Source organism: Podarcis filfolensis, assembly GCF_964270895.1.
Source record: "Podarcis filfolensis genome assembly, chromosome: 16".
In the NCBI taxonomy this organism is placed as follows: Eukaryota; Metazoa; Chordata; class Lepidosauria; order Squamata; family Lacertidae; genus Podarcis; species Podarcis filfolensis.
In genome coordinates, this window is record NC_139620.1 from 17,020 (window position 1) to 294,397 (window position 277,378).

The 277,378-nt window shown below is 52.7% G+C and overlaps 9 protein-coding genes and 2 long non-coding RNA genes across 16 annotated transcripts in view; 5 read left to right on the forward strand and 6 right to left on the reverse strand.

Moving 5' to 3' along the window:
• The window catches only part of NTRK1 (neurotrophic receptor tyrosine kinase 1), a 27,500-nt gene extending 7,614 nt beyond the window's left edge, over positions 1-19,886 (forward strand). The window contains exons 2-16 of the mRNA XM_083590907.1: positions 1,123-1,197; positions 2,106-2,177; positions 4,107-4,175; positions 5,135-5,295; positions 5,468-5,619; positions 5,964-6,090; positions 6,959-7,294; positions 7,955-8,022; positions 8,511-8,613; positions 11,574-11,720; positions 12,134-12,264; positions 12,549-12,721; positions 15,179-15,419; positions 16,858-17,016; positions 18,157-19,886. Of these exons, the coding sequence (XP_083447033.1) occupies positions 1,123-1,197; positions 2,106-2,177; positions 4,107-4,175; positions 5,135-5,295; positions 5,468-5,619; positions 5,964-6,090; positions 6,959-7,294; positions 7,955-8,022; positions 8,511-8,613; positions 11,574-11,720; positions 12,134-12,264; positions 12,549-12,721; positions 15,179-15,419; positions 16,858-17,016; positions 18,157-18,342 (2,200 nt within the window). The 3' untranslated portion in view covers positions 18,343-19,886. The remainder of the gene's footprint in view (positions 1-1,122; positions 1,198-2,105; positions 2,178-4,106; positions 4,176-5,134; positions 5,296-5,467; positions 5,620-5,963; positions 6,091-6,958; positions 7,295-7,954; positions 8,023-8,510; positions 8,614-11,573; positions 11,721-12,133; positions 12,265-12,548; positions 12,722-15,178; positions 15,420-16,857; positions 17,017-18,156) is intronic.
• A 29,740-nt stretch (positions 19,887-49,626) lies between these two features.
• On the forward strand, positions 49,627-92,511 carry PEAR1 (platelet endothelial aggregation receptor 1). Of its 3 annotated transcripts, none has more exons than XM_083590867.1 (22): positions 49,627-49,847; positions 69,375-69,470; positions 70,230-70,334; positions 70,870-70,970; positions 71,496-71,588; positions 74,496-74,742; positions 74,968-75,091; positions 76,647-76,783; positions 79,391-79,603; positions 80,023-80,197; positions 83,808-83,928; positions 84,170-84,333; positions 84,997-85,099; positions 85,715-85,861; positions 86,052-86,180; positions 86,423-86,551; positions 87,023-87,241; positions 87,590-87,702; positions 88,694-88,808; positions 89,270-89,332; positions 89,841-90,072; positions 90,366-92,511. In XM_083590867.1, the coding sequence occupies exons 2-22, from the start codon at positions 69,376-69,378 to the stop codon at positions 90,727-90,729; spliced, it is 3,189 nt and encodes a 1,062-aa protein (XP_083446993.1). In that variant the 5' UTR covers positions 49,627-49,847; position 69,375; the 3' UTR covers positions 90,730-92,511. The 3 variants fall into 3 exon arrangements, with proteins under 3 accessions (XP_083446993.1, XP_083446994.1, XP_083446992.1); XM_083590866.1 differs by lacking the exon at positions 49,627-49,847 and adding an exon at positions 59,397-60,263; XM_083590868.1 differs by lacking the exons at positions 49,627-49,847; positions 89,841-90,072 and adding an exon at positions 59,390-60,263 and having other exon boundaries at positions 90,366-90,672.
• On the reverse strand, positions 91,947-131,164 carry INSRR (insulin receptor related receptor). 2 transcript variants are annotated; one of them, XM_083590865.1, is made up of 22 exons: positions 130,774-131,164; positions 119,678-120,238; positions 115,863-116,178; positions 113,386-113,528; positions 111,931-112,075; positions 111,639-111,853; positions 110,754-110,880; positions 109,999-110,237; positions 109,398-109,565; positions 109,118-109,307; positions 108,413-108,454; positions 107,537-107,838; positions 100,139-100,275; positions 99,280-99,445; positions 97,209-97,317; positions 96,822-96,892; positions 96,142-96,371; positions 95,500-95,610; positions 94,901-95,060; positions 94,506-94,635; positions 93,919-94,053; positions 91,947-93,590 (listed from the first exon to the last, which is right to left on the reverse strand). In XM_083590865.1, the coding sequence occupies exons 1-22, from the start codon at positions 130,886-130,888 to the stop codon at positions 93,245-93,247; spliced, it is 4,158 nt and encodes a 1,385-aa protein (XP_083446991.1). In that variant the 5' UTR covers positions 130,889-131,164; the 3' UTR covers positions 91,947-93,244. The 2 variants fall into 2 exon arrangements, with proteins under 2 accessions (XP_083446991.1, XP_083446990.1); XM_083590864.1 differs by having other exon boundaries at positions 97,209-97,320; positions 130,774-131,163.
• Positions 131,165-134,092: 2,928 nt separating this feature from the next.
• Positions 134,093-145,797, reverse strand: LOC310751707 (death-associated protein kinase 2-like). Its single transcript, XM_083591237.1, is given in 14 exon segments — positions 134,093-136,064; positions 136,238-136,321; positions 136,974-137,063; positions 137,268-137,313; positions 137,782-137,934; positions 138,658-138,684; positions 139,151-139,199; positions 139,958-140,087; positions 140,198-140,336; positions 141,005-141,226; positions 141,477-141,625; positions 142,838-142,909; positions 145,292-145,590; positions 145,593-145,797. Coding segments are annotated over 14 exon segments (1,731 nt in total). The 5' UTR covers positions 145,783-145,797; the 3' UTR covers positions 134,093-135,983.
• Positions 145,798-147,188: 1,391 nt separating this feature from the next.
• On the reverse strand, positions 147,189-155,986 carry PRCC (proline rich mitotic checkpoint control factor). Of its 2 annotated transcripts, none has more exons than XM_083591310.1 (7): positions 154,664-155,986; positions 151,408-151,455; positions 150,355-150,966; positions 150,045-150,152; positions 149,321-149,464; positions 149,161-149,226; positions 147,189-148,631 (listed from the first exon to the last, which is right to left on the reverse strand). In XM_083591310.1, exons 1-7 carry the CDS (start codon positions 155,054-155,056, stop codon positions 148,545-148,547), a joined length of 1,458 nt encoding a protein of 485 aa, XP_083447436.1. In that variant the 5' UTR covers positions 155,057-155,986; the 3' UTR covers positions 147,189-148,544. The 2 variants fall into 2 exon arrangements, with proteins under 2 accessions (XP_083447436.1, XP_083447437.1); XM_083591311.1 differs by having other exon boundaries at positions 150,045-150,149; positions 154,664-155,743.
• Positions 155,987-156,114: 128 nt separating this feature from the next.
• HDGF (heparin binding growth factor) lies at positions 156,115-171,826 on the forward strand. The gene is made up of 6 exons (XM_083591560.1): positions 156,115-156,453; positions 168,295-168,371; positions 169,167-169,305; positions 169,546-169,728; positions 171,092-171,378; positions 171,509-171,826. Exons 1-6 carry the CDS (start codon positions 156,367-156,369, stop codon positions 171,513-171,515), a joined length of 780 nt encoding a protein of 259 aa, XP_083447686.1. The 5' UTR covers positions 156,115-156,366; the 3' UTR covers positions 171,516-171,826.
• A 2,869-nt stretch (positions 171,827-174,695) lies between these two features.
• On the forward strand, positions 174,696-189,097 carry NES (nestin). Of its 2 annotated transcripts, none has more exons than XM_083590909.1 (4): positions 174,696-174,848; positions 180,787-180,911; positions 183,594-183,667; positions 183,865-189,097. In XM_083590909.1, exons 1-4 carry the CDS (start codon positions 174,828-174,830, stop codon positions 188,016-188,018), a joined length of 4,374 nt encoding a protein of 1,457 aa, XP_083447035.1. In that variant the 5' UTR covers positions 174,696-174,827; the 3' UTR covers positions 188,019-189,097. The 2 variants fall into 2 exon arrangements, with proteins under 2 accessions (XP_083447035.1, XP_083447034.1); XM_083590908.1 differs by lacking the exon at positions 174,696-174,848 and adding an exon at positions 176,880-178,945.
• A 10,936-nt stretch (positions 189,098-200,033) lies between these two features.
• Positions 200,034-213,100, reverse strand: LOC310751998. Its single transcript, XR_014542773.1, has 2 exons — positions 209,122-213,100; positions 200,034-205,670 (listed from the first exon to the last, which is right to left on the reverse strand). It is a non-coding gene; the product is annotated as an uncharacterized lncRNA (long non-coding RNA).
• A 6,815-nt stretch (positions 213,101-219,915) lies between these two features.
• Positions 219,916-237,660, forward strand: LOC310751772 (dnaJ homolog subfamily A member 1-like). The gene is made up of 8 exons (XM_083591417.1): positions 219,916-220,024; positions 228,038-228,254; positions 228,362-228,545; positions 231,511-231,615; positions 232,131-232,358; positions 234,116-234,346; positions 235,525-235,625; positions 236,052-237,660. Exons 2-8 carry the CDS (start codon positions 228,123-228,125, stop codon positions 236,265-236,267), a joined length of 1,197 nt encoding a protein of 398 aa, XP_083447543.1. The 5' UTR covers positions 219,916-220,024; positions 228,038-228,122; the 3' UTR covers positions 236,268-237,660.
• Positions 228,628-230,041, reverse strand: LOC310752033. The gene is made up of 2 exons (XR_014542809.1): positions 229,003-230,041; positions 228,628-228,774 (listed from the first exon to the last, which is right to left on the reverse strand). It is a non-coding gene; the product is annotated as an uncharacterized lncRNA (long non-coding RNA).
• Positions 237,661-242,355: 4,695 nt separating the features above from the next.
• Positions 242,356-255,104, reverse strand: CRABP2 (cellular retinoic acid binding protein 2). The gene is made up of 4 exons (XM_083591635.1): positions 254,663-255,104; positions 247,434-247,612; positions 244,021-244,137; positions 242,356-243,486 (listed from the first exon to the last, which is right to left on the reverse strand). The coding sequence occupies exons 1-4, from the start codon at positions 254,730-254,732 to the stop codon at positions 243,436-243,438; spliced, it is 417 nt and encodes a 138-aa protein (XP_083447761.1). The 5' UTR covers positions 254,733-255,104; the 3' UTR covers positions 242,356-243,435.
• Between the last annotated feature and the right edge of the window lie 22,274 nt (positions 255,105-277,378).

A 277,378-nucleotide genomic window follows, 5' to 3' on the forward strand; every position in this document is an offset into this window, starting at 1 on the left:
CCTGTCTGTCACAACAGAGCCAAGGGGTCCGTGTCTGCCCCGCCCCCACCAGCCAGTCTTGAAATTGAAGCCTCTTCTTCTCTCCTCCCTTCACTTCATGCAGCCTTTGCCTGTTCACAACAGCTGAGGGGGCTGCCTTGTGCTTGCAGAGGGAGCTAAAGCAGAAGCTGGCAAGGCTGCAGGGGTGCTGGGCGGGGAGAGAAGAGGCAGTGCCAGGGAAGGAAGATCCACACAGCTCAGTGGCCAGAGCAGAAAGCTCCACAACCATTTCCCAGCTTCTCAAAAAATGAGGTTGTAGCCAACAAAGTTCTTCTCAGAGCAGACCCTCTGAAATGAATGCACCAGAGTTACTACTGTCCATTTATTACAATTGGTTTACTCTGAGCAGAATCAGTGTTGGATGCAACTCCTGAAGAACTGCTGCCAGTCAGTGTAGGCAATGCTGTGTTAGATGGACCAATTCAGTCTAACTCAGTACAGTGGTACCTCGGGTTAAGTACTTAATTCGTTCCGGAGGTCCGTTCTCAACCTAAAACTGTTCTTAACCTGAAGCACCACTTTAGCTAATGGGGCCTCCTGCTGCCGCCGCACCGCCGGAGCACGATTTCTGTTCTCATCCTGAAGCAAAGTTCTTAACCCGAGGTACTATTTCTGGGTTAGCGGAGTCTGTAACCTGAAGTGTCTGTAACTTGAAGCGTATGTAACCCGAGGTACCACTGTACAAGGTAATGGCTTCATATGTTTCCCTTCAGGCTCAATTTCTTGCTGGTTGCTTTCCCCTCTTCTTAGTAAAATGGCCTTATTAGGACATAAATGGTTTTTTAGTTTTATTTCAAGTAAAAATAAAATAAAAATAAACCATAAACTAAAATTTGACAACTTCACAGTGAACAGACTTTTTTTTTTGGGGGGGGGACAAGCCTGAATGTGTACACAGGCCTTCTCTGGATAAGCTGTTTCAGCAGCTCTGGTGCAAGGGGGGAGCAGGCAAGGGGTGACATAACTGGGCTTCTGAGCCCCACGGGGTGCCACAGAAAGAATGTTTATTCAGACTTTTTATTAGGCAAGCATTTAACCATGACACAGCGTGAATATGGCTTGACAGGCTCCTCTCCTTCACAGAGTCATTGAGAACCAGATTACTCTGACAAACTTGACTCAGGATGACATGAAGAATCCTCGAGAGCTGAAGAACCTGTGAGTCCCTTGGCTGCTTGGTGCTCCGGTTGGCGGGTCTGTGAGGAGGCCAAGGAGGCGGCTGGAAGTGTGTGGTTGGGGAGGGTTCTCCTTTGGGCAGAGAGAGTGAGGCGTTTCTGCCACAGCAGAGAGTGTGTAGCTTTGCTTTTGCTTCCCTTCCAGCTCCTGGTCTGCTTCCACCCCACCTCCTTCTGCACCTCCCCCGTTTCAGGCAGCTTTGGAGGAAGGGGAAGGAAATGCTTTCCCCCCCAATGCTGAGCAAACAGGAGGAGCCCTGGCGCAGGTGCCCCAGGGCTCCTCCAGGGCTCCTCCTGTTCAGGGCAGGTGCCTAAGCCTGAGGGTCCATGAGGTCTCTCTGAAGCACAGGTGGGCTTCAGAGGCGCTTCACTGGAGGCACCTGTTTCTTGGGAATGATGTCAGGGCCGGGTTGCAGAGAGGAGAGAGTGAACAGCCTCACCCTGCCCCATATTCCTACCTGTCTTGGGAAATTTCCTTCCATTGCTGAGGATGAAAATTCCTCTAGTGTCATTTTCTAAGGTGAGGGCAGAGAGCCCCATGGAAGAGCCTCACCACCCCCACCTCCACACAGCACCATCTGCCCTCTTGCCAGCCCCCCTGACATGGCAAGGACTCTACTATGGCTTCAGGAGCCCCACTGTCAGGAGCACTCTCCACTCCACCCGCCTGCGACTGGCCTGCCTCCATCCTGTGCTCCATCCTGCTGAGGCCAGGGACATTTGGCCATTGCCTCTCCTGAGGTGGCACTGCCTACCTGGGCCTTGACAGGCATGGAGGTACAGAAGTGTTGCTGCAGCAAAAACAGGCCACTGCAATGGAGACTTTGGGTTTCGTGGGGTGGCGGCTTCCTGGCCAGCTGCGCTCTGACTGACTTTGCTCATTTGTTGCAGAACCATTTCAAGGACGCAGCTGCAGTTCATTGCACCAGACACCTTCAGAGGCAGCCTGAACCTGACGCATGTGTAAGTACCTGGCTCCTCAGCCACAAGCACTTCCCAAGTCCACACCTTTGCACTGCGCAGTGCAGGGCAGACTGTGCCTCTTCGTGGGGAGGACAGGACTGCTTGGGCTCCTCTGCCCTGGGCCTCCATTTCCCCCTCAGGCTGCAAAGGAGCAGCCACCACCAAACTCTTGGGGTTGTTTCTGGGAATTTCAGCCACCTACCTTGTGATTCCCCTTCCACTCCCAATTTCCTTGCTTGGAACGTCAGTTGGGGTGGGGCCATGCGAGCTCCTGTTCTTCAGGCTCAGTACTGGAGACTTGCTTAGCAAGTTGTTCTATTTTGGGATTGTGGTGACCAGTGGCGTAGCGTGGGTTGTCAGCACCCGGGGCAAGGCAAGTAATTTGCGCCCCCTAACCCGTGGATTTGCGCCCCCTAACCCGTGGATTTGCCCTAACCCCAGATGTTGCGCCCGGTGCGGCCGGCCCCCCCTGCACCCCCCACGCTACGCCACTGGTGGTGACATGGATGGAGGCAGCAGGAAACTGCTGGGCAGATGAATTTTGCTATGGTGGAGGTGAAGAAGGGAAGGCAGCCCATCGCCAGGGTTCCCCTCTCAAGAACCTGACTGTCTTCTGCTCCCACTCAGGGTCTCCAGTCGTATCTCCTCCCCCTCCTGTGAGGCTTGCAGGAAGCCCCTCCCTCAAATGCAAACCTCTCTCCCCTCTCCAGCACCTTCCGAGGCACTTCTTTGCCCCAGTAGAGATGGAGGGCAGGTTGACCAGAGGAAAGTCACCAAGAGCAGGCCCCTGGCCCCTGAGGGCCCTTTGCCCCATGTGGCCTCCCAGTCTGGTTTGGGCAAATGCTTGACAGGCAGGCTGAGCCATGGCCAGTCAACAGGCAGGGTGGACCCTGGCTATAGCCAGTTTGCCGAAGCAGGTGTCAGCTCTGTCTTTGTGGTGAGGGGCTGCCCCACATATAAGGGATACAGTGGGACAAAGTGTGGCCACCCCACCCCTCATCCAAGAACAGCCCCCTCCCCAAACAAGCTGTTTCTCTCCCACAGACCATGGACATGGAGTGGATGGAGACCCCAGCCTCCTCCTCCCTGACTGCCCCCACCTCCAGCTTTCCTCTCCCTGCTCTCCCCGGCATGTTCGTTGCAGCCCTGGGCTGGGAGGACACTGTTTATCATAATTAGTGTTAATGTCCCTGTACAACACGGGGATATTGATTTGCTCCCATGCAGCTCATGGCCAGCGGCTGGCAGCCCACCCCACCCCACCCCCCAACTTCCTGCCCAGATCCTCTATGGGGCTCAGAGGAACATTGTTGGCCCTGGGAGATCACTTGGGGTGGGAGGGGGGCTGAAACTGGCTTCCTGCTCTTTGGGCTCTCCTTGTTAAGATCCTGGCTGAAATGATGGCCATCAGCCAGGAGGGCTTTAGCAGGGGACTGGACAAATTCATAGAGAAGAAAAAGCTCCCTAGGGCTACTAGTCACAATGGCCATGCTCTGCCTCCACAGTCAGAGGCAGCAAATGCTTCTGAATCCCAGTTGCTGGAACCCGCAGAGGCGAGTGTTTGTGTTGCAATCGGGTCCTGCTTGGAGGCTTCTGGCTGGCCACTGTGAGGACAGGAGGCTGGATTAGATGGGCTCCCTTGGCCTGATCCAGTAGGGAGCCTGCAAGGCTCTAAAGAGAGGGGGGCGTTGCTCCCAGGCATCCAAGGTTCAGCCCGGGCCTGTTTCCCAGGTTCTCTCAGCAACACAATCACTGCAGCAGAGAGAGAGCTGGCCTGCAGTTAACAATTCTTCTGGTGGCGGTACCTGGGGCAGTTTCAGCCAGGAGACCCTGCACCTGTTTAACTTCTGCCTGTCGTACACTAGCAGAGACAGGCAGAGGCCCATCCCAAGGCAAACAAGGCTTCTCTTTCTCTCTGTCCCCTTGCAGGAACCTGGCCTACAACCAGCTGCGCTTCCTGTCCTGGAGGCTCTTCCACCACCTCCATCTCCAGGAGCTGTAAGTCTCCTCCCATTGGCCCCTTCTGGACGGGCATTTGGGAGAGCTGTGGTGCTTCAGGGCCAAACCCCTTTCCCACATGCAGTGCCCTCCTGCTGGTGCTACTGAGGTTTTGAGGTCTTTTTCAAGGGGGAAGAGGGGGCAGCTCTGCTGATTTGTTCATAGGAAGCATCAGGAGGGAAGCGAGAGACTGTGCTCTGGTGCTTTGCAAGCATCCTGACCTCAAGGTTTCAAGGGCTTAAACACCCTTGTGGCCACTTGAATCATGTTGCTGGAGAGAAACTGAGGCACCCTTCCCTGGTAGTCACTGTGGTCAGTGGTGGCTGGGTGGCCAGCTGAAAAGATGCAATGTTGGGTGGACTCCTGCTCCTTTGGTGGAAAGGAGAATTTCAGCTGGTGTAAAATGCCTGACAAACTCCTTTTTTGCAGGGGATTGCAGTTCCTTCCAAATTTACAATTCTATGATTCCTACACCTGCAGAAGGAAGTGCCCTCCCTCCTGCTGCTCCCACCCCATCCATGTCTCTGCATGGGCTGCAGCTGTGAATCTCTCCAGGCCAAGTCATCCGCCAGCTCCCTCCTGGTGGTGCCCTTGCTTTCTTCTGGCTTCATTAATTTGGAATAATGACCCCAAGTTCTGTCCTGTCCCAAGACGCAGTTCTAAAGATCCACTTCATGTTAAGAGGAGAGGGCAGAGGAAGCTGACTTTTGTCCTCCTATTTCTGGCTAGGATAAAACAGCTCTTGCAACAGGGCCAGGGGGCACTCATGCCGTGTTTTTAAACCTCCCCAAAGGGCTAGAAACTGGTGGGGTCTTTTTGTTTTTTAATGAGGAAACGGATGCTCTTGGGATGACCCTTCTGCAGGGTTTGGTAGAGCTTGTCATTCAGAGTTTGGGGCCACTGCCTGAGTCTGAACTGCCTGTGACCTCCCCCCTTTCTTCCCCCCCCCCCACCCACAGTGTGCTGATCGGGAACCCTCTCCAGTGCACCTGCCGCCTCCGGTGGCTGCAGGTGTGGCAGGAGAGCAGGCAGGCCGAGTCCTTGGGCAACCAGTCCCTTCACTGTGTGGCAGAGGGCAAGAAGGTGATCCCTGTGGCTAACATGACCATTGCAGGCTGTGGTGAGTGAGTAAGGAGCTGTGTGGGGCCCTCTCTGCCATCTCCCATGGCCCCTGTTTTGTGCCACATCTGGGGGCCCATCTGAGCCACCAGGCAGCTTCCTCCCTGGGGCAGGATGTTGCTGGCCAGAGCCTGCCTTCAGCCACCTCTGCTCTGTCCCTTCTCTTGGGGTAGAATTCCCGAGGGTCTGGATTGAGTACAACCAGGAGCCCTTGGGAGAGGGAGAGAGCGTCACCCTGACCTGCAACTTCACTGGAGAGCCACGGCCAGATGTGCGCTGGTTGCTGCCGAACGTCTGGATGGACCTTCCTCCCCGCATCACCCAGGCAAGCACCAACCTGGATGGGCAAGTGTCCCCAGAGGCCACCATGTGCCAGGGAGGAGAACAGGAACTGGGGGTGCCTCTTATTCCAGTGCTGGTTGGGCCTTTGAAGCACCACAAGAAAGAGATGGAAATAACTGGGGGGACAGGGGCTAAACAGGCAAAGTCCAGTCCATGACTGACTGACCTCCTCTAGGAAGCTGATTATCCCTCAGTCACTCCAAGCTTTATAGCAGGGCTTGGAGGGCGGGGACTGGGGGGGGGCTGTAGTGTGTGACCAGCCTTTCTCTATCCAACTTCATTGGTTCAGCCACATGTTCAATGTGAGCATCTCATCTGTCCATGCAGAAGTCTGAGTCTGAACTCCAGCTGCAGATCTGGAACGTCTCCTCTGACTTCAACCTCCAGAATATCACCTGCCAGGCAGAGAACGAAGCTGGACTTGCAGAGGCTGTGGCCCAGCTGAATGTGACGTGTAAGAGAGTTCATCTGTCTCCTGCAGCCTTCTTGGTCTTTTCCCTCTGGGAGGGGCCTCCCTCCCAGGCTGAGTGGGTGTCCAGCACCAGCTGTCCTTCCAGGGGAGGGGAGGGGGCTGGTGGCTCTTGGGCCATTTCTAGGGTGCATCCAGCCAGCCTGGAGAAGTGCCTGCTGCTCTGAGGGCCCCTTTGAGACTCAAAGGGCTATTTCTGGCTGCTGGGGTCTGACAGAGAATCGGCTCCTAGGGCAGGGTACGTGTGGCTACCTTGAAACATGCAGCAGAATGAGGTGCCGCTCTTGTTTTCAGGCTAAGTCTTGGAGGGGAGTGACTTTTTAAAATGTTCCCCTACATGAAAAGCTCTTTGCAATTGGAGAAAGCAGACATAAGAATGATATGGGGCTCTTGCAGGGAGCTTCATGCAAATGAGAGGTCAAAATAAATAAATGATATGGCCTGGGACACACACACACACACAGTGTAACAATCCTTTTTTAAAAAAAAATCAAGAACGAAACAGAAATACAAAACATAAAATGTCACTGGGCTGATCCCATAATTCTGGCTTAACTCTTCATCCAGCAGTTAGATCTGGGTTTAAGGGGCTTCCAGGTGGGAGGGATCCTGCTCATACAGACACAAAAATATTGCCAGCATCCAAAGTTCTCTCCCCCTCCATCCCCATTCAATCCAATATGTGCTGTTGCTGTGGCTTACAATCCCCACGCATGAGGCCTGGTTGACCCATTTGCAATATTAAACCCCCTGCCTGGAAGCCCCTCCCCCCGGGGTCCCAGGAGAGGAGGTGGGCACAGTGGCTGCTCCCACCTCAAAGGCTCTGGCTTCCCCCCCCCCGCTGTCTCCCCAGTTCCTGCCGTGATTGTTGAGGTGGGCTCCGTCCTGCGGCAGTTCCACAAGGACTGCATCCCCTTCATTGTGAACGGCAACCCCACGCCCCACATCTGGTGGCAGCTGGACGGCGAAGCCCTGCATGAGAATGACTTCATGTACACCATCTTCTTCTCCGAGGAGAAGAACACCACAAAGGTCCATGGGTGCCTGAACTTCGACAACCCCACACACGTCTCCAATGGCAACTACACACTGCTGGTGCGCAATGAGCTGGGCAACGACTCCTGCACCACCTACCAGCACTTCATGGACCCCCCTGGGGTGGGCATTCGTCCAGAGGATCCCATTCCTGGTACGGGGCTCTCTCCTGTGAGGTGACCCCAAAGCTTGCCTTAAAACCAGAGGAGGAGGTGGAAGGGCCTGCCGTGCTGCTGAAGTCGGCTCCTGGCTGCTGCACTGGCTTTGGAGAAAAGATCCCTCTTTTGGTCTGGATGGGGGAAATGGGGCAGGAACACCTATGGCGGGCATGGGGCTCAGCCACACCAGCTCCCTCACTCCTCAACTGTGCTTGTGGGTCACCAAGGGGTGGGGTGTCTGCAACTGTGGCCTCCAGAGGCTAACTGAGGTCTCCCTCCTCTTATTTCTTTTTACTGCTGCCTTAGTCTCCCTATCACCAGTGGGTAAGTATTTGGGAAGAATGTGCAGGTCCCTTTGCAACAGGGCTGGGGGGAGAAGGGGGCCACAGAACACCCTAGATGGGGGTGGGGGGAGGACACCTACCTCAGCATGAGAAATGAGCCACTGAGCTGCAGCTTTGGAGTTCAGGAGTGGCAGAACTGTCTTTGTGCCTTGTCTCGTCCATCTTAGCCAGGGGGCATCTGTGCCAGGAGAGGCAGACCCCAAGGAGGCCCCTGACAGATGTGGGGCCATCTGGGTTGCATCCTGGAGGCTTCCATGTGAAGTCTGAGCGAACGGCGTAACCTCCCTCTCCTGCTTCTTCTTTTGCCCCCAGGAAAAGGTGACATGAACAGCACTGAGCGTGAAGGGCCAGTGGAGACTCCTGAGGAGCACACCATTGGGGTGAGGCCTGGGGACCAGCTGTGTGGGGCGAGTGGGCACAGGTCTGGGCTTACATAAGTGGTGGTGGAGACATGGCTACAGAGCGGCCCGTCCAGCTTTGCCGGTTGGGCACATGGATCTCACCCAGGGCTTCATATGAGCTAAGCAGGCCAGCTGGGGAAATGCGCACCCGAGAACATTTGAGCTGATGTTAAAGGAAGGCATGCCTTTGAGCATGTGCAAAGTGACAACAAAGCAGGCCACAGGCAGGAGTTCCTGGACACAGGACGGAAATTGCCCGGCTCTGATGTGCTGTCAGCTCTGCCTGCTCCTTTGGGCCATGAGGCCAGATGGCCATTGAAGGGCTTTTTTGCAGCTCCTCACATCTGACCCACTGGCAGGGAGAGGGCTGCTCATGCACCCAGTTTCCTGCACCTGGCTGGCCACTGTGGTTGGATGGACTCTTTGGCTTTTCTGGGGTACTGATGGTTCCCTTGTTCCTCCTCCAGATCTCGGTGGCCGTGGTCCTGGCAGTCTGTGCCTGCCTCTTCCTCTCCATCATGCTGATCATCCTCAACAAGTGTGGGCAGCACTCCAAGTTTGGAATTAACCGTAAGCCCCCTCAGCCCTTCTCCTGCTCGGCCTCCGAGGTGTAGGTGCCTCCCTCCTCTCCACCCCCTTTGCCAGCTGCTCACGGGACCAGGGGTCTTGCTCAGCACCCAAACAAAAGGCTTCCATTGTGCCAGTGGAGCCAGGAGGACAGGGGCAGTTCTCCTTCCTCTGCATGACCTGCCTGTGTCAGGAGGGCTCACAGTGGGGAAGGGACCCAGAGGAAGCTCTAGCGAGCCGTATTGTAAGCACAGGGCTAGCACCTGCTTTCCTCTGGTGCTTTTGGGAAGCCCATGAGAAATGCTTGAAGAGACAGAAGCCCCCTCCCTCCCTCTGCTTATTGTCCTGCAACTGGAGCTCAAAAGATAGACTATCTCTGAAGCTGCAGGTTCCATTGAGCTATTGTGGCTAAATAGATACTAACCAGAGCCCTGACCTTTGTTATACCAACACCTGGTCTTTGGAAGGACAGGGGGAAGCAGGAGCAACCAAATCCCGGGGCGGATGGGTGTTCCCCCACCACTTTCCATGAGAAGCTGTGCTTCTCCCCACCCCCAACTTTGGCCTCTCTGAGATTTCATTGTGGACCTTTCCCAACCACACAGTCTGCAGTGGCTACCTCCACCCTTCCTTGGCCACCTAAATTATTGTGCTGCAGGGAGCAAGGGAGCTGCACCCCGCTTGGGGAATGGAAGGTGGTGGAGGCTGAGCTGGTTCCCTCCATCTCCTCCCCCATTTCATTAGCCTTCCTCTCCCTCCCCCTTCAGGCAGGCATCAGCTGCTAATTCACTGCTGGAATTGATTCAGGCTGTAAATGGGTTTGATCTGCCTGGATCACCCCCAGGGGGGCAGGAATGGCAGAAGGGAGGGGTGGGGAGAGGGGGGGGGCAGAGAAGCAGACACTTGTTGTTGTGCAGCCAGATGTCACAGCAGCAGCAGCAGCAGGGGCAGAGCTCAGAGCCCCCGCCCAGTTGGACTGGCTACCTGCCGGCCTTGGATGGCGGAGGCTGGGTGGATGGGCCTGTGTGTACCGAACTGAGGGTGGGCTGCAAGACCAGCCTCTTCATTGTGCCCCACCCCCACCACAGTGCCCCCAGACGGAGAGGGCTGCATTCAGATCACCGGGGTTTGTGTGAGTTTCTGGGTGCTGGTGAAGTGAGCACTGGCTGAAAGAGATACAGATCTAAGGAAAATGTGGCAAAAATCAAACGGTGTTGGGTGGGTGGAAGGTTCATCGACAGAATTCCAGCCTGTGGGGAAAGATGCTCAGCTTACCATGATGATGGCTGCCTGCTCTGACCTCCAGCCTCACAGAGGGAACATCTGCTGGTCGCTGGGGCGGGCGTGGGCAGTGTTTGAAATTAGCCAGGTGCCAGGCGCATTTTGCAACTGGCAACTGGCCTTTTGTGACTGGGTGGAGATGCCCAGCATCTCCAGCTGCCTGGTTGCAGTCAGCGGGTCTGCCGGGCACAGCAGCAGCAAAAGACATAGCAGACCCTCTGATTCACCTGGCAGCAAAACACAACACAACACAACAACACAACACAACACATAGTTTTTGCTGCCGCACTGCCAGGTGTTTGGCAGGGTAGAGCAGTAGCAAAAGACACCTATTTGGCTGCCACGCTCCTCTGCAGACCCCCCTGATTCACCCTCAGCATCTTTATGTTTTGCTGCAGGGCTGCCTGGTCTGGTAGTGTGGCAGCAAAAAAAGAAAAAAGGCACCTAGACATTTTGTTCTGATGCCCACAACCTAGGTCCCACGGGTCACATGGATCCTAGCATTCCTACCCCAGTTTCTAACACTGGCCATGGGGGGCAGCTTACAAGTGGGGAGAGCTGACAGAGAGTCAGATGCCAGAGAGGCCTGCAGGGTCTTTCTAGGAAGAAAGGCTGGAACTCCATGGTAGGTCCTGAGCTCAATCCCTGCTGGCTTCCCTACTTGCTGTGGGTCATTGTTGAGAATGCAGAGCAGGATGGAGCCCAGTGGCTTCCTATTGCTCCTTTCTGTGGGGTGGATCTGGTCCCCTATCCTGGAAGAGGAGGCTGCCTCTTTGCACATGCCATTTGGCTGACTCTTAGGTTGACTCTCCAGGCTCTTCTCTGCCTTTGGAGCCCCCCCCCATCCCTGCCAACTCCCCAGCCACCAGCCCTATAGATCTCGAGTCACTTTCTCTCCCCACCTCCCCCCACTCCTGCCAGGCTCCTGCAGCCAGGCATCCTTGCCCTGACGTTGATGAAGATGCATGGGGGGGAAGGCTTGCTGGTTATGGACCCTCTCACGGTAATTACTGGAGGCTTAAACGCTCCGGTTACTGCTCCCTTGCCAATGCCTCCCACTCAGAGCAGCGAAGGGAGGGGGGAGTAGGAGGGGCTCCTGCTCCCTTTGCCGCCTTGCCTTGAGCATTTCGTGGGCCCACAGAAGCTGACTACCATCAGGCTAAAAGCATCCAGGAGGCCCACCTGCCCAGCAGCCCAGGAGGCAGGGTTTGCAGGGAGCTTCCCTTGTGTGAAGCCCCCCCCCATGTGCCTTGGTCCCTGGCCTAGGGCTGGAGGGCAGAGGGAGAGGCCTCACTGGTTCCCCCAGGGGGATTTGCTGGGCAAGGTGAGCTCTATCCCAGCACTGATTCCACAGGGAAGACAACTTCCTGCCTGACCTCAGTTGTTACTCTAAAATTTATTGTGCAACACATGAGCCCCACCCCCATCCTCCGCAAGGGAATTTATGGGCATGCCAAAAGCATTTTTTATTTTGCTTCTTCTGTGGCACTTGGGATGGTGGGAATGTGGGATAAAACTCTGTGTGCGCATAGCATTTTTCAGCACAGGAGACCTTCCTCCCCAGGTAGGCACGCTCATTGTTTTCCCAGGCAGAGACCTGAGGTTTTGAACACCCCACCCCATCTGGCCTGCCCTGGGGCGGAAGGTGCCTGTGTCAGAGTCTCATGGCTTCCATCTCACAGGGTCAGCTGTGTTGGCGCAAGAGGATGACCTGGCCATATCCCTGCAGTTCATGAACTGGGGCAGCAGCCCCCTTTCCTCTGCGGAGAGCAAGCTGGACGCCCTCAAGACCAACTTCATCGAGAACCCCCAGTACTTCTGCAATGCCTGTGAGTGCCTGGATTGCCCCATGGATGGAGCAATTCTTCTGCGGGGGTGGGGCCTTCATGTGGGTATTTCAATGCATAGGCAGATTTTGCTGGAAAGGGGTGGGCCAGTGTGGCAATGGAGCGTGTCTAGGATAGGGGAGGGGGCTGCAATGTAAGCCCAGCGGGAGCTGCGTATATACCCCCAAAGTCCCACTGCAAAGGGATTTAGCAGGGCATCCTCATGCCCCCCCCACTTGACCCTTTAGATGGCAGGCAGCCCTGTCTGCTCTGTCATCCTCTCCTGTGCCAGTATCTGAGAGCCAGGCCATGGGGCAGGTTAGCCAAGGTGGGATCCTCAGGAGCTCTGCATACCCCATGAGAGTTTCTCTCAGCCTCCCACTTTGGACTCAGAGCTCCCTTTCTCCTCCGCACAGGTGTCCACCACATCAAGCGCAGGGACATCGTCCTGAAGTGGGAGCTGGGAGAGGGAGCCTTTGGCAAAGTCTTCCTGGCTGAGCGCTACAACCTCAGCTCTGTTCAGGAGAAGATGCTGGTGGCCGTCAAGGTGAGCCGAATGGACCCCTGGCCCCCTCCTCGGAGAGGCAAGGCAGGCGAGGGTGGCAGTTCTCCCTAAATTCAGGGCAGGTTTTCCAAAGTGTTTGTCCAGTTGCCATGAACTTCAAGCTGGGGTTCCCACCAGCTAAATTGTTCAGGCCTGTGCATCTCTGCCTCGAGAGTGAGATGGTTGAGTCCCCCACTCCCTCCGGCGCTGTGCCCTTCCTGCCCTTGCAGCAGAGCCTCCTCTTGCTGCTGCTCCTGTAATGAACCCAGCTCACCTTCCTTCTCCAGACCCTGAAGGAAGCCACAGAGAACGCCCGCCTGGACTTCCAGCGTGAAGCAGAGCTGCTGACAGTCCTGCAGCATGAGCACATCGTCAAGTTCTACGGGGTCTGCACCGACGGGGAGCCCCTCGTCATGGTCTTTGAGTACATGAAGCACGGAGACCTCAACCGCTTCCTCAGGTTGGCTGACTGCAGGGAGGGAGCACTGGGCTGGCAAGGCCGGAGGGAGGGGGCCAGACCCTGCTGGACGTGGTGGCAGCTTCAGTGTCCTTGTTTCATTTTATAAGAATAAGAATAAGAATAATTCATTACTTATACCCCGTCCACCTGGCTGGGTTTCCCCAGCCATTTTGTTTATAGCACAAGTTTCCAATGCCCATCAGCAATACTTCTTTCTTTCTTTTTGGCAGCATACAATTTAGGAACAAACCCATAAAATGTAAGAAGGCAACATGAGCCCAAACTCAAACACTGGTTAAAACAACATTGAAATGAAGCCACTAGCTCCTGATGTCTAAAAGCCACTAGGATGTGTCTTTAAAACCAGGAAGGCTGGGAAATGAGAAAGCTTTTCATCCAGCATAAGAAAGACCACAATGTGGGCCCCTCATGGTGGGGCAGGGGCAGTCGATAACTGGCACCACCACTGTACAGGAGCCCCCTGCCTCCCCTCTTGGGGGCGTGTCTCTGCAGATGGTCTTATGGACCAGGCAGGTCTATGGAAGAAGAGACTGACCCACTTAGACTAGCACCAACATTTTGAGATGGGCCCAGAAATAGGCTGGAATGCAGTGCAAATGCCAAAGCACAAGTGCAATAGGGTGATACATTGGTGCCCTTTTTGAGACCTGGCTATTTTTCAGTATCCCGTAGCAGTCCTTCAGCCCACACAGGCCAGAGTGTCCTGGACATGCCAGCTCTTTCTGCCCCTCTCTCTTGGTTCAGCACAAAAGGAGCCTTAGGCTGAGGGAGAGAAGCTGCCCAGGCGCCTGGGCTGCAATACACCCCAGGCATGGGCATTAGATGCAAGCACACAGGATCGCATCCAGCCAAGTTCTGCTCACTGCAGGCCTAGAAATCAACAGGCTGAAGTTATCCGCAGCCACTGATTTCAATGTGTTTGCTCAGTGTAGGACCCTGGAGGCAACCAGGGCTGGTCCACCCATGAGATGAGGGCAGCAGGATCCACAGCGGCACCAGATCCCAATGTGGATCTTTATTGCCCCGTTGTTCCTGATGTAGATATTTCCACACTCCTTCTTCCCTGGCATGGAGGGAGATTCCATTTGGTGGTTTGCCTCAGGTGCCAAAATGTCTTGGGCCGTCCCCAGCAGCAACAACCCAGTGTCTCTCTCTTGCACAAGTGCGCACACCCCCTCACAGTCCAGGGTCAAGTGTCCATGGATGAGCCAAGAGCTTAAATAACCCACAGACCCCGCCCCCCCAGCTGGTGAGCCAGAAGCTTGTGCAACGTCAACAGTTGCCTGAGCTTTGCAGCAGCTGCTCCAAGGATGCTGGACGTGCAGTCCAGCTTTCCCACCTTTGCTCCAAGGGTACCTTGCACAGAGACTGGCACCTGCTTGGTGTGCACCTGGACTGGGCAGAGGTGCCTCTTCCGTCTCCTCCCAGACGCCCCTGCAAAAGAGACTTTCCTTCCCTCTTCCTTTTGTTGTTGTTGTTGCACTGAAATGTCCCAGCCTGATCCTCTTCTCAGAGTCACCCCCACCTCCCCGAATGCCGCCTCCTGCTCCCCCTCCCCCACTCCATTACTGCAGCAGCAGCTTAGACGTCCCCCTCCCCCAGCTAATGCAATCTTCCCTTGCAATATTGATTAGATTAGCTGTCTGAGAGGCTCAAATTGAGGGGGATTGGCCATCAGCTGGAATAAGCAGAGTCTCTTTCGATTGGCCCCCCAGGTATTGCCAATAGACAGGAGCTGCCAACGGCCCCGATTAGCATCCCCAGGACAGGCTCAGAGACGCACGGATGGGGCGCTTATGGTTATGAGACTTGGCATTAATGGCTGCGCTTTACGGGAGACCTGGGCTCCTTGCCGCAGCCACTTCACCTGCCATTGTCTGCCAGGCTTAGCGTCAAGTGAGGAAAGGGCAAGACCACCTTGGGGCGCGGGGATCAACCCTCTTTAGGGGAACCCTGCCCTCCACCTTCATGCCTGGCCCCTGGTGGGCTTCCCGGGGGGGGGGCTCCTGGCTGGCTAGTGGCTGGGGAACAAGAGCTGGGAGAGGGGCCCCTTTTGGTCTGGTCTTCTCCTCTCCAGAGCGAGCGTGACCCTCCTGGCACACAGGGGAACCCATTTGCCACCCTCTTGCCCACCTCCCGTTCTCTCCAGGGTCACCAAGCACCCATTTGCACAGGCAGCAGGTGCAGCCACACGCTGGAGAGTAAGGCGCTTAACGGAAATGCTGGCAACTTCATCTGACGGCCTTTGGTCACTTCAGACATGTAGCCCACAAGCCAGGAAACTAAACTGAGGTTCACTTTTAGTGCTGTACAACCAAATCTGCATTGAGGAATAAACTGTGTGCATGCCCCATGTCCAAACAGCCACTAAGGTTCTACCCAATGTGGGTGTGGGTGTGATCCACTGCCTTGGCATTTGACCCTCCTTCCCTGCAGGTCCCACGGACCTGATGCCAAGATCCTGGACAATGGGAATGGACAGTCTTTTGGCCAGCTGAACCTTGGCCAGATGCTGCAGGTGGCCACTCAGATCGCCTCCGGGATGGTCTACTTGGCCTCCCTGCACTTTGTCCACCGGGACCTGGCAACGCGGAACTGCCTGGTGGGCCACAACCTGGTGGTGAAGATTGGGGACTTTGGCATGTCCAGGGACATCTACAGCACCGACTACTACCGGGTAAGTGCGGAAGGGAAACGGTCTCTGAGGGCCAGGCACCCTCCCTCTGCAGCCTTTGCCAGAGTCTCCTCTGCCAGGCAGGGGCCTTTCCATTCCAGATCCTGCCGCTTTGTCTTCCTCCTCCTCTGACTTGCATCCTTGGCTTCCACTCTGCCAACCCCTCCCTTCCACCCTCTCTTCTCTTAGGAGGCCCCTGCAGAGAGGCTGTTTCTCTGCCTGAGGTCTCCCCAGCAGCAGCAGCAACAGCAGCCTCAGTGGGTCATGGCTCATCCACTCTGGTGAAGATAGTGAAGGCCAGAGCTCGCCAGCAGGAAACACACACACACGGTTTTCTTCCTGGCTGGCTCAAGTTGGTCCCCTCCTGCGGGGCTCCCAGGGGCTCCTGACCACTTTTCCCTCAAGGGCTCTGAAGGGATTCACCTCCCTGACAGGCCGGGAGTCCAAAGGGGCCACTCCCAGTTATCTTTTTCCCTTTTAGCTTCTGCCCTGGACCCCTATTCATTTTTAATGGGGCCTACAGTGGAAAAAAACCTTGGAGCACTTAGCCGGTGGAAGGATGGGAGGCTGGCAGGCAGGGAGGGGAGCTGCCATTAAACGGTTAATTAAAAGCGGGGTGGAGTGGGGGGAGAAGAGCAGTTGTGGGGAAAGTCTGAGCAGGAAGCAGACTGGAAAGTTCCTGGCTTCCCAATGCCTGGAGAAGCCGAGTAGCAAAGGCTTCCCCTTAAGTGCACTTACAGGAACTCTCCGAAGTCGGGACTGAGTGTTTGAGACCGGACCTCTCCGCAAAGGCCGGGCCCAGTATGGACTCCTGGCTGCAAGGGAGGGAGGGTTCTCCACCATCCATTTGCAAGGAAGTGGGGAGGCTCTTCCAGCAGGCGAGGTCCATGGTGGACCTAGGAGGGGATCTCTCTCCTTTGGCTATCCAGAAAGAGCTGCCTGCCTGGAAGTAGCCAGCCCAACGGTTCAGCAGAGTGAGACAACTACCTAGCTCAAGCAGCTGGCTCTGGCAACCCCTCCTTGGCTGCTGCTCCTCTTTAGCCCCCCACCCCAGCCATTGCCTTCTGTGGTGGGGGCTACGTGTGCCTCACAGCCTGCCCTGCCCCATCTCCCACAAGCTAGACGGCTGCTGCTACCGTTCCTGGAGCTCAGCCTCACCTGCCTGTCCAGCCAGTTTCTGGATGCAGAATAGGGGAGGGGGTGGCCATCTTGTCCTTTGCTCAGGTAGCCCAATGGCTTGGCCTGGCCCTTCAAGAGAGCTGACAGTTGGCATTGCTCACCAACTGCACCTGGCGGATGATGGCCTGCCTGCTTTCTGCTCCAGACTTTTGCTAAGATACAACGGATTGGATGGGGTGGGGGGCTCACTTGTGCCTTCCTCACAGTCCCAGTTCCTCCTCTTTGTCCTCATCATCCCCCTTTCATTTTGCCTCCTGCACAGGTTGGGGGCCGGACAATGCTGCCCATCCGCTGGATGCCCCCAGAGAGCATCCTGTACCGGAAATTCACAACAGAGAGTGACATCTGGAGCTTCGGGGTGGTCCTCTGGGAGATTTTCACCTATGGGAAGCAGCCCTGGTACCAACTCTCCAACACGGAGGTAAAGGGTGGGGCGGAGGAAGAGTCATGCAGGCAGAGAGAGCCGTGTGTGTGTGTGTGTGTGTGTGTGTGTGTGTGTGTGTGTGTAGAGCTAGCCTCATCTTTTCAAAGATGCTTTTCAAGGACAAAGGTGTTGGATGGATTTAGATGAGTAGGAGAGGACATTTTATTTAGTAATTATCCTCCCTTACTTGTGTGCAAATGCAAATATCTATTTCAGCAGAGTTAAAAATCACCATCTGTATGTAGCTTATCTCTAGAAGCTATTAGGACAAGGTTGCATAACCTTCTAGAACAATTATGATATCCAAGCATGCTTTTGGCAGACTTGGATTATCTTCTCTCTGTTTTATGTTTCCCTTTTAACAAAGAAATCACTCCCAGATGGTTTAGCAAACAAGAAAAATACAAAGTTTACTCACATCAAATGCCAGGATTCAACAGATACAGTGATAAAAATTAGGCAGACAATAATCCTTGAATCCATAGTCCAGTTCAAAAGGAAGATTGGTGTCTGGAGGAGAGCAAAATGCAGTTAGGAAAAAGTGTACAGTATAGGGAACCATGGTCTTTTCCCACCACCAGCTTTGCAGTCATGACATCATAGAGTCCCCTCTATACAGGTTCTGAAACTCCGTAGTGCCATTGCCCTGTTTGTGACTGTCTAGCAATCATGCATTTGTGATTTCAGCTGCACCCCCTCCCATAAGAGGAAGGGAGGAATCTGTGTCTCCTCCCTGCCAGCCCTGTGAGCCACCTCTGAAATCTGAGGAAGCCAAAACACAGCATACAGGTCAGGCTAGGAAGACCCACAGATTAATTCAGGTTCAGAGGATTTCAAGCATATTGGTAAACCTGGAAGCCTTTTAGGAGAGCTAACAGCCCATCTCCCACCCACCCCAACAGTCCAGGGCCTTCTCACTTGGGCACCCAGTTTAAGTTCCAACGGCCTTCAGTAGGGCATCCTAATTTGCCCATCCGTGGGCATTGGCTGAGCAAGCTGAGAAGTTCCTTTCATTTTGGACAGGAAGAAACGGAGGCAGAGCCCAGCCAGAGCAGAGAAGGCAGTCATGTCTCTCTCAGGGGCAAATGCCTGAGTTCCACCCTCCATCTTCCCCCCTTCTCCCCCTCCCCACCCCAGGCTATTGAATGCATCACCCAGGGGCGTGAGCTGGAGAGACCCCGGACGTGCCCCTCGGAGGTCTACGACATCATGCAGAGCTGCTGGCAGAGAGAGCCGCAGCAGCGGCAGAGCATGAAGGACATCCACAGCCAGCTGCAGACCCTGGTCAAGGCGCCCCCTGTCTACCTGGATGTCCTCAGCTAAGGCTGGGGCGGGGCAGGAGGAGCGTGAAGGAGGGAGAGGTGGGCAGGCGGGTGCCAGCTTCTCTGCACCTCCCCAGCGCCCACCAAGAGTTGCACACCATGAACCCTGGAGACCCCGCTGCCATGGCTGGCTGCTGGATGGTGCTGGTGAAAGCTCTCCCCGTGTCTCCCCCCCCCCCAGCACCTCTATACCTGGCAGAGGAGCGAAAGGCAAGGCAGCAGGTTCCCCATCCACTAAAAGGGCCTCTTCCTTTGGAGGTCCCTAAAATGCCTGCAGAAGCCAAGAGGTGGAGCTGCATTTTCCTCTGGAGGCTGATGCTCCTTTCAGGCTTTTGCTCTGGTACTGGACAGACAACAAGATGCCCAGTTTGAAGGATGGGCACATGGGAGGCACGAGCTCCCCCTCTGTGTTGGGAGAAGGAGGATGGCTCAGCGCCTGGTGTCTCCTGGGACTGGACCTCCCAACCGCTTCCCTCCCTTGACTCACACCAGGATGACAAGGGGGGGGGCTGTATATATTCCACAACATGTTGGGGTTGGGATGGGGGAAGAAACTGTTGCCGCTGCTGCTAAGAAATAGCTTATTTATTGTCCTAAGCGTTAGATTTTCATTATAAAAATAGCTTCTGCAGGGGGTGGGGGAGGGGGGAAAGTGGGGGCCCCTGGGATTTAAAAAGCTTCATGAAGTGGGGTGTGTTTCCTGAGATGTGGGGGGCAGAGGAGTGGCTTCCCAATTAGGGGGTTAGAGACCAAGCCAGGGGGAAGGAAGGCCAAGTCCTGCCTGCTGGTCTCTTGCTTGATACTGAATTCTGAACCATCTGGGGCTGAAGCCAGAAGCAGGGAGCCGACTCTTCTCAAGTGGGGCTCTTGGAGCTCCCAGGCCTCCTTTCTCAGTTGGGGGGCTGCTTCTCTGCAGATGGAAGGTGGTCTCCCTGCAGGTGAGTCGCTAAAGAGAGGCAGGCAGAGGAGGAGACGGAAAATGGAGAGCCGAGCAGGGCCTCATCCATCCAGGGCGTGAGCGACTCTGGGGAGAAGCCTGAGGCCCAGCCTGCCATTTCACTCCCCAGAGACACAATGCAAGACAATTGCTTCCTTGTGTCAATGGGAGGGGGGGCTTGCCCTAACCCCTCCCCCAGCTAACCAGATTTCAGTCTGGATTCGTGCCAGAGGGGTCTCTCTGACACCCCTTTGCCGCTGACCTTAGTCCTGCCAGGGCTTTGATTTGGCCCATGGGTCTCTTCTGGGAGAGCCATGCCCACCTGGCCCCAGGTGATTGACCATGGGAGGTTGGCACTTGGGGACCCAGCCTGCTTCATGGTTTCACTGGGCAGCATCCATCCCCCTAGGGTGCCAGTGGCCTTTCCCCTCGACTGGACCCCTCCCCACTCAGCCCGGCTTGCGCAAGTTCACCACAGGCTGTGGCCCTTCGTCTGTGGGCAGGGGAGCCTCTCCCTCTCAGAAGGCTGCCTGTCACATTCTGAAGCAGATGCTGAGAATATACTGTGCTGAATAATGAAATAAAGTCTCCTGTCTGACTGACTCAAATCCCTCGGGCCAGACGTGTCTTTCTTCTGAGTTGCTCGCTATGCTTCCTCGGCCGCTGGCCTGCGCATCTCCAGGCTGCCAGGGTCTGCACAATGCACAATATGTGGGTGTTAAGAGGGGGCTGCCCACTTGGCTGTGTGTTTCTCTTTGCCTTCCTCCTTGCCCTTCAGTTGCACTCTCCACGATCTTCTTCCACATCGCTTATTTGCACACCACCTTTCCCTGGTCGAATCCATGCTCAAGGCAGCTTGCAATATGAGAAGATTTGCATCCTTACAAAGATAAATCTTGCACTACATAACTTTTTGGTTAACCTAAGATAGTAGCTTGGGATGAGGACTTATGTTATCCAGGTGGCAAGAGGAAAAAAGGGAAAAGGTTACGAAAATATATCAAAAGCAGTCATAAGCAATAAATAAAAATTTATAAAAATGTACATAACAAAATTAAACAACCTCTATGTAAGTCATAGTCGGGACGCGGGTGGTGCTGTGGTGTAAACCAGTGAGCCTTGGGCTTGCCGATCGGAAGGTCAGCGGTTCAAATCCCCGCGACGGGGTGAGCTCCCGTTGCTCGGTCCCTGCTCCTGCCAACCTAGCAGTTCGAAAGCACATCAAAATGCAAGTAGATAAATAGGTACCGCTCCGGCGGGAAGGTAAACGGCATTTCCGTGCGCTGCTCTGGTTCGCCAGAAGCGGCTTAGTCCTGCTGGCCACATGATCCGGAAGTTGTACGCCTGATCCCTCGGCCAGTAAAGCGAGATGAGCGCCACAACCCCAGAGTCGGTCACGACTGGACCTAATGGTCAGGGGTCCCTTTACCTTTACCTTTATGTAAGTCATAATAAGATCTAAAATAAATGTTTAAAATATCTATCTATCTCATCAAAACAGATATTATCCAAGAGCACCCAAAGGGCGCTGGGATGATCCAGAAGGGTGCTGGGTCCCATGACTGCAAGCAGGCTGAAGATGGAGGGGCTTCCCGGGCCAATCAAAGCGTCCCTCCACCCCACTATAGAGAGCCCTCTTCTCTTGTTCACCCTCCAGGGTGGATCGAAGCACTGCTGAGAGAGATTTTTGTGAAAACCAGTTACCCTGTTGCACCTGGAGAGAGCTCAGGAGGGGGCCTGCAAACGCCCCCCAACCCCCTGGCTAACTGGTCCTGAAGGGGGTGCAGAGCATGAACAGAAAGGCCAAGGAAATTCCATACCCCAAAGGGGTGGGTGGGAAATGGCAGACATGGAGTTTCTGGGTCTCAACCACATCTTGCAAGAAACATATTATTCGGAAATCGGAAATCAGGGTGGATGCTTGAGGTGGGCAGGGTGGTAATCTTCTCTCATTTCCCCCTGTGGTGTGATCCTGGCGCACCTCCACCTTGCCCATCTCAAGCATCATTTGCAACGGGAAGGAAGGGGCCACAGACAAGCAGAGAAACGAAGGGCCTTTTCCTCCTTAGTGGGGGCTCCTGCTGCGCTGTGGAGGGAGCTCGCATTAAGATTGGGGGGGGGGGGTCCAGCCTGTGACTGGCTTCATTTGCACATATTGATTCCTGCATTGCAGGGGGGCTGGACTAGATGGCCCTCAGGCTCCCTTCCAGCTCTAAAGTTCTATGATTCTGTGATTCAGATCTGGATCCAAAGGGGCCAGGGACCCACAGAGGCCAATACCTGGACATAGCTGTCAACTTACAGATTTGAAAATAAGGGACCAGCAGCCTTGAAAATAAGGGACCAGCAGCCAAAATAAGGGACCTGCAGCCTCACCTGTTCCAGGCACTCCAGTCTTCCTGTCCTCCTGCAGTCTGGTCAAATTCATGCTGGGTAGCTTCGAGAACACTGTCCAACCAACTTTGTAACCAGAGGTTCAACTGAATAGAATCTGAATCACATGCACCACAAGGCCTATGCAGCCTCAACTTAAGATGGCTCCCTGGCCTGGCTTTGCACTGCAAAGTTTGCAGCAGCATGTGCAACAAAACGGCGTCCAGCATTCAAAAACCCCCTCAGCTTGCATTAACTAGCCACACACAAGGCATGCAAGCTCCACCCCCCAGTCGTTCTTAGACTTCTTATTGGGTGATCAACACAGCCAAGCAACACAGTTGGAGCCTCCCTCCTCCCTGGCTGGCAGGGAGGGAGGGAGAGGAGCTGCTTCCTTTGAAATTTAAGGGACATCATTTAAGGGACATTTAAGGGACATCCATCAATAAGGGACAGCAGCGGGACATGGCGCTGGAATAAGGGACTGTCCCTTCAAATAAGGGACACTTGACAGCTATGTACCTGGACAACTCCCACCCCTGCTCTGGCTGTACCAGACTCTGTCACCTGCTCAGATCCCACAGCACGAGACTCCAGCCCCTGGCCTGACATGATGTCGCAGGAAGGAAGGCCATGCTTAAACTGAGCCAATAGCAGCTGGGTCTCCAAATAGTGTGATGCTGTAGATGAACTGAAGGGGAGGGAAGGAAGGAGAGAGAAAGAAAGAGAGCTAGAGGTCAAGGGCCTATTTATTTATTTATTTATCTATTTGTTTGTCTATTTCATTGCATTTATATTCCATCTTTTTCGCCAAGCAGCTCAAAGTGGCACACATGGCTCCCCCCTCCTCACTTAATCTCTACAACAACCCTGTGACAGACTCTCCAAGTGTTCCTATTTTCCAGGGACAGTCCTGAATTTATAGAAGATGTCCCAGTTTCTGATTTGATCCCAGAATGTCCTGCTTTTCCTTCGGACATCCCTATTTTTATCCGAGAAATGTTGGAGGGTATGGAGTTATGCAACCCCCCGAGCCAAGGAAATAAGTAACTATACAAGCTTTAGAAGACATCTGAAGGCAGCCCTGGTTAGTTTTATTATGTTTTTATATATGTTGGAAGCTGCCCAGACCTGCAGGTGGGATATTATTATTATTATTATTATTATTATTATTATTATTATTATTGAATAGGATGTCCCTATTGTCATCAGAGAAATATTGGAGGGTATGCTGTGAGACAGGTTAGGCTGAGTGGCATTGATCAGCCCCCAAGGTAACCCAGCTGGCTTCATCATGGCCAAGTGGTGGGATTTGAACCCTGATCTCTCCCAGCTCTTAATCCAACACTTCAACCGCTACACCACACTGGCTCTCAGAGGAGAACCTGTGCCAAGTTGCCCATGAGCACAGAAGCCCGGCCAGCAGTCATGTGGCCGCAGGTCAGAAGGTGTTGCCACTTGCCCTGACCCCACAACAACCCTGGGCAAGTTGGGACTGTGGAGTCCTGCCCAGTCCCATCCTGGGGGGCTCCCCATGTTTTCTGTCAGCCACAAGAAGCTACGGGGGGGGGAGGGGATTTTGATGGGGCAAAAAAGACCTTGATAAAGGAGAGGACCCAGATGGCAACAGCCCCTCTCCCACCCCAGCTACCACAAGCTCCTGCACTGAGCCTCTGCCTGGAAGTGGGGCTCCCAGCACCCCACCAGGGAGGGAGCCTTCCCTGTTCCTCTGCCAGGCACAGTGTCACCCTGCTGTCTTCTTCAATAAAAGCTCCTTTGCCTCCTGCCCAGCTAATCACATTACTTGCAAACTCTTTGTGCAAGAGGTTTGGTGGCTCATCATCGCTTGAGTCCTTCAATCATGATTTCAGAGCCGACTCAGAAAGGGGCCCTCGCCTGCTCCTCTTTAAGAGCTCATCTGGGATGACAGGACGAGTTATCAACAGCAGAGAGCAAGCAGAAGGCTGCCTCCCCTCACCCCCCACCACACACCTTCATTGAATCAAGCGCCTTATCAGATCCCCCCTAATCACATCTGCAAGGTAATGGGGGATGCTCTCGCCCGGCTGGGCTAATGGTAGCCCAGGGACTAGGCTGTAATGGGACTGGATTGATTTGATCTGGGTAATGAAGGAGTTGTGGCAATGCTGCTTCCAGCAGTCCAAGATAAAGGGCCAGAAAGAAGTGTGCGGCTAGTCCTGCTGGAAGGCGGGGTCTCCTTCCTCCCCCCTGCCAGGGCAACCCTCTTCAACAGACTCAGCTCAGTTAAGGGGCTTGAGCAACAGGGTAACTGGCCAAGACTGGGGGCTTCCGGGTGGGGGCTAAATAATATCACCACATGGGCAATCCAGCTGTTACAAATGGGTAATTGGCAACCGTTGTTTTTTTACATAAGATTTTCTACAGAAAGGGTAAGTCTGGATGAAATGAGATGGCGGAGAGATTCAGGCTGACATTTTGATGCCAGTGATGTCATGTGGGCACTGCAAAAAGTGAAGAAGCCTTGCCGGCCTGAGCATCTCTGGCCCCACAAGCAGCACCTACCTGGGAGGACCTTGTGTCAAAGGCAGGGGCAGCCCTGTCCTGGGAGAAAGGATGGCCTACGTTGGCTGGAGCCTGGCCGTCAAAGCCCTGCAGCTGGTGAAACTGAGGCACAGAGGAACTAAGGCAGGAACTTGCCTGCAGCTCCACCTTTGGGTTAAGGCACCAAACATGGGGGCAGGTGACTAAAGCCTTGAGCCATAGAACAGCTTGGTGGTTTTGGCAACCTGCAATGGAGTCAGCCCAAGGAAGGTATTGCTATGAAGGTTGCCCACCATCCCAAATCTTGCAAAAGCAAAATTCCTGGGGGTCTCAGGTGCTCACCCAGGGTCATGTTCCTGTTGGGAATTTGGGCACGTCAAAGACTGTAGTGTTTTAAGATGTATGGTTTATTTTACACTTATATACCTAGGTGGAGGAAGAGAGTTCACAGCATTACATCTCAGAGGGACTCGTTCCTCCCAGCAGAGCAGCACTAGAGTCCAAGGCAACCTGCATGCCACCTCTGTGCCTCAGCCTGCCAGGATGGCTCTGGCCAGCATGGCCTCTGCCTCCACTCCTGGCTCCTCCTTTCTCCTTCCCAAGAACCCTTGCCAAGTGCCTGCTCGCCTTCTCCAAACCTCTCTTTTAAGAGGGACACCTTTTTCCTGTGTCACACCATGCCCCCATCACCTTGGGAACCTCCCAAATATCCTGTCTCTGTCCACTCCTTGGAGCAGGGGGAAGGATATCATTTTGCATTGCCAATGGCCTCCAGTGGCCCAGTGTCTGGCTCCCCATTGTTTCTCAGTGGCTCTGCACCTAACTAGATTGGCCAGGTAGGGTTGCATAAACTAACCCTGGAATTTCTTGTCTGGCACAGTTCTGCAGTTTATATTTTCCATTCATACCCCAAATATTAGCCAAATACTTCCATTTATTAATTTCTACCATTCACTGACAGACTCCAGATCTATGACAGTGTTGTCTCACTTGGTCTGTCAGGTGCCCCTTCTGGGATGCCCAAAAGCAGAGCCTGAGGGCTCTCCCTGCCAGAGATGCTCCACGGTCATTCAGTCAGACCTCCTGCCAAAAGGAGCTGTTGGCCATGCAAATGTCAGGCAGGAAATGTGCACAATTTCTTTCAAGTGCAGAATTTGGGGTTTTCCACCCTGCAGCCACAGAGTCAGAGATCAGAATCTTGCAGCATCAGGGAGCAGGGCAGAACTGGGGAGAGACCCTGAATCCCTGGGAGCCTTTAGGGGAGGGGCATGCTGTGGTCACCCCAGCCCCATCTGCCTCTTGGGGTCCAGGGTTCTGACCCACTCATTGCCCACAAAGCCCCTGCTCCCTACCATAGTCAGCCCTACTCTCTCTCCACCCCCCTTCTGCTGTGAGCATCTGTTTCAGGGCAGACTGAAATACCCAGGAAACTTGACTCAGCCCAGGGGAGCAGCTCTCAAGCTTCCCTGCCACGGGCAGCCAGAGCCGGAACAAATCTTTTTCTCTGGAACTCCCATCTCTGCCATCCCCACCCCTGAATCTGTGCAGCAAAGAAGAGTCAGCGATGGATGAGCCTAGGGTGGGGTCAAGTTTCCGAGATCATCTCTTCACGCTTGCGATGTTGATAGATGACACTCAAACCTCAGAGGCGGCTGCAGATGCCAAAGGAGCTGTGAGCCTCTGCCAAATGGGATCAAGTGGAAATCAAAAGGAGATGCCCTCTCGGAGCCCCCTTGAACACGCATGGAGAGGGAGAGGAGGCAGTGGTGTGCAGGGGAGATATCATCACTCATGGATATTGATAGGAAGGAGCAGCCAGAGATCAGCTCCAAGGGAGGAAGGCGGCAGCATTGGAGAAACCGCAATAGAAAGAAATGCCTTTTTCGGCCTTCTTAGAATTACTGTATAGAATTGCAGAGTTCGAAGGGACCCAGAGGGTCATTGAGTTCAACCCCCCACAATGCAGGAATCTAAACTAAAGCATCCATGGCAGATGGCCATCCAACCACTTGGGGGTTATCTTGATTGACAGGTGACCAATCAAGGACTCAACTTTCTGTAAAACACCATCTCTTTCTGTGACATGTTGTGATGTTTGTAATATGCTTTTGGGAGTGGATCATTGTGGGGAAACTGTACTTTTAAAAGAAGCCGCACCCTTTGTCCAGGGCTTCTTCGTCTTTTGCTGTTTTAGAAGTAGAAAGCTTGTTGCCAACAATGAAGATCAGGCGTACTGATCTACCTTGTTTTCATATAACTGGTTGCAGCTTCTTACTTTGCTTTGACTGACAAGGGGACTGTGCAGAACCACGAGTCCCTTGGGCAAGGAGTGGACTGTAGCAGCCACCCCTGCATTCTTTAACATTGTCAACATCCATTTTAAATTGCAGTGCCCAGAACTGGACCAAGTCAGAATGGCGAAGTACTATTACTTTCCTAGATCTGGACACTAGACTTCTGTTGATGCTAAGGCTAAATTAATAGTTAATAATGTGGTGACAGAGGAATTCAAGATAGAGAAAGGTACACGACAAGGCTGCCCAATTTCCCCATTGCTTTTTATTTCAGTCCTGGAGGTTTTGCTAAATATGATTAGAAGGGACCGTCTGATTAAAGGTATACAGGTCGGAGCCAAACAATACAAACTGAAAGCTTTTGCAGATGACCTAGTTTTGACGTTACAGGAGCCAGAATCTAGTACGAAAAGAGTATTAGAACTGATTCAAGAATTTGGTCATGTGGCAGGATTTAAGTTGAACAAGTCAAAAACTAAAGTTCTGGAGAAAAATTTGACACCGATTGAGAAAGAGAGGTTTCAGAAGGAGACAGGCCTAACAATAGTAAAGAAAGTTAAATATTTGGGGGTTAACATGACTGCTAAAAACCTAAACTTATTTAAAGATAACTATGAGAAATGTTGGTTAGAAGTGAAGAAAGACTTAGAGATATGGTCAAACCTGAAGCTTTCCTTGTTGGGCAGAATTGCGGCTATAAAGATGAATGTGTTGCCAAAGATGTTATTTTTGTTTCAATCCTTGCAAATTTTGGACAAGATGGACTCTTTCAAGAAGTGGCAGAGAGACATTTCTAGATTTGTCTGGCAGGGCAAGAAGCCCAGAATAAAATTTAAAATATTAACTGATGCTAAAGAAAGAGGTGGATTTGCCCTGCCAGACCTTAAACTTTACTATGAATCAGCAGCATTCTGCTGGTTGAAAGATTGGCTGCTTCTTGAGAACACAGACATTTTGGACTTAGAAGGATTTAATAATGTTTTTGGGTGGCATGCATATTTGTGGTACGACAAGGTTAAAGCACATAAAGCATTTAAAAACCATATTGTCAGGAAAGCATTGTTTAATGTCTGGAGAAGATATAAAGACTTACTTGAAAATAAAACCCCAAGGTGGTTGTCACCAATGGAAGCAAAGGCTCAAAAAAAGCTCAATATGGAGGCCAAATGGCCGAAATATTGGGAAATTTTGGAACAAGAAGGAGACAAATTGAAATTGCAGAGTTTTGAGAAATTAAAAGATAAAGTGCGAGATTGGCTTCATTATTATCAAATAAGAGAGGCCTATAATTTGGACAAAAAAAATGGCTTCCAGGTGGAAAAATCAAAATTGGAAACAGAACTGTTAGATCCCAAAACTAAGATACTTTCAAGAATGTATAACTTGCTATTAAAATGGAATACGCAGGATGAAACGGTTAAATCTGCTATGATTAAATGGGCACAAGATGTTGGACATAACATTATGTTTGCTGACTGGGAACAGTTGTGGACCACCGGTATGAAATTCACGGCATGTAATGCCTTAAGAGAGAATATTATGAAAATGATATACAGGTGGTACATGACACCAGTCAAGCTTGCAAAAATATATCATCTGCCTGATAATAAATGTTGGAAATGTAAGGAAAATGAAGGTACATTCTTTCACCTTTGGTGGACGTGCCCAAAGATTAAGGCTTTCTGGGAGACGATCTATAATGAAATGAAAAAGGTATTTAAATATACCTTTCTGAAGAAACCAGAGGCTTTTCTCCTGGGCATAGTCGGCCAATTGGTGCCAAAGAAGGATAGAACTTTCTTTATGTATGCAACAACAGCAGCAAGAATACTTATTGCAAAGTATTGGAAGACACAAGATTTACCCACCCTGGAAGAGTGGCAGATGAAGGTGATGGACTATATGGAATTGGCGGAAATGACTGGCAGAATTCGAGACCTGGGAGAAGAGTTGGTGGAAGAAGATTGGAGGAAATTTAAAGACTATTTGCAGAAACATTGTAAAATTAATGAATGTTAAAATGATGCTGGATTGAAAATAAGTGGTATTAGCTACTAAGTTAATAAGAATATGCAAAAATGGATTGATAATGGATGAAAATATATAGTTATAATATGTTAAGATATAGAGTTAAGATAAATGAAAGAGGGTAAGGATTTGCTGATTTGATTATGTAAATGGGAATACAAAAAGGGGAGGCGTGAGGAGGTCAAGGAAACAAGCAAATGAGTTTAAAGATATAAAAAAATCGATTTGTTTTTAATTCCTTTTTTTACCTAATTGCTTTTTGTATTTTGTATTTTTATTTTTCTTCTTTCTTTTTTCTTCTCTATGTATTTTTGTATGTTTTTTCTTATTTTTTTTCTTTTTATATGCTTTCTTTTAATTCTGTAAATCTTTGTTTTTTGTAAAATCTCAATAAATATTTTATTTTAAAAAAAAGACTTCTGTTGATGCTGCCTAGAATTTATCTTTTTTGGTGCTGCGTCACCCTGTGAACTTGTTACGTTTGTGGTCCACTAAGACCCCTAGATCCTTTTCACATGTATTACTGGCCAGATATTCCCCGTCTTAAATTGGTGCAGCTGGTTATTTCTGCCTAAGTGTAGAACCTTGCATTTGTCCCTATTAAAATCCAAAAGCCTAGAACTGGGTTGTGACTCAGTGGCAGAGCACCTGCCTTGCAGCAGAAATTTCCAGGTCGATCCCAGAATTCCAGAATCATAGAATCATAGGGTTGGAAGGGACCTCAGGGGTCATGTAGCTTAACCCCCTGCAATGCAGGAATCACAGCCAAAGATCCCCTGGCCATCCAGCCTCTATTTTTTAGTTTATTTATTTCATAAAATTTATACACTGTGAAATATACTCAGAGTCGCAAAGTGATTTCATGCTCTTTATTCAGCTCATAGCGGCGAGGAGGAATGAATGAAAATCCCCTCAAAGTATCTGCTTTATATACATTATTTACACAATGGGCTGCACATGATTGGCTAATTCCGGAATTCTACTGTAAGCCAATCAGGTTGTGGATTCACTTCTATCTGGAGCATGATTGGGTGGTTCCTGCTAACCAATCATACTGCTGCATTGTTCTAGGACCAATCAGACTGCTGCATTCTGAATCCTATTGTTCTAGGACCAATCAGACTGCTGCCTTTTGGATCCTATTGTTCTAGGACCAATCAGACTGCTGCAGTTTGGATCCTATTCAACTCAGTGCATAACACCCCTCCCCTCTAAGTTCCAGTCCTGCCCGGGAGGTTGCATTCATAGTCCTCAAGGTACGCCGGCGGCCTACGTGTGCGTTGCGGCCTGGGGTGTTCCCTGGTCCGGGGTTCAGGTTCTGGCTCGTGTTCCAAGGATGCTGGCTGTGATGGGGCTGTATGGTCTGGCGCAACCGGCTCGCTCAGTCGTGGTTCTGGTTCCGGTGTCCTTTCGGCCTCATGGGTCCTCTCTGTATTTACTGATTCTGCCTCTCCTGCTTGCCCCTCCTGCTCTATGGGCCTCACTGCCCCACTGTTCCCTTGGGACTTCTCTGACCTGTCCTCCTCCTCCTGGTTTTCTCCTGGGAATCGTCGCCGTATCTGGTCGCAGTGGCGGCGCCAGCATTGCCCCCCATCTGTTAGCACCTCGTACGACACGGGGCCAGTGACCCTGGTGACTGTGGCGGGTACCCATGCAGGGCCTGCCCCAAAATTATTTGCGTACACTGGGTCCTGGGCCTCGAAGGTCCGGGGGTTCCTGCCTTCCCCCACCACTACCTCATCCTGAGCTCTATTGGGGTGAATGCGGTCCAATCTGATTGCAAGGCGCCGACCCATTAGTAGTTCAGCGGGGCTCCGGCCAGTCGTTGAGCTGGGGGTGCTGTGCTGTGCTAGAAGGAATGTGGCAAGGCGGTACTCCCAATCCCCTTGCGTCATGCGGCGAAGGGTCTCCTTGGTGGTCCGCACCATGCGTTCTGCTTGGCCATTGGTGGCAGGGTGGAATGGCGCTGAACGGATGTGGCGGATGGCGTTCTGCGCTGTGAAGGTTTGGAATTCTCCTGACGTAAATGCAGTCCCGTTGTCTGAGACGAGAGTGTCAGGGAGCCCGTGGGTTGCAAACAGCCTGCGTAGTACCCGGATGGCTGCGGACGTAGAAGTGGACGGTACCAGTGCGACTTCCAGCCATTTGGTGTAGGAGTCCACCACTATGAAGAATGTTTTCCCCTGAAAGGGGCCAGCAAAGTCCACATGCAGGCGTGACCATGGTACTCGGGCGGACTCCCAGGACTGGACTGGGGCCCTTGGGGGATCTGGGCGGGATTCTTGGCAGGCTGGGCAGTGTTTGACCCAGGCCTCTATCTCTCCGTCGATCCCCGGCCACGACACATAACTCCTGGCAAGGGCCTTCATTCTTACTACCCCTGGGTGTGTCTCGTGTAGGGCTGTGAGGACCCTTTTGCGGAGGGGCTGGGGAACAACGACCCTGCTTCCCCATAACAGGCACCCCTTGTGGGCCAACAGTTCATGTTTGCGGGTTGTGTAGCCGGCGAATTCTGGCCCGGGGCTGCTGCTGGGCCATCCCTTCCACACCCAGTCCAGGACCCGGGAAATGACCCTATCTTTCTTGGAATGGTGTGCAACTTCTTGTGCCTGAATGGGGCGCTCGGGAAGCAGCTCCAGGCTCATAACCTCTTGTGCAGGTGCTGGGTCGGGGCCTGTTTCCGGTAGTGGTAGCCTGCTGAGGGCGTCCGCATGGCCCATCGCCTTCCCAGGGCGGTGAATCAGTGCATACTGGTAGCTGGCAAGGAAAATTGACCACCTGAGGACACGAGGAGACAGCACTTGGGGGGTCTGCTTTTCGGGGGCAAACAAGCCAAGCAACGGCTTGTGGTCAGCAGTGGCGTAGCGTGGGTTGTCAGCACCCGGGGCAAGGCAAGTAATTTGCGCCCCTTAACCCGTGGATTTTAGCACTCGAGTGCGAGCGCGCCCCCCCCAGATGTTGCCGCCGGTGCGGCCGGCCCCCCCTGCACCCCCCACGCTACGCCACTGGGGCTGGGGGCGAGCGAAGGAGCCAAAGACCCCCCCAAAGGCTCAGCAGGAATTTATTAAATTTATTATTTGCGGAGCCCCCGCGGGCCGAGGCAGCCGAAGCCCCCTCCCCTCGGGCGCCTCCCCGCCCCCTCCTCTCCTTGGGCTGTAGGTGGAGCCCGTGCTCCGAGGCGCTCCAGATCCGGGCTTGGCGAGCGCCTCTCCTCCTCCCGGCCGGGTCCGGGGGCTTCCAGCCGAGCTCCATCCTCGCCCCCCCTCCCCCGCGGCTGAGACTTGCGCTGAGAGCCGGAGCCAGCGGAGCCCCCTTCCGACGGGAGACCCTCGCCCGCCCGCCGGCTTCCTCTCGGAGGGTTTTGGGGAGGGCAGGGCGCGTCGAGGCCCCTCGGAGCTCTCCTCCCTCCCAGTCGGCAGAAGCAGCCGCCGCCTGTGGCTGGGCCGAGGGGATGGCGCCGGCGTCGGCATCGGGGTGCGGAGGCTGCCGGTGCCCGGCCAGGCGTCGGTGGCGGCGTCGGCGCTGCTGCAGCGGCTGCTCCTCCTGCGAGCAGTGAGTGGAGCGCAGCCGCAGCGGCGGCGGCGGGGGGGGCGCGCGCTAGGGCGCAAGGCTGGCGGCGGCGGCGGGGAGCCCGGCGGAGGAAGGAACTTGTCCCTTCCCTCTGGACTCGCACCCCCCCCAGATGTTGCGCCCGGTGCGGCCGGCACCCCTGGCACCCCCCACGCTACGCCACTGGTGGTCAGTCACCACGGTGAAGGGCCGCCCGTACAAGAAATCATGGAATTTTTTTACTCCCTTCACTATTGCCAGACCCTCCTTGTCGATTTGCGAGTAGTTCCGCTCGGTTTCGTTGAGTGTCTGGGAAAAGTATGCCACCGGTACCTCTCTTCCATCCGGGAGTTGGTGTCCCAGGACAGCGCCAATGCCATAGGGTGAGGCGTCGCATGCTAGCACCACCGGCAGCCTCTCGTCGAAGTGTGCCAAGACCGAGTTTGAGACAAGCAAGTCCTTGACTGCCTGGAATGCGGCCTCCTGGCGCTGGCCCCACACCCAAGGGGCCTGCTTGTCCAGGAGTCTGTGTAGGGGCTCCGCTACCGCCGCCTTGTGGGGAAGGAAGGAATGGTAAAAGTTCAATAGTCCCAAGAAGGCCTGAAGTTCAGTCTTGTTCTTGGGCGCTGGGGCATCACAAATGGCCCGTACCTTGTCCCCAGTCGGGTGGACCCCTTCTGCGTCCACCATAAATCCCAGAAAGTCCACCTGAGGCACTACTAGTAGACATTTTTCCTGCTTCACCTTGAGACCTGCCGTCTGGAAACGGTGCAGAACGGTGCGGAGGCGGTCCTCAAACTCCTCGGGTGTGGGCCCGGCAATCAACACATCATCGAAGAAGGGGGTGACACCAGGAATCCCTTTAAGGAGAGAGTCCATTAGATTCTGGAATATGCCTGGTGCCACGCTGACACCGAATTGCAGCCGCTTTACCCTGAACGCTCCTCTGTGCGTCACAATCGTCTGTGCCTCTGCTGTGGCCTCATCTACTGGCAGCTGTTGATATGCTTGGGCCAGGTCCAGCTTGCCAAAAATTTTCGACCCAGCCAGGGTAGCAAGGACATGGCTGACCACTGGCACTGGGTATGCATGGGCCGTGAGGGCCTTGTTTATGGTACATTTGTAGTCTGCGCAGATGCGGACCGAACCATTAGGCTTGACGGGTGTGACGATTGGGGTTTCCCAGGGGGCATTAGGCACCGGCTCCAGCACTCCTTGCTCCACGAGTCGGTCCAATTCCTCGTCTATACGGGGTTTCAGGGCGAACAGGACCCGGCGGGCCTTGAGCCTGACCGGTCGTACTGCGGGGTCAAGCTGTAGAGCAATGGGGGGGCCCATATACTGTCCCAATTTCCCATCGAAAACCCCTGGAAATTCCTTGCATATGGCATCCACGTCCACTTGTAAGGTAGTGTGGTTTACCCCGGTGACGGCTAGCCCCAGTGGTCCAAACCATGCCAATCCCAGTAAGCTAATGTAGGGGCCCTTGACCACAAGCAAGTCCAGTTGCCGCGTCCGCCCTCGGTACTGCACCCTGAAGGTCCCCACCCCCATTGTGGGGACCTTACGTTTCTGGAAGTCCCGGAGGGTGAATGGGGCCGGCCTGAGTTTGGGACCCCCAGTAGGACACAGTTTCCTTAAGGTCCTTGCCGAGATTATGGATAGAGTTGAACCAGTGTCAACCTCCATGCGGCATGGGGCCCCCTCTATCTGTACCTCTACATAAATTTTCTCTACGTTGGGGTGGGGCAACTGGTATACCTGGAAGTCCGTGAGCTCCGTCGAGTTGCCTTGGTGCGTTGGGCCCCGGGACCTGGGGCTCTTGGATTGGTCATCTGATGCCTGGCGTCGGGTGGGCCGAGCCCGACACACCCGGGCGATGTGTCCCAATTTTCTGCACTGCCTGCACTCTGCGTTGCGGAAACGGCAGGTCCTCCTCTCGTGACTTTCTCCACAGCTTGCACAGTTCCCTCCTTCTCGTCGAGGCAGCTGTGGTATGTGGGCTGCTTGAGTGCGCTGCTGTACTCGGTGCACCTCCTCCCTGTTGGATCCTGAGTCGTCGGTGAGGTCTTCGTGGTGGACCCTCGGTTGGGACGGCTGGCTCGGCCGTGCCTCTTGCGTTGACCTCTCGGCAGCTTCCGTTGCCAGGGCCTCCTCCAGAGCAACCTGGAACGTTAGGTTCTTCTTAGCGTAGAGGCGTCGTTGCAGCTTCTCATCCTTCAGGCCACCGACGAGGCGGTCACGAAGCATGTTCTCCAGCTCTGAGAAGTTGCAGAACCGGGCAGCTTGGCGGAGAGAGGTCACAAACCCAGTTATGGTTTCCCCAGGGGCTTGCCGCTTTGCGTAGAAGGCATTTCGACGAGCCACCACTGAGGGCTGTGGCGAAAAGTGCCCCTTCAGCTGTTCCATTATTGTTTTGTATGGAACAGTAGCAACGTCTTCAGGTGCAAGGAGAGCCCGGGCGATTTCAAACGTCTCCTCTCCGCAGACGCTGAAGAATATTGCCCTCTTCTTGGTGTCTTCTTCATCGGTGACCCCTTTGGCTTCTAGGAGGAAGGTGAAACGGGAGGCATACGCTTCCCAGTCTCCAGATGCTGGGTTGAACGGTGAGAAGCTGTTGTCGGTTGCCATTCTGAGTTCCTTGTGTCCCGGAGCTGAAGCCTGGATACACGGTGTGAGGCAGCGGTGCGGCAGGTGGCGGTGCTGCGGTGCTGTGTGTGGCAGTCAGCTCAGCGGAATCCCACCTTCGTCGCCAGTGAAATATACTCAGAGTCGCAAAGTGATTTCATGCTCTTTATTCAGCTCATAGCGGTGAGGAGGAATGAATGAAAATCCCCTCAAAGTATCTGCTTTATATACATTATTTACACAATGGGCTGCACATGATTGGCTAATTCCGGAATTCTACTGTAAGCCAATCAGGTTGTGGATTCACTTCTATCTGGAGCATGATTGGGTGGTTCCTGCTAACCAATCATACTGCTGCATTGTTCTAGGACCAATCAGACTGCTGCATTCTGAATCCTATTGTTCTAGGACCAATCAGACTGCTGCCTTTTGGATCCTATTGTTCTAGGACCAATCAGACTGCTGCAGTTTGGATCCTATTCAACTCAGTACATAACACACTGCTTGATTGTAAACAACAACAACAACCTCAAAGAGGTTTACAAAATGAATTAAACAATAAAATTATTGGTAGTAACAGTTAAGAACAAGTATCTGAAACATTCAGCTATTTAAAAGTGTTTCCCTAGGGTTACCAGATGTCCCCCAATTGGCAAATCTGTCCCAGGGAAATGTGGCAGCAGCAGCCTCAGCAGCCTGGAGCCAGCTTGGTAGCGCAGTTGGCTCTGGTTGGCTTCAGGAGCTGCTTGCTGCCATGGCTCCCGCCATTTTTACTCGCTGGAAGTCCCCATATGATGTATCTTGTGTGCAACACATCATATGGGGACTTCCAGTGAGGAAAAATGGCAGGCAACACAGCAGTGAGCAGCCGCTGCCACTGCTGGTGGTACAGAGGAAAAACGGGGGGGGGGGGATTAAGGATGATATGTTTTGGATAATATGTCTTGTTTACATTTTCAATAATTTTTTTTTTTTTTTTTAAAGTGTCCCAGATTCATTGGAAAAAAACCTGGTAACCATATTTTGGAGGCTCTCCTCTTCTCCTGTACTGGGATAGGGGGTCTGTCCCTGGAGGTGGGTTTGGTCCCCCCATCCTCCTGGGGTGCCAAGCTTTGCCCAGGTCATCAAGCCCAGTGATGGATGGTACCAGGAGGCCCAGAGGCCGGAATGGAATGATGAGCGGCCTCCGACGGGGCAGCCAAACATTTCCTCTGGGTCTGCTCTCAGTTGAACCCCAATTATATAACATATGTGGCCTTGACTGCCTATATGTGAGTAGCAGGGGGGGCACGGGTCTTATTATGTAGAGGAGAGTCCCCTGATTGAAGGGCTATCCAACCTAAGTCTGATTTAGATGTTTTTGTGTGGGGCGCTTAGAAGGGAGGCTGCAGCGGGACGAGTAGCCTAGAAGTTGCCTGTCTGCACTTAGGAGTGTCTGGAGAGCAGGACAAACAGGGGCCAGGTCCCCCCAGCCCAGGTGGCTGCAACGCAGGTGGGGGGGCTGGCAGCTGCCTCCATGGTGGGCTCAGCTCAAAGGAGCTACCTTGGCAGATCCTGAATGAGGTCAACGCAAGCTGAAGCATAGCAGCACGAAACGTTTCAAGCGGAGCAGAGAATTTCAGTGGGGCTCGGATGTAACAACAAAAGAAAGGGGGAAAGACTCTGAGCTGCCATTCCTGTGAAAATGCTCAGCGCGTGCTGGAGATGCAAAGAGGTTGAGGGAATGTTCTTTCTTTCTTTTTTTTTAATAAGATTTTTATTAAGATTTTTACATTACAAAAAATAAAAACAAACAGAAAAAGAAAAAGAGAAAAAAACCTTTCCATCACATTATTTTTCATTTACTTGTTTCTTGGACCTCCTCATACCTCTCTTTTTTGTATTCCAATTCAATTTATTAACTCAGCAATTTGTTTCCCTCTTTATTCTACCCAAATCTTTATTCTTAAATTGTTGTGATCTTAAAATTTTACTTTTATGAACCCAGCGTGCTGGAGATGCAAAGAGGTTGAGGGAATGTTCTTTCACATGTGGTGGACTTGTAAAAGGGTAAAAGAGTATTTGGAAATGATCCATAATGAATAGAAAAAAATGTTTAAAAGTACTTTCCCCCAAAAAACAGTCCTTTCTGTTGGGGATAATTCAGACTGAAATTCCCAGGTGCCAAAAAAAGTTTATTTATGTATGCGACTACTATGGCCTGTGTTTTGTTAGCCCCAAAATGGAGAATGAGCGAGGTCCCAACCAAAGAAGAATAGCAACTTAAGTTGACAAAATATGTGCAGCTTGCAGACTTAACATATAGAATAAGAGAACAAGAAGAACATATGTTTAGAGAAGAATGGAAAACGTTTATTGAATATATGGGAAATAACTGTGTACAGCTGAAAACGCTGGCAGCACTAAGATAAATTCAACAGTGTAAATAAGTTATGATGGATGTAATAATGGAATACTGAACGGTATAGTTTCTTATGCAGAGATTTATGATATGTAAAATGAACCATGGAAAGAGAAGAAGGGAAGTCATCGATATTTTAAGGATATAAAAATGAGTATTTTAAATTGTAAAACAGAAAATTTAGTAAAAAATATACAAATAAGAGAGAAAACCTCCCCTGGCACCTCTGCCTTTGAGGGCGGCACCAGGATATGGCACTTCCTTTCACCATTGCCTGAAAATGACGGCATGGCCCAGCTCCACTTCTGTCTTCCTGAGACTGTCAAGAGCATCGGAAGAGGAGCAGGCCCAGACCCAAGGGCCCAGACCCATTTGGATATTTTCTGCATATCCAAATTAACTTAATTTGCCCATTTATCCATCTACTTTAAATATATGAATCAGGGGAACAAATAGGTGAAACTCTCTCATCTTGACTAGTGGCTGCTGAGGGCTTTCTTGTCCCTGCCCCTGCCTGAACCCCTCAATATGCCTCCCTAACTCCCCCCCCCCGCTGCTGCCTTGTGTGTGTTTGGCACAAACATTACCTTGGCATGAACCAAAGCAGCAGCAATCAAGGTTACTGGGTTGGATCCTGCCCCCCCCAGCCCTTTGCATCCAGGCTTTGGCATTGGGGTTGCTCCTCTTCATCTCCAGCCTCTCCTGTCCATCTCTTGTGCGGGGGGGGGGGGTCCTCTTTTCTTCCCTCTCCAACATGCACCGGCGGTCACTCTGGCCATGCCCCGTGGACAAGGCTAATGTGCTCAGGAGCTGAAGTTATTAATGTCTCCCAATATGAGGAGGCCTGGGAGGGGGAGAGGAAAGTTATTGATTGTCATGTCAGAGGAGTCGATGGAAATTCCACCGGGGGGGGGGATCATGGCTGTTTCCATTTCAGAGCCACCACCTCCACCACCCAGTTGCCCGAGCTGCCTTTCCTGGCCACCCTTTCCAGGCTGCCTCTAGGCCAGCAAAGTATGCTACTGCAGGGTAGTGCCCCTGTCCAGAGACACCCCCACCCCCAGCCAGCCTCTGCTGAAGATTTTTCCATCTTTCTGGCTTGGAAAACCTGGACAGACACAAACACACAGGATGTTCCTGTCATCTCTTCCAGGAAGTGAAATGGCAAATGAGCGGGGGGGGGGGGCGTTGATAGTACTGCTAATGCACTAATTGGCAAGAGGGCTGGAAAATGGCTTTGTGAGGGGTGATTGTTTGCTTTCAGTTGCAGTTGGCACTTGGCAAGCCAAGCTGTGTGGGGTGGGGTGGAGGCTTCTCTGACCCAGAGGCTGCCTCTGTTCCACAAGCGGTTCTGCAGGGAGGGGAGGAGTTTCACCCCACATTGCAGGGACAGCTTCATAAAGTTAACGGAGAAATCTGAGGGCTCCCTTGGACAGAAAACAAGGACACCAGCCAGGAATACCAGAGCAAAACAGCAGCCAGTAGGCTTGGTCCTTCTTGAAGACTCTCGCGACAGGACTCCCACCTGCCACCAGGTGGAACAAGATGGAAACCCCGGACAAAAGAGAACCGAAACTTTTTTTTTTTTATAATGATTTTTTATTACAGATTTTTATAACAACACAAACATATAACAAATACATAAACAGACACAAAAAAAACAAAAACAGAACAAAGAACATGTACCATTTCATATCTTAGTTTCTTATACCTTTCTTCCCCGACTTCCTCATGCCTCCCTTTTCTGTATTCCAAGTTCTTATCAATTACTCAGCAAATCTTCCCTTATTTTAATTAAAATTTAAACTAATCTTCCTTATTCTCCTTGTCTTAACCATTACTGATAGTAACCATTTACTTCCAGTCCAACATCATTCTAACTTTCATTAATTTTATAATATTTCTTTAAATAGTCCTTAAACTTTTTCCATTCTTCTTGCGCTGCTTCTCTTCCCTGGTTTCGGATTCTGCTCGTCATTTCTGCCAAGCCCATGTAGTCTATCACCTTCATCTGCCATTCTTCCAGTGTGGGTAAATCTTGCGTCTTCCAGTACTTCGCAATGAGTATTCTAGCTGCTGTTGTAGCATACATGAAGAAAGTTATATCCGTCTTTAACACCCCTTGGCCGACAATACCCAAGAGAAAGGCCTCTGGTTTCTTGGGGAAAGTATATTTAAATACCTTTTTAAGTTCATTATAGATCATTTCCCAGAATGCCTTAATCTTCGGGCACGTCCACCAAAGGTGATAAAATGTACCTTCCTTTTCTTTACATTTCCAGCATTTATTATCAGGCAAATGGTAAATCTTTGCAAGCTTGACTGGGGTTATGTACCACCTATATATCATTTTCATAATATTTTCTCTTAAGGCATTACATGCCGTAAATTTCATCCTGGTGGTCCACAACTTTTCCCAATCAGCAAACAAAATATTATGACCAATGTCCTGAGCCCATTTAATCATAGCTGATTTAACCATTTCATCTTGTGTATTCCATTTCAGCAGCAAATTATACATTTTTGACAAATTCTTAGTACTGGGTTCTAACAATTCTATCTCCAATTTTGATTTTTCCACCTGGAAGCCAATTTTAAAGAGAACCGAAACTTTTATTGGCTGCTAATCCCCATGTTACACCCCCCCAAACGACATCACGGTTACATCATGAAAGGGGAGGTCTGGTGGCCGGAATCTGAGCATCCTGGACCCTGCCCCATGGTTCCCCTTGCCCTCCACCAAACACCTATCAAGTGAAACAAAAGAGATATTTACATTTCTCTGTTTCTCAGCCAAGTTAATCACACTCTTTTGTCTTCATCTGGGTTTGTTATTTCTGGAACGCTACCTGTCTGGCACTCAGGTATTAGGATGCCAGGGATTATCCCTCAGGCAGAGGGGCTGCTGAGTAGCTGAGCTCACGTGTCTATATGAATTTCTGAAGTTTTCCAGTGAGTCAGTACATAGATACATTTATCAGTGATTTATCACATTTGGTATTGTGTAGCAGAAGCCCTTTGAATAGATAGGAAGAAACTGTGATGAAGTGTTTTGTGGGGTCAAATCACAAAAGTGATTGTGCTGATTTTGGTAGTGGGCTGCATGTGCATGATATCTGCTGGAGGAGCAGATACCCCCCATACATCAATTCCTGCAACAATAGGCCCCCAACTCCTGTCCCAGGTGTGCACTTTGAGCAACATGGAAGCAGGGGGCAGGAGGAGGAGCAGGGTCCTACCTGTGGTGGCCACCCAGTTTGGGGCCAAAATGGCTCAGAGAGGCCACAGAGACCACAGGCAGCTAAAATCCATGACTTGGCCCAAAACATTTCATTGCATTTACTTATGGCATTTCTATCCCCCCCCCTTTTCCTCCAAGGAGCTCAAGGTGGTATCTGTGTGTGTGTCTCTCTCCCCGCTCCCCTTTTAATCCCCTGGGAGGTAGGAGAGGCTAAGAGAGGCAGTGACTGGTCACACCCTGTAAGCTTCATGGCCAAGTAGTAGGATTCGAATCCTGCTCTCTTCCAAGTCCAACTCCAAGCTGTACATGTTTTACCACTCCGTTTCTCTTTGCTGGAAAGCCCAAGCACACCTTTTCATGCTAGCACCACCTTTTAAAAGTCCTGTTGCACCTTCCAAACCCCAGCCTTCACCCATCTGCACCCCCTCTCGCCCCCAACAAACCCACTGGCGGCGCCCTGTGGATCAGGCCCTGCCTGGGGGGCAGTCTGCAAAGGCATTCAAAGGGCATGTGTGTGTGTTGAGGGCCCCCCTGAAACGCTCCTCTAGCCCTCCCCGCCTTGAGAAGCCTCTGCAAAGCCCAGCTGCCGACGCCACAAGTACAAGAAGACACCCCTCATCCATCACAGGCTCCCCCCTTCCTCCTAGGTAATTGTAAATGATCGTGGCAGTTGCAGTCAAGGGGTGGGGGCAGATTCTGACCTCCATCCAGGCCAGACAGCTCCTGAGCAAGTGGCCCCCTTCTCCCCTCCAGCCCTCTGGAGGCTGTCTGTGGTTGCCCAGTGGGGGAGGGAGATAGGAGAGCAGGTCGGTCTCTGCACTGCAAGAGGAGGGCGAGGGGTGGATCCTAGGACTGCCTCCCCAAAGCTAAGGGAGAAGACAACCAAGAGTGTGAGTGCCCACCTGGCAGGGCTGGAAGTGGGATATCTGGAGAATAAAAGAGAATATTTGGAGAATAAAGAACCCCTTGGGAAGAGAGGGAACCTTCTTTTCTGAAGCCAAGATGACATGGACTAGAATTGACCAAATATAGGTAACTAGAGGAATGGCACCAAAGATAAAGAAAGTGGAAATCTGCCCAAAAACTTGCTCCGACCATAACGCTGTAAGGATGGAGATGAAGCAAATATCTGGCTGTCGCCAATGGAAGCTAAGGCAGTTAAAAAGTTAAATATGGAGTCAAAGTGGCCAAGATATTGGGAAATTCTGGAAAAGGAAGGGGACAAACTGAGATTGCAGAGTTTTGAGAAATTAAAAGGGAAGGTGAGAGATTGGTTGCACTATCACCAAATAAATGAAGTGTTTAAATTGGACAGTAAAATTGGCTTCCAGGTGCAAAAATCAAAATTGGAGATTGAATTGTTAGAATCCAGTACTAAGAATTTGTCAAAAATGTACAATTTGCTGCTGAAATGGAATACACAAGATGAAACGGTTAAATCAACTATGATTAAATGGGCTCAGGACATTGGTCATAATATTTTGTTTGCTGATTGGGAAAAGTTGTGGACCACCGGGATGAAATTCACGGCATGTAATGCCTTAAGAGAAAATATTATGAAAATGATCTATAGGTGGTACATAACCCCAGTCAAGCTTGCAAAGATTTACCATTTGCCTGATAATAAATGTTGGAAATGTAAAGAAAAGGAAGGTACATTTTTTCACCTTTGGTGGACGTGCCCGAAGATTAAGGCATTCTGGGAAATGATCTATAATGAACTTAAAAAGGTATTCAAATATACCTTCCCTAAGAAACCAGAGGCCTTTCTCTTGGGTATTGTCGGCCAAGGGGTGTTAAAGACGGATATAACTTTCTTTATGTATGCTACAACAGCAGCTAGAATACTCATTGCAAAGTACTGGAAGACACAAGATCTACCCACACTGGAAGAATGGCAGATGAAGGTGATTGACTACATGGGCTTGGCAGAAATGACGAGCAGAATCCGAAACCAGGGAAGAGAAGCAGCGGAAGAAGAATGGAAAAAGTTTAAGGACTATCTAAAGAAATATTACAAAATTAATGAAAGCTAGAATGATGTTGGACTGGAAAGTAAATGGTTACTATTAGTAATGGTTAAGACAAGGAGAATAAGGAAGATTAGCCTAAATTTAAAGTAAAATAAGGGAAGATTTGCTGAGTAATTGATTAGAATTTGGAATACAGAAAAGGGAGGCATGAGGAAGTCGGGGAAGAAAGGCATAAGAAATTAAGATATGAAATGGTACTTGTTTTTTGTTTTGTTTTTGTTTTTGTTTGTCTATGTAATTGTTGTTTTTATGTCATGTTTGTGTGGTTATAAAAACTGTTTAATAAAAAATATTTAATAAAAAAAAAAAGAGATGAAGCAAATATCAACTGGCTCCTTCAGATGGAGGATGAATGACACCTTATTTAGAGATGAAGAAGTGTATAAAAAGGCCCAAAAAACTTTGAGAGATCATTTTGAAATAAATATGAATACCAATGTAGAAAAAAGAGTAATCTGGGACGCAAGCAAAGCTGTTATGAGAGGGTTTCTGATACAACAGAATGCAATAAAGAAGAGAAGTCAAAATGAGAAGAAAGATAAAATTTTGGAGAAAATAAAAGAAAGTGAGAAGAAATTGAGAGCAAAACCAAAGTTGCAGGAGATTTTGAGAGAAATAAAATTATATCAAGTACAATATATGGAAATGATGAATCAGGAAATAGAATGGAAAATTAAACAAATGAGACAAAAAACATTTGAATCAGCTAACAAATGTGGGAAATTGCTGGCTTGGCAAATGAAAAAAAAGACAAAAATTAAATACTATTACAAACTTAGAAGTGGAAGGAAAGAACATACATAACCCAATTGAGATTAGAAACTGTTTCCAGAGGTATTTTAAACAATTATACACGCAAGGGCTACAGAAAGAAATGGACATAGACCGATTTTTGAAGACAAATGGATTACAAAAAATCTCCCAAGAAAGCAAATTAATGTTGAACTATAAAATATCTGAACAGGAAGCAGAAGGTGCCATTCAAAATATGCAATAGGGCAAATCTCCAGGACCGGATGGGCTGACTTTTAGATATTATAGATCTTTGAAAGAGTGGCTATTACAACCTTTGAAGGAAGTCTGCAATGAAATTCTGGAAGGGAAAAGGGCACCAGAGTCGTGGAAAGAGGCGTATATTACACTTATACCGAAAACAGAGACTGAAAAGACTCAGCTTAAGAACTACCGCCCTATATCGTTACTTAATGTGGATTACAAAATTTTTGCTGACATTTTGGCCAAGAGATTGAAAAAAGTATTGATGGAAGAGATTCATAAAGACCAAGCGGGCTTTCTCCTGGGAAGACACTTGTCTGATAATTTGAGGAACATAATTGATATATTGGAAAAACTAGAAGTGAATATAAACACTAAAGCAGTTCTGATATTTGTGGACGCGGAGAAAGCTTTTGACAACATCTCTTGGAGTTTTATGAAGAAGAACCTACAGGGGATGGGGGTAGGCCAAGGTTTTGAAAATGGTATAGGTGCAATATACTCTGAACAAAAGGCTAAATTAGTTGTAAATAATGTGGTGACGGAAGAATTTAAGATAGAAAAAGGGACACGACAGGGGTGCCCAATCTCCCCATTGCTTTTTATATCGGACCTGGAGGTTCTGCTGAATATGATTAGAAGGGACCGGTTGGTTAAAGGTATACAGGTCGGAGCCAAACAGTACAAACTGAGAGCATTTGCAGATGACTTAGTATTGACGTTACAGGAGCCAGAATCTAGTACTAAAAGGGTTTTAGAACTAATTCAAGAATTTGGTCAAGTGGCAGGTTTTAAACTGAACAAGTTAAAAACTAAGGTTTTAGAGAAAAATTTAACACCGATTGAAAGAGAGAGGTTTCAGAATGAGATAGGCTTGACTGTGGTTAAGAAAGTGAAATACCTGAGGATTAATATGACAGCCAAAAATGGGAACTTATTTAAAGATAATTATGAAAAATGTCGGACGGAAGTGAAAAAAGACTGAGAAATTTGGTCGAACTTGAAGCTTTCACTGTTGGGTCGTATTGCTGTGATAAAAATGAATGTATTGCCTAGAATGCTGTTTTTGTTTCAAACATTGCAAATTGTGGACAAGATGGACTGTTTCAAGAAGTGGCAGAGAGATATTTCTAGATTTGTCTGGCAGTGCAAGAAGCCCAGAATAAAATTTAAGATATTAACTGATGCAAAGGAAAGGGGTGGATTTGCCCTGCCAGACTTTAAACTTTACTATGAATCAGCAGCCTTTTGCTGGTTGAAAGAATGGCTGCTTCTGGAAAACACAGACATTTTGGACTTAGAAGGTTTTAACAATGTATTTGGATGGCATGCATATCTGTGGTATGACAAGGTCAAAGCGCATAAAGTATTTAAAAACCATATTGTCAGGAAAGCATTGTTTAATGTTTGGATAAGATATAAACCCCATATTGGAAAATAAAACCCCAAGGTGGCTGTCACCAATGGAAGCAAAAGCCCAGAAAAAGCTCAATATGGAGGCCAAATGGCTGAAATATTGGGAAATTTTGGAACAAGAGGGAGATAGACTGAAACTGCAGAGTTTTGAGAAACTAAAAAACAAAGTGCGAGATTGGCTTCATTATTATCAGATAATGGAGGCATATAATTTGGACAAGAAAATTGGCTTCCAGGTGAAAAAATCAAAATTAGAAACAGAACTGTTAGAACCCAAAACTAAGATTTTGTCAAAGATGTATAACTTGCTGTTGAAATGGAATACTCAGGATGAAACGGTGAAATCTGCTATGATTAAATGGGCACAAGATGTTGGACATAACATTATGTTTGCTGACTGGGAACAGTTATGGACCACAGGTATGAAGTTTACGGCATGCAATGCCTTAAGAGAGAATATTATGAAGATGATATACAGGTGGTACATGACCCCAGTCAAGCTTGCAAAAATCTATCATTTGCCCAATAAGAAATGTTGGAAATGTAAAGAAACTGAAGGTACATTTTTCACCTTTGGTGGACGTGCCCAAGGATTAAGGCTTTCTGGGAAATGATCTATAATGAAATGAAAAAGGTATTTAAATATACCTTCCTGAAGAAACCAGAGGCCTTTCTTCTCGGCATTGTCGGCCAATTGGTGCCAAAGAAGGACAGAATTTTTTTTATGTACGCTACAACAGCAGCAAGAATACTCATTGCAAAGTATTGGAAGACACAAGATCTACCCACTTTGGAAGAATGGCAGACGAAGGTGATGGACTATATGGGATTGGCAGAAATGACTGGCAGAATCCGAGACCAGGGAGAAGAGTCGGTGGAAGAAGATTGGAAGAAATTCAAAGACTATCTACAGAAATATTGTAAAATTAATGATGTTAGAATGATGTTGGATAGAAATTAAGTGGTTTCCAGCTGTAATGCTTTAAGAGAGTATGAAAAAAGGGTTATAAATAGGTAAAAATCTAATGGTAAGGATTTGCTGAACCAACAATTTGAAGTGGGATACAAAAAAGGGAGGTATGAGGAGGTCCGGGAAACAAGCTAAAGGAAAATAAGCAATGGAAAATCTGTGTGTTTTTAACTATTTTTATTTTGTATTTTTGTTTTTTTTTCGTTTTTATTGTAATACTTTAAAAAATCTTAATAAATATCTTATAAAAAAAATGGAAGTGGGATATCTGGAGGAAGGCAGAGGTGAGTGTTTCTGTTCAGCAGGCGGGGGAGAGTTTGGGGACCCCAAGTGGTTGGGGAAGGGGCGTTGGCACTTCTTCGGCCAGTAATCTTGAGCTCCACTTGTCCCGGCAGTTTTGCCGTGGATGCTTCCCGTCCCAAGGGTCAACAAGGCACGCTCAGCCTCGGGGCTGCGCTCATAAGAACTTCGAAAGAGTCTGCCGGATCAGGCCACAGGGCGCCCATCTGGTCCAGCCTTCTCTTCTCACGCTGGCCGACTAGATGCCCATTATGGGAAACCCGCAAGCAGGATCCGAGCACGAAAGCAGCCCTCTCCCCCAAAGGCGATTTCAGGGTCGCGACCGGCGCGGCCACACGGAGCGCCCTGCAGGGGGCGCCACAGCAATGCTTTACAGCGGAGAAGCGGCAGAGGCAGGCGGGGCCGCTGCTGAAATCTGAGAGCCCCAAGTCCGCCATGGTCTCCCCTCCTGTGGCTTCCAGCAACTGGCATTCGACCCGACTGTGGAGGCAGAGCACAGCCATCTCTCCTTCTCCATGGGTTGGTCCCATTCTCTTCCAAAGCCATCCCAGTTGGAGACGCGGCGTTTCCCTTCTGCTTATGGCGGCTTGAGCGCGCCACCTGGTGGCCAAGCAGGGGCTCCGCTCCGGTCGCTTTCCGGATTCCGGTCCCGTGTTAGACGGAGCGAGGGACTCAGACGTGCCTGCATTCAGCAGAGTCCCTGGTTTTCAAGGGAGAAGTGGAAGTGGCGGGGTGGGAAGAAGCCTCGAAGGGTCCATTGTCCCCATGGTGGACTCGGCTATAACTGTTTGCATTGTGTTATTTTGGTATTTCGTAGCATTTGTCTTATTGTAACCAGTATTTAAGACGGTTCTGCAGTAATACTTTGAAACTCGTTCTTCTGGTGGAGAAAATTCATTTCTACACAAGATCTGGATGAGGGATTCCTCTGAACTCCAACAAGCGGATATTTTGGGATCCATATAGAGGCGCAAACCCCAGAGCTTATCATCCCATTTCTTAGTGTTTAAACAACTTTCTTTCTTTCTTTTTAAAAATGTCCCTCAATTAAACAGTTGGTGCATTTAAAAAATGAGCTTTTTTTCCACCACCACCCCCCGCGCGCACACCTCTTTCTTCCTCATTTCCTTCCAGCACAAGCCTCCCTAGGCATTTGTTTCAGTTTCTTTGCAATTCTCCCCTGCCTGTCAGCAAGGAGCCCCGTCCCCAGAAAAGAGAGAAGCGCACGGTGTCTCACCCTTTGAGAAACAGAAGATTACCCCCAGCAGCCCTGCAGGGTAGGCTTCCTTAGGGCCTTTGAAGTTTGGCTTTGGCTGCGGCAGGCGGCGGGGGGGGGGGGGGAGGCTACCAGCAAAGCTTTTCTTTAATGCTTTATTGAGATTAAAAGGAAGTAACAAACAAAGGGGTTATCCAGAAGAGAGAAATGAAAATGGTAATATTTGTTACATCCCATCACATTACATTCTTCTTGAGTTTCTAGCGACTTCCCGTCACCCCATCATGTATCTACCACTTAGTCTATCTAGCCCACTGTTCATTTTCATTTTCTTTTGTTAATTTTCATCAACATTATATTCTCTTATAATTATCCATCATACCACAGAAGACATTCTAGGCCAGCCACTGACGTCATGTTTCCCTAGTAAATGTTTGATCAGTGTGACTTCTCAGTTTTTCTGTCATTTTTGCCAACTTGGCATATTCTAACAGTTTACTTTGCCACCAGCAAAGAAAAGCGAGGCAGATAAGACGGGCGGACCAAAGGCAGTGGAAGCAACTTTTTCACTCTCTATCCCCCCCCAAAAAAAACCCCTATGGGGTGTTGGAGCCTGGGGGGGTCTGTATATGCTCAAAGGCACGCCTTCCCTGCATGCAATTCCAGTTACAGAGCTATGAAAAGAGAAAAGGGAGCTGCCTGTGGGGCGAAAGTGTGGCCTGCACTGCAGGGCTGCTGTGAGCCCCCTCCCGCCACCCCACCTCTCAGCCACATGCACCAAGCTGCCTTAGGGGCACAATGAGAGTGGACTACACCATGTGGCTGTTGTAGACTCTTCTCAGCCACCATCCTCCTCCATACAGCAATAGAGCATCATAATACAAGTGGTCTACACAACAGGGTTGTTCTATGTTACTCCCTCAGCCTGCCCACCGTGCAGTATAGAGAGCAAGTCTATGGCAGGGCTGTTGGAGTCCACTGTCACCCTCTGCACCTTAAAAAAAAAGCTGAATAAAAAAATACAAAGTAAAAGGCAAGTTAGGAAGAAAAGCAGGGTTTGATTTGATTTAATATTTGTATTTCGCTCATCTGAAAACAAATTTTGAGCTCAAAGTGTTTCACAATAATCACAAACAGCATTATTGAAATCTCTAACATAAAACACAGCAGTATATGAATATAAATAAGACAAACGATGACAAATTCATTTAAAAAAATCGATACAATGCAATAAAGTCACAATAATGTCCTCCCTTTGGTGCTTTCTTTTTGTTTGCAGGGCGGGCGGACACGACAGCCAGTTGCCCAGCTGGTCCAATTTCACAGGTGGGGAAAACTGAGGCTGCTCAGAGCCTGCCACTTTCCCCAGGCAACCTGTGATGGCTCTGACCAAGACCCTCCCTGCCCCCCTGATCTCTGGCTCCTACTACCCCTCCACTCTGGTCTTGAGCCCCACCAGCCTCCCTGGTCTCCTTTGCTCCTCCCTCATCTCCCAATGATTTCAGTTTCTTCCAGAGATTCTATTTGGTGCTGATGTTTTAAGAACGCTGTTCAAAAAATCAACAGACCAGTATAATCCAAGAAGCAGCCCCCAGTCCGGGGCCAGCGTTCAAAACTCCCATTGTTCTAGGTGCGCTTTGCGACAGGGAATTTCATTAGTGCAAGCAGTTTCTGAGCTCTGGGCGCAGTACTGCGCCTAAGATTTCAGATTAAAACTGCAGAGTGGAAGGAAAGGAGGACCTTTTCCTGCCTCCCTGCTTCCAGCCACTCTCTGAAGACTGGAGAAGAGACCCTCTTAAGAATATTAGGGGAGTGGGCAGGGAAAGGACTAGACCATGTGAAAAAGGAACATAAGACTTTAGCTGCAGTTCATTCATTTTCAGCTTTGAATTCTTGTTATAAAAAAAAGTGCGCCTAGACATTCTGTTGTTGCACCCATAACCTAGGTTTAAGGTGTCATTTAGCTCCTAGCTTTCATATCTGAGGTCCCTCTGCTAAGAAGGTCCTGGGAAGTTCCTGATGACAGAGCAAAACTGAAGCAGATTCCTCTTTTCCCAGCTGGGTTTTGCTCTTCTGCTCCGCCTCCCCGACCCCCACCGACCCCCCATCGCCGTCATGCTAGCTTTGGGGCAACCTCAGATGGTGGTTCAGACAGTGCTGAGGAGGGGCTGGCCGGGAGCTGTTTTCTCAGTGCATATTTTGTGTGTTCCAAACAATCTTGTTCTCTTGCCAAGAAAAAAAGCGTGTTTTTATTATTCCTCTCCAAGTGCTCTGCTGAGTTTCCTTGTCAAAACTTCCTGAGAGCCGACAGCAGATCCCAGCCCCTTCCTGCCTTTCCTCCCTCCCTCCCTCCCTCCCTCCCTCCCTCCCATCTCACACTTCATCTTCTCTCACTCCCACTGAAGCCCCAGAGCCAAACAGATCAGGCTGGGGAGAAAGAGGCAGCTGGGGTCTCGCCTGTGCTATTCTGGCTAGGAACAGAGTGGCAGCTCAGAGTCTCTCTGGTTTCCTTTGCCCTCCTTGCATCGATAGGTTCTTGTAGAAGAGGTAGCACGGAGGAGGAGGAAGCGGATTCTCTGGCAGACCGTTGGCAAGAACCAGGTAAGTCCCAGGTGGGCCGGGCACTTTGCAGGTAACCAGGGGTCCTGACCGCTTCTCTCCTGGGCCAGCCAAGGCCACACGCTGCCAGGCCAGGGCACTGGAAGAAGGAGCTTTGGGTTGGTTGGGAAGGCCTTGCAGCTTGGCCAGAGTGGCCTTGTGAGCACCAGAGGCTGGCCTTGGCTACCCTAGGAGGCCAACAATGGTGACAGTTTCCCCTCTCAGGAAGAGGCAACAGGCCCAGGGTCTTCTGTGGTGGAGAAAGCTGTGCCTGGTGGCAACATGCAGAGGGGCAACAGGAGCCCTCTAGGCTCTGGCAGTCCTGGGTGGGAGAGAGAGAGTGGAATGGCCACCAGACACAACTGACAGGCACTCTCTCCAGGATACTAATCTAAGAGTATCTCTCCAGGATACTAATCTAAGAGGAGCAACTGGAGGTGGCCCAGGAATGAGCATGGAGAGAGCAAGACAACTAGGAGAGGAAAGTCTCAGCTCCAGCGATGGGGGGATTGTCCTCCCTGTAGCTTCTGTCCTGTGTCTTGTCCCTGCTCCTTCTGTTGTCAGGCGCTTGGGCATGTGGGGGCCTCTGGGGGTTGTGGAGCCTCCAAGAGTCTATCTCCTCTTCCTCCTCCTATCTGCCAGGCCAGCAAAGGAAGTGCATCACTGTGGGCACAAAATGCATCACTGTGGGCATTTGTGGGCGGGTGGAGGAGTCCCCCACTTTCCCTGACAGGATGGGGCAGGAAGGTGGGGTGGGAGCATAAGCTGCGTCACTAGCCACCGTGTGCCAGAAAGTTCTTTTTCAAGGAGAGATGCCACTTTTCTGAGTCTTTGGCCTGGTGGATAGAAGGGGTGTCCTCTCTGCCTCTGACCTTCCCCCTCCTGCGTTGTTGATCCCCCCTCCCTCTCTGTTGCCCCTCCCCCATGCCCGCACCCCACTCCCTCTAAGGTGCTGCTGGGACCCCAGGGCCTTTCCTGCTGCTGCTGCTGCTTCCCCTTCTCTTGCCCTGTGCAGGAGAACCGCATGCACTGCCTTAAAACTCATCTGGCCTGCTCCTCTCAGGTGGATTTGTAGCTGGTTGACTGACCAAACTCAAAGAGTGCTCATTAACGGTTCCTCATCATCCTGGGGAAAAGTAACAAGTGGGGTGCTGCAGGGTTCTGCCCTGGGCCCGTTGTTGTTCAATGTCTTTATAAATGACTTGGATTAAGGAATTGAGGGGAAGCTCATCAAATTTGCAGATGACACCAAGCTGGGAGGGGTAGCTAATGCCGTAGAAGACAGAAACAGAATTCAAAATTACCAGAATTCAAAAAAAGCTAACACTATTCTAGTCTGCGTCAACAAAAGTATAGTGTCCAGATCAAGGGAAATAACAGTCCCGCTTTATTCTGCCTTGGTCAGACCACACTTGGAATACTGTGTTCAGTTCTGGGCATCACAATTTAAGAAGGATGTCGACAAGCTGGAAGGTGTGCAGAGGAGGGCAACCAAGATGATCAAGGGTCCTGAAACCAAGCCTGATGAGGAACGGTTGAAGGAGCTGGGTATGCTTAGCCTGGAAAAGAGGAGACTGAGAGGAGGTGTAATAGCCATCTTCAACCACAGCTGCCACATGGAGGAGGGAGCATACTTGTTTTCTCTTGCTCTGGAGGGGAGGACTTGAACCAATGGCTTCAAGTTGCAAGAAAGGAGATTCCGACTTAACATCAGGAAGAACTTTCTGACACTAAGAGCTGTTTGACAGCTGTAGAACAGACTCCCCCGAGAGTTGGAGGACTCTCCTTCCTTGGAGGTTTTTAAGCGAAGGGTGGATGGCCATCTGTCCTGGATGCTCCAGCTGAGATTCCTGCATTGCGGGGGGTTGGACTAGATGACCCTTGAGGCCCCTTCCAACACTAAGATCCTATGATTCTGCCCCCGCCCCTGGGCATCCTGGCCAGAGGCATCTCCTGCCAGCCAGTTGTCCTCTTGTTGAGCCGTGCTGCTGCTGCCTTTCGTGTGATCTCTCCTCTGCTGTTGACACTCCGTTGCTCACCATCCACTTGCTCATTTCCTATAAACAGGAAAATGGAGATGAGGGTCATGTGTGTTTCCAAGTAAACAGCAGCTTCCTATCTCTGGGCGGGTGATGGAAGGGGTAGGAGATGAGGAAGGGAGGGAGGGAGGGTGTGTAGGGGGAGCAGCAGGTGAATCCTGTGTAAGACACTTGGAATCACCAAAGTCAGAGGAGTCAGGGCAGAAATGTAGTAACCCAGCAGCCCAGACTGATGCCTGTGTCCAGGCCCTGCTCCAAACACCTCCAGCGAAGGGAGGCCTTGACCTCCTGGGGTGGCAGAGGCCCCACAGCTGGATTGGCTCTTGCCCTCAGGCATTGTCTCCACATGTCTAGCTGATATCTGCCCTTCCTGCCTCTTGGCCCCCAGAAGATGCCCTGCGAAGGGCTTTGGATGAGCTGCATGTGTGGGGCGTGGCAAGTGGTGCTTTGTACTTTGGCGGTTCCCAGATCCCAGGACTTTTGCTCATTCCCTTCTCTTGGGGCTTTTGGCTAATAAAGAAGAGATGCCTGATGCCATGAGGTCCCTCTGGGCCTTATCCTGCTGCTGAAGGCCAAAGGAGGGGTGCATGGAGGGGGGCGTTCTCAGTGATGGGACCAAAACTGAGGCTGGCAGCTGTGTCCCCTCCACCGCAGCCTTTAGAGCAAACTCACAGATTCCCCTTCCAGCCTTCCTCATAAAAATGGAAGGCACTTCAGGGGACAGGCAAGAAGTCTTTGCCTGCAATTCTCCTCTCTTTCTCTCTTTCCCTTCCCACAATGACAAGGCAACCCTGGGCCCTGATCCTGAAAGGGTCTCCCTGTGGAAGCTCACCAGAGCCTGAGCTGCTGCCAGAAGCCTTTTGGTTGGAGGGGGTAACTTCAAGGGGGCCTGATCCTGCCCATTCCTTTCCCTCTTGGCACCTCCCAAAGGCACAGGCCACCATGGGGCTTGGGAGAGGGCTGTGCAGGCATCCCCAGCCATGCAATGGAGTTGGACTTGTTTTGTGGCTGGCTGGCAAGAAGGGCTTATGAAGTGGCACCAGCCCCGAGGGTGAAGTGGCTTAAGGGTCAGTCCTGCCTGTGCATCGCCGCTTGGAAATGGGTCTTTCGCTTTCAGCAGTGCCTCCCAAAGACAGGGTCCTCAAAGGCAGCTGTCTCCCCCTCCCCTCAGCTTTCGGGCCATGAAACATCCTTCTTTGAATGTTGAATCAGAGACATGTAGATACAGATATACTCCCCACAGGTAAAGAAGGGAATGGGGACCCCCAGGTGGAAAGCTTCCAGTGGAGTCAGATGCATCCTTGTGACTCAATATTGCATGACTTATTTTGAACAGGGGTTTATCTTCCATGGGATGGTAATGGACAGGAGGGAGAGAGCAGCTGATTATGCAGGTTTGCATTGTATGAAATTGAAGGGCCCCCCCATAGCTGTCAACCTTCTCTTTTTTTGACAGGAAATTCCCTTATTTCAGCGCCATTTCCCGCTGCTATCCCGGATTGTTAGATATCCCATAGACTGTCCCTGGGACAGGGGAGGCTGCTGATCCCTTATTTTCAAATCTGAAAGTTGACAGCTATGCCCCCCCCAACTGCCCGGCTGCTCAAGCCTCCTTTCCTAGAGAGCCAGCCTATGTGAGATCTGTGGGAGATCTGTCTGCCTCAGTCTGTGTGCTCAGATATGCAGCGTTCCTGGAAATGTGTTCCCTTGCAGGCATTTCCTGGCCACCCTCTGGCAGTGGAGCTCTCTCCCAAACTCTGTGCTTCCTGTGATGAAGTCATAGTGACAAGGAAGTGTGGCCTTGACGCAAGTGTGGCAAAGCGAGAGTCAGAGCAGTCAGCAGTAGGTGGGACTCTTGATGAGCTTCCCCCATGAGTGATGGGGAAGAGATAAGGGGGCCCAGAACTTGGGGGGCACATTCTCAGCCTCCAGCAGTGGCAGGTAGAGGGGCTCTGGGCACCCCTCTTTGCCAGAGGCCCTGGAAACTCATTGTGGGCAAGAGCCACATGCCATCATCACTTTTCTCTCTCCTTTCCCCATTAATAATAATAATAATAATTTTATTATTTATACCCCACCATCTGGCTGGGTTTCCCCAGACACTCTGGGTGGCGTACAGCACATTAAAAATGGCAAAACATTAGACATAAAAAAATTCCAGATACAGGATTGCCTTCAGGTGTCTTCCAAAAGTCAGAGAGTTGTTTATTTCCTTGACATCTGATGGGAAGGCGTCCTTCTGCCATGAGGACTTGCCTCTTGCTGGTCCTTTGCTTCAGCTCCCGCAGTTCTCTCTCACTGGCTGCCAGGGTCACAAGGACGGCCATTCTGCCCTTCCCTGTTTTTTGGGCACTTCCAGCCAGAAGCGCTTGGCTGGCTTGGCTTGAGCCTGGGCAAGGAGTGGGTGGGGAGGGAGCAGGAAGAGCGTGCCCTGCCCAGCCACTTGGGACAGGCCTTCAGCGTGAGGCCGTTCTCCTCTCCACACGTTTCTTCTGCTCTGACACTGTATGCTTGACCGTGACTCTTCAGCAAGCCAAGTTCTGCTGCAGCCCCGTCCCAGGGACCCATCCAAGTTTTTGCAGGAGGGGAGAGTCCAGCTTTTTCTGCCCAACTGACTTCATTGCTCAGCTGCTCTTAGAGTTCTTTGATATCCAAATTTACTTCCTGTTGTTTTGAACCTGTGGCCACCAGCAGCCCTCTTCTCTGCAATTACACTAAACACATACTCTCCAACATTTCTCCAGTGAAAATAGGGACGTCCTAACGGTCAGGGGTCCCTTTACCTTTATTCAATAGTAGTAGTAGTAATTGTTGTTGTTGCTATTTTACTATTTATACCCTGCCCATCTGACTAGGTTGCCCCAGCCACTGCGGGTGCCTTCCAACATATATAAGAACATAACAAAAGATTAAACATTTTTTAAAAAAATCTTCCCTATACAGGGCTGCCTTCAGATGTCTTCTAAAGGTTGCATAGTTACTTATCTATAGTTACTTAACTCCACACACTCCAATATTTCTCAGATGAAAGAGGGACATCCTATCATGCCCTCCAACATTTTTTTGATTAAAATAGGGACGCCCTAAGGAAAAGCAGGACCTTTTGGGATCAAATCAGAAACGAGGACAGCTTCTGTAAATCCAGGACTTTCCCTGGAAAATAGGGACCCTTGGAAGGTCTGTAAGCAGCTGTCCTTAAACTAAATGAGACGACATTCTGTCATTCTCGCTTGCGAGTCCTGGGCTTCATTAATGCACATTTTTTAAAAAGAGGATTGGCTCCAAGCAGTGCTTTTTGTCTAAAAAAATGTTTAGGGGTACTCTCATTTTCCTACACATATTGAAATACTGCCCCTCAATGAAGCCAAACTTACACACACAAAATGTTTAGGGGTATGTGTCCCCCCACGTCCCCCCGAAAAAGCACTGGCTCCAAGTAATATTAGGAGTGGCAGGGGGAAGAATCGCCTTGCTTAGGATGGAAAGTGGGCGTCGTTTCTCTTAGCTGAAAACTTATACAGTATTGGGGATTTGGAACCTTCTGCTTTTGCTGACTTCAGGCAAACAGGGCTGCGTTTCAGTTTTTTGGTTCAGATTTTTTGCCTGTTAAATCTCATCTGGCTGCCTGGAGCCCTCCCTCAGGCTGGCAGTGCCATTCCTGTGGTTTGGAGCTCATCTCTTCAGCATTAAGATGAGCGACACAAAGGCGGCAAGTGGGGGCGAAGGGAGGGAGGGTCTTCCTCTGCAGCATCAGTTAAGGAAGGCAGAGCGGTCCTTTCCAGGAATATGCAGCGCCACGGCTGGCACACACACTCTGAGGAGCCTGGCACCAGCGCCTGTGCTTCTTCCCACTGCCGGCACACAGTGGCATGGAAGGGCGGGTTCTGGCAGGAGTTCACTGCCTCTGAGCTGCCCAGGCCAGTCTGCTGGCTGCCTGCAGTTGGCAGGGGGCCTGTGGACTCCTGGGAGCCTCTGGCCGCTGGGCTTACCTGAGGGAACAAGGCTTCCCCACAGGCCTCTTGGGATCTGCCTCTGTCCCATCTTAGGGAGAATGAGGCACTGTTCAACTGTGGGATGCAATTGCCGTATTGCAGGGGGTTGGACTAGATGACCCTGGGGGTCCCTTCCAACTCTACAATTCTGTGGTCCTCTCTAAATCTAGCCTGCATGGGAGCAGGTTTAGAAACACACCTTCCAGGATGCTTTGGGGCTGGGCTGGGCTATAGCGTAGGAGTTAAGCAGCTGCATTAGATTTGCTGGGTCTCTCAACTGGGGCAGCAGGCCAGCTGATCCACTAGCATTAAGGATGTCCCCGCGGGCCTTCAAGGAATGTTCTTGCTCAGAGATCCACCCTGGCCAGAGAAACCGGGAAGTTCTGGCATTGCTGGGCTCTGACTGTGTGAGGGGGGGGCTCCTGGCAGGTTCCCTGCTTCCCACGCAGTGACAATTTAGCCGTAATTCAAGCCAGCCTCTCTTCCCCCTCCATCCCATCTCACCACCACCACCAGGGCTGGCTGAGAGGCTCCCCTGACACCCTGCAGGCTGTTTCTTCCGGGCCAGCCAAGCGCCACCTCAGTGCCCTCCAGGCCTCCCCTTCCCACTCTCCCCCTCAACTTTCCTTCTCTTCCCAGGCGCGTTGCTCCCTTTGGAGCTGAGCAGGCAACTGTGCTTGGCAGAGCCGGGCTCACCACCAAGGAAGCAAAAGCCCCCTTTGCAGGCTTCTGGCGCTACTTGGGGAATTGCATTCCGGAATCCTCCCCCAGGGGAGCAGCACCTCCCTCTTAATGCCAGACAACATTCCCCTCTCTGGAGTTGGGTCTTGGGCAAGCAGTGGTCCCTGCTCAGTCCAGGCCTTTGCTTGTAGCCCTGTACAAAATGAGCCTTTTTGTCTCAGGCCAAAATGAAAGGCTATAACTGGGTGAGGAAGAGCTGCAGGGTGAGAGTGGTGCACCCTCCACAAGACCCTCCTGCCTCCCCATTCAGGCCCCACAGGTGACCTTTCGGCAGCAAACCACGAAGCAGCAGCCATGGTGCTGTGTGCAGGTCCTGGCCTGGCTTCAGCGCACCCTGACATTTTTGTCCTTCAGGGCAACTCAAGAGCAGGCGGAGATGGGATATCCCCATTTCTGGCCACCTTCCTGGCGATTCCCAGCCACAAGGAGGGCTGCAGCGCTGGTGTCCTTGGCGTGGCTGGGAGAGCGGCAGAGCTAGGCAGCCCCTCTTTCCCACGCAGCAACCTCCAGCTGGTACTGGGATGGGGAAGCTCCAGGGGTCATTTCCTGTTTCCAGTCAGTTGCAGAAGGAACGTAAAATGCGCACCGCAAGCATTAATGGGGAGGGGTATTTAATTACACTAAAAAGCCACTACAGGGGGCTGATGGAGTCCAGATGTGGGCCTTGAAAGGGCGAGGCAGAGCTCGGCTGCAGAGCTTCCGAAAAAGACTTGCAGCCACTGGATTTATTTCAGAACCTAGACCAGCCTCTGCGGAGGCTGAGCCGCTTTTGGCCTGCTTTGGGGGTCCCTCAGTCCCATCTCTTATGGCTCCTGGGACGGGCATCTGGTTGGCCACTGTGAGGACAGGCTGGTGGGTCGAATTGGCTGCAGCCGCTCTTCTTAAGGTCTTCTTGCTGCTAGATGCTGTCTCCAGTTTCAGAGGTGGTGCTCATCTGAATACCAGTTTCTGGGAATCCCAAGTGGGGAGCATTGCTGCTCTTGCTTAGGCCCCGCTCTCGTGGGCTTCCCCTTTGGAGTATTTAGCTGGCCCCTTGGAGAACAGGGGGCTGTACTGTGATGGGGCCCCTCTGGCCTGATCCAGCAGCAGGGCATGGCTCCTCTGACGTTCTCATGAAGCTCCGACTTCTTATGTCGCTCTGGCTATGACTTGCGTCGTTCTGCCTCCGTCTCCCAGGGTCTTCCTTGGCAGAATGCGATGTCCGTGTCGAGGGAGGCAGAGTGAAGTCGCTGCTCACAATCAGGGGCTGGAACAGGCAAATCTTCCTGGATCTCTGGGGCTAGGGAGTGGGTGGGGCCTCCCCTCTCCAACTCCTCTCTATGTGCCTTTGGGGCTCCTGTAGCCGCAGGAATCTCGTTCTGTTCCTGAAGGCAATGCGGGGGCCACACACAGGCAGGCTGAGCTCCTCCAGGGCCCGGACAAGCCCTGGAACGCCTGTTCCAGCCAAGCTTCGGGGCGGGTCCAGCCACAGCCGGCCAGGAGCGCCTAGAAACTCCCACCCCCCCGCTGGGAATCCGCCCCCACCTGCCTCCCGCTCTCTATAAGTGACTTTTGGAGCTCTGCAAGGGCTGGGGGCTGGGAATGCAGCCTCCCGCCAAGGTCGTCCCCTCTCCTCCTCCACGGGTGGTCCCAGTGAAGGAGGGTGGCGAGCAGAGGCTGGATTTGTATCTTCTACACAAAAGCAGGAGGAGCCCTCTGGTCTGATCGGTTCCAGGCGCTCCTGGATGTGGTTTCAAGGAGTGTGTGCCCCCCCCCATTCTCTGGTGGAATATAGGTTGCCCAGCGAGGCAGAGGCGGAGGAAGGGGACAAGGGGGTGGTCCGTCCCAGGTGTCTTTGCTGAGGGGGTGACATTTGGCGCGCCACCCACCCGCGACTCCCAAGCCTACCCCGAGCCATCGGGGGAAGGGGGGAGCTGTGTGTTCTGCCCCCTTTGGGAGTGCGCCCGCCCTGGGCAGTGCGGGCTTATGCTCCGCCGCTGCAGCAAGGGTCCCCCCTTGTGCCCCTTGAGGGCTCTGGGCCATGCAGTCCCCCCTTCAGCAGCCTCACCTCCCCCCTTCGGACCCAGGCCAGCAGTCTGTTTCCACCAAGAATTCTCGGGCAATATCTTGAGCATCGACTCCCTGCCATAGGAGCCAGCTCCTAGGAGCCAAAGGGGATTCAGCTTCCCCAATAAAATATTTAAGGGGGGCCAGCCCCTCCCCCCCAGTAGATGGGCATTGCAATTCAAATAATGTGTGTGCATCGTGTCATGTGATCACTTATGCACGGCGGGGCTTACCTGCCCCCCCCCATTTTATTCGAGTTGGCACCCTGGTCCCTGCTGTCATTTGGGTGGCGGCTCTGTAATGCTTGTGAATGGTCCTGGGTTCAATCCTGGGGGCTTTCTCCCCCCCCCCCGTTTCACAGTTTCTGGCATTTCCCTCCTCCAAAAAACGCCTCCCCAGCTCAGATCCTGGAGTGGGTGGGGCTAACTGTGCAGAGCACCTTTGGGTGCTCCTCAGAGTCTCCTCCATGCCACCCCACCCCACTTCCAGCATCAGGGGGACGGCAGGAGGGATGAGGGAGGGGGACCCACAGGCAACAGCTTGCGCAGCAAATAACCCAGGAGAGTTGCTGCCAAAGGGAAGGGGGGCATTTAGGGCAGCCACCTCGGGAGGCAGGCGAGCAGGTGCAAGTAACCCGTTCACAGCTGAGACCTGCTGATGACTCTCCTAACTGCAACAGAGGACCCTTCTTTCCTGTTTAACAGACCAAGGTAGTCAATGTTTAACAGTGAGATAAAGCAGAGTCTCTCTCTCTCTCTCTCTCTCTCTCTCTCTCTCTCTCTCTCTCTCTCTCTCACACACACACACACACACACACACAAACGATATGTCCGTAGTGTTAATAGTGGAGGAATCTTTCCTTTCATTTTTTTAAATGTAATTTGTTCTGATAGCGTAACTGAAATCGTCTGTAAGCAGCGTGCAAGTAATTCAGTGCAACCCCCCCCCCCCCAGTTAAAACTATGAAGTCAGAATTCAGTTTAAATTCCCGCTGCAAGGCGGAGGGGGAGGTCTCCCATAGGTGCCAGAAGATCAACAGGGAGAATGGGCCTGTCTGACCTCAACTAGCGCATCTGAGCCATGGGGGGGGGGCTGGGGGTGACAGTGGCCCCTAACGACCAGCTCATTGGCAGCGATGGATGCTGCTGCCAGCTGGCTCTCCTTGTTCCCGTAAACGAAAGGCGCTGCAGCCATCATGGTGGCAAAAGCGCGTGTGAAGTAGACCCAAGAAACACGCTTTCCCCCGATGGCAGAACCTGTCCAGTTATGGAGCTGCCGCCGAAGGCTTGGCTGACCAAAAGACAAGCCACTGAGAAGCAGCAGCACTCAGGGCGTCCTTCAATGTGAGACCACGCAGAGACTCCTGGGCTCCTGGCGCCAGCTCGCATTCCGGTTTGGAAAACAGCCTTTTGCAGGAAACGAGCAATCGGCTCAGAGATGAGCAGCTGCCGCACCAGGAGCCTGTGCTGATTTGCCATAGGGAGCGAGTGGCCCCGTAACAGAGGCAGCGTCCGCCCAGCACAAGGCCAGGAAGGGGCTTCCTGCGTCCTGGGATGGGCTCGGCGAGCGGGATCTCTGTGGGGAGAAATGTTTGGCAGGAGGTGAGATGCGAAGGAGCCATGAAGTTCCCCTCCAAGCCTGCTGTACTTTTCTTGCGTGTGGGTGGCTGCAGCTGGCCTGAAAGGTGTCCCTGAAGAAATGGGGTTTGGAGGGGCCATTCTGCTGTAGAATAAATGCCCTGCCAGCAACCTCATCCTCCGAGAGCGGGGGGAGGCGGGACTAGAGATGTAAAATTTCCAAAAATTTTGAAGCCATGGGGGGGGGAACGTTCCCCCCCCCCGTTTTTTTCCTGGGAAAAATTGAAAAAAGGTTCGGTGTGGAAAAGTTTTACAAATTGTGTGAAACACAGTGTAGATAAAAAGTATTATGCTTGCAATAAAACAGGTAACCACCCTCCTTTCCCTCAAAAGCAACAACAAAAAAAGCAAGAAACCATCAACATAAATAATAATCAGATTTGCCCCTTAGCACCAACCGCAAAAGGGTGGTGCTGTGGTCTAAACCACAGAGCCTACGGCTTGCCGATTGGAAGGTCAGCAGTTCGAATCCCCACGACCGGGTGCGCTCCTGTTGTTCGGTCCCAGCTCCTGCCCACCTAGCAGTTCGAAAGCACATCAAGTGCAAGTTGATAAATAGGTACTGCTCCAGCGGGAAGGTAAATGGCGTTTCTGTGCGCTGCTCTGGTTTGCCAGAAGCGGCTTAGTCATGCTGGCTACATGACCCGGAAGCTATCTGCGGACAAACGCTGGCTCCCTCGGCCTATAGAGTGAGATGAGCGCACAACCCCAGAGTCATCCGCAACTGGACCTAACGGTCAGGGGTACCTTTACCTTTACCAACAGCAAATAAAATTAAAGTTAAGGTTTATTCTATCTCATTTTCTGAACTACAGCTATCATTTACCATTTCTTCTTCCTCTTCCTCTTTGTCATTTTTCTCATGGACTTCTTATTTATGTTGATGGCTTCTTGCTTTTTTTATATACACCGCTGTCAGGGAATCAGGAGCAGGAGCACTGGGGAGAGAGGATTGGGAGAGCGAAGGGGAAGAATCCGAGGGCAGCGTAGGGGAGTATGACAGTGGCCCGAGAGATTCCATGAGCTTCTCCAGCGAATCAGAAGATTCCCAGAAGGGGGCGCCGATGGTCAGGGCAAGGGGGGTCCCAGGGGGGACGCACCAGAAACAAGGAGCCAGAGGGGAACCCCAAAGCAGCAGTGGAGGATCGGGACCAGTTTCCCCACCAGAGCGTAGTGGGGGGGAGGAGTCACATGTGTCAGGGGCAGTGTCTCCTCCAGAGAGGGAGTCAGGGCTGACCACGCCTCCAACGGAGGGGAGGTCAGTTGCAGCTAGCCCCCCCGATGGGGGAAGCAGTGACAGCAGCAGTGGAACGGTCAGGAGGAAAGTTGCTGGCTGGGCGCGCGCGCCAAGTTCAAATGTGCAGGCGCGCGGAACAGCAGGAGACCCGGATGGGGAACCAGCTCCTAAAGCCCGCCGGAGGGAGGGAGAAGGCTCAGGGGAATCAGCGGGAGAAGAGGCTAGAAAGGGCGGAACCCCGGCGGGCAGGCGGACCCAGAGGAGGAAGGAGCAGCGGAGAAGGTGGAGCAAGGCTAGACTCTTAAATTGGTGTCAAGGGGGAGGAGACTCAGACGGAGCATCAGTGGTCTGACACTTTAGACGTGGGGCTGCGCGCTGCGGCTCTGGAAGTGAAACTGAACTTCAATAAAGGCTTTTATACTTAACAACGAAGCAGCGTTGGTCCTTTGTGAGCTGGGACCTAGGGTAGCCCTGACAGTATGCTCCGTCCCTCATAAAAACCTCGCAGCGTGAGTTGGTGCAGCGAGGGGCAAGACTTGGTGTTTTGCGAGCTCACGAAGATAGGCAAAGATGACTACAGAGAGCCAGGTGAAAGAACTGCAAGAAGCAGTCACGACGCTTTACGCGGAAGTAGCAGCATCCAGGAAAAGAGAAGAAGAAGCAGTAGCGCTCTGCCGGGATCTGCAAGCCAGGTGGGACCGTTGGGGGAAAGAGGGGCTGCCAGGACCCAAACCGGAGGGAGTTGGCCTCGGGAAGAGGGGGGGCAGCCTGGTGGCGCACTTTGATGGGAACCTGCAGCAATACCCTAACTTCAGAGCTGACGTGGTTTACGCGCTCAATTTGCTTCGGAAAGACTTTAGAGATGAGGAAGAGAAGGTGGGCTTCATAATCACTCATTTGCATGGGGAAGCAAAAGCGTGGCTGCGGAATTTGTGGCGCGAAAAAGACCCTGCCCTCAAAGATTCCGATGCATTTATCAAAGCTATGGACGCTTGCTTTAAATCTACGGTAGATGTAGATATTGCTCGGAGGGAAATGCATGGACTACAGCAAGGGAAAGCGACGGTGAGGCAGTATCACTCGCGCTTTTTTGCCTTACTGAACGTGCTGGGCTGGGAGACGGACTCCATTGCTGTCAGAGACCTGTTCTGGGAGGGGCTAAGTGGAGAGGTGAAAGATGAACTGGCAAGAGGAGAAAGACCCCAAAATACCCAAGAAGTTGCCCAAAGAGCGTTGGCAATTGGTGTGCGCCTGGAAGGACGTAAGGGAAGCACCCCAGCCAGGACAACCCCTTTCTTTCCCAGAGAGGCGGGGCGGGCGCTGTCCATGCCTCCTTTGGGAAGGGGAGAAGAGCCGATGGAGATTGGTGGTGCAAGGGCTCAGACTGCCAGCAGAGCCCAAACACCGGGAGCAGTCAAGGGGAAGGCTCCTAGAGGGACCAGGAAGTGTTACATCTGCGACAGTGCACAGCACATGGCCAAAGAGTGTCCCCAGAGGCTCCAGAAGCACACTGCAGCCTCAGCAACAGTAAAGGGAACAGGTGAGCAGCTGAAACAGCTGCAGGGGGAAGAAGAAGCCTGGTTGGAAACAGAGCCACTGGGGCCCAACCAGGCAAGTCAGTGAAGCAGTCCCCAGAGATTTTACAGCCCACAGACCCCCTCCCACCCAAACCAGTGGTGCAACTCACCGCATCGCTCCAGTTGCCCAATGGGCACACCATGCAAGTACCAATAACCATTGACTCTGGGAGCAACGCAGACTTTATTGGAGTGGACTTTATCAAGCAACATCGCATAGCACTCATGCCAGCCACGATGCCCCTAAACGTCGTCACGGTCGATGGCAGGAAGCTACTGGGAGGAGAGGTGGTACAGCAAACACCACCGATGGTGATGCAAATTGGAAACCACCGCGAAGTCATCAGCTTCAACGTCACCCACCTGTCGGACACGCCCATAGTGTTGGGTATGAGTTGGCTGGATAGGCACAGCCCGGCATTGGCATGGTACCAGCGGCAGTTGACCTTCTGTTCCTCCTACTGCGCAGAACACTGCATCCAGACCCGCCAGGAGGAGGAGGGGCAAGAGGATGAACCGCAGCTACACCTAGGCATGGTGCAAGCGGTACCCAACAAGTACAAGGAGTTTTTGGAGGTCTTCTGCGAGAGGGAAGCGGATAAGCTGCCTCCCCACAGGCCTTACGACTGCAAGATTGACCTCCTGCCGGGAGCGACGCTGCCGACTGGGAAACTGTATTCCATGTCTGAAGATGAACTGCAAGAACTCAGGGAGTTCATAGATCACAACTTGAAGCGGGGGTTCATCCAAGAATCTAAAGCAGTGGGGGGCAGTCCCGTGTTTTTCGTGAAGAAGAAGGACACGCCCCAACGGAGACTCATAGTTGATTTTAGGACCATAAATTCCAAAACAAAGCCCGCAGCATTCCCCATGCCCAAGATCGACGACCTGCTCGCGACGGTGAGGAAGGGACGGATCTTCACCAAGTTGGATCTACGAGGGGCGTACAACCTTATACGCATGCGGGAGGGCGATGAGTGGAAGACAGCCATGTTTACACCTTTAGGCACCTATGAATATCGCGTAATGCCTTTTGGTCTGCAAAATGGCTCCCATACCTTCCAAGCTTTCATGCATCACGTGTTAGCGGGACTCCTCTACAAGAAGTGCGTCTGCTTCCTGGACGATATCCTGATCTTCTCGGAATCGCAGGAGGCTCACGAGAGGGACGTCAAGGAGGTCCTGCAGAGGCTACGGGAGCACAGACTTTACGCCAAATTAGAGAAGTGCCAGTTCGACATGACGGAGGTGGATTTTCTGGGCTACAAGCTGTCCGACAAGGGACTCGCCATGGACAGCGCCAAGGTCCGCGCGGTGTGGGACTGGAAGAGCCCGCGCAATCGGAAGGAGGTCCAGAGGTTCGTCGGCTTCGCCAACTTTTATCGCAAGTTCATCAAAGGGTTCGCGAAGGAGACGGCGGCCATCACGGACACCCTCAGCTCCAAGAAGAAGAAGTTCACCTGGACGGACCAGGCGGAGCAGTCCTTTCGGAGACTCAAGCGTCTCTTCGCGTCCGAAGAACAGCTGCTACATGTAAACCCCAGCAGACCAATGAGGGTTGAGACGGACGCCTCAGACAGAGCAGTGGGGGCCGTCCTGTTGCAGCAAGATCCGCAAGGGGAATGGAGGCCGTGCGCATTCTACTCCAGGAAACTCAGCAAGGCGGAACAGAACTACACCATCTGGGACAGGGAGTTGCTGGCCATTCATGCAGCTTTCAGGGCGTGGCGGCACTTCCTCGTTGGAGCCAGACACACAGTGCAAGTCCGCACGGACCATAAGAACCTGGAGTACTGGCGCACGGCGCGGTTCCTGAACCAGAGACACATCCGCTGGGCGGAGTTCTTTGCGGATTTCGATTTCCGGATAGAATACATCCCGGGAGACAACAACGTCATGGCGGATGCACTATCCAGGAAGCCGCAGTATCTCGAGGAAGCGGCGCCGGTGGCGGCCAAGCACATTTTCGCACCGAAAGCGTGGGCGTGCGCTTCAGCTGCCGTGGACCTGGACGCGGTGCGTCGAGCGCTGCAGACGGATTCGTTCGCACAATCCAAGATGGAGGAGGTGCGAAGAGGCACAGCGAAGGACGACGAGTTCCAGATACGAGACGGACTGCTCATCCGCAAAGGGGCTCTCTACGTGCCCGGAGACGACCTCCGCGCGAAAGTCTTGCAGCAGCTACACGACGCGCCCAGCGCTGGGCACTTCGGCAAGGACAAAACGGCGGAATTAGTAACCAGAGACTTTTGGTGGCCCAAGGTGAGGGGAGAAGTCGCGGATTACGTCTCCAGGTGTGACACCTGCCAAAGGGCCAAGCCAGTACACAGGCAGCCGGCGGGTCTACTAGAACCCCTACAGACGCCGCTCGAACCGTGGGAGAGAGTGGCCCTGGACTTTGTCACAGATCTGCCCAGCTCGCGAGGCAAAACAGCGGTGCTCGTGGTCGTAGACATGTTCACCAAGATGGCACACTTTATTCCGTGCGCGAAGGTGGCCACAGCGGAACAGACCGCCAAGCTGTTCATAGACCACGTGTTCAAAGCTCACGGCTTGCCGCGGTCCATCCTGTCCGACCGGGGTCGCCAATTCGTCTCGAGCTTCTGGCAGAAGCTGCTGGGCATCCTGAACGTCAAGATCAACTTAGCGTCGGCACGACACCCGCAGACCAACGGACAAGCGGAGAGGGTCAACGCCATCATGCAGCAGTACCTGCGATGCTACGCCAATCAACAACCCTCGACCTGGGTGGACTACCTACCGCTGGCCGAGTTTGCCTACAACAACACGAAGCACGGGTCTACGGGAGTGACACCGTTCTTCGCCAATAATGGGCGGCATCCCAGAACTTTCCCGGGGTTAGAGACGACGGGGGAGGGGGAGCCAAGGGGAGCAGAGCACTTAGCAGCAGAGTTACAGGAGGTCCACGAGCAACTCCGAAGGCAATTGGAACTGGCGAAACACGCCTACAAGATGCAGGCAGACAAGCACAGGAGGGTCGGGGAGGACATCCAGGTGGGGGACTGGGTCTGGTTAGCAGCCCAGGCAGTGCCGGCCAGGACGCTAGCTAAGAGGAAGCTCAAGCACAAGCAGCTGGGACCTTACCAGGTCGCGGCGCAAATCAATCCAGTGGCCTTCCGGTTGACACTCCCGGAGGGCTCCAGAATGCACCCAGTCTTTCATAGGTCAGTGCTCACACCCTACAGGGAACCCCACAGGTTTCAGGCGACAGGGAACGCGCCAGACACACTTAGTGAATCTCCGAAGAGGGAGGGGTCACGGAGGGCGACGCCACTCAACGAGGTCACGGAGATTTTGGACTCGAGGTGGGGGGAAGAGGGGGTGGAATACCTCCTCGCCAGGGAAGGTACCCCAGCCAGTGCCAACAGGTGGGTACCGTGCTATGCCGTGGAGGAGCACTATCTTAAAGACGAGTTCCATGCACTCTTCCCACACAGACCTATGCCGGCAGAGTATTTCGACGACTGGCTCTTCACGCCCACACTGTCAGCCAGTACGTTCCAGGGTTTTTCATCAGCTGAAGAGACGACGCCAGACACTAGCTCCTCGGAGGGGTCTCTCTCGGGGTTTGCCACAGACCGCTCCTATTGGTGGGACACTCAACCGGAGGTGGGGTGGCGCAGGGAGCTGCTGCGGGGACCTTTGCAAGCTGTCTCACCAGAGGTACCCGGGGGAGGGGAGGACATGGACGTGTTGGGGGAGGATCCTGGATTCGAGCACATCAGCAGAGAGATGGAAGCAGAGGAAATCGACGTCGACGAGCCCGTTGCGGTTGGGCCGGATCCAGTGGACCGGCTACACACCAGGGGGGAAGAATGGTATCCCGCACTCACACCCACTGGACTGGAGCACCCGGAACCCACACCCGAAGAGGGGGAGGGGGGAAGGGGGGGCTTCGAGGGGGGGATGGATGTCAGGGAATCAGGAGCAGGAGCACTGGGGAGAGAGGATTGGGAGAGCGAAGGGGAAGAATCCGAGGGCAGCGTAGGGGAGTATGACAGTGGCCCGAGAGATTCCATGAGCTTCTCCAGCGAATCAGAAGATTCCCAGAAGGGGGCGCCGATGGTCAGGGCAAGGGGGGTCCCAGGGGGGACGCACCAGAAACAAGGAGCCAGAGGGGAACCCCAAAGCAGCAGTGGAGGATCAGGACCAGTTTCCCCACCAGAGCGTAGTGGGGGGGAGGAGTCACATGTGTCAGGAGCAGTGTCTCCTCCAGAGAGGGAGTCAGGGCTGACCACGCCTCCAACGGAGGGGAGGTCAGTTGCAGCTAGCCCCCCCGATGGGGGAAGCAGTGACAGCAGCAGTGGAACGGTCAGGAGGAAAGTTGCTGGCTGGGCGCGCGCGCCAAGTTCAAATGTGCAGGCGCGCGGAACAGCAGGAGACCCGGATGGGGAACCAGCTCCTAAAGCCCGCCGGAGGGAGGGAGAAGGCTCAGGGGAATCAGCGGGAGAAGAGGCTAGAAAGGGCGGAACCCCGGCGGGCAGGCGGACCCAGAGGAGGAAGGAGCAGCGGAGAAGGTGGAGCAAGGCTAGACTCTTAAATTGGTGTCAAGGGGGAGGAGACTCAGACGGAGCATCAGTGGTCTGACACTTTAGACGTGGGGCTGCGCGCTGCGGCTCTGGAAGTGAAACTGAACTTCAATAAAGGCTTTTATACTTAACAACGAAGCAGCGTTGGTCCTTTGTGAGCTGGGACCTAGGGTAGCCCTGACAACCGCCTTTCGCGCAATTTGTAAAACTACTCCACACTGAACTTTTTTTCACTTTTTCCAAAATGTCCATTTTTTCTGGGAGGAAACAAGGAAAAAAACTTTTTTTTCTCATGGCTTCAAAATTTCTGGAAATTTGACATCTCTAGATAAAACACAGTTAAAAGCAGGTATTTAAGAGTATTCGAAAGATGATTAAAGACAGCAGTGGTTAAAAGGAAGTAAATCGCATGCAGCTTCTACGTCTTCAGATGGGCTGGCCCTAACAAAAATGTTTTGAGCAGTTACTGGAAAGAGTACAGTGAGAGCACCTGCCTGGTGTCAGTTGGCAGGGAGCTCCAAAGTGGGGGTGCTGGAAGCCCTGGGGGGGGGAATGAAAAAATTGGGAGGGGGGCAGTTTCTTTCCTGTTTTTTCCCAAAGTCTTTTTTTTTCAGGAAAAAATTGGGGAGGGGGAAGTGTGTGGAATATTCAAACTATACCAAACGATTTTTTTCATTTTTTCTGGGAAAAAAAACGGCTTCTGAAAAAAAAAACCTGGTCGCCCCCCCCAATTTTTCTGTTTTTTTCCCAGGCCTTCCCATCTCTAGGTGGGACTGCTTGACTCTGGGGCTCATCTTGCCCCTTGGGCATCTAGAGGTGGCCCCGGCTGGAGGTGAGAGAGGAAAACCTTCTCTCTGCTCGCTTCCTGTTTTCACTTGGGGCTTCCTGTGTTTATCTCCGAGCTGGACAGCTGACATTGGCATTGAGGGGTGGGGGCTTCAGGGGGCATCAAGGGAAATCTGGGAAGTTCTTCTTTTAGAACAGAACAGATGAGGGCAGCAATCCAGAGAATAATGTATGTTGCTTGGCAGAGTCAGGTGGCAACTTTTGCAGAGACCCAACATCACCGATCTCTTCACCTCTTTCCTGAGGGTCATCTAGTCTCCCCCTGCAATGAAGGATTCTCACCCAAATCCTGCACAACAGATGACCATCCAACCTCTGAGTCTGAACCTGCACTGATTTGTTTTAATTAAACAACTGGATTCTATGTGCAGCTTCTGGCTGGGCTGGACTTGGGAGGCGTGGAGAAATCTTCCTGGAGCCCAGAGTCGCTCCCTGCAGGTGCAAAAGGAGTTGAATCCTCCACCTGCCAGCCTGTCTGGCATCAGCACAAGTGGCCTGATGGCCGCAGGGAGGGAGCGCTTGGTTCTCCTTCAGCAGAGGGCAGGAATACCAGTATCTGCAGTACCCAAAATGTTGCTTTGTTTGGCCCGTCCTCAGTTTTGTGTCGCCTTGGCAACAGAGCATTCAGCACACTTGCAAGGCTGTATTTAGCCTCGATCAATCTCTCGTGCCAGATACAAGATAATTGTGACAGATGACTTTCCCCCTTTGGAACACGGTCTGCCTCTCCTGGGCTGCCCCTCACTTCCGAGGCCAGGGCTGGGAGCTGAATTGTCAGGCGGCTTCCCTTGGAAGGGCTTTGGGTCTCTGGAGGCTCCTCCTGTCTCATCGGGACTGACCTGCCCTCCTCCCTCCTCCTCCCTAGGATGCTTCAGTACTCCATTCTCTTGCTGTGGATGCAACTGGATTGGGGCCTCTTGCTCAGTCCCAGCGACCCCAACGTGTGCAGCTACTGGGAAAGGTGAGGAACTAGGGAGACTTGGAGGGTTTGTGTGGAATGCATCAGGAAGTGGGTGGGAATGAGGCTCACATGGCAGAGGGATTGCGCGACTTAGAATCACAGCCCAAATGCTGCTGTTGTTATTAAAATTTCTATACCGTCCTTCACCCAAGGCTCACAGGGCAGTTTACGATATATGATACAGATATACGAGATGTGTGTATACAGATACACACACACACACAACCTCCCAGAGGAGGCTGGGGAAGTGGGCCACATACAGAAGGCCCTCCAGGAAGTTTGGGAACTCCCTGTGCACTAGCCCTGCACTTGTCTAGCAAAACGTGCATTTCTGATTTGGCTGCAAACCCCACGGAAGGGACCCAAATGGTCCTCTAGTCCACCCCCCGGCAATGCACGAATCTCAGTTGAATACTGTAATCCCTGCCCATGGGACAAAGGTCTCGGGGCTTCTCTTTCAGCCCAGCCACCCCAAGGCTGCCCCCTCTTCTTGTGGGGCTCTCACTGCATTTCAATGCCATTCAAATAAAGATCTGAAATAAATCAGAGGTAACAGGGTGCCTCCCTTTTTTTCTCAGGAGTAGAAATCTAAACAGAGCAAGTGTTTTGTGGGTGTTTATTTCAATGTGGTTGGGGAGCGGGATCCAGCTTGTTTTTGCCTGTGATCTGGGGATCTGCTTCCGCTGAGTTCTCGATGGCCAGCCAAGCCAGGCCAGTGACCCCCAGAGGATTCTCTTTCTCCTGCCTCCCCTCTCGCAGCTTCACAACCCCCTCCAAGGAGTCCTATGTGCAGCCGTACTCCCAGGCCTTCAAGGAGCCTTGCGACGGAGCGTGGCCCTTCGCCAAGACCTGCACTCGCCACAAGTAAGAGCCCGGCTCCTCATTGCATTTTGCATTTCTCCAGCAGGGGAAGCGGGGTGGGCAACGGCAGATGCTGGGTCCTGGCCTCGAGGGTCTCCCGGGTGAGGCAGGGGCATGTCCGCCTGGGATGCCGCGGGTGGGGAGGGGGCTGTCTTGTGCCGGCTTCATGCATGGAGAGGTGGCCGGGCCAGGCCTGCTGTTGCTGATGCTCCAATCTGAGGTTCCAGGGCTTAAGCTTGATGCTTCCTCCTGCTCCTTGCAGCAGGGAGTTCCAGAGGGCTACTCTGGCCAAGCCCAGCTGCAAGTGGCAGCAGGGAGATCTTTGCCTTGAGGGCTTCCACAGCAGGGCTCTTGCCTCTCCCAGTCGCCCTTTGGCAATATCTCTCCCCCCCAGGGGGGCATCAAGAGTAAGGGAAGGAGAAGGGGGCTGCTTCTCCTCCTCCATTGCTGCAAATGCAGTCAGCAACTTCCTTGGACCCTGGCCGCAGCAGCCCACCCTGCAAGGTAGGCCAGGCCCTGACCCTTTGGCCTCGCGCAGGGTTCTCTACAAGGCAGCCTATCGGCAAGGCGTGAAGATGGACTACAGGAGGCGCCATCACTGCTGCAATGGCTACTACGAGAGCGAGGAGCGCTGCGTCCGTGAGTCTGTCTGTCCGTCCATCCTCATCCCCAACCCCCACCCGGCCCAGCAACCAACCCAGTTGCTGCGGGATGTGGGGGGGTCCCCGAATCAAACTCTGCCTTTGTGCCATCCCTCCACCTGGCCTGGCAGAAGCCAAAGTGGGGAGGGGGCCAAGCGGCAGGTGGGGGGGTTGGCTACGAGTCTTTGAGGCTGGTCCCCTGCAAGGGGTGGTAGGGAGAGGAGGGGAGGGGGCTCGGCTTGCTTTGGCAAGCCACAAAGGGGTGGGGTCTTCGTTTGTGGGCCTCCCTCCCTCCCTCCTGCTCCTGACCTTCTGTCTGGCCGTCCAGGTGGGGCCCTTTCCCACGGCTGCCTGAAGCCCCCTCGGTTCCTCCACAATGTCTGGTCTCCCCCCGCCCTGCTTGACCAGCTCCCTCCTAGCCTCCCTGAGGTCCCAGTGGAGCTGCTTTTCCAGCAGCTGCCTGGAGACCTCAGAGCAGGCAGGATGTGTCCCTGACCCTGTGCCTCCTCCCCCCCCCCTGCAGCTAGCTGCACCCAGGAGTGCGTCCACGGGAGGTGTGTGGCCCCGAACCAATGCCAGTGTGCTGATGGCTGGAAGGGCCCCGACTGCTCCAGCGGTGAGTCTCCACGAGGTCTTTTCTTTGCTGCACAGTGAGGGCTGCCTACTTGGGAGTAGCTGGAGCTGCACCTGGGGGAACTGGGCCTGTTTCTCTCCCCCTGGCCTGTCGCCCCTCTGAAGCGGCAAAGCATGTAAAATGCGGTCTTGACTATGCTACCACTCAGTGGATTTGTAACTGGCTGACTGACCGAACCCAAAGGGTGCTCATCAATGGTTCCTCTTCATCCTGGAGAAGAGTGACTAGTGGGGTGCCACAGGGTTCTGTCTTGGGCCCGGTCTTATTCAACATCTTAATCAACGACTTGGATGATGGACTCAAGGGCATCCTGATCAAATTTGCAGATGACACCAAACTGGGAGGGGTGGCTAACACCCCAGAGGACAGGAACACACTTCAAAACGACCTTGACAGATTAGAGAACTGGGCCAAAACAAACAAGATGAATTTTAACAGGGAGAAATGTAAAGTATTGCACTTGGGCAAAAAAAATGAGAGGCACAAATACAAGATGGGTGACACCTGGCTTGAGAGCAGTACATGTGAAAACGATCTAGGAGTCTTGGTTGACCACAAACTTGACATGAGCCAACAGTGTGACGCGGCAGCTAAAAAAGGCAATGCAATTCTGGGCTGCATCAATAGGAGTATAGCATCTAGATCAAGGGAAGTAATAGTGCCACTGTATTCTGCTCTGGTCAGACCTCACCTGGAGTACTGTGTCCAGTTCTGGGCACCACAGTTCAAGAAGGACACTGACAAACTGGAACGTGTCCAGAGGAGGGCAACCAAAATGGTCAAAGGCCTGGAAACGATGCCTTATGAGGAACGGCTAAGGGAGCTGGGCATGTTTAGCCTGGAGAAGAGGAGGTTAAGGGGTGATAGCCATGTTCAAATATATAAAAGGATGTCACATAGAGGAGGGAGAAAGGTTGTTTTCTGCTGCTCCAGAGAAGCGGACACGGAGCAATGGATCCAAACTACAAGAAAGAAGATTCCACCTAAACATTAGGAAGAACTTCCTGACAGTAAGAGCTGTTCGACCGTGGAATTTGCTGCCAAGGAGTGTGGTGGAGTCTCCTTCTTTGGAGGTCTTTAAGCAGAGGCTTGACAACCATATGTCAGGAGTGCTCTGATGGTGTTTCCTGCTTGGCAGGGGGTTGGACTCGATGGCCCTCGTGGTCTCTTCCAACTCTATGATTCTATGATTCTATGATCCTCTCTGAGGGCATCTCCAGGCCAGCATTCTTGGTCCTTGATTTATGGGGGTTGTGAGTTGCTGCTGCGCCTTGTCCCCACCTGCTGCCCCTCTCAGAAGCTCAGGTGGTCACAGCAAGGCTTGGCCTGCGATGGAGGAACCAGGTGCACCACCTTTGCCCTTGTGCACATGCAGATGGACACACAGAGAACTGCCTCAGGAGCCCCTCCCCCTCCCATGCGCATAAAGGGATGGGAGGCGGGGCTCACTGTGAGCCTGGCAGGAGTGGCCAAGTGGGTCCTGTTTTCGCTGCACCAGCCTGAGGCAACAGAGGGGCCTCTTCCTCCAAAGGTCGTGGAGGCAGCCAGTTCCCAGGCGTCCCTCTGGGCCTGGAGTTGAAGGCAGGTCACTGGCTGGGAAACAAGCACTTCAGAGGGAACAGGGGCGGGCGGAGAGCGGGGGCTGCCTGCAAAGGGGGCTGCTGAAGTGTGCATGTGGGGGGAGGATCCTGCAGAGCCAGGCAGACAGGGACCGGCCTCAGGGAGGCTGCCACTGCTTTTGCTCCTCTGGGGCGAAACTCCTTCGGGCTTCCTGGGGAAAAGAGAAGGGGCTTTTCATGGCACGGGGGTGTGTGTGTTGGGAGCCTCAACTTCCTCTCCTTGGTGAGGAGAGCCAGCAGCCACCAAGGGCAGTTGTGAACAAGATGAGGGGTCTGTCAGGCAGCAGCCCTGGGGTGTGACACACTGCTTCCCCCCCCCAACCCCAGAAACCCTCACCCTGCTGTGCTCTGGGTGTTTGAGGGGGGGCCTGCCAAGCTCCTTATATATAGAGAGAGTGTATCTGAAGAAGTGTGCATGCACACGAAAGCTCATACCAAGAACATCTTACCGTAGTTGGTCTCTAAGGTGCTACTGGAATTTTTTTATTTTGTTTTGACTATGCAGACCAACACAGCTACTACCTGTAACTAGTTACAGGTGGGTAGTACAAAAGAATTTCAGAAATAAACTGGAAAGAAAAGTTGCTGAATTGCAACTTCTTACCAAACTTAAAACTTTGGAGAGACCTGGTCTGAGACATTGGATTCTTCTCTCATTATACATGATAAAGCTATTTTTAGCCATCTCACCCCTTGCTTTTTCCTATAAGACCAATTGCAGTCATTGACAGTCGTCAACAGGTTTACCACACCTACCAGCCAATCATCCATTCCCACCCCCCTTCTGAGTAACCCCCCTCCCCACCCTCCCACTACATATAAGGGTCTGGTGACTTCTGTTTCAGTGTATCAGAAGAAGTGTGCATGCACACAAAAGCTCACACCAAGAACAAGGTTGGTCTCTAAGGTGCTACTGGAAGGATTTTTTTTATTTCGTTTCAACTACGGCAGACTAACACGGCTACCTACCTGTAACTGAGGCTTTATTGTATGTTTTTTTGTATTTTGTTGCAAGGCGCCCAGAGTGACTGGTGCAACGCAGTCAGATGGGCGGCATGTAATTTTTATTTTAATTTTAAATATTATTAGAGCCTTGTGTGGGAAGACCCTCCCAACACTCACCCGGCTGGTGGGGGTACCCCATTTTGTGTGGCCACCCAGAGTTCTTGGCCATCCTTTGGTTGGTGCAGTCTGCCCTGAACCCCCCTTGCCTTTCCTCAGCCGCTCTCCCTTCTTCTTCCTCCTCTTCCTCCTCCCCCTCCCCCTCCAGGGTGCAACCGCCTGTCCTGGGGGCCAGACTGCCAGCAGCCCTGCGGGTGCCTGAACGGAGGCAGCTGCCACCCCCTGTCTGGGGCCTGCCTTTGCCCACCGGGCTACAAGGGCCCCTCCTGCGAGGAGCTCTGCCCCCCGGGTACCTACGGCCAGGACTGCCAGATGGGCTGCCGCTGCGAGAATGGTGCCCAGTGTGACACGGAATCAGGGGCCTGCCTGTGCGTCCCCGGATTCAGCGGCCCACAGTGAGTAGCACCTCGGGATGCAGGTTGGCAGACAGAAAAGCTGGGGGGGGCTGTAGACCTCTGGTGAACTGGGCTGAGGTCCGTTATGGTCTGGAGCTGGGTTCCAATCTCTCCTCAGGGCAAAACCTAGAATGAGTTTCTAGTGCTTCTGAGAGTCGCTGTAAAGGTGAGGCTGAGGGGAAGGGTCCTTGCCAGCTCAGCCTCACCCTTCCTCATCTCTTGCAGCTGCGAGCAGCCCTGCCAAAACGACACCAGTGGCTTCCAGTGCCTGGCCCTGTGCCCTTGCCAGAACGAGGGCATCTGCCACCCCCCTGAGACCAGCAAGTGCGTCTGCCCTCCAGGATGGATGGTACGTTTATGTGTGTGAGAGAGAGAGGAGGGGCCTGGGGCACTTGTGGTTCCAGGCCCTAGGATGGGGATGGGGGAAGTGGGCCTGCACTGTCCGTCCAGCCACTGACCTGAGTGCTCACCTGCTCAGGTGCCACCACAGGTGAGGAGAACGCAGGGCTCTGCCTTTTCAGCTGAGTCCCAACCTGAGCGAAGTGGGTTTTTGTGGGACTATTCAGGGATGCAGGAGAGGATATATTGTTCGATTATAGCCTTTCCAACTTGTGTCAACAAGTTCACAATTTAGCAGAGTAACATTCCCCCTTTTAAACTCACAGCAGATGCATTTGGTGAGGCTGACTAAAGCCTCTAGAATAACTGTTCTGGTATTTTCCCCTTATTACCTCATAAAAGATAAGACACGTAAAAGTCTTCTATAAAAGTATAAAAAGAGTTTACTCACTCACATTCTGTTCACAGTCGGATCCCAGAAGGCAGACTTAGCTTAGAAAATTTACATACACCTGGAAACTATCTCATAAGGAGACAGTTCCTTTGTCCTCTCTTGGCTGGAGGCCAAGAGAGCATCTTTGGCTAAGCAGATGTTGCTTCTTCAACGCATGTAGTCATAGAGAGAGAGATGGCTGCCCTGCCCTGTGCTTTTGTCGTTATCTGCACAGGTGAGGCCACGCCCACATCTAGTCACATGCAGAGGAAGTCTGTCCCAGCCCAGAAGGAAACAGGAAGTTTACCAGCTGGCTAGACAAACATTCCTCCCCAGGTGTAAACATGTTCACTCTAGGAATGTTGTACTTGACTGCTCTTGTGTTTCACATCCCACAGTTTTGCAGGGGGGTTGGGGGCAGCATCCATTGCAACCTACGTGGGGGCTGGGATTTCCTCCTGCCCCCTTGCTGCAGGGCAGGTGAGGGCCCTGGGCTTTCTGGCCTCACTTCCCCCCAGTTTGTATATTACTTCTCTGCTTAGGGTGTGGCAAGAAACGCTCTGCAGCTCCTCTTTCCTCATCTCCAGCTATCGCCTCCTTTCATTGCAGGCCACCTGCCTTCTTTCTCCCCCCTGCAAGAGGGTCCTCAGGGGCCCTTGAACTGTCCCTGCAGGGAGGCTTTTGGGGGTCAGGAAGAGTGCCCTCTTTCTCTGTGCACCCCATTGAGAGAGTCATTCCTGCTTTGACAGTCATGCTCAGGCATGATTTTATTTCATTTATTTTATTATTACTTTTGCATCCCGCCTTTCCTCCAAGGGGCTCTCCCTCTCCCCATTTAACACCCCCCCACAACAACCCTGTGAGGTAGGTTAGGCTGAGAGGTGGTGACCAACCCAAGGTTATGCCCAGTGAGCTTCATGGCTGGGGTGGGGGAACTGAACTCTGGCTTCCCCCCAATCCCAGTCCAACACGCTAACCACTAGGCCACGCTGGCCATTAGGTGCCCCCCGGCCTCCACCCAGGCAGGGAGTTGGTTGTTTCTTCTTGGACAAGTAGGATTGATCCTTGGGGGGCAGGGTTTGCGCTTGGCACCACTGTGATCGGGGCTCTCTCTCTGCCCCCCCCCATGCAGGGCTCCATCTGCTCCTTCCGCTGCCCCGAAGGGCGCTTTGGCTCCAGCTGCCAAGGGGAGTGCAGGTGCCACAACGGAGGCCTCTGCAACCAGGAGTCTGGGCAGTGCCAGTGTGCACCAGGCTACACGGGGGAGAGGTGAGTAGACCACCGGGCAGCAGGGGTGTCCACATGCTTAAAAAGTGAAGCAGGAAATGGGGGGGGGGGTAAAAAAAGTCTCAAGACTCATCATTTTGGGTACTAGGGAAAAGGACAGCAAAGGAAATAATGGCATCTATAGAAAACCCACTCACTGTTGACATTTCACAGCAGATGAGGGTAGAACAAGCAAAATCTCTTCAAGAGGTGAGTGAAATTAAAAATGATATGGACAGTTTGGATTTTAAAAATGACAAAAAAAATTTGGCAAGACCAGAAGGAACAGTTCATTGGGAGGCGTTCGGCTGACCTAGCATGTTGCTAGGATAGAAGAAAGGATTCTTCTGTTGTCTGGAGAAATAAGGTAACTAAATGATAGGGGAGACTTTGGAAAAGTGGAGTAATACACAGAGCGAGGGAAATATATTTGGATAATTTGGCATTAAAGGAGCTGAGAGAAAAGAGTTCTACCTAAAATTCAGGAGGGTGAAGACATTGGGGACAAAGTGATTAATTGCCTTGCATCCTTTTTGAGGGGAAGTGGATGAAATAAACAAAGCCTACAGAATTAATACACGTTCTACAAAATTAGCAACAGACTTTATGGAGAAATTCAAATGGGAAATGGAAGAAATGCTAACGGATGAGACTGAAGACATGGAATTGGGAGCTGTAGGTTAACAATGAAATGAAGCCAGAACTTTTCCTTCTAGGAGTAATGGATATATAATTAGAAGGACCATGGAACATTATTTCAATATATGACCACAGCAGCGAGACTTTTATTTGCACAAAGATAGAAAGATTCATCATTACCTACCATGGAGGAATGGTTGCTAAAATGATTGGACTTAGCTGAGATGTCAAAGCTGATGTGTTTAATTAGAGAAAAATAATTGTTGGTATTTACTAAAGACTGGAAATCCCTTTTGGACTTTTTGCATGAAAAAGGAAATGAACTTATGATATCTGGATCTGAGAATTGAAGAAAATATTGGTTTTTAGAAAGCGGAATAGTTGGGTATTACCTTGGAGTGGATGTTTTGAATAACTTTCTATATATAGCAGAAAAACAAAGAATCAGAAGTTTTCCTTTTATTCTTTTCCCTTTTTTTCTCCCCCCCCCCCTTTTCTGTTCCTCTTTTTGGCTTGTGTTTTTATTTTATTTCATCTTTGGGATTCTAAAAAGATATTGGATATTAGCGTTTGTATATCTTTTTTTGACTTTAATAAAACCTATGGCAAATAAAAAAAGAAATGATGATGGGAAGACAAGGGATACCTAAGTAGCATACCTGTACTGGCCTTACAAGGGTCGCCGGCAGGTGGGGAGCTTGTGCCCCTGGGTGGCCCAGCAGCCCCCTTCCTGGAGTCCCAGGGCTGCTGGACAGGCTGGCCCCACGTGGCCCCTTCTCCTTCTGCCCCCAGCCCCTCCTTCTCCCTGCTGTGCGGCTCAACAGCTGCAGCCCCAGTTGGTGAGTATTTGTGGAGGAAACCAGTTGGGCCCCCCCTTGGCGAGTGGATCTTTCCCCCGGGTGAGAAAAGGATGCAGCCTGGAGGGGAAGGAAACACTGCTCTCTGCCAGCTTTTTAATGCAGACAATGGAGGAGAAAAATTAAGCCCCTGATGGTTTTCCCATCTAAGTCAGAGGAAGGAGAGGAGGCCAGGGGATGCAGGGGGCTTCAGGCACACCTGGGGGGCATTTGTAGCACCCCCATGGAGCCTGCCTTAGCCCCATTCATGGCAAAAGAGGCTGAGATGAGGGGCTGGAGTGGGGAAAAGCTCCTTTCTCCTGGGCACCTCGCTGCACCAGTTCTCTCTCATCAGCTGTGCCAGCCACAAGGCTTGTCCCTCCCTGCCCCCCCCCATGAGTTTTTCCTTCATATAGAAAAATAATCCCTCAGACTTTAAAAGCAGCCACGAGGATGGTGTTAAATTCAGAATCTGTTGCCAGCTGTCATTGGTGTTTCATAAAACCGCATACTGAAGAACGATGTCCTTTCTTAAATGGATCTTGATCAGCTCTACATCCTTCTGCACCCCACCCCTTGTTTGGGGGGTGTCTGTGTGTGTGTTGATGATATACAGAGTGGCTTACAGCTAGGAAGCTAAATAACTCTTCTGGGTGATTGATAAAGACCATAGAATATCCAGACTCTTTATAGTCAAATAACTTTCCTTTCATAAACATATAACTGAGAACACACCTACAATCTCATGCTTATTCACTTTGTTCCTGCACAGGATTCTCCCTATTAACATTTCGGGATCTTCCTCTTTCTGCGTCACTTCAGGCAGATCATGCTGACAGGCACTCAGGATCCTGAAGAAACCTCTCTCTCTCAGCCATTCTCCCTCACACACAGGGAGAGAGAAGAGCAGAAAAGGCAGTTAAAAAACGACAGTTGCTGGAATAACAGTCACAACGGAATGGAATGCCTTTCCCATGTGACTCACAGTCAGCCAATCACATGAGAGAGCTATAGCCAAAGGGGGAAAATACCATACTAAAAATACACAGCAAATCCACCTAAGCAAACATTCCCATTTCAGGAAATTAAATTGATATCCATAACAACCGTGGTCTCTTTCTCCCCACGCTCTCAGGTGCCGCGAGAAGTGCCCCATCGGCCGCTACGGGCAGGACTGCAGGCAGGAGTGCGACTGCGCCAACGGCGGGCGCTGCTTCCACATCAACGGAGCCTGTCTCTGCGAAGCCGGCTTCCTGGGCAGCCGCTGCGAGGAGCGAAAGTGCCTGCCAGGTCTCCACGGCCTCTCCTGCCACCTGCCCTGCCTCTGCCACCCGCACCACACACAGAGGTAGGCGGGCAGGTGCCCCTCTTTCTCCTTTTGGTCACCTGCAAACCGGAAGCCTAGAATGAGACTTCCAGGTGGAAAAGAAGCTCTGGAAACTCCCCTTGCCCTCCCTGCCCTCTTTATTTGTACAGAGGCTGCCTGGATCTCTCTTGGCCCAGCCCTCCTTCAAGAGCAAGGTCCCACCTGAGTCCTCCTGCTCTGCCCCCTGGCAGGGGCGTCCCTGCGGGAGACGGGCTTCTCCACTGATCTGTCCCCATTTGGCAGATGGGGAAGATTTGCCTTTTGCACCCCCTGCCCCCCACAAAGCCCTTCTTCTCTGGGCCTCCCCCCTCCCCCCGGCCTCCAGGCTCAGAGAAGCTAGAAGCTGTCGAGGGAAGATGTCCGGGAGCAGCCATCATCTCCTTGTTTGCCCCCCCCCCCAGCTGCCACCCACTCTCGGGAGAATGCACCTGCAAGCCGGGCTGGGCAGGACTCTTCTGCAACGAGACCTGCCCCCCTGGGCACCACGGCTTTGGCTGCCAGGAGCCCTGTTTGTGCCTGAACGGAGGGACCTGCGACGGCGAGACGGGGCTCTGCGCTTGCCCGCCAGGCTACATGGTGAGTCCCCCTCGGAGGTTCCATCCTAGGCCCTGCGGTGGCTACATCTAGCATGGGCAGGAAAGGGTTGTGCCCCACTGGCAAGCAGAGCCTGGATCGTGTATTTGAAGGGGAGGGTGTGACAAATTGGAACTGCAAGTAAAATCGCTCTCCTAACCCACAGCCTGATGGCCACTCTGAAGGTCCTGTGGGCTTGCATTGCCAGGTGGGGCAGGCAGGAAACAGATTGGGGGGGTCTCAAAAATTTTAAAGGGCCATTTGCAGGAGAGAAAAACTTGGGCATCCTGATAGGGGGTCTCACCCCTGGTTCTGTGCTGGAATATTTTCCTCCCCTTGACGCCAGTGTTAAAGGAAAACTCCTGGCTCACTTGGATTTGCCAGACAAAGACACCAGCTAAGAGTACTGGAGCAAAACAGCAGTCTGTAGGCCTGCTTTTTATTCAAGGAACTGTTGCAACAGGACTTCCAACTACCACATGGAAGAAGCAGAAAGAAGCCCCAAAGAAAGGATGGCTCGCTGCTTTATAAGTTTCCCCTTTTACCCACAACACCCTGAGTGAAACATCACACATACATCATATACACAGCTATGTCATAATCTGGGAGGGGTCTTCTGGCAGAAACCTGAGCATCAGGTTTCCCCCCATCCCTCCCTTGACCTCCACCTCACACCCATTAAGTAAAACAAAAGGTGAGTATGTACATGTTCCTGTTCTCCCGGTCAAGATAAGCACACCCCTGGATCTTGACCAAGATCCTAATAAACTGAAGTTGGGTTTCTATTGTTTCTGGAATGGCTACCTGTGTCTGGCACTCAGAGGCCAGGATGCCAGCGATTATCACCCAGGCAAGGAAGCTGCTGAGTACCCCCAGATCCCCAAGCCAAACGGAGGACATAGATGATGCCTTCCTGGGACAGATGGCCAAGCATGCAAAAGGAAGGGAGATAGTAGTAATGGGGGACTTCAATTACCCGGATATTTGTTGGATGTCAAACTCAGCCAAGAGCATAAGGTCAAACAGATTCCTCACTGGCCTTGCAGACAACTTCATTGTCCAGAAAGTGGGAGAAGCAACAAGAGGAACAGCCATTTTAGATCTGGTCCTAACCAATGTTGATGACCTGGTTAGTGGGGTAGAAGTGGAAGGATCATTAGGCGCGAGTGATCATGCTCTTCTGAAGTTTGCTTGACTTTAAGAAAGCCGACTTCATAAAACTTAGGGAAGTGCTGGGTGAGATCCCATGGACAGTAATACTAAAAGGAAAGGGAGTTCATGATGGCTGGGAGTTTGTTAAGAGGGAGATAGTAAAAGCACAACTTCAGGCAATACCAATGAGACGGAAACATGGAAGGTGCCTAAAGAAGCCAGGGTGGCTATCTAAAGAACTTTTAACTGAGTTAAGATTAAAAAAGGATGTGTACAAAAAATGGAAAAGGGGGGAAACCACCAAAGAGGAATTCAAACAAATAGCCAGCACGTGTCGACACAAAGTCAGAAAAGCTAAAGCACAGAATGAACTCAGGCTTGCTAGAGAGGTTAAAAGCAACAAAAAAGGCTTTTATGGGTATGTTCGTAGCAAAAGGAAGAACAAAGAAACAGTGGGTTCACTCAGAGGAGAAGATGGTGAAATGTAAACAGGGGACACAGAAATGGCTGAACTCCTCAATGCCTTCTTTGCCTCAGTCTTCTCCGATAAAGAAAACAATGCCCGACCTGAAGAATTTGGAGCAAATGATTCAGCAGAGGAAACACAGCCCAGAATAACTAAGGAGATAGTACAAGAATACTTGGCTAGTTTAGATGTATTCAAGTCTCCAGGGCCAGATGAACTGCATCCAAGAGTATTAAAAGAACTGGCAGATGTGATCTCAGAACCACTGGCAGTCATCTTTGAGAATTCCTGGAGAACAGGCGAAGTCCCGGCAAACTGGAGGAGGGCAAATGTTGTCCCTATTTTCAAAAAGGGGGAAAGAGAGGACCCAAATAATTACCGCCCAGTCAGTCTGACATCAATACCAGGGAAGATTCTGGAGCAGATCATTAAGCAAACAGTCTGTGAGCACCTAGAAAGGAATGCTGTGATCACCAATAGTCAGCATGGATTTCTGAAAAATAAGTCATGTCAGACTAACCTGATCTCATTCTTTGACAGAATTACAGCCCTGGTAGATGAAGGGAAAACAGTGGATGTAGCCTACCTTGATTTCAGCAAGGCATTTGACAAGGTGCCCCATGATATTCTTGTAAAGAAGCTGGTAAAATGCGGACTTGACTATGCTACCACTCAGTGGAATTGTAACTGGCTGACTGACCGAACCCAAAGGGTGCTCATCAATGGTTCCTCTTCATCCTGGAGAAGAGTGACTAGTGGGGTGCCACAGGGTTCTGTCTTGGGCCCGGTCTTAAGATGAATTTTAACAGGAAGAAATGTAAAGTATTGCACTTGGGCAAAAAAAATGAGAGGCACAAATACAAGATGGGTGACACCTGGCTTGAGAGCAGTACATGTGAAAATGATCTAGGAGTCTTGGTTGACCACAAACTTGACATGAGCCAACAGTGTGACGCGGCAGCTAAAAAAGGCAATGCAATTCTGGGCTGCATCAATAGGAGTATAGCATCTAGATCAAGGGAAGTAATAGTGCCACTGTATTCTGCTCTGGTCAGACCTCACCTGGAGTACTGTGTCCAGTTCTGGGCACCACAGTTCAAGAAGGACACTGACAAACTGGAACGTGTCCAGAGGAGGGAAACCAAAATGGTCAAAGGCCTGGAAACGATGCCTTATGAGGAACGGCTAAGGGAGCTGGGCATGTTTAGCCTGGAGAAGAGGAGGTTAAGGGGTGATATGATAGCCATGTTCAAATATATAAAAGGATGTCACATAGAGGAGGGAGAAAGGTTGTTTTCTGCTGCTCCAGAGAAGCGGACACGGAGCAATGGATCCAAACTACAAGAAAGAAGATTCCACCTAAACATTAGGAAGAACTTCCTGACAGTAAGAGCTGTTCGACCGTGGAATTTGCTGCCAAGGAGTGTGGTGGAGTCTCCTTCTTTGGAGGTCTTTAAGCAGAGGCGTGACAACCATATGTCAGGAGTGCTCTGATGGTGTTTCCTGCTTGGCAGGGGGTTGGACTCGATGGCCCTTGTGGTCTCTTCCAACTCTATGATTCTATGATTCTACCATGGTCTCAGGCTTGAGGGATTATGGCTGCTGACATCCCAGACTCCCCTCTTGGTAGCCATTTCCTTCCTGAACAGAACGAAGTTGGAATGGTGCAAATCCAATACTGACTTTCTAAAATTTTCCCATTGGGCCAATACTTAGATACATTTATCAGTGAACTGTTGCATTTTGTAATGTGCAGTGGAGGCCCTTTGAATAGAGATAGGAAGAAACTGTGTGATGAAGTGTTTTGTGGGAACATTTGCGGAGTGATTGTGTTGAGTTTGGTAGTTGGGGGGTATGATGTCTGCTGGAGGGGCAAGCCCCCCAACCTTTCCATAAATTCAGGTAACACCAGAAAGGAAAGGGGTGCATTGGGGGGATTGTCCCCCCAGCTGTGCATGGCCCCTCCTTCCCCTCACACCCATCTTGTGCCCTCAGGGTGCCCACTGCTCCAGCCACTGCCCTCCTGAGACCTTTGGGGTCAACTGCTCCCTGCCTTGCACCTGCCACAGTGCCCTCGCCTGCTCTCCCATTGACGGGACCTGTGTCTGCAAGGAAGGTAGGAAAGGTGGGGGGAGACATGGGGAGTGGGGAGGCAGCAGGTTACGGGAACCCGCCTTTAGGGATACCTTGAGGTCATCCGGAGTTATTTCCCTTGGCCAGGCTTGGCATGTTCTGCTAGTGCAAAGCATAAGGAGGGGGCAGAAAATCCAGGCTCCATTTCTGTGTGTACCTCTGTTCTCCCTTTCTCCCCCTCCCTGCCTCGGGCACCTTGTTTCCTGCCAATTTTGCCTCCCCAGGTTGGCAAGGCGCAGACTGCTCCCTCCCCTGCCCCGCAGGCACCTGGGGCTCTGCTTGCAACGAGACCTGCCGCTGCACCAACGGAGCTTCCTGCAGCCCGGTCAGTGGGGCATGCGCATGCGCGGCAGGCTGGCATGGCCGCCAGTGTGAGGAGCCCTGCCCGGTAGGTGGCCCTTGGGGAAGGGAGGGTAAGGAGCAGGGTTAAGCTGCCACCAATATATAGACAGATTCCTTTGGGGGGCTGCTGTGGCTGTCCCGGGAGAGGCACTGAGCGGGGGGCTTTCTCCACTTCCTTTTCCAGGTCCCCCCACTGCACCAGGTGGGCAGTTTCCCCCTCCCCTCTTTACATGGCTCAACTCGGGGTATGGGAGCTGGGCATCACCCTGCTTCTGGCAAATGGATTGTAGTGGGGTGGGCAATTGCCCCTGTCTGTTGCCAAAGCTGAGGCTGCCAGCTCCTTGTGTGCCCAGTCTGGGTGATCCAGGATCTGCCTGACAGGAACAGAGCTTCTCAAAGGGCTGCTTTCTGACCCGTCTCGCTGCAGAGCTGGGGATGCGCCCTGGGCACACCTGTGGAGTGGCCTCCTGCCTTGGCACCTGGGCAGCTGGAAGAGGGCTATGCCTCTTGTGCATGAGACATCTTGCCTGACAAGTGGGGGAGCGGGGACTTGCCAGAGTTGTGCAGGGGATGGTGGCGGGACAGTCCCTCCTTTCCAAATCCAGGGGTGGCTAGCGAAGAGGGACAGAACCACTAGTGGGGAGATTTCTCTTGTGCCTTCCTGTCCACTGCACGGCTGAGCAAGCCCCCTTCTCCCTCCTTCCCCCAGGAAGGCTTCTACGGTCTCAGCTGCAGCAGCAGGTGCTCCTGCCAGAACGCAGAACGCTGTGATCCTGTTCTGGGGCAATGCCACTGCCTACCTGGGTGGACAGGTGAGCAGGGGCGGGGCTCAATCTCCCACCTGCCGTGGGTCCTGGGCTGGAGAGGGTTAGGGGTTGTCAGGCAAGGCTGGGGTTCCAGCCACCTGTGAGTGGCTTAAGGGCAAGGCAGGCCTGCTGGAGGAACCCTTCCTTCTTTCAGGGTGATCTGAAAGTGGGGCATGTTGACATCAGTCCCTTGTCAGGGAAAGATCACTTCCTGTTGAGATTGAGGCTTTCTTCACCTTTTCACCTTTGCAGAGGTGCGGGGGACACAGACCCCTATGAGGATGGTCCACCCTTGGAGGCTGATGGATCCAATGGGTTTCCAGACAGCTCAGGGGGGTTTTCCAGCTGATACGACTGGCGCTCCTGTTGAAGCCCTGGCCAAAATGTGGACTATCCTGATAGGCGGCTCAAATGCTAGTGGAGGGAAAGTCTGGTGAAATGCAACTGAACCTGGTGAGGGAGCCTCCCGAGTGGCAATGAGAGCAGCAAAGGCCTGCTCATTGTGCTGTCCTGCAGAGCTTTTCTTACAGTCTGGCCTGACAAAGGTGGCAGAGTCTGCAGGATCTGCTGTCAGCCACTCGCAGGTGGTGCTGAGCTGCTTCCTGCTCCTTTGTCCCCCAGGCCCCAATTGCAGCCAGGAGTGCGCAGACGGCCTGTGGGGGCCCAACTGCAGCCAGCTATGTCTCTGCAAGAACGGGGCCACCTGCTCCCCCAGGGATGGGAGCTGCGACTGCCCCCCAGGCTTCCGGGGTGCCACCTGCCAGCGCCGTAAGTAAGCTAGCCAGCCTACCAAGAGAGCCAGCCCAGTGGGGGGGGGGGCGTGTCAGATGGGCTGAGTCTCGGTGGGCTCCGTGGTGGCCCTGGCTGCCGGGGCAGACTGCCCTCCCCACGGGGACAGGCGGTGGGAAGCCCAAGAAGTCTGCTGCTCTGGCACTGAGCTCCCTCTCTCCCCCTCCAGCCTGTCAGCCAGGGCGTTACGGCAAGAAATGCTCTGTGCCCTGCAAGTGTGCCAACCACTCCATCTGCCACCCAGTGGACGGTTTGTGTGATTGCCCTCTCGGCTGGACAGGCAGTGACTGCTCCGAACGTGAGTTATCCACTTGTTGGAAGGAGACAATGCGGAGAGGAGGGGGAGAAACTTTGGCACATGGCCTGTCCTGGGCACAACCCTCTTGCTGGCTGCTGTGCCCCAAGGGAGGGTACCTGTGCTACCTGGCTGTGGAAGAGGAGGAGGAGGACCCACCTGGCCTGTGTAGCTGGGCTCTGCCTACATTTCAAATGGTGGGCGGCCCCCCCGCCGCCTCTATGCCTGCTCTGCTCTCTCCACAGGCTGCCCTGCAGGGTTCTTTGGGGCCAGCTGCACCCAGCGGTGCCAGTGTTGGTGGGTGGCCCCCTGCGAGCCAGACTCCGGGAGGTGCCTGTGCCCCTCTGGCTACACTGGAGCACACTGTGAGACCCGTAAGTACGAAGAGGCCCCCGCTTCCCTCTCTCCACTCCCATGAGTGAAAGGGGCTCTCAACTGCGAGGAGGAGGAGAATGCTTCAGCTGTGATTCCTGCATTACAGGGTGGGAGGTTTGGACTGGATGAGCCTTGGAGAACCCTTCCAATGCTAAAACTCTGTGGTTTGAGGAGGAGGAGGAGGAGGAGGAGGAAGAAGGGGGTGGCAGGTCAAAGTGCCCCTTGGGCATCCACCACAATAGACTTTTGTGAGCAGACACAGGTGCGGAGAAACTGAAATGGCTCTGCTCAGGTGGGGAGGTGAGAAGATCTCCTCCTGTCTGCCAGTCTCTAAATGGTGGAGGGTAGGTGGTCCCCTCTGAACCCAGGAGGAGAGAAGCTCCTGGAGGGGGGAGCTTGTCCACCCTCTTCAAGAGATGGGGGTCCCCATTTCTGGCAAGAAGGTGCAACTCTGCTGCCTCCCTGTGCAGGGACACTCGACCCGCCCCCCCTGACCATGGTTCCTGCCATTCCTGCTGGCAACCCCTCCCTGGGGGCCGTGATGGGCATCGTCACCCTGGCTGTCCTGCTGGTGGGCATGCTGGCGGCCTTCCTCTGCTACCGGCACTGGCAGAAGGACAAGGAGCATCGCCACATGGCTGTGGCCTACACCACAGCGAGGATGGATGCCTCAGAGTACGCCGTGCCAGGTGAGGACTGCCCCGCCTGGCTCTCTCTTCACGCCACCCTCACAAAGCAAGACTCAAGTCTTGGAGAACTTTCTGACAGTAAGAACGGATTCCCTTGGAAGGTGAAGAGGTCTCCTTCCTTGGAGGATTTTAAGCAGAGGCTGGGCAGTCACCTGCCAGCATGGCCACCCTATAGTTTTGTAGAGGGTTGGACTAGATGACACTTGGGATCCCTTCCAACTCTGCTATTCTGTGATTCAGCTCTACAATATCTATGAAATTGGGCTGGGGCGGGATGGTGAGGGCGGTGAATTTCCAGAGAATGGGGGGCTTTTGTACTCACCTGTCTCCGTCTGCCTTTCTGCCTAGACGTCCCTCCCAGCTGCACCCACTACTACTCCAACCCCAGCTACCACACCCTGTCGCCCTGCTGCCCCAGCCTCCCCTGCCCCAGCCCCCCTGAGCAGCCCGGCCCCAGCAAGGTAAGGATCTCTCCGGGGAGTGCAGCCCCACTCCGGGGCTGGCGGGGCCTTGGGCCTTTCACCTGGCGAGGGCGTTTGGGCATTCATTATGCAGTAGGCCCACAACTTACATGGGGGCTGCATTCTGGGGGTTTGTGCAAAATGGCACAAAGTCAGGAAGACCCCTGGAAGGGACAGGGGGCCTTGGTGAGATCTCAGGCAGCCCTTTTCAACTGCTCTCTCCCCACTTGGCATTCGTTCATTTATTCCTGGACCACTAACACAAAGCTGCCACTTCGTTAAGTTGCGGGTCTACTGTAATTTACAGCATAGGATTACAAAATTGCCAGGAAGTTTATTGTGTGTTGTCAGATGTGTGCTTTTAGAGTTGGAAAATAAAGAAACGCATGTCTAAAGGGACATTTCCTCTCCCATTTCTGAGAGGTGCGCAGGGACTGGGCTCTTTGCTGCAGGAGGCAGAACTTCCAAAGTGGTGGCAGCGTCACTTTCCTCCTTTTTACTGCACAAAAAGTCCACTCACCAGTCTGGGCACCTGTGTGCAAACCAAAACCCAAGTAGCTGTATGTTTGTTTGGCTTCTTCTGATTTGCACCCCTGGAGGGAGCCAGCTATGGTGCCAAGTGTGGCTTCTGCAGGGTACAATTTTGGTCACTTGCAAACCGCAGCTGGCATTGGACAGTTCCATGTTGCTGAGCCCCACTTGGCTGTGGTCGGTAATAAAGACAGACACTTTCCGGGATGGGTTTTAAACAGGGAGACGTGCCTGGAGCACAGAAGCCACGTGCTTAAACATGGACCTGGAAAGGGAGCCCCATAACAAGCCCCACCCCAAGGAAGGAATTTCATCTGCCAGGCCCTTGCCCATTCCACCCCTAGCCTTCACAGATGTCTTGGATAAAGAATCTTAATTGTTGGAGAGAAACTTTTGTTTGAGTTAGGGTCCCACGCAGTCTGGCGCCAGGGTGACTGCCTGTTTTCTTCCCCCTCCCCAGCTGATCAGCAGCACAAAGAACCTAGAGCGAGACTGGCCGGGAGTGTGTGGGGCCGACTGCAACGCCACGCTGCCCGCCGACTGGAAGCACCACAGAGCCACTCCAGCAGAGCCAGGTAAGGCTGTGGCATCTCCCTCCTCCTCCACCACGAGCCCTGGGCTGCGGCAAAGAGACCCACCTGTGCCCGTCACTCAGGAACACGGCCACTTTTTCACAGAGTGCCCTTGTCCCTGTTGCCGCTCCTGCAGAGACCCTTCCCCAAAGGGCGGCCACCCCAGCACACATTTCTCCCTAAGGGGTTTGGCCTTTCCTGCAAACCTGGAGGCCTCCCTGGAAATGGGGGAGCAAGGAATGTTCCAGAACCACCTTCAGCAACTTGATGGACCCCAAATGGCAGCAGGTGTCGCTGTGAGGCTTCACATGAGTCTGTTTCCACCATCAGCTGGTCAGGGTGTCCTCTCCTCCACATGTGCTGTGCCAGGTCTGAACCCCACTGATAGGTTCTGGGGCTCAGACCCAGTGAGCTTCACCCAACAGAATCCCTCCCCCTCCTGGACTCCGTTTCCTTTTCTGCAGGAGGCCCCCAGATGGACCGCAGCTACAGCTACACTAACGGACTTGGAAGGTATTACAGCAAAGGTAAGAGCATTGCCTGCCTGTGGAGGGCACAGCAAAGCCATCCTGGCGAGTAGCCATTGATAGGCCTCTCCTCCTCCACGAATTTGTTTTCTCCTCCATCCAGGTTGGTGGTCCTCCCCTCCTCCTGTGGGAGGGAGTTCCACTGATTAACTATGCCCAGCATGAGGAAACTCTCTTATCTGTCCTGAATCCTCCCAAAATCGGCTTCCTTGGGACGTCCAAAAGTTCTGGTGTTATGAGAAAGAAAAACTTTTCTCTGCCCACTTTGCCACACCATGCATCATTTTATACACTCCAATCATCTCTCCTCCTCCTCCTATTTTCTCTAAACTGAAAAGCCCCAAATGCTGCAACCTTCCTTTGTAGGGGGGTTGCGCCAACCCTGGATCGTTCTGGTGGGCCCTTTCTGGCCTCACTTCTGCCTGGTGCCACCAAGTCCAGGGCGGGGTCTGCGACTGCCCTTGCAGGGGGCCCGCGATACTGCTCAAAGCCCCTCCTCCCCTTCCAGGCTACGCTAAGGAGGAGACCTTGTACCGACGGAGCGACAGTTCCCTGAGCAGCGAGAACCCCTATGCCACCATCAAGGACCTGCCCGTCCTCACAGGGAAGCCCTCGGAGGGAAGCTACATGGAGATGAAGTCCCCCGTCAAGCGCGAGATGTCCTACGCCGAGATCGGCCTCTTTGAGGAGGCTGCCCAGAGCCTGGAGGAGGAGGAGGGAGGAAAAGGAGGAGGCAGGAGGTATTGGGGGGGGGTTATGACTCTCATTTCCCTTCTTGCTTGGTGGCAAGGGATGCAGCTCAGTGCCAGGCAGAGAGGCTCCCTGCCTGGACTCCTGGAGAGCTGCGGCTGCCAGTCAGTGTAGACAAGCCTGAGATGGGCTGTTGGTCTGATTCAGCAGATGGCAGCTTCCTCCGTTCCTCAACATTTCCATTTTTGCAACTGGGCTGAGCTTCCCCGTGCCCTCACTTTGCACCCTCCTCTGTGTCCCGTGGAAACGCTGACCACCTCCTTCCTCTTCCTCCCCATTCCAGGCAGCTGCTCGGCTGGCGCAGGAGGCATCTCTTCACACGCAGCCTCCACCATTCCCCCCAACCACTACGACTCCCCCAAGAACAGCCACATCCCTGCCCACTACGACGTGCCCCCCGTCAGGCACTACCCGCCATCGCCCCCCCTCCGCAGGCAGGACCGGTGAGGAGGGCCAGAGCCCCCTGCCCCCCCCCATCTTCTCAGGGAAGGACTGAGTTCCAACTGGCTCAGCAGCAGCAGGACCTTCATCCCTCCGGGCACCAGGCTTCTTCGCAGCTGCCATGGGGGCAGGACGTGGCGGATCTGGGCCCCAGCGCCACTAGAGGAACCACTTTGCCCAGTCTCCTGGGCTGGCATTTTGACTAGCTGGGATCATTTCCCAAGGCAGCCACCAGCAGAGGCACAGCATCAAGGGGACGGCTGCTTGGCTCCTTTCCAGCGCTTCTTGGGTGGGGGCAGATGTCTCTGTCTCTTCCCTGCCCCCAACTTCGACAGAGACTAGCCACTTCTTCAGTCCCATGAAAGAAAGCAAAGTGGGGCAGGGGGAAAGCACCTTATAGGCCAACGGGGGTTGCATCATGTACAGAGATCACCTTCATTAGAATCATAGAACTATAGAGTTGGAAGGGACCCCAGGGGGTCATCTAGTCCAACCCCCTGCAATGCAAGAATCTCAACTAGAGCATCCCGGCCAGGTGGCCATCCAACCTCTGCTTTAAAACCTCCAAGGACGGAGAGCCGCCACTTTCTGAGGGAGTCCGTTCCACTGTCAAACAGCTCTTGCCATTAGAAAGTTCTTCATCTCAGTGAACTACTATGTTCAAAGGAATTGTCTCTCTCCCCCCCCCCCTGCATTTTATAGCAGCCCCCTTCTTGAGGCCTGCTGCGTGTTTGCACTGTCATTCGCTCCGGATTACAAGGTGCAACAAGGACGACCCTTTGTTTCAAGAATCCCTTTCCCCAACCACAGCTTGCAATCTGCCTTCCCAAAACTGTCTCCTGTAAGGTCCAAACAGGCAGTTTCAGTCTTGCATATTTTGCAACATGAAAAGGCTTAACTGAGGATGAGCCAGCAGAACTCATAAGCCTGACTTCCTTGCAGGAGTCTGTAAATCCATGTACAAAGGGGTCACATACTCTCTGTAAGCCAAGTTTTGCACTGTCAGAAACTCTTGAAAAGTCTTCAAAGATCAATGCGCCAGGGAAACAGGGCACCTTTTCCAGTCAAAAGCCCACATTCCTTTATGAACCTTAGAGGCGCCACATGAGCACCGTGGGGACGCCCAGAGCTGGAACAGATGCACTTATATCACACACGTGTTTTTGTGTGTGTCCGTGTGAGGGGAAAATCTTCATGGAGCCAGCAGCTGATACAGAGGAAGAACCCCTCTCACCGCAGCGACACTCTCTTAACACACACCGCTGCAGTTGGGCTAATTATAAAACCACCTGGTCCCATTAGAAACTTAATTCCTATGGGAGGGAGGTTGGTTTCAGTTCTTCATGCTGGAAGCAAGTTTTAGCAGAGCTGCCTCTTGCAATGCTGATAAAAGAGGCGCCCATCGGGCTCACCTGGACATCTCTACAGGAAAACAAACTGGTTTATTCAGAGTTCAAAGGCTTGCACTTCACTTTGTGGAAGCAGCCGATCACATCCAGCAATAACAAAAGCACCTTTGCAGTAATGGGGGAGAGGAGGAGCAGCTCATGCAGCCCACCCACCCACCCACAGCCAGCTCCAGAGATGGGGCTCTTATGTTTATACCCTACTTTTCTTCCAGCACAGAATCCAAAGCAGCACAAATGGTTGCATGGAGAGAGGATCCCCCCATCCAGGGAGTGACCTCACCTGAACCCCTTAGTTTCAGCAAAATACTGACCCCCCAGTGCTTCTAGTCCACATCTGGGGAGGCCAGTGAAACTGCAGGATCTCGTCTGTGACAAGGAGCAGGCATTAGGACTGAAGTGGCCACTTGGTCTGAAGAGATCCTTGCAACAGCTGGGAAAGTGCAGTGGGGAGGAGGCCCCAGCTGCCGGGCCAGAATCTGGGACTTTGCAAAGTAAGGCCGCACTGGATGGGAGACTTCCTAGGAAGCCTCTCTCAAGGCAGTTAGTTACTCTTCTATTTATTAAAAAAAAAGTATGCCAGTCTGGGTGCCATTCTGAAGAGAGGTGAGATATAAAGGAAAGAAGGTAACTCCTCTGGAGTGGCTGTGGGGATGAACACATTTGGGGCCCCTCATCCCCAACACACCCAGAGTCAGGAATGGGCTGTGGGAAAGTCTGCCCATCCTTCGACCTTCCCAAAGCCAGGGAGCTCTTCAGCCAGTCCATTTGGCCTTCAGCTTCCTTCACAGGCGCTGGCTGCACCTTTTAGCCCCATGGCCCAGGAGTTCACTTGTGCACCAGTCCCACAAAGGAGCGTGAAATCCCTGGGCAAGGCTGCCACGGGGAGCCTAAGTGGATCTCTGGCTCCTGGACCGCTGAGGAGAGCCAGTTCGCCCCCAGCAGAAGGATTGCAAATTCTCCCCACGAAGCCACAGCCCACAGTGATGGGGGGCAGGGAGGAGGCTGCCCACAGCACCCCCCTGTCCAAAGTGGCTGAAGGGAGAAATGCCTGCAAGGCAACCTGCAGGCAGCCAGAACGGGCCAAGGCCCTCGGGAAGAAAAGGAGCGCCCAGTCAAGTCATCTGCTCCTAAAAAGAGACTCCTTCCTGTCACCCTGAGGGAGTGTCACCAGGTGGTCCTCCCCCTGGAAGGGGTCCTTTCTCTGCTCCAGCCGCCATGGTAGGCAGCCCAGAAGCATCCTGGCTTTTCCGCAGGTCCCAAAGAGGGCAAGGGGGGGTCTCCTGTGAGGTGGGCCCCAGGGTGGTGCCCTTCTTCAGAGGCCCACCTTCCCATTGGGTTGGCAGAAGTTTGTAGGCTGGCTCTGCAAGGGGTCCCTGCCAAGGCCCAGAGCGAGGAGTGGGCTGCCGTTGAGGATGGGGGCGCCCTGAGGGGGGGCCGGCTCAGGTGCTGCTTCCTCCTCCTCCTCCCCACTCAGAAGTAGCTGCTCCGTCTCTGTGTCCGAAGCCTCCCAGGAGCTGCAGCATTTGTTCTCCAGGCTGTAGAAGAAGGAGTGGGTGCGGAAGGCGGTGCTCATGTCGTCCTTGATGCTCTCCAGGATCTGGGCGAAGGTGGGGCGGAGGCGGGGGTTCTGCTGCCAGCACCAGGTCATCAGCTCGTGGCTGGAAGATCCACAAGGGCGGGAGTGGGGTGGAGAGTGAGAACGGCAGGGGGTCACTTCCCCCTCCACTACTGCACCACCCCCACCCCAAAGGCTCCACAAGGCAGCCTTGACACCAGCCTGCTGCTGGCTCCCAAGAGGAGGAGTGTTTCAAGCCGCCTTGCTGTGGGGGCCCAGATGGGGAGGCCCCCACAGGCCATGCACAGCCCAAGGACTGCCAGCAAGGGGCCCGAGGGGAGGGGAGGGGGAGGGAGGCGCATCTGCCTTTGCACAGCCCAGATGCTACCTGGATGGATGGACTGACAGACAGACACTGCTGGGGCGCTTACAGCTTCTGGGGACAGTTCTCTGGCTTCTCCAGGACGCCGTTGTCCATCACGAAGTGCAGGACCTGCTCGTTGGACATGCCCTGGTAGGGCTGCTCAGCCAGGGTCGCGATTTCCCACAGCACCACCCCAAAGGACCTGCAAGAGAAGAGTCAGCCTCTTCCTCCTTGCCTCTTGCCACAGGGCACAGGTGAGGAGAGGCACCCAGGACAGCCATTGGGCACAGCTGCTCTTCGCAAGGTTTACGGTGGGAGGGAGCGGACAGGCCCCACACACGAGGGTCCAAACCAAGATGCTGCTCAAGTGCAGGGCCTCCGCCTCCTCCCTCTGCCCCACAAAGACCAGCAAACAAGACGTGGCTCACTAGAGAGTGCCATGAGCAGGAGCCACACCTGCCACCCTCAGCCTCTGTCACACACATCCTTGAAAGTACCTGCTTCCAATCCCAGATTATCCTTGAGTGAAAATACCATGGAAGGGTAAACAAAGGTGACAAGGTGTGCCAGAACTCCCTGGGACTGGAAACCTGCCGCCCCCGCCCCCTGCTGCTCTGGAGGACAAGCCTGCCCCTTCCTCTCCCAAACACCCACCAGATGTCCGAGTGTGTGTTGAAGAGGCCGTCCTTCAGGGCTTCCGGGGACATCCAGCGGACAGGCAGCAGACCTTTCCCCCCTTTGCGGTAATAGTCCGTCTCATAGATGTCCCTGGTCATGCCGAAATCTTTTGAGGGGAACCAAGATGAAGAGAATTTGGCAGGGAGGGAGACAGGCAGCCAGAGGAGCTGCAGTCGGAGCTGCAGGGAGCCCTCGGGGCACCAGGAGGTCTGCTCCAGGGAGGTCGGGGCCACCAGAAATGGGGGAGGGGATTGTTGCTGCAGCAGCAAACAAACGCTGCTACCCCCCTGGGCATCCGAGCCTCAACCACGACCACCTCTACTCGTAGAGAACGACAGTGATAACACCCCTGAACCCCAACCTGGCCTCACCCCCAATCTTCACAGTAAAGTCCTCTGACACCATGCAGTTGCGGGCAGCAAGATCCCGGTGGACAAACTTCTTGGCGTTCAGGTAGGCCATGCCATCCGCGATCTCGCCAGCCATCTGGATCATGTCCCTCAGCGATGGGGGAGGCAAGCCAGGGTTATTCTATGAGAAAGAACCACAAAATAGCCTGTCCCAGGGCAGGGGGGAAGAGACCAACAGGACTTCTTCTCTGGGAAAATTTCCTCAGCCACTCCCGGAGAATGCCATGTGCTCAGTCTGTCTCCATACTTTGGTTTTGTCTTCCAGCTACTATTCGAAGCTGGCAAAAGCCGGCAGGCAAGGAGACCCCAGACTGGACGCCACCCTCCAAGATGGGAAAGGAGTTTATGAACTCCCTCAGTGCCCTGGGCAATGGAACTTCAGCACAAATGAAAGCCCAGCTTCCCATAGCGTAATGTGGGCAATCCCCACCCTCTGGCTTTGGACTGTATTGGCGACATGTTGCTCTGCTGCAAACAGGTGCAACTGCTTCTCCACCCAAGCAGGCTGCTTTGCTTGAGCCCTAGAGGAAAGCCTTGGGGAGGCTCTGCACGTCACTCACCTCAGCTTCCGGCCTGAGGGAACGGAGGTAGCTTTTCAGGTCCCCCCTCGTCATCAGCTCCATGATGACCAAGGCAGGCTGGCCCTGGGAGACTACGCCAAGAAGACGGACCTGAGAGCCAGCAGAGATAAAAGAGGCCAGCTGGCATGTAGAGGATGCTCTCAAAGTGCTCAGAGCACACGCAGGAGGGGGGTCTAGTAACCCTAATGCCACCCCCACAGAGTAGGCCAGTATTAGCATTCCCACACTGCGGAGTTGAATGGGGCAGGATGAGCACCTGGCAGATCACCTCCAACCCTCTAGCAGAGCAAGACGGGGGCAACGACTTTCCCTCTTTGCATTGCTGCAGTTGGTCATCCAACTTTGGCACAGCCCACGTCATCCAACCACATGGAAGCTGAAATCTAGCCTGTTCCTCTCTGGGAATCCAGGCAGGGCTGCCCTGAGGTATTTTGCAGCAGACGCTGCCCACCAACCCACAGATCAAGTTGCATAATCCCCAAGGCTGATCAAGTTATTTTGGCACCCGAGGCAGAATGTCCCACGAGCGTCTCCCCCAGGAGAACAAAGCACAACAATAGCAGCTCTGGTACCATATGCTGCTTTTCCTCAGCTGTCCAAGGGGAGGGCCGGCCCACTTACCACGTGGTGGCACCTGAAGGCTTTCATGACCGAGGCCTCATTCAGGAACTCGATGCGCTCCCGCGTGGTGGCCAGCTCGTTGACCGTCTTCAGGGCCACCCTGGTCTTCTCTCCCTCCTGCTCAATGTCCTTGGCAAGCCCTTCGTAGACCATCCCAAAGGAGCCCTGGCCCAGCTCCCGCAGCACCGTTATCTTCTCCCGCGGCACCTCCCACTCGTCCGGGACGTACACTAGCCAAGGAGAGGCACCGAAGGAAAAGCACAAAGCACTCAGTGTGGGGCACACACATATGCCCCCCGGAGGCAAGGCTGGGGGGCCTGGAAGGAGGTGGAGTGGCAAGGCCAAGGGTAGAATCAGGTGGGGAGTCCTCCTGCACAAGCCCTGCTGCAACACTGAGGGGGGGGGCACAGCTGCTGCTTCCCCAACCTGCTGCCCTCTAAAAGAACTGGACCAAAACTCCCATCAGTCCCAGCGTGGTCAGGGATGATGATGCAAGCCGGGAGTCCAGGAAAACCTGGAGAGCCCCCGGCTAGGGACAGGGGAGGCTTAGGGCAGCAGCAGCAGCATCAGTCAGTTCCATAGCAATGCTCCACCTTTGCCCTCACAGACAGAGGGCGCCCCTGTGGAAATGGCGTCCTGCCCACCTCTGCCTCTGCCTTCGAAAGGTGAGCCGTACTCACTGTTTGAGGTGCTGAAGTATTCAGGGTTGACTGAGGCGTACAGCGTGCCACTGGGGTATCCCTCTGTGCTTCTGGGAGGGAGAGACAAAGGGCTCAAGGTCCTTTGCATGGCAGGGACCACAGTGGCGGTGAGTTCCCCTCCCCCTTAGGACCCTCCTGTGGGATTTTGGTCCAACGTCATTGCTGACCTGGTCCATGTCAAGTTAAATCAACACTTCTCTGCCAGTAGAAAGTGTGAGCCGACCCTTCCCCAGAGAAGGTTCTGGAAGGGACACACACTGACCATCAGCCAGGCTGGCTCTTGGGGGATGGAGACCCACAACATCTGGAGGGCCACGGGGGGGGGGCATCTCTAACAGCGCCAGTGTCCTGCCGGCTCCATATTACCTTTTCTTGTTGTATAAGAAAACAAAGACGGCCAGGCAAGTGATCCCCACCATCAAGACAACGGGCATCAGCGTCAAGAGCACATAGAAGTTTCCGGGTTCCTCTTCCTCTACTTGTAGGGGGGTTCATGATGGAAGTAAGTTTTGGAGGGCAGAGAAAGAAACATGTAATTATTACATAACTATTTAACATTGATCAAACCACTTGCCCCAACTGGGTTTGTTTGTGTGTTTTTAATATCCTAAGGGGGAATCCTGGGCCATTTCAGGCTCTTAGAAACGACATGTACACAACACACACACACACACACACACACCCCACTCAATGGCTACTCTGAATTCCATTTGCTGGTCTGGGGCAATATTTTGTCTGCTTTCCTAACATTTGGCACCACGTGATAAAAAGGATTCTAAATTTATGCACTAAATGACCCACAGCATTTTGGTACAACTGCTGGCCATCATTTGGGCTCCCTAATTAAGTGGATGGGACATGCTAAGCCTCTGAGGAATAGAAATATTGTCCCCATAAACATCCTCCCTTCTGCGCTCCTAGAGGTAGAGAGACCACATCACTTTCTGCACAATGGCAGCCTTGATTACTGGAGACATAAAGCAGTTGCTCCCTTTTCTGTCTATTAATCTCTAGACACTTGGACTGGAGTATATTGTTTTGGGAGGGGGGTGTTAAAGGGGGTTGTTACTGATTTTTTAAATCTTTATTTTAGATTTTATTATGATTTATGTGGAAATTGTCCAATTTGGCTGTGTATTTTTTAATGTTTTATTTATTGTTGGTGATTATTTCTGTAATACTGTATTTTTTCATGTTGTAAGCCACCTCGAGCATGGTTTGAACTATGGAAAGGCAGCATACAAATAAAATTATGTATTATTGTGAGTTTGTGGGAGCCAGACTACTCTAATCCCTGGATCTAGCAAGTGTTAAAATCTTAATAATAGTAATAATAATAATTTATTATTTATACCCCGCTCATCTGGCTGGGTTTCCCTAGCCACTCTGGGCAGCTCCCATCATCATCATAATAATAATAATAATAATAATAATAATAATAATAATAATAATAATAATAAAGCAATAAAAGATCAAACACTGAAAACTTCCCTAAACAGGGCTGCCTTCAGATGTCTTCTAAAAGTTGGATAATTGTTTATTATGGGAGGGTGTTCCACAGGGTGGGAGCCATCACCAAGAAGGCCCTCTGCCTGGTTCCCTGTAATCTTCTCGCAGGGAGGGAACTGCCAGAAGGCCCTCGGCTCTGGACCTCAGTGTCTGGCTGAGTGATGGGGATGGAGATGCTCCTTCAGGTCTACTGGGCCAAGGCCCTGTGGGGCTTTAAAGGTCAGCACCAACACTTTGAATTGTGCTTGGAAACGTACTGGGAGCCAATGTAGGTCTTTCAGGATTGGTGTTTTATGGTCCCAGCAGCTGCTCCCAGTCACCAGTCTAGCTGCCGCATTCTGGATTAATTGCAGTTTCCGGGTCACACTACATAGCCCCACATAGAGTGCCAGGCTAGGTTCCTGGGTGATGCTCACTTTTGGGGCTGATTAGTCTCCTTTTGTCACCAAGGCCCACAAAGCCACCATCTATTTATGGAAGGGGGTGAGGACTGGACTACAGCTCCTACCAGGTTTTCAGGCAGCTGGTCCTGCTGTCTCCTGGGGCTGGAGCCCAGGAACAGCAGCAGGTTCCCCTCCCCTGTTCTTATTCATCCAAGCAGCTGTGTGCTTCTCCTCTTTGCCCCGAAGGGATCTCTTTCACCATTCGCCCCCAAGGTTGCCCTGAAAGTGGCCTAAAGGAAAACTTTTTTTCTGGAGTTCCCCAGAACACCCCACCTGCCAGCATCTGGGGCCACATTTTCATGAGAAGTTAAACCAGAGATACAAACTGTTCCAGGCGTCCTTGCTTGCCCTGCCTCCCGCTGCCCCCCCCCGACATCACAGGGTTTCTCCGTTGTGTCACCAGATGAACCTCCCTGAACTGCCAGGGTTGCTTAGTCCAAGTCCACCATTCTCTTTCTTGCGCATGCTCAGCCTCCACCACCTACCCGGCCCCAGGATGTAAAACTTGATCAGTCCGGTCCACGAGCCGTTCCCTGACAGTGAAGTGGCCCGGACCTTGGCAGAGTAATTTCCAGGCTGGAGGAGGTCGAGGAGGTAGCCCCCGTTCCGAGTGTAGCGGTGGCGAGAGACACAGACAACCGAGGTAACTTTCTGCAGGAGAGGAAGAAGGAAACCGAGGAGGAGACAGGCGTGAGTGGTGCCTCAGGGCAGTGGCGTAGCGTGGGGGGTGCAGGAGGGGCCGGCTGCACCGGGTGCAACATCTGGGGGGGGGGCGTGCTCGCACTCGAGTGCTAAAATCCACGGGTTAGGGGGCGCAAATTACTTGCCTTGCCCCGGGTGCTGACAACCCACGCTACGCCACTGCCTCAGGGGCCTGTGGATCACTCTTTACAGTAGGCCTGTAGGTGGGAAAGTTTGAAACCCCAGGCTTGTGGCTGCTGGTGGGGGGGGGCAAGGATGCAGTGGCTGCAAGTGGCAGGGTCTAGTTAACCAGAGCCAGGGTGCCACTGCTGCTGGATCAGGCCAAAGGGGGACCAACTACTCCAAAATCCTGCTCCTTCTCACAGTCACCAACCAGATGCCCCGAAGGCATCTATCCCCACTGCTGGTGTTGTTGAGCACACTGCCTCTGATCCATCATGACTACTAGTAACATTAGAGAGCCTTATCCTCCATTAACAGCTCTAATCCCTCTTTGAAGTCAGTCACCATCACTACCTTGTGCGGCAGCAAATTCCTCTCTCCTGCTTGTCCTGAATCTTCAAACCTTCCGTCTCCTGCTGCTAATAAATGTTCCAGCGCTTGGCCCTGCTGCCACCACTAGGCCTCCAGCCCCTTCCTCACCTCACTCTCCCGGCTGTACTTGATCTCGTACTTCAGGATGAGCCCGTTGGGGTTCTTCGGCTCCTCCCACTTGAGGAGGACTCGGTTTTTCCCTGCTGGCTCCCAGGTCACGTTGCCAGGGATGTTGTCTGCTTGAGCTGAGCAGAGAGAGCAAAGCAAAGGAACTCCTGAGTCGGCTTCAAGTGGAGTCAGGTGTGGGATTTAGTACGGCTGACAGAAGCCCATCACACTCTCCCTTCCTTCCACCCTTTGCCCAGGCAGGGCGAGAAGGAGCACAGAGCTCTTCATAGCTCATGGGACACCTTGTGCAAAATGCTCATTCCTGGATCACATTTGCATCATTCCCAGAGCTGGACCACCCATGAGGCAGACTACGGCAACCGCCTCAGGTGGCAGAATCCAAAGTGTGACTCCACAAACAAGCCCCTGCCACCGTCACCACCAGAGAAGCGGTTGCAGCAGCTTCCAAGTTCCAGCAAGATCTCATGAGAGCCCTGCGCAACATTCCTGAGACCCCAGAAAGTGAGATGGAGTGCCTTGCTGAATGAAGTCTTGGGAAGCTGGCGTGTGGCCTCTGCATGATCTCGTCAGAACCTGGAAGCCACAAGGCGGAGACCCGCAAAAAATCACAGGCGGGAGAAGCCTGTGAGCGTGGGATTCGGCGGGCACCCTTTGCGCCTCCCCTACTCGCAGGGAAACCCGGTTTCAGGGGTCCGGAGCGAAGTGGGGTGAGTGGCGCGGTGCTTCGAATCGTCTGTTTCTTCCATGGAGCAAAGCCGCATAGCTGTTGCCGGAGAGCGCTGACTTTTTCCTGTGGACAATTTGATTTCAAAGTAATTACCCGTGAGTAGAGCTGAAGCGGGAGAATTGGATTTTTAAACGTTTAATTTGGTATCGTAACGGGGAGGTTCAAAACAGGAAGTCCGCCTTCCCCTTTTGTAAATAGACTGAAGCAATGAGGCTGCAAGCTGAAGTCTTGGAAAGCCTATTGTAAAAGACTAAATTTCCATTGGTAAAGAACATTAAACCCCCCTTTGGAGGCAGGAGAAGGGGGGGGAGTTGTGGATTGAGTATCCCTGCAGGAGAGAGCGAAGAGAGCTAAAACACCGCCGCTCTGACCTGGAAACGGGCTGCTAGTAGGACTGACGTCTTTTGGAATGTTCATTGACAGCGTTTAGAACGTTCATTGACAGCTAGCTAAATAAGAGAAATACATTGTTTCTACTTCTCCAGCTGCTTTTAAAAGGGAGTAAAAGTAACTAAAAACTGAAACTAACTTTGGATTGTTGTAACTGTGTTTAAAAAGAGGACATTACTGATTAATATAGATAGAAACTGTTTCCCCCTAGTGGAAGCCTTTGAAACTGGTTGTTTACAAGAGCTGGGCTAGGGGAATTTCCAGCTGCAAGATAAAGAACTGTGAGATTCTGGGACTGACCTTGAATCTTTTAAGTGTTATGGTAAATGGAAAGGAAAAAACAGACCAGTCAACTGCTGAAAAAACATTAAGGTCTGGGAGGACTTGGCAGCAACCTAGGAGAGCCTCAACATCAGGCCCCTCTGCCTCTTCTGCTGCTGCTTCAGCACCAGTACACTCAAAACCAAGAGGAATGTCAACAGAAGAGGCCTTAGCGGTTGCATTAAATAAGATAAATGATTCATTGGAACAGCTTAACAAGAAAGTGGATGCCGCAACTACTAAAATTGACTTAAATACAGAAAGTATAAATAATCTGGGACAAAAGGTGAATACCAATACAGAAACTATCCAGAATTTGATACAGGAATCTACTTTGATACGGCAGACTGCGGAGGAAGCTAGGGAGAAAGCTGTTGCTGCTGAATGTAAAGTAACACAATTGGAGAGAGAGTGAGTCCCAGCCCTACAGAGGCAACTTGATGACCATAAGTTGACGCTTGCTATGATTGAACTTAAAGAAAAACAGACGAATCTGAGGATCAGAGCCCTACCTGAATTGGAGAAGGAAAGTTTGACAGACTTTCTCACACAGGAAATTGCTAACTTTTGGGACCTGGACTTGGGTCAAGAAGAGTTCAGAATTGTGAGGGCCTTCAGACTTGGAAGAGGAGGGAAAAAAGAGAAGAATAGAATAAGAGACTGTTTGATTTCCCTTCAAACTAAAGAAGAGAGAGATAAAATATTGGGTTGGCACTACCAGAAGAACCTAGAAGTACAACAGTCAAGAGTGGAAATTTTTAAAGACGTCCCGAAATATCTTTTGGATCTTAGACCTGTCTACAAAGATTTGGTTGCCCTGTTGAGAAGGAACAAAATCATTTTCAGGTGGGAGTTTCCCCAAGGTCTGTCCTTCAGTTTCAAAGGAAGGAAAATAAAAATAAGATCAGTAGAAGATAAAGTAAAGTTTTTGGATAAATACGAAGAAGATCTGCAGAAGGGACTTGGAAAAGAGCCAAGAGCATCGGATAGAAGATCACCAGATAGAGGACTAGAGCAAAGAGCATCGGATAGAAGATCACCAAACAGGGGAATTCTGGATATATCAGCATTATCCTTCGGATTGGACCTCCCAGTGAACGTGTCTCCACCACCACCAACAGAAGAAGAGCAAGCATTGGGTGCAGTTGGAGGAATATAAGTGTAATTACACGATGGCGTTGCAGGTTTCGAGCTGGAATGTTAATGGACTAAATTCCCTGGAAAAAAGGCGGAGAGTTTTTCATTTATTGAAAAAAGAACATTTGGACTTGATTTGTTTGCAAGAAACACATGTGATAAGGCTACACAGGAAGATACTCAGTAATAAAAGACTGGGCCAAGAATTTATCTCTTCAGACAAAGTTAAAAAAAGAGGAGTGGTCCTTTATGTAAAGGAGAGCCTATCACCGAAATTCATATTTAAAGATGACCAAGGAAGATTTGTTGCAATTGAAATTCAATCACAAGTAGAGAAATTCTTGATTGTAGGTATTTATGGACTTCCGGGGTCGGCGCCATCGGCAATGGCGGATTCCCTCTAACTTTGAGGGAGTTAGCTCCGCGGAAATCGGGTCTTGCCGCTACGGCGAAGCAGGGACCCTTTAAAAAACCACAGGCGGGTGAAGCCTGTGATCGTGGGACTTGGCGGGCACTTTCAGCGCCCCCCCCCCAATTTGCAAAGGAACCCGGCTCCGGGCTCCGGAGCGAAACGGGGTGAGCGGCGCGGTGCTGAGAGTCAATTGCTTCTTCCGTGGAGTGAAGCCACACAGCTGTTGCCGGAGAGCGCTGACTTTTTTCCTGTGACAATTCGGCTATCAAAGCAACTACCCGTGAGTAGGTTAAACTTAAAGATTTGAAAACAAGGGAAGAAAAAGCATTAATTTGGCACCGAAGCGGGAAGGCTTAAACAGGAAGTCCGCCTTCCATTTTTTGTAAACAGATCAAAGCAAAGATCATCTAAGCTAAGACCTGGAAAATCGCTTTAAAAGGACTTAAATCCTAACATCAATACAAGAGATCTCCCTCCCTGAGCTGCAGGAGAGGGGAGGGAAAAGTGAGAAGTATTTCTGCCTGCAAAAAGAGAGGAAAGGAAACAAAGACCACCGCTTAATGCCTGGGAACGGGCTGTCAATGGACAATAAGATTGCCGTACTGTGAATCGTGCTGTTTATGGACAATGTAACTTTTTGACAGTTAACTCTGCAAGAGAGATACTTTGAGTCTGACTGGTTTCTCCGGACTGTAAGGAACTGTAAATTAACTGAAATTGAAACTGTTGCTTATTTTGTTAAATGGGGGACTTGGGAAAGTTATTTTAATGCAACAAGTATTGACTGTTACTGTGTCCCCCTAGAGGAACTTTGAAATTGCTACAACTGGCCAGGGAATTTTCCACTTTAAACTGGCCAGGGGAATTTTCCACAGCAAAACAAACTCCGGCCGTGGGATTGACCTTGAGCCTTAGATAAAGTGTTATGGCAGACTCGCTTCAGGAAAAAACAACAAGATCTGGTAAAATTCGGCAGCAGCGAAGAGCATCAGCATCTGGCCCTTCTGCACCACCAGGGGCAGCATCTGTTCAAGTTGGGTCAAAAGGAATGGCATCTGAAGATGTTTTAGCTTTGGCATTAGGGAAAATCAATGAATCTTTGGAAAAATTAAGTAAACAAGTAGCTGAAGCAACAACTAAAATTGACCAAAATACTACAAGCATTAATAATTTGGGACAGAAGGTGAACTCTAACACAGAATCTATTGAGAAATTGCTGCAGGAATCTACTTTGACCCGAAAGACAGCTGAAGAAGCAAAGGAAAAAGCACTGGCCGTAGAGGAAAAGATACCACCGATATGCAGGCAACTTGAGGACCACAGGTCAATGTTGTCCATGATTGAACTGAAGGAAAGACATACAAATTTAAGGATCAGGGCTGTACCTGAACTTGAGAAAGATAACCTAAGTGACTTTCTTATGCAGGAATTTGCAGACTTTTGGAACCTAGATTCAGATAAGCAAGATTTCAAGATAGTAAGTGCTTTCAGGCTTGGAAGAGGGGGGAGAAAGAACAGGGTGAGAGACTGTTTGATTACCCTCCGAACAAAAGAGGAGAGAGACAAAATATTGAGTCTGCATTTTCAGAAGACCTTGGAAATACATCAATCAAGAGTGGAGATATTTAAAGACATCCCGAAATATCTTCTGGATCTTAGGTCTAACTACGGAGATCTGGTGACCTTGTTGAGAAGTAATAGAATTGTTTTCAGATGGGAATTCCCCCAAGGCCTATCTTTTACCTTCAAAGGAAGAAAGTTAAAAATAAGATCAGTGGATGATAAAGAAAGATTTTTGAAAGATTACGGAGAAGACCTGCAAAAAGAATCTGAAGAAGAGCCAAGAGCATTAAAACCAGGAATACTAGACATAGCATCACTATCTTTTGGATTGGATAACTCAGAGAAAGTGATACCACCGACAGAACAAGAACAATTACTGGGTGCAGTTGGAGGAAAAGTAAAGTAACCACGCCATGGCTCTGCAACTATTAAGTTGGAACATTAATGGTTTTAACTCCCCGGAGAAAAGGAAAAAAGTCTTTCATTTATTGAAAAAGGAACAATTGGACTTGATTTGTCTACAGGAAACACATGTGATAAGGCTACATAGGAAAGTATTGATCAATAAAAGATTGGGTCAAGAGTTTATTTCATCGGATAAGGTTAAAAAAAGAGAAGTAGTGATTTATGCAAAAGAGAGCCTATCACCGAAATTTATTTTTAAAGATGAGCAAGGAAGATTCGTGGCAATTGAAATTCAAACACAAGGAGAGAAATTTTTGATAGTAGGAGTTTATGCACCAAATGAGGGGAGATCTGAATTTTTTAAAAAGTTGCATGAGACATTGCTGGACTATATGGATTACAACATTATTATGATGGGAGATATGAATGGAGTGGTATCTACAAATATGGACAAGGCACAGAGACAGGTAGTCAGCAAGGATGGCAGACTACCAAAAACCTTTTTTGAGATAACTGACAATATGGATTTAATTGACATTTGGAGAACAAAGAATCCCTTGGGTAGAGAGGGAACTTCCTTCTCTGAAGCCAAAATGACATGGACAAGAATTGACCAAATCTGGATAACTAGAGGACTGGCTCCTAAGATTCGAAAAGTGGAAATTTGCCCTAAAACTTGCTCCGACCATAATGCTGTGAAAATGGAGATGAAACTAACACCAACTGGTTCCTTCAGATGGAGGATGAATGACACCTTGTTTAGAGACGAAGAGGTTACCAAGAAGGCCCCAAAAACCTTGAGAGACTATTTTGAGGTAAATATGAACACTACCATTGAAAAAAGAGTAATCTGGGACGCAAGCAAAGCGGTTATGAGGGGGTTTCTAATTCAACAGAATGCAATAAAGAAGAGAACTCAAAATGAGAAAAAAGACAAAATTTTGGAGAAAATAAAAGAGGGTGAGAAGAAACTGAGAGCGAAACCAAAGCCACAAGAGATTCTGAGAGAAATAAAGTTATACCAAGTCCAATATATGAAAATGATGAATCAGGAAATAGAATGGAAAATTAAACAGATGAGACAAAGGACATTTGAATCGGCTAATAAATGTGGGAAACTGTTAGCTTGGCAAATGAAAAAAAGACAAAAACTTAACACCATTACTAATTTGGAAGTGGAAGGAAAGAATATACAGAATCCAGTGGAAATTAGAAAATGTTTCCAGAGGTACTTTAAACAGTTATATACACAAGGGCCACAGAAAGAGATTGATATAGACCAATTCTTAAAAACAAATGGATTACAAAAAATCTCTCAAGAAAACAAGTCAATGTTGAACTATAAAATAACAGAACAGGAGGTAGAAGGTGCCATGCAGAATATGCAGTTGGGCAAATCTCCAGGGCCAGATGGTTTAACCTCAAAATACTATCGATCTTTGAAAGATTGGATAATTCAACCACTAAAGGAGGTTTGTAATGAAATTTTGGAGGGGGAAAAAGCGCCAGAGTCGTGGAAGGAAGCCTACATTACACTTATACCGAAAACTGAGTCTGAAAAGACACAACTTAAGAATTACCGCAGAATCCGAGACCAGGGAGAAGAGTCGGTGGAAGAAGACTGGAAAAAGTTTAAAGACTATTTGCAGAAATACTGTAAAATTAATGAATGTTAGAAAAATGTGGGGATGAAGTTATATGGCTTTAGTAGAAATGTTATAAGGATTTAAGTATAAATAGATTAATAGAGTTAAAGGAAAAAATAAGGTTAGACTATGTTAAGATAATTATAGGATAGAAAACAGAGGAAGATGGAAAGGAATTGCTGAAACAATTAATAGAAGTGGAATACAAAAAGGGAGGTGTGAGGAGGTCATTGAAATGTGAATGAAAGATAAGATATTGAAATTGTTTGATGTGTTTTAAACTGTTTTTGTTTTGTTTTGTTAGTTTAATGTGTCAGCGTTACGTAGTGTTTTTGTATTGTATTGTTCTTTTTTTTTGTATTGTTCTTTCTTTGTAATGTTTAAATTGTTGGAAAAGTAATAATTTTTTTTTTTTTTTAAAGAACCTGGACGCCACAGCCCCACAACTCCAGTAATCGAGGCATCAGCAGGGGCAGCAAGGGGGGGGGGCAGATGCACTGGGCGACATCTTCCCATTTCACTGCAGGTGACGAATTGCGACAGGCTGCCCCGATCATTCCGGTAGGGAAGAGCCAGTTGATTCAGACGATGGACTGCACAGGCTACTTACCAGCTAGCGATGGGGACGGGAGTTGTACAAAGAGGCAGGACCAGGGCTGGCCTTACCGTGAGGCAAAGCAGGGCAGACAGGCATAAAGGGGCAGCTGAGCTCTCTGCTCCTGCCTGGGGCTGATGCCCCCCCATGTGGCTTGCTGGGGGTGCTCTCTGGCACTTACGTTCCGGCATGGTTCTGGCAAAGACAAAGGTGGCAGCGCTGCAGCCCACAGTCTGCGCAGCATGGTTGCAGGCATGGATGTCGATGCGATACTCAGTAAAATGGCGCAGGTTAGAGATGGCCGTCCGATCCCGGACCACTTTATCCTCAAAGATGCGGAAATCCTTCTCAGCTTTGGGGCTGCTGGACCCTGTGCGGTTTGGGGTCACTCCATTCCCCAGGACCTCTGGGAACGATGTGTTGGCAAAGGCATGGCCAGGAAGAGGGGTTACGGCAAAGGTGTCCCTGCGCCTCTTTGGGATCCTGTCACAGCAGAGGAAGCAGAGCGGTGAGGCCTTGGGGCAGAGTGTGGGGTAGGGCAGGCCTGTCTGCTGGGAGATGCTGTTTACCCTACACCTCAAGGTAGACGACGAGTGTCATGCCCAGCCCTTAGTCCATAGAGGACAAACAAGGCACAGTCGGGTTAGGGTCCAAACTCAGTCCAGCCCCCAAACCTATTACAATAGAAAGCTGAACAGGAGTTTCCACAGTCCTTCTGCCTGTGATACTGATTTCCCCAGGATCCCCCAACAGTTAAGAGTGTGGGGTTGTTGCCTGAGGCTTGGTAGGCAAAGGCAGGCAATAGGAAGAAGGGAAACTTCTGGTCCTGCAGGGGTGGGGGAGAGGGGAAGAGACCCCCTTTTCTTCCTAAAAGGGGTCCATTCTCTGCAGCCCAATATTGCAACCTGAGTGTCTGCACTGTCTGTGCATTTTGAGAGAGCCTCCAGATGGTGGGACAAACTTGAGGCATCCCTTTAAAGAGATGTTTCTAGTCCTCAGGAAAAGCCTGAAATGTGCGAACATTCCTTTTCATTTTCAGCTACACTCTGCAGCTTACCTGTAAGAGATCTTGTTGATGGAAGTGACTTTCCAGGGGGGTCTGAAAAAGGACAAAGAAAGTGAAAATCTCCGCTTACTACCCCCTGGCTCCAGCCTTCTCCTCTGCCTCTGGTGAATATTTCAGCTGATGAGGGCACAGCCACAGGGGTGGGAGCAGGTGAGAGTTGGTGGCCCAAAACATCCAGGTTGGAGTAGGCTGAGGTCGCAGGTCACTGGGGAGGGGACTCCCCACCCCCATCTCTGCCTCAGACAATATTGGAGAGCTGCTGTTGCTGCCAGTCAGAGTAGACATTACCAGGAGAGATAGGTGAAACCACCCTGACCTAGAATAAGTCAACTCATGCCAGTCTTTTCAAACTTTTTCAGACTAGCGCTGCAGGACACTTGTGGAAATAAGGCTCGGGAATCTCCAGAGCCCCAGTTTGGGGGGGGGGGTTGCTGGGCTTGCAAACAGTTGACAGTGCCATTCCTGCCTAACATTTTCAGGCTCAAGATACATGCTCTGCAGTTGGGGAAGGAGCGCTGGGAGTCAGTGGAAGGTTTGGAGTGCCAAGACGGCAGAGAGAGCCACCACCAGTTCTGACAGGTTCTCCCGCCAGCTGACCATTGCTGCTGTCAGCCCTGACTTCCGCCCACCCACCCGCCCATGGAGTCACAATCCCAAACCCCACAGCCTGGCCTGCACAGCTCTAGCCCCGGTCACCTGGGGATGATGATGGAATTATGCAGGAAGTTTTCAAACTTCTTCTGGAAAGAGACGGTTTCATCCCTCAGGGGGGTTTGCCCCACAGGGCTTTGACACGGGCAGCACTGCTGCTCCTCTCCATCCTCCTGGCCTTCGCCATCGTCTGTGTCAAAGCGAGTGTCTGCGCTGCTGGTGGGCAGGCGGAGGCCTGGCAGGGCGAGAGGAGAGAGGGTGTGAGCAAGGGCCCTCTGGGGGCTGCGCAAGGTCCGTGCGCCACGGAGCAGGCCAGCCACCTCACCTTTGTGGCAATAGTCATTGACAAACAGCTCAGAGTCCTCAGCCAGCTGCTGCCACAAGACCAAGTAGTAGGTGATGTTGCCATTGGGCTGGCTGGGTGGCTTCCAGCGGACAATGAGGTGGGACGAGGAGTTGGACATGGAGATGACGTCCCGGGGAACTGTTGGAGCTGGACATCGACGGGAGGGCAGGGGAGTGTAATTGAAAGAGAGAGAAAAAGAGAGGGAGAGAGAGAACCAATATACAGAGCCAGTGTGTTGTGGCAGCTAGAGTGTCAGACTACAACCTGAGAGAGACCAGGGTTCAAGTCCCCATTCAGCTATGAAGCTTTCTGGGTGGCCCTGGGCCAGTCACTGCATCTCTCAGTCTAACCTAATCTCAGCCATCTTTAAAGTTTTGAGGTGGCCGCAGTGCAGCCCTCCATCTCATGCTAGGCCTCTTCTGCCTCCTTTCAAGGTCCCTCTGCTGCAGGCCCAGACCCCCACAGCATCCCAGCAACTCTACTCAGAGCCCGGTCCCCGTCCAAGGAGCGGCTCTGGCACCCAGGGGTGGATGACACTGGTCACAGGCCCCTGCTCCTCCCGCCCACCCACCCGCGTTACCTGCAGGCATGGTACGGATGTAAACCACCTCGCTCTGAGCCCCGTAGTTGCGCCTCTCCTCGGCGGTGGTGAGGGTGATGGCACGCACAAAGATGGCATACTGGGTCCAGGGCTTGAGGCTCTGAAGCACCACCCCCGGCTCCTGCTCGTTGTTCAGGGGCGGCTCCACGTCCACCACGTTCCAGCTGTTGGCACCGCAGGCGTCCTGCCCAATGTATTCCGTCACGTTCTGGAAGGGCCTGGGGGATGAGGCACCCAAGGGAGGGTCAGGCCTGCAGGAGCAGCCGGGAGGGAAGGCAGCTTGGCTCCCCTCCTGCCACCTCCACTGGCTCTCCAGCTGCCGGCACTTGGCAGACCAAGAAGGACGCGCAAAGAGGTCCGTTTTGGCTTCTCACTTTCCCCACCTTCAGTTCAGTTCTCCACATTTCCACATCAGTTTGTGGATATATATTTTTAAAAAGCTTCTCCTAATACACACATTCTTGCAAAGCAAGGTTCCCAATATAAGGCATTTCCTTTGGACTTTTCAGTAATATATTTATTTTTATGCACACTGCACCCTCCTAGCCTGTGCTTTTCAGAACACATTCAAGTTTCACTGCAAACTGGGTCTTGGCTTGCATACGGTTCCAGAAGGGGCGGATTTGGTATCTTCCCCTTCAGGTGTGCCGGGTGTCCCCTGCAGCAGCAGCAGCAGCAGCAGAAAAGAGCAAATCCCCCCCCCCACGCACACCTGAGGCTCCCCAAGGACTTACGATTCTTTGTAGTAGATGATGTAGCTCAGGCGGTCGTGGTACTCTGGGGGCCGGTAGCGCTCCCACTTGAGGAAGATGCGATCTGACTCAGTGGTGTTGGACACAAAGCGCAGGATTTGGGTCTTGCCTGAAATGGGGGGGGGTTAAAACCTGGAAGGAGTCTTGAAAACTGGCAGGGGCGAGGAGTGGGGGAGGAACACAAGTGGCTTCAGGGAACAACAGTGGAACTGGCAAAGAGCTGGAAAATTTCATGGGCAAAGGTCAAAATGTCGCTTTCATTTCTAGCTGTGCAAATGACAAAAATCCCAAACCCTGTTTTCACTGAAAATATTCTGGGAGAAAAGACCTGGAATAAAAGTTGGTCGGGGGGAGGGGTTGGGATGACAGCTGCTGCTGCTATTGGGGTTGCAGGTTTCGACTGCGGCACCCTAAAGATTTAACAGTTTGAAGGTCTCTTGCCTTTTTGATGCAGCAGATGAACAGGGCTGCTGCCCCTCTGAAATGGGAGACAGACCAATGAACAAAAAAGCTGGGCTCCATGAGCTCTGGTAGTGGCCAGTTTTAAGCAGTGAAGCCAAAAGGACCAACCAACCACAAGTCCAGCCTTTCTCCAACTTGGTCCCCCCCCCCGCCAGATGTTGCTAGACTCAAGTTCACCTCATCATCTCCCCTGACCCTTGGCTGTACTGGCTGTTGGAGCGACTGGGGGACAAGAGGAACAACAGCTGGGGGCACCAGTTTGGGAAGGCACCCCAACTTCCTTGTGGGGCAACCCCCCTCTCCATCTCCGATTGCCACTGCTACCCTCATTTCTGCCTACGAGGTGCCCACCAGGGTCCCTCGATGCTGTGCCCCCCAAGCCCTCTGCCCCCCAGAGCAACTCACAGGAGGCTCGGTCGCCATTGGTCCGGGGATTGATCTCTGCTTTGTTTTGTCTGCCCTTTGTCCCTGTGATCTCCTCCATGCGGTAAATCTCTGACAGGCAGAGCCTGGGGTTGAAGGCAAAGTACATCTTGCCGACGGGGATGGAGAGGCTGTGGTGGCTCCAGTCCCAGAGCTGCTGGAGGTTCTGGTTGTCCAGCACGTAGAGCGTGTAGTTCCTGGAGGCAAAACGGAGTCGGGTGTTTTACAGCCTGCCCTGCCGGGGGGGGGAGCCGTGCCCTTGCCCATGACTCACCCGTCCACCATGGAGTCCCCTCGGATGAGCTTGAGGTTCTTGAAGAAGGACAAAGAGATGAGGGCAAAGGAGTGCTTGATCTTCAGGAAGCCTGTGATGGTCTCAATGAGGCCTAGGCTGCCCTGCAGGGCGGAGGCCAGGTGATCTGTAGGAAGGGAGAAGCAGCTTTTAGGCTTTTTGCATGTTTGAAATGATTGGCTGGTGCTGTGCTCTTTCTTCAAGCGCTTTATGCTTTTCAACACACATTTCTTTTACTCTTTTAAAAACCTGTCCCAAGAAAGGGGAGGTGGCTTCCTAACTGGCATGATTAATAATAATAATAATAATAATAATAATAATAATAATAATACCTTTATTTTCAATGTACAACCTGTATACAATGAAATTAACCGAGCCTCCTTCCCCCACAAACACTCAATCTCATTGCACTCTGTGCTTGTTGCACAACACACCAACCCCAAAAGTCAGTTGCACTATATTATTTTCCATTCAGCAGCCTAACAGCCCATGGATAGAAACTGTTTTTTAGCCTGTTGGCACGACTGATTATACTTTATCTCCTGCCCGAGGGTAGAAGATTAAAGAGGTGCTGGCCGGGGTGTGAATCGTCCCTGAGAGTTTTTTTCACTCTCCTAAGGCAATGATCCCTTGCGATGTCATCTAGCGGGCTCAGGGGACAGCCCATGATATCATGTACTGTGTTCACCACCCTCTGTAGAGACTTTCTGTCCGTGGCTGTCAAGCCAACGTACCACACTGTGATACAATATGAGAGGACACTTTCTATTGTGGACCGGCAGAAGGAGGTCATCAATTGTTGTTTAACACTGTTCTTTCGCAAGACCCTGAGAAAGTGGAGTCTCTGTTGGGCCCTCCTAACCACCTGAGTTACATTGCTTTTCCAAGTGAGGTCTTCACTAAGGTAAACTCCCAGAAATTTAAAGGAAGAGACTCTCTCCACACAACCACCCCTGATATACAACGGGGCAGGTTCCCCTCTCTTCCTCCGAAAGTCCAACACCATCTCCTTTGTCTTGCTAATATTTAGGTGTAAGTTATTCTCTAGGCACCATGTAGATACTTTTTGAACCCCCCCCCGTACGCTGATTCATCTCCACCTGTAATTAGACCGATTATGGTAGTATCATCTGAAAACTTAATAATTACAGTGGATGGATCAGATGAAATACAGTCATATGTATACAAGTACAGGAAGGGACTCAGCACACATCCCTGTGGGGTGCCAGCGCTGAGCTTCGGGGTCCTTAAATGATCCTTCAGCTGCAAAGGAAAAGAATATAGATTTCCCCCCCCCCCCCGAGTTAAATCTGAGGAAATCTGAATGCATGGCAGGCTCACCCCTCAAGTCATCCCTCTACAGATTCGGTCCCTCAGTGGGCAGAGGCCAGACCTCCCTCCCTGGAGCGCCCAGCACCCTGGGGCACAGCCACTCACCTCCCCGGCGGATGTTCAGGATGAGGTTGCCCTCGATGAGGGTGCAGCCAGCCAGGTCCCTGGCTGCCCTTGTGGAGTCAATGGTCTTGGTGCCCACTTTGCATTCCTTTGGGCAAAGCCCCTCACACTTGTGGCAGAAGATGCTGAAAGAAGGGGGTTGGGGGAGAGACCTGGGGATGACGCACCCACAATGCAGGGAGAGGCTTCTCTCCATCCCGCACCCCTCAGAAGCACCTTCCCCCAAAGAATCCCTCAGCCCCCTTAGCAAACCGCGGTTCCTGTTACTATTTGTAATGTAATTTCATTGGAACTGCATTTCACAAAGACGAAATGGTAATGGGGAAAGGAGGTGGCAGTTGGCAACTGGCAGTTGGGAGTTGGGGGGTTCTCTCTGAGAGTTCTGTCTTGACGGGGAAGGTGAGCAGGGAGGGGACTTCTGGCAGACACTGTCTGCAGGAGTCTGTAAATAATACTTGTGGTTCAACTGTAGCCAACCTGTCAAGTAAAAAGATTTATCTTCAGCTATCTGCATAAGGCATATATTTTTTTATCACAAATAGCTAACAGTTCCCAGGATTTCTCTGACAGACAGGAATGTCTTTTAAATGGATAGCAGGGCAGCAGCAGCAACCACAAAGAACCAACTTTGGGTTCATGTTCACACACTTTCATTCTCTCACACAGTATCAGCCAGGCACAGTATCTCACACAGCAGGCAGGATCAGGGCAGGACCCAGACGGTGCGCATTTCCTCTCCCTGGCCATGTGAGTTTGTGTGTGACCTGTACTTGTTCTTGGGATGAATGGATGGGAAATGAGATTCTGATTCAACATTAGGAAGAACTTTCTGATGACAGGAGCTCTTTGAAAGTGGACGGGGCTCCCTCAGAAGCTGGTGGACTCTGCTTCAGTGGAAGTAGTCGAGACACACACTCTGGACTTTAAGGTGTCAGTTTCGAAAACCTGAAGGAGCTACTGGGTGTGATCCTGTGGTCAGATATACTAAATGAGAAGGGAGTCCAAGTAGGATGGGAGTTTCTAAAAGGAGAAATATTGAGGCCCCCAAGGAAACCGGTGTGGCTGCATAAGGAGCTTTCAGATGAGCTGAGAGTTAAGAAGAGCATGTATACAAAATGGAAGAAAGTGGAAATCACAAAGGAAGAGTATACATGTGAAGCCAACAGTTGCAGAGAGAAGGTCAGGCAGGCTAAAGCTCAGAATGAGCTCAGGCTTGCAAGAGAGGTTGAAAATAATTTTAAAAGGTTTCTTTGGCTATGTCCGAAGTAAGAGGAAGAACAAGCAAGTGGTAAATGTGGGTTGAATGAGGAAACTGTCAGGTGGATTTTTAGCTAGTTGATTGACCGAACCCAAAGAGTACTCATTAATGGTTTGTCATCATCCTGGAAAAAGGTGACAAGTGGGGTGCCGCAGGGTTCTGTCCTGGGCCCGTTGTTGTTTAACATCTTTATAAATGACTTGGTTGAAGGAATTGAAGGGAAGCTCATCAAATTTGCAGATGACACCAAACTGGGAGGGGTAGCTAATGCCACAGAAGACAGAATCAGAATTCAAAATGACCTTATCAGATTGGAGAACTGGGTGCAAGCTAAAGACAATAGGGACAAATGTCAGATTCTGGACTTAGGCAAGAAGAACCAGATACACAAATATAGGATGGGGAACCCCTGGCTTACTAGCAGTAGATGTGAAAAGGATCTAGCGGTCTTGGTACCCCTAGCTTCACATGACTCAACAGTGTGATGCAGCAGCAAAAACAGATAATGCTATTCTAGGCTGCATCAACAGAAATATAGTGTCCAGATCAAGGGAAGTAATAATATCACTCTATTCTGCCTTCGTCAGACCACACTTGGAATACTGTGTTCAGTTCTGGACACCACAATTTAGGAAAGATGTCGACAAGCTGGAAGGTGTGCAGAGGAGGGCAACCAAGAGGAACAAGAGTCTTTGAGGAACGGTTGAAGGAGCTGGGTAGGTTTATCCTGGAAAAGAGGAGACTGAGAGGAGACAGGAGAGCCATCTTCAAATACCTCAAGGGCTGTCACCTGGAGGAGGAAGCATGCTTGTTTTCTCCCACTCTGGAGGTTAGAACTCAAACCAATGGCTTCAAGTTGAAAGAAAGGAGATTCCAACTAAATATTTGGAAAAACTTTCTGACATTAAGAGCTGTTCAGCAGTGCAAAAGACTCCCACGAGAGTGGTGGACTCTCCTTCCTTGGAGGTTTTTAAACAGAGGTCGGATGGCCATCTGTCCTGGATGCTCCAGCTGAGATTCCTGCACTGCGTGGGGTTGGACTAGATGACTCTTGGGGTCCCTTCTGATCCTACAGTTCTATGATTCTGTGAAAACGGGGGCAAAAGTGTTTGAAGTGACCTGATCAGTCCAACACTTGGCAGAACACAACTGAGCTCTCGGGCCCTTGAAAAGTGTGGGGCGGGCCGGCTGGCCCCCTCACCTGCTCTCGTTCCTCTTGTAGCCCGAGGGGCACTCCGAGAGGCACTGCCTCTGGTGGATGACAAACTTGGAGGAGTCGCGGGGGTTCTCCGACACCTTGCGCAGGCTGGCGCAGTGCTCCGCGGTCACGCAGCGCCACCCCTCGTACTCGTAGGTCAGCTCCGGGCAGGAGCTCAGGCAGTGCCCGTTGAAGTAGAAGTGGCGGCAGGCGGTGCAGGCGTGGCTGTCTCCCGGGCGGCGGCAGCTCCCCAGGCACTCCCGGTGGCAGCACTCGGAGGAGCTGGTGCAGGCAGCGCCACCCGCTTTGCAGGGACACACTGCAAGGGAGAGAAAGGGGGCGGAAGCTGGAGTGGGAGGCAAGAGCAGCGCTGGGAGAGCTGCCCCTCAGCTTCTCATTTCCCCCCAATCTTCATTTTAGCTCCCCTTATTCCACACACACCCATGTCTGCAGATTTTTAAAAAGATCCACATGAAAATCACAGGTGCATTTTTGCTCACATTTCACCCAATATATGTATTTTTGTACACAATTTTGCTTGTATGCCTCTTTGCAAACACACATTTTTGTGTGTATATTTCACTAATACAGTAGACCCGCAATTTATGTGCAGTTAACTTGTGTGCATTCAAAAAAATTTGAAAAGGGAGCAGAAAGAAAAGGGAGCAGAAATGTGTTTTGACTATACATGCTGTTTGCTTTATTTGCTATCTCTAATGTAACCTCTGTGTGAGTTGCAAGTCTACTGCAATGGAGGAGTGAGAATTTCGAAAAGCAAGCTGAGTTTTATGGGTATTGGTTTAGTTGAGAGCCTGGCCCTGGCCCAGTGTCCATATGACTGACTTCCATTCTATTTTATGCTTTGTTTTAGTAATATTCTATTATGCCACCTTGGAAAAACATTTCTAATTTGAAAGGTGCCATAGAAGTTGGGGCCGGCCCACCCATGAGACAAGGAAAGGTGAATGCCTCAGGCGGCAGGATGCACAAGGGCAGCAGAACACAATGTAGTGCTTTATCTCCTGCCTTGTTTCTGATGTCATCAGCATATAAACTGATAGTAAACTCCACCCTGTCTTAACACTTTTTAGTATTTCAAATCCTAAACCTTCAGCTAACAGCTCTGTGGAAACAGCAAACAGCAAGGCAGAAGCAGGCAACCTCGCCAAGCATAATTTAAGTTAGTTGCCTCCATTTACTGGCACATAGACATTTGGGTTTGTATGGGTCATCCTAATTCATACCACAGATTGACCTCCCAATCTGTACCAGTCTGTTAATGAGTTAATGAATCAGAGGAGCCCTCCTGGCTCAGGCACAAAGGCCTCTTTCACCCTCTCCGCTGCCCTAGAGATGGTCCAGTCCAGCAGGAGGTTGGTCAGGTGGTGCTGGACAGTGATGCAGAAGGGGAAATCTCAGCTGCAACTCTTGAAACACCACACATCTACACAGCCGTCCTGAGAGGCACAGCTGGCCGCCTCGCCCAGCGAGACAGGAGGAGGCCAAAGGCCCGTCCATGAGGGAGAGCGCAAGGCCGCTGGAGGAGGCAGTTGCATGCGCACGATAACGATCTGCCTGTTTGCAGTGTATATTTCATTAGCAGCTCTCTTGTTGACAGCAAACAAGCCCAGGAGACTCACATACTTTTATGAGAGTTTCACAACGGTGAGACTGGGCTGCAGCTGATGGGGGGAGATCTCCCCCAAAGGACAACGCAAAGGAGACCAGGAGGGCATGGAGGGCTGATTCTAAAGAAGTAGCTCTTCTCAGGTCACTTACTAGATACTACACTGGCCTAAGCTTGCTGCCTTTCCAAAGACAAGTTTATCCCACACAGAATAGATTCCACAGATCAGCTGGGGTACTGCTCTGCCACTTGGCAGCCCAGAGCATTTCTCTAAGGAATCCTGAAGGATACTGAAAGGGTCCAAAAACTTGCCAAGGTGATGCTGGGAACGCTGGACCAGCAGCAGAGAAAGAGCCTGTGGGATCAGGCCAAAGGGGGCCCTTTCAGTGCAGCACCCTGTTCTCACAGCGGCCACCCAGGTGCCTTTGGGGAGCCCACAAGCAGAACCTGAAAGCAACAGCAATCCCCCCCCCCCCGACTCCCAGTGACTGGTATTATTCAGAGGCACACGGTTTCCAGAATACCCATCATGGTTGAAGCCTAAGGCCAAGCTAGGAGTCATCACAGGGCCTTTTCAGTGGCTGCTCCCAGATTCTGCAATTCCCTCCCTGGAGAAGCCGCACTGGCTCCCTCTTTGCTGTCCTTCCACCGGCAGGCAAAGACTTTCCTTTTCAACCGTGCTTTTGGGAACAGACTGCTTTTAATGAAATGGCTGGGGCCATGTTGTTGTTTTGTAATTATTTCCACAGGTGACAATTGTTTGGGGAGTGTCCAACTGATGCGCAGATCCTTTTGGAACTGGAAGAGGCCAGAATGGGGGCAGAACGGGGCATGCATAGACATGCTCTGCCGACGAGTGCAGGGGCCGGGAACAAAACCCTCGTGCGAAATGGTTGCCGCCTATGTTTTAAACAGATTTTATATACGTAAATAGTTTTAATTCTATCCATGTTTTTTTAAAAAATATTGTTGCTTTTGATTGTTTTTATCTGTAAACTGCCTTGAGCCCCATTAGGGGGAAAGGTGGGGTATAAACCAATGTGTCGTCGTCGTCATCATTACTTCCTGTGGGAAATGAACAGAACTGGGGGTCTGTCCTTCTGCGGTGGCATTTTTTAAAAACCAGGTGCTAGAGGGCAGGCGAGAAACGCAAGCACCCAGCAGGGAAACTAATGACATCACCAGAGTACCTAACTTGCGCACCTCATGCCTCCAATTTTGGAGAGCTCCTAAAAATAGGCCACAAAGGAATTAAAAAGTAAAGCACCTGTTTCCTAATAATAGTTCCTCTGTGTAAACACAGGAAAGAACAAAGTTTATTGGGCCCTTGTTTTGAGGAGACTTATGCAGAAGCTCCCAGGCCGGATCATACTAGCCACACCTGTGTGTCTCCAGGCAAATAGCCAGCCAGGCTCCCAAGATAGCCGTGTCAGCAGAATGAGCCATGAGCCCAGCCAGGGAGGAACGTCAGTGCGTAAGGAGAGAGGGAAGGGGGCCCTCCCAGCTCAGGCAGCGGCAGCCTGAAAGGAAGGGGTTAAAAGGACACAGGCATGTCTTTTGTAGAGCCTGGCTGCAGCTGGATCAGGCCCAAAGGGGCTCATCTAGCTCGGCATTCAGCCTGCTGGATCCGGCCAAGGGCTCCTCTAGCCCAGCATCCTGTTCTCACAGGGGCCAAACATTTTCCTGTGGGAAGGCAGCAAGCAGGACCCGAGTGCAAGAGCCCTCTGCCCTCCTGTGGTTTCCAGCACCTGATATTCAGAAGAGCAGAGGCATCGCGGCAAGAAGGCATCCTTTGAGAGCCACAGCAGGACCTGTGCTCTCAAAACCCAGCATTATTCACAGTAGCCACTGACCACCTTGTCCTCCATGAATGGGTCTAATCCCCTCTTAAAGCCACAGCCACCTCCCCCCACCGTGCCTTGTTTGGTCCTGATTCTCCACTGCCCTCGGCAACAGCTAGTCATATGATAACTGTTGGATTTGTGGCTGATGGACTATAAATAAATTATATTTGGGTTCGGATTAACTCTTGTTTTTGCTGTTCTCGTGCCAAGGAACTCTTTCTGAAGCACAATGGGAATCAAGTGACCCCTAAAGCCCTTCTGCTCCCTTGCGAAGCTCAGCCATTCACAAGCCCTTTTCAAGGCTGCCGCAGGCACCACACGCCCAGGGTGGACCTGGGTCAACCGACCTTTCTGGCAGTTGCTGGAGGTCCAGCAGCGATACTCCAGCTGCCCCTTGAGGCTGGTCTGGGTCTGGACGCAGGGCTTCTCCACGTCCAGGATGCCCGGGCACACGTCAGCACACTCCTCCGCGGGCTTGTTGTGCAAGATGATGTTTTGCTCCAGGGCGTGGGGGGTCTGCATCAGTCCCCAGTCGATGGTGGAGATGTGGCAGAGCTCCTGGTTGCGCTCGATGCGCACGGAGCCGTTCAGGATGTTGGTCAGGCTGTGCAGGCCGATGTCACGCAGGTGCGGCATTTCAAAGATGACCAGGGCGTAGTTGAAGAAAAGACTGGTCCCCCGGATGACCGACAGGTTGGGGAAGAGGTCGCGCAAACTCTCCAGCCCATAGACGCGGAAGAGCAGGAGGTACTCCGTGATCATGACCAGGCGGGGGAAGCTGAAGGGGTGGAAATCCTCGCTGCTGGTGGTGAACAAGAGGAGGATCTGCAGGTTGCCCTCGATGATGGTGCAGTTCTCCAGATTCCGCAGCTGGGAGACATCGACGCGGATATCCATGCTCTCGCAGACTGGAGAAATGGGGAATGGCGGGGAAAGAAAATGAGTCACCAGGACATGAAGAACAGCTCATGCTCTTCACCTCCCGCACTGTTCCAGCACACAGGACTCTCTTCAGACTGCAGCATTTGACCCACACAAACACCCCTCAGGCTACAGACTCATGGAGTTGGAAGGGAGCCCCAGGGTCATCTAGTCCAGCCCTCTGCAATGCAGGAATCTCAACATTCTTGCACCACCTGTTTGTGTGAATGGCCCAGGAGGAGAGGCTGCTCTTTCCAACCTCCTCAGAGGGCCTCTGCCTGACACAGGGAGCCTCTGTCTGTCTGAACAGCCAGAAGAAGACAGGATGGACAGACCTCTCAAATTTGCTTTCCCATTTTCCCAATCTTACATTCAGCTCACCCCATTTCCACAACAGTTCTTAAGCCCTCGTGAAAACCCGCCAGCACTTTATTTATTTAGAAAAGTATTTATATGCTGCCAACTCAGCTGGCCACAACAGGGGGCAGATGAAATGTATATCTCACCATTAAAAAGCAGGACAAAACAATCATTAAAAGCACCGTACTAAACTCTCCTAGTTTCCCCCGATGCTGCATTTTATGTTATTTTCACTAATACATAACAGCTTATGCACTCTTTCTCCTAACATATTGTTCTAGGTTTGTGGGTGCCAAACCCCTCTTATCCTTGGATCCAGCAAGTGTTAAAGCTAAGCCAGGCAAGCTCCCTGTTGAAGTGACTGACTGGGTGATGGGCCATTAAGAGAACAAAGGAAAGGGGGCTCTGCGCCAGACAAAAAGTGGGTGGGGGCCCTACTTCAACTCTCAGATAGCTAGAAGGACAAAGCCTGAGTTTTACAGCAGAGTTGGTGTGAGCTAGAAGTAAAGCAGCAAGGAGAGGCTCAGAAAGCAGTGTTTGATTTCTGATGGGATCCAAGGCTGTGACTGTGGGAGAAAAAGAAGCAAGACCTTTTGGGGGTTTGGAGGCTGGGAGCCCCTCCTGTGTGGGCTCAGTTTGTATATATGTGTAAATAAACCACATATCATAAAGACACCGCAGTCTCCTGTGTGCCTCATTCCAAAGGGAAACACGAATTCTGGGAAAGCATCCAAAACCCCTGGGATCTCTCAGGGCTCAGAGATTGGGGTGGCCTGAAACAAGACAGTGCAGTATGCGCTTTTGAAAACAGAACAGGAATTACAAGGAAAAGAGACGGCAAAGACGCCACATTGCTCCTCTCCCCACACCCTCCACCAGGGAGAGACCCAAGACCCCTGCTGGGACAGACGCCCCATTTTCAACACCCGTCTTGTTGCTCCTGATGGAAGGAAAAACCCTCCTCCCAGACCCTGAAGCAGCTTGGCTTATGGATCCATTAGTCGTATTTCTCTTGTCACAGTGGCCAAGCAGGACACATTGAACAGAAAAGTAAAACAATACTATAGTAAAACAACAACAACAACCCTACAAGAAGCTTTAAAATAAGCTTTATCCCACGTGTCCTCTGAATTGCTTTGCTCGGCAGAATTGGCACCGCTACAGGGGCCACGCAGTAGCCGTTCTGCATTTACGGGGTTCTTGGTTTGTTCTTGTTCTTGTTTTTATTATCTATTTTGTGTTTTCATCTTGTATTTTTATACTGTGAACTACTATGAGAATTATGGAGGAAATGCAGTATACAAATTTAATATGAATGAATAAATGAACCAGGTCATTTAGGGTGGCACCAACACTTTGGAACTCCCTGCCTATTGAGATCAAGCAGGTGGCTCTGCTGGACTCTTTTTGGCTCCTGCTAAAAAATTGCTTGGACAAGCCTACCCAGATGCTTAGAAATGCTGCTGGGAATTTTTTTATCTGTTTTAGTATTTTAACTTCTTGCATGTTCTAAGTATTGGAAATCTTTCTTAATTTTCTCATTTAATCATTTTGTAAACCACTCTGAGGTTCTGTTTTTTCCTTTTTTTGCAATCAATATTGTTATTATTAATGCTTTATATTGTTGTAAATTGCTAAGAGGTGGGGGGGTGGAGGTTATACAGTGGTACTTTGGGTTACAGACGCTTCAGGTTACAGACTCTACTAACCCAGAAATAGTACTTTGGGTTAAGAACTTTGCTTCAGGATGAGAACAGAAATCGCACGGCGGTGGCGGCAGCAGGTGCAGCGGGAGGCCCCATTAGCTAAAGTGGTACCTCAGGTTAAGAACAGTTTCAGGTTAAGAACAGACCTCCAGAACAAATTAAGTTCTTAACCCGAGGTACCACTGTTTTTAAAAAATCAAGTGGTGCTTTTATTTACGGTAAGTACTGTACACAGTCTGATCCCAATGATGCCTGACAGTTGAAGCCGTTTCTCTGAAATGCACTGGGTCTTCATAAAGTGATTTATTATGAATTTTGGGTGTTTAAGAAGGTTTTTTATATACAGTGGTACCTCAGCTTAAGAACTTAATTCATTCTGGAGGTCCGTTCTTAACCTGAAACTGTTCTTAACCTGAAGCACCACTTTAGCTAATGGGGCTGCCGCTACGCGATTTCTGCTCTCATCCTGTAACCCGAGGTACCACTGTGTATATGTATATATATAATAATAATAATAATAATAATAATTTATTATTTGTACCCCGCCCATCTGGCTGGGTTTCCCCAGCCACTCTGGGCGGCTTCCATAGAAAACCAAAAATACACTAAGATATCACAGATTAAAAACTTCCCTGAACAGGGCTGCCTTAAGATGTCTTCTGAATGTCAGGTAGTTATTTATCGCTTTGACATCCGATGGGAGGGCGTTCCACAGGGCAGGCGCCACTACCGAGAAGGCCCTCTGCCTGGTTCCCTGTAGCTTTGCTTCTCGCAATGAGGGAACCGCCAGAAGGCCCTCGGCGCTGGACCTCAGCATCCGGGCAGAACGATGGGGGTGGAGACGCTCCTTCAGGTATACTGGGCCGAGGCCGTTTAGGGCTTTAAAGGTCAACACCAGCACTTTGAATTGTGCTCGGAAACGTACTGGGAGCCAATGTAGGTCTTTCAAGACTGGTGTTATGTGGTCTCGGCGGCCGCCCCCAGTCACCAGTCTAGCTGCCGCATTCTGGATTAGTTGTAGTTTCCGAGTCACCTTCAAAGGTAGCCCCACGTAGAGCGCATTGCAGTAGTCCAAGCGGGAGATAACCAGAGCATGCACCACTCTGGCGAGACAGTCCGCAGGCAGATAGGGTCTCAGCCTGCGTACCAGGTGGAGTATATATATATATATATATATATATATATATATATATATATATGGAAGGCTTGCTTTCACTCTGAGGTTTGCCATCCGCTCCCCTTGGCGCTCTGCAAGGCAGAGGTGGGCTTGTGGGAATCCTGGCTTGGCTCTTGTCGGCCAGGCTGCACACTGTGGATCTGCTGCAAATGCACACCTGCTCCTGTCCTCTGCAGCAGCCTTTGGGCCTCTGGGAGTGGTTGCCTTTCAAGGCCTTGGGCCGGATCCGGCAGCAGCAGCAGCAGCAGTCAGGCTCCCTGGTGTTGGGCGAGAGCCTGGTCCCAGTCTCTCCCCAGAGAAAGGCAGATAAGGAAGGAAGAGAGGAAGGGCACTACAGAAGGAGGCCTGGCATCAGCCCAGCTCTAATCTCTGTCCCCGGATGCCAGTATTTACTTGGAGGTGGGGGCAGGCCCTCAGAGGTCATTTTCATTACCTCCTCCTGGGCAACGTGAACAGCAAGGCAAAGAGACACAGCTGTCTGCTTCCCACCAGTGGTAAATTTCATCATGGCAGCTGCCACAGCCATGCCCAGAAGGAGACTCCAAGAGCTTGTGTTGATCCACTTTACAGAAAAACTGGCCCCTGGGTTTGTTACCTCCTCCTCCCTCCCCAGCCACTTTCCTTTGGTGTCATGGCTTTTAAGATGGTAGAGAACTGCAAGCTGCTCTGGGCCCTTCTGGGGCTGGAAAGTGGGATTTTAAAAATATTTAAATGGGATATCACCATTGTCAGGGGCTCAGGAGCAGGAGCACAGGGGAGAGAGGAAATGGAGAGCGAAGGGGAAGAATCCGAGGGCAGCGTAGGGGAGTATGACAGTGGCCCGAGAGATTCCATGAGCTTCTCCAGCGAATCAGAAGATTCCCAGAAGGGGGCGCTGATGGTCAGGGCAAGGGGGGTCCCAGGGGGTACGCACCAGAAACAAGGAGCCAGCGGGGAACCCCGAAGCAGCAGCGGGGGATCAGGACCAGTTTCCCCACCAGAGCGTAGTGGGGGGGAAGAGTCACATGTGTCAGGGCCAGCGTCTCCTCCAGCGGGGAGAGAAGGTGAGTCAGGGCTGACCACGCCTCCAACGGAGGGGAGGTCAGTTGCAGCTAGCCTCCCCGAAGGGGGAAGCAGTGACAGCAGCAGTGAAACGGTCAGGAGGAGAGTTGCTGGCTGGGCGCGCGCGCCAAGTTCAAATGTACAGGCGCGCGGGACAGCAGGAGACCCGGATGGGGAACCAGCTCCTAAAGCCCGCCGGAGGGAGGGGGAAGGCTCAGGGGATTCAGCGTCAGAAGAGTCTAGAAAGGGCGAGACCCCAACGGACAGGAGGAACCAGAGGCGGAAAGAACAGAGGAAGAGGTGGAGTAAGGCTAGAGTCTTAAATTGGTGTCTGGGGGAGGAGACTCAGACGGAGCATCAGCGGTCTGAAGTTTGAGACGTAGAGCTGCACACTGCGGCTCTGGAAGTGAAACTGAACTTCAATAAAGACTTTTGTACTTAACAACGAAGCAGCGTTGGTCCTTTGTGAGCTGGGACCTCGGGCAGCTCTGACAACCATATATACTCTCTTCCCCTCCAACAGCAGCTGTATGCAGTTTGTTAGCATCAGCCCACAGCTGTAGGCTAAAGTCAGGCCCCAGTCAGCAATAAAACACCCGGTGTGAGTGAAGTTGACTCTTTATTCAAAGAAACCGAAACAGTGCAGGCCTAGAGATCACAGCAACTCTTCCCCGTAGACCTTGCCCCAGTGGGCCGTTAGGAGGACTGCCCACCGCTCTGCAAGGCTCCTTCCACAAATTAAACCAGGGACCTTCTGCATGCAAAGCCTGGACTCTGTCCCACCGACCACAGCCGCGCACTAAAAATAAAGCAAGGTGACACTCCTCAAAGTTTCCATTTAAGTAGAAACATAAAATGTTGCTTTTTACCTAGATCTATTTGCTTAACATTGTCTGCACTGACTGGCAGCTGCTCCACGGGGTTTCAGAAACAGGAGGCATTCCCAGACCATCCTGAAAACGCCAGGAATTGAACCTGGTGCCTCCTGTGTGCAGATCATGTGCTCTGCTGCCAAGCATTTGAACTGGTGGCTCTTTGAACTCTCGCTGAAAAAGCTCCCCAGTTGCTTTGCTGTCCAGACGACTACGAGTGGCTGGAAAATGAATGGTCCTGAAAGGGGCTTCCTGGCTTCCTAGTGACGGGGCTGCAGCTTCCCAAGCGCTCAGCTTCCATCTTTCACAAAAGGAGAATCTGGCACCTGCCCAAACTTGCTGCTTCCTTTCTCTGGCTAATGGTGTGTTTGTGGTACATGGACAAAGGCAAGAGCCTTACAATGCTCGGCAAAGGCACAAGAGGAGAAGGCGCTGCGCTCAGGCATCATGTCCAGGGGGAAAAGCCCTGTTTGATCACCTGTTTAAACAGTTCCGCTTCTGTTCCGGAAGGTCTGAATAGCCACGGGTAATATTTGCTCACAGTATTTTGATATCTCAGTGTTTGCTAAGTATGACAAAACACTCACGGGGGGGGGGGCTGTGAGGAGAACCGGGGAGGGATCCTCCAGCTTTGCTTGTCAAAATGGCAAGGGAAGGGTGGTGCTTGGGAGGTGAGGGGCCATTTTGAAAGAGCTACCTGCCCACCTGGCACACACGGGGGCTTGAGGCGCTCTTGGCCCTGAACTGGAGCAAGTCAGCAAGGCCTCAGGACTGGCTGCAAATCGTCTGCCCCAGGTGGTAGTGGGGGCGGTCAAAGGATGCTGCCCCATCCCCAATAGGCACCACCAGTGCTGTTTTTCTAGAAAAAAGAGGTGCTGGAACTCGCCATGCGCCCCTCTCTTGTTCTCTTAGAATGGCAAATGGCGCCCACCTGAGAGGTGCCAGAACAGAGTTCCGGCTGACAAGAAGCCCTGGTCACCCCCCCCCCTTCGTGTAAAAGGCTTCCCCAGGAACGTGCAGAAATAGACAACCTGCTCAGAAGTCCGTCCCCCCATGGCCGCAAAGGGCAGCAAAGGAGACCCTGTCTTGGCGTGGCTCCGCTGCTGCTGCTGCTGCTGCCCATGCTCCTCTCTCACGGTGTGTGCATGTGAAACCTGAAGCCAAATTATCACCTCCAGAGCAACGTTTCAGTCCAAACTGACATTTACTATAAACACCGGGGCTAAATTCTGTAAACACAAACTTCAAACCCCAAACACTGCACCTGGCAACAAGAGAGGATCAGCCTGGTGCTCTCAGGAGGCACAAGGGAAGGGGAGCGAAGGGGGGCCCAGCTCCCCTCAGAGACCACCAGGCACCAGCCGGGACTCTGGCTTGCCCAGGGAGCCGGGAGAAAGACGGCTGGACAAGGCAAGCTCATGCCTAGAACAGAGGCACTTGCTGGCACAGTGGACTAGAAGCCCCAATCACCTCTCTTCAGATGTGGGTTTTTGTGAGTGACAGGAGCTCAGCAGTGGAACAGCTGCTTGGCATGCAGAAGGTCCCAGGTCCGATTCTCTCTGGCATTGCCAGGCAGAGCTGGGAGAGGACCCTGAGTGTGAAGCCCTGGAAAGCCACGGCCACAAAGCGTAGACAGTACTGAACCAGGCAGACCAGTGGTCTGACTCGGAAGAAGGCAGCCTTCTCCCTATGCAGGGGTGCCTGTGATCTGATAGAGACTATCATGACGCTGACTGACCAGCTACAGAGAGTCCACAGCTTTGTCCTCCCAACACCTCAGCACCAGCCGCCTCACTCTGCCTAATGGTAGGGCAAGGTTTTCAGCCAGCTTTCTCAGTTAAACACCACCATCCCAGTGGGCTGGTGGGGACGGGGTGGGGGCTTCTCGTTAGCTAAAATTGTAGTGCTTCGGGCATGAGCTGCTTTGAGCTTTCCAAGGCAAAACTAGCACCATGTTAACAAAGGGAGGCCACCTGGGCAGCCTGGCGGGCAGATGCTGGCTGGACTCCAAGGTGATCCTCCTGGCAAGCTGGCCCCATTAGGGCGAGGGTCAGCCTCTTCCATGTCTCCATTCCTGCCTTTCCCACCTGGAGTTAGCTGGAAGCTGCCCCCCACCAACCCACAAAGACTCATCTCTGGTCTAGGGCTCTCCTGTTGCTGCCTCGAGAGTTGCCACCCAGGCCTCCTGTGACTCCCCTCCCTGCAGTCCGTTATGCCCCTGGAATCCAGCAAAGGGGCACAGGAAGCGCCTTCTCCCCACCAAAGGCTCTCTCAGGCAGCAGGATCTAGGGACAGAGGAAGCTGCCTGGCAACACGTCGGACCCAGTGCCAGATTTACATATAAGCTAAACAAGCTATAGCTTAGGGGCCCACTCTCTTGTGGGACCCCAAAAAATGTAAAGGGAAAAAATGGATGTACATTTCCAAAATATAAAATAAAACTTACATACAGGAACAGTGTTTTGTGTTGTGTAGGCTCCTATGATGTAAGTAATGGGCCCCACCTGCTCCCTAAAATATCACTGGTTTGCTCATTTCTATATATTGGCTGCCTACATTCTGCGTGTGCAAATGGCTTTAGATACCTATTAGGTCCATAAGTTACCATATAGCATATATTCAACACAAAAAACAGCAACAATTTGTTGTTGACAAAGGGCAGCTGGACATTTAAAGGGCCCCATTACCTTCAGTAGCTTAGGGCCCCATCAAACCTCAGTCCGGCCCTGGTCAGATCACTGGGGCCCATTTAGTACAGCAATACCTACCCTGGCCAGCAGCAGCTCCCCAAGGTTTCAGGCAGGGAGTCTTTAACTTGTGAACACCCAATGAAACTGGTTATTGGAAAATTCAGGTTTGACAAAACGAAGGACTTCTTTGCACAGAGCGCAGCTAAACCACAGAACTCTCTCCAACAAGAGGAAGTTATGGCCAACAGCTGTAAAAGAGGATTAGGCATACAGTGGTACCTCGGGTTAAGTACTTAATTCGTTCCGGAGGTCCGTTCTTAACCTGAAACTGTTCTTAACCTGAAGCACCACTTTAGCTAATGGGGCCTCCTGCTGCCGCTGCGCCGCTGGAGCACAATTTCTGTTCTCATCCTGAAGCAAAGTTCTTAACCCGAGGTACTATTTCTGGGTTAGCGGAGTCTGTAACCTGAAGCGTCTGTAACCTGAAGTGTCTGTAACCCGAGGTACCACTGTATTCAGGGAGGGTAGGCATGATGGCTGTGTGCTGCCTTCATTGCCAGAGGGAGCAATTGCCTTTGAATAATACCAATTTCTGGGCAACACAAGTGGGAAGAGGGGCTCGGGTTGACCTCATGATACACCAGTCGACTCAAGCAGGGCTGGGAAGTGCAGGGTAAGTTTCCAGTTTGCAGCTCTGTGAAACTTGACGGTCCTGGGGGGCTTAAGAGCCACACAGCCTGGTTTCTGCCATTCTGCTCACAGCAGCAATGCCTGGGATCCCTCTTTGCCCACTGCTGGCTCTGCTGCCGGGGGTCTTGTTAAATCCCCACAACTGCCGTTTTCCAGGGAGCCCTGCTGCCACTCACTAGCATCAGACCATCTGTTCCTCCAACCTTTTGCTCCTGACTCAATGGGCTGGGGGTTGAGGGGTGGTTTCCCCTCTTAAAAGGTAAAGGTAAAGGTACCCCTGCCCGTACGGGCCAGTCGTGTCCGACTCTAGGGTTGTGTGCTCATCTCACTCTAGAGGCCGGGAGCCAGCGCTGTCCGGAGACACTTCCGGGTCACGTGGCCAGCGTGACAAGCTGCATCTGGCGAGCCAGCACCAGCGCAGCACACGGAAACGCCGTTTACCTTCCCGCTATAAAGCGGTACCTATTTATCTACTTGCACTTGTGGGTGCTTTCGAACTGCTAGGTGGGCAGGAGCTGGGACCGAACGACGGGAGCTCACCCCGCCGCGGGGATTCGAACCGCCGACCTTTCGATCGGCAAGTCCTAGGCGCTGAGGCTTTAACCCACAGCGCCACCCAAATTCTTCCCTCAGTTGAGCCAAGCACAACCTGCTTTGCAACAACCTCTGTGTTTTGGTTCTGCTCTGTTTGCCAACAGAGAAAGTTACTTTTGTGTGCCTGGCCTATAAATCCGGCCAGTTTGCACAAGATACATGGGTCCCTGTTCCCTCACACACCTGCTGTCCTCACTTTATCCACAACAGCACAGGTAGGTAGACGCCAAGGGTTGTAGTCCAACCACAGCTGGAGACCCAAGTTAGAGAAATATTGTGTGACTAGGTTGCCAAAGTCTGGCATAAGTGCCCTTGTGGATTACAGTCCACTCACATCTGACAAAGTAAACTGTTGCCCATGAAAGCTTAGGCCATGATAAATATGCTAAGTCTCTAAGGTGCCCCAAGTTTTTCATTCATTGATTCATTCATTCACCCTTTCTTCCCAAGGAGCCCAGGGCAGCAAGCAACAAGCAAACAGTTTATTGTTTTAAATAGATTTTTTAGATGTGCTAAAACAATTCCAGTCCAGATGCAGACTTTTTATTGAATTTCCCCAGAGGAAAAAAATTAATACTTATGCTCAGCGAAGACCAATAAAACAAACACACAAAGTAATTCTCCCTTCTAGCAGCTAACACACACGATAAACTCATCAGTAAATGAGACTCTCCCTTGGCCAACTCATCTATTTAAAAACAAAACACGCAGAAATATGAACACACTCAAGACAACGTGAGTCAAACATTTTCTTCCTCTCTTAAATCTTATCCAGAGAGCCAGTTTCACCACCAGCTGGGGGCTTCGTAGCTGCTCTCGTGTGTTTTTTGCGGAGTTTTAATTCTAGCTGCAATTAGTTTATCAGTCAAGAGTTTTCCTGCCTTACATCATTCTTAATAAGCGGATCAGGACAACTGATGGGTTAAATACCAGGAGCTCTTGCCCAGTGAGATCCTTTATTACAATAATTAACACACTCCAAAGGGAAGCTCTTTCCCCCCTCAAATGTGGAACCCAGTCAGCCCGGGGGGCTCTCAGCACCCCCAGCATCGCCCAGCTGCCCATAATAGACAGTCTGAGAACAACCACCCCCGGCCACCCGGCCTTGATCTGCCATAGTCCTGCATGAAGTGTACGGTGGGTGTTTGTTTGTCCCGGCCAACTCTTGAGCGCGGAATTGGAGATCTCCAAACTCCGCTCTGGGCCAGTTTGCAGGGCGCTTGGTGAGGTGAGCAAGTCGAAGGCTTCTTCCTACCTGGGCTGACGCTTTGGGGAGGGGGGGGAGAGTTGAGTCTGCAGCAAAGCACCACCTGGGCACCACTTCCCCGCCCCCCGCCAAGCACTTCTGCACCCCCGGCTACCCAGCAGCTGCCCAGCTCAGGAGGCACTTACTTTCTGCTGCAGCGGGTTCAGGCGGAGCCAGCCAGAAGAGGCAAAGGAGGAGCAGGGCTTCCTTGGCCGGCCAGAAGGCGAGAGCGGGGCTCCCTCCTTTCACCTTCCGCTCCATGGTCCATGAACAACCCAGTTCTGGAGGGCAAAGGAGGAGAGGAGGGGGCAACACTGGGGGGGGGGGGAGGTGGAAACGTTGGCTGGGCTCCACTCTCAATCACAAGAGGCCGGGGTTTCTCTTTCATGGGGGGAGGTAGAGAGCCCCCCTCTCACCCCAGAGGGTCAGGTCCACAGCAAAGGGGTGAGCAGCAGCCCCTGGGCTCTGGCTGGTCCCTCCCGGGGGCGGCAGCGGCTGCTCTCCATCCTACAGCCCAGAAGCATCTGGCCCCCCTGGGACTCCGGCACCGGGAAAGGAGGGAGAGTGGAAACATCCCCGCCAGGGCAGCTCAGGGGCGGAGCCAGTCTGTCTTTCTTGCACAGGCAACACAGGACCTTTTGCACACAAGCACGGCTTGCCCGTTGTGGTTGTGTGTGGCTGGGGGGGGGGAGAGAAGCAGCCCGCCTCTTGCTCGAGGGCTGGAGAGCCAGAACTGGGCCAGTTCCAACAGTTTGTTTTCGGTTGTTACTTCAAAATATTTAGCCTGACAACTGGAGCAAGATGAGGTTGGACGGAGGAACTGGCTTCCCTTTCTTGTTTGGGAAATAAGGAAAGGAGTGAGGAGCAGCCGCTGGAGGGAGAGAAAGTGGGGGGCAATCAGGAGGGGTGGGGGGCAGGGAAAGCACCTCAGGGCAGGAACGGGGTGCAGAGGCGAGAAGAGCGGGGCTCAAAAGGGGCGCCAATGAAAGAGGAGCCGAGGGGAAATCAGGGCAGGAAACCGGGTGGGGGGGCAGAAGACCAACTGCACTAACTGGCAGGGGCGCCTCCTGTTTGGGAAGGAAGGGCGAAGCTCAGGGGCAGAGCAGCTGCTTGGCATGCAGAACCCAGGTCCCCCCTGGCACCATCTCCGCGTGGGAGATGCCCTGCCTGAAAGCCACGGCTGCCAGTATTGTGTAGACAACGGGGAGCCAGATGGACCATTGCTCCGATGCAGTATGTATAAGGCAGCGTCGTACGTTCCTTATTCAACATTTTCTGAGAGGAGATTTCCTTCTTCTTCTGTCTAGAGCACAGAGCAGAAGAAAGTCCCCATTTCACAGGTGGAGCCAATATTTGTTCCAAGGACAGGGACCGCTCTCTGCTTCTCCAACCAACCTTGCTGCCCCCTAGGCAACATTTGGATGCCTTTCCTCTAATCTCTAAACGTGGGGACTCCCCCGTTCAATGCACTCTGCACGTGCTCAGGGGGACTCTTCACTGCAAGCACCAACCCAGCCCTGCCCCTCTGCCCTCCTCAGCATCCCCACTCAGATCCCTCCCAGAGGTTGGCTCTGCAGCTCAGTTAGCTCAGTAGATCACATGAGGTTTCTGTCGGTCGCCTGAATGGCTGAGTCACATGGTACTCATTTCCTCTTCCTTCTCAAACCATTTTCCTTTTCTGTCATGTTTTTAGATTGTATGTCTGAGAGCAGGAACTGTCTTTATGTTTTTAAAGTAATTTGTAAGCCACTGGGGAGCATTTGTGATGGAAGAGCAGGATAAATAATCATTTAAACACACATACTAAATTATAAAAGGTACACCACTATCCTTCCTGTTGGGATTTCTCTACCTAAGGCAGAGATGTCCTAACTTTAATGGGTACTTGCAGGCCTCCAGACACTACTGGGACTCCCAGCAGCCAGTGTGTCTGATGCTCTGGGATTATGGGAGTTGTAGTCCAGAAACCTCAAGTGTCGCTTGCTGCTTCCTTACAACTAAACCTTGCCAACTGCTGACTTTTCAACCAGTCAGAGTCCGGTCAAAGTAAACTCTCATTCACCCCTTCATGAACTGCAAACTTTGCAGAAAGAAAGTTTTTCTTTTTTACAGGCGTCAGGCTTGGGGTTCATTTTGCAAACAGGCTTGTTAGTTTTCTACACAAAGTTGGGTTTCATTATAAACTCTGTTTGCTCCTTTCTTCACTAAAACTGGAGGAAGGTAACAACCTGCTAGAGACCAAAGGTGGGACTTTAAGGTTAGGGTTCCTGGCCCTTCAGCCACTAGGTTATGTTGTCAAGTTTGGCTTCTATTTGATTTAAAGCGCTACACCTTTAAAGTGCATTTCTGCTCCCACCCACTCCATGAACCCTGGGAACTGTAGTCACAGAACTACAATTCCCAGCACCCACAACATACCACAGTTCCTAGGATTCTTTAGTGGGAAGTCATGTGCTCTAAATGTGTGGTGTGTGCACAATCTCAAATCTTTTGTGCTTCACCTTCTGGCTGTGAAATAGTTTTCAAATCTGTAAAATTAAAGCTGCTACCTTGAATTGCAACCAGAAGGGCCGCCCAACTTGCTTTAGTCAAGACTGAGGGCATGACTGACAGACTGACAGCTCGAAACAGAAAAGGCGTTGGATTATTCAACATGATGAGGGAGTCCCAGCCCTTGGCTGCAACTGCCACACCAGTAATCAGGTGGCTGTTTAGTCGCTCCCTGTCTCACTGTGGCTTTCCAAAAGCCAGCCTGTTCAACTTGCTCAATTAACGACTTTAGGTAATGATTTCAAACAGTTCACCCCTGGCAAAACAGGTTGCCTGTGAAGTATCCAGGCAATTGGCTAAGTAACGAGCCGCAGAGCAGATAATAATCAATCAGGCACAACTTGACAGATCGTACAAACACTTTAATCCCTGGACAGCCTTTGCCAAAATCTAGGCAGCCAAAGCTGAAACAATGAACAGGCCACACAAAAATCCTGCATCCCCAAAGGTCAGTCCTGCATTGAAGTAAGCGTGGCGTCTGTGATGACTTGTGCTCTTTAAAACTATGTGCATATATATATTGCACGATGTGCACACTCCCTCTCCCGCTGGCCTTCGTGCTCAGTTGGGGCACATGATGTGCAAGAACTGACAAAGGAGGGCCGTCACCTAGGTCTGCTCTCGCCAGAGGCCTCCTGGTGTGCGCATGTGCAGAGTTGTCTTGGCCAAGTGCAACATTGCAAGCAAGGCTCTTCCCTCGCCCTGCTCCAGAGGGCACTTCCACAAACACAAGCAGGCAGGTCACTAGCCTTGTGCCAGAGTCACGCACCAGGACGGCGGCAAAGGCAGCCTGAGGAGAAGAGGCTCCAGAGCAGCGGACGGGAGAGGAGGTGTGATCGCTTGCCAAAGAGGAGGAGGAGGAGGAGGAGGAGGAGGCCCTCCGCCCCAAAGCAAAAGGAACAGAAGAATCTTGCGGCACTTTAAAGACTAACAAATTTATTATGGCATAATAAACTTTTGTGGGCCACGGAGGCCTTGTGCAAAACCATCAGCTGTCCAGTAAAGTCACAAGTGGTGTACGAAAATTTAAGACATACAAAATATATCAAACAAAGCGGCATCAAAGTGGTGGCGGAGTTGTAAACAGGGGGGTCAGAGGAAATGAAACACAGGGCAAGACAAACAGTGATAGCTGCATAATTAACAGAAACAATTCACCATGTTGGTAATACTTTTTACAATTCTTTCCACGAGTATGAAAGTGTGTGTGTGAATATCTAGAAGACCAGAGTCCTTATATACTGGAGCACCCTCTGCTGACCACAAGAAGACCCTTTTTACTCCACCCCACAAAAACCACCCTGAACTCTTCACACTGGCCCTCCTGACCTCCCTCCCCATGGTCTCAGTCCTTGCATTGTGGTGCCCCCTGCTGGCCAATTCTGCCCACTGCAGCCTCCGGAATGATTTTTATCTGCTGTCTACTCTGGGAAGCCCCTTCATGGATCACTGCCTTGCCGTGGCGAAGGGGCTTGAATAACTCAGAGAAGCTATGAGCTATGCCGTGCAGGGCCACCAAAGATGGACAGGTCATAGTGGAGAGTTTTGACCAAACGTGATCCACCTGGAGCAGGAACCAGCAAGCCACTCCAGTATCCCTGCCAAGAAAACTCTATGGACAAAGGCAACAGGCATGAAGACAGGAGTACCTGGCGTGCTCTGGTCCATGGGGTCACGAAGAGTCGGACACGACTAAACGACTAAACAACAACACTCTGGGAAGAGGACAGAGCCAGGTGCTTTGCCCTGCTGGGCTCAAGGCCCCCTCGGCCTCTCCCACCTCGGCAGCAGTGGGGGGGGGGCAGCAACGTGTCGCTTGGCTTGGGAAGGACCACCGCGGCTCAGTGGCAGGGCATCTCCAGGTGCCGGTGGGAAAGGCTTCTCATCTGAAACCTTGGCAGGCCACTGCTGCCAGTCAGTGCAGGCAACACTGAGCTAGATGAAGCCCAATGGCAGCTTTCTATGCTGAACTAGTTAAACTACAGGGTGGCCACTGAACCCTCGTGGCAGCATCTCTGCAAGGTGGGCAGATATTACTTTTCCCCCAGTGCAGACTGTGTGGGTGGGAGATTATAGGTGCTGAGAGAGAGGGGGGGGAAAAGAACTTGTCTACAGTCCCTTTATGAAATCCTAGAAAGAGGGGACACCTGAAACCTTGGGAATCACTCACAAACCACTTTGTGAAGCAATCGTTTATCTGCTTGACCTTTTAACATGAACCAAATTCAGCAAAAACAAAAAGCAGCCGAGCAGGAAGACACAGATGTTTCATTTCTTTGCTTGTATAGATATCATTAACGCTATGCACATTATTAAAAAGTGACCAGGGACCTTTTTTGGTCACGAATTCCTGGAGGAAGGGATGGGTAGTGGGGGGGGTGTGCTGGCATGGGGGGGAGCGGAGTTCTGTTCCCCCAAGTAGGTCAGAAATAGTTGGGAAGTGAATCTCCTGCTCCCCAAAAGCAAACATACATACAAAGCATTTTTTTTAAGAAGCCGCAAATGCTTGCCTCTGCTGGAAGCCATCTGACCAAAACGCCAAGCCCCAGGGTGCTGGAGGCAGAGAAAGAGCTGTCTCCCGCCCACAATGGGAGCCCCCCCCCCTTGGCACAGCAGGAGTGTGGGGCAATGCAGGCATTTAATGCTGGGCTCCCTCCCAGCAGGCCCCTTCCCTGTCCACATTGCAGCAACCATGGGCTGGTTGTCGAAGGCTGGAGCTGCCCGAGATGCTGTGCCGCACCCTCCTGGGTTGGTGAATGGATGGGGTTGGAAGAGCAGGCTGCCTCCTGCCTCCCGGTGTCCCTGATCACGAGCAGCTGCTCCTTCGCCTGCGGAAGAGGGTGACGGGGCTGCTGGCCTCCCCCTCCTGGTCGCTCTCGCAGCCGCGCTGTTTGGGGGGCAGAGGAGGGCAGAGTGAAGGGGACGAAAGCCAGGCCAGGGTGGCTTGGGAGGGAAGACGTGGGGGTCAGAGGTGGGGAGGGTTCCCGGACCGGCCCCCTCCTCTTCGTCAGGAGTTGAGAAGCAGGGCAAGGAGGCCATCGCCCAGGAAAGGGCACTCACCAAGTTCTCCTCGTCCCGCTTCTGCTGGCACAGGAGGCCCATCCGGCAGAGGCGGTTGCAGGCCGACACCATGTTGTAGGAGAGCTGGAGAGGAAATGCAGAGATGAGGCGCACAGAGCCTCTCGCAGGAAGACATTGTGCCCCCCCCTCACAGCCCACAGGTGTCTCTTTCAAAAAGCCTCTGAAGGGGAGATGGTGAGCTGTTGGGATTTGCCCTGGATTTGAAACTGGGCTTAAATACAGTCATACTTTGGTTCTCAAAAGGAATCCATTCCGGAAGTCCATTTGACTTCCGAAAACGTTCAAAAGCCAAGGCACATCTTCCAACTGGCTGCAGGAGCTTCCTGCGCTCAATCGGAAGCCGCGGATGTCTGAGTTCCAAAGAACCTTCGCAAACCGGAAGACTCACTTCCAGATTTGCAGTGTTCAGGAGCCAAATCGTTCGAGTCGCAAGGCACAACTGTATGCAATTGCTGTTTTGATTTTTGAATTGTTTTCATGTGTGCAAGCAACTGTTTTTATATAGGCTTTTGTTTCACTGCAGAACACTTCAAGTGCCTCATAGGAAGCAATTCGTAAGTGAAACTATAATAATAATAATAATAATAATAATAATAATGGTTCAGGTCAGAGTAGGGCACCCCCACTGCCAAAGGACAAGTGTCCCGCACCCTCCGGCTTCTTTTTGCTGACTGGCTTTGAAGGTGCAGGCGGGGGAGGGGGTTGCTCAATTTACCTTCCACTTCCGGCGAGCATTAAACTTGCGGAAGTTCTTCATGTTGATGGAGGAGCGGCTCCGGTTCGCAACCTGCTTCCGGGTCAGGGGCTGGAAAAAACAGGCACCTGCAACTCTGCCCGTTGCCAAAATCCTCCTGCCTGCCCTCCCCCATCAGTTCAGGCCAGGATGGGGGCAGAGAAGAAACCAAGGAGGGTTCCCGAAAATCTCAACCTAGAGCTCTAGGACAGATCCCAAAGGTCTGGCTCAGTCTAAGGCAGCTTCCCCAGCCAGCCTCCCCTCCCAGGCTCTGACCTTGATCCAGGGGTGGATGAGGCATTCCTCGGCCGACATTCGGTCTCTGAAACAGAGGAAAAAACGCACATCTGACTTTCTGTCATTTCCCTGCTGGAGGGGAGAGAGAGAGGCCTGCAGGAGAATCCCTCTGGGGACTGAGCCAAGGTCCCACCAGGAGGGAGAGAAGGAGGGGGAGAATCTCAAAGGCAAACCTCCCTTGTTTGCACTTTCCAGAACAATTTGAGAAGCAAAAGGTAGTCATCCTTCAAAATTTGCACTCCTCTGAATGCAGCTTCCAGCTAAGTTGTGTGTTCATTAAAAACACACATATTAGTAAAAGTAAGACACAAAAAATGCATTATGGAAGCATTGCAAAATGTGTCCACTAGGAGAAATTCATCCCAAAATGCTGATGAGGAGGCATTTTTTCATTGCAGATTGCTGTTGAAATGTGGAGAACTGAATTTAGGACAGGAAAACTGAGAACCTGAGAGAACCACCCTGGAGAGATTCACCCCTGGTGGGCCATTACCCAGGTTCCTTCACCAACAGCTGCCGGATGAAGTCCTTGGCCAGCTCCGATGTTTGGCTGAAGTACTTGTCCTCAAACTCGTAGGTGCCGGAGACGACACTGGTCAGGGTCTCTGCGTCCGTCTCTCCCTGGAAGGGGGACATGCCGCTCAGTCTGCAAAGGGCAGAGAAGGTAGGATCAAAAGGAAACCTCACGGCGGGGATCAAGCAGGCATTATTCAGAGCAGACAAAATTATTCTTAAAAATAATTTAAGAATTATTTAAAAACCTGAATTCTTACAAGGGAGCTTGCACTTACTGAAGGAGCCTTGTGCAAAATCAACAAATGTCCTAAAAAAATCAGCTACGGAAAGTAGCTAATGAGGACCAATAAAGGGGGGAGTTCTTCTGCCCTCCAGGTGCCATTTCCTCCATTGCTCCTACAATGCTGGCAACCTGCAGAACGGAGGGGCATTTGGGAAGACGCAGCTTCCTTTATTTATTTATAGACTGCCCTTCATTACGTTGTCATTGCAGGAGAGCTTCCAGTAAAGGTGCAATGAAAACATACTATACAACACAAAAGGGGGGGGGGGGATCCAATACAAAACCTTGGCCAGGAGGAGAGCAGCCAAGCAGCAAGGCCAGACCTCGAGACCAGATTCTGGAATCAAGCCATTCAGGTCATCAAAGGCCTGAGACGACAGGGAGTCATCGTCTTCAGCACCATTTTAAAAAGTATTTTCTAATTGTTCTTTTCCTCTGAGGACGAATTAAATTTTTTAATGGATTAAAATGCATCCTAGGTGTAAGTAATTTTGAGGCCCTGCAGTGCCATCACCAGCACTGCCCACTCCCACCCTCAGCCTCAAATACAGGGAGTCTCAAGGTACTTACAATATATAGGTAATCACGCCGATGCTCCTGGAAGAAAAAGGGGGGGAGAGAGAGAGAAGCTGAAGGGAGCACCCAGCAAGTACATTCCTTGACAGGACACCTGAGGACTGGGGGGGCATGCAAAATCCAGCGCGGAGGGCGGGAGGGCTGTGGGGTGGGCCACCCCAAATAGACAGAGGGAAGACTCAGGGAGGACTGGAGGAAGGCCTCAGCCTGGTGGCGGGTGTGGGTGGCTGTCTTCATATTAGACAGGTAAAACACAAACCCAACATGAGCTTAGCCTGTGCACCTTTTTTCCTGTGGTGCTTTGGAGGCCTGAGTCTGGCACGTGAGCACTTCCTGGAGGCCCTGCTCACTCCCTCAGTCGCTCGCTCTTCCCCACCTGCCCCAGCCACCCAAGGGCATGCAGGATGTTGGCACAGAGTCTCTCTCTCTCTCTCTCTCTCTCTCTCACACACACACACACACACACACACTTGCTACTGCTTCTTACCACATGTCCGTTGCTGTGCTCAGAGCCTCATAGTTGATCACTTCAGGAGCTGAGGAAGAAGAAATGGGCAAAACGGTGTCAGCGCTGAGAAACCAAAAAGGGGTTCCCATTAAACCAGAGAGACAGGACACTTCCCTGGCCTTCGGGCCCCAGAGAGCCACCACAGCCTCGGTGCTGCCTAACCTCCTCCTGGATTTATTATCTTCAGCTTTAAAAAGGAGCCCCTCCGAACCCAAACTCTGGTGATCTCCACCACCATCACCATCCTTAACTCTTGGCTGCTGGGAGTCCGAGCCCACCCCCGACTGGTCTTGGCTTCCCTGCTCTAGACAGTGTCACAGGACTGAAACCCCCGTCCTCCTCCCTGGCCGCTGGCTGGCTGGAGCTCATGAGCAGCACTGCCCTTATGCCCTGGAGCTCACGGGCTGCGCTGCCTTTGGGGGAAGTGTCTGGGAGAAGGTTCCTCCGCAACAAGAGCAAGCAGCAGGCAAGAAATGGGACGCCCTTTGGGACACTCTCGCTTCGCTGCCAAAACATTTGTTTTCATTAATTGCAGGTGTTTCTGTGAGGAGAATGTGTCTCTTTTATCAGGTATGCTTAAGCTTTTAAAGGTGTTGTTAAGTCGCTTGGAGATTTTCTTGTGTAAGAAGCAACTAAGTCTGACAATCAACAGCAACCTTTTCTCTGCTGTGACCAAGTCCAGCCCGGCCCCCAGCAGGGGCTGAGCTGCTGGTTTGAGGGCAGGGGAGATTCCTCCGCCGGGGGCTCTGGGACAGGAGAGGACCCCAGCTTGCTCTGCCCTCTTACCAATGTACTGGGGAGTCCCACACAAACTTTTGAAGGTCACGCCTTCCTCGAGCTTCTGGGCCAGGCCAAAATCGATGATCTTGATCAGGGGGTTGGGGGCGTCCTTCTGGAAGAGCATGATGTTCTCTGGCTGCAGAAGAGATCAGGGAAGGAGATAGGACCAGCACGCCCTCAGAGAAGACTCCTGTGTTGCTCAAAAGCCTCCAGAGATCCAGGAAGCACCTCACAGGGCTGGTATACCTTGAGGTCAAAGTGAGCAATGCGCCGGGAATGCATGTAGGCCAGGCCAAGCAGGATCTGCTGCAGGAACTGGATGGCTTCTGTCTCCGTCAGAAGCTCCTTCTCTGCGATGAAGTCAAACAGCTCCCCTCCGTGGATGCTGGAGGGAGAGGGAGGGTGGATTTGGGGCAGCTGGCCCGGCGTGTGTCCCGGGGCAAGCCGCCTCTTCCCATAGCTGCCCCACTTTGGGAATTAGGAGGAGGAAAGAAACACGAGGCGCTACAAAATATTGTTTATTTTGCAGTCTTCTCAAAGGTGTCATGAGACCTGGAGTCGTCCCCCCCCCGATAGTAGTGGCACCCCCAGTTTTATGAGCAACTGGGAGACAGAAGTCTCAAAAACAGTTAGATTTCTACTCCTTCCCCTCGTACAGGGTGTGTCTATGCCTTCCCTTTAGTAATTTGTTCATCTCATGCTTTTCTATGCATTTCTCCATCACCTTCCAAACCATGAACAGCCCATTCATTTTTAAAAGTTGATTTGCTGTGCAAAGGTGACAGAGACCTTTGACTCCACCCTTAATTGTGCAAACCAGAAGTGCAACTGAGCCCCTCCTGCAAAATGCTGATAGCTTGGGGGCTTCCAAACAGGTTTATTGTTAAAGGAGTTTTTGTGGCCTGGAGGTCACTTTGCGGTCATTTGCATGGAGGTTTCCTTGTTAAAGCTAGGAATATTTTCAGGTATCACAAGGCAACTTGTTGCTTCTGCTGCAGCAGACTAAGCCAGAGTGTGGGCCCCAAAAGCAAGTCCCTCCCCTCCGACACTCACAGCTCCAGGATCAGGACCACCTCGCCCTTCCCGGCAAAGACGTCATGGAGGCGCATGATGTTGGGGTGCTGGAGCTGCTGGAGAATGGAGACCTCTCGCTCCACTTGCTCGCGGTCCAGGCCCAGGCGGCTCCCCTTTCGCTTCCGCACCTTCACGGACTTGGCGGCATAGAAGGAGCCCGTGCAGCGCTCCTGGCAGCGCCTGACCACCCCGAAGTGCCCGCTGAGTGGGGAGAGGAGGGGGAGACGGGCAGCAACGATAAGAGCACAGCAAGAGACCTTTGGTCAGGTCAGAGCAGCAGGGGTCATCGAGCTCTGCACTGTCTACACTGACTGGCAGCAGCTGTCAGGAGCCTCTCCCAGCTTCCCTCTGAGATGCCGCTGGGGGCTGGGCCCAGAAGACCCGTTCTGCTGTCCCCAGACCCTCCTGGCCCTGCTCTTCCCACCGGCCGCCGGTGCTCCTGGATCCTCACCTGCCCAGCTTCTCCAGGAGCTCGTAAAGCTCATCCACGCTGCAGTGGCGGAAGGTGGCTGACGTGGTCCAGCCCGGCAATGGGCCTTGGCCGTCGGGGCTCTCAAAGACCTCGTCATTGTCCTCATCATCCAGGTTGCACAGGGCCTCCTGCAGAGAGCAGGGATGGAGGGCAAGGTCAAAGGATGCCACCCTCCCCACCTGCCACCCCCAGCAGGACCCCCACAGAAGCTGACAGATCCACTCCCCACATTCTGCCTGCCGTTGGTGTGCAAGCCACCCTTTCCCTGAGTGCAAGGTGGGGGGAGGAACTTGGCAAGGTTCACTGTAGGTGGCGGCAGCAGCAATGCTGAGCAGAAGGCAAGGCAGGTGAGGGCTGAAGGAGAGATTTCAGGGCATCCAGGCTGGGGGGAAACTGGACCTTGTGGAACAGAACCAGCCCCCCCCCAAAGACAGAGTGGGAGCAGGTGGCTGTGTCCCCTTAAAGCCCACTATGTGTTAGCAGAACAAGATGTCCTGGGGAAATGCCGCACAGTCTTCCCGACTCATATGGGCAGCCCCTGCGGGGGGGGGGGCACCCTGGTCTCAGCCCTTTCCTGCCACCCACCCCACAGTCATAATTAAACTCTACCAACTGTAGTGCAACTAGGCCATTTTGGACCCAGGGCTTTATGGTCTTCTGCAAGTTCCCCAACCTCTTTAGACATTCATATTGTTATGTGTTTGTGGGTGCCAGACTCCCCTAAATCCCTGGACCCAGGAAGTCTTAGAATTTAATCAAGGTTCTTGGTAATAGGGTAAGAGAGCAGGAAAAAAATTCACATCCTGCAACCAATGCGCCCTTTGGTTTCAGATAGTACATGGGTAGACAAGTCTGAAAAGCCAGGGACACAATTTTTCACAGCCGTCTAGTGACTAAGGTGGCTCATTTACCAGAAGTAAGGTATTTAATGTTAACTCTGGTAGTGGAGACTCCATTCTGACCAAACTAAGCTTCCTAGAGCAAAATATACATCATGTCAGGAATGAACGCTGAGCGGTCCTGAAACCCCCGGGATCTCGCACAGCTCAGAGATTGGGGCAACAGGCAAACAATATGCATTCATTCTGCTCTGACACACACAATTTTCTCCCCCCCCCCATGCTTTACAAAGAAATAAACCCACTTGGCCAACCCTGATTTAAAAAGAAAATAAGCACCCTGAGCACATGTTGTGAGAGGTTTAGAACTTCCTGGAACCACAGAAGTCTCTGGTGGCTAAAGGAAGGGCTCTGTGAACTGAGCATGCCGGGACCCCAAGCTGGGACGGGGAGGGGCAGCAGCAGCAGCAGCCCAGGCCCAGCCCCGGATGCCCCACTCACCTCGGGGCTTCTGGCTAGGCGCCCCCCCTCACCACTGGCAAGGACCTCGCCCCCTCCATCCTTGGCCATCAGCTGCAAAAGAAAAGAAAAGGAAGCGGTCAGCTGCTCTCCGCCCCCAGCAGTATCTCCGCCGGGACCGAGGCCCTTCCGCACCCGCCCCAGCACCGGGGAATTTCCTATCTGCTTCCAGACCCCACGTCCCACACTTTCTCACGGCCCTTCTACACGTGCGCGCGCGGGAGGGGCCTCTCCCCGGCCACCCCCGCCCCGCAGTCCCGCTCCCTCCGCGCAGATCTCCGCCTCCCCGCCGGGGGACGGTCGCGATTCTGCTCCGCGGGCCTAGTCGACGGAGAGAGGAGCAACTTCCTCATTGGGGGGTCCCTCTCTCTCTCTCCGCAGACAGGCCGGATTCCCCCGCGGGGCGACCAGAGGCGGCAAGAGACGGAGCCCCTTGGCCGGCGCTCGGCTCCCCGCACTCACCGCTCGCTCTCACGGCCCCTCTTGCCGCCCTCGGCGCCTCGGAGCTCCGGGAGGCACCTGCAGGCGACCATCGCGACCTCCGGGCGCTTCCACTTCCTCCTCTTGGTGCTCCGGCAGCGGCGGCAGGCGAGTCCCCTCCCAGCCGAGGAGCCTCGCCCTCCCGCGGAAGGAGCCCTCGGCACACCTGGCGGGAAGGGGCGGAGAGCCGAAGCGCTCCCCGGAGCTGCTTTCCACGCTCCCGATCCGCCCCGGGGGGAAGCGGGGCGGCAGCAGGAATGGGGGGGGGGTCTCGCGGAGGAGGCCGCGCACGCAGGGCGCACCCGGGCGCCTTGGGATCGCGCTTGCCCGGCGATTTGTGCGCGGCGGGCTGCGCTGCAACACTTCCTGCAAGGTTTTGGACTCGGCGTTTGCTGCGCGATGGCGCAAGAGTCGCCCCTCCAGGGGCAGCCGCAGAACAAGGAGCAAAGCGGGATGCGGGGCGGACGGGCCACTCGCAAGCAGCTGCTAATGTGAGAGCGGCCTGTTCCGTAAGAAAACACAACCCCGCCTATGAGGTGCAGGTCTGGGGCGTCTGCACGCATATATATCTACATCAACAAGGCTCTGAATGCCCGCCCTGGGGGTCACAACAGCAGGAGGGGCGACTGGGCTCACATCGCGCTTGCAGGTTTCTCTGGAAGGTCGAGCACTGACTGTGGCTCTTCGGGCTTTCTCGGCCCTGCGGGGAGATGCTGCCAGCGGGGACGGAATCCGGGACCTTCTGCACGCCGAGCAGCTGCTCTGCCACCGAACTCCGGCGGCCCATCCCTTTGCCAGGAGAGAGACCAAAGGCTCGGGAGGGGGCGAAATGCCGGACAGGGGGCCCGCTATTGTCCAGGCAGCTAAAGCGGGAGGCAGGAGCAGGGGGGGGAGCCTGCCAGGAGGAGAGGAGAGGGAGGGAGGGGGCCTTGCTTCACGGCGCCCCCACCCAGAAAGAAGCCTGCGCGTTCAAAAGCCGCCCCGCGTAAACGGGCCGCGGGAGAAAGGCGAAAGCGAGCAGCCAGGCAGGCCAGTGATCCCACGAGCCAGGCCGGGTCCCCGGAGCACCAGCAGCCTCTTTCCCATCTCGGGCAGCCCGAGGATCCTCGCCCTGGAGACGGGGAGGAGCAGGGCGGGCCGAAGCATCCATCCCGGCGGACACATTCCTTCCCCGCCTGGAGCTGGACGGCGCTGCGGCTCCGGGGGCGCATTTGTCTTTCCAGCTGGCCTCGCATGCCCCAAACGCAGCAGCAGCAGCAGCACAAACACCTTATTTGAGGCAGGAGGAGAACTCGGGGCGAGGGCGGTGGAAATATGTCGCAAGCGGCAAATTCCTGGACTCGGAGGGAGGGAGGGAAGCGCGCAGCTCCGGGGAAGGAGGGCGGATAATCCCGGGCAAGCAAATAAACGCAAGGAACCAGCCAGGCGGCGTTGGTCCCTGCTGGGAAAAGGTCCTGGGGCTGCGGGACTGGAGACCCTGGAACAGACCCTCCCGGGCGGATCGTCTCCCCTCCAGACACCTCAGCTGCGCTCTCGAGGCGCGAGGAAGGCGGGCCGGCGGCGCCTCCGCCTTGGGATGGCGCGCTAGAGGAGCCGAGTTGCGATCCTCGGCCGCCGCTTTCCTGGGAGAAAAGCCCGCCTGGCCGGGCGGCAGAAAGGGTCTGACTCCCGAGGAAGGAGCTGCCTAGTGGGACCGTCGTCTCCGCGGGGGTCCCCTGCTTCAGGGACGGAGGAGACTTGCCTGGCCTTGGATGCGGCGCAGCTCCATTGCGGGTGGGGAAGGAGGCAGAGTCGAGCCCCTGCTCTCGGGCTCCCTTCAGAGCAGAAAGGCAACGGTCCCCCCTCGGCGGGACCGAAGCGCAGCCGCCCGCCGCGCCCTCCGCCCTCCTGCCCACAGCCCGGCGAGCCCCGAAGGGGGATAGACAGGGCGCTTCTCTCCGCCGCCGCCCCGCTTACCTCCGGTCCAGCAGCGCCGGCCCGAGAGAGCAACCCAGCCCTCCTGCTCCGGCTGCAGCTCCGACGGTCTGGTCCTGGCTCGCTCCGAAGAGGAGGAGCCGCCCCGCCAGCCCGGGACCCTTTCCTTCCCGTGGGCGCCTCGGGGGCTGCTGCAGGGCGCGCTCCGGCCGGGGAGTCCCTTCCGAGGGGCATCTCCGAAAGACGCCTCCGGCTCCCTCCCCGCAGGTCGCCCGCCGGCGGAGGAGGGCCCTGGAGGGGCTCCTTTTCCGCTTGCAAGGAGAGGCCCGGCCGCAGCCCCCTCCTGACCAGGCCTCCCAGCCGCTGCCCAGCGAGGACCTTCCATCCTTCCCGCTGCGGAGCCAGCAGGCCTCTCCCTGCCCGCGCCCAACTGCAGCTCTGACAGAGCCCCCTGGAGCAAGGCAGTCAACCAGCTGTTGGGTGTGTAGAACAGGGAAGGTTTCTTGCTGACTTCGGACCCACCTGGACTGCATGCGCGTTACTTCCAGCAGCCTGGGCACAGACCCTTCAAGGGGTGGGCTGGTGGCCCAAGCTTAAAGAACTGTCACCCAGACTGAAGGTGAAGTTAAAACTCTCTCAACCCTTCCCACTCTGCTTTTCTCTGCCTCCCTTGACCAGCTGCAAGGCAGTAGGTATCTTTTTGAGAGCCTCTGGCTGTAGCAAACTTGGGAAAGCCTTGTCTGCACACAGTAACCAGCCCTGGCAGCTCAAGAGAGCCTCCTTGTTTAGGAGCAGTATACTGCAGAATACCAAGCAGTGGGGGGGGGGGGTTCTTGTTGTTGACTTCATATTGTGCTAGAAACGCTTCCTTGGGCCAGGGCTGCTCTGATTTCTGCAGAAATCCCATCCTCACTTATCAGGGGTTGGTTTGGATGATGCTGGAGAGCAATTACCTCCTGTCTTTGTGTTCCTGTAGCTGCGGCTCTGAAAAATCCAGGCTAAGGTCAGGCAAGGTGAAGCTGTTATTACACAGGCAGAGAGCCTAAGAGGAGTCTGGCTGCAGCTGGACCCAGCCAAAGGCCTGCATCCTGTTCTCATGGTCAACCACAAGGACCTTAAGGGGAAGCCCAGAAGCAGGACCTGAGCTGAACAGCAGTTCAGGAGTTCAGAAATGCATGAAATGGTGTCTGAGCCAGCCCAGAGAGCCCCACTGCCCAGCGGGATAGCTGGCCTACTGCGCCTTCTCTGGATGCCTCCTCCAGCCCCCAACTTGCTGATCCTGTACACCTCCCAGTGCTTCCTGACCTGGGGCAGGAGAGGAGTTATTTTTAATCCGGCTGAACTGGCCTAGCGCCTGCTGCCCACTTCTGCTTGGCTGGGACTCCTTATCAGAACGGACAGGAAGGCAGACGCTCCCCCAAGACGTGGCTGGTGATAGGAGAAGGAACACGGCTTCTCAGGGCCGGATGGGAGAGAGCAATGGGGAAGAGGAGGCCCTTGCCCCTGTTCTGCCCCTGGGCCAGAAAGAGAGATTCAACCACAGCCTCCTGGCGTTGATTGTTAGGAGAAACCTCCCACGCCCTATTCTGCTCACAGAGATAAAACCTACAAAATTCATTGGGGAGAGGGAAATGCAAACTGTAGCTCAGAGGATCTCCCAACCGCTATGAGTGCCCTGGCCAAACTACAGTTCCCAGGATTCCTGGGGGAAATCCATGACTGCTCAAAGTGGTGTGGTGCTGCTTCTCCCCCCCCCCACATCGGGGCCCAGCTGTCACCCTGCAAGCCCCTCGGAGGCACGAAGCGTCCCCAGGAAACACAGAAGCTGCCTGAGGCCCCTGGGTTAGAAAGGGAGGGAAAGGAGTCCGAAGGGAGTCGGAGGGTGGAGACTGAGGGGAGCCCAAACAAACCATACTAAAATGTTCTGAGGGAGGGCAAGTTCATTTAAAAGTTTTATTCTTTTATAAAATCTCTTTCCAGACAGTTTCATAAGATAACGAATAAATTACTGAATGAGAGCTTTATTTTGGAATACTGAAAAAAAGAGAGGCTTTTCTAAGTACTAAAATGTTAAGGGAAATAAACTAGAAATTGCTTTTTTTTTTTTGCTTCTGTTTAGAAAAAAATAATAATACCCTAAATACAGAGACATCATCATTCACCCAGAAATTCTGCCACAGTGAGGGGGACATGCCCTCCAAAAATGGAAAACGGGCTCCAATTTGAAAGACAACAACAACAATGAAGAGAACACAACAACCCCAAAGCGGAGGATGTGAGACCAGAAGACCAGGGATTTCGAGGGCTGCTTGATCAGGCCCAGCAGCAGAAGAATCTGAGGTGGGGCAGCAAGGAAAGAGAGCAAGTGTGTGTGCCCCAGCAGAATTTCCCGTCTGGCTCCTCCCACCTGGAATCTGGGGAGGGGAGGGGTGGCAAGAGAGGGCCCGCCCCACAGTCACAATGGGGTCTGGGCAGAGGCCCCAGAAGCCAAGAGAGTGGGAAGCCCAGGTTCATCCAGGGGTGGAAGCCCAGAGGGTGGGTGCTGCTGCAGGCCTTGGGGCAGGCTCTGCTTGCCGCCCTCGCCCTGGGCTGGGGGCACCTGAAAAGCAGCCAGCCTCCTGGAAGTGCACGGATCCCGCTAGCACTTAGCCCAAGTACTGTTAACAGTGATGTGTCCTTATGGCTTTGGGGGAGAGATCACAGGCCACGCACCTTCCAGCCCTGTCTTGTGCTGAAACCCAAACACTGTCATCGAGGAGGCTGCCAGGAGAGCTTCTGACGAGAAACAAGGAGGGGGCTGCCCCAAACCCACAGAAGATGAGAACTCTCCTCTGCCCGGAAGGGGAGGGCAAATGGTCTGGAGCACAAACACAGAGAGACACGAGAAGAACAGGGTGGGGGGCAGGGTGGGGCAGCTACAGAAGAGCACTCAGGGACAGTCCTGCCCCCCACCCCCGTGGTTGGGTGGACTGCCTGGGCTGCCCCACCTCCTGCAAGGTGGGCAGTTCCAAGGGAGTGAGCAGCGCTGGTCTCCCCCCAGCTGACAGGGGCCTCGTCCGTGTCGCGTCGGCTACTGGAAAGAAAAGGGGCTTGGGGGTGCCAGGCAGCCTAGTGGGCCAGAGCACTCCTCTGCATCCCTCTGCCAAAGACCCCTGCCGGGAAAGGCAGCGGAGGCCCCCCCAGGCACATGGCCTTGCGCCCTTCTTCCCTCCGCAGGCCCCTCTCTTCCTTTCACACAACGTGGTCTGGGGCTGGCAGCTTTTGCCTGAAGGGGCTCCGAGGAGGCAGACGGGCCCTAGAATCCATACTTGGCCTGCGTCTGACGCCGACTGAGCTTGTTCTCGGCCCACGTGTTCTTCAGCTCCAGCTCACGCTCTTTTGCCTGCCCCAGAAAGAGAGGGAGGAGGTGGAGGCTCAGAGGCAGGGCCCTTCGCTTGGCAGGGCGCCTGTCCCACCGCACCACCAAGAGCAGACACCAAGACACCCGCACTGCCCCAGTGGCCTGACCCACTCTTGAAAACAGGGCTTGGTTTGGGGTTTCTGGACTTCAGCCGCAAACGGGCAGCAACGCTGAGCATCAGGCAGGACACATGGTTTTCCTCCCAGAGGATGCTGGACTGCATCTCCCATCAGCCCCAGCCGTCAGCCTGGAGGTGATGGTGGATGTTGCAGTCCCAAAGTGTCTAATTTGTAATAGTTTGGAAAATCAATAAAAATAATTGGCAAAGTGTCTGGTGGGCCATGGATGGCCCACAGCCCCTGCTCTAGAGCAAACCCCATGGGAGCCCTGGGCAGGATCTTGACAGCAGGGCAGAAGAGGACCCACTTTGCCAACTGCTGCGGCTCCCAGGGCACAAGATCCAAACTAGGGTGACCAGGGGGGCAGGGAGGGGGCAACCCGGCAGCCTCACCTGGTGAATCAGATATGTGATCTGGTGCTTCCTCCGCTGTTGCCCCGTGGGCTGCTCCCCTTTTTTCTGGAGAGAAACAGAGACAGTTGTTGAGATTACCAGCAGAGCAGGAGGAGGGAGGGAAGGCCCCCCCTGCGAGGGAACGGAGGGGCCCCCTCACCTTGCTGAAGGACTTCATGTTCTGTTCCTCTGTCAAAGACTTGGTCAGCCACTGCTGGGCGCCGCTCAGCTGGTCGTCCCCCTTGATCTCCACAAAGTTGATCTCTTCCCGCCCGCGGTTCCGCTTGCCTTGCAGACGCTTGAACTGAGCAAGGGACGGGAGGAGGGAAGAGGGATTCAGTCTGCTGAGCATCCCAAACACGATTAATCCCAGGCCCATAGAGGCCGGGCTGGAGCTGAAACAGCCAGAAGCCCCTTTTGCAGTGTCCACAGCCAACCAGCCCCCCTCCTGGACCTCCTGCAGAAGAGCAAGTGGATGCAGATGAACTGCCTCCTTTGAGCAGTCCCAAACCAACCCCTAACCCTCACTCAGGGGACAGAAATGGGGGTGGGAAGTGGGAGGGAGAGGCCATCCTTTCATAAGACCAGAGAACAAAACCTTCCACTTCTGGGGGTCCTATCCTGCCCCCCGGTTCTAAGCAGAAGGCCCTGTTTGGAGTTGCTGAAAGCTAGAAGCCAAGAAGATGTCAGACCTGCACCCACACCTCTTGGGTGGGGCTGCTTGTCCCTACCTGCCCGGCAGCCTTGGAATCCAAGTTCTGCAGTCCCTGCCAAGTCCCAGAGACCCCCTCGCCCCCAAACCCTGGCAGGGCCACCACAGCCGGAGGAGAGGGTGCCCCACCACCCCACCAGTAAAGGGGGCCCTGCTGAGAGCAGCTTCTCACCGCTTCATCGTCCATGAAGGAGGAAGAAGCGCCTTCGCTGCTCATCTCTTGGGGTGGGCCCAGCTCCGGGTCTGTGTCCGAGTAGTAGCTGCTGCTGTAGTAATCCTGCTGCCGAGGAAGCCAGGTGGGAGAAAGGATCTCCTCAGCACCAGGAGAGGAATCTGCTGCAGGACCAGCCACTTTGCCTGCCCACCCCCCATGCCCATCCCAGCCTCCTTCCCGGAAGCCGCTCACCCTCCCCACTGTGCCAGCCACCCTTGAGGCTCAACCCACCAGCTGCAGAAGGAGCCTCTGGCTCTGCCCCTCTCACCTGGTAGTAGGGGCTGGGGCCGCCTGCATCGCTGCAGCCAGGGTAGGGCGCATAGTGCTGCCCGCCATAGTCTTCACCAGGCTTTGGGGCCCAGCCGTGGGAAGCTGAGCTGGCCCCCGGCCCCGTCTTGAACTCCAGCGGGGCGTTGGCAGCTGCGTCCTGGCTCTCGGGCTCAGGGTCCGGCTCTGTCCCAGGGGGCAGATCATCCGGCACCACGGGGCCAGGGTAGGCGTAGGCCTCTGGACTGAGGGCTGGTGCATCGCTCCGGTCGGACAGGGAGAAGTAGTTCTCGGGGGCCACCTCCTCGTCGCTGTCATTCTCCTCCTGCGTGATCTGCTTGGTCACCTGCAGGGCGGCGCTCTTGGCGGCCGCCTTGATGGCTGATGGGGAGGGAGTCGTGGTCGCTGTCACGGCCGAGGGTGCCTTGAGGGGAGGCTTTGGCTTGGAGGAGGAGAGCAGGCCTTTGGCAGACTTGGCTTCCGGGGAGCTCTCGGCAGCAGCAGCCGCTTTCCTAGAGAAAGCATAAGGGAGCAGCAGCCGGTTCGTCTCTTTCACCGTCAGGTTCTTGGGCTGAGGAAGTAGAGCAGACAAGCCGGAGCCCTCGCTCTGGGCCTGGAGGGTGGAAGACACAGGGGAAGGTGAGGCAGGGGCAGGAAGGACTACATCCACCTGGGCCTGCTGGCAAGGGGACGGCGGGAGCCACAGCAGCCCCTCCTTCACCCAGGAAGCTGCACCATGAAGCAACACCAAGCCAGGCCACATAGCTGCCTCAGGGCCACCTGCCTCAGGGAAGAAGCCAAGCAGGAACTAGCCATGCCTTCGCAGAAAGACACGAGCTGTGGCTGACCGTGAAGCCTGCACTGACAGATCGACCGAACTTTGTCTCACATGTGAGATTTCACTAACATGACTAATCCAGAGAGGCAACTCAACCCCTGAGGTCCAGAATGGACATTCAGGGTCCTCTGCCTGAGTAGGGGCAAACACTTTTCACTGAAAGCAAGGTGCTCCTGCCCCCCCCTTTACAGGAGCACCACTTGCCCAAGTCCTCACCTGGAAAGAGGGATGCTTCTTTGCTGGTTCATCTTCCTCGGAATCCGACTGAAAGAGAGAGAACAGAACTGAGTGCAAGGAGAGAGAGAGAGGGAGAGAGAGAGCGCTATTTTGAATCCAATACAGATCTGGACTGGGACAGAGGTAGACAGTGCAAAGGGTCTCTACATTTTCAACTAATATATATATATCTACCTCTGTCCCAGTCCAGATCTGTATTGGGTTCAAAATAGTTTTCTACACAGGAAATTGTGTGAACATATGGAATTGTTTTGTCATTGTTTGTATATATGAAATTGTTTCTAACACTGATGCTACCCCTTAGAGAATTTTTGTGGGAATTAATCACAAAGGCGATAAAGTAAGTAACAAACAATCCTTCTCTCAACTTAATTCACTCAGATCTTAACACTGCTAGGCATGTGGACTGCAAAAACCTATATTTGCAGTACAGCTTTATCTTACGCTACCTTAGTCCTACTCTGAGGCCCCTACTGAAGCTAATGGATGTGACTAAATAGGGTCCAAAAATTTCAACTGGTCTAGTCTAACTTAGCTAAATAGAACCCAAGTATTGTTTGTATTGTGGGCCTTGGATGACTTATGCATGAGAAGGGTGCACATAAATTTGTTTTTGTTTAAAAAACAAAAGAAGGTTTCCCTGTTGCATGGATAGGAAGAAACATTTAGCAACTCCTCCTCCCTTCCCTCCTGCTGCAAGTAAGTGATAAGGACAGATCCAGCAGCTCCTAGAAAGCAGAAACAGCAGCTGTCTTTGTGTGGAGCTTTGCAAGAGGGCCCAGTGAGCTCCTCCACCAGCACCACTCCCTGAGGCGAGTGCCCTTATCACCACAGCCTTCCTTCTTCACCCTCCAGTTTTAGCTTAGAAGTGCGATCCAAAGGTCAAGGAAGGAATCGGACCACAAAAGGCAAACCTTTGCACTCCAGCCAAGCAGAATGATGAGCATCTTGGATTCCAAAAAAAGCAGCAGGTTCCCAAGCTCTCACAAAACCTATCAGTTGCTGGGCAGTGCCCACTGCGGGTTCAGAGAGCTGCGGGCGGGGAGCCTTGAGTTCATCAAGTCTTCACCACTTGCCCATGTTTGCTCCCTCCGCTTTTCAACAAGCTGCAATCTACCAAGTCCATCTCCCTTCATATACACTGACTGGCACACGGCATTCCCAGTCCTACTTGCAGAAGTAGGGGATTGAGCCTCCTACCTTCTGCATGTAAAGCAGATACTCTAGCAATAGGCTGCAGGCCTTTCCCCCAAATAAAGTTAAGATTCTAGTCCTCATGTTTCTAAATAATACTGAGTCTAAATAATACTGAGTCCATCTTACTCAGTACTGTCCAGACTGGCAGGTGGCAGTTCCCCAGAGTTTCAGGCAGCGGACATTGCCAGTCCCACCTGGAGACAGCCCACCCAGACCCACTGAAGCAAACGGACTTGATAGCCACTGTCAGTCACAATGGGTCCCCTCTGAGTAGGACAAGATCCCACTTGGGTCCAAAGTAACAAAATGAATTTCACAAAGGACAAATGTAAGGTTCTGCACTTAGGCAGGAAGAACCAGCTGCACAAATATAAGATGGGGCACCTGGCTTGCCAGTAGTACCTGTGAGAAGGATCATGGGGAAGACAGGTGAACTAATACCAGTGGACTGGAAGAAGCAAAGATCACCAGTGTTGAAGCAATGATTCTTCAACATCAGCTTTGTTGGACTGGTCATGTTGTGTGGATGCCTGATGATCGTCTTCCAAAGCAACTACTCTATTCCGAACTTAAAAATGGAAAGTGTAATGCTGGTGGTCAACAAAAGAGGTTTAAAGACTGTCTCAAGGCAAATCTTAAAAAAATGTAGTATAAACACTTACAACTGGGAAACACTTGTCTGCGAGTGCTCCAGTTGGAGAACAGCCTTGACCAAAGGTGTCATGGGCTTTGAAGACACTCGAACTCAGGACGCAAGGGAGAAACGTGCTAGAAGGAAGGCACGCTTGGCAAATCCACACCGTGATCAACTCCCGCCCGGAAACCAATGTCCCCACTGTGGAAGGACATGTGGATCCAGAACTGGCCTCCACAGTCACTTATGGACTCATTGTTAAAACCATGTTTATGGAAGACAATCTTACTCGGCTATGAGTGATCGTCGAAGAAGAAGGGGTCTTGGTAGATCACATGGCCCAAAGGTGTGATGCAGCAGCAAAAAAAGGTAACACTATTCTAGGCTGCATCAACAGATGTATAGTGTCCAGATCAAGGGGTAATAGTCCTGCTTTATTCTGCCTTGGTCAGACCACACTTGGAATACTGTGTTCAGTTCTGGGCACCACAATTTAAGAAGGATGTCGACAAGGTGGAAGGTGTGCAGAGGAGGGAGACCAAGATGATCAAGGGTCCTGAAACCAAGCCTGAGGAGGAACGGTTGAAGGAGCTGGGTGTGCTTAGCCTGGAAAAGAGGAGACTGAGAGGAGCTAGGATCTTCAAGAAGGGCTGTCACATGGAGGAGGAGGGAACATGCTTGTTTTCTCTTGCTCTGGAGGGGAGGACTCAAACCAATAGATTCAAGTTACAAGAAAGGATATTCTGACTAAACATCAGAATATGTTTAGTTTCTGACAGTAAGAGCTGTTTGGCACTGGAACAGACTCCCATGAGAGTGGCGGACTCTCCTTCCTTGGAGGTTTTTAAACAGAGGCTGCCTGACCATCTGTCCTGGATGCTCCAGCTGAGATTCCAGCATTGCCAGGGGTTGGACTGGATGACCCATGGTGTCCCTTCCAACTCTAAGACTCTATTATTCTAAGGCTTGTTGATAGCTTTCATAAAGATACTAAATATTTCATTTAGTATTTTATGCTGTGTATTTTGCTACAGTATTAAAAATTGCTTTCTGCTTTAATAGCGAGTTCTTAAATTGTACATGTTTCCTGCAGAAAGGTGTGGCAAGATGGGAAGATGCCAGCCGAGTCGGGTCAGCTCCAAGCATATTGTTTTCAAGGTGCTACCACGAGACCCTCTGGGCTGCATTGCACACCAGTCCTACTCAGGAGGAGACCCACTGGCGATAAGGGACAGGGCCAAACGGGGACGCCAGTGGCCCCATGCCTCCGTTGCCGTGGGTCTACTCTCGAGTCGGCCTTGCGGCTGCGGGCTCCTCCTGTCCCTCCCTGCCGAGGAAGCGGGCGGGCGGGCGGCGAGCCCGATCCTGCGCTCTTCCTCCACGAAGGGCCCCCAGGACACTCACGTCCCCCAGATGAGGCGCCGCGATCCGCACGGGCTGCGTCCTCTTCTTGCCCGGGGCCCGCTCGGAGGCGGCAGCGGCCGGGGCCAGAAGCGGCGGCGGGGACGAGGCCGGGATAGGCCGCGGCGCCAAAGGAAGTGGAAGGCCGGCTGCGAGGGGCCGGTGGGGCTGCTGCTGCGAAGCGAAGCCCGCGCCGGCCTTGGGCGGCGGGAGGGCGGAGAAGAGTCCGCGGCCGCCTCCGCCTCGCCGGCCCAGCTCCCGGCCCCTCTCCTGCTCCTCCGTCGCTTCTTCGTCGTCGTCGTCGTCGTCTCCGTCTGTTCCTCCTCCCTCCTCCTCGGCCGCGTCGCTCTCCTCCTGCTCCTCCTCCTCGCTGCTCGCGTAGGCCACCAAGGACATGGCCTCCCCCTCCTTACCGCCGGCTGCTCCTGCTACGCGTGGCCGAGGCTGCGCCCGCCGCACTAGGCCGCGCTCGCTTGAGCGTGAAGCCCGCTAGGCCGCAGCGGTCGCCATGGCAACGGCCCCGCCGCCGGAAGGAAGGCCGGGCGAGGAGGCGGGCTCCGGGCTCCCCCCGCCCCCTCTTTCCCTTCTTCCTTCCTTCTACAGAGGCGGCTCGCTCCAACCTCCGACTCGGCTGCGGGCAATGGCGGCCGCCGTGGAAGGAGGAGGCGGCGCGGGGGCTCTCGCCTTCTTCCTCCCTCAGGGCGGGAGCGGGGAGGGAGAAACTACGACTCCCAGGAGCAGCCGCGCCGGAAGTAGCCGCTGGGCCACCGGCATGGTGGCGCGCGGTGGCTGCCGGGAAGCAGAGTCCTGGGTGGCGTCCGCGCCGCTTCCCTTTCCTCCCTCGCCTCCGACCTCCAGGGAGGGAATGTCACGGCTCCCATCAGGCACCGCGCCCGCCCGCGCGCGCTCAAACCTGCCGCGGAGCCAAAATGGCCGCGGGGGCGGGGCTCCTTTGTCAGCCGCCTGAGGCGCCTGGCCCTCGAGAGGCGGACGAAGCCTCCCATTGTGACGCCTTGCAGCGAGGCTGCGGTTTCAACTGGCCGGGCGGTTCATGGTTGCGAACCCCGTAGGATCTCCGCCCCCACCCCTGATTCAAAGCGAGCAACCCCCCGCCCCGAGTCCGAGCAGCGCCCCCCCCCGTGGCCGGGCCACTTGGCTTCTGCCGGGCAGGCGCCACTACAGATCCCATCGCCCCGAGCGACTGAGAAGAAAGAGTCGCGTCTGAAGCGAAAGGCTTTCCCGGCGGCGGCGGTTGCCTCAAGGGCTCCACGTGCGCGGCGGCGGCGGCCGTGAGGATCGCGCATTTTCCGCGCAGCGAGCGGCTCCTGGGCCGGCGCCACCCGGAGGGGCGCCCGAGAGGCTCCCGGAGCCGCCTGCCTCCGCCTTCCCCGCCGCCGCCGCCTCCCTCGGGGCGCCCCCGCCTCCTGGCGGCCGGGGGCGGGGAAAGGCAGCGGCCTCGTCGGAGGAGGCGGAGCCGGGCCTCCCTCGCCAGCCTCGCGTTTCAAACACAAACAAGCGCCCCCGGGGAGCCCAGGCGCGCCTCGCCAGCCAAACTGTTGCGCGGCGGCGGCGGCGGCGGCCCGGAGAGCAGCGCCCGCCCGGAGGAGCAGCCGGAGCCGCGGCGGCAGCAGCAGCCCCCGGAGGCGCGGCGCCCGGCAGCCCGGAGGAGGCAGAGGCAGGCCGCCCGCCGGCCCTCGCGCCGCGCCATGTCCCGCTCCAACCGGCAGCGCGAGTACAAGTGCGGCGACCTGGTCTTCGCCAAGATGAAGGGCTACCCGCACTGGCCCGCCCGGGTAAGGCGCCGCGGGAAGCGCTCGCCGGGGCGGGAAGGGGCCTCGGGCGGGAAAGAGGCCGCGTGGCCGGGCGGCGGGGGAAGCGGCAGTCCCCGGGCGCCCGGGCGGGCCGCAGACGAGCGCCAGGCGGGCGCTGCCAGCCAGAGCCGCCCTCCAGGGCCCGGAGGGCTCCCTTCGGCCTGGCCGCGCGGCCTTTGGGGCTTGCGTCCCCGGGCGGGCGGAGCGCGGACATGTTTCCGCGGGGAGGGAGAAGGGGGGCTCCGCTGGGGAGTCGGGGAGCCCCCTCGCCGGACGCGGGGCCGCGAAGCCGAGCCCCCTCGTGGCCGGGAGTTCCCGAGGCGGGTTCCCAGCCAAGGCGGCAGGTTGCAGCACGAGGCGCAGGTGAGGCCTGCTCCAGGCAGCCGCCTTGCCTTCCGCGCGGCCCGGCCGCCTCACCTGCGCCCGCTTTCTGCTCGGAGGGGAACGGGAGGCCCTTTCTTTAGTAGTCATTCATTCGGTAGAAATAGTTGCCTGCAATTATAGCAATATACTGATACTGAGGAGCTGAATTCTTTGGGAGAGAAAAGCGTCCAGTTATTTGCTTAGAAACCCAAGTGGCCGCAGCACTTGCTAAATCCTGGCTGCTGCCCGGTGCATTCAGCCTAAAACTGTGCTTCCCAAAGTTTGGTCTCCAGGTGTTTTTGGACGACAATTCCCATCATCCCTGACCACTCGTCCTGCTAGCTAGGGATGATGGGAGTTGTAGTCCAAAAGGACCTGGAGGCCCAAGTATGGGAAGCACTGACCTAAAAGGAGGAAGTGGTTATAATGCCCTCCAGGTGTTGTTGGACTACAACTCCCATCACCTCTCACCATTTTCCATGGTGGCAGGCAGGGACTGATAGGAATTGGAGTCCAGCATTGTCTGGAGGGCACCATGGTGGCTATTCCTGACCCAGAACGCTGTTGGGTGGGCAGTACCCAACTAAGTCCAAACCCTCTGAAAATAACAGCCCCAAGTTAAGTCACAATCATTCATTTCAGTGAATTGAACTAACACTGGATACAGTTTGACGGACCCCCTCGGAGGTGGTGAGATCTTCTTCCTTGGAGGTTTCTGAGCGGAGGTTGGACAGCCATCTGTCAGGGATGCTTGAGCTGATATTCCTGCATTGCAAGGGGTTGAACTACCTGACCCTTGGGGTCCCTTCCAACCAGACTGTGCTATGATTCCAGCCCTTTCTGTTGAATCCCACTGATTTGTCATAGGCTAAGTTTACTACACGGGTGGCGCTGTGGTTTAAACCACTGAGCCTAGGGCTTGCCGATCAGAATCCCCATGACAGGGTGAGCTCCCATTGCTTGGTCCCTGCTCCTGCCAACCTAGCAGTTCAAAAGCACGTCAAAGTGCAAGTAGATAAATAGGTACCGCTCCGGCGGGAAGGTAAACGGCATTTCCGCGCGCTGCTCTGGTTCGCCAGAAGTGGCTTAGTCATGCTGGCCACATGACCCGGAAGCTGTACGCCAGCTCCCTCGGCCAGTAAAGCGAGATGAGCGCCGCAACCCCAGAGTCGTCCGCGACTGGACCTAACAGTCAGGGGTCCCTTTACCTTTAAGTTTACTACATGGTGTGGTGTTTCTCTTCTTTTTATGGGTTTTCTTAGCCACCCTGGGCTGTGAATGAGGAAGGCTAGCATGCAAGAGGTGGCACTGATGTGTCTGTCCCAGGAATGTGGTTTCTGAGGTCAGAGGCTTCCTCCCACCAGCAGCCAAAACAACTAATCCCCCCCCCCATTTACACCAGATCTCCCTGTTTCAAAATTGCATCCTATATTGGTGCGGAGCTAGCTTCTACTCAGAGCTGCAGGGCCTTCTCTGGCATGGCCCCAAGGCTATGGAAATCTCCCTCGAGAGAGAGATCCACCGGGCCGCTTCTCTGCAGACTTCTCAAAAACAGATCATGGAGCATTTTGTTTCAGTTGACTTTCTTTGAACAACTTTCTTTGCTGGCCTTGCTGTTTGTTTCAACCCCACGCCCCCTTTTTTGTGGAGTTGGATCATAGAGTGGTAGAGCTGGAAGGTTACCCTAGGGGTCATTGAACCCACCCCCACCCCAATCACAGCTAAATAATTCCTGGCAGCACCTCTGCATAAAAACTTCCAAGGAAGGAGAATACACCACCTTCCCATGGTGTTTTATGATTATTTCTAATAAAAATAATAATAGTTGTTAGTTGCTTTTTAAAAGAAATACTCTTGTTCCTTGTTGGATGTTGTGTTGCTGGGGGTGTCACTTTCCTCATGCAGACCTCCTGTGCCGCCGCAGAGTTCCCCTGCGTGATTTTTGGAAAAGGGTCAGAGCTGCCACAATGGCCTCTAAAGACCCCTTTACTACCTTTGCTTATGGCAGTTGGATTTGGCTGGGGTGTCCCCCCATTTTGAATGAGGATACCTACGCAAAGGGGGTGAGTGTAGTGTTTGTTGGGTCAAGAGCAGCGTTAGAAACTGAGACATGAAATCTAGGAGCTAAATGGCACCTTAAACCTAGGTTATGGGCACAACAATGGAATGTCTAGCCATGCTTTTTTATAATATGAATACAAAGCTGAAAATGAATGAACTGCAGCTAAAATCTTGTGTTCATTTTTCACATGGTCTAGTCCTCATCTGAAGACTGCAAAAAACTAAGCCATGCTTCCCCTGCCCACCTCCCCTAATATTCTTACGAGGGTCCCTTCTCCAATCCTCAGAGAGTGGTTGGAATAGAGGAGGCAGAAAAAGGTCCTCCTCTCGTTCCAGCCAAGGCAGTTTTAATCTGAAATCTTAGGTGCAGTACTGCACATTAGTGAAGTTCCCTGTCGCAGAAGGCACCTAGAACAACAGGAGTTTCGAACGCTGGTCAAGAGCATTAGCCAAAAGCCGTGGTCCCACGGGAGTTGGAGTTCAGCATCATCTGGGGGGTGTCGGATAAAGGGAGGAGCATGAGAAGCTGCCTTATACTGACTCGGGCCATTCATCTGACTGACTGGCAGGTGTTCTTTTGGGTCTCTGGCTGGCAGGCTTCCCCAGCCCTTCCTGGTGATGCCAGGAGTCGCGGCTGGCACCCTTTGCCGGCAGGGCATATGCCCCAGCGCTGAGCTTTCCCCCAGGAACTTACTTTCATTTTCACAGGTATTTAATTCCAGTAATCAGGGTGGGATGTTTTACATCAGGGCTGTTTGCGATTTTAATTCAGCGATTCTCCATTCCCCAAAGGCATCACTTTTAAATCTCTGGATCAAATCAACGTTCCAGTTTTCCACTCTAATATATATGTTCTGGAGTGGAAGCATACACATCAACTGGGTATCTTGTTTCCAACCCAACTGAACCTTGAATGCTACCCAGGAGCATAATTAGAACCTCTCCAGCATCAGAGCCCACAAAGGTTTTGCACTGCAAAATTTAATAGACTCATAGGGTTGGAAGGGACCCAAGGGTCATCTAGTCCAACCCCATATGATCACAGAACTTGTATCTGCTTAGGGGAGCCGTTGCGTATAAGGGCACTGAGGACACATTGGATGGGAAACTGCGCGTTGCAGGGGGTTGGACTAGATGACCCTCAGGGGCCCCTTCCAACTCTTCCATTCTATGATTCTAAGCAAGATCACTTCCTGGCAGGCAAAGTGCCAAGAACTTTCCAGAAGTAAGGGCGGCTGGTAGGTCCTGGGCAGAGGAGTGTTTCTCCACGATAAGAAAAGTAGATGACCACGCTGTTCGTTTGGCATAAGCCGATATAAACGAATGGTAGAATAATAGACGGCCTCTTGTGTCATATTGATGGTGCTAGACCTCAAGAGTCTCATCTTTGCTCCTGATTCACTCTCTTACAGAGGAAACGGGGCCTGCATTGTGCTTGTAAGGCGGCCACGGATTCTGGCGACACTGACAAGCTCCTGTTCCTTTTATATGTTATACTGATTAAACATTACATAAAGATAAACAATAAATGAGCTAGTCAGGGAACGCAAGGGAGGTGGAATGAGCTATGACCTAAATGCGTTTCTTTTGCATTCAGGTATTTCAAACCAGGTTGTTAAGGAGCGTCGAGGCTGCAGTCCCACACCCAAAGCCACTTACCTGGGGGTAAGCCCCACTGAATTAAAAGAGACGACTTCTTTTAAGTAGACATGCATAATAGGATTGTGCTAATGTAGCTCCACTTCTAAAATAATCCGGATTAAACTTCAGAAAAGCCTGGTTTGTGTTTTTTTAATGTACCATTCCATGGGGCTGCTGCAGCTGGCCATGGGGGTCCTGAGTCCGTCCCCCGCCCCCAATCCTGGGGTGGCACTTTCCCCCATCTTTCATTCCATGGGACCTGGGTTTCCCCACATCAGACACCCAGCTCCCTCTGCTGCCCCTGCAGGTGCAAACGTCCCGCTGCTCCAAAGGGAGCTGGGAGCCGCCCCAAGTGTGGGGTGCCCTATGGCGGCGTCTGCTAGGCCTGTTAATTTGCCAGGGAACCTTCTCAGGGTCGTGGCTTGATTTGCTGCGAGGGGCCAGGCGCGCCCAGAGCGGTCGATGGGGAAATGGATTTCTAGGTTGCCATGGCAGGAATCGAGTGGTCCTGTGGGGGGGCCTTTGGAAGACTTCCCAGCCGCAAAGTGGAGGCCTGCTCAGGCCTCTCTTTGGAAGCACGGGAGTTATGGGCACCCAGCGAAAATTTCCTCCTCCTCCTCCAGGCTTTCCTTGGTGCACAGCCATTTTTGCCTCTGCCTGCACCGGCCGCCGTGTTTGCTGGAAACCCTGCTGCCACAGGGCCTGGGAATGGCTGCCTTTTGTCATTGCCGCTCTTGCAAAACAAAACAGAAGCCGCCTGGCTCTCTTCTGCTGCCGCCTCTTTTGCTGTGGCCGTTGGGGGAGAAGGGGGGGGGAGGAGGCCTCTCCTCCTCTCCCAAGAGGGAGCCAGGAAAGCCTTGCGGTTTGGGGGGAGGGGGGCTCTGTCCTCCACGCACAGATGGTCCCTGCTGGCTCTGCAAGAGGTGCTCCTGTTTCAGCACATCCAAGGTCCTCTGGGCCCCCACCCCATGGAGGCCAGCAGAGCAGGACCCCCGGCCTTGCTTGGCTTCTGGTGGATCTCCCTGCCCCCACTTGGCATGTGCATCCTCCTGATGCAATTTCGTCTTCTATTTTCTATGTGCTTGGTGCATTTTGTGCAGTTCTAACACTTGGCCATCTTACATTCCCAGCCCAAACAATTGCAGTCTATTTTAAAACCCATCAGAAGTTTTAAATGAGCACAGAAGATTGACCCAGCAGACCCGATTTAACCGTCTCCATTTAGGCAGCTCAGAAGTGTTCATTGTTTCGATGCTGAGCGAATCAACCTGTTTGGAGGGTTTCTTAGCAAAAGGATGCAATTTATAGAGCTGAGCTCCATGGGGGGATGACCTAACATCGCATTCCTTATGGCAGCTATATTGGAGCTGTTCAGTTTACAATTTGCAGAGTTTCAAAAGTCAAAAGTGGGCAAATGGCTTACAGTCCAAAGCAGAAAATACAGAAGACCTGGAGAGATTGAGAGGAAAGAAAAATGGATGTTACTGCTATTATTTTATGGCTGTTAAAATACCCAAAGTTGGGTTAAGAAGGGAATAAACAAAGCGGTCAAAGTCAAGCAAAGTTGAATAAGAAATAAAGCAGAACGTAACTAAACAACCTGGTGATATAAATGCAGCGATTGTTAAAGCATGTTGAAATAAAAATGATTTATTCAGTGGAAGGAAGAAGTCTACTTGTGGGTCTGCACGGGGGGGGGGCAGGATAGGAGCTGGTGCCACATCAGGGGCAGGATTCAACCATGCAGGGCAAGGAGGGGGCTGGCAAGGCTTTGGGCATCAGGGCAAAACCCATTTCTCATTGCCCAGGCATTGTAAAGACCCATTTACCCTTTTAATGATGTTTTGGGCCTGTTTCCTATTATAGGGTCACTTCTGGTGATACTTATTGCTCTGTGTTCTGATATCTGTTGATAAAGGGTAGTTTGTAAGTAGCTTGGTTATTAAAATAAATTACAGACTTGGGTGGGTTTGTTTGAGGGCTGGGGCAGTTCACTGAAGCTGAATGTTGGAAGATTCAGGACTGCTGCAGTGAGAGTTAAACTGTGGAATTCCCTCCCACTGGAGGTGGAGATGGCCACCAGCCTGGGTGGCTTTAATAGAGAGTGGGACAAAGTTATGCCAGAGAGGGGAGAGGGCCATGGAGGGCTCCTAGCCAGGATGGCTGTGCTCTGCCCCCACAGCGGGAAGCAGCAATGCTGCTGAATGCCAGTGGCTGGGAGACGCAGGAAGGGAGGGGGCCCGGGACTTAGGTCTGCTTGGGGGATTTCTGAAAGAGGCATCTGGTTGGCCACTGAGAACTGGATGCTGGAGTAAATGGGCCCCCTTGGGCCTGATCCAGCAAACGGGCTCTTCTTAGGTTCCTATGAGATGGTGGGAAACAAATAGGGCTTGTTTTCCCCTCTTGTGACTCTCTTGGAAAGGGGGCTAGTGGTTTCTGGTGATGGGACTCTTGGCTCCCAGCCGGAGCAGCAGGCAGAACTCGTCCCTCTGTTCCAGGCTGCTTTTGAACCCTGCTCCTTCTGCAAAGAGCAAAAGGAAAGCCACTCTCTCTCCATTTGCTCAGGCTCTGCGCTTGCGGAGTGACAGGGGCCTCATCTCTGCACATCCTATTGCAGGCCTGGGGCTGGGCCAGATGACCCCTGGAGGTCCCTTCCGACTCTACGATTTGGGTTGATCCAGGGTCCGGTCTGGTTGCATTTGGGGATCAACCAGGGAGTGGGGAAAGCGGCTTCTCTGGCCCCCAATTTGCCCACCCCCATTCCACATCCCCACACTGAGCATCTTGGAGGCCCCTGCCTGCTGGCCTCCCTGTTGCAATCAGGCTCTGCCCCCCCTCCCAGCCAGGGAAACCTGTTTCCCAGCCGGCCTTTCCTGTTGGCCCAGATGGTCTCCTCCATCGCCCGCCACCCACCAGAGACCCAGGTGCTCCTTAGGGTGCCCTGCCCACCTGCACAGATTGGTTAGGCTGATGTCCCACACGCACCCCATCCTTTTCCAGATAATCCTGATCAGGTTCCCAAAAAACCTCGGGTGGAAAAGTGTTTGGGAGGGGGAACCCCCCCCCCCCCCCGTCTGCCACTGCCTGGTTGCCCCACAGGTGGAGAGGCATGGGGCTGGCAGGGCAAAGCCAGGCCTGGGGGGCAGAGCTGGTTTTGTGGGCCTTCTTGCTGCTGCTGCTACTGGGCTAAGTGTGCCTCTGGCCCAGCCTCCTGGCGGAGGTGCCTGGCCTGTGTGTGCTTGCATGTGTGTGTTAATGTGGGGCCAGTGCCAGGGGGCAGAGGGCAGAGGCCTGCTCTGCTTTGCTTTCCTCTGCTTTGCTTTCCTCTGCTCTGGCCCTCTGCCCTCTGGCTGGGCTCCCCTCCCTCCCCTGTCAGGCCAAAGAGAGGCAGAGAAGAGAAAGGCCTTCACACAGAGAGTTAAACTTTGGAACTCCCTCCCACCGGAGGCAGGGGTGGCCACCAACGTGGGTGGTTTCATGGACAAATTCACGGAGGAGGAGAGGGCTATGGAAGGCTAGGTCGTTGTGCTCGGATCCTGCTTGCCAGCCCCTGTGAGAAGAGGAACCAGGCTCTTCTTGTGTTCTTATGAAACCTCCGGGTCCAGAGGCAGTCTATCACAATCCCTAAGTTTTCAGATTATATTGAGCTGATGTGAGAACAGGTGGCTGGGCTAGATGGGCCCCCCTTGGCCAGATCCAGCAGCCAGGTTCTTCTTAGGTTTGTATGGAGCCTCCAGGTCCAGAGACAGTCTATCTGGATTCGGGAGGCTGGACTAGATGGCCCCCTTGGGCGGCTCCAGCGGGCTCTTCCTGGAAAGGCCTCCTGCCTGGGTGAGGTCCGTCTTTGCACCCAGTTGCAAATTCCAGCCAACCTTTGCACCTGCCCCTTTGCTCTCTGGGTGGGTGAGGCTGCCCAGGGCGCCTTGGCAGGTGCTGGGGCTGGGGTGTCCAGGCCCTGCTGGGGATCTCCTTCAGCCCTCCATGGCTGCTCTTGAGGGTCCAGAAGCCCCTTTGCTCAGCTGTCTGCGTGGGGCAGGGGGTGCCTTTCCCCATCTCCATTGGGAGGCATCAGGGGTTGAACCCGGGACCCTTCCCAGGCCAGGCAGTCTGCTCCCCCACTGATCTGTGGCCTTCCCTCTGGAAACACAGTTAAGGTCCCAGTCCTCACGGTTCCAAACATCGGGAGCTGCCTCCGGGTCTGTCTCACTCAGTATTGTCGGCACGGGCCGGCAGCAGCTGCTCACTAGAGGGATTTGGGTTGGTGAAGGCATTCCCAGCCCTACCAGGAGATGCTGCCTGCGGAGAGGAAACCTGCAACCTTCTGCCTGCCAAGCAGCTGCTCTGCGGAAGAGGGAGGCATTGTTGACCCTCTCCCTCTCCTCCCACCCCACTGATAATGGCTGGAGGGTGAATGGGACCGGCCCCCTTGGCCAGATCCCCAGGTGGGACAAAGGGCGCTCTCTGGGGTGCCCCCCCCCCTTGGCGCGTGTGGCCCCTCCCTCTCTGAGGCTGAGAGGCAGGAAGGGGCCTCCTGGCGGTGACTCAGCAAGGGTGGCGGCGGAGGCCCCTCCTCCTCCTCCTCCTCCTCCTCCCCCCTCCCTCCGCTGTGAGTCAGGAGGGCGGCTGGCAGGGCAGGGCCAGAGGGAGAGGCTTCCGGATCAGGCCAGAGGCCCCTCTGCTCCAGCCTCCTCTTCTCCCAATGGCCAAACCCCCCTCCAGATAGACTGCCTCTGGACTTGGAAGCTCCATAGGAACAGAAGGGGAGCCTGGCTGCTGGATCAGGCCTAAGGGGGCCTCACAGGGGCCGACCAGCGGCTCCAAAGGAAAGCCCCCCCCCAAGAGCCTGTGAATTCTTCTCGTCCTCTTTTCAAGCCACCCAGGTTGGCAGCCCTCACTGCTGCCTCTGGCAGGAGACATTGGCCTGACGCAACTGCAGCCTGTTCTGATGGAGCCTCCAGGTGCAGAGGCAGTCTGTCTAGACCCCTAGGTTCTATGGGGCATTTGGCCAGTGGGAGAGATGGGCCCCCTTTGGGCTCTTGCTGAGTTCTGTGAGTGGGGGCTGCAGCCCCCCCGCCCTTTGGAGGCGCTGGGCCTCTTCCTCTTCCTCCTCTCCAGCCCACCTGCCTCCTTCCCTCTGAGCCTCCTTTGTTCCCCTTTGCGGTTGGGGGTATTGGGTTTCCCCCACACCTTCCTCCTCCCCCAGGAGAAGCAGCACCTGCCTCTTCCTGCAGCTCAGAAACGGCTCAGGGGACCTGGGAGCAGGATTAAGCCTTTTGTCTCTCTCCAACCTTTTTTCTTTTTAGCAATCACCAGATTGGGGAGGGGGAGCTGTTGTCTGGGTCATGGAGGGGCCCACATGGAGGGGAGGGGCATTTCTCAAGCCAGGCTGCCAGCAAACAGCTTCTGGACAGAATCATAAAATAACTGTCGAGTTGGGAGGGACCCCGAAGGGTCATCTAGTCCAACCCTGCAATGCAGGGATGGCCGCTGAAGCATCCAGGACAGGTGCCTGGAGGGGGCAGACAGAGGCCACAGATCATGCACAAAGTGCTTTGCTGGCCTTTGGGGATCTGCCCGCCCCCCTTTAAGAAGCACCATCTGGGTCAGAGGAAGACTCCTGCCCCTGTGAGGCCTCAGGCAGCCATGGAAGTAGCCAGGGGGAAGGCCATCGCAGGGGCCCATGGAGCCCACCACCCTGATTTCCAGTACCCCTAAGGACCTAGGAGTCAAGATAGACTGCCTCTGGACCTGGAGGCTCCCTAAGAACATAAGAATCTTCTGGATCAGACCAGTGGCCCACGAAGTCCAGCATCCTCTTCTCCTGTGCAGAAGCCAGTCATTCGCTTGGGATAATGAGGACTAGAATATTGCTTTGTGTTTAGGGTGAGAGCCTGCAGGGCAGCTGCTTTGCTTGCAGAAGTCCCTGGTTGTTGGCCAAGCCAGCTGGGGGTGATGGGAGCCGTGGGTTTGGGGTTTGGTTTGAGGAGGCAAAAGGAGCCCCTGGGGGCCAGCTGTGCAGATCAGAGCGGCCCCAGGCCAGCAGGTGGCTTTGCAGTGCCAAAATCACATGGGAGGGAGGGAGCTGGATGGCCTTTGTTAGGCAGAGAAGAAAATCCAGCAGGAATTTGGAAGTGCTCCTCCTCTCTTCCCATCTGCAGGGGCCGGTAGCAGCCTGGCCATTGTTCCTCCCTGCCCCCCCATCCCTGCTCATGCCCCCCCCCCCAGCTGCAGAATCTGCTGAGCTAAATTGGCGCTGCAGTCTAGACAGGAGCTTACCATTGGTCAAAAGGGGGCAGGGAGCCCTTGTCCCCTTGCAATCCTGGCCCTGTGCCGAACATAAGAGTGGCTGCCTGCCAGATCAGTGCCCCCCCCCCCGTGTGTTCCCTAGCACCCAGGAGGCTGGCCCTCCCCACCGCCCCCCCCCCCAAAGCAACCTGTAAGACAGGGCCTTTTAAGCAGAACCCAACTGCTGGGCTTTTTGTTTCAACATTCAGTGTTCATTTGTCCACCATCTTCCTCTGTTGCCACACCTGAGGCGGTTTGCAATCCGAAGAAACAACAGCATATGCAATAAAAGTCACATATAATGATCCAATCCCGTGTAAAAAAGTCATAATATAAAAATATGACTTTAAGCAACTTAAAATAAACAGTTGAGATTCCAGCCTTGCAGGGGTTGGACTAGATGACTGTGGGGTCCCTTCCAGCTCTACAATTTTGTGGTTCTTTGAACTTGTATCACATAATGTCCAATAATCCATTTGAAATATAAGGTAAAGGTAAAGGGACCCCTGACCATTATGTCCAGTCGTGGCCGACTTTGGGGTTGTGGCGCTCATCTCGCTTTATTGGCAGAGGAAGCCGGCGTACAGCTTCCGGGTCATGTGGCCAGCTGCTTCTGGCGAACCAGAGCAGCGCACGGAAACACTGTTTACCTTCCCACCAGAGCGGTACCTATTTATCTACTTGCACTTTGACACAGTAAGATTAACTCAAAAAGGTCAGTGATTAATAATAGAGAAGAAGAGTTGGAACAAATCATTGATAAACTATAGCTGATAAAAAATAACAGCAAGTCGGAAGACATTAAAAAATGCAAAAGGATCACACTGAGCAACAAATTCACATAACTTATTTTTGAAAATCCCAAATATATATATATATCCTAAAAATATATTTATCCCCCCTCATCAGACTTAGGGGGTGGAGAATGTCCTGGTGCCCCCCGTGGCCAGTCAGCTTAATTCAGAGCCCTCGTGCGGGATGCAGAGTCCGTCCCCACCCGCTTGCTGCTTTCCTTTCTCTTTCCAGTGGTCCTCTGCGATAGACTGCCCCTGAGCCCAGAGGCTCCATTGTGGTCTCTAGCTCTCTCCTCCGTGGCTTTTGCCTGGACTTAATGCGCCTCCATCTTTTTGATGATACCAGCAGAGGTATATGGCCAAAAGAATTGGCCTTGTCTGTGATCTTAGCAGTTCAAACAGTCATTGCAACCTTAGTCCCAAAATCTGACACTGGGCGCTTAGCACCATTGCGGAGCTATTGTGGAGAAAATTAGGAGATACTTTGAGATTTCAGTGCAGACTAGAACCTGCAGAAGCTTTTTGTGTGATTTTGTTACATATAAAGTGGAAGCCTTGTTTTCAAGGCAGCCCTCCTGACCAGCCTGGCCTGGAGCTAGAGAATGACCTGATTCCTGCCGTCCGACCCCACGATTCTGTGACTCCAAAAAACGTCTTATTCCTTTTCCTCTCTGTCCAGATCGATGAGATGCCAGAGTCCGCTGTGAAATCGGCTTCCAACAAGTACCAGGTCTTTTTCTTCGGGACCCATGAAACGTGAGTAGAAGGAAGCAGCCAGTTTCTCCTTTGCCAGGGGGATTCGCTTCTGCACCCGAACAGAGCTGCGCATGTGGATCTCAGACTTCGGAGCTGCTGCTTCCTGTGTGATTTGGGGCTGGGGTCCAGCACGGGGGTGTCAGGAGAGAATGGCTGCGTACGATTGCCACTGGGAAATTCTGAATATTGAGCCAATGTGCTAATACCGGATAATCATAATTATAATTAAGTTTTTTAAGTTTATTTTTTTTTTAGGCATTCCACCACCCCCTGGCCAGGACTGTGAGACAAAATGTTGAAAGCCTATTGGAATTGTAGAGTTGGAAGGAACTCCCAAGGGGCCACGGGTTCAAGTTCTCCCCTCTGGAGCAGCAGAAAACAGGCTGGCTTCATGGGATGGCCCTTCAGATATTAGCTGGCCATCATGTCACCTCTTGTTCTCCTCTTTTCCAGTCTGAACAGACCTAACCTTCTCATTATAGAAACGGCCGTTTACAAATTTCTGCCTGTGTTTTGAGTTTTCCTCCTCCCTCCCTAACCCATTTCCCTTGTGTGTTATGTTCCTTTACTGTAAGCCTGTGCAGGCAGAGACTGCCTTGTTGCGCTCTGGGAGCATTTTTTTGGCTGAGGAGCAGGCCATACAGATGCTCCACAGAAACGCATAAATTAAAAAACTTGAAGCGAAGCCTACCACGCGTATAGGCTTCTCCAGTGGGGCTTTCAGGGGCCGGTCTGGGCCAGCCTACGGCCCTTGTTTGTGTGTGTGTGACGCGCGGCTCCTCTCTCTCCCCCCAGGGCGTTTCTGGGACCGAAAGACCTCTTCCCGTATGAAGAGTGCAAGGGGAAATTTGGGAAGGCCAACAAGCGGAAAGGCTTCAGCGAAGGCCTCTGGGAGATAGAGAACAACCCCACCGTCAAGGCGTCCGGGTACCAGGTGCGCTGTGGGGAGGGTTGCCTCCTCCGCCCAAGAGAGCCGCAATTCCCAGCGGCCCAAACACGCTACAGTTCCCGGGATTCCCGTGCGCCTTAAGTGTGGGGCGCAGCCAGGGTTGCTGCTCCTTCTGTGGGGCTGGCTTCCCGGCCTCCGGGGCCCCAGAGATGGGAGGCCTCGTTCCGTGGCTTCCCAGTGGGGAAACCGAGGCTGAGTGTGTGCTTTCTGCCGCTTCCTCCGCAGCCAACCCAGAAGAAGGGCCCCACGGAGGACGCGGGGGCCGAGCGGGAGCCGGAAGCAGGGCAGAAGAAGGAGACCCCCGAAGGGAGCAGCGACGAGGAGGGGAACCTGGTGATCGATGAGCAGACCAAGGAGAAGAACGAGAAGGCCGGGAGCAAGAGGAAAGCGGAGGGGCCCCTCCTGGAGGTAGGCGGGGGGGGGGGACCACGCGTGGCCCACCCCACAGCCAGCCCTCTTGCAGCGGCCGGCTGGGGTGCAAAGGATTAAAAGCGAGGGCAGGAAAAGGGTCTGTGGCGGCTCCTCCCGTGGGGCTCCCTTTCTCCTTCTCCCGGGATACTAGAGGGGTTCATTGATCGATCAATTGTGTTCCTGTCCTGCCTTCTCTCCCCCAAGGAGCTAAAAGTGGGGTACATGGCTCTCCCCTCCCTATTTAATCCCCACAACAGCCCTGACAGGTAGGCTAGGCCAAGAGCCAGTGACTGGCCCCCCTGGTCACACCCAGTGAACTTCCTGGCCCCCCACGGCCGTTTGAGCACCCAAATGCAGGTGGCTCATTCTGGTGGGGCGAGGTCCCTCTCTGGGCTGGAGGCCCCTAGCAGATCTCTTGGGGATCTGCTCCTCCTGCGCTCCCACACGTGAGCTGGTGCCGGAAGCTGCTTTAATCCCAGCTCAGGCCGAGCGTCCATCCAGGTCAGTGTTGCCTGCTCTGACTGGCGGCAGCAGCAGGGGCTCTCTGGGGCTCCAGGCACAAGACCCGCTCCCGGCCCTGTCTAGAGAGGTCTCTGGTGTGGGATGTGAGCATGCAAGGCACGTCTGCCCCCATCTGCAGTGTTTTCCCAGGGACGCATCCTGGGTGCTGTGTCTTGGGGGTCCCTGAGGTCCCTGCATCCCTGCACCTCATTTTATCTCTTTATAAAAGTACTGCTACACCGCTAAATCACAAGATGTACCAAAGCGTTAAAATAGCATTAAAAATATTTTTGTGAAAGCATTAAAAATATTAACAGCAATTTCAGAGTAAGAAAGGTTAAAAGCCAGGATCGACAAACAGTTGTGGGGTTTGCACTCTTTTAATTGCCTGCATAGGAATAGAAGCGTTTTTGGCAGGTGTTGAGAAGTTGGCACAGAAGCCGACTGCTGCGTCTCAAGTGGCAGGGAGGTCCACAGGCCGATGACACTCAAGGCTGGGTTTCTCGTCGCGTCATTCTGTGCTGCTGCTTTATCATCTTCTGCATTTTTATTAATTTGGCGCCCAGCTTTTGACCCTCCCCCCAATATATTAATAAGGGTTCCTAGTTGGAAGGGGATCCCCAAGGCTGATCCAGCCCCCTGCAAGGCAGGAGTCGCAGTCAAGGATCCCCGAAAAATGGCCCTCCAACTTCTGCTGAAGAACCTCCAATGAGCCATGAGGTCGTAGTGTCGGAAGGGACCCCCTGAGGCCATCTAGCCCAACCCCTGCAGCACAAGAAGCACCACAGCTCTTGAGCTGCACAGAAGTGCTGGGGGGAGACAGGCTGGACCTCCCTGACCCCCTCTGTCTGCCTTGCAGGACTCCTCCCCCAAGCGCGCCAAGGAGAGCGAGGACCAGGAGGGCGCTGGGGGGGTGAAGCCCAAGGGCTGTGAGGGAGACGCCCCCAAGGAGACCGAGAAGCCCAAGAAGCCGCAGCCCAGCAGCCTCCTCCCCGATGGCGGGGAGAAGGAGGAGAACAGCAGCCGAGCCGCTGACGCGCCGGCCGGAGGCGAGGGGAAGGAGGAAGAGGACGAGGAAGAGGACGAGGAGGAGGAAGAGGACGAGGAGGAGGAAGAGGACGAGGCCAGCAGAGACCACAAGGAGAGGTGAGGGCTCCCTGACCCAGAAGCAGCCTGGCCCCGGGGTCAGGAGAAGGAAGGGTCCTGGAGGGGGGAGGGACCCCCAGGGGTCATCCAGTCCAGCCCACTGCAATGCTCCCCCTCTGCTCTCTCGCAGCCTGTAGCCGGCCGACCCGACCTGCTCTTCTCCTCATTCTCCGGACCCGATCCCGGCCTGCTGGCGGTTTCCCTGGGTGCTCAGAACCAGACTCCGACCCGCTGCCTGTGCCCCTCGTGGGGAGGGGGGGTCAGGAGCCCCGTTTCTGCGGAAGGAAATGGCTCTGCCCCCCCTCCCTCTCTCTCTCCCCTCTCCTCTCCTCTCCTGGCCCCGCCATTTTGCGGGTCCCGCGCTTTGAGTTAGTCCTTTCTAGGGGTTGGGAAACGCTGGTCAGCCACTTTGAAATAAAAGCAGTTGAATGCCTTTTTAAAAAAACAACCCTGGCTTTGGATTTGCTTCCTGGCGCTCTGGGGTGAAATTGGGAGGGGGGCTGGTCCTTTGCACCTTCTACAGTGGGGGGTGGGGTGGAATAAAGGGCATTTGGGTCTGCAAGGCCTCACCCTCAACCCCATGAAATGAGCCTCCAATGCCGCCATCTACATCCCCCTCCCCAGGTTGTCTCAACGCAGGCGGCTGACGTCTGCTGGGCAGGGGCCACGCAGGGAGAGCCTGCCAAGGTCCTCCAGAGCTCACCCCCCCCCCACTGGCCAAAAGGGGCTCCTGGAAGACTCTGGGCAAGTGCAGCGATTGCTGGCTGGCCTTTTTTCCTTTCAAACAACTCGTTTGGCGGTGCTTTGGGGCCACCCCCCTGCAAGGAGAAGGAAGGTGGGGAAGATTCAGCCAAGGGCCCCCAAAGGGTCAAGGGGGTGGGGCGACTTCCAGGAGGAAAGGTTGCACCCTTCGGGACTTTTTAGTTACAGCAGTGGTGTCCAAACTTTTTTCAAAGAGGGCCAGATTTGATGAAGTGAAGGGCCGTGAGGGCCGACCATAGTTGTTGAGCTTTTCTTAGGATTTTACCCCAGGAAATAAACTGCCACAGGGGCCGGATTAAACCAACCGGCAGGCCAGATTAGGCCCCCGAAACAGACTTTGGACATCATGCCTGGTTGAGAGAAGAGGCAACATGATAGAAGTTTATAAAATTGCACTTGGCACAGAGAAAGGGGACAGAGAAAAGATGGGTGTTGGGAGACAGAACAGACGAAAGTCCTGCCTAGTTAAAACTTTGGACCTCCTTCCCCCAGAAGGCTCCGATAGCTGCCAGCCTGAATAGTTTTTAAAGAGGATTGGGCACATTCATGGAGGAGGAGAGGGATATTGATGGCTACTAGCAAAGATGGCCGGGCTCTGCTCTCCACCCTCAGCCGTGCTTCTGAATGCCAGTGCTGGAAGCCACGGGAGGGGAGAATTGCTCTTGTGCTTGGATCCTTCTTGTGGGTTCTCCCGAATAGGCTTGGCCCCTGTGAGAACAGGATGCTGGTCTAGATGGGTCCCTTTTGGCCTGATCCAGCAACCAGGCCCTCCTTATGTTTGGAAATCACCCAAAGGGGGAAGATGATTGAAGCGGAGGCCATTGAGTGTGTCCTCCTGTGCTCTGCAGTCGCTGATAACTGAGCCAAGCTGAGTGGCACTTGACAGGGTGAGGTGGGAATCTGGGGGGGGGGACCTGTCTCAGATTCCACCCCCAACAGACATTTTTTAATCCAGAAGGACCCTGTGAGCAATCCTGCAAAGCACTATTTCTGGTTCTTCGTCCTGCACCTCAGAGGCATCTTGTAGAGCAGGGAGGCGTTCAGCAAAGGGCAGCCCAAATGTTTGCAAGGATGGAGAGAGGTTTTTCTACCTTGCAATCATAGAATCCTCCAGCTGTAGAGTCGGAAGGAACCCTGAGGATCATCTAGTCCAACCCCCTGCGATGCAGGAAATGTGCAGCTGTCCCCTGGTGCTAGACTGCAATGGGGTCATCCAAGGAATCTGAACGTTTGAGGACTGGACAGGTGAAAGAACGTCATTCAAACACATTAAACTGTACAATGCTCTGCAAGAGATTGCAGTGGTCTCTAGTTTGAAGAAGAAGAGGAGTTTGGATTTGATATCCCGCTTTATCACTCCCCTTCAGGAGTCTCAAAGCGGCTAACGTTCTCCTTTCCCTTCCTCCCCCACAACAAACACTCTGTGAGGTGAGTGGGGCTGAGAGACTTCACAGAAGTGTGACTGGCCCAAGGTCACCCAGCAGCTGCAGGTGGAGGAGCGGGGAAGCGAACCCAGTTCCCCAGATTACGAGACTACCGCTCTTAACCACTACACCACACTGGCTCCAGTGTTTGGAGGACTTTAAAGGGTTTAGATGAATTCACGGCGGTGCACAAGGCCCTTGGGGGCTGGGGCTGCTGTTCCCCCCATAGCTGTGTCCAGTACAGGGAGGCAGTAAATTCCCCCCAACACAAGCTGCTGGGACCCATTGGAAGTGGGGACAGCTCTGCTTGTGGGCTTCGCATAAGAGGCATCTGCAAAAACACAAGGCTGGACCAGATGGGCGCTGAAATAAAGGAAGAAAACGGAAATGGAAAAACCAGGGTAGTTAAAAATTAGAATTCCATCCCTGAGAGCCCAGGGTTCAAATTCCCACTCGGCCACAAAGCTCCCTGGGCGACCTGGGGCCCGGTCTCAGGCTTTCGGCCTAGCCTACCTCACAGGGTGTGAAGATAATTTGCAGAGGGGGAGAGCACCTCCTTGAGTTTCCCAGAGGAAAGGTGGAATATTACATGGAAATAAGTAATAAAATACACAAACGTGGGAGCACAAACGTGTTTTGTGAAAGATACCAAGAGGTGGTGAGTGTGGGTGCGCACCCAAGCAGAGAGAAGGTGGCTCCATAAAGCAGTTCAGCCTCCACACTAAAATCAAAAGGCAAGAACGTTCAAACTGCTGGAACCGACAATCCACAAGGAGCACATGGAGAACCTCCAGCCAGCCAACACCTGGGCGGACAGGTGAGTTTTAAGGAGGCACCAGAAACTGGACCACAGTTGAGGCCCCTTACTTCCTGCAAGGCTGGGGGTGTTTGGGGGAACTCTAAGGGGAGTCTAGATCCAGCTGCCTACCCCCCCCCTTGGTGGGGGGTAAATTAAAGGGTGGGCCAAGAGCTGGGCAACGTGGCAAGTGGGGCCACAGGCCAGGGAAAGAGAGTTTCCACCGGGGCCCAGAGTTGGCAGGGGAAGACCTTGGTCAGGCTCTGACCTCACAATCGACTGCAGAATCAGGAATGTCTGTTTCCCAGGAGACCAGGTGAGCCGTTTGCCAGGATCCTCAGATCAGTTGGAAGCACAGACAACAGTCTCCTTCGGATCAGTTGACATCGCAGACGTCTGCTTGCTTTTTTTTACAGACCATTTAAATTCTGATTTATACAGAAAAGAAACAGTGTTGAAGATGTAATATGTCTGCATATCCTTTGCAGGTAGGTGGGGGAAATAATTCTATTTTGTTTTCAAATAAATTGGTTAGTAAGTTTTATGTTCAATAAACATACTGGGTTTTCCACTCTTGTTTAGCGGAAACTCGGAAAAGTTGTCCCGCTTATTCTCTGGGGAGGGACCTCTGAAACCACCTTAGGCTGAGTTAGACTGCTAGTCCAACTCTCTCCACATTGCCTGCACTGACTGGCAGCAGCTCTCACTCCCAGCCCTTCCTGGAGATGCTGCCGATGGGACCTTCTGCATGCTAAGCAGCTGCTCTGCCACTGAGCCACCTGCCTCCTGACCCCACAGCATCCCCAAAGTGTCACAACAGTGTGATGCAAATCTTGACCATTAAAAGCCTTAAATTGGGGCCCAGGCTAAAGAGCAACAGCACAGTCTGCATCTAGGGGCCCAGTTTTTACCCTACTCCTGAGTAATGGGTCTATCCATGAGGAATCAATCCCTGAAATGGCTCCATTGTTAAGGATAATGGTTTAATTTCCTGAAATGGGAATGTTTGCTTAGGTGGATTTGCTGTGTATTTTTTAGCATGGGGTTTTGCCTTTGGCCGTAGCTCTCTTATGTGATTGGCTGACCGTAAGTCACATGGAAAAGGAATTCCATTCTGTTGTGACTGTTATTCCAGCAACTGTCATTTTTTTAACTGCTTTTTCTGTTGTTCTCTCTGTGTGTGAGTGAGGGACAAGGGCTGCTAGAGAGAGGTTTCTTCATGCTGCTGAGTGCCTGTCAGGGTGACCCGCCTGAAGTCAAGCAGACAGGAAGATCTCGAAATGTTAACAGGGAAAATCCTGTGCAGGATCTCTCTATAAGAAACAAAGTGAATACTGCTGAGGTGAAAGTGAAAACCTTTATACGAAGCTGTAAGGCCTGAGAGAGGTAAAACTCGGGTGCAAGTCTCAAGACAGTTTCGCTTATGTCTAACTAAGACTTCAATCTACAATTCAACTGAGAACATTCCCACGTTTGAATAAGCACAAGATTGTAAATATATTCTTCTCAGTTACGTGTTTTGAAAAGCAAAGCTCTTTTGAATATAAAGAGTCTGGACATGGTATAGTCTTTGCTAAGAAGCTATAAATCACCAACAGAGTGTTATTTAGCTTCCTAGCTGCCCTGGAGAGCCGTTGCTGCCAGTCAGGGTGGGCAGAATGGAGACAAGATAGGCGCAGGGCGGCTGTCCTGGGCTGTTCTGCATGGGGCGGACTCCTTCCCCCTGGAAACCCCCCGGAAGGTGGATTTATGAGCAGCTGCTGTTGGCGCGCTGTCCACTAGGCGGCGCCATTGCCTATGGTTTGGGGAGCAGGTCCCAAGAACGATTCTTTTATGGGGTTCATGGTGGGAGGACGCATCCAAATTTATTCACTCACATTTTACCGGGAAAAGTGGGCGGCGGCGGCGGGGGGACTGGATGTCAACCCCTGTTTGCAACCCGCCCCTCTTTTCCCTCTGATCCGCCTGCCGTTGCCCCTGCTGCGCAAAAGCTGCCTTGACCAGGACAGGTGTGGACGCTCCTCGTGGGCCTCGGGGTCTGGTTTCCAGGGACGGATATTCCCTCCCAAGTTCGGCTGACGGGGAGGCTCCACCACTCCGCAGCGTAGAGTCAAACTATGGAACTCGAGGCCACAAGGTTTCAAGGCAGCATGAAAGCGGGATCACGCAGAGGGCGGGCGGGCGGCCCTGCCTGCCTGCCATAAGTCCGGGATTTCCCGGGCACACGCGGGATTCGTCCGTCGGAAATAGCGTCTGGGCGGGATTTCCGAAAATCGGAAAACCCCGGGCGTATGGCAACCCAAGTCTGAAAGTTGGGGGGGGTGTTTTTAGTTTAAAAACAATTTTCACTCGTTGAAATATGGCAGCCCTAAGTGGCCACGCATTGTGACGGCTGAGCACAAGCTCCACGTTCAGGAGTAGTCTACCTTTGCACCCCATGTGTTGGAGAGCTGCTCTTGCCCTCGGGCTCCGCTTGCGGGCTTCCCAGACTAGGCGTGGCCACTGTGATGCCCCCTCCCTCCCTGAGCCTGATCCAGCCTCTGGGCTCTTTCGGTGGTCCTTCCGAACCTGCTCTGCATTGCTTTCCCCTTCAGTCCCTCTGGCTACCTCGACACCATACAGTGAAAGCGCATCCCCCTCCCCCCCCCAAAAATGAATTCTGGGAACTGTAGGCTTTTTTAAAGGGGGGGTTCTGGGAACTAGCTTTCCGCACCGTTCCCAGGATTCTCTGCAGGAAGCCAAGGGCTTTGAATTTAGATAGGAACCTGTATTCTCCTCTCCAAATTTAGTCCCGTTTTCGTCACGTGGTGAATGAATGGAGAGGAGGCAGAACGGGGAAGGAACTGAGGCGCAGATTCAGAAATTCATCGCGGGGTGGGGGCGGGCAGAATAAGGGGGGCCCGTCGCAGAAAGTGAACGGGAACAGCTGGTCCGCCAGGGGGACAGAAGCTGCACCCCCCCCCGGTTGAGGGCTGCCCTTCACTGGAGGCATTGGCTGGACTCGCAAGATTCCTGCGCTGAGCAGGGAGAGGTTGAGTGGATGACCTCTTGGGTGCCCCTCCCAGCTCAACGATCCAACGAACAGCGCATTGGATCGACATACGCACAAACCGCCCCGCGTACCGGGCGCTGACAGTTGTCAGAGGCTCGCAATTTCCTCTCCTCTCCAGATTTCTTGGCCACCCCCTGCCATCTGAAGCAGGAGGGGGCAGGAAGGGCTCTTCCCTTCTCTTGGCCTTGGAATCCTAGAATCTCAGGGTTAGAAGGGATCCCAAGGGTCATCCAGTCCAACCCCGAGCAACGCAGGAAGCACCGCTGACGCGCCCATGACAGGTGGCCATCAGCCTCTGCTTAAAAACTGCAGAGGAATGTGGGAGCCCCTTCTCGTGTAGAACTGCTCTTACTATCGGGAAGGTCTTCCTAATGTCGGGATCTCCTTCCTTGCCACTGGAGTCGGGGTCCTGCCCTCTGGAGCAGCAGAAGACCAGCTGGCTCCGTCTCCCCTGGGCAGCCCCTCTGGCATTTGCTGCTGGGCTCCGCGCTGCTCCTTCGTCCGCCTTCCCTCGAGTGAGGGGGGGGGAGGGATTAAGGCCAGCCCCCTCCCCTCGGAGCCCTCCTCCTCCTCCTCCTCCTCCCGGCCAGTATGAATAGCGGTGCTGTTGCGCCGGGGCGCTTGTTCGCTGCCCAGGACCGTCCGCCTAGCTCCGGGACTCCGCCTGCTTCTCGGTCTCGTCTCGATCTCGCTGCCGTCCAGCCAGGCTCCCCGGCGGCCATGGAGGCGTTCGTGGGCTCTCGTGCCTTGGGCGAGGAGTCCCTGCAGATGTGGGACCTCAACAAGCGGCTGGAGGCTTACCTGTCGCGCGTGAAGCACCTGGAGGAGGAGAACGAGGGGCTGCGCGCCGAGGTGCAGGGCTTGCGCCTGAGCCCCGTCGAGGGCTCGTGGCGGGCGCGCTACGAGGGCGAGGTGGCGGCGCTGAGGGCCACCCTGGAGCAGGCTTTCCGCGACAAGGCGTCGGCCGAGCTGGCCCGGGACGCGCTGCGCGACGAGGTGCAGCAGGCGACGGGCCGGTGCCAGCGGGAGAGGGCGGCCCGCGACGAGGCCAAGAGGATGCTGTCGCGGAGCAGGAAGGAGCTGGAGGAGGAGCGCCGGGCGCAGCTGTGGCTCCGCGAGAAGGCGGCGCAGCTGGAGCAGGAGGTGCGGGCGCTGGACGAGGCGCACCGGGACGAGAAGGCGGCGCTGGGCCAGGAGGCGGCCGGCGTGGGGAGTCTGCAGAGCGGCCGGCGCGGCGCCCCGACGGCCGAGGGCTGCTTCCAGCCCGCCGAGGTGGAGGACTACGCGCAGCGCCTCTCCAGCATCTGGAAGGGGGCCGCCGAGACCTACAAGGCGGAGGTCTGGCAGCTGGAGGCCGCCCTGGGCGAGGCCAAGGAGAAGCTCTGGAGAGCCACCGAGGGCAACCGGCAGGGCCAGCTGCGCCTCCAGCAGCTGGAGAAGGAGCTGGCCGGCCTGAAGATCCGCAAGGAGGTCCTGGAGGAGAGCCTGGCGCAGCAGTGGCAGCAGCAGCACGGCGAGGCCGGCCAGCTCCAGGTGGGTCAGCAGGAGGGCGGGGTGGGGCGGCCCTCCAGTGCACTGAAGCGAATTGGGCTACATGGCCCTTGGGGGTCCCTTCCGACCCCATGGTTCCAGGTGCAGCTTGTGCGATTTGGGGGCTGGGGGCAGAGACCCCCTCTGCTTGGAAAGGCACCCGAGGAGCGGCAGCAGCAGCGAGAGAACTGCCAGGCGGCTCCTCTAGCGTCCAAGTGACCCGCCCACTAGGGAACCGAGTGGAGATGTTGGGTAGATGGGGCGGCCTGTGGGTTTTATCTGCCCATGAGTCAAAGAGGGTTGAAGCCAAGCCTGGTCACTGAGGGAAGGGGGTTCATAGAGCAATAGAGTTAGGACCTCAAGTGTGGTCAAGTCCAGCCCCTGCAATGCCGGAATCCCGCGCAGAGAATCCCCAAGAGGGGGCCATCTCAGCTCTGCTTAAAACCATCCAGCACGGGAGAGCCTGTCACCTTCCAAGGGGGTCTGTTGCACGTGCAGGACATTGCGCCTGGACCCGTCTGGGCGGGGGGGGGGTCTCCTGCCAGACTCCCTACTCTGAGCGTGCAGGAAGAGGGGAGATCCCAAGAGTCTGCGTCTGTGCCAGGGGGTGGGAGGGGCAAAGCTTTGGCTTTTCCCAGGACAAGAAAACTCCCATTTTACCTTGGACCCTTTTCCACATGCCTGGCCCTTGCTGGGGGTAATAAGAGCCTTCTCTCTTTCCTATCTGCATCAGCTTTCTAGACTGCTGCTGCTTCTTTTCAAAATATTCTCATTTGTGCTGGACCTCCGGCCTGCCCTAGGGTGGGTTTCACTTCTACTCCAGTTTGTATGCTGTTCGCGGGGAGGGTCTCTGCCTAAATGGTCCCTCTCCTCACCTGTGGTGGAGTTTTAGGGGCCCCTCACTGCTCCCTCCATGGCATGAGAGACTATAAGGTCCAGCTGGCCAAAGGGGTCCTGCCTCGTCCAGCCGCCCCTCTTCAGAGTGGCTGCCCGGCTGCCCATCATTCCTGAACTGAATGACCCTTTGCGCCACTTCTGACTCCGCCATTCTGTGATTTGTGCCTCTTTTGTGGTTTGTGTGCCGCCATGGGCTTGGACTCCAGGTGTGGAATCGGGGAGAGATTTGGGGCAAGGAGGGGTGGGGGGACAGGGGGGCAGGGAGGTTGTGGTTCAGGAGCAGGATTGGGATTTCTGCTAATTCTCGCTCACTTGGAAAGAGAGAGAGGTGGTTTTGGAGACAGCCAGGAAGCGGCAGTGTGGAACTTCTGGTCCTCAGATATTGCCGGCCTCCAGCTCCCTTCAGCCTTGACAATGGGTCATGCTGGGGGGAGAGGAAGCTTCAATTGACCACATTGGGGGGGCCCTAAAGGTTCCCCCATGTAAGCTCTTTGGGGAAGCCTGTCTCCATTCCCCCTTCAGCAGGCCCAAGTGATGCTGTGCTGCAAGGCAGAGTGTCACTTTGTCACAAGGCAGACCCTGGAAGGATCACAGAATCCTAGAATTGTCGGGTTGGAAGGGACCTCAGGGGTCATTTAGTCCACCCCCTGGCTGATGTGCCCTGGCGAAGGGTGTCTCCTGAGCCAAAACACCCAGAGGAAATGCTCTCCCTGCTGCCGTGCCCATCATCCTAGTGGGCACCATGAGATTATCTGTACTTCCTGCATTGCGGGGGGTGGGGGTGAACCCTTGGGGCTCTATGGGAGGTGGAGATTCCTCTGGCAATTCCCAGGCCAGGGCCAGGAGCTGCGTCCTTCCCTCCAGTCCGCTTGCCGTGGTGGCTCTTCCGTGAGCTGAGGGAGCCCCCTTGGCTGACAGACGCCTCTGTCTCTCCTCTGCCTCAACAGCTGGCCATCGAGTCCCTGGAGGAGGAGAAGCAGTCCCTGCGGGTCCAGATCGCCCAGGTCCTGGAGGAGCGCCAGCAGCTGATGCACCTCAAGATGTCCCTCAGCCTGGAAGTGGCCACCTACCGGTGAGAGAGCTCATTGCCCCAGGGGCTACTCTGGTGAAAGGTGGGGCCATGTGATGCCTGGGGGGTGCGACACAGGAGCAGACTGGCCCTCTGGCCTCTTCCCGCCCTGGCTTGGCTCCTTGAGTGAACTTCAAAAGAGCCCTGTAGCTGGATCCAGCCAAAGGTGGACCATCTTGTCCAGCCTCCTGTCCTCACAGGGGCCAAATGCCCCAAAGAGCTTGGGAAGTTAGATAGACTGCCTCTGGAGCTGGAGGTTCCATGAGGACCACAAAGATCCTGGCTGCTGTGTCAGGCCAAAGGGAGCCCATCTAGTCCAGCTGTCCGTCCTCGCAGTGGACAACCAGATGCCTTTTTAGGGAAACCTGCAAGTAGGATCCAAGCACAAGGGCAACCCTCTCCCCTCCTGTGGATTCCAGCAACTGGGATTTAGATGCATTGCTGCCTCTTCACTACGGAGGCAGAGCAGAGCCAGCACGGCTGGTAGCCATAGAGAGCCTTCTTTTCCTCCTCAAATTTGCCCGATCCTCTTTAAAAGTCATCCAAGTGGGTGGCCTGCCAGGAAAGTGTCTTCAAGTGGTGAGTCTTGCCTCTTGCTAGCCTCAGTGAAGGTGCAGGAGGAGAAGAGAGGGATGTGAGAGAGAGAGAGAGCTGGGTGTGGAAACCTCCGGCTTTTGCATGGCTGGCATGTGGAGAGGCATCTCAGTTGCTCTGCCCACCTTTTGCCCCTGGCCCCGCCCATTGCTGGCATGCGGCCCCTGGGAGGCTCCTCACAAGGAGAGGCAGCCCTTGGTCTGATAAAGCTTCTCTGTTTCTGATTTTGGAGGCCCAGAGGAGGCCGGGGGGGGGGGGCGACCCTTGGATCTCAGCCGCTGCCTCCTTCAGGGAAGGGCAAGTAGGGAACAGGATCTGGCCCATGAGCCTGACGTTTGCCACATGTGAATGTTAGACTGACTCACCCCTGCTAAAAAAGCAATACAGCTCTTTAAAAAAAGAAAGAAAAAGAGGGGAGCAGCAGCAACTCTCCCCTCCACCTTTCCAGAGACCCTTCCCCATTTTGATTGATTTAATTGATTTCTACAGCTCTGTGATTCTGTGGTTTATTTCTACACCAATTTCCATTCAAGCGAATCCCAAAGTAGCTGATAAGCAACAGTAACTTAACAGCACATCACAAGTGCAACATAAATAACAAATAATCAGTAAAAGAATTCTGATCTATAAAACTGCACTAAAACTTCAGCAACTCAAATAACAACAACTACAAAGGGAAGCATCCCAATTACAACATAAGTTGCATTATATGATTAACAAATAACCAGTAAGGCATTTATGATCCAAAAAGCAATATTAACAAAACAGCAACTAAAAAAATCCCCCTTCTTCACCACTTGTTCCTGGAAAGGCAGAAGCAGACTCTATAAAAGGCCTCTTCCAGGCGTCTCCTCTAACTCTCCCCAGTTGGGTGAAGCGTCTGGGCTTTGGCACCCTGCTTTCCAGGCTGTGTACTGGGTGCCCCCCCAAGGGGAAGGAAGAGGGCCCCCCCAAAAAACACCCACAGCCCCTTCTCTCCATTCCTGGGGCCTGTTTTCTCTTCTCCCTCGACCCCCAGAGACCCCTCCTCCTCCTGGGAACTGGGCTCGGGTTCACAAGCCCCTCCCCGCATGGCTCCTCCAGGACAAAAGAGGGCTGGCCGCTGAGGGGGTTCAGCGCTGCCATTAGCATGAGAAAGGGGGGCCCTGTCTAGGAGGAGGAAGAGGAGGCAGCAGAGGCTGCCCATGACATCACCCCAATGGGCCCCAAATGCAGCTGCAAAGGATGTCGGAGCAAGGTTTCACACCCCTCTGTGTGGCTGGGAATGACTCTCTTAACATGCTCAGAAATCTCCTGGCGTGTTTTAAGTGACGAGGTGGGGGCTTTGCAGGCTCCACGCCTCCACAGGCACTGCAGCAGTTGGTGGCTTATTTTGCTGGAAGACTCAGGTCAGATAAAAGAAAGGGCTTCCCCACCCTGTATAAACTGTGGAACTCCCTTCTGCAAGAGGCAGGGGGGGCCGTCAGCTTGGGTGGCTTTAAAAGTGGGCTGACAAGTTCATGGAGGAGGAGGAGGAGGAGGAGGAGAGGGCTCTTGACGGCCACCAGCCTTGATGTCTAAGCTCTGCCTCCACAGCTGGAGGCAAAAATGCTTCTGAATCCCAGTAGCTGGAAATGGCCGGAGGGGAGAAAATGCTCTTGTGCTGGGATGCTGCTTGCAGGTTTCCCATGGAGGCATCTGCTTGACCACTGGGGGAGCAGGAGGCTGGGCTGGCTGGGCCAGGGTCCGGATCCAGCAGGCTCTTCCGAGGTTCTGATGGCCTTCCTCTGCCCCCTCTAAAATGGGTTCTGTGCGAGAACAAATCTTGAAGGATTCGGTTCAGTGGAGGGGGAAGAGGGGGGCTGGCTCTGTGGTGAGAAAGGCCACCTTTTGCAGGCCAAAGGTCCAACACAGCACGGGCAGCATCTCCCAACAGGGCTGGGGAGAGGCTCCCCTGCAGAGCGGCTGCTGCCCGTCAGGGCCAAGGGAAGTCAGCTAGAGGGGCCTGGGATATTAAAGAAGCTTGCAGTGCCCCCAATGCAGGCAAGTGCCCTGTCTTCTCCCCAGAGACCCCCACAAACCAACTAGCCCCTCTCCCACTTTTCTTTCCAGGACCCTCCTGGAGGCTGAGAGTACCAGGCTGCAGATCCCAGCTGCCGACTTCAAACTGATCAGTGGCATCAGAGGTATGTATAAGCAGGGCAGAGAGAGAGAAAGATGGAGGGAGAATGAATGACCGGAATGGCAATAATCCCATGGGAGAAAAGAGGCTTATTAGGACTGCAGAGCTGGAAGGGAACCCCAAGGGTCATCTAGTCCAACCCCACTGGAATGCAGGGATCACAAGCTAAAGAAATGTTTTGCGTCTCTGTTCTCTCTACAGATGGGAAGCTGGAGTTGAGCAACGGCCTGTCCCTGGACAGAGGCCACCTGGGCCCCCGAGACCCCTGGCTGAGCCCAGCCACCTTCCCGAAGGCCAGCACAAAGCCCCGGATGCCCAGGGTCCAGAATGAGTCCTCAGTGGGCAGCTTCACTTCCTCTGCGCCCCCCAAGAGCAGGAGCCCCTTGGCCAGGGATTTCCAGAAGGCCAGCACCATCCTCCCGGATCCCTCCACCATAAGTTTTGAGGACCCCTTGCCAGCCAAAGACGTCCTGGCTCCCGTCGACTTGCCCGCTTTTGAGCAGACTGAGGTCTGGACGGCCACCCAAATCACAGCTGTCTCCCAGTCACTCTTGCACGAGTCCCTTCCGCCTTTCGACGCTGCGGCTCCTGACGCCTTGGAAGAATCCAGCTTGGGCACCGAGCAGAGACTCCAGGCGGCCGGAGCCATGAGGGGTGGCAGAGAGACTGAAGCAGGAGAGAAGGAAGGACTTTGTGAGGAGGAGGAGGAAGAAGAGGAGGAGGAAGAGCAAGAAGAGCAGTGTCTCAGCAATGAGCCAGCAGGGGAGACCACGACCCAGAATGGTCCTTACCCTGACCGGCTGGTCACAGAAGCATTGGAAATCGCACTCAAAGTAGTCAATGGGGCAGATGTCCGGCCAGAGACCGGCTTCCTTGAGGGCTCCAACTCCCCAAACAGCCTCCCTCTGGACGGCTCTCCCCCCTTAGAAGATGAAGGCAGAGCAGACCCTCCTCCCAGTACAGAGTTGGTGAAAGAAGCTGCAGAGAAAGTGCTGAAAGAGCCCACAGGGGACACTCTGTCAGGGGCAGACCTTATGTGGGGCATCCGAGGCTCTGAAGATCCCCCAGAGGCGAACGGCAGCCCCGGTGAGGCCTGCGCAGAGCAGCATGAAGGAGAGACTCAGGGGGCTCTGGCAACAGACCCCCCAACTCCACAAGAAACGGAGTTGCTGGAGGTAGAAGGGGAGGCCAGGGAAACTGCAGACGGCGGCCCGGTCACCGGGAGGATCGAGGCCTACCAGGAAGTGGTGCCTCCGGGAGAGGAAGGCGAGGAGCTCCCGCCGTCATGTAGCCCAGAGCATGGCGGGCACAGCAATGAGGAGGTGCCCGAGTGCCCAGAAGGGGCAGGTGCCCTGGGCAAAGATGCGGCTGTGGCGGTGAGGGAGGGGAAGGAGAGCTGGGACCCTGGCGCCAGCAGCCCCCCAGAGGAGCAGGCAGGTGCCACGGGAGGGTACCTGGAGGAAGCGGAAGACCTGGAGGTGGTGAGCACAGAAGCCCTGCACCTGTCGGAGGATGAGGAAAGGAGGGAGCTGTGGAGCCCCTCCAAGGAGAACGAGGAGGAGGACTTGCAGGCGCTGGAGGGGGAGCTCCTGCAGGCAGAAGAGTTTGTTGCTTGTGAGAACGTGGCACCACTGAGCCACGTGGCGGCAGAGAGTTGCTCAGAGCAACCCTTTCTTCAGCTGGAGCAGGCACAGCTCCAGGCGCCAGGAGCCCCTCTGGAAGAGAAGGATTTGGCCCTGCGGGAGGGAGAGGTGGGAGAGGCATCCCAGGAACCTGACGCCTTTCCTGCAGAGGAGACCCCCTTGGCAGAAGAACACTCCGCAAGGGAGGAAGGAGAGAACGTGGAAGGGGAGCCCAGAATGGTGGAAAGTGCAAGGGATGCTGAGGGGGGCAAAGAGAGGGGGGAGGAGGAGGGAGACATCCCCAGGCCCCCGAGAGAGGATGGGTTGGGGAATGAGGATGTCAGGGAGAAGCAGGGCTTCTCAGACACGGAGCCTGTCTGCTCCCAAGAGATGGAGGTTGCCTTGCGAGGCGAGGATGTCCCGGAGCAAGGAGAGATCTCCAAGGCAGAGGAGCAGGATGTGGCAGGAGATGCTTCGGAGGAGCAGCAGCAACTGGCAGAGGAGGAGGAGGGAGCAGGAGAAGGAGGAGGAGAGATCCCAGCAGCTGCTCTTGACGCTGACAGAGACATCCAGGAGGGAAGCTTGGTGGTGGGCCCAGAAGCCTCCAAGGCTGAAAGGGAAGAGGAGGAGGAGGCAGGCATTCTAGAGATGGAAGAAATAGCAGCCCCCTTGGAGACAAAGGACCTGCCATGGTGCCCGGAAGCGGAACAGGACGAGGCCGATGGGCAGGCAGAGGAAGAAGAGCAAGCAGTGGCCAGAGTAGAAGAGGTTCTCCAAAGTCAGCTGGCCACCCACCTGGGCGAAAGCCTGGCCCGCCCTGCTGACAAAGAGGTGGAGGTTCCCCCAGAAGTGCAGGGCAGCCCCACTGACGGGTTTGAGGGCAAGGACCAGGCCGACACCAGCTATGGTCAGTCGCAAAGTGAGTCTTTGGGGTCTGAGGACTCCCTTGAATCTTGGGACAGCTCCCCAAATGCCAGCCGTGAGACCGAGGGGATTGAGAAGGGCCTGGAAAGTGGCAAACCGATTATGCTGGAGGAGACTCTGCCGGATCACACCCCCTTGCATCTGTATGAGGGGCAGATGTTGCCTGCCTCTGGGGAGCCCCAACAAACGCCTCCAGAGAGCCAAGAGGCTGCAGAACTGCCTCTTGTGACCCAAGATGGATCTACGTCTTTAGAAGAGGTGCAACATCCTCCAGCAGAGGACGAGAGTTTGCACAGCCCCCCAACAGAGGAGAACATCAACAAACAAGAAGGTGCAGAAGAGGAAGGGGGATGCGCCATAGAAGCTGCTCCCATCCAAGGCACAGACGATCCCAAAGTTTCAGAAAAACCTACGACAGATGCTCTGGAACTCATCGGAAGTGATGGAAACCTACTTGAAGAAGACTCCAAAGTGCTCAGAGGGGAGGAGGTTGCAAAGGACTCTGCACAGTCGGACGCAGAATCTGAGAAAGAGTTAGCTGGTGGGGAAGTCCCCCAGAAAGGAGGCGAGGTAGAAGAAGAAGCCCAGTTTGTAGAACAGTTCTGTGAGGAAGAACTTGGCCAGGATTTTGCTTGGGGACCAGAGGAGGACAGCACTTTCCAAGTAGAACGGCTGGATCCCAGCAACATGGAGGAAAATGCCTTTGCAGAAGGGGATGGTCCATTGGAGCTGGGTGACCAGGGCGACACAGAGGCTGAAGGTGGCCACAAGGTTTCTCCCCTGACCAGCGTGGCTGACTTGGGTGAAATTGTGCTGGAGGGGGAAGAAGGGTCTTTGGATATGCAGGGAGGAGACCTCACGGGACCAGAGGCTCCAGCATGTGGCAAGGATGAAGATTTGCCCTGTGCCCAGGAGACAACGGACCTTGAAATCTGCAGAAGAGAAGACCAGGTCCCACAGGAAGATGTGGCTGAGGGGGACCCACGTGGCGAGGATCTCCCAGGTGAGACAGTTGCAAGCATCTCAAGAGAGAGCATGAAAGATGCTGACATCCTGGAGATCGTGGAACAAGCTCTGGAGTTCAACCAGGAGCTGATCAAGGCAGCTGAGCCGTGTGTTGAGGCCGAACCAACAGTGACAGGAGGGGAGGAAGGTCCATCCCTGGAGAATGAGGAAGAGGAGAGCCAGGCTGCACCAATTGCCTTGCCCGATGTCAGTGACTCCCAGGTCCCCACAGAGGCCCCAGAAATCTCCTTCCCCGATGCCAAAGACCCAACAGAATCAGGTCCTCTGTGGGCTGACAGCAATGCTAATGGGCTGCAGCAAGACCCCGGCGTTGCCAATTTCACAGAGGAGATCCTGAATGGGATTGGGGTCCTCCAGCCTGGTGAGACAGAGTGCAATGGAGGCATCTCTGAGGAAGAACCAATGAAGAAGGTTACCATCACCCAGCAGTTCCTCAGGGAGGAGCTGGACAAGCCCTCCGCGGTGGAGGTGACAGCAGACCAGAGATCGCCTCAAGTGCCGTCCCATGAAGAGACACCAAGGATCGAAGATGTGGAGCCGGAAGTTCATGAGAAGGTTCTGCTGGGACATGGCAAAGGCCTGGAGGCCACGGATCCCAATGAGAACCTCTTTGTCGACATCTTGCAGGCTGCCTGTGTCAAAGGGGGGAAGGGCGCTGATCCAGGGGCTGTCTCCATCCCACCACACTTTGGGGATGAAGTTCTCCGCCTGGAGTCCAACCAGCACCTGAACTTCCGGACAGAAGAGGAGGAGGAGCAGAGATGGTCTTCAGAAGACAACTGAAACCCTGCCTTTGTCCCTCCCAGCAGCTGACTCCTGCCAGAGGCAAAGCAAGATCTCTAGGGGACCAGGAGATCACTCTCTTCCCATGCCCCACAACCTCCACCACCTTTTTAGATTTTGTTTTTCTAGATGCCATACTACCATTTTTCATTTAAAAAATAAAAATAGGCCGTCAAATTGACAATCAAAAGCTTTGATTAGATAGAACTCTTCTTTTTTAAAAAAACCTCCTTTGAGACTTTATGGTAGCGATGTTAAAAACCTCCTGTTTGTTGGAGTGAGCATTCGAGCCCAGTGCCTTATAGGGTGGCAGAATATAGGGCCAGGGTTTTAATCACGATAGGCCTCCCCTTCCCCTGAAAGTGGACCCGGTTGTTTGGGAGAGGGGGCAGTCCAAAGCCTTGTGACACCTGTGGGCCTGGCTGCTACTGTGGGGGAAGCGGCTGGATCTAACACCTCAGTGCCAACACTCGAGCCCTCTGGACCTTAGCGCCTTCAATCCTCCGACCGTCAGCCTCCCCCAAGTTACGTTGCAAAAAACAAACCCCCAACGCAGCTTGGCACATCCCCTTTTCAGTATTTTGTGGCTGGCACAGCAATTCTTAAGCTCCTCGACCCACAGATCAAGGTATCGCTGAGCTGGGTCCCACCCTCCTCGCTGTCTGACCGCCTCCTGCTTCTTTGGGGCCTGATAGTTTATGGAGATTAAAAAGTGGGTTTTAAGCTGCAAAAATGTTGGTTTCTGTGCAAGTCAGGCCAATGTCTCCCAAGTGCAAATTTGAAGGGAGTGTGCGTCTTCAGGGGCTGCTTTGAAGTTCACCCTATAAGCAAGCCAGCAAGAGGAGTGTTTGCAGAAGGCCTGGGGCAGGCAGCAGATCCTGGGGTGTGGAGGGGCTGGTGGTTTGGTGTGGACCCTGTTAGTTGCAGAGAGAGATGCAGCTGCTCCCTGGCCTTGAGATGCAGGACTTAAGAATTCTGCTGCTTTGTTGCCTTCAGATATGGAGCCAGCAAGACGGACCCCCGGCTTCCTACGACTGAGCCTCCTTGATAAGCTAATAAAAGCAATTTGTTTCCCACCACTTGCAAACTCACAGCGTCTTCTTTTTAAAACTGGACTTTTACAAAGAATGTGTGATTTGCAAAGCATTATATTTTGATGTGGCTTTTTCTTTGGGTGGGTGTGGGAGGGAGAGAGACAGAGAACACAGGGCACATGGGCTTGTCAAAGAAAATAGGCTGGTGATCTCAAAGAGGTCTTTGAATGCAAGTCTTCATTTCCAAAGTGGGGGGCTGTGGTTCTCCAGGGGTTGCAGAACGACCCTTGTCCCCACCCCTTTCCATCAACCGTGCTGGCTGCTGGGGCTGGTAGGATATGGAGGCCAACATCTGGAGGGGCACAGATGTCATAGAATCATAGGGACCCCTAAAGGCCATCTAGTCCAACTCCCTGCAATGCAGGAACCACAGCTAAAGAATCTCTGACTAGCATCTGGTTAAATACCATTAAGGAAGGAGTCCCCCACCTTCCAAGGGAGTCCATTCCGCTGTCAAATGGCTCTTGCCCTCAGAAAATTCTTCCTAAGTTCTTCTTTTCTTGCCATTTGAATCCATTGGTTTGTCCTACCTTCCAGAGCAGGTGAAAACAAGCTTGCTCCCTCTTCTATGTGACAGCCCTTCAGCTATCTGAAAATGGCTGCCATATCTCCTCTGAGTCTCCTCTTCTCCAACTCCCTCCACCGTTCCTCATAAGGCTTGGTTTTCAGGCCCTTGATCATCTTGGCTTCCCTCTTCTGCACACCGTCCAGCTTGTCTACATCCTTCTTAGCTTGTGGTGCCCAGAACTGGACACAGTAGTCCACCCTCCCTGCCACAAAGAGGTGCCTTCCTTGAACTTAGACATGATGATCAGGCCAAGGGCCTACTGAGGCCAGCAGTTCCGAGTGGTCAACCAGGTGCCCTGATGGGAAGCCCATACGCCAGAGGTCAGGAGCCCAGGTGTTGCCCGGTCCTTCTTGCATGACCCCACTTCCTGCCTAGAGGATTGTGCCTAGCCATCATGACTAACATGAGCCATTAAGCAACTTTGTTCTCCTCTGCTGTGAATTTGTCTGGCTCCCTTTGAAAGCCACCACTGCATCCGAGAGCAGCGACTTCCACATGTTTAACTGCCTGTGAAAATGTCCTCCATCCTGAATCTTCCAGTGTTCAGCTTCGCTGCAGGACTTCATGACCTTCTGTGGCACAGTGGGAAGTATGTCAGACTAAGACCTGGGAGACCATGAAGCTCACTGGGTGTGACCTCTCAGCCTAGCCTACCTGCAGGGTTGTTGCTGGCGGAATTAAATGTGGGGTCGGGGGTAAGAACCATGTATTCCACATTGAGTTCTTTGGAGGAAAAGGCGGAATGGGAGAGCCAGTGTGGCATGAAGGTTAGAGTGTTGGACTAGGACTGGGGGAGCAGGGTTCAAATTCCCACTCAGCCATGAAGCTCACAGGATGACCTTGGGCCAGTCACCATCTCTTAGCCCAACCTACCTCTTCACAGGGTTGTTGAGAGGGTGAAATGGGGAGGGGGACCACCATGTACACCACCATGAGATTGTTGGAAGAGAAAGGTGATATAGTCAATCAATCAATCCACCCCTACAGTTTAGCCCCTGCCTCTTCATCCACTCTAGAACTCCAAGTGGTGCTCATTCACATCAACCCGAATGGAAACTGGCCACCCAACCTGGCACAGATGCAGACCTGGGGTGTGTGTACGTCTGGCTGGCTTCAGGGGGCTTCAGCCCAGACCCCCTGGGAACACAGCAAATTTCTGCAAAACTTGACTCACCATGAGGAAGCCTCCTAAAGTCTCTGAGCCAAGGAGGATCCCTAGAGGAGAAACCTCCCTCCCCTGGTGGGGATGTTCCCTGGCCAGCATCCTGCCTTTGTGGAAAGGGTGGCAGACAGGGAGGGGGGAGATGGTTGCATCTTTTTATAGCCAGGGCCAGAAAGCAGGACTGATGGAGGGCCTCAGATATGCAGGTGGCTGATGCAACCTCATCTCCCTGGAGGGCAGGAATATTTTGGGAAGCAGGGAAGGGACTTAAATGCTTCCGACTTCTCTCCCCCTGCTGGGACTGAGAGCAGGCAATGCCAGTGGGGCTGAGAAGAGGGTCCCTGCATCCCCTGGGGGCAGGCAGAAGGGTTTTCCCTGCCGGCTGCATTGTGAGGCTGACTTTGAGGTCCTGGGTCCCCATTCCTTCTCCTCTTCTCCTTTAATTAATTTAAAAATCATGAAAAGGAAAAAAACATTACAGCTGGTGACACACTATTATACACTTCGAAAACAAACTGACATACTGATAAAGCCCTAAAGAAAGAGAGAGTAAATAAATAAATAAAACAAAAGTAGGCAATGGTGGATCTGCGTGGATCCAAGAGTCGACTCTATCCTAGCAGAAGGCGGCGTCCGATGTTCTAGAAAGAAGGAAAGAAATTCAGCAGGTTTATGAAAGGGTGACTGGATTGGAAAAAGGTAGAGAGCCCATGAAGGCGCAGGGCAAAACAACCAGAATGATCAGGGTTGGGATGGATGTCCTCTCAGTGTCCCTTTCAGCCCTGTAAATTGTATAGCTGTATGACTGGAGTCTACATAAGAGGAGAATCACAGATCATTTTATTTAAGTAAACAGCATGATCCATCGCCCTTTTGTTGGGAGGAGGGTTTTCTACAAACTAACAAGATGGGTAGGACAAGTGACTTGTTGCCATAGGGCATAGTGGTTGGGGATCCTTCTGAAAGGGGACGAGTCTCTCTGCCCTGGCCAGAGGTGATGCCATCGTGGTGTCTGTGGGTCAGAGGGGAGGGGCAGGTTGGCAGCTGGAGTTGGCAAAGACACAGTGACCCAATTTTCTCAGCTCTGGCTCTGGCTCCCCACCACCACCACGAAATCCAAGGGGGGAGCAGGATCTTTCCCAACCCAAGGGCCACATTCCTTCATGTGCAACCTGCTGGGTGGGTGTGGCCAGAGGCTAAAGTGGGCAGAGCCATGGATGTGCCAGAGGTTTCTCTGCTCCCCACTTCTCCATCATCTATCCAGGCCAGCAAGGAGGGTACAAAGGAAGACCATGTGTGTGTGTGTGTCACTCGGCCCTCGGGGATAAATCGTACCAGCCTTAACTGTTAATGTGATCAATCATTCATCTTATTATTTACTCTATTCCTCAGTCGTCCTTCACCAGTTGAGACCCCAGGGGGGTTTACCACATATTCAATACATTCAATATAACATATAAAAAGCATATATCATTACAGTACAAACTCTTTAATTTTTATTCCCTTTCGAAACATAACTTTTAGGATGGCAGCCATTCTGTTGGCCAAAAGGCGAGAGAAAGAGAGGTTTTGCTATCCTTTTGAAGGGACTGTTGCATCTAGTCCAGCCTCCTGATCTCTCAGTGGCCAAATGTCTCTGAGAACCTACATAAGCAGATCCTGCAGATGAAGCCAATGGCCCACCTAGTCCAGCCTCCTCTGAGGAAACCCACAAGCAGAATCTGAGCAGGAGAACTTTTGTCACCTCCTTTAACTCTTTCCAGCCCAGCTGGGTGCTAACAAGGATGCTACATCTGAGAGCTGCTAGCCGAACTCACCTATTTTTCCTCCTCCCTCCCCAATCCCTTTTCCTTTTGTGCTGTGGTCTTTTTATATTGTATTTGGAACTGCCTTGAGGGGAGTCTTCTTCTTTGGCTGGCCAAAAGAAATTGGCTTCAAAATAAATAAATTAAAATGCTTTAAATAAATAAATGACAAGGCTGTTTTGAGGTATGGCATGCGGTGCCCACCCCTGGCACTGCCACGGCATGCCATTCCAAAAAGCGCATTACATGGCATGCCTCAATTGGGCCTTTTGTGATGGCGCCGCTGAGTCACGGGAGGCAGAGAAAGGGCTGCCTTTGTGCTCCCTGGAGGGGAAAGGGTCTGAGTCACCCAAAGCCTGGCTTGGAGGTGGCTGGGTGGGCTGGAGAATAAAAACAGGCGGGTGTGTGTGTGACGAGGATTTCTCTCTCTCTCTGGCTTTTCTGTTTAGATGACCAAGACAGAGAAACACAGACTAGTGGTCAAGTTATGGACAGCATGAATATGTGCAGTTTGGAGACGGGGGATAGAGAAAAGAAAGATGGGTTTGACTCAGTGTAGTCTCGCTTTAAAGCATTAGTTAACGAGAGTCCCCCGAGGTCCCTTGTATTCTCAGTCACAACAGCCACTATGGAGAAATTATCTTTTAACACTTTAGTTCAAAGTATTCACTGTGGGGGGACGTGGGTGGTGCTGTGGGTTAGACCACAGAGCCTAGGACTTGCCAATCAGAAGGTCGGGGGTTCAAATCTGTGATAGGGTGAGCTCCCATTGCTCGGTCCCTGCTCCTGCCAACCTAGCAGTTCAAAAGCATGTCAAAGTGCAAGTAGATAAATAGGTACCGCTCCGGCAGGAAGGTAAACGGCGTTTCCGTGCACTGCTCTGGTTCGCCAGAAGTGGCTTAGTCCTGCTGGCCACATGACCCAGAAGCTGTACACCGGCTCCCTTGGCCAACAAAGCGAGATGAGTGCCGCAACCCCAGAGTCGTCCACGACTGGACCTAACAGTCAGGGGTCCCTTTACCTTTTTATTCACTGTGGGTGTGAGCTTAATCCATAATGTAAAAGATTTTCCATCTGCTTTGATGCCACGTGCACCACTGCATACAAGACTTTAGCATCTGTGCATGTGTTTGTGCTGGTAGGCAACAATTTCAGCACAAACACAATGGAAAACTTTTTTTAAAAAAAAATCCAATAAAAATTGAAATAAACAAACAGAAAGAGGATAAGAGAGAAGTTTCTCTTCCTTGTCTCCTAATGTTCGAACTTGTGGACTTCCCAATGAAGCTGAACATCAGAAGAATCAGGACACAAAAAAGGAAGTCCTTCTTCATGAAGCATGTGGTTAAACTATGGAACTTCCTCCTTCAAGAGGCTGCGATGGCCACCAACCTAGATGGCTTTAAAAGAGGATTAGACAAATTCATAGCAAAGAGGCCTATTGATGGCTAGTAGCCAAGATGACTATGCTCTGCCTCCATGCTTGGACGCAGCTGTTGTTGGCATCCATTGGTCTTGAGAGACAATGGAGTGGCCTCTGGGGGTGAAGTCAAACCTCTGGATTAGCAGCACCAAAGGGACCTCCCAAGGACACAAGCCTGGGCAGTGGGTCTGGAGGCTGCCCAGACCCCCCTCTCGGCCTCACTGATGTGGCCCAAAGGAAAGCAGAGAAGATGTTTGGCCCCAGCTTGGCTGCCAGAAGGAGGTGCACAAAGCGCCATCCTTAGGGACTCCACTCTGGATCTGTGCAGGGTTTATCTTCCAAAGATATTCTGCAAGGCAGAGGAGGTTTAGGAGCAGAGCCTTCCTTCTCCTGGAGGGGCTCCCTTTCCAGGTGGAAGAGCCCCGTCTGCCCCTCACTTCCCTCTACAGCACATGCAGAAGCCACCTTCTTGACCACTGGACACCCTCTTGGTCTCGTCCACTCAATATGCCAGAGCCTGTCTTCAAATACAGGGGAAGTCCTTAACACACTGAGGGCTGGAGACCCATCGGCTGCCCTCACCTGGTTTAGCTGGCCATTTGATGCCGTTCCCGGGGTGTGGCTGCTGACAGCTTCCAGGAGCCGCAGGTGAGAGCGGAGTGCAGGGTGGGGACCAAAGGTGGGCAAAGGGCCCCAGAAGGAGCAAGGTGTGTCTCCCACCAGAAGTACCTTCCCTCCCCTAACACCCCATAAACCCCTGGAGGCAGCAATGCTTCTGAATACCAGAATCCCATGATGCCACAACGCAGGCAGCAGTTTTTTCAGTGAGGTCCATTATCAACTATCGAGAGAGGGACCTTTAACTGTGAGAGCAGCAGAGGCTGTTTTGATGCATTGTGTGCCTCTAAATCAGTTTGTAAATATTAGTCAGTCCCATGTATAAATCCATGTCAATGTGCTCCAGTATACCAAGCAAAAGTCATGTGTGATTTTTAAACTTTAAATAACGTACGTATCTTGCACAGTCTTTTCTAGGAGAGGAAAAAAAGAGCAACTATTAAAAAGGGTCAAACAACCCAGGGGAACTTCTGCTATACTCTTTCAAGTATAATTACCACAGATCAGTGCTGTCAACTCTGGCTGGCAGCAGCTCCCAGGGTTTGAGGCAGGCATTGCTCCTTTCTTGCCTTGGAGGGCTGTAGGTCTTTGAGGGGGGGGGGTGTTTCAAGGTCCTGACGCTACAAGGCTGATTCCTGTGTCCCAAATGGGAGGCTGGGGCTTTCCTGATCCCAGGGGCTTTGCATCCAGAGGCCAGCCTTGCCTGGCAGGGATCCCCCTCTCCTGTGCTCAGCCGTACTGGACGGAGCTGGTGGGGAAGGAGCCTAAGCTAACAGGCCCCTTCCAGCTGCCCTGACCAGGCCTGATAAGCGGCTGCCTGGCAGACACCGAGCTCCTTTTAAGGGCAAACTGCAAGGCCAGAGAAGGAAGCAAAGTCCCGCTCTTGACTCAGGAGCGAGACCTGACCCCAAGGTCTCCGTGTTCCCTGGCCTGTGCCAAGCCCAGCTGTGTTTTCTCTGTCCATTGGGGCGCTGGCTGAGGGTGCAGATCACAGCCTGCCCTCTCCCCCTCTGCCTCCGCGAATCTTGGCTTTGCAGGGCATTCTGGGGGCATCCTGCAATGTGCACCTTGCTTAAGTTAAGGATGCTGTGCAACTTCACCTGAAGGGCGCCTGAGCTCCAGCCTCTTCAAGCAGCTCATCTTTTGCAGAGTCCACATGTTTGTACATGGTCCTTCTGGCAAAATATGGACACCCTAGAGGTGTTGAGTCTCTGTAGGGTAGGGAACAGGTTATGACTGAGGGTTAGTCTGGGTTCCTTAGGAGTGCTGGCGCCTTGGTGGGCATGTGCTTGCCAGCCAGCCCTTTCAGACGCCGCCTCTCCCTGGATGGATGTGGCCGGACCTTCACGTGCAGCTCTTTTTCTTTTTTTAAAAGTTTGTTCATAATTTTAATTTATAACAAATAAACATTTGAATAAAGAAATTAAAACAATTCTCACATATCAAACTTCGACTTCCCTCCTCCTCTTTCAACAGTTCGATGAGTTTACCTTTTCTTTCCCCTTTCGCATATCCCAATTAACTCTATTCATTCTTTTCCTCATCTATTTCATATGTTTTAGAAACTGCAAGTTTTTACAGGAATCCTGCTAATGTCTTAATTTGTTTACAATTTGTTTGTAAATATTCAATAAACAATTTCCATTCGTGCGGCTCTTTTATCCTCCAGCTTTTGGGGATAGACTCTTAAGGGACGAAGAGAGACCAAAGGAGCAAACTTACGGGAGCATACAGAGCTACCCGTTTCTTTCACATATGACACAGTGATTGGAGTGTTGAACTAGGATCTGGGAGAGACCAAGGTTCAAACCCTCACTCGGCCGGGGAGCTGACTGGGGGCCAGTCACCGCCTCTCTCAGCCTGACCTACTTCGCAGGGTTGCTTTTTTGGGGATTAAACAATGGGGGGGGGAGAACTATGGGAGCAGCCTTGAGCTCCATGGAGAAAAAAGTGGGATATAAAGGTAAATTTAAAAAAAGGACTCACTTCCCATGAAAACACATCAAAATGATAAATCATGAGACTCATAGAACTGTAGAGCTGAAAGGGTCATCTAGTCAAACCCCCAGCAAGGCAGGAATCAAATCTAAAGGAAGTTCAGGAAGGCATGAGCTTAGAAGGCACACAGGGTGGGCCCAGTTTATGGAAGACGACATCTGCCAGAGGCCCCTTTCTGTGAACAGCCGGGGATATAAGGGGTGAAACAATCTCCCAGCGCCCCTGGGCTTGTCCACACTTACAAAGCACGGGTCTTTCCCTTTACCCTGCTCCTTTCCCATGGAAACCCCTCTGTTTAGTGCTAAAGCAGAGCAAATGTCAATCCAGAGAAAAAAAGGATTTCCCTGGGGAAAAGCAGGACAGGAGGAAGTGTGGATAAGCCCAGTGAGTGAGTGTTCACCAGGACTAGCACCTTGAACTTAGCCCCATAACAAACTGGCAGTCAATGTAACCATTTCAGCAACAGGATAGTACTCTGGTGGGGACCTCCTGTCCCAGTGAGCAACTTTTGCAGCAAGAGGCTGGCCAGGGAGCCTTGAGGAGGATGCTGAGCAGCTAGAGCTGAGCTGCCTGCCCCCATCTTGGGGGAGTGAAGAATGAAGAGAGAGAGGGAGACATACGGGGGGGGGGCAGGAGGAGGCCACATACCAGCTGGTGAAACTGAAGCACATTCTTTACCACTTTGAATGCTGACAGATGAGGGCCAGAGAGATACAGATGGCTGTTGCTGCCGAACTTTGTTCCCCAGGGAAGAGGAGTGAAAAGGCACCATGGAAGCTGGTGGGTTGGGGAAAATGGGGGTGGGGAGGACTCAGGGAATCTGTGGGGCAGGAAGGTGTTTGCCATGGAGCTGCACAGCAGGCAGGGCTTGCCCAGCAAGGCCGGATTGTCAGGAGGGGGCTGTGTGGCAGGAGTCACCTTGACCTCTTGGCCTGGACCCTGTTGCCACCATCTCTGCTCCTGGACGTGAGCTGGGGCCAGAGAGAGGGCAAGAACAACCCTCCTTGTGAGAAACTAAGAGCTGCTTCCTGGATCAGGCCTAAGGGGGCCCGTCCAGTTCAGCCTCTTGCTCTCACGGTGGAATCTAGACAGAGTGCCTCTGGAGCTGGAGGATTCATAAGAACATCCGAAGAGCCTGCTGGATCAGGCCAATGGCCCATCTAGTCCAGCTTCCTGTTCTCACAGTGGCTGACCAGATGCTTCTTAGGAAAGCCCACAAGCAGAATCCAAGCACAAGAGCATTTTCTCCCCTGCTGTGGTTTCCAGCAACTAGCATTCAGAAACACTTCTGCCTCCAGCAGTGAGGGGCAGAGCCCAGTCATTGGCTGTGACTTTAAAAACTTGAGTAGGAGCTTGGTTTTTTCCTCCCTCTTCCTAGTCCCTTCTTCCTTGTGTGTCATGTCTTTTTGAGCTGAGGGGCAGCGATCATCTTGGAAATGATTTTTGTAGGCCTCCCAGAGAGCCATTGTGGCTTAATGGGTGAGGAATTCACGCTGTAAACAGGTAAATTATCTTAACATGCATTGATTGTATGTGGGCCATTCTGGGAGCCTCTTTGGCTGAAGCGCAAACGCTCTGAATAAATAAAAATAGTCTGCCTGCCTGAAGCCTGCCTGCTCCTCCATGCTAGGATATCACAAGGGAACAATCCAACTCCCGCTGGTCTGAGGGGAGGAGGCTAGATGGCAGCAGGAGGAGCTTTCTGTACCTGGACCCGGACCCAAAATGTACTAAGGATGAGGTTTCCTGGAAACAATGAGCCCCAAGGCCGCCCCCACCTTTTTTGGTCACAAGGAGCCACTGGAGCAAATGTAAGCCTCTTTCATGGGCCAGGACCGACGGTTGGGGATTGTTAAATGAAGCCGTTGGGGCACACTTAATCTAATTTGCAAGTGGTGCTGGTGGGTGTGCATGTGTCTGCAGCAGGATTGTGGGACGCTTGAGGAAACAGTAAACACAGCACTGCGCAATTGTGCACGGGGTGCGGACCACAACACTACCGCACTTAAGAAGTGCCGCACCTGACAGTCCTTCTCCTGATCTACAAAAGTGGTTTTGAAAACAGGAGGGAGCTTAAAAACGGCACAAAGCCACCCTCAATGCACAGTCGATGAATCCGTGACATTTCAACCTAGGGGAACGAGAACTCTGCGGTCCTGAAGTTCAAGGTGCAAAGTGGGCCATTTGTAACCCTGTTTGGCATTTCCAGTTTTGACGTCACAGAGAAACATGTGCTTTGCAGCCTGAGAGATTCTAATGAGGTGACTCCCAAGTTTTAAATGTCCTTATTTTAGCTTAGACGCACAAAATCTACATAGCAAGAACAGTAAGCACACAAACCTGAAGGGGCAGGAGTAAAATGGAGCATGTAGCTGCATCTGGCTAACACAACTTCTTTTTGTTTTCATTGCTGCTCACATCAAGTAATACTGAAAGGAGGGAGATATCTAACCCAGAACAGCCACCTGTGGGAGTGGACCTTGATGGGAGAATCTGCCTGATTGGCACTTTCTGAAACAACTCAAGACCGAAACACAGACACCCTTCAAAATTTGCATGCAGTTCTCCAGTCAAGTAATGTGTGAAAAAGTGCATGTGCACATGTGAAGCATGAAGAATGACATACAAAGATGCATGATATCAGGCGGAATAGCCCTGCATAGATGGGTATGGGAAAGGCAAGATTGTGGTGGGCAGGGGGAGGAATTTGCACAAAAGTGATGCTGAATTTTCATGAGGGCTCATCCTTTTAAAAAACCCTCAGTCTGATGTGGAGATGTGGGGAAATGAGAGAAAGCAAAATGCCCTTCTGCACTTCCAGGGGATCCTTGGCTGTGGCCTCCCTCCGAACCGAACCATCCACACCCCCTCCATCATCCCACCCAAGGACAAGGCCACATCGCCATGGAAAATGGAGGGAAGCCTCCCTTTTCAGCAGGCAGGCGGCTGATGCCCCCCCTCCCTCTCTTGGCCCCAATCCAGACAATTAAGAGCTTTGTTTCCTGTGATGGCTGCTTCAATGGAGGCCCACACAAAGAAGCTCTGCAGGGGGAGGATGGGATGGGGATTGCGGGGGGGGGGGGGGGAGAGACGATGACCTCAGTGCAATGACCTCACTCAGCACAACTCCCCAAATCTGCAGGCCTTATAAGGCTAGATTTGGAGGAGGGGCAAGAATGGAAGAAAAAGACACACACACACACCCCACCACCACGCCCCCCCCATCCTTTGGGGCTTCTAAATATAAAAGTCTTTTTCTTTTCTTTTCTCTGGAATGAGTTTAACATCCTGCTATTTCATCCAAGTCGTCTGTTTGCGTGAGATGTTCTGTTTATTAGCCAGGTCTTTTTCTTTCTTTCTTTCTCTCTCTCTCTCTCCCCCTGCCCCAATTCCTTGAAAAAGCCTTTCTCCCCCCCCCCCACTCATTCCCAAAGAGGGACTCAACAATGGAGGCCCCTTTGTTTCAAGGGATGGGGCACTGGGGGCAGAGATGTGAGGAAGCGTCCCGGGCGGATTCCCTTCGGCCCCTGAGGAATGTCGAGGAGGAGGAGGAGAGGAAAAAAATGAAGGGAAACGAAAAATGGCAAAGGACAACATTGTTTGGGTGGCTGGTTTGTTTTTCTCTTCTCCTAGCTTCCTCCTCCTCCCAACACCAAGACTGGCTGTTTGCTGCATATTGGTGAACACTGTTCAGAGCGCAGCCTGCGCTGCAGCAGGGAGCATGCATTGCATGGGGGCTCCTGAGCATGTGGGGATTTCAGTCCCAGGAGCCGGAGTGATGCCAGGCTCTTAATGGAGCCAGGAGAATGAGGAGCCACAGCCCAGTCATGCCTCATCCCTAAAGAAAGAGCACACCAGGATAAAAAAAGATCATAAGCATTTTGCAAATTCAGAGTGATATATATATATATATATGAGAGAATGAATGAGAGACTCAGCAGAAGGAGAGCAGTGACAATGAATGAGCTATCTGGGGAAAACCCACAGTGTTGCACTTTCCCTGACTCAAATTATGACTTTGCAAAATGTGATAGCCTAGAAAACAGCAATTAATGTTTACCATTTTGAATTTTATTGTGCTATTATCTTCTTCGGTGGGTTGCGGAACCTCTGGAGAACGTTGCTTTTGGGTTTTTTAGGGGGCACTGGGAATGAGTTTCCAGAACCAAGGGACAGTGGTCCTGAAAAAGGTTCGGGAACCACTGGACTAGAGATTTTGTTTACCATTTCCTCAGCAACTCTCATTCATTGGAGGTTTTTACGCAGACCTTAGGTGGCCATCTATTAAGGATGTCACGGCTGCGATTCCTGTGTCGCAGGGGGTGGGACTAGATGACCCTCAGGGACCCTTCCAACTCTACCATTCTAGTATTCTATGCTTCTACTGAACAGGAGTTTCTTTTCAGGCACTGATCATGATGAAGAGGCGAGGGAGGGTGGCTCTGTGAATCCCACCCTTGCCGTGTGGACTTTCCAGAGATGAGGGATCTCTCAGGCAGCTTCCAGGCAGCCCACTTGGTCTGAGCAACAGTGAGGAGTGATAAATCAGGAGACAGCGATGGAGATTCTGGCCAGAGCCAGAAAAGGCAGGTTAGCTCAGCCTTTGCTCTCCCCTCTCTCTCCTAAAATAGGGCTTCCCATCCTCCAGTTGATCCCCTGGCAGCCCCTCCCTATCTGCAGCTGTTGCCAGCCCAAGGCCCCAGAAAAGCTGAAGCAGGGGGGGGGGTAGGTTTATTATTTTTTTTAAAAAAATTAAGTGTCTAAACCCCAGAAAGCAAAAGATCACAAGAGGCCCCCTCACCTTTGACTGGACTCCATGGAGACGGATTAAAGCCCATCAGCTGCGGGGAGGGGGGGCGCTTTCTGGAATGCGCTTTCGGAGACATCCATCAGCAGCCCCCCAGGGGTGGGGGGAGAAGGGGGTCGAAGGAAGGAAGGGGAGCAACGGAGACTGACAGAGCTCTCCAGTTTCATGGAAACTGGGGAGGGGGGGGAGATGGACCAGGCAGCAGATGTTGCTTCTCTGTTTGGAGACCCAGGCCCCTCTCTTGCACTCCAGATCAGGCAGGGGGAGGAATTGGGGAGGGGGGCACAATGGCGGGTCCTGCTGCTTCAGCTGCTCCAGTCGCTCAGAGGTAGCAAAACGGCTCACAGTGGAGAGTTTGCAGAATCCAGGATGGTCCAATAGTCCAATCCCCAGCAATGCAGGAATCTCAACTAAAGCATCCCTGACAGGCGGCCATCCGACCTCTGCTTAAAAGCCTCCAGGGAAGGAGAGTCCACAGTTTCCAGAGGGAGCCCATTCCACTGTCAAACTGTTCCTAGAACTGTAGAGTTGGAAGGGACCCTAAGGGCCATCTAGTCCAGCCCCCTGCTATCTTGGGTGCACCTTGCATGGGGAGCGGGGGGGGGGGGAGAGAGAGGGAGAGGGAGAGGGAGAGGGAGAGGGAGAGGGAGAGAGAGAGAGAGAGAGAGAGAGAGAGAGGAGTCGATGTTGCTAAGAAGCTGCCACTGAGTCCTGTGTCTCCAGTCCACTGAGAGCTAGGAGACTGGTGGATTTCGGCAAACGTAAAACAAGAGGGCAAGATAAAAAGAAAGACCTTTCTGTGTGCCTAAGCATCTTCTCAAAGCTCCTTCGTTGCCATCAGGAAACAGTAATTTCTTGAATAGTAGTAAACAACACACAGACTCTTAGTATGGTAGAGTTTGGAGGGATCCCCTGCAATGGAAGGAGTCAAAGCTAAAGCATCCTGGACAGGTGGCCAAAATGGCCACCCAGCCTTTCTTTAAAAACTTTCAGGGAAGGGGAGTCTACAATGGTTTCCCTGTAATAGTTGGGCTCTGGGACCGAAGTCCTCCCAAGGGAAAGGCGACAGAGGAGGGGGGGGGCAGAGGGCAACTAAGGTTCCTTTGAGGCAGTGGGCTCCTCAAAGGTCCACTGGGATGCCCAGAGGCTGCCCCCACTGAGAAGAAGGTCTGTGGGTGGATGGAGGCTTGTGTGTCTCCAGGCTCTTAAAAGATTCGGGACAAGAGTTCAAGGCCACAGAATCGCAGGTGCAAATTTACAGAGCCAAACTTTGGCTTCAATTTATTTACTGCATTTATTTCCCACCTTTTCCTTCAAGGAGCTCAAAGTGGCATTTAATCCCCACAACAACCCTGTGAGGTAGGCTAGGCTGAGAAATTGTGACCGGCCCTCAAGATAACACCCAGAGAACTTTCTGGCCAAGTGGGGGGATTTGAACCCTGGTCTCCCCCAGGTCCTCGTCTGCTGCTCAAACCACTAAGCAACATGGCCCCTCTAACTCAAATGCCAGAGAAGGCAAGCCAACCAATTTCCCATTTGCATTGCTCTGGCTAAATCATGGAATTGTAGAGTTGGGAGGGACACCAAGGGTCATCTAGTCCAAACTCCTGGAATGCAGGAATCACAACTAAAGCATCCCTTCTTAAAGTGATTCAAACTTCAGCCCAGTTCACTCCAAACCGGGTCCTTTAACCCTTTCCTCAACACAGCCTGCTTCAGACCAACCCACTTCCTTTCAGTTGCCTCCAACTGTTCATCTCCTCCCTAGGACCCAATCCCCCCCCAATTCATCACCCACCCAGAAATGTTTGAGGTCCCAAGGAAAGAGCCAGGCCCACTGCCCCCCCCCCGGGGGGTTTGCCCCTCACAGAGCCCCTAGTGGTGAGAGAGGAGCACTCCTACCCCAACACCAGCACCCCTGCCCCAAAATTCTATTTCTGTCAGGGAGTGAGCTTGGGGAGGCCAGGAGGGCAGAAAGCAGCTGGCTCTCTGCTGCGGAGCAAAGATTAGACTGGAATGGCATCCCGTCCCAGAATGCCTGGACTCTGGGGTGGGCTGCTCTGCTGCACCAGCAGCACACATGGCCCCCCACCCCATGGAGGGTAGAGAAGAGACGGGACTGCAGGGAGGCTTTTGCCCCAGGGAGCAGGTGCCAAGGGTCTTGTGGAGTATATGCCTGCTGGCGCTTGACTCTGCTTGGGGGTCAGGGATGGGCTGACTGCTTCACACCAGCTGAGCCAGTCCCCAGTGAAGCTGCAAGTCAGCAGCAGGGGGAGACCCCCCCCCAATATGGGGCCAGACACATACCATGACAACAGGCCCTCTTTGCTTTGTGGAAAGGGAAATCTAGTGTTCCTTGCCTCTGAAAATGTGGAAAGTGGTTCTGTGATTTAAAATTTGCTCAGTTAATCATTTCTCCTTTTTTACCCAAAAAGGAGGAGGGAGGGGAGAAAACTGGGGCAGCTTTCCTGCATTGTAGGGGTTGGACTAGATCTACCTTGTGGTCCCTTCCAATTCTAAGATTCTGGGATTTCAGGGCAGCCTTCCCAGATGAGATTTTGTTAAGGTCTCCTCCAGATTTGGGGGTGTGTGTGGTTTTTTTTGGAGGGGGGCACTGTACTCGGCCACTTGTTCTTGACACAATAAATGTGCATTAGTGGTGTATTTGTACTGGACAGTCCACACATCACTTTGCCTTGTTAGTGGTTCTGCTTTCCCTGATTCTTCTGCATTATTGCCGTTTGGAGGTGCAGCAGCAGCACAAGAAAGCAGGATAAGAATAAGCACAAGAATCCCAGGACATTTGTAGGATGAGAAGTTCCAGGATTTCAGCGGGAAGTGACAGGACGTGCCCTGATGGGCAACGAAGCAGGATGCTCATTTCAAACCTTTCGCAGGTGTAAACAAGAGTTGGAAGCGAGATCATGGGTGATCGCCCCGATAGCATCATGGGCGCAAATAATCTTGAATGCACAATAGAAGAGAAGACCTGGAGGGGCCCTCACTGGACATGGGAACCAGTAGCAGGAAAAGCTTGGCTGCCCCATTCATCCTAAAGCAGGACAAGGAGGAAGCCATTCTTGCACAAGTGGCAGCAGAGAAGATGACAGAAGGTGAGGTCCACATTTTAGGTGGGGGGACTGTGGGGGTCCTGCAGGAGGCAATGACAGCCACCAACCTAGATGGCTTTAAAAGATTAGACAAATGAGTGGGAGATACGTAGCTACCAGTGGCTACTTGCCATGATGGTTAGCTCATGATGGCTGGGTTAGGGTTCAGATGTTTTCTGGGTTAGTTAGCTGACCTCTAACTCAGGCAAAAACAACAACCCCAAAGCCACTTGCTTTGAGAGGGTAACTGGGGCAGCTTGGTCTGATCATATCCCTTGTCATTGGCAAGGTTGGCTAGCCCAGCTGCAGATCGTAGAATTGCATTGGAAGGGACCCCAAGGGTCATCTAGCCCAACCCACTGCTGCAATGCAGGAATCACAGCTAAAGAATCTCCGACAGGTGGCCATCCAGCCTCTGTTAAGAAACATGCAGTGAAGGAGAGTCCAGAGAGAAAGCCAAGAAGCCTCCTTCCAAAGTATCACAAATCACAGAAGCTGCCCCCCTCCCCACCCCTGCAAAAGACACATGAGTGAGACTTCCAGCTGGTCAGCTCCACTGAGGAGAGACAGGGTTATTTTCACACCAGTTGGCTGCCAACTGTCTGGCTGGGTAGGGTTTCAGTTCTGGGCTTGTCAAGAAGCAGAGATGGATAAGCTTCTTTTGAGCAGGGTGGAAGCCGCGGTCAGGCTCAGAGCAGTTGGGCTCCTTTCCTGCTGCGAGATGGTTTTGCATCCCCAGAGATCTCTGGGGGTATTTGGGAAGGGGTCAGGGCTCGGCCCCACCTGCTGTCCCCCGGCAGGAAGGGGGCAGCCCTCTGCATGTGGTGCAGGATCCCTCTGTAGTGGCAGCTAGAAAATGGCAATAATGAAGAATTATTGGGGGTTTGCCAGAAGGAGATGTTTGCTGCAACACTGAACCGTAAAAGACTGTGAATGTTGATTTCAAGTTTTACTGTTGGGCAGTAATTATAGTGTTTTTGTGTAGCGCTAACCGCAGAGTGTTCCTTGATGAAGGGCAGTCTATAAAATGATTGTGATGGCAATCAGAAGACATTTTTCTTCAGATCCTTCCTTCAGATGGAGGATGAATGACACCTTGTTTAGAGACCAAGAGGTTATCAAGAAGGCCCAAAAAACCTTGAGAGACTATTTTGAGATAAATTTGAATACTATTACTGAAAAAAGAATAATCTGGGACGCAAGTAAAGCAGTTATGAGGGGGTTTCTGATTCAACAGAATACAATAAAGAAGAGAGCCCAAAATGAGAAAAAATATAAAATTTTGGAAAAAATAAAAGAGGGAGAGAAGAAACTAAGAGCGAAACCAAAGTCACAAGAGATTCTGAGAGACAAAAAGTTATATCAAGTGCAATATATGAAGATGATGAATCAGGAAATTGAATGGAAAATCAAACAAATGAGACAAAGGACATTTGAATCGGCTAACAAATGTGGAAAATTGTTAGCTTGGCAAATGAAAAAAAGACAAAAGCTCAATACTATTACTAATTTGGAAGTGGAAGGAAAGAACATTCAGAATCCAGTGGAAATTAGAAAATGCTTCCAGAGGTATTTTAAACAGTTATATATACACAAGGGCCACAGAAAGAGTTTGATATAGACCAATTTTTAAAAACAAATGGATTACAAAAAATCTCTCAAGAAAACAAGATAATGCTGAACCACAAAATTACAGAACAGGAGGTAGAAGGTGCCATTCAGAATATGCAGTTGGGTAAATCTCCAGGGCCGGATGGCTTAACCTCAAAATACTATAGATCTTTGAAAGATTGGTTAATTCAACCACTAAAGGAGGTCTGTAATGAAATTTTGGAGGGGGAAAAAGCGCCAGAGTCGTGGAAGGAAGCTTATATTACGCTTATACCGAAAACTGAGTCTGAAAAGACACAACTTAAGAACTACCGCCCCATATCCCTGCTCAATGTGGATTACAAAATATTTGCTGATATTTTGGCTAATAGATTAAAAAAAGGATTAGTGGAAGAGATACATAAGGACCAAGCTGGCTTTCTCCCAGGTAGACACTTGTCTGACAACACGAGGAACATAATTAACATTTTGAAGAAGTTGCAAGTGAACATTAATACCAAAGCAGTTCTAATTTTCATAGATGCGGAGAAAGCCTTTGACAATATTTCTTGGAATTTTATGAAGAAAAATCTTCAGGGGATGGGGGTGGGTCAAGGGTTTGAAAATGGTATAAGTGTAATTTACTCAGAACAAAAGGCTAAGCTAATAGTTAATAATGTGATGACAGAGAAATTTAAGATAGAAAAAGAGACACGACAAGGCTGCCCAATTTCCCCATTGCTTTTTATTTCGGTCCTGGAGGTTTTGTTAAATATGATTAGAAGGGACCGTCTGATTAAAGGTATTCAGGTCGGAGCCAAACAATACAAATTGAAAGCTTTTGCAGATGACCTAGTTTTGACGTTACAGGAGCCAGAATCTAGTACGAAAAGAGTATTAGAACTGATTCAAGAATTTGGTCATGTGGCAGGATTTAAGCTGAACAAGTCAAAAACTAAAGTGCTTGAGAAAAATTTTACACCAATTGAGAAAGAGAGGTTTCAGAAGGAGACAGGTTTAACATTAGTTAAGAAAGTAAAATATCTGGGGGTTAATATGACTGCTAAGAACTTAAACTTATTTAAAGATAACTATGAGAAATGTTGGACAGAAGTGAAAAAAGACTTAGAAATATGGTCAAATTTGAAGCTTTCCTTGTTGGGTCGAATTGCAGCTATAAAGATGAATGTATTGCCAAAAATGTTATTTTTGTTTCAATCATTGCAAATTTTGGACAAGATGGACTGTTTCAAGAAGTGGCAGAGAGATATTTCTAGATTTGTCTGGCAGGGCAAGAAGCCCAGAATAAAATTTAAAATATTAACTGACGCAAAGGAAAGAGGCGGATTTGCCCTGCCAGACCTTAAGCTTTACTATGAATCAGCAGCATTCTGCTGGTTGAAAGACTGGCTGCTTCTTGAGAACACAGACATTTTGGACTTAGAAGGTTTTAATAATGTTTTTGGGTGGCATGCATATTTGTGGTATGACAAGGTTAAAGCACACAAAGCATTTAAAAACCATATTGTCAGAAGAGCATTGTTTAATGTCTGGATAAGATATAAAGACTTACTTGAAAATAAAACCCCAAGGTGGTTGTCACCAATGGAAGCAAAGGCTCAGAAAAAGCTCAATATGGAGGCCAAATGGCCAAAATATTGGGAAATATTGGAACAAGAAGGAGACAAATTGAAATTGCAGAGTTTTGAGAAATTAAAAGATAAAGTGCGAGACTGGCTTCATTATTATCAAATAAGAGAGGCCTATAATTTGGACAAAAAAATTGGCTTCCAGCTGGAAAAATCAAAATTGGAAACAGAACTGTTAGATCCCAAAACTAAGATACTTTCAAGAATGTATAACTTGCTGTTAAAATGGAATACTCAGGATGAAACGGTTAAATCTGCTATGATTAAATGGGCACAAGATGTTGGACATAACATTATGTTTGCTGACTGGGAACAGTTGTGGACCACCGGTATGAAATTTACGGCATGTAATGCCTTAAGAGAGAATATTATGAAAATGATATACAGGTGGTACATGACACCAGTCAAGCTTGCAAAAATATATCATTTGCCCGATAACAAATGTTGGAAATGTAAAGGAAATGAAGGTACATTCTTTCACCTTTGGTGGACGTGCCCAAAGATTAAGGCTTTCTGGGAGATGATCTATAATGAAATGAAAAAGGTATTTAAATATACCTTTCTGAAGAAACCAGAGGCCTTTCTCTTGGGCATAGTCGGCCAATTGGTGCCAAAGAAGGATAGAACTTTCTTCATGTATGCAACAACAGCAGCAAGAATACTTATTGCAAAGTATTGGAAGACACAAGATTTATCCACCCTGGAAGAGTGGCAGATGAAGGTGATGGACTATATGGAATTGGCGGAAATGACTGGCAGAATCCGAGACCTGGGAGAAGAGTTGGTGGAAGAAGATTGGAAGAAATTTAAAGACTATTTGCAGAAACACTGTAAAATTAATGAATGTTAAAATGATGTTGGATTGAAAATAAGTGGCATTAGCAACAAAGTTAATAAGAATATGCAAAAATGGATTGATAATGGATGAAAATATAGAGTTATAATATGTTAAGATATAGAGTTAAGATAAATGAAAGAGGGTAAGGATTTGTTGATTTAATTATGTAAATGGGAACACAAAAAGGGGAGGTGTGAGGAGGTCAAGGAAACAAGCTAATGAGTTTAAAGATACAAAAAAATGGATTTGTTTTTAATTTTTTCTTATTTATTCGTTTTTTTGCATTTTGTATTTTTATTTTTTTTCTATTTTATGTATTTTTGTATGTTTTTTTTCTTTCTTTTTATATGTTTTCTTTTTATTCTGTAAACCTTTGTTTTTTGTAAAATCTCAATAAATATTTTATAAAAAAAAACCACAGAAGACATTTTTCCCAGGTACCAGCTGCCCCGTGGATGCATTCTGGATGGCAATTCTGTTTTCTTCATCACTGGAACCCAAGAAGAGCCTGTTGGATGAAGCCATTTGGCCTACCTAGTGCAGCTTCCTTTCCTCACTGTGGCTGAGCAGTTGCCTGTGGGAAACCAGTAAGCAGATTCTGAGTACAAGAGCACTTTCACCCTTCCTGCAGTTTCCAGCAACTGGTATTACTCAGAAGCATTACTGCAGCCAATGCTCACCAGGCCTTGTAGCCATCAAGAGTGCTCTCCTCCTCCACGAATTTGCCCAGTCCTCTTTTAAAGCCATCCAGGTTGGTAGTCCTCGCTGCCTCTTGCTGCAGACAGTTCCATAGTTTAACTATGTGTTGTGTGATGAAGGACTACCTTCTATCTGTCCTGAGTCTTCCAACATTCAGCTTCACTGGAAGTCCACAAGTTCCAATGTTAGGAGAGAGAAAAACTATTCTCTCTCCACTTTCTCCATGCCAGAGAGCTGCTTGATCTATCGCAGTTTGCACTACAGTCAGTTGACAGAAAATCGGGTGGGACGTTTATTTTGTGCCTTGTGGGGCTGGCCAGAGTCCCCTTGACCTGCTCTGTGTCTTTAGCAGGGTTTGTGGTCCTTTCCCTCTGAAGTGGACCCCTTCTTTATGCCATTGTGTCCTCATGACCAGGGAGCTCAGTCTAGGCACTCTGTGCTTGCTGCCCACACACACTCTGGGACCCTTGTACATCAGTGTTTAGGGAACATAGATTCTGCCTTCTACCGAGTCAGAACATTGGCCCATCCAGCCCAGTACTGCCTACACTGATGGGCAGCAGCTCTCCAGAGTTTCAGGCAAGGAGTCCCTCCCAGCCCTACTGGGAGATGCTGCCAGTGGGGTCTGAGGCCGGGACCTTCTGCATGTCAAGCTCTACCACTGAGCTGCAGTCCTTCCTTGCGGGGTTCCAGTGGTCCTTCAGGCTGTAAACTGGATTCCAGGAGTCATTCATGGTAGTTTTGACTTAAGCCCCATAAAGAAAACCAGAAGAGCCCTGCCTTGCTGAACCAGGCCAAAGGGGGCCCAGCTAGGTCAGCATTCTCTTCCCACAGTGGCCAACCAGATTCCTCTTCTGGAAAGTTCAGTCTGTACTGTGTCCCCTCTTAACTGCCTTTTCTCTAAACTGAAAAGCCCAAGATATTTCAGCCTTTCCTCCTAGGGGAGTCGTTCCTTCCCCTTGATTGTGCAGGTTGCTCTTTTCTGAAACTTTTCCAGCTCTGCAATGCCATGAGGTGAGGAGGGCAGAACTGGACACAGGACTCCAAGCATGATTGCTCTGAAGATTTGTATAATGTCACAAACGTCCCAAGCAGTCAGTCCTGCCTAGTTAGGAGAGTTTATGCTTAACTCAAGAGTTAAGTTCCAGCAGCAAGGGCAAAAGCAGCTGGCAAGGACCAAACCCCAAAGAGGAAATGTATCACCAGTGCGAAGCCAAGACTTGATCTCTCCCCCGACACCCCCCCCTTCAGCCCTTTTCAGATAATGGGATGACATCAGACTCTGAGTAATGCTCTCTCAAAGGTCTGGAAATGCCTTTATCCTGAGAAGCAGCAAAGAAAGAAAAGGCAGCTTCTGGTTTAATTTGGACTCTTTCCTGTTTTCTACTTTTTGCTTGCAGGTGGAAACAACATAACCCCAAATACAAGGTTTATTTATTTTATTTTAAAAATGTACATTCTTATTCAATTTCTCAAGTTGCTCAGAGCAACTCAGAGAGGTTCATAGTGTGCAGAACATCATTCTCTTTGGCCTGATCCAGCATACTCTTATGGTGTTCTTATTTTTCTCCCTTAAAACCAAACTAGTGTCTGGGAAGCAGTGCAGATTCCTAGGATCTTTGGGGTATCTGGCCACTTTAAGAACAGGATGCTGGCCGTTGGCCTGATCCAGCAGCCAGGCTCTTCTTACGCTCTGAATACCAGTTGCTGGAAAATGCAGGAGGAGAGCATGCTCTTGTGCTCAGATCCTGCTTGTGGGTTTCCCACTGAGGCATCATTTTCACTGTGAGAAAAAGATGCTGGACTGGATGGGGGACCTTTTGGCTTGATCCAACTGAAGGGCTCTTCTTATTTATCTTGCGGTTCTCTGGACAACATTCAGCCCCCTAACTCTTAACTTAACTCAGGTTCTAAAGAGCTTTTGGCATGGCACAGGCTAACACATCCTATTTAAAGGCAGGCATTTCAGAGTGTCCCAGGGCACCCCAATGGTGAGAAAGACTTCTGCTCCCCAACAACTCAGACACCCAGCCCCTTTAATTACCGCTTTGTATGACGTGGTCCCAGGGGAGTCCTAATATATTCTTCCTCCTAAAAAACAAAAACTCTTCTTTGAGGTGGCTCAATCCAGATTCTTTGGCCACAGCCCTTATCTGCCAGCAAAGTATTTTAAGCATCTCTGCCAATTGACACAGCTGTCTGAGTGATGTAAAGCTGACAGCTGATTTAGAGGTGAGGAAGGGAGAAGGGTGCCGCCTAGGGGCTAACTCCAACTAGTTGAATGCACAAGGGCTTTTTAATTTGGGCCACTGCATGGTTGGAAAGCTTAAAAATCTTCTTCCCCGAGCTCAAGATTTTGGAGCAAAAAAATAAAAATTAAATGATGACAAATAAATGTTTACTTCACCAGGAGTACATGGACCTGCCACCAGGATATTCTGGTGGACTCTCCTTCATTTGCGGTGTTTAAACTGAAGTTGGATTGGCCAACTACCAGAGATGCTTTAGCTGTGATCCCTGCATTGCGGGGGATTAGACTAGATGACCCCCAGGGTCCCTTCTAGCTCTACCATTCTATGATTCTATAAAAAGCAAGTTTAAAGGCTTTCCAGAACTGCTGCATGAAGCGTCTTACAAACCTTAAAATACGAATGCGAGTTGCTGGAAACCACAGGAAGGAACAATCTGCTCTTGAATCCTGCTTGCTGGCTTCCTACAGGCAACTGTTAGGCCACTGAACACCACATGCTGTTGATTGAACCCTGGGCCTTCTGAATGCAAAGCAGGTGTTCTGCTGCTGAGCTTGCAGCCCTTCCCAGAAGGGCTGTGGTGGAGATGGAGTGTTTGTTCCAGGCAAGAAGCCCCTTTGGGACCCTAGGTAAGGGCGGCCAGCCTGAAGGTGACCCATCTCCTTGACACCCCATTGTCTGTGAATCTTCTCAGCCGTTGGCTTCCAGGTGGCTCCAGGGGGCCTCTTCCACCCAGCGAGGGCTGCCAGGAGGTGATCAGAAAGGCATCTGTCTGGGTCTGCTCAGAAGCTGTTTGCAAAATGACAGGCCTCATCCTCTGCTGCCCGCCCAGCACCTGCCCTCCCTGACCCCCGTTGCCGTGGTCTTATTTGCTGGAGGAGAAGCAGCTCTCTCACGCCCGGTTGTTGCTTTTGAGAGCGAGCCAAGCTGCCACCATCTTGCACCACCTCCCCACTCAGTCCCTGGGCTGCACCCACTTTCCCAAGGGCTCTTTCTCCCCAACAACTTGATTACTGCCCTCTTAGGTCACCTTGCTTTCTTTGCCGTCTGCTACAAAAAAATTGCTTTCTTCAAAACTGGTTAGACACACAGAGGACTGGTTTCCAGGTCCTTAAAGGTACCAGGACACCACACATATCTGCATGCAATTTACATATGCTAATCTATATACACCGACGGCTGGGGCAAATTAAGATTGGGACAGGGCAGTAGCTCAGTGGTAGAGCATGCAGAAAGTCGCAGGTTCAATTTTAACATTTTGTATTACTGTGTCTTTGTCCATGGAGTTTTCTTGGCAGGGATACTGGAGTGGCTTGCCGGTTCCTGCTCCAGGTGGATCACGTTTGGTCAAAACCCTCCACTATGACCTGTCCATCTTGGGTGGCCCTGCACGGCGTAGCTCATAGCTTCTCTGAGTTATTCAAGCCCCTTCGCCACGGCAAGGCAGTGATCCATGAAGGGGATCGTATAGTTAAAGCCATGGTTTTCCCAGTAGTGATATATGGAAGTGAGAGCTGGACCATCAAGAAGGCTGATCGCTGAAGAATTGATGCTTTTGAATTATGGTGCTGGAGGAGACTCTTGAGAGTCCCATGGACTGCAAGAAGATCAAACCTATCCATTCTTAAGGAAATCAGCCCTGAGTGCTCACTGGAAGGACAGATTGTGATGCTGAGGCTCCAATATTTTGGCCACCTCATGAGAAGAGAAGACTCCCTGGAAAAAACCCTGATGTTGGGAAAGATGGAGGGCACAAGAAGAAGGGGACGACAGAGGACGAGATGGTTGGACAGTGTTCTCGAAGCTACAAACATGAGTCTGACCAAACTGCGGGAGGCAGTGGAAGACAGGAGTGCCTGGCGTGCTCTGGTCCATGGGGTCACGAAGAGTCGGACACGACTAAACGACTAAACAACAACAACAAATTACTGTAATTTTTTCTTGATTTTCTTGTTAACTTTTTGCAAACTTGATTGAGGTTACTGTTGTTGTTTTGCAATCAAGCAGCATATAAATTTTATGAAACAAATAATAAATAAACAAATCCCTGGCAGCATCTCCTGGTAGGGCTGGAAGAGACTCCCTGCCTGAAATCCTGGAGAGCAGCTGCCTCCAGTCAGTGTGGACAGTCCTGGGCTGGGTGGGACCCATAGGTGCCAACTCCCTGGGGTCCTGGGTTCCCAAGCACCCACAAAATTCCCCATGAAGGGGATGGGCACCCACAAATTTCAGTGCCAGGGCCATGCATGCTGCAGGCACCCATGGCCCCAGGCACCCATGGTCACAGGGCCAAGCTGGCATTCCTGATGGGACCCCAGTGTCATACTCTACACAAGGTGCTTCCTGCATTCCAAAGGCAACAGTGGCTGGGTGCTGCCAGTCACCCTGTAAAGGAAAACCTTCTTTGCTAAAATAAACTCTCTCTCTTTTAAAAGATTATGTAATCCATGGCAACAGTAGTGGGGTTCAGGCCCCCAACAGCATCTGATCCAATCTGGACTCCTCCAGCAAAGGCTGGCTGGTCCAGAAGAAGGCAGGTGCTGCCCCACAGTGGCCACATTCAGAACAACACCCAAGCCCAAATCCCCTAAATTAAAGAAGCAACAACACTGTACATTTAGCGTGCTCCCCCCGCCCCCCGACCAAAGAAACCTGGTAAGCTGTATTTTGCCCCTCACAAAGCTGTAATGCCCAGCACCCTTAAACAAGCTACAGCTCCCAGAGTTCTTTGTTTTTGGGGGTGGTGAGGAAGTGCACCTTAAATGGATGCCATGTAAGCAGCACAGCATCCTACATTCCACTTCTGGATAATCTAAAATAAATCCAAACTGCAAGTGGACAAAATATACTGATTGCTGTATTGTTGTTGTTGACAGCTGTCTGTCTCGAGAGACACTGGAGTGTGCCTCTGGGGGTGAAGTCAAACCACTGGAGAATCACAGCACCTGCTTTGGCTGCAGAGACTTGTACCTTCTGCCTCCTGCGTTGCTTTTGCTGCGTGGGCAGCATCAAAGTGACCTCTCCGGGGTGCAAGCCTGGGCTGCCCAGACTACAGGACTCACTGATGTGGTCCAAAGGAAAGCAGAGCAAAACAAAACATTTGGCATCAACTTGACTGCATGTTATGGCTGTGAAGGCAGATGAAAGCTTCAGCAAATAAGAATCTACCAGTTGACATGATACTCGTGCCATTGGAATAGAGCCTTACTGCTAAGGCTGCGCAACAGTCAGCATGCACTCATCTACACACATAAAACAAATTCACACACTGGCGTCTTCCAAAAACCCATCTCAAACCCAAAAACAGTTCCATGGTGACTGGCAAATGGTAACGGGGGCAGGACCTTGAAATCTGGAAGTCATGAACCAGCACATGGGCGGTGGATATAGATTCAGTCACATTGATTCAAGGAAAACATGGACCACTTCTAAACGTCATCTCCAACTCTTTGAAAGGTTCTATCAACGGTGTCTCCGAAACATTTTACACATCACCTGGGAAGACAGGTGAACTAATGCCAGTGTACTGGAAGAAGCAAAGATCACCAGTGTTGAAGCAATGATTCTTCAACATCAACTTTGTTGGACAGGTCATGATGTGCAGATGCCTGATGATCGTCTTCTAAAGCAACTGTTGTTGTTTAGTCGTTTAGTTGTGTCCACCTCTTCGTGACCCCATGGACCAGAGCACGCCAGGCACTCCTGTCTTCCACGGCCTCCCACAGTTTGGTCAGACTCGTGCTGGTAGCTTCGAGAACACTGTCCAACCATCTCGTCCTCTGTCGTCCCCTTCTCCTTGTGCCCTCAATCTTTCCCAACATCAGGGTCTTTTCCAGGGAATCTTCTCTTCTCATGAGGTGGCCAAAATATTGGAGCCTCAGCATCACAATCTGTCCTTCCAGTGAGCACTCAGGGCTGATTTCCTTAAGAATGGATAGGTTTGATCTTCTTGCAGTCCATGGGACTCTCAAGAGTCTCCTCCAGCACCAGAATTCAAAAACATCAATTCTTCGGCGATCAGCCTTCTTGATGGTCCAGCTCTCACTTCCATATATCACTACTGGGAAAACCATAGCTTTAACTATAAGGACCTTTGTTGGCAAGATGCTGTCTAGGTTTGTCATTGCTTTTCTCCCAAGAAGCAGGCATCTTTTAATTTTGTGACTGCTGTCACCATCTGCAGTGATCATGGAGCCCAAGAAAGTAAAATCTCTCACTGCCTCCATTTCTTCCCCTTCTATTTGCCAGGAGGTGATGGGTCCAGTGGCCATGATCTTCATTTTTTGATGTTGAGCTTCAGATCATATTTTGTGCTCTCCTCTTTCACCCTCATTAAAAGGTTCTTTAATTCCGCCTTACTTTCTGCCCTCAAGGTTGTGTCATCTGCATATCTGAGGTTGTTGATATTTCTTCTGGCAATCTTAATTCCGTCTTAGATTCATCCAGCCCAGTCTTTCGCATGATGAATTCTGCATATAAGTTAAATAAGCAGGGAGACAATATACAGTCTTGTCGTACACTTTTCCCAATTTTGAACCAATCAGTTGTTCCATATCCAGTTCTAACTGTAGCTTCTTGTCCCACAAAGAGATTTCTCAGGAGACAGATGAGGTGATCAGGCACTCCCATTTCTTTAAGAACTTGCCATAGTTTGCTGTGGTCGACACAGTCAAAGGCTTTTGGATAGTCAATGAAGCAGAAGTAGATGCCTCTCTGGAACTCTCTAGCTTTCTCCATAATCCAGTGCATGTTTGCAATTTGGTCTCTGGTTCCTCTGCCCCTTCGAAATCCAGCTTGCACTTCTGGGAGTTCTTGGTCCACATACTGCTTAAGCCTGCCTTGTAGAATTTTAAGCATAACCTTGCTAGCGTATGAAATGAGTCCAATTGTGCGGTAGTTGGAGCATTCTTTGGCACTGCCCTTCTTTGGGATTGGGATGTAGACTGATCTTCTCCAATCCTCTGGCCACTGCTGAGTTTTCCAAATTTGCTGGCATATTGAGTATAGCACCTTAACAGCATCATCTTTTAAAATTTTAAATAGTTCAGCTGGAATACCATCACTTCTACTGGTCTTGTTATTAGCACTGCTTTCTAAGGCCCATTTGACTTCACTCTCCAGGATGTCTGGCTCAAGGTCAGCAACCACACTGCCTGGGGTGTATGAAAAACAAAAAAAAAAATTTTTTTCCTTCCAGTAGCACCTTAAAGACCAACTAAGTTAGTTCTTGGAATGAGCTTTCGTGTGCATGCACACTTCTTCAGAAGTGGGGTGTATGAGACATCCATATCTTTCTGGTATAATTCCTCCGTGTATTCTTGCCATCTCTTCTTAATGTCTTCTGCTTCTGTTAGGTCCTTACCACTTTTGTCCTTTATTATGGTAATCTTTGTACGAAATGTTCCTTTCATATCTCCAATTTTCTTGAACACATCTCTGGTTTTTCCCATTCCTCTATTTCTTTCATTGCTCGTTTAAGAAGGCCTTCTTGTCTCTCCTTGCTATTTTTTTGGGTTCAGTTTCCTGTATCTTTCACTATCTCCCTCACATTTTGCTTGCCTTCTCTCCCATGCTATTTGTAAGGCCTCGTTGGACAGCCACTTTGCTTTCTAGCATTTCTTTTTCATTGGGATGGTTTTTCTTGCTGCCTCCTGTATAATGTTGCGAGCCTCCATCCATAGTTCTTCAGGCACTCTGTCAACCAAATCTAAATCCTTAAACCTGTTCCTCACTTCCACTGTGTATTCATAAAAGATTTGATTTATATTGTATCTTACCGCCCCAGTAGTTTTTCCTACTTTCTTCAGTTTAAGCTTGAATTTTGCTATAAGAAGCTGGTGATCTGAGCCACAGTCAGCTCCAGGTCTTGTTTTTGCTGACTGTATAGAGCTTCTCCATCTTTGGCTGCAGAGAACATAATCAATCTGATTTCGATGCTGCCCATCTGGTGATGTCCATGTGTAGAGTCGTCTCTTGTGTTGTTGGAAAAGAGTGTTTGTGATGCCCAACTTGTTCTCTTGGCAGAACTCTATTAGTCTTTGCCCTGCTTCGTTTTGAACTCCAAGGCCAAACTTGCCAGTTGTTCCTTTTATCTCTTGATTCCCTACTTTAGCATTCCAAACCCCTATAATGAGAAGAACATCCTTCTTTGGTGTCATTTCTAGAAGGTCTTGTAAGTCTTCATAGAATTGGTCAATTTCAGTTTCTTCAGCACCAGTAGTTGGTGCATAAATTTGGATTACTGTGATGTTAAAAGGTCTGCCTTGGATTCGTATTGAGATCATTCTATCATTTTTGAGATTGCATCCCAGTACAGCTTTTGCCACTCTTTTGTTGACTATGAGGGCCACTCCATTTCTTTTATGGGATTCTTGCCCACAGTAGTAGATATGATGGTCATCTGAACTGAATTCGCCCATTCCTGTCCCTTTTAGTTCACTGATGCCCAGGATGTCAATATTTATTCTTGCCATCTCATTTTTGACCACATCCAACTTACCAAGGTTCATGGTTCTTACATTCCAGGTTCCTATGCAATATTTTTCTTTACAGCATTGGACTTTCCTTTCACTTCCAGGCATACCCGCAACTGAGCGTCCTTTCGGCTTTGGCCCAGCCGCTTCATCAGCTCTGAATCTACTTGTACTTGTCCTCCGCTCTTCCTCAATAGCATGTTGGATGCCTTCTGACCTGAGGGGCTCATCTTCCAGCATCATAACTTTTATATGCCTGTTGCCTTTGTCCATGGAGTTTTCTTGGCAGGGATACTGGAGTGGCTTGCCGGTTCCTGCTCCAGGTGGATCACGTTTGGTCAAAACTCTCCACTATGACCTGTCCATCTTGGGTGGCCCTGCACGGCGTAGCTCATAGCTTCTCTGAGTTATTCAAGCCCCTTCGCCACAGCCGGGCAGTGATCCATGAAGGGGTCCAAAGCAACTACTCTATTCCAAACTTAAAAATGGAAAGCATAATGCTGGTGGTCAACAAAAGAGGTTTAAAGACTCTCTCAAGGCAAATCTAAAAAAAGGAGTATAAACATTGACAAGTGGGAAACCTTGGCCTGTGATCACCCTGAAAACAGCCTTTACCAAAGGTGTCATTCCTCTGAAGATGCTCAAACTCAGGAAGAAAAGGGAGAAACATGTTAAGAGGAAGGCACACCTGGCAAACCCTCACCATGATCAACTCCTGATCAGAAACCTCTGTCCCCACTGTGGAAGGACATTGTGTGGATCCAGAATTGGCCTCCGTGGGCACTTGCAGACACACTGTTCAAACCGTGTTCATGGAAGACAATCATACTTTTTTTAAGAAAAAAGGGGCTGGTACTCACCATGAAGTTGTTCCCGCAAGTGCCACACTTTGAACATCTGGAAAAGGTGCCGGTACTGTATACTCTCAAGGAGACCCAGAAAAAAAGCACCGGCAGGCCTGGATTTCTCCTCAGTGTTTGCTCCCAAGGGCTTCCTCACGAAAGAGCAGAGCTGCAAGGCAGGGGAGGTTCAGGGTGGGAGTTTTCCTTCCCCGGCGGAGGAGCCCCGCCGGCCCCTCATTTCCCTGGGCAGCCCCCCAAAGGAGACCCACCACGGAGCCCAGAGGCCACTTTCGGGAGGGAAAGCGGGTCCAGAGCTTGCCTGGCCTTGGCCCGGCCTCCTCCCAGGGTTGCTGCTGCTGCTGCGGGGCTGGGCTTTGGGGCCCATCCAGGACTTGCGGACTTCAAGCCGCCTCTTTTATTTCATTTTTTTGCTGGCCCCCCGCCGTGATGGCCGCTCTCTCTGCTTTGACGTGCATTATCAAATGCCACGAAGGCACTCCTTGAGATTCCGACACTGCAGGGGGTTGGACTGGATGACCCCCGGGGTCCCTTCCCAAAAGGAAATATTCACCACAATAATAATAATGATAATAAATACAATATACGTGTATATATGGGTTCTGGGGGCCAGAATTGGCGGGCGCGAGTCTCCCTGGCAGCCCGGCCTGAGGCTGAGGCGCGTGCGCGGGAGAAAAGGGCGGGAGTTTCGGCGCTCCCCTCCCCCGCACGCCCAACCGCCGACGAGTTCCCGCTCTTCTCGCTCGAAGCGAAGGTCGCCCGTTCAGTGGCCGCCGTGCGGCTGACGAGCGTGGAGCGCAGCCAATCCAGAGCCGCAGAGGAGGCCCGGCCGCTCTCCCCGCCGCCCAATCGCGGGGCTGGGAGGCGTGGCCTCTCCGGGCGCGAGTGAAGGAAAACAACAAAAGCCCGCCGAGTTTCTCGGCCTCTTTCTCAGGGGAGGGGCGGGGCTTCCTCGGGAGGGCGGAGCCTTGGCTGCGTCCGCCGGCCAATGGGCGCCGAGCGGGGCGGGGCGGCGCTTCCAGAGAGTTCCTCTCGAGGAAGGAAGCGGTCGGAGCGTCGGAGGGTGAGTGAGCCGGGGGGGGGGGCGGGGAGCTCCTCGGACGCCTGGGTCCTTTTCCCTCTTCTCCCACGCCACGCCCCCTCCTTCCCCGGACGCCTGGGTCCTCTGGTGGGGGGGGGGGCGCTCCTCGGACGCCTGGGTTCCCCTCTTGCGCTCACCCAGCAGCCGCTGCTGTGAAAAACTCCCTTCTAAGGCCCTGGCTGGCTATATTGACGCCTCTCTCTATTTATTGTGTTTCTTTCTTTCGTAAAATGTACACACGGCTAGAGTGTAAAACAACAGCCCTCAAATCGGATTACAGAAATGTAAATAAATCAAGAAAAATATACGATGGTACTTTAAAACATACGAAAAGTCAAAATATTAACACAGATTCTAAGGATCTGGTTGGACTTACCTAAACAAGAATGTATTTAGCATTTTTAAAAATGTATTTTTAAAGAGGGTTTTTTTGTTTCTGTTTTCTTTTTCTTTTTTAGCTATGGGTTTTTATTGCTTTCGTTATTGTGTTCTTGCTGTTTAATCGTTGTGAAGTTTATTTTGCTGTGCCTTTTTAATTCTTATTTTCTTACTGTATAAGCCGCTTTTAAATATTTCACTGGGGGAGGTTGAGGATTTAGGGGCAGAAACTCAGGCGAGGCTCTTCTGGTGGTGGCCCCTTGGAGGCTCCCACACTCGTGTGATTTTTCCTTCTTCATTAGAGGCGTTGAATAAACTTCCTTTATCGCCTGATGAGAAACTAGGGCCCAGGAAATCTCCTGTAAATGCCATAATAAACTTTGTTCAGTCTTTAAGCTGGAGCTGCAAAAATCTTGCCTTGATTTCCGCTGCAGCTTTGGCTACTTTTGAGCGAGTCCTAGTTGGAGAGAGAAGGTCACACACAGAGAAAGCAAACAAGACGTCCTGTTGTTGTCCCTGGCTGATAAGAGTCTTCCTTTCCTCTCCCAGACTCCTCCTCACGTGCCTCTGGAAGGGAGCCCAGCTGACCTCAGGGGGTCTTGCTCCCAGCTCAGTGCGCACAGGACTGCAGCCTGGGTCCTTCCTGGGGGAGTATTCTCAGTATAGGGCGATGAGCCATGATCTTTCAGCAGCATATTTTTAAAATGACTTGTTGCAGATAAAGCTGAAGCAAAATAGGCTCTGCCCGTGGGCAGCGTACAACTTCCTGCCTCTGCTTTAATTGTGTTGTTCCTCCATGCATCTTTCTTGGGCTTGGACTAGATGACCCTTGGCTTCCCTTCCAATTCTGTGAATCTGTTGCTTAACACTGTTAACGGAGAAATCTGAGGGCTCCCTTGGACAAAAAACAAGGACACCAGCCAGGAATACCAGAGCAGCCAGTAGGCTTGGTCTTTACTGAAGACTGTTGCGACAGGACTCCCACCTGCCACAAGGTGAAACAAGATGGAAGCCCCAAACAAAAGAGAACCCAAACTTTTATTAGCTGCTAATCCCCGTGTTACACCCCCCCCCAAACTACATCACTCATACATCATGGCTACATCATGAAAGGGGAGGCCTGGTGGCAGTAATCTGAGCATCCTGGACCCTGCCCCATGGTTCCCCTTGCCCTCCACCATACACCCATCAAGTGTAGCAAAAGAGATATTTACATTTCCCTGTTTCCCAGCCACGTTAATCACACCCTTTTGTCTTCATCCTTACCTGTCTGGCACTCAGGTATCAGGATGCCAGGGATTATCACTCAGGCAGAGGGGCTGCTGAGGAGCTGAGCTCACATGTCTAGATGAATTTCTGAAGTTTTCCCAGTGAGCCAGTACATAGATATAGTGGTACCTCGGGTTACATACGCTTCAGGTTACATACACTTCAGGTTACAGACTCCGCTAACCCAGAAATAGTGCTTCAGGTTAAGAACTTTGCTTCAGGATAAGAACAGAAATCGGGCTCTGGCGGTGTGGCAGCAGCAGGAGGCCCCATTAGCTAAAGTGGTGCTTCAGGTTAAGAACAGTTTCAGGTTAAGAATGGACCTCCGGAACGAATTAAGTACTTAACCCGAGGTACCACTGTAGATTTATCAGTGAATTGTTACATTTGGTATCGTGCAGCAGAGGCCCTTTGAATAGGCAGGAAGAAACTGATGAAGTGTTTTGTGGGGACAAACCACAAAAGTCACAAAAGTGATTGTGCTGATTCTGGTAGTGGGCTGCATGTGCATGATATCTGCTGGAGGGGCAAACCCCCCCCCAACCTATACATAAATTCCTGCAACAACACACTGTCACTCTTTTTACACCAGTTTTCCAAGGAAGATTCAGGTTCCTTTTCAGCCTTGACCCTCTCCATGGCAGGCCAAAAAAGACTGACCCCCAGATCCAAAGTCAGATGGGAGCACGGCTTCTGAATCCCAGTTGCTGGAAACCACAGGAGGGAAGCGGGCTCTTGCGCTCGGATCCTGCTTGCCGGTTTCCCACACAACTGGTGGACATCCCAGGAAGCTGCATGTTGGAAGATTCAGGACAGATGAAAGGAAGCCCTTATTCACACAGCATGTAGTTAAACTATGGAACTGGCTCCTGCAGGTGGCAGTGAGGACTACCAACTTGGAAGGCTTTGAAAGAGAATTATACAAATTCATGAGAGCGGGTATTTATGGCTACTAGCAGTGATGGCCATGGTCTGCCTTCTGAATAAGAGCTGCTGGGAACTGCAGGAGTGGGGGGCGGTCCTACTTGTGGGGTTCCCACAATAAGCATCTGGTTGGCCACTCTGGTTAGCCCCCTCCCTTTGGTCTGATCCAGCAGCCAGGCTCTCCTTATGTCCTTAGGGAACCTCCAGTTCCAGAGGCAGTCTATCTTGGTTCCTAGATTCTTTGGATTATTTGGCCACTGTGAGAACAGGAGGCTGAACTAAATGGGTCATTGGCCTGATCCAGCAGGCTCTTTGAGTGCTCTTGTCTGCTTTGTGGCAGAGCATCTGAGAGCCTGGGGCTCAGTTCCTGCTGGCGTCTCCAGGTGGGGCTCTGAAAGCAGCCTTGGAAAGAGCCACTGCTGTTGCTAGGGTAGGCAGTCCTGATCTGGGTGAACCAGCGGTCTGACTCAGTATAAGTCAGCTTCCTTATTTGTTGGGGTGCAGCTGAGGTGTCACTTGCCGGCCCTGATCCTGTTGCTTTAGGGTGCTGACTGAGCAAACAGGATGCAGCCTGGCTTAGAGGGGGAGGATCGTCCTGCGAGTCTTGCTCTCCTGCTTGCTCAGTCTGTCTCGACTTGAGCAAGAACTGAAGCTGACTGCACCAGATTGCGGCAGCTGATCGAAGTTCTGAGGAAATCTATTGCACCCTGCTCCTTTAAAAAATAGGGCAAGCCAAGGCACATTTCCTAGAATTGTAGAAGAGTCGGAAGGGACCTTCAGAGCCATCTAGTCCAACCCAGTGCAGGAATCATCTGGCAAGGGGCCACCCAGCAAGCAGCTGTGCAATGAAAAGCAACCACAGGCGTCCCTACCTGGGCCTCCATCGCGCAGCCGTGCCGAGAGCTTGTTCCAGGGATGCAGGGAGGAGCTGCTGGCACCTCAGACGCTCACCCCGCAGCCACAGTCTCCGCGTGCCGTGCTGGTCACGCTTGTGGGAGCCTGTGGTGGCGCCTGGGCTCTTCCCGGGTGCAGCTGCAAGCGCCCAGAGAACCTGTTTGGCTGGATGCCGGCCGGGGTAGGCCAAGGAGGGAAGGAGAGGAGTGGAAGTGGCAGCTCCACAGACCTGCCCCTAGAAAGCTGTTTCTGCACCCAGCCGCTGAGAGGCTCCTGCTCTGCTGAACGTGAGGCAGTGCCTTCCTCTTTAAATCGACCATTTATTCAGAACCATGAGGACTGGAATCTTGCTTTATTTTAAAAGGGAGGACTCTAGCTGAGTGCAGTGTTAAAAACTATCCAGGTGCATTTTGTCACAGGTCCAATGGTGACCACGTGGAGATCTCTGGATGCCAGGCTGGCGGCTGGGGAAAGCAAAATGTCACTTAGAGAAGGATCTGAAATACTTTCCTTGAAGGTGGAATTTGTCTTTATTCTGGATTGCTTTATTTGATGCTTTAATGTGCTGTAAACCGCTTTGAGATCTGTTCTTCAAAATATAAAGCGGTAGAGAAATAACAACAACAACAGTAAATTTCCTTGGGGGGAAAAGGCACACGACATTCCGTTCTGGCCACCGTAACCCAAGTCTGAAACCCTGGAGAGCTGCTGCCAGTCCGGGTAGACGATACCAAGAGCAGCTTTGTATGTCCTTGGATGGATGGGGACACAGGAGGCGGCCTCATATTGAGCCAGGCCATTGGCCCATCTAGCTCAGGATTGCCTGCCCTGACTGGCAGCAGCGGCTCTCCAGGGTTTCAGACCAGGATTCAGCCCTCCATGGAGATGCCGTTTGGAAGCTGAAGCTGCCTGGCTGCCTGCGACCTTTTCTTCCAACTGGAGGGTGGGTGGAGTTCAGATGTGGAGCGGATGCCCCGCTCTCCTGCCCGGTCCTTGGGTTTCCCCAGAGTGAGACAGCCTGGCCTCTTTTGGCCGAGAGTGCAAAGCTGTTCTGGTCAAGGCCAGGAGAGCTCTTCCCACATTTCCTTTGAGGCCTGCTTTGAACCAGGCGCTGAACATGTAGAGAATTCCTTTGCACTTGGAATGTAAGAGCCTGGCTGCTGCTGGATCAGGCCAAAGGGGGCCCCCTCTAGTCCAGCCTCCTGTTCTCACGGTGGCCGACCAGGTGCCCCTTATGGGAAACCTGCAAGCAGGGTCCAAGCGCAAGAGCAACTCTCCCAGCACCTGGGATTCAGGAGCATGGCTGCCTCTCCGCTCTGGAGGCAGAGCATGGTCATGGGGAATAGCAGCCTTCCATAGCCCTCTCCTCCAACTTTCCAGGTTGGTGGCCCTGGCTGCCCCCTGCAGGAGGGAGTTCCACAGTTGAATTCTGTGCTCCTTTTTCTCTGTCCTTTATCCTCCAACATTCAGCTTCACTGGGTGCCCACCAGTTCTGGTGTCATGAGAGGGAGAAAACCTTTTCTCCAGGCACAGGGCCGAGTTTGCCTCTGCCTGCTTTTCTCTCTCTACTTTCTTCATGCCGTGCATAATCTTATAAACTTACAGCATGTCGTCTGTCCTGTCGGATTTGTTTTAGCTCATTCACGAGTGGAGCGTGGAAGTCGGACAGGGTGTTGCGTTTGGTTGAGAGGCTTTCGGGAACAAGGCTTTAAAGTGCTGAAGTTGAAAAGCTTTAAGGAACAAACAAATCCCTGTCGTGCGTTGGCTTTGTTGTGGGGCAGGATCAGACCCTGAAATCTGCCGTCCCAAAGCTTTTCCTTGCCGACTCCCCTGTGCGCTGCTTCCAGTGTGGGGCAGCGTTTTTTGCCCACGGAGGAGCTTTTCTGGCCCTGAGCAGGAGCCTCAGGCCAGCCAGGTGGGGCAGCCCTGCACACCCAGCTTTGCCTGGGAGATCAAAGGCCCAGCGTGGCCTCTGTGCGCCTCAGAAGTGGCTCTCTGAGTTCTTGGTTTCTTGCTTGTTCAGGGTAATCTGGGAAGTCGTCCTGGGAAGAAGAGTTTTTCCCAGGCTCCCTCCCCGAGACTCCCCGTCTGGGATGCGGCTTGGCTTTTCTTGCTAAGCATTACATGTGGACTCCTGGCAGCCCTCCCATTCATAGGATCATAGACTTGTAGCGTTGGAAGGGGTCCCATGGGGCATCTAGTCCAACCCCTGCATTTGCTCACCTGGAACCTCAGGAAGTTCCCTTAGACCGAATCATCTTACACTGGCCGGCAGCAGCAGTGGCTCTCCAGAGTTACGGAAGCAGGGCGCTCCCAGCCTGACTCAGGGATGCCTGCTCTGCCCATTGAGCTGTGGTGCTCCTTCCCCAAACCTCACCCAGGCAGGCCAGGATAAGTGAATGGGCTTGCAGCCCTGTTCACGTATTTATTTAAGAGATTTCTTACCCGCCCTTCACTGTAAGGTCCCAGGACGGGTTGCAGTGACATAATCATTCCGCTAAAAACAAGAGAGGTAGGGCAGTTTGTGGAAAGAAATGCAAGGACTCTGAGCAAAAACAACAAAGCAGGAGGGCTGAGCCCCACACAGAAGTGCTGTCCCAGGGCCGGGTGCACAGGTGTGTCGGCCACCCATGGCGGGACCTGACTCAGGGTGGTGCCAGACGCATCTCTGTGGGGTGAGAGGGTCACCGCTTAGGGGCAGCGACAGAGAAGGCCCCCGACCATCATTCCCTCCACTTCTGCAGCTGACCGAATGGCCAAGAGGGCCCCCCGACTTACAGCGGGGCCCCAAGTGACTTGCCCAGTTTTCTGCCCTCCGGCAGGGCCATACTGAGCAGCCCCTGTTGCTTGGCACAAAAACCGCTTCCGTCTTCCTGAGCACCCTAGGAACCCAAGAAGAGCCTCCTGGATCAGGCCACCTCCCATCTATTCCAGCATCCTGTTCTCACAGTGGCTGAGCAGTTCCACAAGCAGGATTCGAGAACAAGATCCCTCTCCCCGGTTGTGGTTTCCAGCAACTGGTGCTCAGAAGCCTTGCTGCCTCCGACAATGAGGCAGACCATAGCCATTGTGGCTAGTAGCCCCTGAGCCTGAAGCCCTGGAGAGCTGCTGCCAGCCAGGGCGGACATTACTCAGCTGAATGGACCAGTGCTTTGACTGGGTAACCTCCCTGTTGGATGATATCCAGCCCCTTCTTCTGTCAGCTGAGTTGACGTTTAGCATTCCTTCAACAGTGGAACAGCCTACTCTCCTCTTTTGGAGGCTTTTTAAATTGAGATTAATCAGGGATCCTTTAGCTGTGGTTCCTGCAGTGCAGCGGGGGTTGGACTAGATGACCCTTGGATGCCTCCCAGCTCTACAGCTCTATGCTTCCATCAGGGCTGGACAGCATCTGTGGCCCTCCAGGACTTGTGGGGACGACACTGTCACGGCTGAGCCTGGCTGCTGGGAGTTGGGGGTCCAGCAGCCCCTGGAGGGGGCGGCACCCAAGTTTGCCAGAGGGCTTTGCAGAATGAGGCGCTTCTCCTCTTGCAGCCTGTGGCCGCTTGGCTCCTCTTGGGCAAGGCCTTCACAAGGGAGCTTTTCTGCTGACTCAGCGCTGCCAAAAGAGCTGAGGGAAGCAGGGCACCCAGAGACCCTCCTCCAGCTGTTTGGAGGAGCTTTGGGCAGAGAAGAGGGGGCAGCCCCTTGGCCCTCCGGCAGCCCACATGAACTGCAGTCCTCTGCCTGTGTGTGCTTCCAAGGGCTGGAGCGTGGCCCTTTGGGGCAGGCCCATCGTGATTTAAATTGATTTGATTTAAATCATATCCACCCTGCTGAGTGGATGGGCCAGTGGTCTGATTCAGTCGCAGGTAGCATCCTCTGTTCCTAGATGGACCAGTCGGTCTGAGGAGGATGCCCTTGTTCCCAGATGAGGACTAGAACCTTACTTTATTTCCAGGGGAAGAGAGTGACAGGCGGCCCTGGCCAAAGTGTGCCACGGGCGGGCGGGGCCAGGCTGCTTCGTTAGCAAGTGGCAATTAAGGCCTTAAAGGAGGGCTTGGTGCGCTGGGTTGCGCAGCGGACGGAGAGGAAAGTAGGGCAGGGGAATCTTGCTTGGTCTGGGCTTTGTTTTTGGTGCTGCTGCTGCAGCTCCCGTCCCACACCCTCCGGGGCTCAGGAGGCATTCACGCTCGCCCTGTGAGGCGGGCCAGGTAATCAGCACCTTTGGGATCTGACGCACTCAGCCCCGCCACGCCCTCCTGCTTCCTCCAACCGGTCCGTCCGCACAGGGAAGAGCGAGAGGAGGAGGAGGCACTCTTAATTGGGAAGCCGCAGCAGCAGGGCACTGGCAGCCCCACCTAGGCCTGACAGGTGTCTGTTTGGGGGAAGAAGGCCAGCGAGACTCTCTGGGAGCCAGCCCAGCCATTCAAGGGGCCGCTTCTCCTTTTACTGTCCTCTTCCCTCTTGGATCTTTTGGCAGCCAGCATCCTGGGCCTTTCACAAGAGCTTCTTCTGTTTTCCTGAATGCCCCCCAGGTCCTCTCTCTAGGGCAAAGGCTCTCGCTGGGCTTGGACGGGTGAGCCAGGGGGACTTGACGCTGCCGGACGCTGACCGCTGAACTGCCTCAAGGAAGATGGTGAAGGAAACCGGGTACTACGATGTGCTGGGGGTCAAGCCCTGCGCCACGATGGAGGAGATCAAGCGCGCTTACCGGCGCCTGGCGCTGAGGTACCACCCAGACAAGAACCCCAGTGAGGGGGACAGGGTAGGTGCCGGGGGCTGGGCTGGGCTGGGCGGGCTGGACTACATGACCCTTGGGGGTCCCTTCCGGCTCTCCCGTCCTCTGACTCGACACCATCTCTCCCTCCCCAGTTCAAGCAGATTTCCCAGGCCTACGAGGTGCTGTCGGACCCCCACAAGAGGTCGATGTACGACCGCGGGGGGGAGCGGGCCATGAAGGAAGGCGGCAGGGGCGGCTTTGGGCCCCCCATGGACATCTTTGACCTGTTTTTCGGAGGCGGGCCCCGCACCCACGGTCCCCGCGTGGAGAGGAGAGGTACTGGGGGCAAGGGGGGGCTGGCCTGGCGGGGGGGGCTTTGCTTCCTCTGGGAGACAGGCTCTTGCTGAGAAGGCTGTACTTAGAGGAGCAAAGTCAGGCTCCATTGCCATTTGTTTACTGAACCTTCCACTTTCCTGCTCAGGAAGTTCTCACCCAGACACCTTCTTTGAGTTCTAAATTTATTTGCTATTTTTAAGGGTTTTGAGACGGTTGTATAGAATGAATCCTGAAAATGGAGAAACAGAAATGAATCTTGTGGCCACCTGCCCTTTGGGAAGGCGGTTTGTGGTTCACGGGCCATAAGGGAGAAGTGGCGTGTGGGGACGGGGCCCCCACTGAGGGATGGCAGCAGCACCCTGAAACTCGGCTGCTTAGTAGTTCGGAGGGAGGGGAATCCTTCTAAGCCAGGCGTGGGGATCCCCAAAGGCACGCTTCGCACCCCTTCACCACTGACCTGTTCCACATCGATATTTTAGTGTGGCAGCTCCTGCTCTGTGGAACTCCCTGCCTGTTGACGTCAGGCAGGCACCATTGCTGCGTTTTTTATGGCACCTGCCAAAAAACCACATTTGTTTAGACAAACCTGTATCCAGACATGTAGAACGTTGGTGTATGCTTGTTTTTAGTTTATTCCTAATTTTAAATGTTTCAAATGGTTGTTTTTGCTGATAAATTTTATTCCTTTCTTTGTAAACCTCCTGAGGCTTTTCTTTGTGTGCAAATTTTGTGAAATAGATGCAGTGCCTGCCCGTGGGCCCCGCTAGCTGCTTGGGCTGGTGGCAGTTGGACTCCAATAACGTCTTGGAGTTCCGCAGATCCCCCATCCCTGGCCAAAACAAATCCCTGAGAGCTGATGATCTGCTCTGGCCTTCCTGAGGTCCATTGACACGGATAGGCTCACTGAGGCCCATTGATTCCAAGGGTGCAACTGAGTTGGACCCCTGCCATCACAGAGCAAGGAGGGATGTGTTGCTGTGCTTGTTTCAGATTGAATTGTTGCTGTAATGGATGGATGTTTTTGCATGGTGCGTAGAATCAGGCCACCCAGCCCAACCCCTTGCAGTGCAGGAATCACAACCATAGCCGTCAACGTTTCTCTTTTTTTAAGGGAAATTCCCTTATTCCAAATAGGATTCCTCGCAAGAAAAGGGGAAAGTTGACAGCTATGATCACAACTAAATACCCACGTGGCGTATGCTGCTGGAGAGAGGCTCTGAAAGATCTGAAAAGACGTTTAGGAACGCCTTTATATTATCACTAAATGTATTCCTATTCTGCCTGGGATTCAAGGCGGCTTCTGACATTTAACAACATCATTCTAGAATACAGAGTAATAAAGGCAAGCAATAGTTAGAACACAGACAGAACCCGTCATTAAGGTGCAGCGATTTGCCCAGCGGATCTGCATCGCCTGCCCCAAAGGCCTGTCTGGACAGGAAGGTCTCAGCCTCTGGCGGCAGGATGACAAAGAGGGAGCCAGTTTCGCTTCTCTGCGGAGGATAAACACCAGTCCCTTGATGTCAGTGGGTCTCCTCTGAGTAGGCCTTGGTGGCTGGATGTAACCCGGAGGGTGGGGGGCTGTGCTGGTGCCCCCTTTAGACTGGCCGAGGCTGTCCTTCTGGTCCTCCTCTTCCTTCCAGGGTGAAGGGTGTGACTCTCCTCCTCTCCCCCCCCCCCATCCAAGCTCCCAGTAATTGCATCCTCTTCCCTTTAGATCTCTGAGAAGGCTTTGCCGGCTGCCTAATTGCCCTGAGTAACCCTCTCAGAAACGCTGCCTTCCTGCCGTCAGGGAGCTTTGCAGCTTCAGGACGGCTGCCATGTGGCCCCGGGGACTTCTCAGCAGCCTACAGGTGGGGGCGTTGGATGGGCAAAGAGGGGGTGATAGTGCATAGGCCCCTCTGCTGATCCATACAGGCCCCTCTGTGAGAGCCAGACTTCCTGAGAGTGTCAGCCTTGGGCCTGGGGGACCTGGGCTCAAATCCTCCCCATGAAGGGCTCACTGGGTGTGACCTTGGGATAGTCTCAGCCCTGGCCTCCCTCACAGGGTTGTTGCTGTGGGGATTAAATGAGATGGGGCAGAGCCATACTGTTATAATATTTATTTATATCCCACTGAGGGTGACTCAAGGCTGCTTGCAGCTAAAATAGGAACAGCTAAAAGCATTGAGGGGTGGGAAGCAATAATTAAAAAAAACCAATTAAACATTTAGACATATAAATAAAATACCTGATCTGTTAAAACATACGGATCATTACAATAGAAGTATACAAGCCACCTGGAGCTCCTGGGAGCAAAAAGTGGGACAAACATGCCAATAAATGAATCAATCAGTCCTGGTGGAAATTCCCTGGAGGGTGGGACCCAAAGCAGTGGATTCAAATGACAAGCAAAGAGATTCTGCCTAATCACCAGGAAGAACTTTGTGAGAGTGCAAGCTGTTCCACAGTAGAAAGGGTTTTCTCAGAAGGTGGTGGACTACCTTGCAGGTTTTAAAGCAGAGGTTAGGTGGCCACCTGTCAGTGATTCTTAAGTTTATTTACTTTATTTCATAAAATTTACACACCATTTGATTGTTAAAAGCCTTTGATTGTTAAGTGACTTAAAACAGTAAAATCAAGAAAAAAACGACCACCCTACTTTAAAACAGACAAAAGTTAAAATACTGAAACAGAATAAAATTAACTCAACTTTCATTCTAGGAACAACTGTTTAGAAATTGGTGCCTGAGTTTTGAGTTTTCCTCCTCCCTCTCTGTCCCTTTTCCCTTGCGTGTCGTGGTGGGTTTTCTTTCCAAACAAGACTGTAAGCCTGCAAGGAGGAATGGTCTTGCTTTGATCGTATGTCAGCCACTCTGGGAGCCTTTGGGGATGAAGAGCAGGACGCAAAAGGCCCCAAATGAACAAACGGTAGCTCCTTGGTGAACAGCAAGAGGTTTCTGATGCTTTGGCCTCCTTGTTTCAGGGAAGACGGCCGTCCACCAGCTGTCGGTGACCTTGGAGGACCTGTACAATGGCGCCACGCGGAAACTCTCCCTGCAGAAGTCCGTCATCTGCAAGAGCTGCAACGGTGAGCGAGGAGGGGGCAGGAGTGTGTGGCGGGGGCTCCTTTGGGTGATGGAACTCCCTCTTGAGGGGGCGGTGAGGATCGTCAATGTGGAGGGCTTTAAAAGAGGATTAGAAGACACATTCATAGAAGAGGAGGGCTTCAAGGGCTACTAGTCAGAGGCAGCAATGATTCTGAATCCCAGCGGCTGGGAACTGCAGGAAGGGAGAGGTGTTCTTGTGCTCGGGTCCTGCTTAGAAGTTTCCCATTAGGGCACCTGGTGGGGACGGGATGTTGGCTTAATTGGGTCCCCCTTGGCTTCATCCGGCAGCCAGGCTCTTAGAGTTTTGTAGAGCCTCCAGGTCCAGAGGCAGTCTATCTGGATTCCTAGCTTCTTAGGGCCATTTGGCTGCTGAGAAGAGGAGGCTGGACTAGAAGGGCCCCCTTGGGCCTGATCCAGCTGCGGGGCTCTCCTTCTTGAGACTGTCAGATCAGGGACGGTTTCCTCCCACGCCAAGCCGTTTCCCTTTCCTTCCCAGGCCGTGGAAGCAGGGAAGGGCTGGACACGCGGTGCCCCAAGTGCCATGGCTCTGGCGTGGAGGTCATCGTCCACCAGCTGGGGCCCAACATGGTCCACCACATCCAGACGATGTGCTCGCAGTGCAAGGGCCAGGGGGAGTGGCTGAGGGCGCTGGACCGCTGCCTGGCCTGCAACGGCAGGAAGGTCATCCGAGAAAAGAAGATCCTCAACGTCCACCTGGACAAAGGTGAGTGAGCCCCGCAAGGTCTTCTCCACAGGGCTGGCAGGAGCAAGGCAGGGAGAGAGCCTGTCCGCCCAGCAGTGGCACCGAGGGGCAAATGGGGGGGTCAGCTTGTTCCTTGGGGTTTGTTGTATCTCTCTTGATGCCAGGAAGTGAGAAGCTGGCCTGCACCTTTTGGGATTGTGCATTGTCTGCCAGGATGGAAAGGGAGCAGAATTAATAGGGTCTAAAGAGATTTGGTTACAAGAAAAAACCGCTTTCCTTTTTTTAAGCAGAAAACGGAGCCACATTTGGCCCATCAGAAAAGCGAGGCCTCCCAAACTTTGTTTGTTGGGTTTCTATCACACCTTTCCTCCAAGGAGCTCCAGGTGGCAGACACAGGTCTCCCTCTCCTCAGTTAACCCCCACAACAGCCCTGCAAGGCAGGCTAGGCTGGGAGCAGGTGACTGGCCCAAAGGCAGCCCGTGGAAGCTTTGTGGCCAGGTCAGGATTCGAACCCTGATCTCTCCCAGGTCCTGGTCTGACCTCTAGTCACTGGGCCACCACTTCTTCTCTCAAAATGGCTTCACCAACCAAAACGTCACAAAACTGCAGCAAGCTTCTGAAGTTTTTTTTTTAATGATGTTTTAATTGAATTTTGTTCTCCAGAACTCTTTGTCAGGCAGAATTAGGGGGTGGGGGGGAAGAACCTAAGAGCTCATGGAAGGACAGAGATTTGGCTGGATTTTTGTGTAGGCTTGGCTCCCCGGTGGGGGCGGGTGGCCGGCTGAATCAGTCCCTCCCAAGGCCTGCAGAAGCCTGGTTGCCTCTGCCTGGGATGAAGTCTCCATCTGGTCACACCCACGCCTGGCATGAAACCATCTCTGAGAAATGGAAGACTGACTTGTCACCCAGCCCTGAAATGCTGTTCAGAGAGCGGCCTCAAAAGCACACTTGAGCGGGGAAGCTGCAGTTGTCTTTTCATTTATGGGAAGATGCCATGCACATCTCAATTTATCAAGGCTCCCGGCCTTGATAAAACGCAAACCCAAGCCCCAATTATTTATTGATCTTTTTAATAGGTCTGGCATACCTTCACCCAGAGATCATAGGGTGGTTTACATCATAGAAACACAAAATGCATAACATAAAAATTAAAGAATATCTTCCTACCAGCACTTTCAAAAGGCCATATAGGGTTTAATCAGCTGAAGACCTGGTTGAAGAGGAACTTTTTCACTTGGGGCCTAAAGGTTTATAAGGAAGTCGCCAGGGGAGCCTCCCTGGGGAGAGCATCCCACAAATGGGGAGCCACTGCAGAAAAGGCCCCGTTCTTGTTTTGCTGCCCTCCAGACTTCTCATGGAGGAGGCACACAGAGAAGGGCCTCAGATAACAATTGCAGGGTCCAGGCTGTTTCCTATGGGAAGAGACAATCCCTGAGGTATTGCAGTCCTGAGCCATTTAAGGCTTTAGACATCAAAACCAGCACTTTGAATTGGGCCTGGAAACTAATTAGCAGCTAGTGCAGCCGGGCCAGGATTGGCATTATATGCTCAAACCACCTTGCCTCTGTGAGCAACTTGGCCACCGAATTCTGCACCAAGTTCACAGTACAGTGTAAAAGCAGGTAAAATGTCCTAATTGTTTTAAGTGTCTGTTTTGTAACAATGCCAAGAGCCCAGCAAGCCAGCACAGAAGGAGACTGAGAGATAGAAGGCAGCCGGGTCAGCGGTGGTGGTGGAGGTTTTCCGGCATCCCTGCAGCTCTCTCCTCCCTCCTGCAGGGATGGCCGACCGGCAGAAGATCACTTTCCACCAGGAAGGCGACCAGATGCCCGGCTTTGAGCCTGGCGACGTGGTCATCGTCCTGGACCAGAAGATGCACCCCATCTTCCAGCGCCAGGGCAGCGACCTCATCATCAAGAGGGAGGTGAGCCTGGTGGACGCCCTGTGCGGCTGCCGGCAGATCATCCACACCCTGGACAACAGGAAGCTGCTGGTCTCCTCGCGGCCAGGTGAGCGCAGGCGGGGAGAGGGGATCTGGGCCTGTGGGGGAGAAGGAGCCACGTTTGCCCATGCGAGTGAAATGGAGAAATGGCCCTTTGCTTTAAGCAGGGCCTGAAATGCCGGGATGGGGCTTCTGAGTCACAAAGGGGCTGCCAGGCTTTAGGAGGGAGGTGTTTGGCATCTGCCTGCCAAGTCTGTGGACTTTCCTGCCCTGGCCTTGGCCCTCTGCATGCGCCCAAGTGAGGCTCTGAGAGGTGGAGAAGTTGGTGTCTGGCTCTTCCTCCAGGCCTGGGAACATCAGAAAGGAGGAGGAGGAGCAGCCTGCTGGGTCTCACCTGGTCCAGCATCCTGTTTGCACAGTAGCTGACCAGATGCCCATTATGGGAAAGCCCTGGAGCAGGACCTGAGCACAAGGTCTCTCTCTCCCCTCCTGCCATTTCTAGCAACGGCTTTCCAGAAGCACAGCTGCCTCTGACTCCTGGCTAGGAGCCATCAGGGCCCTCTCCTTCTCTGTGAATTTGTCCCATCCTCTTTTAAAGCCATCCAGGTTGGTGGCCGTTGCTGCCTCCTGTGGCAGGGAGTTCCAGAGTCACATGAAGTGTAGTAATTATACTTGTCAGAGTAGTGCCAAAGTTGCCCCGGGTCGTTTGGCCCTTTTTAATAGTTCTCTTTTTCTCTCCTAGAAAAGACTGCGCAAGATAGAGTTTTAAAATAACATGACTTTTACTTGGTATGCTGAAACATATTTACATGAATTGTGTGTGTGTGTGAATGTGGCTAATATTTACAGACTGATTCTGAGGCACAGAGCAGCATAACACAACACCTGCTGCTCTCACAGTTAAAGCTCCCTCTCTCGACAGACAATTGATGGTGAACGTCACTGAAAACACTTCTGCCTGTGGTTGTGGCATCAAGGGATTCTGTGCTAATCCCCAATGTCCACCTTCAATGGATGCCACCACTTCCAGTGTCATGAGAGATGGAGGAAGAGGGAGGAAACCTTTACTTCTGTCCACAAATGTGTATTTCCCTCCTGCCCCCTCTTCTTCGCCTTTCCTTTGAATGAAGAACCCCCAGGGGCAGCAGCAGACTTTCTGCTTGGGGGAGCCTCTCCACCCCCTTGGTCATTTTGGAGGCCCTTTCCTGCCCCCTTCCCCAACTCTGCCCTCTCTGTGCCCCTCAGGGACCATCATCAAGCCTGGGGAGGCCAAGTGCATCCCCAACGAAGGGATGCCCATCTACCGAAATCCAACGCAGAGGGGGAAGCTGATCATTCAGTTCCAGGTACTGGGGACGCCGGGGGGGGGGGCAGGGGGGCATTCAGGCTTAATCCAGAGCGAGAGGGACAGGGAGCTGGGAGGGGGGACTTGCTGCAAACCAGTCATCCACCATTCTTAATAGAATTGTAGTTGGGGTGGATCTATTCCAGTCCCTTTGCAACGCAGGGATCTTGTGCCCAACGTGGGGCTCAAACCCACAACCTTCAGATTAAGAGTCTCATGCTCTTCCCAGCTTATCGTTCCATATCCTCTAAGGAAGAGCTTTCAGAGGGAAAGACTGGGGAGGCGGATTCCCTGGAAAGGAGGTGGGCCCTCTTTCGTTGGAGATTTTTAAGCAGAGGTCTGTCCGGGATGCCTTGGCTGAGATTCCTGCACCCCTTGGGGTCCCTTCCAGCTCTACCGTTCCCTGATTCCCCCCTCTCTTGCCCAGGTGAAGTTCCCGGACCCCGGCTGGCTGCCCCCTCACCAGCTGCGCCAGCTGCAGTCCTTCTTCCCTCCCCGCGAAGAGGTGATGGCCACAGAAGACACCGAGGAGGTGGAGCTGCGGGAGCTCTTCACGCAGCCCCACTTCCAGGAGAGGGGTTTCCACCACGAGGACGACTTTGAGGACCCCATGCGCCACAACGTCCAGTGCCACACGTCGTAGCGCCGCAGACTGAGCCCCGCGGGGCCTTGGGGGGGCTGGCGAGAGGCCTGGAGGAGCCCCCGTCACAGCGCCTGCCAGCCAGGGACAGGCCAGCCCCACTCCTGCCCCTCCCTTTCCCTGCTGGATGTGCCTTCAGCCTGAGTTGAGGGGGGGCCTCGGGACCCCTCCTGGCAAAGGGCCCCTCCCTGGCCTCCGGCGCCATGGACTTCGCCATCATTCCTGACCCCGTTGCCTTGTTTCCCCCGTTCCGGAAGGGGCAAACTCTGGACAGTTTTTCAAAGCGGTTGGTGACCCCCAGAGCTCTCCAGGAGCCCCTAGGGGGTGTGGGGTGGTAGAGTAGCCTGGGGGTGGGGGTCTTTCCTGGGATGCTGGGCTAGGAGGCCAGAAATATCTGCTGTTTTCCCCCGGTTGGTGCAGCCACATAACTCCCTCCCTTCCAGGGCACCTGGAATTCAGAATCCCAGAGGGAAGGGTGGGCTGCCGTCACGCCTGACTCTGCATCTGTTTGCCTCCTTGGCAGGTTTCTTTTGGTGAGGGGCGTCTGCAGTGGGGGGGGGCAGCAGGCCTTGTGGGTGGCTCTGGGAAGAGGTTGGGGGCAAACTGTGCCCAGTCTCCTTTGCTTTCTGAACCTGTTGGGAGACACCATTTGCACCCTTCTCTGGGGGTTTGGCGCTCCGTTTTCATCGCAGGGCTGGGCTTCCTTGGAGGTGGCGGGGTCCCACTCTGGCCACTTCTGGGCCCTCCAAACAGTCATGCCGTCCTGCAGAGGGTTGGCACCTCCCTGCCCAGTCACCAAACGGAAGCAGGTGAGGGTCAGTTTGGCAGTGGCCGAACCCCACATCCCCCCTGGGCTGGGACTCCTTACTGAGGCTGCTCCAGCCCCCAACCCTTGCCCCCCACTCCGGCTCCTGGACTGGCTGGAGCGGACCCCCCTTTTGGGGAGAAACGACTATTCCCCGTGGGATAATTTTGTGGGTTTCCTTACTCCGAATAACGTGTGTGTAATTTCAAGCACCTGAAAGGTCTCACGATGGCAGCTCATCCTGAGAGGCAAGAGACTCCATTTTACAGGCGGGTAACTGAGGCTGGGGAGAAAAGGCTCATGGGAAGTCTCTGCAGAAGGATTAGGCTGTATGTATGTGAGGGGAAAGGCGGATTTGGGGGTCTGTGCCCCCATGATTGGAAGAGGCTGGGGGCAGGGGGGTGGGGATCATGCAGGGCTTCTGGAATATCTCGCTGAATGGTGAACGATAGAGCGTAGGTTGGGTACTGAGGGTCTAAATCCGTAGGCAAGCAGCTCATCAGGAAATCGGAACTACCTGAAAACAAGTTAGGTCTATATCTCAGTCTTTCTTTCTGTGTCCTGTCGTAGAATAAAGAGGCAAGATGGATATTCACAGTGTGGTGAGAGGAGTTTCAGAAAGCCTGGTTTGGCCCAGCCGGGCAGGGGGATCCCACCCCCAAAAAACTGGGACAGGGCAGCTCCGAAGGGACAGTTTTCGTCAGCAGGGGATGAAAAGCTTTATGTTCTCCCTCTGCCTGCATTGAAGAGGGTTGGACTGGATGACCCTTGGGGTTCCCTCCAACTCTACAATTCTGTGATTCTTCTCCCCCACCTTGGTTCTCCTAACTCTCGGACCTCCCACCGCTCACTTTCGGTCTTATTTTTAAGCACGTTAATTGAGAAAGGGCTCCTGGCTGTGCTCTGCTGTCAGAGCTGGAGGCAGCGATGCTTCTCAAGAACTCCAGTTTATGGAAACCACAGGAGGGCAGAGGGATCTCATGCACGGGTCCTGCTTGCAGAGTTTGAGGGTGCTGGACTAGATCCAGGAGGGCTCTCACATTCTTATGCTCCCTTTCCCAGGGAAAAGCTGTGTGGCAGCAGATGCCAGGAGAAGCAATATGGCCAGAGGCATGGCTTGCCTGGCCCCCTAATCCTTGGGGTGGGGGCTTGCCCCATGCAATAGCAGTGAGGTCTCAAGTGCCGTAGGACTTCTAGGGAGCAGAGAGAGGCCTCAAAGAGCAAGGAACCAGACATCTCTGGGGATACAGGCCAGCCTCGGAAAATGGAGCCACACTCCTGCCTTGAGTCCTGCTCAGAAAAAGTGGGAAGCCCAAAGGCAGCTAGGTATTCCCAGGGGGGAGAGGGGACCCCAGAGAAGCCCAGCGACCCACACCTGCCTGCCTGTGATGGCCCTGCAGTGCCAGCCGTGGCCTCCAGAGGACAGTGTTGGCTCAGCAAAGATCCTGGTTCGCTTGCAGGTGCTTTGGGAAGGAAGAGGCTGCTGGGCCAGGAATAGTCTGGCTTGGCTTCTGCTCCAGGGAAGATGGAGGCGGCTTTTCTGCTACCCCAGAGGAGATGATGGCAACCAATGGGTTCCATTGACCAGAAAGGCTGTTCTGACTGAACCCCAGGGAGGGTTTTCTGAGAGCAGGAGCTGTGCTCCCCCTGAAGGTGGTAGTCTCCTTCCTCGGAGGCCTTTAAAAGATGCTTCAGCTGCATTTCCTGCATTGCAGGGGGTTGAGCTGGATGACCCTTGGGGGCCCCTCCCAACTCCTATGGTTCCCCAACCTGGTGCCCTCTGGGAGTTGCTGGGCTGCGGCTGGTCAGGGGTGGTGGCAACTGCAGTCCGGCAGCATCCGGAGGGCACCGGGATGAAGAAGGCCGCTTTGCCTGCATTTGCATTCTAGAACATGGGTTGGGGGGGCAGAGAGGGGCAAAGCAGGGGGTGGGGCTTTTCTTGGGAACTGTCTGAGCTGCTAATTCTCTGGCTGGCCAGCAGGAAGGAGCCCATTTGCACTTGCGGGGGGGGGGGGCGAGGTGGAAGGCAGTTGTTTCTGGTCCGAGCCCCGAGGCAGAGCAGGGCCAGGCTCTGGGAGCAAGCGGGGTTTATCCCTTCCTCCAGCAGCTTACAGCTATTCCGGGTCTAAATACTCAGCAGCAGACCCGGGGGGGGGGGGGAACGCATGTTCCGAAACATCTTGGCTGGCCTACGGTTGCGCCAGAGCGCCGCTTGCTGGCGAGGAACTCTTTGCATGCGCAGAGGCGAATTGTTACCAGATGGAGAGGAGTTGGCGCCCCCTTGCAGCAAAAACGGCAGCGGGCCCGCCGCGCCCTCGGAGCCGAGGACAGGAGAAACGAGACAGAAAAGTCTCTGCGAGGGGGGCGCGTTTCAGTCCCATCCCCTTCACGGACTCTGCAGCCCATTGCAGAAAAGCGGTGAGCCCTTGAATTGCAGGAAGATGAAGATATATCTATATCTATATTAATCCTGCCGTCTTCGTGGATGGGCTTACCAATGCCAAGATTTCTGTGTTATCAACCACCACTGGACTCTGCACCCCTCCCCCCAGTAACTTGTCGCTGCTACTAAGGCAACGGCCACTTTTTTGCTCTGTTTCCCCCGTTTCCTTTCCTTCTCACCTGTTCTCCCCCTGCTCCGCCGGTGACGAAGAAGGTTGCATTGCAGGGGGTTGAGCTAGATGACCCCCGGATCCCAATGTCTTCCGTGAACTCCCAGGGAAAGACTGTGAGGCCGCGGCAGCTCCTTTCACAATAAACGGCGTCGCCTTCAAGGCGCCACAGGACTCTTTGCTGCTGCTGCTGCTGCTACGCGCAGGTGGGGGGGGGTCGGGGGTCGGTTCTGTGATCCTCGCCTATTGATGGCAACCGGCGGCCGGGGAGGGGAGAGGGGCTAACAAGCGGAGACGCCCCGCAGGTAACCCGGGACAAGCCTGGGCCAGCAGCCCGGTTCCGAGAAGCGCGGGAGCGGGGACCCCCGGCCTGGGGCTGCCGGGGGCATCGGCCTCGGGGTGGGGAGAGAAGGGAGAAGCCGCAGCTGCACCAGGGGAACTTCGGGCTGCTCAGCCGCTGGCCAGCTTCCCCGGCCCGTCGTGGCTTCCGTGGGCGGCTGTCATTTCGCATCGGGGCCGCTTGGGAAGAGGACGCTGCGGTCTCCTCATTCGGGCATCATCGGAAGGTCGGGCAGCCTCGCGTGGGCCCGACTACGTGCCTCCAGGGAGCCCACGATCCCGCGGGCACCACGTTGGAGACCCCGGACAGGCGGAAGATCGATGCGCCTGTGCAAAGGAAAGCAGCAAGCTACCTCTTTCATGCCCCTCCGACACTCCTTTTGCCCCCCTCCCCGGACAATGTATTTGGGGGGCATGGAAAGGTTTCAAGCAGGGACCTCGGAAGAACAAAGGCAGCCCCCTTAATTTGGGGGGCACACCTGAATGCCTCTTGCTGCCTCCCTCCCTGACAGGCCATCCATCTCTTTCAGAAGTGGGGGGCGGCCGGGGGTCGCAGCTGCTCTGTCTCGCAGCCCCCGAGTCAGGGGCGAGGAGGGGACGAGCTGGGTATTCAGAGCCCGGGCGACCCTCTTCGGTGGCCTCTGACCTGCCCGGGCGCCTGAATGGGGCGGGGGGGGTGGCATTCCCACCGCACGGAGACAAAAGAGGGGCTGAGGGAGGTCGCTCTTTGTCTTGGGGGATGAAAGGGCGCCCGGGGAGGGGAGGGGGCTTGCCGAGACCCTCGCTTTCTCTGCCGGCCTGGACTTGCTCAAAGGGACAGGAAAAGAGAATGATTATTTGGAGGGGCGGGTTGGGAAACGTTTTCTCCTGCGCCCCGTCTGCGCCATCCCTTTAAAGCGCTCTGGTCCCACTTTCAGCAGGCATGGCTCCGCTGCCCCCCACCCCTGATTTTTGGGAACTGTAGTTCAGGGCGCTTAGAGCTGAGATTCCTCCGTTGCGCAAGACTGAGCTACAACTCCTAGCGTTCCCTAGGACGAGGGTCTGGTTTATAAGCTGCTCTGGGAATTGTAGTGGCAGGAGGAACAGGGTTCTCCTAAGGCTTCTCAACAGCCCTCTGAACGAACTACAACTCCCAGGACTCTTCAGGTGTTGCCCTGACTGCTTTTAAGCAGCATGAAGCCGGCTTTTTGACGGTGTGACCCACTCTTGGACTGTCCGCTGGAGCCTTTCTTCACGTGCTGGGGAGGTCTCCCCATCAAAAGAGGGTCAAACCCATTCCTTGCTGGGGGGCGGCGGCTCTGGCTGTGTGTGTGTCAGGCGCCCCCCTCCCTGCCCTGACCTTCCATTAAGCAAAGCTAGTGCCCATCCATCTCCCTATTCTCGGCTGCCACAGTGGCCTCTGGGTGCCCCCTGAGCCCAAACCACTTTTTCAGGTGGGAATGTACCCAGAGAAAGAGCAGGCAGGCAGGCAGGCAAGCAGCGCCCCCTTGTACCTCTGCAAACGGCCATGAGGGGGTGGGGGAGAAAGCAGGACATGGGAGAAAGCGGAATATTCTCTTGCACACAGAAAGGGAATCTGCTGCCTGAAATTAACCTGTCCGACATATTTTACTTCTCAGAGTTTCAGTGCACAGGTAAATCCCGGAAAATTCCTAGGTAGAAGCAAAGAATCCAAGCCGGTTAAGCAGGAAATTGTTCTTAAGTAGATTGACAAAAGGCTTGATTATTTCGGGGTGAGGTTGTTTGTTTTGGGTCACTTAACCCTGAGAATGGGGGGGGGGGTGTCTATGGCAGATCAGAGATTAAAAAATAAATCACATAAGAAGAGCCCCTCTGCTGGATTAGGCCAAAGGGGCTCCTCTTCTCTCAGTGTTCACATATACCTAGGATAGACTGCCTCTGGACCTGGAGGCTCCACAAGAGCGCCAGAAGAACCTGGCTGCTGCTAGATCAGGCCAAAGGGGACCAGCAGGTCCAGCCGCCTCTTCACAGTGAGCAACCAGACACCACAAGCGGACTCTGATCCCAGCAGAAGCAGCAACACTCTCCCAGTCTGGGACTCAGAAGCATCACTGCCTCCCATAGTTTGGGCAGAACACAGACACCCTGGCTAGTAGCCCCTGGAGAACATGCAGGGCTCAGAAACGCCACCAGCAGATTTGTTTCAAAAACGAGGGTCTCTCTTCCCAACACTTTCTGAGTGAAACATGCCAGAGGTTCCTGGATTTTGAGGGGGCAACTGAACCGTTTATGTGCATGGCCTTTTTGGGGGCGGGGCAGGTATCTTTGGAAGCAAAAGATCAAGAGGAAGAAAAAAGGGCAAGGCAGACAAAAATGTAGACACTTTTTTAATGAGACATTTATTAGGAAGGAAGGCAAACATCAAAGAGGTGGCTTTTGAACAGGAGACCCAGTGCTCACACAGGGAGGTGGGGGTGGGGTTTGTTTTGGGGGAGGGAGGAAGTGGTTATATCCTTTTTCTTCTTCTTTTGTTAGTACAAGGGTAGCAAATAAATACTTTTAAAAAATCCTAGCAATTAACACAGAAGGTCCAGAGGTAAGAAGGCATCTCAATTTGGTGGGTGACACTCAGCTAAATTACACCTTTGACGCTAACGAGATCCGGTGGCCCAGAGGGGCAGGGCTGGCCTTCAAGATGCTGGGCGTGAAATGAAATGGAAACCTGGACAGCCTGTTTGGTTTTAGTTCCCTTTCCCGAGATGCTGAGCAAGAGGGGACTCAGAATGCAGGGGTTGTGTCAGGGGGCCCAGGAAAATGGCAGCCTTGCATAACAGAAGAGTAGACGTGGAAGGGGCTACGAGGGTCATCCAGTCCAGCCCCCAGCAATGCAGGGATTTCCTTGGGAGGTGCAGGGGTGGGGAGACGGGGCTGTGCCCCCCTCATCCCATCTAGTGCCCACAGGAGGGAGGAAAAGAGAGGGCAGTGCTGGGGTACTCTGGCACACACACACCTCCCCCCAGTCTGATCCCAAATCCCACGACCGGATTCTGAAACAAGGGGATTCTCTGTCTGCAATGCCCAGGGCAGCAGGCTGGAAGGGGTGGGGGTCACGGACCCTTAGCAGACAAAGGGAGGCTGGACCCCAGAAGAGACTGGAGGAAGGGGGGAAAGGCTGCTCTGATGGGGCGGGGGGGGGGCATCACAAGGACAGAGCCTGCTTTATCCGGCCCCTGCCCCCTCTCAGGCCGGAGGGAATGTGATGAAGAGCCAGCTGCTCTGCTTAAGTCTTTCTGCATGTAGCGCTCTCTGAGCATGGGCAGAGAGCGAAAGGGTGATGGGGAGGGCAGGCACGGGGGGGGGGGCTGCCATGACCCAGAGTGGAAGATCCCTGCCCATTGGACCCTGCTGCCCCTGCCTCCCCAAATCCAACCGCCACCCCACAAGCAGGCCTCGCTCACTCCCGGACGTAAATCCTTGTGCAGACAACATCGTCGGCCATCATGGTCTGGAAAAACAAAGAAAGATGAAATCAATGAGAGCAAAAACGAGAGAGAAGGGGGGATGTATCCCTCCAGTGGTCCTCCTTAAGGTGTTGGCAGGGACATTGCAATATGGGGAAAAGTTGTTCAGCCCCCATGCTGGCCCCACCTGAAACAGACTGTGTGCCTCACTCAGGGTGCGGAGGAGAGGCAGCACACGCGGTTCTCAGTTCTGGAAACCAAATTCCTGGGCTGAGGAAGACTTGCAGGGGCCTCGTTCCTCATTTCCTACTTTCTACGAGTAAGTCTGCTCTGCTTCTAAGTCAAAGGAGGTGCAAGGGGGTCTAGCCCAGGGACGGAGCCCCTGCCTGGCATGCAGAAGGCCCCTGGCTCCATCCGCACCAACAGCATCTCCAAATAAACCTTGCCAGGAAGTGTCAAGAAAATGGAGCCAAGCACTTTCCTGTGTCCCTGCTCAAGTGTCCTAAACTGCAAGGGTGTGTGTGTGCGGACCTGGGGGTGGGACAGGGATAGGGTGGGAGGAAGGGAAGTTCCCTTACCAGAATGAGCTCCCCATCGTTGGTCATCTCCCTGGACCAGCCTGTCTTGGGGCCGTCGCCTTTCAGCAATCGCTGCTCACAGACCATCTTGTTGTTGCTTTCCCACTTGGCCAAACTCTGTGGAGAGAACAAAGGGGGGGAGAGCCCCCCCAGCCAGTGAGATGTGGAGCCTGCCAGCAGCCGACAAAGGGCTGACCCCCTCCCCATCAAAACCCCCACCTCTGCCCCCAAAAGGCACTCATTTGTCACTCGGCAGGCAGCCGGAGCTGGACGAGGGCAACTGGCTCCCCCCACCCAATTTAGGCTGACAGCTCCATCCATCATCTCCAAAGGGCTGGCCAGGAAGGGGGAAGGGGGACAGCTTGTGGAAAAAGGGAGCCGGCAGCCTGCAGCCCCCAAGTCCTTTGGGGATCTAAATCATTTCCGTCATGGTCCTCAGCATTTATTATCGATAAGGGGGAGCCAGCCCTGATGAAAATGAGCGGGGGCTCAAGAGGCAATTGCTCAGAGGTCAGAATATCGTCCTCCTTCCCTCTGGCAAAAAAATAAATAAATGGAGAGGTGCATGTAAGAGCTGTTGCCAAGGAGAACACGACATACTGGTTAGAGAAATCACGGAATTGTAGAGTTGGGAGGGACCCCAGGGGTCATCTAGCCCAACCCCCTGCAATGCAGGAATCTCAGCTCAAGCACATGGGAAAGGCGCCACCCAACATCTGCTTAAAAACCTCAAAGGAGAGTCTGCCACCTTCCGAGGTCGTATCCACTCTGCTGCCAAATGGATCTCACCACCAGACGGTTCTTCCCAGGTTTTAGTTGGAATCTCGTTTTTTGCCATTTGAATCTGTTGGTTGAGGTCCAGCCCAGCAGAGCAGAAGAAAACAAGTTTGCTCCAAGGCAACTGGGCCAGAAGTGCAGAGGAGACCTGGCCAGCTCAGAGCCCAGCAAGGCTGCTCAGACCCAAGCTGGTTTGCGGGAAGAAGAACAAGAATTTGGACTTGATAACCCACCTTTCACTCCCTTAAGGTTGGCGGTTTGAATCCATGACAGGGTGAGCTCCCGTTGCTCGGTCCCTGCTCCTGCCAACCTAGCAGTTCAAAATCACATCAAGTGCAAGTAGATAAATAGGTACCGCTCCGGTGGGAAGGTAAACAGCGTTTCCGTGCGCTGCTCTGGTTCGCCAGAAGTGGCTTAGTCCTGCTGGCCACAGGACCCGGAAGCTGTACACCGGCTCCCTTGGCCAATAAAGCGAGATGAGCGGTCACGACTGGACCTCATGGTCAGGGGTCCCTTTACCTTTAAGGGGTCTCAAAGCGGCTAACAATCTCCTTTCCCTCCTTTCCCTTCCTCCCCCACAACCATCACTCTGTGAGGTGAGTGAGGCTGAAAGACTTCAGAGAAGTGTGAGTAGCCCAAGGTCACCCAGCAGCTGCATGTGGAGGAGCGGGGAATCGAACCCGGTTCACCAGATTATGAGTCCACCGCTCTGAACCACTACACCACACTGGGAAGAAATGCATCAATGTGCCTAACAGTTGGGGGAGTTTGGAGTGCCTGGCGTGACAAACAGGAGCGGAAGAGGGGATCTCACGGCCATCTTCAAATATATAAAAGGCTGTGATGTTTGTTTTCTGCTGCTCCAGAAGGGAGGACTCGAACCCGTGGCTTCAAATAGCAAGAAAGGCAATTCCAACTAAAGAACAGGGAGAACTTTTGAGGGCAAGAGCTGCTTGACTGTGGGGTGGTCTGCCTGGGAAGGTGGTGGTCTCTCCTTTGCTGGAGACTTTGAAGCAGAGGTCAGCTGGACCTCTGCAAGGGAAGCTTCAGCTGATACTTAGCCCTGCCATTCTGTGATTCTTTGTAGTATTTTTAAGGAATGATGGGGTGGATGTGGATTGCGGCTAACATCTGCAGAGGCTCCTTCCCAAAGGAGAGGTGGGGGGCACAGGCATGCAGATTGTAGGTCTTGGAAAGGGCCAGGGTCTTGGGAGAGAGAGTGAAGAAAACCTTCTCTCCCCCTCCTTTCTCAGGCATAACCTTATAAATTTCTATCAGGCTGCCTCTCACACCTTTTCACCAAACTAAAAAGGTTCTCCAAACTAGAAAGTCCCAAACGCTGCAGCCTTCCTTCCCAGGGGAGGGTCTCCATCCCCTCAATCGTTTTGCTTGCCCTTTTCTGAACCTTTTCCAAGTGTGCAATATCCTTTTTGAGGTGAGCAGTACAGCTTTCCAAATGTGGTCGCACCAGAGATTGGTATAATGGCATTACGATGCTGACAGTTTTGCTTTCAGTTCCTCCCGTAAGGATCCCTAAGGGCAGGAGCACAAAGGACCCTACTGGCCCCCCATGGGGGAAATGCAGCAACTGGGGGAGGGGGAGGGGGGCTCCTCCCCCTTGCTTTGTGCAGCAAAGTTCAGGGCCCTCCTCCCTCCATTCCCAGGCCAAAGCCCAGCTGGGAAGAAAAGGTTTGCCGAGAAATATTGGACACGGGAGTTAGGGGAGCCCCAAAGGACCCCCCCCTTGCAAAGCCAGGACCCATCCAAGAGAGAGCAGGATGGGGATTTGGGAATCCAAGAGGCAAAGGAGGAGGGTTACAGCTCAGGGACAGAGACCCTGCTTTGCTGGCAGAAGATCCTGTGTTCAGTCCCAGATGGTGTTTGCAGGGGGGGAAATATCCCAAGACTGAAACCAGAGAGCTGCTGCCAGCCAGTGCTGAGCTACATGAGCCAATGGTGCAATGCAGTTTCAGAGACTCATGGGATTGTCAAGTTGGGAGGGGGGGATTGCCAAGTCTAGTCCAGCCCCCTGCATCACGGCTAAAGAATCGCTGACAGGTGGCATCCAACTTAAAAACCTTCAAGGATGGAGAGCCCCCCCCCCAGGGAGTCTGTTCCCATGTCAAACAGCTCATACTCTCAGAAAGTTCTCCTTATTGTCCCAAATTTAATCCATCCTGAACCAGGAGGACTGGAATCTGGTTTTATTTGTAGACAACACACTGTAGCTCATTTGGAGAGTCCCTGCTCTGCCAGGTCCCAGGTTCCATCTCCACTGGCAGCGTCTCCAGGGAGGTTTGGGGGGAAAGCCTCTTCCTCGAACCCTGGACAGCTGCTGCCGGCCAGTGTAGACAACACTGAGCTAAATGCACCCAAAGTGACAAAAGGGAGCTTCCTGCACTTCTGGTATCGGCTGCTGAGGCCCAAAGGCCGACGTCAAGCAAAGCAGCTGGAGAGAAGCAGATCCAGCCCAGTTTTGACCCACCAAGGAAGAGAATTGATGCTCACCTCCCCCCCCCCTTGAGATCTCTGTCTTAAGTTCCGTTTCTCCCTTGGGCAACAGAGGGTGGCCTGCAGGCCTGGAGCGCAGGATCACTAGACCCCCTTGGACCCCCTCTCCCCTCCCTGCCCCTCACCTTGCAGGGTCTCCCGTCCACCGTCTGCTCCTCGAACTCTTCCCCAATCTTGAAGCTGATCTCGGTGGTGCGGACGGTGGTCGAGGTCTTGATGTAGAAGGACTCCCCGTCCTGCTTGATCTCCACGGCCGGCTTGGAGGCAGCAGCCACAGCGATCTTGCGGAGCATGACATTGACGCCTGGAACGAGACAAGGCAACAGGGAGTGAGGAGAAGGCAGGTGGCGGCAGAACATAAGGAGAGCCTGACAGATGGATTAGGCCAAAGGGGGCCCACCTGGCCCAGCCTCCTCTTCTCACCAGTGGCCAAATGCCCCTATGAACCTAGGAACTCAGATAGACTGCCTCTGCACTTGGAGGTTCCACAAGAACGTCAGAAGAGCCCTGCAGCTGCATCAAGCCGGTGGGGGGGGGCACCCAAGACAGGAGAGTCGGAAACTCAACAGAATGGATGGAAAGGGACCTCACCCACCCCCTTCTTTCCGTTCTTCCTTTCTCCCCATTGAATTTCAGGGGGAACCCCTCCTTGGGGGGCTATGGGAAAGAGCAGCACTCAGGGCTGCTTGTGGGTGCAGAATCAGAAGGAGGTAGACAGGCAGCCCCTCCTGAAAAACACACAATTTGGCCATGTTTGGGGAAGGCAGACTCAACTGACATTTAGTGTATTTTGGGTGCGCCTGTTTCTTCCGTGACCTTCCTGGATCAGATTGAGTCACTGGGAAGTCAGTCTTGCACCCACAGCCATGTCTCATCGCAACAGCTTTCCAGAGAGAGAGAGAGAGAGAGAGAGAGAGAGAGAGAGAGAGAGAGATGCATGCAGAGGCAGCGTTGACACAACAACCTTGCACAAGTGTGCAATTGTGCAACAGACGGGCGAGGAAGGAGATGGCTCAGCACTGTAAGCGCCGTGGGAAAAAGAGGCTCCATCGGCTTACACTGGCGTAGCCCCACTGAAACCCCATGGGGCTACACCACCCACAGGACCGCACCTGCAAGTGGTGGAAAACTGGCAGATGAGGGTGCTTGTCTGAATTAATGGGTCATTCAGAGTTTTGCTCCGATTGTCAAATTCAGCCTCTTGGGAAAAAATGAGCCAAAGTCAGTCCTTTGTTTTCCTGGTTCTGCCTGCAGAGGTGGCACAGCTGTAGGAAAACTCACCCTTTCAGGGAGAGAGAGAGGAATGGGAGCCATCTCCCTGCCTGCCTCTGGGAACAATTATTGCAAAGGGAAATATTATTGCACAGCCCAGAGGCGTTCCAGGGTCCAGGCGGTGCCAAATTTCCCGTTTCGAAGACTGATTACAAGATGTGAACAGAGATTGTAATTTTATTAGGGGAGTGGCAAGGCTAAGGCCCCCACGAAGGGAGAGGGGAGAGAGAGACTGCCTGGTGTTAGAAAGGATTTTTTAAAAAGGAAAATAAATTGGCATGCGGGGTTGCCAGGCCTGGAGTGCATAGAGGAAAGTTTTCTCACGGAGAGAGCAGAGGGATAAAAGTTTTCCGCTCTCTCTCCTCATGCTAGAAGGGGTGAACATGCAGTGGTGCTGAATGTTGGGAGGCACCAGGCAGAGAAAAGAAAGTCCTTTGTCACACATTGCAGAGTTGATCTATGGAACTCCCCCCCACAGGAGGCATAGATGGGCACCAGCTGGGACGGTCAGTCAAATCTGTGGAGAATAAGGCAATTGACAGCTGCCAGCCAGGATGGCTCTGTTCTGCCCTCCACCTCTGGAGCAGCAATGCTTCTCAAACTCTTGTCCTCCAATCCCGCTTGCAGGTTTCCCAGGAGAGGCACCTGCTTGGCCACCGTGAGAAGAGGAGGCAAGAATAGATGGGCCGCCTTTCTCCTGATAAAGCAGCTGGGCTCTTGTGGTCTTGCAGCCACTGGCAGGCCGTTGTGCAACTGGTGAAGTTGGTAGGGAAGAGAAACCTTTGCCCAGCTCCAATAAAAACCAGCTTTAAAGGACCTGGAGCCCTGCCTCTCCGTGAGCCTCATGAGTGAGGGTTAGAGGACGGCCACCCGCCAGGGATGCTTTAGTTGTGATTCTTGCATTGCAGGGGGTTGGACTGGATGACCCCCTGGGGTCCCAACTCTACAATTCTATGGCCCTCTCAAAGCAGTGAGAAAGAGAATGAGAGAGGGGGGGAGAGAGAGCAGCCCCCCTCTTTGCGCTGCTAAAATGCCCATAAAACGGAGCTCGGAGGTGGAGAACCAGGCCCCATTACTCCGTGGGGAAAAAGAGAGTGAGATTTAACAATGCTTTGGCAGCCAAGGTCTCCCCCTCCTCAAATCGGTTTCCTCATTCCAGCCCCCTCCCCAGGCCGGCTGATTCCCGCTTCCCCCTCCCCAACATCTGAGCCTTTCTTCCCGAATAATTCAGATATGGGGGAAAGGGGCGGCTGAGCGCAGGGGGGCGGCGGGCTGAGGAGTGAAATATAAGCATGTGATAATTATCCCAAAGTATGTTGCACAAGCCCCCTAACCTGGAAAGTATTTGCTGTGACCAGCGCAGGGAGATCGGAGGGGAGGGAAAGGAGGTTTTCCTGGCGAGAAAACGAAAAAATGAAAAATACTAATAAATTGGTGGATTGGAATTCGCCTCCCTCGCGGGGTGGGGGGTGGGGAGAGGTGTTGCCCCATTTTCTTCCCCTCGAGTTTGAGGGCCTCGTCCTCCCCCCAAGTCCTGCTCAGAGCATTGCATGCCAAGCGGGTTTCAGTTACGGGGCCTCAAGGTGGTCTCTGGGGTTCGGAAAGGAGGGAGCGAGGCAGATCCATTCTCTCTCTCTCTCTCTCTCTCTCTCTCTCTCTCTCTCTCTCTCTCTCTATTGTTCCGGGAGAAAGAGGCTGGGGGCGGAAAGGGAATCTCTGCCGCTAATGCAGCCGGAGGGATTTTCCAAGAGAGGTAGGATGGCATCAGCCAGAGCGAGATGGAAAGATTTAAACTTTTCACTCATTCACGCCTGCCAAGATTGAAGCCCACACTGTAGATGCAATTCAGGTCAGTTGTTGGCACACGAACACACAGGCTCTCGTTTCTAAAGGTTTCTAGGCCTCGTGGATGCGAGGGATACACACCCAAGCCAGGCTTCTAAGCCGAGGTGGGATGGCCATCTGTCAGGGATGCTTCAGCTGCGATTCCTGCATTGCAGGGGGCTGGACTGGATGACCCCATGGGGTCCCTTCCAACTCAAGCCTTCTATGATTCTGTGTATTGCTACCCAGAGCTCCCAGAAGCACAGCTGAGCATCCCCACCGCAGCCTGTGCCTCCCCTCCACCCCCTGACTGGCAGCAACTCTCCAGGGTCTTGGGCAGGGGTAGAAAATGGAGGGGGTTGAACCCAGGACCTTCTGCATGCCAAGCAGCCACCCCACCGCTGCGTCAAGAGAGCCCTTCCCTGTTCCCAGCTGGGCTGCCTTGGCTCAGCTGGGAGAAGGTTGCAGAGAGGCAGAAGGGGAGGGGCAGGGAAGGCCTTGGATCTGCTGTCCTGTGGAGTTGGGGGCCAGGTAGGAGTCCCCCCAGCCCCCCCTCCTTAAGCTGCCTCCCTGGGCTGGATCCCAGGGGGCTGCATCAAAAGACAAACACACCCAGGCTCCTCCGACTCGCCTGTCGCCACCTCCCCACCCCCAGCGGGGTGCGCAACCTCCTGCCCGGCAGATGGCAGGGAGCGCCAGGGGTCAGCAGTCGCGGCCCCTTCGTCATGCCCGGCCCCCATCGGGCATTATTATTAGGAGAGCGGCAGGAGGGGAGGCCAAGCCTGCCCCGCTCCTCCTTCTCCGCTGGGGTGGGGAGAGGTTATTTCAGGAGGAATTTGTCTCTGCGGCGCCCGGAGCCAAAGGCCAGGGAGCCCAGCAGTGCGCAGGCCTCCATCGCAGGCGGGATGCAAGAGCGGCCTGCCCCGGGGCCAGCTCAGAGCACGGGCCACTCCTGGCACGTGGCCTGGATGAGGCCCTCCGCCAACTCCTCGGGAGCAGACCGATCCAGTCGCAGGAGCAAAGGAAACAGAGTCGTACGAAATCAGCCCATCCAGCTCAGCACTGTCTACACTGGCTGGCAGCAGCGGGTGTCCAGGGTTTCGGGAAGAGTTTATTCTCCCCAGGCCTTTCTGAGGTTGAACCCGGGGCCGCCTGCACAGAAAGCGGGTGCCCTGACGCTAAGAAATGAAGGTCCTTGTTCTTATGGTTCCAGATCATTATGTTCCAGTTTAAATGGGGGCATAAGAAGCTATATTGAAGTCACGCCATCTCGGCTGCTATAGCCTGCACAGACTGGCAGCAGTGCCTTCTCTGCAGGTTCTTAGGCAGGTTCCCAGCCCTACCTGGAGATGCTGCCAGCGAAAGTTGCACCCGGGACCTCCTTCTGTTGGAAACGCTGGGGTGCAGCATACACGAGGGGTCAGCAACCTTTTTCAGCAGGCGGCCAGTCCACTGTTCCTCATACCTTGTGGGGGGCCGGACTATATTTTTTGGGGGGAAATGAACGAATTCCTATGCCCCACAAATAACCCAGAGATGCATTTTAAATAAAAGACACATTCTACTCATGTAAAAACACGCTGATTACCAGACTGTCTGCGGGCCGGACTGAAAAGGCGATTGGGTCAGATCCAGCCCCTGGGCCTTAGTTTGCCTACCCCTGTCTTACACTAAGCCATGGGGAGAAAGAATCATAGAATTATGGAGCTCGAAGGGACTCCCGAGGGTCATCCAGCCCACCCCCTGCAAAGGAGATGGGGAGAGAGAGAGAGAGAGAGAAAGAAGAACCTCCAAGCTTCTGAGACCATCTTTCTGACCTGTCCTCAAACACTAGACAGATACACCTGGGGCTGCTAACCTCCTGATCCCATCCTGGGAGGAGATCCTTCTCCTTTGTCTGTTTCTCCTGCGGAGACAAAGTGGATTTCTGAATCTCCAACTCACTGGGACAGAACTAGGGATTCTTTCCTATCCAACTCCCATTTCTCATGATGATCTTGGCTTCCTTGCTTCCGGCTTCAGAGCGCTGGCTTCCAGGGACCTATGTGTTCCCCCGAGGGATTTGGGGGCGCAGCTCAAGCTCCTGCTGAGGTGTAGAGACTCCAACCTCCTCAACCGGCCAAAAGCAGCTCCTTGCCCTCTCCATAGGATGGCTATGTTCTGTGATGCTTCTGAATAATCCCAGTTGGAAGGAACTACAGTACTTGCCGATTTCCCACAGGCAACTTTTCAGCCCCTGTGAGGGCAGCAATCTGGGCTAGAGGGACCAGGGGCCTGATCCGGCAAGCCGTTCTTATGTTCACAGCAACCTTTTAATTTTCAGGAGCTGCACTCTAAAGGGGATACAACGTGCCTTTTGTGGGGGTGGGGGGCAGGGGGAAGCCACCCATGAGAAGGTGCATTGGCCAGAACTGCTCTGTCCCACTGGGGATCCTGTCCAGCAGGAGACTGGCTGGGTAGTGGGGTCTTCCCAAGGTTGCAATCCTGCCACGAGGCGCCCAGAAGACCCAGATGGCTCTCAGGCAACGCCAAAAGGGCTGAGCCCTTTGCACACACAACCGCTTCCAGGGATCTGCCATTTTCCCCCTCTGAGTCCTGAGTTTCCCTCCTGGTTCTGGATGTGGCTTCCAAACCCTTCCAGAGGCATCCAGGTGGTGACTCAGCCGGCCACGTCAGAGGACAGGCAAAATGGGATTATGAGGATTTTATTGGGGGGGGGCAGGGGTGGAAGTCTAGGAAAGGCCCAGACGGTCAGTTCGCCTGAACCCACCAAATTAAAATCTCATTTTTAAATAAAACAAATGGCTGGTCAGCCTTAAGAACAAACAAACATGGATTGTGAAATTCCTGCTGCAAAACTTAAACAAGTGCTGAGATGGTGGGGGCAGGGAGGAGCCGTGCTAAAAAGGAGGGAGGGCTCATTTAGCCCAGCATCCTGCTTGCCCTGCCTGCTCCTTTGGATTAGCAGTCTGAGGTAGACTGCTCCTGACCATGGGGGCTCCACCAGAGCTATCAAGACTAATGGCAGTGGATGGATGCCTCTCCCCTCAATTCTCTATACAAAAGGGTAATATATGGGTCTCCTGCAGAGCCATTGTCGAAAAGGAAAGACCTACCATGGTTACACAGTGGGAGGGGGGCAGCAGCGCTACAAAAGCCCCTTTCTCTAATAGAATTGCCCAGAGGGGCGGGGGTGCGCTTTCTAGCCTGGTGTCTCATGGGTCCCCAAAGGGCAAACTCCTCCCGAGTGGCAATGCAAATTCTCAGCCGCGCTTCCCTCCCTCGCGGGGCTGTCGTGAGGATAAACCCGGGTTGCCGTTACTGTGAGAGACACAGTCGAGGAGGGGACCTCCTGCCTCCCGCCACGCCCCCCCCCGCTAAGTGGGGTTCAAGTCCCATCAGGCTAAGTGGGGTTCAATTCCACTGGGTCGAAGCCCACCAGCGCTCCCGGCTCCATCCGCCTAGGCTGGCAGGAGAGGAGCCGCCCTCCGCCTGACCCACCAGGGTGGTCCTTACAGCTGTTCACACGTTACAAAATCCGGTGGCTTCTCCTCCCCGCAAGAAGCGGAACCCCAGACGCCCCCGCAGGGCGATCGCTCCAGTCGCAAACTTTGCTTCTGGGGTGACGGCGCGGGACACGGAGGCGGAGGCGGGTGCGTTCTTCTAAACACGCGTGAACACGCTGAAACTCCGAAATGGGAAGACGCGGGTCTTCAGGTTCTCTCCCTACATGCAAATTAAGGCTCCCAACTGCACCCCCTTCTCTTCCCCACCCCAATAATATTCTCCAAGGCTGCACATTGGGAACCCCAGGCGCCCGACCCCAAACAGCCCCACATCCTTCAGAAAGCAGGAGACCTCTTCTATCTCTCCAGCTTATGTTCCCGCCCCAACAGGTTATCGAAAAACAGCAGGTTTTAAGGTTGCAGAGCTGGAAGGGACCCCTAGGGTCATCTAGTCCAACCCGCTGAGATGCAGGAATCCAGAAGGCGGCTCCCACTCCACAGATGCCCGGATCCAAATATTGGAGCCATCCGGAAAGCCCCATTCTGTTAAAGGAGGGGGAGCCCTCCTCCCGGGTGGCCTCCGCGCGCGCCCCTGCCGGGGGGGACGCATCCAGAGAGGGGTCTAAATATAGAGGGAAAATAGAGCCGCTTTCGCAGGAGCGGCGGCGGCAGCGCTGCGTCATCGGCTATTTCTTAGGCGCTGGACTCAGCCCTTCCCAGGAATAAGCCTCCCCCTCGGGCGCCAGACTCACCCAGAGCCTTCAGCAGCTCCTCGAAGTTCTCCGAGCTCTTCATCTTCCAGTTGCCGGAGAAGTTGGGCATTTTGGGGCGGGCGTTTGTCCGGCGGCGAGAGCGGCAGCAGCGGCGGGAGACCGGCCGGCAGGCGGAGACGGAGGCGCTGCGCGCAGGTGGGACTCTCGGCTCCCTGGGAGGAAGCGAGCAGCCTCCGGAGCCAAAAGCAAGGGCGCTGCTGCTGCTGCTGCTGCTGCGTCGCCTCTCCTGCGGATCGAGGCCCTCCCGCGCGGAGTTTTGCTCCCGCAGAGAAAGGATGGAGGGATGGTGCGAATGAAAGAGAGCGATGGGGGTCCTGTGCTGCTCGGTCTCTCTCGCTTCGCCTTCGGAGCCTTTTCTCCCTCCTCTGCTCTGCCTGGTCCCTCCCTCTCTGCCCCAACCATGCCTCGGGGAGGGGGAGCCGGAGCAACATGATCCCACCCCCTCGACTGCCCCGCCCCTTCCAGACCCACCTGGGTCCCGCTGACTGACCCTGCCCCAGAGCAGGAGGGGAACAGCCTCCCCAAAGCCCGGCTTCCCCCTTCTCTTTGGCCGGGGCTGCAGAAGCCCCCGGGGCTGCTGGGCTGCTACCTGCTGCCTGCGAGTTCTCTCCCTAGGAAGCTGGAGGGTGAGGCTGGACCAGGACTAGCCTCCTGCCTCCGCCTTCTGAACTTTAGCGAACTCTCTGCGCTCCCACACCCTCGGCATCTGCTTCCAGAATAAATAGCGTCTAAGTCATCTGTTTTGACGGGGCCTGTTTCTGGAAAAGGAAGATGGCCGCGATTTCTGCACGGCAAGGGGTTGGACTAGATGGCCCTTGGGGGTCCCTGCCAAGTGCCAACTCTGCAGTTCTACGATTCTACGACCATGGCCCGGTTGGCGTTAGCCCCTGCCGGCAAAGTGGATCTAGTTTCGTGGGTGGAGAGGGGAAGACCACGGAATGAAGCCAGGACAAAGGGGCGGGGGTCCACGTGGCTGCAGATCTGGAGCAGGTCCTCCGGGGGCGCCATAGAATTGTAGGAGTGGAAGGGACCTCGTGAGTCATCTAGTCCACCCCCTGAAATGCAGGGATCACAGATCAAGGTGCTGAAATCGTATCTCTTTATGGATTAAACTACAGTCCCTGTGATTCTTTGCTGGGTGGGGGACTGTGCTTTAACTGTATGGTGCATACGCAGCCAAAGAAAGCGAATAAATAGTGCTCGAGTTTCCTTTTCCTCCTCCCTCCAAATCCCTTTTCCTTTTCTGCCATGTCTTCTTAGAATGTAAATCCATAGGGCAGCAACTTTCTTATCAACCACATTTGTCAGCTGCTCTGGGATATGCTTATCAGATTTGGGCTCAGGTGCACTTCCTCTTCAGGAAGCCCATCTGCAGGGAGACCCAGGGTGGGGCAATGGCAGAGGGTCAGACTGGGATCTGGGAGGCGTGGGTTCAAATCTCCACTTGGTGTGACCTTGAGCCCCACGGTCCCTGCCTCTCCGTCTAACTTACCTCACAGGGTTGTTGCGATGAGTTAAATGAGGAGGCAGGAAACCATGGACTTCTGGGCGAGAACGGTAGAATATATGTGCAAGAGCAATTAAAATCAAAATCTATAAGGGGCAGCTCCTCCTCCCCATTTCAGAAAAAGCAGAAATCTTCTCAGTTGCTTTGCACATGATAAAAGTGCAAACATCTGGCATCAATCCACATATTTGCGCAACCTGCGGAGGGTCCTTCCAATGGGAAACGGGAAATTAATGGGGGAAAGAAAGAAAACTGGTTTTCATACTCCCCCCTTTCCGTTGATAGATCTTGAAATCCCGAATGTTCAGTGGAGGTGATGGTGTGTCGCTTCCCCCAAAGCTGTGCCATCTATCGATTACAAACACATGCAAACTACATACCCATGAAAAAAAATGATTTCTGTGCCAGGAGTGAGGAATTAATTTAGATGCAACAATTAATCTAACTGTTGCTCATTCAGCAAAGTGCCCCCGCCCCAAATTTAAAGCAATTAACGAACGTTGAACATTAGATTAAGGGAAGTCAAATTAACCCGAGCAATGAATCAGAAAGCAGACTTGCTGAGACTACAAAATTCAGGTTGCGGAAGGGTTGACTCCTGGACTCGTGCCTGAGGCCCAGGAACTCCGTGCTAAACTCCCAGACACAATGGTGGGAGGGGCTTCTGTTTAGGATTGGGACATTTCCACATTTTAAGGAATGGGAATTATTTCAGCTTCAGGTCCGGGCACACCTGGGATTAAAAATCTGAGGAAGTCACAGGGTGGATATGAGACCTGTGTGAAATCAGGCCTCCCCCCCTTTTTAAAAATAACTTTTATCATAAGAAAAGCAAGAAATAATCTTCCAAAATGACATATACAGCATTGATGGAACCAAACTCATTGCCCATGCATTATGGTACAGAATTTCTGGGACAGGTGAGGAGGAACGGGTTTCTTTTTGGGGCCTCTGCCATTTAGGTAGCTCAGTCCTTTAGAATAAAAGAATTGCAGAGTTGGAAGAGACACCGAGGGTCACTGAGTCCAACCCCTGCAATTGCAGGAATCTCACCCAGATCACCCAGGACAGATGGCCCTCCAACCTCTGCTTAAAAACCTCCAGGGAGGGAGAGTCCACCACCTTCTGAAGAAATGCATTCCCCTTTTGAACTGCTCCAACCGCCAGAAAGTTCTTCCTGATGTTTGGTTGGAATCTCCTTCCTTATCATTTGATTCCATATATATATATACATATACACACACACACACACATTTTTAGGTTTTTTTAAATATATCATTTCCAACAATCTTATAACATAACTTCTTATACAATATTTTAGACTTCCGTCAACACTTCTGATGATTTTCCATTCTTTATCACTTTTTCTGCATTTCTTGATTTCTCTATTACCCTTCATTAACTAATAGTTCTCCTCATAGTCTTTCTTGCAATATTTCAAATAGTCCTCCTTACAAAACCTCTTGCACTCCTACTAGCATAATCTGTTCATTACAATTACTTTTCAAATAGTTCATATATTTACTCCAGTCTTCTAAGAATCTCTGGTCCCGCAGGTTTCAAATCCTTCCTGTTAATTTATCCAGTTCTGCATAGTCCATCGATTTCATCCGCCATTCTTCTTTCGTCAGTGATTCTTCTTGCTTCCATTTTTGTGCCAATAATATTCTTGCTGCTGGTCATTTGATTCCATTGGTTTGGGTCGTCCCCCCTGGAGCAGCGGGAAACAAGCTTCTCCCATCTTCCTTGGGGCAGCCCTTGAGATATTTGAAAAAGGCTATCCTGTCACTTCTCTTTTCCAGGCTAAACACTCACAGCTCCCACAGCGGCTCCTCGTAACTCCTGCCTTCCAGACCCTTGATCATCTCAGCCTCCCTCCTCAGCCCACCTTCCAGCTCCCATGCCCTTCTTCCACTGGGGTGCCCAGAACTGGACCTGGGACTCCTGCTGGGGTCTGACCAAGGCAGAACAGAGCGGAACTGTTCCTTCCCCTCATCTAGACACTTTCTGTTTAAATTCATGGCCCCCCAACTGTAGGCCAATGTTGTGATGTCTTTGAAGGAAACTTTTATAGGTCCCCTACATGGGCACACCTGGTTGCTGCTATGCGTGTCTCATCATCTTCATAATTACTAGAAGAGATACATTCACTCCAAGTTGCTGACAAGGAGTTTGCCACGACCGGGTTTCCTCGCTGCCTTAAGGGGAGTGTGTCAGTTTCTCCGTTACACTGCCAAGTCCCAAAGTTTAGCACACACCAGTTCTGGATATTAGTCCCAAGGCAATTTTCCAGCACAATGGAAACACTTTGTGCTGCCAGGAAGATGAACCTCATCAAGCCCTGAAAGGGTGCTTCTCCCGCACTGAGAAGAGTCTGGCTGCTGCTGGATCAGGCCAAAGGGAGCCCATCGAGCCCAGCAGCCTCATCTCACAGCGGTTAAATGCACCTAAGAATCTAGGATTGAGATAGACTGCCTCTGGACCGGGAGGTTCCACAAGGACATAAGCAGAACCCAGCTGCTGGATCAGGCCAAAGGGGACCAAATGCTCATGGAAACCTGCAAGCAGGATTCAAGCACAAGAGCAACTCTCCCCTCCTGCGGGTTTCAACAACTGATATTCAGATGTATTGCTGCCTCTGACATCCTTTGCCTCCATGAATTTGTCCAGCCCTCTTTCACAGTCACCTAAGTTGGTGGCCCTCATTGCCTCCAGTGGGAGGGAGTTCCACAGTTTAAGGATGCGCTGCATGAAGAAGGATTTCCTTTTATCCATCCTGAATCTGCCAACATTCGGCGTCACTGGATGTCCACCAGTTCTAGTGACCATCTTGGCCATCGTGAGTTTGGAAGACCCTCTCCCTGCCTTGCAGGCCTTTTCCCCCCTGGCTTGGGAGGGCGGGGCCCGGACTGACTCCAGCTGCAAATGCTGAGGCCGCTGAACAGACACGTTGCCATGATCAAACTTAATCCTTGTATCTTTATCTTAGATCTTATGATGATTTATGTGGAAATTGTTATTTAATTGAGCACGTTTGATGTTTCGTTTATCGTTTATGGCTCCCTTTATTATGCATGAAAGCAGCCTTGAGCATGGGCTGAGCTATGGCAGGCGGGATACAAATAAAGTTATGCATGCCTGCATGCAGAGGGGAGGGGAAACTCCTCTCTGCCCGCCTTCTCCATGCCAGGTCTCCTCGCCGCTCAAAAAGGGAGGCAGCAAGGGCCGGCCAGGGACAAGGCCACAGGAGAAGGAGACTTGGACAAGGCTGGTGGCTTTGATTTTAAGGGTAAACTCACCTGCCCTTTAGGAAACCTTCGGAGCAGCCAGGTTCCTCCTCCTCGTCTCTCAGCCTGCCTGCCTGCCTGGGCTGTTCAGCTTCCTCCCAGAGGGCAGCCTGTTTCCACATGCCCAAGTAGATCACCAGGTGAGCTGCTATAAGAAGAGTTTGTCTGTCTGGTGGATTTAATAATCCCGCTGTGGGCTAGGCGGGGAGATAAGCCATTTTCTCTCTCCGACTTTCCCAGGGGGATGACGGAGCCTGAAGGAGTTAATAATAATAATAGGAATAATAATAGGAATAATCGACAGAGGAGAGAATGCAGGGCTGACCACAAGGGTGTCTGAGTAATGCTGGCAGCGATGTTGCTGCTTTCTCCGGAGTCAGGGGGGATCATCTCCACAAAAGCAGATGGAGGAGCAGCCTGGAAAGGGCACAAGAATCTGCAATGACATCAGAGCTTCCACAGCCCAGCGCAGGCGACACAGGGAGGGAGGGAGCCATCAGATCACAGCTGTCCCTGTGGCCCTGGGTGCAAGCCGAGATTCATCTGGCACCCAGAGACTCATGACACGGACACACGCCTTGCTTCCTCTTAATAATCTTAGGATTGTAGAGTTGGAAGGGACACCCAAATGCCATCTAGTCCAGCCCTCTGCAATACATGTACCACAACTCAAGAATCCCTGACAGATGACAGACTACCAGGAAGGGCGGTTTTGTTTTTTCAATTCTCTGTCCTCCCTCCAGTTTCTTCTTTTCTCTCCCTCTCTCCCATTTGTCGTTTTGCTTCACGCCACCCTGAAGCAGACCTGTGATGAATCCAGCAACTTCCTCACTGCCTCCTTTCAAATTGCTATTAAATCTGAATTTGGAAGAGTTGTGCACAGTTAGGAAAGCAATCAAACAGCTAAACAAGGGCAACAGAGCGTGCGCTGTCCATGACGATGTTGCTACATTAAGTTGACAGAGAAGCAGCATATTAAAAAGGATATATGGCTTTCAGCTTCTGCAGAGAGACCTGGGATTAATGCCCTGGATCCCTGCAGTCCCACTGCTGCCAGTGGGGTGGGGAACAGCAGGGAAGATAGATGGATCCGTGCTCTGACTTCCCGCATTCCTCCTTAAACCAGGTCTTCAATCAGAACCATGAGGACTGGACTCTTCTTACTTTACTTCAAGGGGGAGGGCCAGAGCTCAGCTTGGCATGCAAAATGCCCCCATTTTAACCCTGGACATCTCCAAGCAGAGCTGGGGAAAATCCCCAGGGAGACACTGCCAGTCAGTGCAGTTGATACTGAGCTGGCCGGACCCATCCTCTGGCTCTCTAAAGAACTGAATAGCTAAGAAGAGGCTGCAGAATCAAATTAATTAATTAAACCTCCTACAATGCAGGAGTATGGGTGGTGCTGTGGGTTAAACCACAGAGCCTAGGACTTGGTGATCAGAAGGTCGGCGGTTTGAATCTCCGTGATGGGGTGAGCTCCCGTTGCTCAGTCCCTGCTCCTGCCAACCTAGCAGTTCGAAAGCCCATCAAAGCGCAAGTAGATAAATAGGTACTGCTCCGGCGGGAAGGTAAACGGCGTTTCCATGCGCTGCTCTGGTTCGCTGGGAGCGGCTTAGTCCTGCTGGCCACATGACCCGGAAGCTGTACACCGGCTCCCTCGTCCAGTAAAGCGAGATGAGCCCTGCAACCCCAGAGTCGGCCACGACTGGACCTAATGGTCAGGGGTCCCTTTACCTTTACCTTACAATGCAGGAATCTTCCTCAAGAGATTGCACCACCCTGGCAATCCTCTCCTCCACACATTTTTCACCCCTCTGTGGGCATTCCCCATACCCTCCAACATTTCTCTGATGAAAATAGGGACGTCCTATTCAACAATAACAACAACATATGTCAGCCATTAAACATTAAAAAACATCCCTATACAGGGCTGCCTTCAGATGCCTTCTAAAGCTTGTATAGTTACTTATTTCCTTGGCTCGGGGGTCGCATAACTCCATACCCTCCAACGTTTCTCCAATGAAAACAGGGACATCCTAAGGAAAAGCAGGACACTCCAGGATCAAATCAGAAACCGGGATGGCTTCTGTAAATCCAGGACTGTCTTTGGAAAATAGGAACAGTTGGAGGGTCTGAGGTCCCCAGGGCTGCAGAGGAAGACTCTGGGCTCCTCCAGGCAGCCTGTTTATTCCTCTTCTGCAGAATCACTGAATTGTAAAGGTGGGTGGGACACCAAGGGTCATCTAGTCCAACCCCCTGCATTGTATTTGTTGTACAAAGCTTACAGGGAGGTCAGACTGGATCTGATCTTCACCAAGCGTTTCTTCTGAGTTGCTTGCAGGATGCTGACCCGCCTTCCCACTAAGGTGATTGTTCACCCCACGCCTTTCAGTGCACTTCCCCCATCCCTTCGCTAACCACAAAAGCCTGTTTGTTTTCAAAGGTGGATTTCTTGCACCACGGAGGTTGTAATCCACTTTTATTGCACAAACCGACAATTGCCCTGAAATCCCTCCTGCGAAATGTTGACAGCCTGGAGGACAGAGGAGGGTGTGACAGACGAGGCCCCTTGCTTGCCGGATGCCAGCCAAACCAGCCATACCTGCCCCTCTCCCTGCTGCCCCTGCCTTCACTGTGGGGTCCCTGCCTGGCACCTCCTGGGCCCAGCACAGCTGACTCTGGGAGGCCCCAGGGAGATGGAGCGGGACAGATCCAGCTCTGCTGGGAGCTGCCCTCTGCTGTGCCGGCTGGGCCTGTCAGGCTGGAAAAGGGAGACTCAAGCGGGAGAAGAGGCTCTTGGAAGGAGTCTCGTCTTGGCAGCAGCTGGCAGAGAGAGAGGAGGCTGGCATCGAGGCCGCGGCATCACCGCAGTGGTGCCCTGGGGCAGGGCCAGGGCTGGGGCAGGAAAGCAGAGGAAGGAAGCCACCCAGGAACGGAGCCATCTGCTGGCAAGCTCACAGAGGCATACAACTGTAGAGCTCTAGTCCCGCATCCTGCTCTCCCGGTGGCCAAATGTCCAGGCGGACTGCCTCTGGACCTGGAGGTTCCACAAGGACACCAGAAGGGGCTGCAGTTGGATCAGTGGTCTATCTGCTGCAGCATCCTGTTTCCTGTGGGAGACCCTCCTTGAACCAAAGGCAAACTGTTGCGGAAACTCTGCAAATGCCATCCTGGCAGTCAAGATAACCCCACAATTAATAGGGAGTTTTTGTAGCAATGCACTCATATATGTTTAGATTCATTTGCTCTGATATACCGTAAGCTAATGGGCTGGCTCCAATGGGGGCTTGCGGTGCTCTGGGCCCAGAAAGGGGAGCAATCTGTAAGATTTGGCTGTTTGCCCTTTGCCCTCATCTGGGCAGGTGAAGGCGATGGGAAGCCCTGGCCAAAGTGACAGATACTGCTTGGTGTATAAAGACGTAGGCAAGTTTGCTTGGGTGCAGACATGCCGCCTCTTTGCTGTGTTGTCCGTCCCGTGTCTCTGAAGGCCGGGAGACCTGGCCGGCTGATTTGATGCAAGACCATGCCTTTCTTTTATTAAGGCACTAGAACTGATCCCTCTGGAGTTTTGGACACCCTTCTTTGATATCCTTGCACCCAACCGCTCCCACAAGCCCTCCTTTGGGGATCAGGACCAACCCACAAGCAGGACCTGAGTGCAAGAGCAACTCTCTCTTCCTGCAGTTTCCAACAAACTGGCGTTTGGAAGCATGGATGCCTGTGGGGACAAAGCGCAGCATCCTGGCAAGTTGCCACTGATAGCCCTCTCCTCCTCCGCGGATTTGTCGGATCCTCAGCTTGTCTGAAACCCTGGAGACCCCCTGCTGCTGCCAGTCAGTGCAGACAATACTAAGCTGGATGAACCAGTGGTCAGACTCTGCATAAGACGAACTGGAAGGTGCATAGAGGAGAATGACCAAGAGTATGGAGAGGGGACATGAGAGCCGTCTTCATATATCTGAAGGGCTGCATCATGGGATTTGGAGCCAGCTTGCTTTCCGCTGCTCCAGAGAGGAGGAACCAAACTGTTGGATTCAAATAACAAGAAAGGGGTTAGGAATAAATTTCTGATGGTAAGATCTGTTCAGCAGTGGAAGGAGGTTTTTAAGCAGGAATCAGGTGGCCATCCGTGAGGGATTCTGGGGCTGAGATTCCTGCATTGCAGGGGGTGGACTAGATGAGCCTTGGGGTCCCCTTCCAAGCCTAGGATTCTAGGAGAGCTTCCTATCAGGAGGAAGAGGAAGCTTTGTTATAGGACCCTGTTTTTCTGCCCCCCCCCCACTAAGCTCCTGGAAGACTCAAGAGAGCAGTGGAATTGACTGCACCAGCCAGCAAAGTCGTTTGTCCTCGTCAATTTTGCAAGGAAGGAAGGACAGATGGACAACTGAGGCAACTGATCCGCTGCTTCCCGTCTTTGTTTCGAAGCCCAAATGACTTGGTGCCCAGCGGGTGCCAAGAGATGCCGGCCGAAGGGTGAGCAGCGCAGCCTCCTCTCCGCCAAGACGGTTTGCCGCCTGCCTGTGATATCTGACATTCACGGGGAAATAGGAGAGAGGGAGAGAATTTTATTCTGTTGTGCAAAGTTTACTTTGGCTCTGGATTTGGGACGAGGTAAGACGATTAACTGCTTATGTTAGAGTTAAAAGGGAAAGAAGGCAAATGGGGGGGGGGTGAGGGCCCTATTCAGAGCAGGATCAAGTCTTGCTGCTCTTTTGGGCTTTGCTCCAAGATGGGGGGGGCAGGGGGCAACCGTGGCTGAATGGTCCCTCGCCAGGCCTTGAAGTAGCCTCCCCCCCCAACTAGTGGCTAATCAGAGAAAATGGCAAATGGGGGGATGTGGGGGGCATCCTCTTTTTTTTCCCTCCAGAGAATCTAGACTTTCCAGTCCTGGTGTTTTGTGAGGGGCAAGGAGGTGTCACCTGTCTCCCCCCCAACAAACCTCTGCCAGCTCCAAGAATAATCTCTCTCTCTCTCTCCCACCCCCAACCTTCTTCATGCATGTTTGGGCAATTTTGTGACACAGGATCTCCCCCCCCCAACCCTGCAAACTGTGCCTAATCCCCCAGGAATGAGGGTGTGGGGTGAGAAGGGGGCCCAGCAGACACCTCTGGGCCTGGATGCGGATTCTCTGTGTTCCTCCTAAGCCTTGAGAGCAGAGCTGTCACCAAAGATTTGCAAAGGGCTGGGGGGGGGGGGAGAGACGGACACACAATTCCTCTATACACACACACACACACACACACACACACACACACACACACACACACACCACTGCACACCAGAACAAATACTGCTTCCATCCGAGAAGCATCGCTTACAAAACTTATCTCACAAAAGTCTCCCTCCATTTGCTGGGGTGTCATTTGAGACCCCCAAGTGGGTGTTTTCAGCTCAATGTAGCTCACATGGACACCAGGATTCAAATGTTTAGCCGCTACCTCCCCCCCCCCCCCCCACGAGAGCGGCTGAGCCGGGAGCAGGCAGAAGTCTCCTGACAACCCCCTTCCGGCCTGCGCAGAGCAGCTGAACCCCCTGTCTCCCCAATAAACAACACTCCTTGCGAGGACTCCACCCACTTCTTTAAAAGACACCCTTCTCCCTGTCTTTGGCTGCCTTGCATAAAACTGGAAAATTGCAGAGTTGAAAATGACCTCAGGGATCATCTAGTCCAACCCCTGCAATGAAGGAATCAATTAAAGCATCCCTGACAGGTGTCCATCCAACATCAGTTAAAAAACCTCCAATGGAGCATTCCTCCTTGTTGTTGTTTAGTCGCGTCCGCCTCTTCATGACCCCCTGGACCAGAGCAGGCCAGGCCCTCCTGTCTTCCACTGCCTCCCTCATGCTGGTAGCTTCGAGAACACTGTCCCACCATCTCGTCCTCTGTCGTCCCCTTCTCCTTGTGCCCTCCATCTTTCCCAACATCAGGGTCTTTTCCAGGGAGTCTTCTCTTCTCCTGAGGTGGCCAAAGTCTTGGAGCCTCAGCTTCAGGATCTGTCCTTCCAGTGAGCACTCAGGGCTGATTTCCTTCAGAATGGAGAGGTTTGATCTTCTTGCAGTCCATGGGACTCTCAAGAGTCTCCTCCAGCACCAGAATTCAAAAGCATCAATTCTTTAGCGATCAGCCTTCTTGATGGTCCAGCTCTCACTTCCGTACATCACTACTGGGAAAACCAGAGCTTTTACTATACAGACCTTTGTTGGCAAGGTGCTGTCTCTGCTTTTTAAGATGCTGTCTAGGTTTGTCATTGCTTTTCTCCCAAGAAGCAGGCGTCTTCTAATTTCGTGACTGCTGTCACCATCTGCAGTGATCATGGAGCCCAAGAAAGTAAAATCTCTCACTGCCTCCATTTCTTTCCCTTCTATTTGCCAGGAGGTGATGGGACCAGTGGCCACGATCTTCGTTTTTTTGATGTTGAGCTTCAGACCATATTTTGTGCTCTCATCTTTCACCCTCATTAAGAGTTCTTTAATTCCGCCTCACTTTCTACCACCAAAGTTGGGTCATCTGCATATCTGAGGTTGTTGATATTTCTTCTGGCAATCTTAATTCCGGTTTGGGATTCATCTAGCCCAGCCTTTCGCATGATGAATTCTGCATATAAGTTAAATAAGCAGGGAGACAATATACTCCTTTCCCTTACCTCCTTAAATCATGCAATGCACTTCATGAGACTCTAGTGCTGTCCAATTAACCCCAGTGCACTTGGGGGAGCTGCTGCAGCCCTCTAGCTCCTCCTTTCCTCCTCCTGTGGGATCCTCACTGGGATTTCCCTGCTCTGGCCTCCAGGGTGCCATCCAGCCTTGGGCCCCAGGGCCCCCTGCATTCCTCTCTGTGCCCCATTCTTCCCCTCCTTGCTTGGGGGCTTCTTCCTCTTTGGCTCCAGGAGCTGAGCTTGCATTAAAGAGGCTGACTCTGCTGAGACTTGGCATGCACCTTCAACAGCACACCTTAAATCCTGGGTCTAGACAGACCTCAATCCTCCCGGAGTCTGGAGATTTCCTGGCCTACCTGCAAGATAAATTACAGGCCTCTTTTCCTACGCGTGGAATACCCAGCCAGGAGTGGAGGAACCCCCTCGGCTGTGGAAGCCATGACAAAGGGCATTCAGGAAAGAGAGTCATCCCACTGGCACAAGACCCCAAGTCCAAGCAACAGTCTAAATCCAGATCTCCTCCAAACCTTACATTTACTTCCTTTCCCCAAGAACATAGGCCAGGCATGTCCAAAGTCCGTTTCGGGGGCTTAATCCGGCCCCTGTGGCAGTCTATCTCCTGGGGTAAAATCCTTTAAAAAGCTCAACAATTTCAATCCTAAAGAAAGGTCAACAACTTTGGCCGGCCCCCACGCATGTTCACTGCATCAAATCTGGCCCTCTTTGAAAAAAGTTTGGGCACCGCTGATCACAGGCCTTTTACTCACCTTGCCCCACCTGACATCACTCCTGCAGGTGCCATGTAAGACTCCTTCTGCATTTGCGAGAAGCCAGTCATTTAGTGTGGCAGCATCTTCACTCAAAACATTGTTAAGACAGGCCTGTCCAGATGCATAGAAAGTCGATTTGCATTTTAGTGTTTAGTATCTTAACTTTTTGTGCATTTTAAAGTATTGCAATTTTTCCCTTATTTTCTTGTTTCCCCTGCAAACTGCTTTGAGTTGCTCTTTTCAAATGATCAAATGATGTAGAAATGTCACAAAACAAACAAAAGCCAGTCTCGCCAGTCCGTTTAGCTCCGTTTTCTCAACACTGACTGGCAGCGGCTCTCCAGGTCTCAGAGAGAGAGAGAGAGAGAGAGAGAGAGAGAGAGAGAGAGAGAGAGAGAGAGAGAGAGAGAGAGAGCGCATTCCCTGTGGGGCATGAACCAGACAGCACTTTCCTGAGACATTCCCCGGCGGGAGGACTGAACTGGGGGCCTTCTGCATGCAAGGCAGGTGCTCTGCCCTTTGGGCATGCTGGCCTTGGGGGGCACTGAGATCCACCACCCTAGAGGCTGGCCACTATGGGACCCGTGAGCCCCCAAAGCATCGCTCAGCCCCATATCAGATCCATGGGCAGAAAGAAGGGGCTTATGCAGATCTGGAGTTTGCAGCTTCACACAGTACCTAATAACTATTTATAGGGTTTAATTTAAGGGGGGGGGCACAGACAAAGATAAAAAACGATAAAGAAATCCAGGAGGAGCTTTGGGGTGGGGGGAGCGGCCGTCACCATTTACGTCTGCTGGAGCCCCAGAGTCTGGGAGCGCCTTTAATAATGACAATAAAAGCCATTATTTGTCGACTCTGAAGAATTCCTTCAACTCCAGGCTGCTTCTTGCAGGCCTTTGCAGTTTTTAATAATGCTTTGGGAGGGACTCAAGGTTAATTTCTCTTTCCACATTTATTCCTTCTCCCCTCCCCTCTGCTCAGCTGGGCAATCCCCTCTCCCCAGGCTTTCTGGGCTGAGATATTTGGAAGTCGGTTCTTTTTTGGCCTGGAGTGGAGATTTTACACACACACACACACACACACACACACACACACACACACACTCAAATCCTGATTCCCCCAGGAAAGGGATTTATACCAGAACGGTGCTGACATGACCTTACCTACAGCACTGCCTGCTCACTCATAGCTGCAGAAAGCAGAGGATGGATGGATGTCTGCCGGGGGGGGGCAGACAGGGAGGGGTCACGTGTGGCAGTGGGGGGGGGAGCTCATATTACTGGCACCCCCTGTGAACTCCCCAGGTCCTGGCCTGACCCCCAAACCGCTATGCCACCACTGGATGTAACCTCCTATAAATATTGCTATAAAACACTGCAAAAACTTTATGGGAGCCCAAAAAGGCAAAAGAGCTAGTACACCAAGGAGTGCACCAAGCTAGAAAATTTCTCTTTGATGTGCTAGATTTCTGCTTGCAGGGAATTTGGGCTTTCCATGCAAGAAGTAGTCTTCGCCTGCCACAAAATATTATAGGTATAGTCCACGAGTTCAGTGTGGCCTAACTGGGCTCTGCCTCTCCATATCAGCCTCACAACCACCCTGCGAGGCTGAGAGGGAGCGACTGGCCCAAGGCCACCCCCAGGGATCTCTATGGCCCGTCCACTGTGGAAGGGACCCTGTGGGTCATCTAGTCCAGCCCACTCTAGAGGGCAGAGCATTGCCATCCTGGCTAGATGCCCCCCCCATGGCCCTCTCCTCCTCCATGAATTTGCCCCATCCTCCTTTAAAGCCATCCAGGTTGGTGGGCATCACCGCCTCCTGTGGCAGGGAGTTCCCCAGTTTAACTTGCATTTCATGAAGAAGGATTTTCTGTCCGGAATCTTCCAACATTCAGCTTCATTGAATGCCAAGGAGTTCTTAGGGGAGAGGGAGGAAAGCTTTTTTCCGTCCGCTTTCTCCGTGACGCACATCATTTTGTAAACTTCTCTCATGCAGCCTCTTCCTAAGCAGAAGAGGCGGGTGGGCTCCTCTGGACCCTGGGGCCTGACCCTGCCCTCGGCTGCCTCAGCCTCCCTTGGCCCCAATCCTGCAGTCGCTGTGACCAGGTGGCTCCCTTCCCCGTCACTCTCCGACAGCTGCACGCTCCAGCACGCTTCCTGCGCCAGGGATTCCTCCGTCCCGCAACAGCTGCAGAAAACTCTCTCCTTTTAATTAATGGAAGCTGACAGCTCAGGAAGAAAACCCAGAGATGGGTGGTTGGGGGGAGAGAGAGAGGGAGAGAGAGAGAGAGAAGGAGACAGAGAGGGAGACAAACAGAGAGCGAGAGCGAGAGCGAGAGCGCACCAGGCTCCGCTTGCCCTCACCAGTGTGGTCCCAGCAATTATTGAGAAGTCCTTCTTCACTCGGTGCAGAGCTGATCTCCGGACTCTGCTCCCACAAGAGGCAGAAGGACCGCCAACTTGGGTGGTTTTGAAGGGGCTTAGGCAAATTCACGGGGAAGGAGAAGGCTGTCTGCGCCCATTAGCCACAAGGGCTATATTCCGCCTCCACCATCAGAGACAGCAATTGCCTCTGAATAATACCGTGGCAGGAGACCACAGGAGAGGAGAGCGATACTGCCCTGGGAGCTCTGCTTGTGGTCCTCCCTTTGGAGCATCTGGCCGGGCATTGCGAGAGGAGGGTGCTGGGCTGGATAGGCTCCCCCTGGCCGGATCCAGCTCCAGCCAGGCTCTTTCATCCACGGCAGGCAGGGCTCATGGAGGCACAAGAAGCAGCCCCCCAGAGCACGTGCAGAGGGCCCTGCCCTGCCCTCCTCCCACACGCCTCGACAATTAGGACACAGCATGCCGGACCTTAAGGCGGTTCCTCCTGAAATCTGCCATGGAGGCGTCACAGCATCCATTCCTCCTGGAACAGCTAAAATCGCGCTGTGTGTGTGTGTGTTGGCCTGCGCATTAAGCGCTCCAGACCTTCAATGTGCAAACAATTAGGTGTGTGCACAAACTGACTTCATCACCCTAATCGATTCCAGTTGGGGAAACTGGCCTTGAAGGGGCTCTGGGCTGGTGGGGGGAAGGCACTGTTAAAGTGGGGGGCATGGGAGAGGAGGGCAGGGGCAACAGGGGGAGGAAGACGGGGGGGCAAGACCTTTATCCACAGGGAAGGAAGAGGGAGGGGGCCACTGTACGTGCCAAGACCTTTCGCTGCCTTGAGGTGCCGGCTCTGCTCCCCCAATTCCCTGCACAAGGGTTTCCAGCCAGGGCGGCCGAGTCATGGGGCCAGTGTGGCCTAATGGTTAGAGTGCAGAGACCAGGGTTCAAATCCCTGCTTGGCCATGAAGCTCCTTGGGTGCCCTTGGACCAGTCACTTCCTTCACTCAGCCTGGCCTCCCCCACAGGGCTGATGTGGGATAAAATGGGAGAACTATGCCGGCCACCTTGAGCTCCTTGGAGGTAAACGTGGGATATAAAGACAGTAAATCAACTAATGAATACCTGCACAGGTGGGAGGCAGCGCTGCTCCTGAATCCCAGGGGAAGAGCTGCTGTCGTGCTCAAGTCCTGATTGCGAGTTTCCATTAGGGGCACCTGGTTGGCCAGTGAGAAGAGGAGACTGGGACACTGGGCGAGATGGGCTGGTGGTCTGGTCCAGCAGCCCAGGCTTCACTTATGTTCCTGCAGAACCTCCAGGTCCAGAGGCAGTCTCTCTCGACTCCTAGGTTCTTTGGGGCATTTGGTCCCTGTGAGGACAAGAAGTTGGGCTAGGTGGCCTCTTGCTGCCGGGCTCAGTTTCTGCTCCTGAGGCCCCGTTCCCCCTCCACTGTCAAGATGCCACTAAATGGCAGTTCTTGGGCGTCGCAAGCTGGGAGGGGGGGGTCCTTGTCCCCAGGCTCCCCGGTAACAGATGCAGGCTGCATTAGGCCAGCGCTAAGCCGGGATGCAGCCAGCGGAATGCACTGCAACAGGATGGGTGCAGAAGGAGAGGTGGGCAGTGGCCACAGAGGGGCAGTCGTGTCCCCCAAGCACCCACATTCGTTTCAACCCCCCAGGTCCCAGTGGGGACCTAACTACTGCCCCCCATTGGCGCATATCTCCTGCACAAGGGGGTCTGCCAGTTCTTGAAAACAGAGCCCTCCACCTTGGTGGGGCTGTGCCTGGAGCAGGGCCAGCCTTTTCACCTGGGGGGGACAGAACAAGTGCCTCTGGAAGATGGAGCCGGTTTGTCTTCTGCTGCTCCGGAAAGGGGGGGGGGGATCTGAACCATTGCATTCACACATCAAGAAAGGAGATTCTGACAAGACGCCAGGGAGAGCTTTCTGATGCCGAGAGTTGTGTGGCAGCAGAAGGGACTCCCTTGGGAGGTGATGGACTCTCCTTCCTGTCTCCGGTGGCCCCCTCTCAGGGCTTCTTTCGTGGTGGTTCCTGCATTGCGGGGGTTGGACTACATGGCCTTTGGGGGAGCCTTTAGTTCTCCTATTCTATGCCCCCTGGTGCCCATTTTCCTGGCTCTGGAGAGGCTCCCACTTCCTCCTGGCCCAGTCCCAGCTGAGGTGGCCTGGCTGGCTGGCTTTTGGCCCTCAGAGTCCCTCTCTTGCCTTCCGCCTTGGCTCTCCCCCTTCCTCCTGCCCTGCTCAGAGAATGGGACAGAGAGACAAGGGGGGGGGGGGTGTCCCACCACGAGGGGAGGGAACATCCAGACACATATGGAAAAAATTCTCTCTTTCCTTTGTTTGGGTCCAAGAGTTGCTTTTTGCAAAATTGCAAATTCTTTCCTTTCTTCCCTCATTTTCCCACCCTCCCCATGGCTCTGCATCTCATTCGTCTCCCCTGGAAGTTTTTTTTGGGGGGGGAATGTGAGTGGCAGTGGGGCTTAGGAGAGCCATCCGTCCCCTGATTCCAGAGCGGAGCGTTCCTGGCGCTGATCTTCAGATGCAAGGAAGCCTTGCCCTGATGGAGAGAGAGAGCAAAGAGGTCTTTCCGCAGGGCACATGGCTGAGAGCAGGAAAGGCATTTCATCTGGTCCCAAGCTGGTCCAGATCAGCTATTTTCCACCACTCCGGAAACAGCTGCTTTGGGCTGGGGGGGGACCTGGGTCTGGGCAGATGGGCACTTTGCTTCTGGATTCTCCTGCACACCTTCCCACTTCCAGCCCAGAGAGTCAGGAATGCAGGACCTAAGAATTGGGACCAGACAGCCCACAGTTGGAGGCAGCAGTGCTCCAAAATAGCACTTGCAGGAGGGGAGATGGCTCTTGTGTGCTCAAATCCTGCTTGCTGTTCTCACGGGGCTGCTGGGTGCTTGGCCACTGTGAGAACAGGATGCCAGACTAAATGGGCCCCCTTTGGGGCTCTTCTGACGTCCTGGTGGAACCTCCAGGTCCAGAAGCAGTCTATCTGGATTCCTAGGTTCTGTGGGGTATTTGGCCACTGTGGGAAGAGGAGGCTGGACTAGATGGGCCATTGGCCTCACCAGGAAGGCTCCTCTTTTGTCATCTGGTCCAACCCCTTACAGTGGGGCTTAGTCATCGGCTGTTCTTTGAGGAAGCTTGGGCACATCTGGTCTAGCCCACATCTGGGCATGTGAGTGACTCCGCAGATGGAGCAAACCCGCCTCCTGCCCTCTCGCTCACAGCGGAGGCCATGTCTGAGAAGGGCAGAGGCCACGTCTTCTGGGCTCTTGAATCCTCAGCCCCACAGGCAACCAGGTCTGGTGTGATTTCTCACTCTCTCGCAGCCAAGAGCCGGAGTGAGCAGAGGGAGCACCGCCAAAGGCTCCATCCACGCCTGGCTGCATGTGGAGGATGCCCCAGCAGGGAGCTCTTTGTCTGAGTCCACGGGATAGCTGCAGTGCTGACAGCTGGCTTGCAGGCATCGCAGGATGTCCGGTGGAAAATGGGTTCAAAGGAAAGTCAGCCATCGAAGTGCAGAGGCAAGAGGAGGCGCCTGCTCCCAAGCCAGAGACTTGGTCAATCTGGTTCAGTATTGTCCACACTGACCGGCAGGGGATATTGCTTGCCATGCCAGGAGATGCCAGGACTTGAACCTGGAACCTTCTGCATGCCCAGCAGGTGCTCTAGGACTCAGCTGCAGCCCTTGCCCTAATGAGACAAAACCACAGTGGATCAGAAAAAAATATAATTACTCCAAGCCACAAGGGCTTTGTCCTCCCTCCCTATATTGTCAGTTGTTGGGAATTGCAAGTGGGGAGGTTTGCTGCTCTTGCGCTCAGATCCTGTGGGGCATCTGCTTGCTCCCTGTGAGGACAGGATCCTTTGGCCTGATCCAGCAGATCTCCCACTGGCTTGATGTTCTTATGGAGCCTCCAGGTCCAGAGGCAGTCTATCTAGAGTCCTCCTGGCATGAGAATAGGGGGCTGGATTAGAAGGTCCCTTTTGGCCTGACTGAGCCGTTCGGCTCTCTTGATGTGCTTTGGGGACGCGGAGGGCACCGAGTTGACGCCGGATGGTTCACGTTGCCCCCCGTTTGCAACGCTTTGTTCCTTGCCTGGACCGAAATGGCTCAGAGACAGCAGGAGACTCCAGACCAGGGAACCTTCCAATGTCTGCGCAAACAAACCCGATATCTTTGCAGGCAGAACTAAATTAATTAACGTCGCAGAGCCACGGCTCCTGCACCCTTGGAGCGGGGGGGGGTCTTGCTGGCCGGCAAACATCTGCCCTAATCAGATCAAGAGCCGTCCTGGGAAAGGTGGAGGGGACCCCGAAGGGAAGGGGAGGGCAGCGCAGGGAGGATGCCGGACGCCTCCCGGCCCCTCGGAGGTGGGTGAGCTTTCACATCTTCATGCGATTATTAAAATAGCTCCAGGCCCTTTTCTCAGGGTCTGCCTGACAAGGCGGCAACAGCAACAGATTATTTCAATTAGCCGGAGCTGCGCTTCGGAAAAGGAAGGAGGAGACGCGAGGGGCGGGGAGGGGGGGCTCTCTGTGCCCCAGAGTCAACGCCAGGTCCCCTTTCTGAGGGGCGGCGGTGGCTGGGCGCCCGTGTGAACCGGCTCACACAACGCGCTGCAAATTAAATCCCAGGGAAAAAAACTTCACAGTCCTCATCTCTCCAGACAGACTTTTTAGCGTGGAATCCTAGAACGGTAGAGTTGAAAGGCGCCACCAAGGACCATCTAGTCTGACCCCCTGCGATGCAGGGCTAACAGCTAAATCGCCCCTGACAGGGGTCCACCCAACCTCTGCTTAAAACCCTCCCGGGAGGGAGAGGCCACGCCTTTCCGAGGGAGTCCGTTCCTCAGTCGAGCAGCTCTGCCTGTCAGAATGCTCTTCCTAGTGTTCAGTCGGAATCTCCTTCCTTGTCGTCTGAATCCATGAATTTGGGCACTCCCCCCCCCCCCCCGGAGCAGAAAACAAGCTCGCTCCGTCTTCCCTGTCTCACAGGTGGCCTTCACAGAAGTTTATAAAATCACGCGTGTCATGAGGACAGCGGGCGGATAATTTTTGTCCTCCCTCTCTCTTAATGCTAGAACTTGGGACCATCCAGGGAAGGAGGAGGCTGGAAGATTCAGGGTAGATTTTAAAAAAGCCCTTATTCACGTGGCACAGAGTTAAACTGTGGAACTCACTGCCACAGGCATCAGGAGTGGCCACAGACTTGGCTTAAAAAGAGGATGGGGCTAATTCCTGGAGGAGGAGAGGGCTGTCACTGACCAGCAGCCACGACTGCTATATTCTCTCCCTCCATGGCTCCTGCCTATTACTTGCTGGAAACTACAGGAAGGGAGCGGGCTCTCGTCCTCGGATCCTGCTGGCTGGTTTTCCATTGGGACATCTGGTCAGCTACTGTGAGAAGAGGACACTAGGCTAGATGTGGCCCCCTTGGCCTGACCCAGCTGCAGCCAGGCTCTTCTTATGTGCTGATGGAGCCTCCAGCTCCAGAGGCAGCCTATCTCGATTCCTAGGCCCTTTGGGGCATTTGGCCACTGTGAGGATGCTGAACCAGGTGGGCCCCTTGGGCAGCCGACCCAGCAGCTGCAGAGAGGAGCAGAGCCAGGGGGGTAAAGCCCTGGAAGGAAGAGGACTCCTCAAGTTGCCCAAGGCAGCCCTGCCTGGGGTCTGCCAGAGCCAAGCTCTGTGATGCGCCCCTTGGACTTGGCTTAGACTTGCCAGGAAGAACAGATTCTATTTTATTTTTTAAATGAAAACTCCACGGTTCAGTCCGGACAGCTGGCAGCATAACGTATCTCCACATCTGGGGCAGAATCATAAGTCTGAAGAATTGAAAGGGACCCGAGGGCCATCCAGACCAACCCTCTGCAATGCAGGAATCACAACCCAAGAATTCCCTGTGCTTGGCCCAGTCTGCCTGGAGGCAGAGGAGCGCATGAGGCTGTCCTAAGCAGAGTCAGGCCACCAGTCCACAGAGCTCGGGAATGCGGACACGGACAGGCAGCGACTCCCCAGCGTCTCCGACGGGGAGTCTCTGCCAGCGGTACCTGAAGATGCCAGCATCCGAACCTGGGACCTGCTACATATAAAACATACACTCTGCCCCTGAAGTAAGACTGCAGTCCTCGTGGTTCTGGCTGCGGGGGCAGGACCTTCAACATTCAGGCAAGTGTCCCAGCCAAGAGGGGGCCAGGAAGCGAGGGGTGTGCCTGCACAGCCCCATGGCCTGTCCCTCGGCTGCCGCATCACGTTTTCCTGGATGGCCACCAAGTGGCAGCTGGTCTGCTCCGAGCTCTTTGCTCCAGGAAGGGAAATGAGGCGCAGATGGGCAGAGAACACAGCAGGCGGGCTAGAAGGGGGCCTGTCTAGGGCAGGAGCAGAGCAGTGGGGCAGGGGAATGGCCTCCCCACTCCTCCAGGCTGGGCTGCGTCCAGCACAGTCAGCAAAGCAGAGCCATGTGAGAAGCTGCCTTATTCCCACACAGAGCTCAGTGCTGCTCACACCAACCGGCAGCGGCTCCCCAGGGCCTCTCCCAACCCTGCCCGGAGATGCTGCCAGCGGGGACTGAGTCAGGGCCTTCTGGGCTGAGCTATAGGCTTCCCCAAAAGCTAGAGCAGGGTTCTTGTTCTAAAAAAAGAAAAGAAAAGAAAAAGATGAGGTTTAAACAGGGATGGAGAGAGCTGCCTTCTTCTGAGTCAGGGGACTGCTGTCAATGTTGCTGCCGGTCAGTGCAGGCAGTACTGAGCTAGGTGGACCAATCGTCTGGCTCAGTGTAAGGCCACTTCCTGTATTCCCGGAGGGCGGTGCTTAAGCATGAAAACACTTAAGAAGAGCCGCTCTGCTGGATCTGGCCAAAGGGGGCCCCGCATCTTCTCACAGGGGGCAAATGCCCCAAAGATCCTAGGAATCCATATAGACTGCTTCTAGACCTGGAGGTTCCATAAGGACTTGAGGAAAGTCTGGCTGGACCCACCTGGCTCAGCCTCCTGTTCTCACAATGGCACACCCGATGATCCCAAGGGAAAACCCGAGAGCAGGATTCGAACCCAAGAGCCGTCTGCTAGCTTCTAGACTAGCTACTAGCCCTTGAAAGCCCTTCTCCTCCTCCTCCTCTCTTAAAGGGATTCCTGGGGAAGGGAGTTCCACAGTTTAAACTGTTCCCTTCCAAGCATGACGGTCATTTTTTAAAAAATGGGAGGACTGGGAGTCTGGACACACGCTTGGTCCCCCACGGAAGCCCCTCCCTGCCCAGCCGCAGGGAGCCAGGGCTGACCCCTCCCGGCTCTGGGTGATTCTGGAGAAGAAGAAAGGCAAGGGTCATGGGGGGCAGCCTCCCCCCCCATCCCTGAGCCTCATTAGAAAGGGGCTCCTGGTTCCAATTTCCAGAGGCATTTAGAAAAAAACACAGATTTAACGACTGGCCATTTATATAACCAGAACGACAAAGCCCGAGGTTTAATTGCCTCCAAATCTGGGCCAGACACAAAAGCTGACCCCCTCCCCTCCCCTTTGTCCCTTCAGATTTAATGGCTTCCTAAATCTCAGGAAAGGGGTCCTCCCCCCCCCCCGCCGCCTCCTCCTCGCAAGACATCCCTCCTCTTTGTACTTCCAGGGAAGGCGCGATGCTCTCGCCAGGCAGAAAGGTCTTAAGTTACACAAAGGACGGAGCCTCGTCCCGCCCCCGAGCAGCCCGGCTTCAGACCCCCAGAGCAGAGGGCACCTGCTTCACGTTAGGCGAACAGGAAGACAACCCGCCCCTGGTAAAAAAAGAATAAAAAATGCTCTCACTTGGCTGGATGGAGCGTGGCTGAGCACCCACCCGCCCCAGGTGCCTAGAGCAGGTTTAAAGCATGCACCAAAAAGAACCCGGGAACTGTAGCTTAAGGTGCTGCAAACTATAGCACCAGGAACGGGGTGTGTTCACAGGATCACAGTTGGGAAGCCTAGGCCACGATTTATTGGCCCATAGAAGATGGTCTTGGTGGCTTTAAAGAAACTCTGTGCATCATGAGTGTCGGCGAAGTGCTGGGTCTCTTGAGCTTTTTTTATCCACAGTGTTTATCA

Excerpts from the sequence above, each read along its gene's own strand:
- INSRR (XM_083590864.1), bottom strand. The coding sequence starts at position 130,888 with ATGGAGCGGAAGGTGAAAGGAGGGAGCCCCGCTCTCGCCTTCTGGCCG. Across the intron at positions 108,455-109,117 it reads AATTCCATCATCATCCCCAG|ACCCCCCTGGAAAGTCACTT; the intron begins GTGACCGGGGCT and ends GTCCTTTTTCAG. Across the intron at positions 99,446-100,138 it reads AGTACAGCCGGGAGAGTGAG|AAAGTTACCTCGGTTGTCTG; the intron begins GTGAGGAAGGGG and ends CCTCTCCTGCAG.
- NES (XM_083590908.1), top strand. The coding sequence starts at position 178,004 with ATGAATAGCGGTGCTGTTGCGCCGGGGCGCTTGTTCGCTGCCCAGGAC. Across the intron at positions 180,912-183,593 it reads CTGGAAGTGGCCACCTACCG|GACCCTCCTGGAGGCTGAGA; the intron begins GTGAGAGAGCTC and ends TTTTCTTTCCAG. Across the intron at positions 183,668-183,864 it reads ACTGATCAGTGGCATCAGAG|ATGGGAAGCTGGAGTTGAGC; the intron begins GTATGTATAAGC and ends TTCTCTCTACAG.
- PEAR1 (XM_083590866.1), top strand. Across the intron at positions 70,335-70,869 it reads AAGACCTGCACTCGCCACAA|GGTTCTCTACAAGGCAGCCT; the intron begins GTAAGAGCCCGG and ends GGCCTCGCGCAG. Across the intron at positions 87,703-88,693 it reads AGCAGCCCGGCCCCAGCAAG|CTGATCAGCAGCACAAAGAA; the intron begins GTAAGGATCTCT and ends CCCCCTCCCCAG.
- PRCC (XM_083591310.1), bottom strand. The coding sequence starts at position 155,056 with ATGTCCTTGGTGGCCTACGCGAGCAGCGAGGAGGAGGAGCAGGAGGAG. Across the intron at positions 151,456-154,663 it reads CGGCGCCTCATCTGGGGGAC|TCGGATTCCGAGGAAGATGA; the intron begins GTGAGTGTCCTG and ends TCTCTCTTTCAG. Across the intron at positions 150,967-151,407 it reads AGAAGCATCCCTCTTTCCAG|GCCCAGAGCGAGGGCTCCGG; the intron begins GTGAGGACTTGG and ends TCCACCCTCCAG.
- HDGF (XM_083591560.1), top strand. The coding sequence starts at position 156,367 with ATGTCCCGCTCCAACCGGCAGCGCGAGTACAAGTGCGGCGACCTGGTC. Across the intron at positions 156,454-168,294 it reads ACCCGCACTGGCCCGCCCGG|ATCGATGAGATGCCAGAGTC; the intron begins GTAAGGCGCCGC and ends CTCTCTGTCCAG. Across the intron at positions 169,729-171,091 it reads CGGAGGGGCCCCTCCTGGAG|GACTCCTCCCCCAAGCGCGC; the intron begins GTAGGCGGGGGG and ends TCTGCCTTGCAG.
- CRABP2 (XM_083591635.1), bottom strand. The coding sequence starts at position 254,732 with ATGCCCAACTTCTCCGGCAACTGGAAGATGAAGAGCTCGGAGAACTTC. Across the intron at positions 244,138-247,433 it reads TGGACGGGAGACCCTGCAAG|AGTTTGGCCAAGTGGGAAAG; the intron begins GTGAGGGGCAGG and ends TTCTCTCCACAG. Across the intron at positions 243,487-244,020 it reads ACGATGGGGAGCTCATTCTG|ACCATGATGGCCGACGATGT; the intron begins GTAAGGGAACTT and ends TTGTTTTTCCAG.
- LOC310751772 (XM_083591417.1), top strand. The coding sequence starts at position 228,123 with ATGGTGAAGGAAACCGGGTACTACGATGTGCTGGGGGTCAAGCCCTGC. Across the intron at positions 228,546-231,510 it reads TCCCCGCGTGGAGAGGAGAG|GGAAGACGGCCGTCCACCAG; the intron begins GTACTGGGGGCA and ends TCCTTGTTTCAG. Across the intron at positions 235,626-236,051 it reads AGCTGATCATTCAGTTCCAG|GTGAAGTTCCCGGACCCCGG; the intron begins GTACTGGGGACG and ends TCTCTTGCCCAG.